Below are 288,358 nucleotides of genomic sequence, written 5' to 3'. Positions count from 1 at the left end.
GAGATTATGAGCTTAGAGGAATTCTTTGAAAGAGCCCAAAAGTATATACGTGTGGAAGAAGGGCATAGGAGCTTGTGTGATGAGGAAAGCGAGTCTTCCTCCGATCACCCTTCAACCGATACGTCTGAAGATTCTGCATAGAAGAGATCGTTGTGATAGAAGATTCACTGATCAAGTTGAAGATTGGAAGTGGTTTACAAGAAGGCTTCAAGGACAAGACAAGCAGGCTTCAACAAAGATAACCTCCGATAAGACTCCCTTTATATGAGTCGCTTAGGAACCAAAGAAGTCATCCTAATTGACAACCATAAATATCCAAAGAGGTCACCAAACTGACTCCAGAGATCTGAAATTTTCCGAGCATATATATATAAAAAAAAAAAGACAAAACAAGGCACTTGGCAAGATAGACCCCATCGACCGCTTTGGAGGTGTTCAACCTTGCAATCCTCAACATGCACCTAGCCATGTGTAAAGTAGGCACCTAGCCACGAGATCCTCAATAGGTGCATGGCCAAGTGCAAAACACGCGTGAGAGCGGTGAACCTTATGAGACAACATTTGAATCTATAAGGACTAGCTACCCTTATAAAATCTATAAAAAAAAGAGTCAAAAGGTCCCTCAAAAGCGACCTCTTCACAAACAAACCCATCCTACAAAGGCACCATGTCGGACAAGACGAAGTGGGAGCCCAAAGAGATCCCCAAGTCTTGATCGACTGGGTTGCCTCACCAAGGGAAAAAGGACCCTGAAAATAGTTGTTCACAAGGTTTCACAAAGACCATCCCCCTATAAGGGTCCCGACCCAAGGGGAGATCACCTCAAAAACCAAAAAAGGGATCCCAAAGAAGATGCTTATGAAAAGGGTCGCAAAGAATATGCTTATGAAAAGGGTCTCAAAGATGATGCTTATGAAAAGGGTCTCAAAGAAGACGCTTGGAAAATGGGTCTGAAAGAAGACACTTGCAAAAATAGTATTATGCATAATCACAAAAAGGATGCTTCTCGCACAAAATGAAACACGCGCGAAAAATATATAAAAGGATAGCAAGAACCCAAAGGGTCAACATATCCTTACAAGTAGTCAAGGTGCACCAACAGACACGAATCACACACAGTAAAATGGACCTAAAGGGAACCCTTTCAAAATAAAGCTATTGGCACTGTGACCATGAGGACTTGCAGAAGCTCCTCACACAAACAAAATGGCTTCTTAAAGTCTCACATCGATGAGAGAAAGAGAAAGGGATTTACACTTCCCTCATACTTGTGTGAGCATATCAAATTATCTTGTGAACTGGTACATTTGAAAGAGTTGCGAGATAAGAAGCCCTTGTGTCATAGGATCATGGAGAAATTCCCTCACTATGCAAGGCCGCAATTCAGTATGATTCAAGTGGAATGTGCCCTCAATGCGAGCGGCTCTCGCTATGCGAGATACTCCCGCAATGCGATGCCTTTATGTATTCACCTCCATGCTCAGATGCGTCTGCATCACGAGGCTGCAATGAAAGTCAACTTATGGATATCTCTTTAGTAATATCCATCTCACAAAATGAGAGGATTCTCAACTCATACTTTGCCAAGTATGAACGATGGAAATCCTCCCTCGAGCTTGGCTCCCAATTGAGTTCACCTCCTTCCTTAGACATTCCTCGTAGCACCACCAGAGTACAGTAAGTGTAACATCGTAATAAATCTTCAGAGACACCTAAAGACCTCCTCATAGACTGAGGGGCAAGTGTGAATGCCAAAAATCCACACTTACAAAAATACATGATCCCATGTTGAAATGAGTAAGGGTCTGCAAACATGAAAGAATTTACCCAATGAGCAACACAAGTTAAGTTATAGAGTTTTGGCTAGCCAAGAGCCTAATTCCTTAATGCTTGAATGAGGATGGGCCACATTATGCAAAATGACCTCTGTGGAAGCTAAAAGAAAATGTAACACACCCCCGAGGTAGTCCCAAGAGACCACGGGTCAAATGATGGAACCTTCGATCCTCACGATCTTGGCTGCATTCTAGACATGCACGTCTCGCACATATGCACCATGCTGCACCACACCTCACGAAGCCACCCGTTCACCTTGCCTCGCCCGCCTCGATGGAGACCCCATGGTCTCGCACCCAGGTGTCACGCACCTATGGGCCTCGCCTAGGTGCCATCTCACGCAAGTGCTCCAGCCGCCTCATGCCTCACGCAGCCACGACCCCTGCCTCACCTAGGTGCAGTGCATCCAAGCGCTTCACGAAGCCGCCCATGCACCTTGCCTCACTCGCCTCGATGGAGACCCCATGGTCTCACGCTCAGGTGTCGTGCACCTACAGGCCTCGCCCAGGAACCATCTCGAGCATGCGTCTTGCAGCCCCCAATCAACCTCGCCTCGATTCTCTCGCAGCCCCTCCCGCATGCGTCTTGTGACCACCAAGCAACCTCGCCCCGATGGTCTCGCGTCGCCTCCCGTCTACATCCCGCGACCCCCAAACAACCTCTCCTCGATGGTCTTGTCGCACCTCACGCATGCGTCCCACGACCCCCAAGCAACCTTGCCTCGATGATCTCACAGCCCCTCGCGCATGCATCTCGTGGCCTGCAAGGAACCTCGCCTCGATGGTCTTACGGTCCCTTGTGGATGCGTCTCATGGCCCCAAGAAACCTCGAATCGATGGTCTCGCAGCCCCTCGCACCTGCGCCTTGCGCATGGGTACTGCGGGGAATTGGTCTCGCGAAGTGAGATCATCGACTAATGCATCAGCATCAAGTCTTATCGCATACATAGCAGGCATCGTTGAAGATGCCTTATCTCTCTCCCTGAGATAAGCGTCGTTAATGGGGGACCTCTTTAACACGCATTAAAGGAAGGATAGGGAAGGCCTCACAACGATCTGGTACGAAGTCAGAAGAGGTACAGAGTGTGTTTACAAACCAAAGAGGAGTTAGTGTACGAACACGATGTACAACAAGTAGTGGTCGTATGAGTGAGGTACCTGTTGTGGTCCTCACCAGCCTATCTCTGACATCCATATCATACATGTAGTGGTGGTACAAATTAGTATGAAAAGTGGAGGCACTACTTGCACGCCTCTGACTCTATACCAAAGCCAACAACACAACCTCCTGCACCACTACGTCTGGTGCCACCATCCTGACAATGTACTTATGTATAATTTTGTTCCCCGGGACCACAATGTATCAAGAGGCATTAGAGCTCCGCTATAAATAGACCTTCAATCCTTCAAGCATAAGGGTTGGAAAATTCATTGTATACTGAGGCTATTAAGCAATACACGAATGTTGACTCCATTGTTGATCTGTGTTTATTTTTCCTTAAGCTTATTCTAAGCTCATATCTAGCCATCTCCATACTTACCTTTGAGTTTTCTGACCTAACATCGTTGACGAGTTCTCACCATCAACATAGTGAATGTACTTTATGTTCCCGAAATGAGTAGAAACTTGGTAAAAGGTGATTTTCTTGGCAAACCCGGCATTAAAGTCATTTTTGTGTTCGGTAAACTTATTCTTACCGAATGAAATGTATTTTTGGGAAAAGGGTACTCTTGTGAGGGTATGGTTAAGTTGTCCACCAATGATGTAACTTTCAATGTTATCAATAAAAATGCTAATTCCGCCCATATAGTTGAGTATGATTCTTTATTTTTGTGGCATCTTAGACTATCTCACATAGGTTTTTCAACCATGAAAAGAGTAGTAAAATGTGGTATGATTGCATGCAATATTAAAAACTATGGTAAATGTGAAACATGTGTTAAGGCAAAAATGATTAGGAAACTATTTCCTAGTGTAGAAAGATCATCTAATTTACTAGATTTAATCCAAAATAATCTTTGTGAAATAACTGGTGTTTTAACTAGAGGTGGTAAAAGGTATTGTTGATGCAGTTTTTTGCCAACAATGTATTAAGAAATAACAAGGGCATATTAGTGCTTAATGGTAAATTGTAATGAATCAATAATTCACCCAAGAACACAACTTTTACGTGGTTCAGTGGTTAAAATGCACCTAGTCCACGAGTCAATATTATTTTTGTTTGTCTCTTGATTTTGGTAGAGATTCATTATTACAGATAAAAATCCTCCCTTTGCTGTCCAATATTCCCAACATTTATAAGGGAATTCCATAGACAGGTTTGGGTAACCACGTGAGTCAACCACGCATTTACATAATGTCTACATTCCATACAAATAATTCCCATTTATATTGGGATATGATTTGATCACAAAGTAAATATGTCCTGTTATCTTGGATAATAAATATGACAGCCTGGTCCTGAATAAGTATTTAAGCAAATCCTTAATCTTTGGGAATCCTTTAGTATGCAATATGCATTATATCTGAATCACCCGAGTTGCGTATTTTCCACGAGCTTGCATTCTAATAGCTATCCGACCTCAAGCAAGTGCTTTGATGACTTATCTTATTCGTAGTTCGTGGTAAAGTCAGAACGCCTAACACCAGGTCTGACCATTACGAACCTTGAGTTGTCCGTATAGATAGTAATCAAATATTCTTCTTGACTACTTTTCCATGTAATTATCTGTCAGCTGTACCCGAGCTAAGTGAATGAGCTCGTGCTAAGATTAGAGTACAACATTTGCCCCCCAAGCTCCTGCTCGTGTATGACGTCATCATTTCCTGACCTACACAGTAGTGGCTTTTAAACTTCCGCTACACAAAATCATGCCTGCCTACTACTCGAGTACTGGACACATAGTGTACTTCAATTGGCGTCTGTTGGGGTTTTGAGGACTGCAATAATTGTCTTGTCAATTTTTTTCCGCCATTTGGTCTATTTAGCTTACTCAATTGGATGGCCCATATATATTTCTGTAGTTTACGTATAAATAGGATGAACAGATTTCAAACCTCAGCACCTTTACATTTAAAAATTTCCCGTTTCTGAACATCAAAGCTTCCCTTCTTCTTCAAAATTCCCAAAAAAATTCATCGTGCCCAAACATTCAGAAGCTTTCTAGGAGCTTCCCATTGCCGAATCTACTCCCTCTAATTAGTGAACATATTTTCATGTAAGTATCTCATCCCTTGTTTTGAAAAAATTTCCCTTTTTTTTATCCAATGAATTTCTGTTCTTAACCATGTTCGCCCACAACACTCATTGTTGTTACCATTAGGCTATTTATAAATGTTCATAGGGAATATGTTTCAATTTAGGTTTAATGGGGGAGTCCAAACATGTTTTATAAATAAGACATTCATAAAACTGGGGAAATTTTTGGGTAAATCTGAGTAACCCTAATTGTGAATTGGTTTAAAGAATACCCATTCAGGGTAAATAAACTGAAGGGTCTTTAGGTTTAAAATCAGATAGCTTAGGGGTTATGTTTTCTTGGGTGGTTTTGCACTAAACTACTTACCAAGGAAAGTAGTGGTCTGACATTTCTGACTCACGGATCCCTAAATATCAGGGGACTGTCAAGAAATCGAGGTGTGTAGCTTTGGGTATCGCGTGGCGCCACACAATGGGTTTTGACTAACTTTACCTCATATAACAAAAATAACCCATTTCACCCATACGCTCACGACATTGTTATAGATCATCTTAGTTCGCCTACTAACTAGGCCGCTTTATCGTCAGGCAATCTGATGCCCCCCCCCCCCCCCAAAGAAGAAATTTGCGAGCTCATCTACCCAACACAAGGACAAAAGGAAGCAGGTCGTCCTTGACTCTCCCATTTCGCACTTTGGTCTGGTAGTGGAGAAGGAAGTTCCTATCGACCCTAACGCGTTCTTTGAGGTCGAGCACATCATGTCAAAGATCATGACTCAGGGGAAGGTGAATAAAATCCTGTTGAGTCATAACATCGAGATGGGAGTTGGCGGTCTCCTAGCTCGACCTGCGTTTGAAGGGGAATGGAGTTGTGCCCCTTTCCAAGACGACTACGCGGCTTGGAGTGATGAGCACCTGAAGGCTGGGGCCTTCCTTCCCCTGGACCAGTATTTCGTAGATTTCTTAAACTACATAAAACTGGCTCCTTTTCAGCTCCCCCCAAATTCATATAGACTTTTGGCGGGGTGAAATATCTGTTCTTGAGACATGAGTGGGAGGTCCCCACCCCGACAGACATATTATACTTCTTCTGCCTCAAGGCAAGCCCCAACCAGGGGGGACGTAGTGATAGGTTCTACTACCTCACGCAGTTTCCAAACTCCACCTTCGTCATTGAGCTCCCTAGCCATCTAAAGGACTATAAATATCTATTATTTATGTCGAATGACTTCAGGAATTGCGAACACCGTTACTTCAACCGACCTCGTAAGTCTTCCATATTTGTAAATCCATCTCAAGAACTTTTATTTCGTTTACTTAAAATATTTTTCTTGTACATGTCCTGATTGAATTTGCTTTTCATGCAGCCATATTCGATAGGACGGGAAAATTTGTGACCCTCGGGGGTCAGTATGAGAAGCTGTCCAGACTTCAACCCAATGAAAAGGACTATCGCCAGGTCAGGAATGACGTCACAATGCTAGCCTATAAGTTGATCAGCAAGGGTCAAACACTTGCCCTGACGACTCGAGCTCCTCTTCCGGTGATCCCCGAGCTCCCCTCCTCTCAAGAGGCCTTGCCAGCCACCGAGGACACCGAGGAGGAGGAGGATGAGGTGTCTTTCTTGCGAAAAAGGCAGGCCCCCAAAGCAGACCAAAGACATGATCCTGACTGAGCTTCTTCTGGGGCAGCAGCCGGCCCCTCCGGCCAAGGTATGCCTTACCTTTTTAGGGAATTAGATTGAGCTGCTGCTAGCTTTAGGTTAATTTGTTTCAACCCCAACCAGCTAGTTAGTCGCGACCCCACTAATCCTAACCTAAAGATAACTCTCCTCCAATGCGTGGACCGTTTGGTGGTGCACTACGACCATAGCTACCCCAAAGGCACCATTGTTGTTGACAATACACTAAACTTTAAGACGTCTATTTTTGAAGAATATGGAACCAACCTTAGGACTTGGCCCTCCTTGCTCCAAGGGGCATTTGCTCCTTGATTTAGGAAGTATGTAGATGAATCTAGCCCTGAGGAGGGACCTGATCCCCCTAGGATTTTAGAGATTGTACCCCTAGATTCGTCCTCCTCTCCATTACTCCAAGAGCTGGAGGTCACAATGCTTAGCCCGATTCATACACCCGAGCTGGTGATTATAGATTCCTCCCCCAGCCCAGATGGTAGGATCTTTATCTCATCTTTCTTTATATATGTTATTGAAAATTTTTGTGAACTAACCCCATTTGTTCTTTATAGGAGAAGAAATGGAACAAGCAGAAGCTCCCGACCTAAGGACTGCTTTTCAGGCTAAAAAGCCTGGAGCGGGCCTCGTTGTGAAGAGGCCCAGTGTGGCAAAGGAGACCCCCTCTGCAACGGGGAATACTTCAAAATTCGCTGCTAAGGGTAAGGACATGAGCACTCAGGAGCCAGCTCCGGTGGCTAATGTCGCTACTAAGAAACTTCCTCCTCCCCCCTCTCGACATATGCCTCCACCTCCCCAAGTTATTAAAGCAGAGCCCCCCCCCCCCCCCCATCGTCTGGATGCCGGTGGAAAAAAAAAACCCGGAGAAGATCCTCGAGGCCTTTTGGGGTATAGTGTATGAGACGGTGACTCATATTGTGGGCCATACATACAAAGCCAGTATGAGGGACCTGAGGGACATAGAAGAGCGCAACTCAAAGGATGTCCTTGAGTCTTCCATGAGGATGAACCTCATAGTGAGTCCTTCCATAACTAATTTTTTTTTTTAATATGTTTTTCCTCTTTTACTTTTTTTTTATATATCTCTGATCTTGTCCTATTATTCTGCAGTTTGTCCTGGCCCAATACCAGAGCATAGCTCGTGCCAAGGCTATAAATGAAGAAGTTCAGGGTGAGTAGGCTACTGCCAAGGCTGCCTTGAAGACTGCTCAAGAAAATGAGTAGGCTGCAAAGGCTACTCTTATTTCTTCCCAATAAAATGAGCAGGCTGCAAAGACTACATTGTCTGCCTCCCAAACTCAGATCGCAGAAGCGAACCCCCAAGCTGAACAGCTTCAGGTCGAGATGGGTGAGCTCAAAGCAAAACTACTTGAGGTCGATGTTAAAGCTAAGGAGGAAAAGGCAGCGTCATCATCAGCCATGGAGGAGATGTTGTACCATTGCTAGGTCGTCAACAAGGATGGGAACTTCTCCTTTATGGAACCCAGGCTATGGGATGCATACCTTGCAAAGTTCAAGGCTCAGCTTCTGGAAGAACCCTCAGAGACTTGTGAGGCATTCAGAGCAGTGAAGGGAGACAGCGAGGAATTCACTTCTGCGGGGAGAGCTGATGGGGTCCAATGATATGATTTTCTTTGTAATTGTCTGTCTTTTCATATTAAACAATTGCCTTTGGGTTAGTTCGAGGTTTTTTCTCCTCGATGTGACAATATATTTATTTGTCTTATTTTAATATATATCCATTCATCTTTCCTTTATCAACTTCTCATGCTTATGAATCCTTAGACTCTTGTACATTCGAGATTTTAGGAATCGACTTTTAGATCGAGATAGATCTTATCGAACTTGGTTATATCCAAGTTTTTTTTTTGCTTATTTGTATCATACATGTTAAGAATCAGGCCTCGAACCTGGTTATATCCAGGGTTTTTAATGATTTAAACTTAGTTCGAGCTTTAAAAAAGCCCTTGAATAATCGATTTTCCCAAATTTCTATGTTTTTGACTTAGTTATATCCAGGGTTTTTTATGATTTAAACTTAGTTCGCGCTAGTTTTATCGAAAACTCGAGCTTTAGAAAGCCATTGAATAATCAATTTTTTGAAACTTCTAAGTTTTCGGACCTGGTTACGTCCAGGGTTTTAAATGATTTAAACTTAGTTCGAACTAGGTTTATTGAAAACTCGAGCTTTAAAAAGTCGTTGAATAATCAATTTTTCCAAGCTTCTAAGTTTTTTGATCTTATCCGAGCAGGCTTAATTTTGATCTTATTCGGTTATGTGCCTCCCAAGTAACCAGAATGTATAAACTTTCTTGGTTGCTTTTACAAATACGATAGCACGAGCTTGCAATATCAGCACTAAGAGATATTTATTTAACAATCCATCTATTATTTAATAAAAATGGCTTTTATTAATAAGCCTTACATTTATGGTGGTACTATTGATAATACTTTTTCAAATGCAGAGCATTCCAGGTCGGAGGGACTACTTCCCCATTCAGTCAGCTATCTTGAAAGTTCCTTCACGCAAAACTTCTACGACCTGGTATGGCCCCTCCCAGTTTGGACACAAGACACCATCCTTGGGGTCTTCATTTTCCATAAAGACCCTTCGCAGAACTAGGTCGCCCAATCCAACTTTGCGCCCCTTAACTTTAGAATTAAAATAGCAAGTGATTTTTTGTTGGTAATGGGCTTGCTGTAACGGCGACTCCTCTCATTTTTCTTCAATCTGATCGAGACATGCATTAAGTATTCCATCATTCTGTTCTTGATTAAATGTCCTTTGCCTGTGAGTAACTACCATGGATTCGATTGGAAGTACAGCCTCGCTTCCAAAATTTAAGGAAAAAGGAGTATGCCCCGTCGAGGTCTTGTGAGAAGTTCGTTAGGCCCAAAGTATTTGCGGGAGCTGTTCGGGCCATAATCCTTTGGCTTCGTCTAACCTCTTCTTCAGGCTTTCCTTAAGGGTTTTGTTTACAACCTCGACCTGCCTGTTGGCCTATGGATATGCTACTGACGAGAAACTCTTCGTGATGCCATTTTTTTCATATAAGTTAGTGAAGTGATCGCTGTCGAAATGTGTCCCGTTGTCTGAAAGGTACTTTTTAGGAAGCCCAAACCGACATATAATATTTTTTACCATGAAGTCTAGGACTCTTTTTGAAGTGATGTTTTCCAGAGGCTCGGCTTCTACCCACTTTGTGAAGTAGTCGATTGCCACCACCGCATAACGAACTCCTCCTTTCTCATAGGTAGGGAGCCTATTAGGTTGATTCTCCATACCGTAAATGGCCATGGGGATGAAATCATCGTTAGCTTTACCGGAGAAGCTCAGGCAACCACGATGAAACACTGACATTTGTCGCACTTCTGAACATACGAGATCGTGTCTTTCGTTAAAGTGGGCCAGAAATAGCCCTGCCTCAGTATCTTTAGTGCCAGGTTTTTCTCCCCAGCATGATCTCCACTAAATCCTTCGTGTATTTCTTATAAAATCGTTTTGGCTTCCTTGGGTAGAACACATTGCAGGAGAGGCAACAAATGACCACGTCGATATAAGGTTCCATCACTATTACGCACCGTGGAGCTTGATAAAGTATTTTTCTTGCATCTTTTCTGTCATCAACTAATTTTCCAGTTGTGAGGTATTCAATTATGGGAGTCACCCAAGTCAGCCTTATGTCGATCATTCCAACCTTTATCACTTCTCTTGCCATGCTCGGGCTCTCCAAGAACTCCACTGGCACCACATTCAATGTCTGAGCCTGTTTTGTGGTAGCAAGCCGTGCCAAAGCATCAACATCAGAATTTTGCTCTCGGGGTATCTGTTCAACAGAGTTGTACTCAAAATCTGACAGTTCTCCCTTTACCTTAGCTAGGTAGGCTGCCATCTTGGTACCTCAGGCTTGATACTCTCCCAACACCTGATTGACCATGAGTTGGGAATCACTATAACATTGGATGGATTTCGCCTTGAGTTCTCTTGCTACCCTCAATCCTGCTAGTAAGGCCTCATATTCGAACCTCAGAGTTGTATGAAATTGATGCCCTTCTGGTGAGATTAGGATGATCCCAGCTCCTGATCCATTCTCGTTTGACAATCTGTCAATGAAGTTTTCCATAATTCCTGCACTAGCTCCCCAAGAGCTTCTCTTGAAAACCGGTGCATTCAGCCATAAAATCAACAAGGGCTTCACTTTTAATTGAGGTTCATGGCACGTACAATATCTCGAACTGGCTATGTTCAATGGCCCATTTTAAAAGATGTCCCAATGTTTATGGTTTTGGAAAAACCTACCTTAAAGGTTGGTCGGTCAAGACATTGATTAGATGGGACTAGAAATATGGCTGGAGCTTTCTGGAAGCCAATATTAGACAGAATGCCAACTTCTTCATCAGTGGATATCGTGACTTGGCTCCGAGAAGTCTCTTGCTTACATAATAAACTGGTTTCTGAGCACGGTCTTCTTCTCGAACTAACACGGTGCTGACTGCATTCTCTGTCTTGGCCAAATAAAGGAATAGATATTCTCCAGACATAGGTTTTGATAATATGAGGGGCTCGGCCAGATGCATTTTTAGGTCGTGAAATGCCTGTTCGCACTCCTCGTTCCACTCAAATTTTTTGTTTCCTCTGAGCAAGTTGTAGAATGGCAGACACTTGTCAATGTTTGAAATGAAACGATTCAAAGCCGCCACCCTTCCAGTTAGACTTTGAACTTCTTTACGCGACCTGGGTGAGGGAATTTCTAACAACGATCTGATTTTCTCAGGATTCACATCCCCCTCATGTTGACTATAAACCCTAGGAATTTTCCAGACGCCACTCCAAAAGTGCATTTCTGGGGATTCAACATCATGTCATACCTCCTTAATATTCCAAAACACTCTTCTAGATTGGACATATGGTTGTCGGCAGTTTTTGATTAAACAAGCATGTCATCAACATACACTTCCATACTTTTCCCAATCTGACCAGCGAACATCTTGTTGACCAAGCGTTGATATGTAGCCCCAGCATTCTTCAGCCCAAAGGGCCGGCATAACTTTATAACATTATACGTTATGTTTGGTCATGAAGCTAGTATGTTCCTGGTCTGCAAGATTCATCGCGATCTGGTTATATCTAGAATACCCGTCCATGAAGGACATGAGCTCGTGACTTGCCGTGGCATCTACCAACTGATCAATCAATGGCAGTGGGAAACAATACTTGGGACAAGCTTTATTTAGATCGGAGAAGTTGATACAGGTCCTCCACTTCCCATTTGGCTTTGGAACCAACATGGCATTGGCGACCCAGATCAGGTACTTTGCCTCCCGGATAAACCCGCATTTTAATAATCGAGTTACTTCTTCCTCAAGGGCTTCAGCTCAGATCGTTCCCAAATGTCTCCGTGTTTTAGATTTTGCAGGCACATTCTTGTCCAAATTTAAGGTGTGCATGATTACATTTGGACTTATTACCACCATATCTTCATGTGACCAAGCGAAAATGTCTAAGTTTTCCTGTAAGAAATCAACCAGCTCCTTTTTTCTTTTATCATCAAGATTCTTCCCAATCTTTACGACTCTTGAAGCATCTTTGGGGTCGATGTTTACTTCCTTAAGATCTTCTATGGCTTGGAGATATGATCTGTCTTTGCATACCCGTGGGTCAATGTCATCGCGTCGGGCGTTGATCCTCTTTTTGCTGAGGTTCTTTCGTCCCGAGAGTAACTTCTACTTCCTGGGACTCCCCACCTCTGTCATTTATGACCATCGCTTGCTACCCGGGTTGTGATTTTCCCTTCATAGAAATGCTATAGCATTCCCTGGAGCCGAGCTGATCACCTCTGACGGTGCATATTCCCGCGGTTGGGGGAAATTTCATTGCTAGGTGGCAGATAGAGGTTATGGCTTCAAACACCATCAGTGCAGGTCGCCCCAAAATCGCATTGTATGCAGCAAGACAATCGATCACCATGAACTCAAGTAATGTGGAAATAGTTCGCGAGTCTTCTCCCAATGTCACCACCAATCCAATCGTCCCGATGGCTGCCGACCCTTCAATAGAAAACCCGTATAGACTCATCGAGGCCGCCTTCAAATCAGTTACAAATAACCCCATTTTTTCCAGGGTGGACCTGAAAAGTACGTCCACAAAACTTCCGTTATCCACTAGTTTTCTTCGGACCCTCCAGTTGGCAAGTTGAACGGTTGCGACCAACGGATCGTTATGTGGGAATTAGACGTGGCTAGCATCCTCTTCTGTGAAAATGATTGGTTGCTTTTCCAATCGCTGCTGTTTCGATAACCGTTGTTCCGAGATGAACTCCACCCCGTTATGGGACTTCAATTCGTTAATGTCCCTCTTCTGGGCCTCGCTGATCGTGCCTGCCAAATGAGGTCCTCCCGAAATGGTGTTATGATCGATGTCATTGTGGAATCGGCAGAATTTTGACAAATCTCTCTTCGCCCTCTGGTTCTTTAATGGCTCTGGCTTCTTCCATGGAAGACTATTAGAATTTTCCAGGAAGATGTGCTCCCTAGTGTCCATTAGGTCGGTATAAGTAGCGTAAGCAGGTTTTAATTTCTCCACAAACTTATTATTCTTCGTCCCATTCTGGTCGCCCTTGCCATTTCCCTTCCTTTTATTATTCCCCCCTTTGTTATTCTAGGTAACGATTTGAGCTGTAGTTGCAACGTCTGTTACCGCTCCAACGGGTTGAATAGGGGTCTGGCTGGTTCCTGCAACAAAATCTCACGCCTCCTTTAGGTTAATCCATTCTTGAGCTCGGGCCAAGAATTTGTCCACACTCTTAACTCCTTTTCTTTGGAGTTCCTACCACAGGTTACCCCCGACAAGGACTCTTGTCCTCATTTCCATTAGCTTAGACCTATAATCAGAATCATTAGCTCGTGCAGCGACATTGGCAAATCTACTTAGATATACTTTCAATGTCTCGCAAGGTTGTTGCTTTACGTTGGCCAATGAATCAATATCAACCCGAGCTGCCTGTGAAGCTCCGAATTATTTTTTGAAATTAGAAGAAAACTCTTTCCACGAGCTTATTGAATGCCTCCTGTATTGCTTAAACCATTGCCCGGTTGGCTCGACCAGAGTTGCAGGGAATAAAATAAACCTTAGATCGAGCCCGACATTGTGAGACATCATCATGGTGTTAAACATTCCGAGGTGATCTAACGGATCTCCATCTCCATCAAATTTTGACAAGTGTGGCATTCTAAAGCCTACCGGATATGTGGCCGCCGCAATATTTGGAGCGAAAGGCTCGAGCTCCTTATCTGAGTTGCAGTCGTCTTTTTCTTTTCCAGATAAAAGCCTCTTCATTTTCTCTTCCATTAAGGCTAGTCTTTTGAGGGTTTGGTCCCCAGTCTCTAGGTTACTTGGGGGCTGTTCAACAGCTCCCATCCTATCATATGCGTTTGATGGGTTATTGTCCCTCCAAGCCTGAGCTTGGTTTTATGGGGCATTCTCGTTATCATATGCTATGGACAGACCTCCTTCTTGTCAAGTATAGATAATATCTTTGTTCTGAGCTGGATTCCTTCTCTTCAAATTCAGGCAATCGCGTAAATCGGGTTGCTGATCGTACCAAGGCCTCTGTTCTGAACTCAACTAATATCTTAGTTCGCCCTAGGACCTACCACTACGACAACTTATGGTCCAGTAACTCCCATTTGCAAAGCTTATAGCTCGCAGTTGGGGCTGAGGATCTGGATTTTTGACATGTGTTCGTGGGACGTAAGTGTTGGCAGATGGGGGAGGATTTCTCCTACTGTCTCCATAAGCTGGAATGTCCCATTGAGGACGAGGTGGTGTTGGATGTCTTATAGGTGATGGGGATGCCTTATTGGTGAGGCTATCTCGTTCCATAAGGGTAGACTAAATTAGCCCGCCTATGTTCTACTTCAATGTCTCTAGTACTTTGTGCCTGGTGATCCGATTGTGGCATAGGAGGGTTTGTTGGAGCCTTTTGTCTTTGTGATCCTGTCCCAAACACCCCTCGTAGATTTTCATAGGCATTCCTGAGGGCCGGTGAAGACAGTACCAAACTTGGGGTTGCAATCCTAACCAACCGACTAACATGCTGACGACCCCTATGATGATCGTTGTGTTGAGAATTCTTGCAATCTTGCCCCATACGTATAGAACTTGGAGTTGTGGTTCTGACTGATTGACTCGGTTTGGATTGATTATTCCCGTGGGACTTATGAGAGCAACTTTGCCTCTTTCCGACATTAACGTCGATTGCCAGAAAGGGTAACCAAGCCAAAACCTCCTCAATCTGTCTGTTTGCCTTAGCGAGATGGCTCCTCAACTGCATTTTTTCCAACTCGACGACAGTTAGGTAGTCTGGATTTCCAACTCCCAGTGTCACCTTGCCCCACCAGTTGTTTTCCCAGACGTTACTGAATCTTAGGGCCACGTTCGCCCGGAACGGTGGTATGATGGGCCTCCTACCCACCAGGTTGTTCCATCTCAGTATCATGCATTGAGAGAGTGAGCACCATGATGAGAATCGGCTGGGATTTTGATGAAGCACTAATTTTCTCTCAATGAAAGCACCAAACTATTGAAACGATTTTTTGCCAACGGCGTATTAAGAAATAACTATGGCAGATTAATGCTTAATGGTAAACTATAATGAATCAAGAATTCAATTAAGAATAGAGAACTTTTATGTGGTTCAGTGGTTAAAATCCACCTAGTCCACGAGTCAATATTATTGTTGCTTCTCTCTTGATTTTGGCAGAGATTCGGTATTACAGATAAAAATCCTCCCTTTCTTGTCCAATATTCCCAGCATTTATAGGGGAATTCCATGGACAAGTTTAAGTAACCGCGTGTCTCAATCATGCATTTACATAATGTCTACATTCCATACAAATAATTCCCATTTATATTGGGATATGATTTGATCACAAAGTAAATATTCCATGTTATCTTGGATAATAAATATGACAACCTAGCCATGAATAAGCATTTAAGCAAATCCCGAATCTTTGAGAATCCTTTAGTATGTAGTATGCGTTATATCTGAATCACCAGAGCTTCGTATCTTCCACGGGCTTGCATTCTGACAGCTTTCTGACCTCGAGCTAGTGCTTTGATGACTTATCTTATCTGTAGTTCGTGGTAAAGTCAGAACGCCTAACACCAGGTCTAACTATTACGAACCTCGAGTTGTCCATATAGATAATAATCAGATATTCTTCTTGACTACTTTTCCACGTAATTATCTACCAGCTGTACCCAAGCTGAGTGAATGAACTCGTGCTAAGATTTGGGTACAACGTGTATTTCCTTACTTTTATAGATGATTTTAGTATTGTTAACCAGATTTCCGGATAGCGTCTAGATTGATGACCTCGGGGAAGCGGAATTATCGATGTCTTTCACGGTAGGTGACCAGAGCTCGCGGATGGACAGAAAGGCTTCGCCTCTCCTGTCTGGTATCCGGATTACTCTTCCAAGCAAGCACAACACGGAAACTCGTCGACTCTCCCGGACTCCCGAAGGATACCCCTCGGGGAGGCCCCTTCCAGGAGAGGCTCTTCGAGTGGTCTCCGCGGAAACAGTTCCGTGCCTCGCACAGAACAAAACCGAACGGTCGAGTCCGGGAGAAGGCATATTTGGAATGATATCCGTCTGACACAGGATCCCGCCTGACATGCCCGTCAGGTCAAAGCCGCACACATCCCAGCACGCCTAAGGGTACCTTTTCGCCTACTGTTCCGCTGACAACTTGGAAAAGACGGCTGACTTTGTGTGTTCCCCATACTTTCACGTAAATATACCCACATAGAGTCTTGTAGCCATGCGACTACAGTAATTGTATCCCCTATTTATGGCTGGTGTAATTAAGACTCATGTACGTAGAGAAAAACCCTAATCTGAAACCCTAGCTATAAAGACCCCTTCATTTTACAAGAAGAGGGACGACCAACAAATCACATAGCAAAAACTCTACCAAAACCTCTCTAGCTTCATCTTCTTCAAGAGAACCCGAGAGAAACATTGTGAGTGTGTGAAGTTCTTGTGCACCGGCCATCTTACTGTAACCTTTTCCAAGTATAATAACATCGACTCGTGGACTAGGGCTTGTTAACGCCTGAACCACGTAAAAACACTGTTTGTTTAGTTACATTTCAGCATTTCTACAGTTCTTATCTTTTTATTATTCTGTTAGTTATTCGTTTCCGAAAAACTCGGTAAACATTTTGGTGCTTTCATTGAGAGCTGTAGGAAGTTGTTAGTCAGCTCTTTTTCTGTGTACGTTTTTTGTATTCACTTCGTACTAAAGAGATGGTGACTACGAGAAAATCCGCTGTTGACAAAAATGCTACGGTCAACCCCGATACCGTGATGGAAGATGTGGTGCAAAGCGAACCCTTAGACTACCAAGGTGAAGGCCCGACATCCCGCCAGGATCAGGTCAGTACCGAAGATACAACATACTTAGAAGACGAAGAAGAGTATGTCCAAGACGGTTATTACAAGGACGGCTGCTACTATGAGAAGGACCCAGAACTGGTCCAAGTAGCCGAAGAACTGGTGGCCACTAAGGCCAAGCTTGCTGAGCAGGAGCGCGTCTCCGAAAGAATGCAACGCATGATGGAACGCCTCCAAAGTAAGTTCGGAGATCTAGGCGACTCGGACGAGGATGCCTCTGTTCGAGGTGGGGCTGACGCCCCCATGTCGGATCCACCCGCTGCTGGACCATCCAAAGCCGCCCCCAGCAAGGGCAAAGAAAAAGTTGGAGAGCCTGTGCGCGCTGACGCCCCTGCACCTCCTAAAGGCGTGAATCACCAGGCCGACTGCCCCCCCCGCGCGCAGAAGGTCTCTGGCGCTCCTAAGCCCAGACGTCCTTCAGCCCCAAGGGGGCACTCTGTGCCTAAAGGGCCCGGTGCTAAGGCACCCAGGCCTAGGGGAAGGAACAACCGCCCCAGTGATTCCGTCAATCAGGACGGTCGGGCTGCGAACTCGCACTCCGAAGATAGCTGGTCCACGGTGGACCTAAGAAGAAGGTTGGAGGCCAAGTATGAAAAGGCCAAAGGGGAAAAGGCCTGGCCTCGCGGAGATGACCTCCGAAATCATATTAATGACAAGCTCCGGGGACGTGACCTCCCGGAAAGTGATACGAAGAGGCTCGAGGAACAGATTGCTGCCTTGACCAAGCTGGTCCGGAAGCAAAGTGGGGCCCTGTCAGATTCTGAGGAGGAAGACCCGGAACCATGTATTAGGAGGATCGCGGAAACGTCCCTCCCGGATAACTTCAAAATGCCTCACATAGAATTATATGATGGGAGGACAGACCCGCGTACCCACCTAGCTAAATACAATAAAATGATGCAAGTGGCGCGTGTCAGTGAGGACACCAAATGCATGTGCTTCTCACTCACCCTTACCAAGTCCGCGGAGGACTGGTGGAAAAGATTAGCTCCCGGATCAATCCACAGTTGGAAGGAGCTACAGTCCGCGTTTAGGAGGCAGTTTATTGCTGCCCGCGACCACGACATGGAGGTTGGTTCCTTAACTAACATCAAGCAGCAACCCACTGAGAACCTCAAAGCTTTCATTCAGAGAATGATGGAAGCTGCTGCAAAAACCAAGGTCAGCGATGACATGAAGCTGATCGCCCTTCAATCGGGCCTTACTGTCGGCTCCCTGCTATGGGGGGAAATGCAAAGGAGACGGGCAGAAACACTGTCCGAATTCATGTCAAAAGCTCAGGGAATCATCAACCTTGAGGATGCCTACCAACAGGCCTTTGGAGTTCCCCCGGCTCCAACCCCTTCCGTGACTGCGCCGAGCTTTGCTTCGCAAGCTCCCGCACCAGCCCTCACGCTTCCAGGAGCCCGATTCACTCCAAGTGTATATGGGCCTTCTGCGTCTGCTCAGACGCAACCCATTTCTCTGGGTACGGAGCAGTACAAACCGGATGTAGTATCGCTCCTGGCATGCCGCAGCCGCAAGCGGAAGCCCCAGAACGAAATTTGAGCCAATCGCGAAGCAAACGAAGCGGAAGAAACTCCAACCGGGGAGACCATTCAAAGAAACCCCGAAAGGACTATGAGCCCAAGTTCACGGAATATACCAGTTTGATAGACTCGCGAGAGAATGTCTATCGGGCGACCTGTAATATGGTCAACTACAGGAAGCCCCCGAAAGTGTCTCACGGAGGAAGGCGTCCGCGAGACTCCAATAAGAGGTGTGAGTTTCACGGAGACGTGGGGCACACCACGAATGAGTGCCTTCAGCTGAAGGATGAGATCGAGTCCCTGGCAAGAGCGGGACACCTCGGTCAGTGGGTGAGGATACCCATTATCTATCCCGGACAGGGGGTAGTTCACGGAGCTGCATATTCCCCGGGACAGAGGGGGGCCGCTAGCGCTCCTGGAGCCGGTCACCCCCAAGCTCCCGGGTCTCAGTTCCCAGCACTTCCTGCTCCACCTGCTCCGGCGCCCATTGCCTTGTTGGATCCAGGACCAGGCAACCCATATCCGCCCGGCCTTGCTCCGCCACCCGTTGACGGACACGTCGCCACCATTTCCGGAGGACCACACCTTGCCGGAAGTACCCGTAACTCCCAGAAGAGGTACTTGAAGGAGTTAGAGCACGCCGAGGAGATGTGCGCTTTGGTCCAATCACCTGCTCAACGTCCCCGAATGATGGATCTTCCCATCACCTTCACGGAGGACGATGCTCGACATGTGCACTTCCCCCACAACGATCCCCTCGTGGTGGAAGCCCAGATTGCCAATAAGAAGGTCTCACGGATCTTGATCAATAATGGAAGCTCTGTGAACATCCTCTTCAAAGCGGCCTTCCACGCGATCGGATTGACCGAGACGGACTTGGCCCCATGCCCCATCCAGCTTCAAGGTTTCAATGGGGACGCACTCATGCCATTAGGCAAAATTCAACTTCCAGTCACCCTCAGAGGAGAAAGCGACGCTTGTGCCTTCAAGCATAGCACATTCGTGGTGGTCGACTGCCCCACGGCGTATAATGCCATCTTAGGCCGACCGGTCCTGATCGATTGTGGGGCCATAACCTCGATACGCCACTTATGCTTGAAGTTTCCATGCGATGATGGGCGTATTGGCACCCTCCGAGGAGACCAAAGAAGTGCACGGAGCTGTTATAACGTCTCCGTCCGAGCCGTCTACACGGTCCGAGAGACGTTTGCTGCCATTCCTTTGGCGGAAGTATTGCCAGAAACTGGGGGTGCTCAGGAGGCATACTTTGACGAACTCGACCCAAGAGTGGGAATCGAGAAAGCAATAGAACCGATGGAGGAAGTCGAAGAGGTGATCCTCAACCCGGGAGAACCCACCAAGGTCATTCAGGTGGGGAAAAACCTGCCGTCGGCCGTTCGAGATAAGATCGTGGCCACTGTGAAGGATAATCAGGATATCCTGGGATGGTGCCACGCTGATATGACGAGGATTAATCCCAATGTTGCGTGCCACGCACTCAATATAGACCCATCTGCGACTCCAATTCGCCAAAAGAGGAGGCCGCTGGACCCAGTGAGAGCCGAAGCCGTCAAAGCTGAGGTGGACAAATTGATGTCCATAGGCTTTCTCCAGGAGTCGCACTATCCCGTGTGGTTGGCCAACCCAGTTCTGGTCCCGAAACCCGATGGGTCCTGGAGAATGTGCATTGACTTCACGGACCTAAACAAGGCCTGCCCGAAAGATTGTTTCCCTCTCCCGCGAATCGATCAGATGGTAGACGCTACTTCCGGGTACGAACTCTTATCCTTCATGGATGAGTACTCCGGATACAACCAGATCAAGATGCATGTCGCGGACCAGGAACACACCAGCTTCCTCACGGATAAGGGTGTCTACTGTTACGTGGTCATGCCTTTCGGTTTGAAGAATGCTGGGGCGACATACCAGTGTCTGGTAAACAGAATGTTCAAGGACCAACTGGGGAAGAACATGGAGGTGTACGTGGACGACATGTTGGTAAAGTCCAAGACCTCCGGGGACCACAGTAACGACCTTGAGGAAGCTTTCGCCGTGATCCGAAAGTACGGGATGAAACTAAATCCAAAGAAATGTACTTTCGGGGTCTCGTCTGGGAAGTTCCTCGGTTTTATTGTCAGCTCCCGCGGAGTGGAAGCCAACCCTGAGAAAATAAAGGCGTTCATAGATATGCCTTCCCCCCGGAAGCATAAGGATGTCCAGAGCGTTACCGGAAGGATAGCTGCTCTCAGCCGCTTCGTATCCAAGGCCACTGACAAGTGTATCCCCTTCTTCAATGTTCTGCGAGGGAACAAGAAGTTCGAGTGGACCCCCGAATGCGAAGCAGCCTTCCAACACCTCAAAGAACATTTAACCCGAGCTCCCATTCTGTCCAAACCTGTCGAAGGAGAGGCGTTGTTCTTATACTTAGCTGTGACCGAGCACGCAGTAAGTGCCGCTCTCGTCCGGGAAGATGGCCGTATCCAGCTCCCTGTGTACTACGTAAGCAAGAGGTTATTGGACGCCGAGTCCAGATATTCGATGATCGAGAAGCTCTCCCTCTGCTTGCTGATCGCTTCACGGAAGCTGAGGCCATATTTCCAGGCGCACACCATCAAAGTACTCACCAACCACCCTCTCCGACAAGTCCTGCAGAAGCCCGAGTCTTCTGGCAGATTGCTTAAGTGGGCCATGGAACTGAGCCAGTTCGACGTCCACTACCAACCGCGTGTTTCCATAAAAGGTCAAGCTCTCGCGGACTTTATTGTGGAATGCTCGGGAATGAATGACCTCCCAGAAGATCCTGTCCCGGAACTTCCCACCTGGAAGGTCTATGTAGACGGAGCCTCAAATGAAAAAGGAGCTGGAGCGGGGGTCATCCTAATATCTCCCCAAGGGCATCAGCTCCAAAGCGCCATCCGTTTCGCGTTCCCAGCATCCAACAACGAGGCAGAACACGAAGCCATGTTAGCTGGGTTACGACTGGCCAGAGAAGTCGGAGCCCAAAAAATCGAAGTATACAGCGACTCCCTACTTGTGGTAAACAAAATATCCGGGGAATACCAGACGAAGGGCGAAAAAATGGCTGCCTACGTGTCTCTCTCCCGCGACCTACTGCAGCATTTCAAAGGCTACCAAATCCGCCAGGTCCCCCGGGACCAGAACTCACTCGCGGACACGCTGGCCAAGCTTGCAACGGACCCAGAGATTGAACAGTATGGCTTAGTCCCCATCGGGCACTTAGAAGCCCCCAGTACTGAGACGCGAAGGATAAACGCCATCATCGACCATTCCCATTCCTGGATAGGACCCATCCTCAGATTTCTCACCACCGGAGAGCTCCCCACTGATAAAGCTGACGCAAGGAAGCTCCAATATCAAGCTCCCCGATACGTGGTTATGGATGGAAGCTTTACCGCAGGGGGTTGTCCATTCCCTTCCTTAGGTGTGTTGCCGGAACCGAAGTCAGCACCATCATCCATGAGATTCACGGAGGCCTCTGTGGCGATCATACCTCCGGGCTGAGCCTCTCCAAAAGGATCCTTCGACAAGGATACTTCTGGCCCACCATGAAGAAGGATTGTGTGGATTATGTCAGGAAGTGTGAGCAGTGCCAGAGGTACGCCAAGGTTCCGCGAGCGCCGCCTACGGAAATTACCCTAATGACCAGCCCCTGGCCGTTCGCCGTTTGGGGCATTGACCTAGTAGGTTCCCTCCCCACTGGAAAGGGTGGAGTGAAGTACGCCATAGTCGCGGTAGACTACTTCACCAAATGGGCTGAAGCTGGACCTATGAACACGGTCACATCTAAAAAAGCACTGGATTTTGTCATCAGGAATATAGTGTGTCGTTTTGGGCTTCCACGGAAAATTGTGTCCGACAACGGAAAGCAGTTTGACAGTGAACACTTCACGAACTTCTGTGCTTCGCATGGAATTATCAAAAGCTTTTCTGCAGTCGCCAGACCCCAGGCTAATGGACAAGTGGAAGCTGTAAACAAAATATTAAAGACCACGTTGAAGAAAAAACTCCAAGCCTGCAAGGCTCACTGGCCGGAAGAACTTCCGCGAGTACTTTGGGCCTATCGCACAACAGAGAGAACTTCGACGGGGCACACGCCTTATTCCATGACCTTCGGTTGCGAGGCCGTCATCCCAGTAGAAGCTATGATCCCCTCTCACAGGCAAGACACCTACGATCCTACCCGGAACCATGCCCTCCTCCAGGAGTCCTTGGACATGATCGAAGAGCTCCAGGAGCAGTCGCAGGTCCAACTAAAAATGTACCAAGGCAAGATAGCCCGACACTTTAACATGAGAGTCCAGAGCCGTGCATTCGAAGTTGGGGACCTTGTCCTACGGAGAGTATTTCCTGCTACGCAGGATCCGGGAGTAGGAGTCCTCGGACCCAACTGGGAAGGCCCCTACGAAGTCCAAGAAAAAGTGGGCCATGGGACGTATCACTTAAAGAGACTCGACGGATCTAAAGTCCCGCGCGCCTGGAACGCGGAGCACCTCCTCCGTTACTACCAGTAGGCCCCGGACCATCCAGTCGGAAGTCCTTGGTGAAAATAACAAAAGTGAAAAATGTGGAAATAATCCTCCCTGTTGTAAAACTCGCGCCTAGCAGGCTAATTTAATGAAACACGGAGAGATTCACTCCGCTTTTACTGCACTTTTTATCCCTGTGTTCAAAGCTGCGTTTTAACAAGTGACCACGCGGTCCGGAGACATCCGGACCCCACGCTCACTTGGGGGGTATACATGGCTAAGGCATAGCCATACGCCCCTTGAACAAAACGTACACAGAACACCACTTACGTGCTAGCATTGTGTTTAAAATTTTTAAATTGTTTGAAATGTTTAAATTGTTGAGCTTAGGTTTATTTGTTGCCATGAACATGCTTGCATTACGTGTCGTATGTGCATTATGTGCTTATGTGAAAATTGCCATGGAAATGCCTGCCATTACGTATCATGAGAATTATTTCCTGTGTAGCCCAGCGATGGATGGAACTGGGGGTTGAGGCACGTTCATAGAGCTACGCCAAAACACCCCCAACTCCCTGACAAGTCCTTTGCAGAAAGACCCGTGAACGCTATAGAGCTTCGCTTCGCAAGCTCCAGCTCAGGGTCCCGCAAGGCGAAAGATGGCAAGATCCGCGAGCGCTGTAGAGCTTTGCTTCGCAAGCTCCAGCTCCGGGTCCCGCCAGGCGAAAGATGGCAAGATCCGCGAGCGCTGTAGAGCTTTGCTTCGCTAGCTCCAGCTCCGGGTCCCGCCAGGCGAAAGATGGCAAGATCCGCGAGCGCTGTAGAGCTTTGCTTCGCAAGCTCCAGCTTCGGGTCCCGCAAGGCAAAAGATGGCAAGACCCGCGAACGCTGTAGAGCTTTGCTTCGCAAGCTCCAGCTCAGGGTCCCGCAAGGCGAAAGATGGCAAGACCCGCGAACGCTGTAGAGCTTTGCTTCGCAAGCTCCAGCTCAGGGTCCCGCAAGGCGAAAGATGGCAAGATCCGCGAGCGCTGTAGAGCTTTGCTTCGCAAGCTCCAGCTCCGGGTCCCGCAAGGCGAAAGATGGCAAGATCCGCGAGCGCTGTAAAGCTTTGCTTCGCAAGCTCCAGCTCCGGATCCCGCAAGGCGAAAGATGGCAAGATCCGCGAGCGCTGTAGAGCTTTGCCTCGCAAGCTCCAGCTCCGGATCCCGCAAGGCGAAAGATGGCAAGATCCGCGAGCGCTGTAGAGCTTTGCTTCGCAAGCTCCAGCTCCGGGTCCCGCAAGGCGAAAGATGGCAAGATCCGCGAGCGCTGTAAAGCTTTGCTTCGCAAGCTCCAGCTCCGGATCCCGCAAGGCGAAAGATGGCAAGATCCGCGAGCGCTGTAGAGCTTTGCCTCGCAAGCTCCAGCTCCGGGTCCCGCAAGACGAAAGATGGCAAGATCCGCGAGCGCTGTAGAGCTTTGCTTCGCAAGCTCCAGCTCCGGGTCCCGCAAGGCGAAAGATGGCAAGATCCGCGAGCGCTCTAAAGCTTTGCTTCGCGCGGATCTAGCCTCGCAGGGCTCCATGCCAGGTCCCTGAAGTCAGCCACCATGAGGTTCGCAACAACAGTTAGTTTTGCTTCGCAAAGATCTAACCTTAAGTCTAGCGACGCTCCCCAAAAGAACTCCCGTTCCAAACAATGGAACGACTCACCTTAGCAATCCCAGCGAACAGTATAACTACAAGTCTCGGGATTGGCTATTTGCCTCAGGAAAGATAAAGTACGGTGAAAGGAGCCTGGCCGTTGGAACCAGGAAACCTTCGTAACCTAGAAACTACGTGGGAAAAGACATCATCCGTTAAAGCTTCAAGTGGGAAGTGTATAGGTTTTGGCCGTTGGAACCAAAACCCCATACGCCCCTACAACAGTTTCTACCGTATAAATGTCTACCCTAAGCGCAAAGATAAATAAAGAACTCGGCAGAAAAGAAAGGAGAATGCTATGATTATGGCAAAAATGTCCGCAATGAAAAACTCAAAATGAAAAAAAATTAAAGATAAAACCCCTTCAAGCATTGGGGGTAACTACAGCGTCCACGACCGCAGCTTCGGGGGCATCTGTTTCAGCTGGGGCTGGCGGAGTCGGCTCATTGGAAGGAGGAATTTGGTCATGAGAAGGTTCAGAGGTCCCCGCCTCTCCGGGATCTCCCGCCTCAGGAGCTTCAGCACGTTCGTCAATGTTGTAAGTTTGGACGTACGCCTCTGGGCCCTGATCCCACACGAGTAGCTTCCCCCTCATGGCTTCGGCATCATCTCCCAGATAGCCTAACACCTCCGGGTTCACTTTCCAGAGTTGATGCATGAGGACCACATGCGATATATTAATAGTCCTGTTCAGTATCACCTCAGCATCCTCCTTCTCCTTCAACCGCTCCGCCTCGGAGGTTGCCAGCTGTGCTTCCGCGGCAGTTAGTTGGGCCCTCAATTTTTCCATTTCGGCCTTGGAGGCATCCTGCTCCCCCTTAAGAGAATCAATCGCCTTGCGCTGCTCCCTATTTTGGTTCAGCACGGATTGCTTCTCGGTCACATGCCCCCTGGCAGTGAATTGCAAAGCCCCGATCTCTTTATCCTTCTCAGCGAGCCCCAACTGAAGCATAGACACGAGATCCCTGCTCCTCTTATGGAGTTGCTCCTCTTCGTGCAGCTTACTCTGAAGAGTGGAATATTCCTCTTGCCGCTTAAGGAGGAGATCGTTCTTTGATTGCAAGCGGGCTTCCAGGGTATCTTTCTCCACCTTGGCTTGGGACAGCTCTTCCCGGAGCTTGGAGTTTTCAGTCTTAATCCCATCCGACCGCTGTCTAAACTCATTCTCTGCCTTGGCCCGGTACTCTTGATATTTGGCAAGATATTTCTTCTCCGCCTCTTCTTCAGCCGTGCGCCGGGCCTGGTCAATCTTCTCCGAAGCCCCCAAGGCCTGTTGGGTCAGTTTCTGTTTCTCCGCCTCCAAGGCCTGGCGAGCCAGTTGGCTCTCCTCCAGCTGAACCAGAGCTGCACCAACCTCCCGGAACGAGCGTTCCGCGATCATAGAGGCCTGCAAGGAAAGACAACAGGATGAGCTAAAGCAGGACCAAAAGACAGGTGATCCCAAAAAATAACAACTGACGGCTTACCCCGGACAGTTGCTGCTTCACATCTTGTGTCAGCAATAGCGGATCCTTGCTGCTGCTGATGGCCCATTTCTCAGAATTGAGCTCGCATAAGCTCAGGGCCATGTCCTCCATCATCTCAGCTCCAAACGGCGCCAATGCACGTCCGAGCCTAGGCACCAGCCTCTTCTCCAAGGCTGGACCATCCAGAACCGCTCCGGCCGGGTGAAGAGATCTCACCCCCTCGGCCAGCTCAGCTCTCTTCACGGCAGACAAGTTATCTGCCCTTCCCTGAGTAACGGCCTTCTCCGCCTCTAACCGCCTCTTCAAAAAACTATCGGCCCGTCTTACACCCTCCAGGAGAGCAGCGGGAAAACTGGTTGGCTTCCGCGGAAAGTGGAACTTCAGACTAGGCAGGGGAAGATTGGTTTTCTGAGAAGACGGAGACCCCGGAATGGTGGACCCCCTTTGGGCTGGAGGAGGAGGCAGCCGGGGTATTAAGGCCCCGGTCTGTTGCTTTTGCTGCTGCGGCAGCAGAAGTAATTTCCCTTGTTGCTGCTGCTGGTTTGGATGTTGTTGTTGCTGCTGCTGCGGCTTTGGTGATTGTCTCTCTTGTTCCTGTTGCTGCTGTTGTTGTAGTTGTGATTGCTGTCGTTGCTGTTGTTGTTGCCTTCGACCGAGAGAAGAGTGTCTAAGGCGTTTGTTCTTAGCGCCCTCAGCATCTTCTCCGGGACGCTTGCTCACCCCAGTTGTCCTCACGGGGAACACAAGCCCTTCCCCGTCGCTACTACTACTAGAGACCATCATAGTCTCGGAAGGCCCGTCAGCAGGGGACTTCTCTACCCTCAGAGACGCTTGCGCCTCGCCACTTGTCTTCTTGGGGGAGGCAGCCTTACCTCCCCTACCAGCCTTGGTCTTCCGTCCTTTCCCCGTGGACGGGTCTTGGCTGGTGGCAGCCTTCTTAATAAGCAAAGTAACCCTCCCCAACATCTTGGCTTCAGGATACTCTGCAAGAAACGTACAAAGCAAGGTTAACGAACCAACGGGCAATGAGAAAGAAAATAAGTAAGAACCGGAAATCAACAAAAAAGCACAAGCAAGCGCGCCAGCAGGGAACAAGAAACGAGAAAAAGAAAAGTTTGAAAGGGACGACCATGCACGAGAAACGTGGATGGCCTTCCCCGAGCAAAACAAAACATCGCTTCCTGCTCCAGGAATCTCCCGTACTCCTTGAAGTCCGGGAATGACATGCTGAGAGAAGAAGGGTCAACCATGATGACACCTTCTGGCAGACTACCATCACTCAGACACCAGAGGAGCTCATCTACCCTATCGCAATACCTGTCGAAGGGTATCCTACGCGGATCTAGCCTAAGGAAACGGGGATCAAACCCCATCTGAGAGGTCTGGGAAACCTCAGACAGGCTGGGGGTGTGGATCAATCGAAAACTAGTCTTACCTCTCCCGGAGGTACTAGCCCCCGAAGCCCCTTCGTTTGGGTAAGCCGCGGCGTGGCGAGCCTCGATCTCCTCTTCCTCCGGCTGGGGGTCGGGGAACCTCTCCGCCCAGCTAGGAGATAGAGTATTTTCGTCCCGAGCTGCTTGGGTGATCACCTTAGACAGCTCCAGGGCAATCTGCTCCCGGATGTCAGCCGACACCTGAGTCTGCCCCCTACCACTTACTGGCTCGATATTTTGGAAGGAGGCGAGTAACCCATACTCCCTCAACGATTCGGAGGTCACAAGTCCGTCCACTCTCAACTCTTCCTCAGAAAGCCCTTCGTAGAACTTGGACCTCCTTATCATCTCCGCGCAGCGAGGTGTCCGCGGAACGACTTCTGCAAAAATCAAATACAAGCGTTAGAGATCCTCCCAAAAGGCAAATCAAACGCAAAGAAACAAAGTTGAAAAGGAAAAGAAGGAGCACTTACCAGGGATTTTGAAGTCCAAAGATAGGGCTGGCACCCTCTTCAGCGGGAAGCCAGTCGTCAGGAACCAGTATTCCCGGAGGTCTGGAACCCTCGCGGTATGACAAGTGGGGCACATCACGTCCGGGTGCCTTTCTAGCCTGTAAAACCCCACCTTGTCTGAGTGACCCCTCATAGGCTGAGACTTCAACCCATAAAAGTACAGCACCTCCTCCGGGGTAGGAGCTTCCAGTCTCCGGGACTTGCAAAAGATGAACCACCCTGCTAAGAGCTTGTAGCTGGGAGGAATTAACTGGAAGGGGGCAATCCCCGCCTTAACACAGAAATTGGCGAAGTAACTCCTTAGGGGCAAATGCGCCCCACACACTATGTGTGCCCAACTCATGGCACCAAAGCCCTCGTGACTCTGGCTAGCTGACTCGCCCAGCACCGACAGACGGTGCCACATCAGACCTGGGATGTTCTTCAGGCCTGCCTCAGAGGAATACAGCTCCAGCATGCCATAATTCCTGAAAAGGTTCGGCTTTTGGTCCATCTCCCAGATGGAACTATTGGCGATTGGTGGGCTAGCCGCGACCACTTTCGCCTTTCCTTTCCCCTTTCCACTAGCGACAGGAGAGCCCTTCTCTTGGGCAGAGTCAGCCTCCCCCACAGCAAGGAGTTGTTCCTTTGAGATGTTCGTCACTGGACAAAAGAAAAAAAAGAAGAAAACACTCTAAGCAGTCAGCACCCTTGTCATACCCTAGTGGTATCAAAGGCGTCGGGGAGACCCTCCCCGAAAACTGCTTGGAGAGGCTCCCACCGAGCTTACCGAGGGGTTGGCACCATGCCACCCGAAGGGCAGCAAGGAACCAGACTCAGACCCCGAGCCTAAGCCCACCAAAAGAAGTGTTTTTCCAAAGAAAGACACCCTAAAGGCGTTCATACTTATGCCCTAAAACAGCAAAACAAGGGACGACTTTCCAAACGCAAATCACCAAAGCATGCAGAAAAGGCTACTTATCGACTCACAATCGATCACATGCCTACCAAAGCCCTATTCACGCATGCACATAAGCAATAATGGCAGAAACCTCTACTCTAACAACTACCAACAACCTAAGGTCTGAGAGGAAAGAGCAAAGTAGAAATACTTACTGATATTCGGGTAGTTGGAGGTTGAAGAAGTAACTGGATCACTGCACAGCACGATCGCGACAAGTAAAAGCTGCACAGACGAACGGCGATTCAAACTAGGAACTTCGGGGAATAAACCCACTGCCAAATCAAAAAGAAAAGTTTCCAGATACTTACCAAAAGAAATGGCAAGTTCGGGGAAACGTAAGCTGGGAAGCCTGAGAGTTCGAAGGTTTGGAAATCTGAAAATCCTAAAGATGGAGAATCTGAAAGCGTAAAGAGGAAGAAAGGTCCTTTCCCTCGTTTTTATAGCAGGGAAGAAGCCGTTTCGAATTCCTCAAGTGGACGGTCCCGATCTCCCCATTCCGTGTGCGTCAGATCCAACGGCTGGAGAGGAAGCGACGATCCTATTTATGACTCCTCGGATGGGAATAAAGTATTTATTTCCCATCATTACACCACCTCGGGCCCTGAGTACCATTAAAAACCGTCAAATCATTAGTCAGATGACTGACGCACGCATCCTCAACCAGTCGCCTCACGCACACGTCTTGGTCGCAGAACCATTCCCAGAATGACACGTGATCCTTGCCGCACTTGAGTACTTGATCTCAAACAGAAGAAATTCCTTTTCTCTTTCATAATAATACTCAGGCGGGAAAAAGGAACCCTTCCGGGAACACAGAAGGTGCCCCCTCGCCTAGTCTAAGAAACTGTTTGTACAAGCTCCCGGATCTCTCAAAGCTCCGCGACCTTGGGGGGTAAATGTTATCCAGATTTCTGGATAGCGTCTAGATTGATGACCTCGGGGAAGCGGAATTATCGATGTCTTTCACGGTAGGTGACCAGAGCTCGCGGATGGACAGAAAGGCTTCGCCTCTCCTGTCTGGTATCCGGATTACTCTTCCAAGCAAGCACAACACGGAAACTCGTCGACTCTCCCGGACTCCCGAAGGATACCCCTCGGGGAGGCCCCTTCCAGGAGAGGCTCTTCGAGTGGTCTCTGCGGAAATAGTTCCGTGCCTCGCACAGAACAAAACCGAACGGTCGAGTCCGGGAGAAGGCATATTTGGAATGATATCCGTCTGACACAGGATCCCGCCTGACACGCCCGTCAGGTCAAAGCCGCACACATCCCAGCACGCCTAAGGGTACCTTTTCGCCTACTGTTCCGCTGACAACTTGGAAAAGACGGCTGACTTTGTGTGTTCCCCATACTTTCACGTAAATATACCCACATAGAGTCTTGTAGCCATGCGACTACAGTAATTGTATCCCCTATTTATGGCTGGTGTAATTAAGACTCATGTACGTAGAGAAAAACCCTAATCCGAAACCCTAGCTATAAAGACCCCTTCATTTTACAAGAAGAGGGACGACCAACAAATCACATAGCAAAAACTCTACCAAAATCTCTCTAGCTTCATCTTCATCAAGAGAACCCGAGAGAAACATTGTGAGTGTGTGAAGTTCTTGTGCACCAGCCATCTTACTGTAACCTTTTCCAAGTATAATAACATCGACTCGTGGACTAGGGCTTGTTAACGCCTGAACCACGTAAAAACACTGTTTGTTTAGTTACATTTAAGCATTTCTACAGTTCTTATCTTTTTATTATTCTGTTAGTTATTCGTTTCCGAAAAACTCGGTAAACAAGTATATATACCTATGTGTTTCTTTTAAAGCATTAAGATGAATGTTTTGATGTTTTTAAAGTATATAAATTAGAAGTTGAAAATCAACTTAATAAAAAGATTAAGGTGCTAAGAAGTGATAGAGGAGGAGAGTACTTCTCTAATGAATTCAATACATTTTGTGAAGAAAATGGTATAATTCAAGAGTGCACCGCACCTTATACATCACAACACAATGGTGTTGCCGAAAGGAAAAATAGGACTTATCTAGAGATTATAAATTCTATGTTGGTGTTTTCTAAGTTGAATTTCAACTTGTTGACCCACAATTTGGCCAACTGACACGGAGTCAAGATATGAATGATATGGACAGATATAAAGAAAGTAATATAATGACGAAAGTAAAGAAAACACAGCAATTTATAGTTGTTCGGCCCCAGGATCTGGTAATGACCTACGTCCACTTAGAGTTATATTGATATGAAATCAGAAGTATGATCAGAGAACTTGGGTTCAATGAGTTTCAACACTTCTTACAAAACAATACAAATTTCCTAGAAGAAATTCTATATCTCTCTGATTCCACCCCCTTCTCCCTTGAGCTATATCTTGCTATTTATAGGCTCATGGAGGGTTACAAAATATTGTTACAGATATTATCCCCTGAATAATGGGGTACCCAGAAGATTGCGTGAGATAAATTCGGGATTCACAATGATCTTCTCATAAATGTTGCCTTGCCAGCGGAACTACCGACCATACTGGTCGTGGGAAAAACAGGCTTGTCCTACTCTTGCTGCGTCTCCTGGTCGATAATCTAGCAAACGCCATCCAGGTATCAGCCACGTGTCAAGAGATTACCCGCCACGTCACAAATGCTAATTTGTTGGATAACATTTGCCCCCCAAAGTTTATTTACTACGAACAGTAAATAAACTTTGAACGAGCGACTCTTCGGTAACCCCTCCTGACGTGTCAGATCCCTTCGTGTGTTCTTGAAAAAAGTAACCCACTCCTGTCTAATCATGACTTTTCAGTTCCCCAGGAACAATTTCGACGGCCATCACGTTCCCCCATACTTTGAAAAAGGAAATCTAATGATTACGCCTTTTTAATATCAGAGATAAACTTATATAAGACCACCAGATTCATTTCTTTTCTTTTCACGCACGCCATTATTCTGCCAAAAATCCTAAAAACCAGAGCTTTACCTTCTCCGGCGAACGTTCTCTTGTGCTTTCAAGACTCAGACGGTGGGCTCCCCGATTTCCGAAGTCCTTTCTTCCACCTTCACGACCATTTTCCCTGGTAAGCTACTGAAACCCCATGCTTCTAATTTCTTGTGGTGCATGCTCTTTAATGGTATACTGTCTAAGTCCTTTGGCTTCTGGTTCTTAGGCGCCTGTAGATAGAATATTTTTGTAGGCAGAGTAGGCTTATGAGTTAGTTTAAAACTCAGGATCATGCCCTTTAGGACGTAAAACCGAAGTAATATTTCGATTTTTAAGCCAGTTGAAAATAATTTTTTCCCGCCCTAAGGGGAGTTGAAAAAGCTTTTCAGGAAAACTTTTCACTTTCACCCTTTGATCCGTTTCTTAAACTGTTCGCACTGAAAGACTTAGTTTCTTGTTAGAATGCTGTTATATAAAGGCTTAGCTTTTATACTCGACCAGCGTTATTCTGAAAGCTTTCTAGACTCCTCTGACCTCGCCTCCCCATTCTTCTGTTTGCAGATTTTAATGCCAGATTTGTGGGGAGGTGAGAGACCCATCGACGACGACCTCCTCGCCCAACTGCTCGAGGGAGAAGATCATCCAACTGACTGCATCTACCAAATACCTTTCTCACGAACTTCTTCCAGGCCTCACCCTTCTCCTCCAATGGCTCGCTCAAAATCTTCTGGCAAGAAAAGGCCCGAGTCTGAAAGTAACCCTTCTTCTCCTGTTCAGCCTGATTCGCAGGAGGGGGCTCCTTCGACCAGTGGTCGAGAGAATCTTGTTCCTGACCCTAATATCCAAACTAGGGCTCGTCCTTGTCATCGAAATCCGCCTGATGTCGAGTGGTACACTCCCCTAGCCAGTTCGATGACCCCTCGGATGGTCACCAACTGCTTCAAAAAATACCCCCTAACGGGGGTAACCATAACACGTCCTACTGCGGAGCAGAGGGCTAACCGTCCAGGAGGAGCAAACAGCGCCTGGTCCCGGTATCACATTGAAGCGGGGGCTTATCTCCCTCTTCATCCTTTCTTTGTGGGGGTGGCCAATTATTTCGGCGTTGCTCCCTTTCAAATAACCCCTAACGGATATAGGATGTTGGCCGCACTCTATGTCCTGTACAAACTTAACAAATGGCCAGAACCTTCACCTCATGAGGTTAACTACCTCTTTGACCTCAAGTCCAATCCTCAACACAATGGAACGGGCTTTTTTCACTTCAGTCACCAGGAAACCGGCCGGACGTTCTTGAGTGGCACCACCCATAAATCGAACGTGGGGCATTACAACAAGGAGTATTTCTTTACTCCGGATATAGCCAGTAACAACTTGGCCTTCGCGAGAGGAGGTACAAATTTGTCTTTGTCTTGGTCGATACTTTATCATAGAGTACTTCCTTTCGTTGTCTCTCAAACTTGTTCTGCTTTTCAGGCCCTTGGTTTCGTCCGACCCCGACATCAGACATGGTGTCAAGGTCTAACACCATGGCCAAGATGTCTGCTGCAGCCAAATGTGTCAAAACTCTGACACTAGAAAAGAACTTGAGGTCTTCTGGCCTTCTGGCTCCTCGCCATGAGAATAGAGGGTCCGAAGTGGACGAACCTACTGCCGAGGGGGTTCCCGAGCAGCAGCCTCCTGTGCCCTCTCCTAGGAGGAGGCCCACAGGGGTTACGATCAGGGAAACCACAGGTAGCCCTTCTGCAGAAAGGCCTTCTGCTCCCCAAGGCAAGGGGAAAGATAAGGCCACAGAGCCTGTTGTTGACTTGGAAGAGTCTTCTGATGACAATGGTAATGTTATTTCGCTTTTAAATGATTTGCCAATCCCTTGTCATATGTTTGACAAGGATGGTAACTTTACATATGCTCCAAATCTAGGGCCAAACTTCTTCATGCCAGAAAATGAGTATATGATTAATAGAGTCAATAGTATAGCGACCAGTAGTTGTAGCTCGGGTATTCACTTTATTATCTTCTTTCTGTTGTATTACTTACTTTCACCTTTTTCTTCCCTTACTAACCTCTTGTGTTTATCTTCATGCAGATATGTCGACTCCCAATATTTTTGATATGTACAAGGCCGAAGAGGAAGAGGAAGTCCCTCAACTTCAACGGAGGTCAAAGAAGCGGACTGGTGAAACCAGTCAAGGTCCTTCGGCTAAGAAGAATCGACCAGAAGACCTTCCTCAGGGTACACCAACTGGGCAAAATCCTGCGCCAACTGGGCGAACTCCTACTTCGCCTCCAGCTCCTTCTGAACAGCAAAACACTCCTGCTCGGTCTAACCCTCCACCTGCGCCTGCTAGGGGGAAGCTTTCTCGTGAAGAGGCCCATGAGGCCAGGCTTGTGAGCCGTACCATCCGATCCACCAAGGATCGAATTGAACGCATAGGCAAAGGTGAGCGTGTTGGGGCCGCCATGATCCAAGATGAAGAGCTACCAGTCGATCAGATCCTGAACAGGGCTCTGAACGAGATCTCCAGCGTAAGTATTTCGTTATTCCTCGAGTCTTTATCTTTTCAGCCCTCGTGATAGGTCTTGACTTCTTTTTCTTTCGTTTACAGGCCTTACTTTCTGCCATTACTGCTCGTACCCGAGCCCAGGCCTATTATGAGCAGATCGAGGCTAAAGTTCTCGAGAAGCATCAGGTGAAGGCGGCTGAGGAGCTTTCGGCTGCTGAGGCCAAACATGCTAAGGAATTGGAGACGGTGGTCCGAGAGAGGGATGCAGCGGTAACCAAACTGTCTGCGGTTGAACCTATAAAAGATGCAGCGGTTAAGCTGAGGGAAGAGTACCGGTCGTACAACAAAACTCATCTCCGCGAAATCAAGCATCTGGAGGGGGTAGTCAAGTCTAAAGACGAGACTATTGCCACTCTTGAGGGCAAGGTGTAGCAGCTGGAGCTTGACAACTCCAAGAATCTGGAGAAGTACAAAAGGACGACACTCCGATGTTTTTATAACTTCTGGAAACACAATCAGGGTGCTGACTTTAGTTACCTTTCGGAGGAAGTCAGAGCTGCGGAGTTGGCCCGGTGCGCTGCTCAACTGGCTGATGAGGAGGCAAGAGCTGCGACTCCTGCGACCCCAAGCGTCGTTGGTTTGGAAGAAGAAACCATCGAGGAAGTGACTGACCAAGTTGCTGCCCAGGACCCTCCTGCTCCCCATGCTTCTTAATTTATTTTTAACTATATTTCTTTTTTGAACATGCGACCCACGGGTCGTGATGTAAAGACAATAGTTTCTTTTTAATTTTGCTGCACGGGCAGTAAATCTTTTTGTTTGAACAGTTACATCCAAGAAGCAATGCTTGCGGTGTAAAAGCTTAACTCTTAGTGCTATAATATTTTTACTTATTATAACGTTTGTCCGTATGACCGAACTTAGCATAGTACTTTGGCATGATTTATCAAAACATATATTTTGAAAAAATACTCTAAGTACTTGAAGCATGCTTTCACTCATTTTGTTCATGTGTTTACATACCTTGAGAGTATGCTTTGCTATCGATGTGCCTTATATTCCCCCCAAGTGATCGAGGAGCTTTAGGTCCATGGTCACTTGCCTTGACCATGGCCTGTCCGAACATTCCTGTTCGTGCGGAAAAATGATACTTGTAATACAGCAAAACAACACACGTAATGAACAAATACTTGCAAATGTAAATTCACAAAGGTTGGCAAGAACGACTGGCTGAGCACAGTCCCTTATAATTTCGTATTAAAAATAGACTAATCATGTCTTTTACGAACGATTCTGAAATAGAATCTTACATATACGAGCAGTTAGCCATACAATGTGGCTAACCCTCTTTGCAAAACTTGTAAAAATTAATAGAAAAATTTAAACAAGCCAGTCCTTTAAGAAGGGCTGTTTATTGATAATACTTGCGCAGGTGTTCTCCATTCCAGTAGCGCGGAACGAGATCTCCGTTTAAGCGTGCAAGTTTGTAGGTACCTGGGTGAAGGACTTCTTCAATTTGGTAAGGTCCTTCCCAGTTAGGTCCGAGCACTCCAGCTATGGGGTCGCGGGTATTCAAGAAAACTCGTCGTAACACCAAGTCTCCGACGTTGAATTTTCTTTCTTTAACTTTGGAGTTAAAGTACCGGGCGACTTTTTGCTGATAAGCAGCAACTCGGAGTTGAGATTTTTCTCGTATCTCGTCAATTGAGTCTAAGGACTCCAGCATTAGCTGACTGTTTTGGTAACATGAGGGGGGATCTATCTCAACGGGTAACATGGCCTCATACCCATAAGCTAAGGAAAATGGGGTACGTCCTGTGGCTGTTCGATGAGATGTTCTATACGACCAGAGGACTTCATGTAACGACCCAAATTCACTAGTAAGGCTTAAGGGCCTTGGTTAGTGTGCCGGGAGGGCATGATGGGAATTATGTGTGATTATTATGATTTAGATGCATGATTATGATTTAAGCATGTCATATGATTACTTGAGTACTTGAGATGCATGACTATGTGTGTTAGTGTGCATATGGGCCCAGATTAGGTTAGAAGGGCATAATCGTAATTTTAGCCATTATGGGCATAACTGCTTTGATATATGTGATAATTGTTGAGACCACATTATTATGTGGATATATCTGAGATCTGTGACTTGAGACGATCCTAGTGAGCAAAGTAGCGTAAAAGTCGTATCGGGGATTTATACCCGGCTCGGGGTGAGCTTAGGGGTGTAAATGGGAATTTAGTGGATAAGCTGGAGATTATTATGATATTGAGGAAGGCTATTGGTGATTAGTAAGGTATCGGGAACTAAGCGGGAAATAATAGGGACACTCGAGGAAGTAGCGGGAATTGGGTAAAAAGACTAAAATGCCCTTAAGAGGACTAAAGGATTAGAGATAACTGTGAGGGCATAAAGGTCATTTGACTTTTAAGGAAGGGTATTTCTGAGGTTTTAAGATAGTGGGATTTATAGAATATCAAAAGGGTCTGAAAAAGAAGGGAAAAGAAGGAGGGAAAACAGAGAGAGTTTCTTGAGTCGGTTTACACTTTCCTTCACCTATTTCTGGAGAATTTCTGGAGCAAAGCTTAGAGGAGAGCTGGGATAACTAAACCTCAAGGACTTTGATCTAAGGCCAAGGAATTGACAGAGGTTTAATAGGGTTTCACCAATACTTGAGGTAAGATTCTAGAGTTCATCCATTTCTGTTTCTGTTTTTTTAAGCTGTGGTACTTGAGTGGAATTGAATGGAACTTTAGGGAATTCAGGCTTAGGGCTGAGGAGCAGCAAGCCAAGGGGAGCCTAGGGTTAGCTTGTGGGAGAAATTCTATCAAAGGTATGAATTCTAAACTCTAGTTCTGATGTTCAGCTGGTTTATGTTAGGTTCTGAAGTTTGGAGGTGGCTATGGTGAATTTTGAGTTTGTGATTGCATGTGCTTGGAGTTTAGAGGTTTAGGGTGCTTGGGATGAGTGGAGTGTGGTCATGAGGTTGTTTTTAGGTTTGGGTAAGAGTTGGAAGAGGTTTGGTTGAGTTTGGCTCGAGAAAATCGCACAAGGGAAATTTTGGTGTTGGGCTGTCTGTGACTAGCGCTACAGCGGTAGCCTTTGGGCACTGTAGCGCTAGGCCATCTTGCTGAGGGGATTTGGTTTCTGTCTGTAGCGCTATAGCGCCCTCCCAAGAGCGCTGTAGCGCTACCCTGCCTTCTGAAGGGGATTTTAGGGTATTTTGCAAGGGTTTTTGACCTAAGGTTTGGGGTTTGGTTCCACCACCTTGTTTGGTGGAACTAGGACATCCCGGGGGCTCGGGATTAGCCCCGGGGCTAGGTTTTGAACTTGAGGGTTGATGTTGACTTTGGCCATGATTGTGTTTAGGTGAGCGCTAGGGCTCGAGTGGGATCGTGCTCAAGGTATCGAGGGACTAAAGCTATTGAATTGAAAGGTAAGAACACTGCACCCGAATGCATGATTGTGATGGGACTAAGTGCTCCCGAGAATTTTTTTGTGTCATCGTTGGTATTATGCCAAGGGACACGTGTAAGCGGTCTAAGAGTACCGTTCATGAATGTAGCACATAGGACACGAATTGGCCACTGGGAGCCAGAAACGAAAGGATAACAGAGGGAGCAGCTTGTGGCGCTAGCCCTGGTTATCATCTGTGCATTGTGTTATATGAGCTGATATGCTTTGTATACGAAATACTTGACTAATGATAAGCTTTGTATATGAAATACTTGACTGTTGATATGCTTGAAGTTTATGAGATGCCATATGTGAGATTGACTTGACAGCTAAATGTGCATGTTCTATTGTTAATATGTGTTCTTGCTGGGCCTTGGCTCACGGGTGCTACGTGGTGCAGGTAAAGGCAAGAGCAAGCTGGACCAGGCCTGAGGTGGAGAGCTTCGAAGTGAATGTACATAGCTAGCCGTTCGATCACCATGATCGAGGAGTGTGTCAGGACAGAGATCACCTAACCGCTCATTTTGCCTTAGCATGGCTGTTAATGTATTTAAGCTTTGTAACTTTTGTAAAAGGCTTTTAAACTGTCATTTTTGGGATCCCATGTACATAAACAATTTTTAGTATTGAAAATGTATCTTTTGAGACAAAAATGCTTTTAACCCTAGTTCCTCTACTATCTGAGTAACACGTTTTTTACTTTAATGACTTGATTAGCGAGTCTGGCACTTTATAAACACACAGTGTAGCGGTCTTGGCTATCCAGGGCGTTACACTTCAGGTAGTTGTTCTGGCCATGCTCCTTTAGCTTCTTCAAGTCTTTTCTTCAAGGTGTTCTTGAGGGTTTTGTTTACAGCTTCGACTTGCCCATTCGCTTGGGGGTGTGCGACTGAAGAAAAGCTCTTAATTATCCCATGCCTTTCGCAGAAGTCGGTGAACAAGTCGCTGTCAAATTGGGTCCCGTTGTCTGAAACTATTTTTCTGGGCAAACCATAGCGGCACACAATGTTCTTGATGACAAAGTCGAGAACTTTCTTGGTCGTTATGGTTGCGAGTGGTTCCGCTTCAACCCATTTTGTGAAGTAATCAACTGCCACAACTGCGTACTTTACTCCTCCTTTTCCTGTTGGCAGTGATCCAATCAAGTCTATTCCCCATATTGCGAAAGGCCACGGGCTCTGCATCTGCTTTAGTTCGTTTGGAGCTGCTCGTGGGATTTTGGAGAACCTTTGAAATTTATCACATCTTCGTACGTACTCCATTGAATCCTCATTCATTGTTGGCCAGAAGTAGCCTTGTCGGAGAGCTTTTTCGCCAAGCTCTGCCCCCCAGCGTGATCTCCGCAGAAGCCTTCATGCACCTCTTTCATGAGTTCCTTGGCTTTTTCTGATGTAATGCACCTGAGCAGTGGCATTGAATATCCTCTTCGGTACATAACACCGTCGAGCAGTATGTATCTAGCAGCTTGCCTTTGCAGGGTTTTAGCTTTGTTTCTATTTGCTGGCAATGTCCCATTTGTTAGGTACTCCAAGTAAGGCGCCATCCATGTATCTTCCATACGAATTTCCATGCTGGCTTCGGCCGCATCAATGCTTGGTTCACTTAATCTCTCTACTGGGACTATGTTCAAGGTGTCAGCATCATTAGCACTTGCGAGTTTGGCCAAGGCGTCTGCATTTGAATTCTGGTCTCGTGGAATCTGCTGGAGGGTGTACTTTGTAAACTGTGCTAGCAAATCTTTCATTTTGTTGAGGTAAGCCATCATCTTTAATCCTCGCGCTTGATATTCTCCCAAGACTTGATTCACGACTATCTGAGAGTCGCTGTAAACATCGAGCATTTTTATATTCATATCCCTCGCCATTCTCAGCCCAGCGAGGAGTGCCTCGTATTCCGCTTCATTGTTTGACGCTGCGAAGTCAAACCTGATTGCGCAGTGAAATCGATGCCCTTCGGGCGTTATCAATATCACTCCCGCTCCAGCGTGAGATTCATTAGATGATCCATCCGTGAATAGCTTCCATGAAGGAGTCTTGTCTTGAGGCATGGACGCTTCAGACTGTTCGCATAACTCGTTGTTGGGGAGTTCAGTGAACTCCGCAATAAAATCGGCCAAGACTTGCCCTTTTATTGCTGCTCGTGGTGAATAAGTTACGTCGAACTGTCCTAATTCAACCGCCCATTTTAACAGTCGACCAGCCACCTCAGGTTTTTGGAGGACTTGCCGAAGGGGCTGGTCGGTCAGAACTGTGATAGGATGGGCTTGGAAGTACGGTCGCAACTTTCGGGAGGCTAGAATTAGGCAATATGCTAATCTTTCAATCAGTGGATATTTTAATTCTGCACCGATAAGCCTTTTGCTGACGTAGTAAATAGCTTTCTGCACGCCTTCTTCCTCCCGTATCAGTACCGCACTAGCAGCAACTTCGGTAATCGCCAGATAAATATACAAAGTCTCTCCTTCGATTGGTTTTGACAGGATGGGAGGTTGCGACATATGAGCCTTTAAGGTCTGGAATGCTTGCTCGCAATCTTCCGTCCATTCAAACTTCTTATTTCCCCTGAGTAGATTGAAGAATGGAACGCACTTGTCAGTTGACTTTGAGATGAATCTGCTCAGGGCAGCGATCCTTCCGGTCAGGCTTTGTACATCCTTGATTTTCTTCGGCGACTTCATGTCGATCAGGGCTTTTATCTTGTCGGGGTTGGCCTCGATTCCTCTTGAATTTACTATGAACCCCAAAAACTTCCCCGATCCGACTCCAAAGGAACATTTGAGGGGGTTTAATTTCATCTGATACTTGTTCAGCACGTCAAAGCATTTCTGCAAATCCCTCACATGTCCTTCTGCCTTTTTGGACTTTACGAGCATGTCATCCACATATACCTCCATGCTTATCCCAATTAACTCTTTGAACATGTGGTTGACCAGTCGTTGGTAAGTTGCACCTGCGTTTTTTAATCCGAAGGGCATTACTTTGTAACAATACAAGCCCGTATCGGTCCGAAAGCTGGTGTGATCCTCGTCAGGGGGGTGCATGCTGATTTGGTTGTAACCTGAATATGCATCCATGAACGAGAGGATCTCATGTCCTGCAGTTGCGTCGACTAGCTGGTCGATCCTTGGGAGTGGGAAGCAGTCCTTTGGGCAGGCCTTATTGAGGTCTGTAAAATCCACACAGGTCCGCCACTTGCCGTTTGGCTTGGGGACCAGCACCGGATTTGAGACCCACGATGGATAAAACGCTACCCTGATGAACCCATTTTCTTTAAGTCTTTCGACTTCTTCTTTTAAGGCCTTTGATCTATCTTTATCGAGCAGCCTTCTTTTCTGTTGCACCGGTGGAAAGGCTTTGTTTATGTTCAGGACATGGCTGATTACTGCAGGGTCTATTCCAACCATGTCTTTATGCGACCAGGCGAAAACTTCTTGGTTCTCTTGCAAGAATTTTACCAGTGCCTGCTTTGTGGTAGGTTCTAAATTTTTCCCAACCCTTACGACTCTGGTTGGATCTTTTTCATCGAGTTGGACCTCTTCCAGGTCCTCGATGGTTCCTATATTTTCTTCAAAATCCCCAAAGCGAGGATCCAAATCTACATCCTCACTTTGGGCAACACCCTATTTGGTGACTTTACCACCTGATTGGGTTTGTCCGTCCTCTGTCATCTGCAATCGTTCTGGGGTTGCGCTCCTCAATGCTCCACTTTTTGCCTTTGTAATTGAGGCGTTGTAACATTCTCTGGCCTCCCTTTGGTTCCCTAAAACGCATCCTACCCCTGCGTCTGTTGGGAACTTCATGGCTAGATGCCACATGGAGATGATGGCCCTCAGTTCAACCAGTATGGGTCTTCCAATAACGGCATTATACGCTGAAGGACAATCGACCACTACAAAAGTGGCGAGTAATGTCCTTGAGGCAGGCGCTGTACCCGTTGTCACTGGGAGTTTGATCATTCCGGCTGGTGCGAGTCCTTCTCCAGAGAAGCCGTATATGGTTTGATTGCAGGGCTCCAAGTCCTTCACGGACAACTTCATGCGTTCCAGCGTTGATTTATACAGGATGTTCACTGAACTTCCTGTATCGACCAGTACTCATTTTACCATCATATTGGCCATTTGGATATCCACGACCAGCGGATCGGAATGTGGGAACCGGACGTGCTGGGCATCGCCCTCAGAGAAGGCTATCCCGTACTCCTCTGAGCGGGCCTTTTTCGGTGCGCGGTCCTCCACAGTCATCATCTCAATGTCCTGGTCGTGGCGTAGAGTTCGAACATATCGTTCTCTAGCTTTTCCGCTATTTCCTGCGAGGTGTGGGCCTCCACAGATGGTTAAAAGTGTTCCGGCTACGGGGGCAGGCTGTAATGGTGGTGAGCGCTGGTGTGTAGACGTCTGCTCGTTGCCACCTGGAGCTTCTCGTTGGGAAGTTCCCGAGGCCCGTACGTACCTTCTTAAGTGTCCTTGTCTTATAAGGAACTCGATTTCGTCTTTTAACTGGTTGCATTCATTAGTGTCATGTCCGTAGTCGTTATGGTAACGACAAAACTTGGTGGTGTCTCTTTTCGAAATGTCCTTTCGAATGGGCCCTGGTTTCTTGTAAGGCACACTAGAGCTTGTGGCTTGGTAAACCTCAGCTCGAGACTCAACGAGGGCAGTGTAGTTAGTGAACCTAGGTTCATAACGATTACCCTTGGCTCGTTTATTGTCGGAGGTGGAAGGCTCATTGTGTGGCCGTTTCCCACCATTCTTGCCATTACCGTTGCCGTTTCCGTTGCCCTTGCCGTTGCCATTTGGTTTGGTACCATTGGCAGCTTTGGAAGGTTCGGCAGCCTTCTTACCCTTGTTCGAGGGTTTGCCATCATCGGCAATGGCTTCTTCGAGCTTGATATACCGATCAGCTCGGTCTAAGAACTCCTGGGTGGTTCTAACCCCATCCTTACGAAGACTTTTCCATAGGGGCGATCGGCGCCTCACTCCCGCGGTTATAGCCATCATTTTTCCTTCGTCCCCGACTGTCTTTGCTCCGGCTGCCGCTCGCATGAAGCGCTGGATGTAATCCTTCAGTGATTCTCCATCCTGCTGGCGGATCTCGACCAGTTGGTTTGCTTCGGTCGGGTGGACACGACCTGCGTAGAACTGTCCGTAGAACTCCCTTACGAACATTTCCCAGGAAACTATGCTTGCAGGTGGGAACTTAAAGAACCATTCCTGCGCGGCTTCAGAAAGTGTTGCAGGAAAGATCCTGCACCGAGCGTCTTCGGACACTTTCTGAATGTCCATCTGGATTTCAAACCTATTCACATGTGAGATGGGATCCTCGTATCCATCAAAGTTCGGGAGAGTAGGCATTTTTGAATTTGCTGGGAGTCTCTGCGTTGGCTATTCTTTGGATAAATGGAGTGCCCTTTCTCCTATCGTGGTCGATGTAAGAGGTCCTTCCCCCGACCAGCTGTTGCACAGCCTGATTTAGTGCGTCTATCTGGGGTTGCAACGCAGTAGGATTAGCTGCGGTCTCTGCTGCTGGGGGAATGTTATCACCATGCTTCTCCCGACGATCATTGAGTATGTCTCTCAGATCTTCTTCTCTTCTCCGTCGCTCGCTACCTCCGAGCCGGTTGAAGACATTATTTTGCCTGGGTTGCCCCCCAACATCTTGTCTATTTGGTTGGTCATCTTGAGGTATTTGGCTCCTGCTTTTACCTCTATTTTCGTTCCTTCCATCAGCATTTCCCTTGCCTGAGTCAGCCTCGTTGTAGCCGTGGCCATCTTTGAATTTCGATTGGCTGCGGTAAGATTGGCTATTCCCTCTATTCCCGTCTCTGGCAGAAGCACCTCGAGCGTTAGAGGGTGGCCTGCGCTGGTCGCGATGTCCCCTTGCATTTTCATGCCGTGGGGGTTCACGGACCGCAGAGCCTAACTCCGAGTCCCTCCTGTTACCAGGAGGGTAATGACCTCTGTTTGCTTGGGGTGGCCCATCATTCTCACGGCGTCTAGGACTACGAGGCTGTCGATCAGCCCTATTCTGCCTTTGCTGTGGGGGATTCCCTCGAGCAGCTTGGGATGGTGGATTTGCCTCGGGGTCCAGTGGGACATCGTCATGGGGCATCTGAGGCTGCTCGGGCCTTTGCGGACTTGAAGGATGGATTGGTGGGCTAGGATTGGGACCCTTCTGAGGTGGCCCATTCTCAGGCTGGTTAGGCTGCGAGGCAGGCGCGGCCTGATTTCTGGCCAACAGCAAGGCCGCTTCAAGGGCTACCATGGCCTCGGTCTAGCGGCGATCTATCTCCGCTTGTCTCTCGCTCAACTCCGCCCGCTGACGATCAAGTTCCTGCTGCTGCCTTGCCATAGCTTCTGCGGCAGTCTCTTGATTGGCTCTCAGACTAGCCAATTCTTCTTGCAACGCGCCCAGGGTGCTTTTTAGCGTCGCGTCGTCCATTTCCTCCTCTTCAAAATCCAGTTGCGGCTCATCTTACGCCATGCTTGCGGGTGGAGGAGGAGGTGGTGGATTCGATGCTGCAGTGGCGGCAGTTTGGCCAGCTTTTCTTCCTGCTTTCGCCATCGGTTTTCTTCACAGCAATGAATTGTCCTCTCAATGAAAGCACCAGAATGTTGACCCACGATTTGGCCAACTGACACGGAGTCAAGATATGAATGATATGGACAGATATAAAGAAAGTAATATAATGACGAAAGTAAAGAAAACACAGAAATTTATAGTGGTTCGGCCCCAGGATCTGGTAATGACCTACGTCCACTTAGAGTTATATTGATATGAAATCAGAAGTATGATCAGAGAACTTGGGTTCAATGAGTTTTAACACTTCTTACAAAACAATACAAATTTCCTAGAAGAAATTCTATATCTCTCTCTGATTCCACCCCCTTCTCCCTTGAGCTATATCTTGCTATTTATAGGCTCATGGAGGGTTACAAAATATTGTTACAGATATTATCCCCTGAATAATGGGGTACCCAGAAGATTGCGTGAGATAAATTCGGGATTCACAATGATCTTCTCATAAATGTTGCCTTGCCAGCGGAACTACCGACCATACTGGTCGTGGGAAAAACAGGCTTGTCCTGCTCTTGCTGCGTCTCCTGGTCGATAATCTAGCAAACGCCGTCCAGGTATCAGCCACGTGTCAAGAGATTACCCGCCACGTCACAAATGCTAATTTGTTGGATAACACAACTTATGGGGTGAAGCGTTGTTAACTGCTTGTCACATTCTTAATCGAATACCAATGAAGAAAAATGAGATATCTCCATATGAATTATGGAAAGGAAGAAAACCCAACTTAGGGTACTTCCAAGTATGGGGGTGTCTTGCATATTGCAAGAAAAATGAACATAATAGAACAAAGTTAGGTTTAAGAGCCATAAAGTGTGATTTTGTTGGTTATGCGAACAATAGTAAAGCTTATAGGCTATTAGACTTAGAGTCTAATGTTATGATTGAATGTAGAGAAGTTGAATTTTTTGAGAACATGTTATGTGACAACAATTCTCAAGTTTCAACATCTATAAAGGAGAATTTATTATATGAGAAAAATTCTCAAGCTTCTACATTCAAAAATGATTCTCAAAAGGAGAATTCTCAAAGGATTGTAAAGCAACCCTTTGAACTTAGAAGAAGTCAAAGGCTTAGAATGGAGAAAAGTCGAGTAGTGGGTGAGATAAATTCTCAACGAATTTCTTTCTACATGGTAGAAGGAAATAGAGAGGAAGTCATTAGGAAGATTCCTATTGTACTTCTTGTTGAGGATGATCCTAAGACTTATAGAGATGCCATGCAATCAAGAGATAGTGCATTTTGGAAAGAAGCCATCAATGATGAGATGGATTCCATTTTTCCAACAACACTCGGGAATTGGTAGACCTCCCACCGATGTCTAAGACAATTGGGTGTAAGTGGGTATTTAGGAGAAAATACCACACTAACAGCACTATCCAAACCTTTAAAGCTAGATTAGTAGCTAAAGGGTTTAGGAAAAAAAGAGGGTATCGATTATTTCGATACCTATGCGCCTGATGCAAGAACAACTTCTATAAGAATTTTGTTCACTTTGGCTTCTATACACAACTTTTATGTTCATCAAATGGATATCAACACGACATTCCTTAATGGTGACCTCAATGAGGAGGTCTATATGGAACAACCCAAAGGGTTTGTCCTACCAAAATATGAACATAAAGTATGTAGACTTTTAAAATCCTTATATGGATTGAAACACACTCCTAAGGAATGGCATGAGAAATTCGATCAAGCCATCATGTCTAGTGGGTTTAGGCATAACGATGGAGACAAGTGTTTGTATTCCAAAACCTGTAAGGGATATGTGATCATTGTTTGCATATATGTGGATGACATGCTTATTCTAAGTGATAGCTTGAAAGGGATAGAAGAAACGAAGAGGTTTCTATCATCAACCTTCAAGATAAAAGATCTTGGAAAAGTTGACACCATACTTGGTATCAAAGTGAAGAAACATAGTGGGGGGTTTTACGTTAGGGCAAGCGCACTATGTTGAGAAAGTATTGAACAAATTTAACCATCTCAAGGTTAAAGATGCCAGTACTCCATTCGATCATAGTGTAAAACTAGAGAAGATTGAAGGATGAGTGGTGGCTCAATTAGAGTATGCTAGTGCTATAAGGAGTCTTATGTACGCTGCCCAATGTACTAGACCTGATATAGCATTTGCGGTAAGTATACTTAGTTGGTTTACAAGTAATCCAAGTGTGGCTCACTGGAAGACTATTGGAAGAGTCCTAGGTTATCTCAAGAAAACCAAAGGACTAAGCTTTCACTACTCCAAATTTCCTTCAATCTAAGAATGATATACAGATGCAAGCTGGATATATAATCTTGGGGACAACTTATCCATAACTGGTTGGGTAGTTACACTTGGTGGGGGTAAAATTTCTAGGGGTTCCAAGAAACAAACCTGTATATCTCATTCCACTATGGAAACAGAGTTTATAGCTCTAGTTGCTACTGACAAAGAGGCCGAATGTTTAAGGGATATATTGATAGAGATACCCCTAATCAAAGAGAATGTATCCACTATATCGATACATTATGATAGCCAACCGACATTGGCTAGAGCATACAGTGGAGTGTATAGTGGGAAGTATAGACACATTAGTCTAAGACATGGATATGTAAGAGAATTGGTTCAAAGAGGAGTCATCTCAATATCCTATGTGAGAACAAGTGAAAACCTGGAAGATCCTTTCACTAAGCCACTAACAAGGGATTTAGTGGCTACATCATCTCGAGGGATGGGACTTAAACTCCCTAAAGAGATTCACGATTGATGGTAACCCTTCTTAACACTAGTTATTTAACTAGTGTTAGGTTCAATAGGTAACAACAAGTCAATCAAGTGAATATTAGTTGTACTCAAAACAAGTCCCATCTGATATTTTGAGTACTTGTGAGTTACCAAGTTAAGGTTTAAAATCGAGAGGTTTTTTAATAGAATTCAGTCTTGTGAAGACAAGTATTTTTGGTAACAAAATACTGTAAGAATTCTACCTATATGGACCTAGTGGTGGTGCCGCCTCTCATGAGAATTGGGAGTATTCTCAAGAACGTCCATGAATGAAAAGTGCACATGACCATTAACTGTGCAAAGCGAGACATAGAGGTCTCAAGTGAACATAGCAAAGGAGTGTGTGATATCATCGATTTTTATCATGGAAAGATTATTCAATGCCTAGTGCAACAAAATTTTCAACAATTTTTGTGATAATTACACTATAGTAAAGTTAAAGTTGAAAAACACTTTACTTTATGCACCAATGTAATGACTGCTATAAGAGTTATTATTTAATCAAGTGGGAGATATGTTATATTTTAAAGATATATGTTGATTGATTAAAGAAGTGTTACAATAGATAACTATTTAATCTAGTGGGGAATGTTATATTATTTTGTAATATAATGTTATATAATAGTATTTTATAATATAATATTTTAGATTAAATAAATGTGAAAAAGAATGTCACATATTGTAACATATAATAGAGAGTTACAATATTTAGATATGTGTGAATATCTAAATATGTAACATATTTGGTGTTACAAATTTAGTCAAAAATTTATAACTTCCAAATATTGCCCATTATTGTGTAGATTTGATGTTTCACAATATTGAGATGAATTTCTTAAAGCCATATGTAAAATGGTTGCTAGAGATATGATTTTAACCCCAATAATGTGTTTTGGGGGTTACAAAATAAATTGGGAGTGGATTGGAACCGTTTGGAAAAATAACACATTTTTGTGTGCGAAAATTGGTCAGTGGCCGCAGCCACAAGATGTTGGTGGACACGGCCTGGGGAACAGAGACCAGTGGCTGCGGCCACAAGTGCTTAACTGACCAACTTTTTTCAAAATTTTCCAACCTTTTTGAATGGCTCCAAAAACCCAAGTAACTCCAAAATCTCATTTTCAATTTAATAAACATCCAATTAATCACTGGTAACAGCCATGGGGGTTGGTGGAATTTTAAATTCAAAGGGTGTCTCTAAACTCTATAAATAGGAGCCTATTGCTCACTTGTAAGACACAACATTTCTATCCATTAGAGCACTTGGCTAGAAAGCACCTAGAGGCTTCATTATTCCAGAAAGAATTTCCAAAATCTTTTAGAGATCCCTTAGTGCTTGAGTTAGGGGGAAATAAGCTTTTGGACAAAGGTTTCAAACCTTGTTCAAGTTGGTGATCCCCAATACTCTTCACTTTGGTTGTGTGAGTGAGAGTTTCTTGTTCTTATATTTTTCTTTTATTGCTTTTCTTGTCATTATTCTTGGTCTACTTGTATTTTTGTTTAGAGTTGTAATCCTTTTATTTCTTTTGTTTCAAACACTTTTACTTTATTTGTATCATTTTGCTTAGAGTTGTATTTCTTCATTCTCTTCTTCTAATTCTTTTATTGTTTATTTGTATTTTCAATCATAGAGTTGTAACACTATTTAATCAATAATTATTCATTTGTAATATTTTGTCTAGAGTTATAATTTTCTTAACAATTTCCATTGAGGAAAATTACATTTTCTTAACACACTCACTGCAAGAGACAAGCTCAACTAAGGGTTGGTCGGTATTAAGTGAATTACCTATTTAATTGCTAATCTGAATTGCTCTGTTTCCCTGATAATTATAAATAAAGCATGATGGATATATCTGTATGTATATGATGCCAGGGCATGGCCCTGTTGATTGCTATATGTTTATGCAATGTGTGCAATATGTTGACTTGATGTTGTGTTTGACTGATTGGACTAGGAGGTGGTTTTTGCATGTTCTTATTGTGCCTGATGTGCAACGTCATTGATTTTAGGCATATTGATGTTATGCCTCGGTGATCGATTAGACTCCGCGACAATATGGCCGAAGATGACAACCAGATTCAGGACCCTCCACCTACCCCACCAAACTGGCAACAAATGTTTGTCGAAATGCAAGCTAGACTTCAGCAGACTAAAGATGAACTACGAGAACTGAGGCAGCAAGCTCTTCCTCGGGGTGTTGGGTTACAGGTTCCATAGGTTGTGGCACCAGTGCCAGCCCTGCCTGGGATGGAGAACAGGTGAGAGCCTTTGTATGAAAGGTTCAGAAAGCATCACCCTCCCACCTTTGAGGGTGGTCCAGACCCACTGCGGGCAGAGTTGTGGATGAATATTGTAACATCCCAAATTCCCTAATATGGCTTAGTGCTTGGATTGGGGAGCTGCGAGGCAATAATTGTTTTAATTATGTGCTAATATAGTATGAGCATGTCATTATGTGAATTATATTATAATATAACTATGCTTGCATGTTTAGAAATATTAAATATATGTGTGGGCTCATTTCTTATAAGAAGGGCATTTTAATTATTTGACCCGTTGATAGTACAATTGTAGATATGTGTGTGTGTGTGATTGAGACCACATTATTATGTGGATATATTTGGGTTACTCGATGCGAGGCGATCCTAGTGAGCAAGTCAGCAGAAAAGTCACAATGGGGATTAAATACCAGCTCGGGGTGAGCCTAGGGGTATTTTTGTAATTTAGTACATTACCCAGATTTATCGGGTAATGGGAGATTAAATGATTATTATTCTTAGATAGTTTAGGATTTAGAGGAACTCTCAAGGATTTACGGGAAGTGGCAATTGATGGAATTACCCTTGAGGTCACTGACAGATTTAAGTTAGTTATAAGGGCATTTTGGACTTTTTTGCATATAGGTTAAGTTAAGTCTTAGTTGAGACACTAGAAACACTCAGAAGGGAGTAAAATACTTTAACTCTCCCTCTCTATCTCACGGTTCTCTCTCCCTCTTCTTTAAGCTTGGAAGTTGCTGAATTCTGGGGAAATTCTAGGCCAATGAATTGTAGAGACTTGTTGAACTTGGGGATTACCTCAAGGGTAAAAATATCTCAGAGGTAAGGATCTTAACTTGAATTCCTTTATGTCAATTTTGTTGTTTCTGTAGGAGGTTTAGAGTTTGCATGTGAAAGGGTTTGAAGATTGAATTTGGGATTTTGATAAGTTTTCAATCAAGTTTTAAGTTAGGTTTTATTGCTGGTGAGCCGTTAAATTGATTATGGGAATTGAATTGAGATTTTAGGTTTGTTTTGGAGTGATTTTGGTTGGGTTACGCTGAAGAAAAACCCAAGAATTCTAGGTTCGAAGGGATCAAGATGCGACCTTCTTGAACCCAGGGAGTCGATGAAGGCTCTGTCGCGAGGGCGCGTCGCAGCGCCTGTTTAGTAAAATGGGAGGTTGAGCCTCTGAATTGGGGCGGGCCGCGACGCTGGGGCATGGGGCCGCGACACTTAAGGGGTTTTGAACCCTGAGAGGGTTTTTGAGTGCAGGAACTCAACCCTAAGGGCTCGAGATCGATCCTACTACCCAGTTTAGTGGAATTCGATGTCTCAGAGGCTAGGACTAGGTTTGAAAGCCTTTATTCACTCGTTTTGACAGGATTCTTTATCATGGTTTTGACTAGGTCACTTCTAAGGGCTCGGATCAGGGATCATACTCAAGGGTCATTCATTGGTAGCTTGCACTTGGACCAAAGGTAAGAAAACTGCACCCAGAATATGATGTACATGATTAGGGCTTGGCCTGAATGCTTAATATAATCTTGATTTGGGCGTTGGCCCTATAAATGCGCATGATTATGAATATGCCTGTGTAGATATATTTTAATGTATTGCAATGCACTGTACTTTTATGTGTGATAAACATATTATGTGATTGTCTGCTACGGCTAGGAAGCTTGGTTTATAAGCCGAGGACTTGTTGTTGTATTTGGTTAAGGATTAACTTACTAGTCGAGGGCATACTTGATTCAAGGGGCTCGACTTATAAGTCGAGGATCTCCAAGGCTTGACTTATAAGTCGAGGATCTGCAAGACTCGGCTTATGAGCTGAGACTGGCATTATGCGCATTGAGTGCAGGCCGTTGTGGCTAGGCCACCTTGGGAGTGCACCAAGAACTTGAACGACTCAGTTTCCATAAGAATAAAACAGGGGGTGCAACACGCACTTATACAACCCAATGGTTGCTGATTTGAATAATGCTTGTGCTTAGTTTCAGTTATTACTGCTAAGCCTGTTGTATTATTCCGTGAATTATTTGAATATGTTGCCTTGTTGTGTCTTTTGGCTCACAGGTGCTTTGTGGTGCAGATAAGGGTAAGGAGAAGCTTCACTAGCCATGAGTTGGAGAGTGATAGCAGTGATGTGTACATATGGAGTTCACTCGACCACCATGGCCGAGAGATTTCAATGACGCTAGGGTTGGATCCAGTTTTGCCACCTAGGTTGGCTAATTTTGTGACCTTGGAATTGTAATCGACTTTTAAACTTGTATTTTGGGATGCCATGTAAAGACCAAAGTTTTTCTTTAATGAAAATATTTATGACTTGACCAAAATTTTAAATACCTAAACCCTTAGTGGCTTAATCGCATTTTTAGTCCAAATGACTCGTTTAGTGAGTGCAGCACTGATTTCAAACACACATGGTAACAGACCCTAATTAGTAGGGCGTTACAAATATCATCTCTTCCATATTGGATTTCATGAGGGTGGCTTTTGTCAGCTACATGTTGAGGGATGATGCCCGCATCTGGTGGGAAGTCTTATCTCAGAGAAGGAATGTGACTACTATGGCTTGAGATGAGTTTAGGGTTGTTTGCAATGAGAAATACTACAGTGTTCTAGTCCAAGCTGCAAAGATGGATGAGTTTACTAATATGACTCAGAACATAATGAATGTTATAGAATATGCTCTGAAGTTTGACTTGTTGGTGAAGGTTGGGCCGAATTTGGTGCCTACTGATATGGCACGGTGAGATCGTTTTGTACGGGGGCTGAATGTGATGATAACCTAAGATATTAAGATAACACTGGATCTGAGGACTACCACCTATCCCCAGGTAGTGGAGAAGGCCCTTACAGTTGAGTGGGCTGAAGATCAGATATGGAGAGAAGGCGCCGCAAGGCGCGATGCTAGGAGGATAGTGCCTCATTGCACTTGTTCTAGCTGGGGTGGTGGCCCTAGTGAGCAGAAGAGAAAGGCCCCTGATTATTTTGTTCGTCCTGGTCTAGATAGGAGGTCACGAGGTGCTGTTAGTGGTCGTCAGGGCAGGGAAGAGAACTGGAAAAGCTTCCCAAAGTTTCCACAGTACAGGCGACGACATCTGGGGGTGTGCAGAGTCAGAGCATGCTTCATTTGTGGGAGTGCCAGTCACCTCGGAAAGGACTGCCTACAAGCTAGAAAGGAAGGATCCAAGAGGAGTGACAACCTCACCCCAGCCAGAGTGTTTACTTTGACCCAGACCGAGGCTGAGGCTAGCCCCTCGGTCGTGATAGGTCAGATTTCTAGTGCCGATTCTTCATTTACTGCATTGATTGATTTAGGATCTACTGATTCATTTGTATCTGTTAAGGTGATAGATCGTTTGTGTAGACCATTGATATAATCATTACATACAAATTAAACTTCTCATAATGGTTCATAATTAACCGAGAATAAAATTACTGTTTTACCCTTTTAATTATATCTTGTTTCCTTAAGTACCATTGAATTTACTAGTGAAGGTTAATTCATTACTAAATTATGAATTTAAGCTCAATAACCTATCAGTCCCAAAAGTCAACCCTTTAGAGAACCATTATTCAATCTCTTACGAGAAGGTATAGATTCCATATATGTATACTATGTCCCTAGCCATTTATATTAATGAGTTCCTAAGCAAAACTTTCTATCCTGATCATTCTGACAGACCCTAATGAGTGAATCAAAGAACTCATATAACATAAACAAGAGTTCATAGTAACTTCGGGATTAAGATCTATTTGTATATGATCATTAGTTGATATATTTAATTAATACTTCAAAACAGTATTTAACTAAGTATTAATAAACATATCTGGTCTAGTTCTATATATTCTCTAATATATAAAGCACCTACACTAAACTGTCCTACTGCTAGAACAAAATAGGGGTTTTATGACTTTATTTCGGAGACATTGATAGTCTACAATGTCTCCCCCTATGGGAGACATTGTAGGTGGAGTCATTGTAAGTGTATATCTCACATCTCCCAATGGGTGAGGTGAGAGACATCCCACGTCTCCCATTGGGAGAGGTTGAAATGTGTCCAAAAACATGGACTTTTGTTGTAGTGTACTACACCAATAATCCGGATCTAGATCACATGTATTCATAATACTAGTGGACTGTACTTGCAGTAATTAATCTAAAGATTCTACAACTTTATTCTACTGCGAACTATTCAAGTTCATTTATCTCAAACACAATCCTCCCGTAACAATACGTGGTTGAGATCACATATATGAACTTAGGAATTTTTCTGATATTTACTAAATATTATCACAAAATAATATAGTCCATAAAATATATACATAACAAATTCTATTTTTTTATTTTTTTATTAAAACAACGTCTACTACATATTCTTTTAGGGCACAATTCCCAACAATATCCCACTTTCCCTAAAGCAAACGAGGCATCTCTCTCATTCCCATGTTTCTTACATGGTCCTTAAAATATTTCATGGATAAAGTCTTTGTGAAAGGAACTGCAAGATTATGCTCTGAAGCTATCTTCATAATTGCAACATCTCTTCGATGAACTATCTCTCTCGTCAAGTGATATTTCCTCTCGATGTGCTTTCCCCTCCTGTGACTCTGGGGTTCCTTTGAGTTAGCTACTGCCCCACTATTGTCACAGTATAGGACTAGCGGCTTATCCACATCTGGCACTACTTCCAGATTGAAATAGAGCTTCTTAAGCCACACAACCTCTTTAGCTGCTTCACAAGTTGCTATATACTCGGATTCCATGGTGGAGTCTAAAATGCTAGTTTGTTTAATACTTTGCCAGACTACTGCTCCTCCTTCGAGAGTAAACACTGATCCAGAAGTCGATTTCCAACTATCTCTGTCTGATTGAAAATCAGAATCAGTGTAACCAATGGGGTTTAGGTCTCCACCTGAATATACAAGCATATAATCTCTAGTATTTCTAAGATACTTGAGAATATTCTTCACTACAATCCAATGTCTCAATCTAGGAATGGATTGATAACGACTGACTATCCCCATTGCATAAAAAATGTAAGGTCTTGTACACAACATGGCGTACATTAGACTGCCTACCGCTGAGGCATAGGGATACTGTCTCATATCTTCCTCTTACTGAGGTGTTTTGGGACACTGCTCCTTGGAAAGGACTACTCCAGAATGGGTTGGCATATCACCCTTTTTGGATTTTTGCATATTAAAGCATTCTAGCACCTTATCAATATAAGTTGCTTGACACAGTGCCAAAGTCTTGTTCTATCTATCTCTAAGAATTTTAATGCCTAGAACATACTTGGCTTCTCCCAAATCTTTCATTTGGAATTGTTCATCTAACCAATTCTTTATCTTTGATAATGATGTTACATCATTGCCAATCAGTAATATATCATCAACGTAAAAAACGAGGAATACTACTACACCATCTTTGATTTGTTTATAGACACAAGGTTCGTCAAAGTTTTGTTCAAAACCAAACGTTTCAATTTTGTCATCAAATCTAAGATTCCAAGATCAATAAGCTTGTTTAAGTCCATAGATGGACCTAAGAAGCTTGCAAACTTTTTGCTATTGACCTTTTACTTCGAACCCTTCTGGTTGATACATGTAAAAGGTTTCGTCAAGGTAGCCATTCAGAAAAGTTGTTTTGACATCCATTTGCCAAATCTCATAATCCATGCACGCAGTAATGGATAAGAGTATACAAATGGATTTTAGCATGGCAATAGGAGAAAAAGTTTCTTCATAATCAACCTCTTATTTCTATGTGTAGCCTTTGGCTATAAGCCTTGCTTTGAAAGTCTCTACTATCCCATCCGCTCCTCTTTTCTTCTTGAATATCCACTTGCAACCCATGGCTTTGATATTCTTAGGTGGATCTTCAAGAACCCAGACAGAATAGGAATACATCGATTCCATTTCTTGGTTCATGGCGTCTTTCCATTTGTCCTTGTTAGAATCATTCATTGCATCTTTAAATGTCAATGAATTGTCTTTGTTTGTGTTAGACACAACTATTTGAACTTCGTGTTCATAGTGTATGGGTTGCTTACTAACCCTCCCACTATGACGAGGCTTCTACTATTCTGACTAAAACCAGCAGTTTCCTCTTGCCATTTTTTATTGGTTGATGTTGGTGACTTTGCAACTTCATTCGAGACCATCTCCTCCAGTACAACCTTACCGCGAGGTTTGTGGTTATTAATGTAGTCATGTTCAAGAAAAGTTGCATTTGTCGATATCCCACAAACATGTTCAACAAATGTTTTTTTTTTTTGGACTATAGAAAATTCAACCTCTAGTCTCTTTGGAATATCCCACAAACATGCACCTTCAAAGCGTGATTCCAACTTCCTGGCCTTTCCTTTAAGCACATGTGCAGGACACCCCTAAATGCAAAAATGGTGTAAACTAGGTTTACAACCATTCCATAATTCCATGGTTGTCTTCTGGATAGACTTAGATGGAACAACATTCAAAATGTATAGAGCACATTGAATCTCATAGCCCCAGAATGACAATGGTAATGATGAAAAGCTCATCATTGATCCAACCATATCTAGTAACATTCTATTCCGTCTTTCTGAAACACCATTTTGTTGCGGGGTTCCAGGTGCTGTGAGTTGGGATTGAATACCATGCTCACGCAGATGGTCCTTGAATTCAAAATCCAAGCACTCTCCTCCTCGTTCAGATCGAAGAACTTTCACTGATTTACCTAATTTCTTTTCAGCCTCTGCTTGAAATTCTTTAAACTTTCCAAAAGTTTTAGATTTTCTTTGCATTAAGTATAGGTAACCATATCTTGAATAATCATCAATGAAAGTTACAAAGTATTCATAACCTTCTCTTGCTTGTACATTAAGTGGACCACAAACATCCGTATGTACCAGCTGAAATGGTTTTGTAGCTCTTGAAGCTTTAGTAGAGAAAGGTCTCTTGGTCATCTTGCCTTCTAGACAGAATTCCCAAACAGGGAGAGATCCAATAGATAGTTCTCTTAAAGGACCATCATTTACAAGCCTATTAATTCTATCTAGACAATTATGGGCCAATCTCAAGTGCCAAAAGATATGTTTCACTATCGGAATCAGTCTTTTGTTGTTTAATAGATCTAGGATTAGCATTTTTAAATAATTCAGAATTATAAGCAGATTTATCTTTAGCTTGCAGTTTATAAAGCTCATCAATAGATTTTGCAGAACATATCTTGAAACCATTTCTTGAAATAATAATCGAATTATTATTAAAAGAAATTTTAAACCCTTGTTCATGCAACATAGAAATAGAAATTAAGTCTCTAGAAAATCCAGGAATATAATAAACGTTATCTAAAATATGAAATTTATTCTTATAAAATTCCAGACTGGCTGTTCCAACTGTTGCTGCAGAGACAATCAGACCACTGCCACCCTCATAGTCTCCTCTCCATCAGCAAGCTTCCTCGTCAAACTAAGAATCTGTCGAAAAAAACAAACATGATTAGTGTCTCCTGAATCTACTATCCAAGATGAGGAATTGTCTTCCACTAAACAAGCTTCTAACAGAAGTAAATCAAATTTACCTTTCTTTTTCTCTTTTAGGTGAGCGAGATACTTTGGACAGTTTCTCTTCCAGTGACCACCTACTCCACAGTGAAATAAGTCCCTTTAGGGGTCTTCTTTTGGAGGTCTTGGTGTTCTTGTTCTTTTTGCCTTTGGATGAATTGTTAGGTTTCTTTGAATTCTTGTATTTTTCTTTTTCCTTGTCCTTTCCATATCCATTTTTTCTCTTTTTGGTTTTAGACTTTGAAGAGGATGGGCCAGAATCAGCAACATTTGCCTCTCCTTCTTTCTCAGAAACTTTGTTAAGAGATTCATAAGTTTGCAACTCATTCAACAGTTGTGTCATGTTATATGTTAATTTGTTCATGTCATAGTTTGTTGTGAAACCTTTAAAAGCTAGAGAAAGTAATTCAAGTATAATGCTCACTTAAGCCCTTTCATCAATGGTTGCCCCATGGATAATGGCATCATGCAGGATCTGACAAAAACTCATTTCTTCATTTTCTTGGTCATGTAGGATCAGGTGGCCTCATGCTTGTACTGATTTGACTGCTGCCCAAACATATCTTAAAGGGAATTGCTGATATCATAAGCAGTCTCAGTGTCTTCAAAATTCTTTCTGAGCACATCGCTCATACTTGCAAGCGTAAAACACTTTGCTTTGTTGTTTGATAAGATCCAATTATTAAACTTTTCCCTTGCAGTTTTGGCAGTAGTAGCGAGAGGGACTTCAGGACATTCCTCGATCAAGAAAAATTTGTGGTTCTCACATATTAATACAATGTTCATGTTTGATTTCCATTTCATGTAGTTTTCACCAGTCAACTTTTCATTAGCAAGTAAAGAATATACAGTATGTGAGCTAGACATGATTGTTGAAAATAGATAAATAAACAAAATTGAATTTATGCATATAATAAATATCAGTAATTTTCGGAATAGTAAACGTGATGCATGAATGCAAAAATTAAAGAACACATAAAAAATAATTACTAATTCAACGATTAATGAATTTGAACATTAATGGACCAGCCTTAGGGTAGGTTAGACTAATTCCAAATTAATTTTGAGAAAAATTCTCAAATTTATAAGTGAAAACTCAAATCAACATTTCTCTTTTGACTTATAAACAACCGCTTGTTTGGTCAAGAATACACTAGTCCGCTCGAAAGCCTAATGCACCTTGTGAGTGTAACCCATTATTTTAGATCAATGACTTAACTCAAGAGTGTGCCTTAGGGTCAGTCAAACTTGAAATACATCATTAAATCCTATTCTTGAAAAAGAAGTTTGCCTTGAGGATAACACAGTCGGAAGCCTTCCTTAGGGGGACACAAGCAATGGTGCCGCGAGGCCCTCTCCATGTCACCTCGGTGCTAACAAATAATGGAGACCATGGGACTTATTGGCATAACTCCCTATCTCACTCATTATTTTAAAATATGTGTTTTCTCAAAACAGCCTATGCTTTTTAATTAGTTTGTAAAAATAAAGTGATCTATTTTTACCAAATGATATTCTAATCATTCCTAATCCAATTAAGCAAAATTAAAATTATAGAACTATGCCCTAATTAATTCAATTTTAATTTGCTATAATTATTAGCAATGTCATTTATTATATAATAAAACAATTTTATTAAATACTAGAAATTAAGCTACTTTAAAATTTATTCCACTCTTGAACTAGTTAAAACCAGATTTATTATTATATGTTCCATCACATAAAGCATATAATCACATAGGACAATCCTAAGGCATGTTTCTACTCATATGAGATGCATGCTAATTTTAAATACTGTGTGGGTAATATGTATGGCATGTAAACAAATGCATGATAAAGTATTAAACAATTTAATCACATTCAAACATTTAAATAAATATATACTAATTAAATAAATAAATAAATGTGGGCTGGGTGTCTTGGGTATTTCTAGGCAAAATTACAACACTTGCAAAATTATACACCAAAATGTAAGAGACTAAATAAAACCTAAAGAGAACTTTATCTTCAGCTTTGGGCCTTCACAAGTAGTCTTGATTCATTAAGCCACTTATCCATTTAATTTTGAATTAAAATAACTTTTAGATATCTTAAAGAAAGTTTAAGAATAATTAACTTGGGCTTTAATGCCCAATAAGTTATTAGGCCCACTTTTGAATTTGAGCTCAAACAATTAATTCAAAATATATTTTTTTAATTATTGGCTAAAATTAATTAAGTCCAAAATTTAAATAGATAACAATGTGCAAACCCTAGGGTTAAGAACCCTAGGGCCGGTGACACAAGGTGGCTAGGCATGGGGCTCGGCCACGGCTAGGTGGCTCGACAGTATGGGCAGTTGTAGGCGCAGACGTGCGCACAGGAGGCTGGCACAGGGGCGCGTGGTGCATGTGTCAGGCGGTGCAGGGGCGTGCACAGCTCAGGCGGGATGCGCAAGGGCACACACACATAGGAGCTTTAGGCTATGGGGCCGTACGGCAGCCTTAGGCTCGAGCTTCAGGGCACGGAACCCGAGGCTCGGGCCTTACATAATTTTTTCAAATAATTTAATGCAGAAAATTAAATTACAAAAAATTCCTATGCCCCAAAATGACTTACATTTTTCATCTAGAATGTGCCCAAGAAAATTAATCCCCTCCTTACTGACAATGTGCCCAAGAAAGGACACCTGAGACAACCAGAATTCACACTTCTTGAACTTTGCAAACAATCTGTGGTCTCTCAATCTCTGCAGAACCAACCTCAGATGATGCTCATGCTCTGACTCAGTCTGAGAATATACCAGAATATCATCAATAAAGACGATCACAAACTGGTCTAAATAATCTTTGAACACCCTGTTCATCATATCCATGAAAGCAGCAGGGGCATTAGTCAATCCAAATGACATAACTAGAAACTCATAATGCCCATACCTAGTACGAAAAGCGGTCTTCGGTATGTCTCCCTCCTTGACCCTCAACTGATGATAACCAGAACGAAGGTCGATCTTAGAGAATACCGTCTTACCCTACAATTGATCAAACATATCGTCTATCCTTGGCAAAGGATACTGATTCTTAATTGTCAGCTTATTCAGTTCCCTGTAATCTATACACATCCTCAGAGAACCATCTCTCTTCTTTACAAATAGAACTGGCGCACCCCAAGGTGAAAAGCTAGGTCTGATAAAACCCAAATCCAACAGCTCTTGCAGCTGTACCTTTAATTCTTTCAACTCAGCTGGAGCCATTCTGTATGGTGCCCTAGACACTGGCTCCGTCCCTGGGGCCAGCTCTATAACAAATTCAATCTCCCTGTGTGGTGGCAACCCTAGCAAATCTTCTGGAAACACATCCAGAAACTCACACACAAGTCTAGTATCCTCTGGTCTCACTGGCACGACCTGGGTGGTATCAACCACACTGGCTAAGAATCCAATGCAACCCCCTTGCAATAAATCGCTAGCCCTCAATGCAGAAATCATAGGAATACGAGGTCGATGCACATCACCAACAAATACAAAAGGATCCTCACCCTCAGGCTCAAAGGTGACCATCTTCCTTCTACAATCAATGGTTGCCCCATACTTGGCTAACCAGTCCATACCCAGTATCATATCGAAGTCAGTCATAACCAACTCTATAAGATCCACTGACAACTCTCTACCCTCCACTATCACTGGCAAAGATCTGACCCATCTTCTGGATACAACCAACTCCCCAGTGGGTAACAGAGTACCAAATCCCACAGCATAGAAATCACAAGGTCTACACAACCTATCAATAACACTACTAGCCACAAAGGAATGTGTAGCACCAGAGTCAATCAATACATTATAAGCAGTTCCTGCACTAAGAAGTTGACCTATAACAACTGAGGGGGAAGCCTCAGCTTCTGCCTGAGTCAATGCAAATACTCGCACTGGGGCCGAGATGTCTGCCTTCCTGGGCTCTTCCTTTCTTGCCTTAGGGCAATCCTTTTTCAGATGACCCACTGCTCCACAAGAGAAGCAGGCCCTTGCCTTACACTCTCCCAAGTGATGCCTCTTGCATCTAGGACACTCGGGATAAGACTTCCAGGTTTCATTACCACCTGGACGACCCACAGAAATACCACGGGGCCGTCTGTCAGGACCTGGAACTGGGAAGGTGTCAGGAACCTTCCTCTTCTGATCACTGGGGCCAACACCCCTACCAGAACCCACAAATGGAGGACCTGGCCTCCTGAAATCCCTTCTGGCTGCATTGTCACGCCAGATCTTAGTCTCTGCAGTCTCAGCTGTAAGTGCCTTCTCCACCACCTATGCATAAGTAGTCACTCCTGCGACAGTGGTAATGTGTACATCTCGGGCTAACTTGGGCTGTAGCCCCTGTAAGAAACGCTCTCTCCTGGTCCCATCAGTGGGCACCAATTCCTTGGAAAACTTTTCCAAACGGTCAAACTTTAAGGCATACTCAGTTACTGATAAGCTTCCCCGAAGTAGCCTCATAAATTCATCAGCCTTCGCCGCTCTAATAGCGTCATTGTAATACTTTTCATTGAACAAGGTCTGAAATTCCTCCCAGCTCAGGAGATTAACATCCTTGGTCTGGCCAACCACTTCCCACCAAATCCGAGCATCATCTCGACACATATAGGCAGAACAGGCCACCCTCTCAGTACCAACTACCCTCATAAAGTCAAGAATAGTGGTAATCATGCTCATCCATTATTCAGCTTTGGTAGGATCGGCACTGCCTTCAAACACAGGAGGTTGTTGTTTCCTGAACCGCTCATAAAGAGGTTCCAATCTGTTTTCAACTCCAGGCAGCTGCCCAATAACTTGCACCGACACAGAAGGTGCCTCTGCAACACTGGCCACCACAGGCACTTGCTGCTGTCTTAGGAGACAAAGCTCCTCTCCCTGTTTTAGCACTATAGCCTGCAAATCATTAAACATCTGCTGCCAGTTTGTAGGTGCTGGCTGTGGAACCTGAGATTGGTCATTCTCTTGACCCTGACTGTTGTCATTATTCTGACCCCGACCACTCTGGCCAGCTGCAGTGTTTGTCTATTCTGGGTTCATTCTGTCACTGATACCTTACTGAAACAATAATCAATACGGCCAGTCAGGTAGTAATAACTAAACCTCTTGCCACCTCACGGTCCAAGAACAACAGACAATTATCACATTCCACAGTCATTCAATATTCACAATCAGATACATGTTTATGGCATTCAACACTCAACATGTATCACATAATAACTTATAAACAACCATACTAATAAGCAGGCGCCAGCAATCTCAGTACTAATTAGCACACATTTGCTGAAGATGTAGTATTTCAGGGCACAGGCTCAACATGGTATCTCATGCACACAGGTAAAGCATATATATCACATTTAAACAATTATACATGTAACCACACAGATAGTTACCAAACCATGAGTCGAGCTTGACTTCGGTGATGTGTGTACATACCCAGCCAGTCTACAGGAACCCTAACCTTGGCATTGCTCTGATACCAAGTTGTAACGCCCTGGTTACCCCAGAACAATTACGATGAACAGTGAGCCAGAAATTTGACTCGCTACCCGAGTCCTTTGGTTAAAAATGTGATCTAAGTGCTATTATCAGGTTAAGGTGAAAAACCAGTAAAAAGGAAAGGATATATTCCATTAAGTAAATAAACTGCTCATGAGCCTTTCATAATGTTTACAAGTAGTTTGTAATACAAAAGAGTCGCTATTGTTTCAAATTTACAGTCCCCGCCGGCCTAAGCGGCAAAAATAGGGTAAACCCCTAGTCCCTCTGAGAACTCCTTGACCGTGGCGGCCAAGCGGCCCTGTATGTACACAACATCGCCCAAGCTCTCCACTCAGGGTTGGGTGAGCTTCTCTTTCCCTTTACTTGCACCACAAAGCACCCATGAGCCAAGGCCCAGCAAGAAAACACAATAGAGCATGATATAATATCGACAACGATCATAATAACCATTCAGGACTATCAGACCAAACAAATAGGTGACAATAGCCAAAAGTCACAATAATGAGCATAGCTCCTTCTAGCCATGTGACGATAGGGTCACCAGGGCTTAACTGGTAAGTGATTCTTTCTTAAGTTTGATCAGGACAGGTGCATGGTGATTGGTCACCAACATAACCTTCCTCCCGACTCTAGAGTCGTGTTATGGACAGTGTCCCCTAGCCATGTGACAAACAGTCACTGGGGTCATATACATTGGCTATAAACATCTGGTCATAGACCAGGCAAGCGCTTATAAGTTCTTCGACCTTAGGTTCGGTCCTGCATTAATGCCATAGAGCCATTCAATGCGTGATCATCGACTTTAGAGTCGGTCCCTGACTAGTCAGTGTCTCAAACAGGTAATCAGCATTCAATAGCATTTAATATGCAATCCATGTCCACATATATCAACCAACATGCCCCAATATCAAACCACGCATGTCATATACCTATATAGGGTGCAACTATATTCATACACTATTTTCTTACCTCTGGTTCGAGTGAGAATTATTATATGAACGACCCCTGAGAACGATCAACCTTTAAATTCCTTGACGGTCACCTGGTCATAACCAAAATATAGGATTCATCAATAAAAATGATAACTGAGGGTTCCCAAACCAAGATCTAGCCTCCGAGACATCAAACATAACTCAACTAGGTAATAGGTTCAACCCCGAGGCCTAAGGTTTGAATTCCCAAGCTAAAAACATGTTTTTGGCTACATTTTCCCTGATGGGCCACGGCTCACCCTCCTGATAGAGCCATTTTCACCTTTAAAGCCAACACAGGCCGCGGCACACCATAGCCAGGCCGCGGCTCATTTCGCAAACCAGCCAAGAAACCAGCACGCACCAACCAACTCTCCCCTGCGTTTTCCCTTGGAACCAACCCTTGGAACCAACCCCAAACCTCCTCCAAACACTCAATTTAACCTCTAGACAACACCCATAGCTTACCCTCATCAAATCCCAATCAAACCAACACAAAATCTCCCTTTGATTCCCACTTTCCACATCAAAACCATGAATTGAAAACTAAAAGGAAAACAGAGTAACACTTGAAACAAATGACTAAAACTCACCTCAAATTCAGATTTGAACCTCCTTCAATGGTTGAACCAAGTCCACCAACCCAGCCTTTAAGTTTCCTAGCTTAAAACCCCACCTTGAGCTCAAGAACACCAAAGAGAAATATAGAGAAGGGTGATGTACGGGAAGGGAGAAGACAACCCCTGTTTTTGTTCTGTTTAATCTTTATCCTTCTACAGCCAACTAAAGGGTAATATTAATCCCCTCAAATGACCAAAATACCCTTAAGCCACCCAAAGCCTCTAAAACCACTTCAAGGGTAAAATTGGTACTTTCTGCTTATCCCGTTAATCATAATTAACGCTTCCCAATTCCCGCTAATCTCAATATCCTCAAACACCAATAATTCATATCCCGTTACCCTAAAATCCCCAGTAATGCTATAATCATTAATATCACCCCGAGACTCACCCCGAGCCCCGAGCTCAAACCTGTTATGACCAAACCGATAAATAATGTTTAAAGATCGTCTCATGTCAAAATACTCGAACCAATCCACATTATAATGTAGTCTCACAATATATCATTAACACGCAAACAAATATTCAATTATACCCTCAACGGGCCAAATTACCAAAACACCCCTGTAAACAAATGTGGACTCACATGCATGCATTTAACATCATATTATAATATAATTCTCATAAACATGCATAAACACATTTAATAGCATAATTAAACAGTTATGGCCCTCCCGGCTTACTAATCCAGCCATTAAACCATAATAGGGAATCCGGGGCATTACACGCACAGCTCAGGCGGGGTGCGCAAGGGCACACATGCATAGGAGCTTTAGGCCATGGGGCCGTACGGCAGCCTTAGGCTCGAGCTTCAGGGCACGGAACCTGAGGCTCGGGCCTTACATAATTTTTTTCAAATAATTTAATGCAGAAAATTAAATTACACAAAATTCCTATGCCCCAAAATGACTTACATTTTTCATTTAGAAAATTTAAGAACAATTCCTAAAGCCAAAACACCTTATAATTAACGACCCTTAAGAATAAACTTTAAACATACACACATCCATCCATTCACACATATTACAATAACATAAGAATGCATATTATGCCAACATAGTAATTAATGTATGCAGAGATTAATGACCGCTCTAGAACCAATTGTTAGGAACATGTTTCCTAGTATGCTGCGGAATAGTGATGGGTTGGCCCAGTGCACAACAAAAATTTTGTAACAAATTTAAAATACCTTTAAGTATGCAGATCCATTAATATACATACATTAATCATAAACAAGAAAATAATATAGAACATGCCTCTTGATGCCAATCAAGTTTCCTTGCTATCTTTTCGTAAAATAAACAATCTTCCTATCCACGTTGCTCCCAGGTACTCACACCAAGACCTTCCACAACGTTCTCTACACCTCAAGAAGTGTATGGGCCCTTAGAGAATAAAAGATTGTATATATCTGATTCAACTTGATGTACCCAACACATGAGATCAAGAGAATAGGCCCGAGATTGGTTATGTATCTTTATCAGGGAGAGATAGCAAAGTATCGTTCTTTTTTTTAGAGCGAATAAATTATGTATCTTTTATTTTCTGATAAGTCTAAATTAAATAGAAAATATTTAAATTTAAAAAAAAATGTGTAACCAATTTATAATTTATCTTTTAATTAATTAATTATCTTATTAATGAAAATATCAAAAACTAACTTTTGAATTTTTCATTAATTAATTAATTAATAAAATAAAAGTGAAAAATCTATCCCTTATTTTTCATGTAGCTCACGCCACACACAATCCAGGGACTATGTGTATTGTGTAGCACCCTATAAATTAGCGATATGAGATTTTTTCACAAATATTTAATTATTTATTCAAACTACCTTATTAGATAAATTCCAACAACCTGATAATTAATTCAAATTTAAATATATTATCTCTTTAACTAATTATCACACCAATTTGAATTTATCAAGTTATTATCTTCCACTCAAATAAATATATTTAATTAATTCTACTAATTAATTAAAACTAATTTCAAAAATTAAATATTTATTTTATTATAATAAATTAATTATTTATATAATTTCAAAAATTACACAATAATTAATTATTAATTAATTTTGATATTTGCAACTAATTTGTCTTAATTAATTAATCACTATTATCACATAATTGCATATTTGGCCCGAAGAACAAATTTCTTCTTAAATATGTCTTTTTACCATTTTACCCTTTATATCAACTCTTGCCTTGAATAATGTTGATAGAACCGCTGTGGGGACCTATGGACCTACAATTCCAAGCTCCGATAAATTTGTGATTATTAATTAAAATATTTAATTAAATAATCTTAATTTATCAATCTCATGATTACTCCACTATAAATATGAGACTGCACTCTTGTAATTATAGACATTTCATTTATCGAGTACTTTATAACAATAAACAATCCATTGATATAATCATTACATACAAATTAACCCTCTAATAATGGTTCATAATTAACAGGGAATAAAATTATCATTTTACCCTTTTAATTATATCTTGTTTCCTTAAGTACCATTGATGTTACTAGTGAAGGTTAATTCATAACTAAATTATGAATTTGATCTCAATAACCTTTCAGTCCCAAAAGTCAACCCTTAAGATAGCCATTATTCAATCTCTTACAAGAAGTTATAGATTCCACATTTGTATACTATGTCCCCAGCCATTTACATTAATGAGTTCCCAAAACAAAAGTTTTAGCCTAATCATTCTAACATACCCTAGCGAGTGAATGAAAGAACTCATATAACATAAACAGGAGTTCATAGTAACTTCAGGATTAAGATCTATTTGTATATGAACATCAGTTGATATATTTAATTAATACTTCGAAATAGTATTTAACTAATTATTAATAAACATATATGGTCTAGTTCTATATATTCTTTGATATATAAAGCACGTCCACTAAAGTATCCTACTACACCAGTAATCTGAATCTAGATCACATGTATTCATAATACTAATAAACTGTACTTGCAGTAATTATTCTAAAGATTCCACAACTTTATTTTACTGTGAACTATTCAAGTTCATTTTTCTGAAACACAATCCTCCTGTACCTATACGTGGTTGAGATCACATATATGAACTTAGGAATTTTTCTTATATTTACTTAATATTATCACAGAATAATATAGTCCATAAAATATATACATAACAAATTCAATTTATTTATTTATTTCTTAAAACAATGTCTACTACATATGCTTTTAGGGCACAATTCCCAACAGTAGACAGTAGGGAGTTGTCTATGGATCTGATTGAACTGGGAATGGATGAATTTGATATGATTATGGGGATGGATTGATTATCAAAGTACGGGGCGACGATAGATTACAAACATCGAATGATGACTTTTGAACCGGAAGGGGAGGAACCCTTTGTGCTTGTGAGGATAGTGAGTGGGCCACGAGTGCCAATGATCTCATTACTGAAGGCTAGAGTCATATTGCAAGAAGGTTTCATAGGATTCCTAGCAAACGTAGTGGATACCTATAGGCTCGTTTTAGTTGGATCGGATAAGACCAAACTATGTGTGAATTGCTTGATGTATTCCCAGCAGACCTACCAAGGTTGCCACCACACTGAGAGATCGAGTTCATTATAGAGTTGGCGCTAGGGGCAGAGCCAATATCGAGGACACCCTATAGAATGGCTCCAACAAAGTTGAATGAATTGAAGATCCAGTTGCAGGAATTACTAGATCTAGGATTCATCAGACCTAGTTTTTCGTTGTGGGGTGCTTCAGTGTTGTTCGTCAAGAAGAATGGTGAATTCTTAAGATTATGCATCGACTATAGAGAGTTGAATAAGTTGACTATCAAGAATAAGTATCAACTTCCCAAGATCGATAACCTGTTTGACCAAATATAGGGGAAGACGATGTTCTCTAAGAACGACCTTCGGTCAGACTGCAACCAATGAAGGTTTTAGAAGGAGGACATACCAAAGGCTGCATTCCGTACGAGGTATGGACATTATGAATTCCTAGTTATGCCCTTTGGATTACCCAATGCCCCAGCAACCTTTATGGACTTGATGAACATGGTCTTCAGGGATTATTTGGATAAGTTTGTGATGGTATTCATTGATGATATACTGGTGTACTCTCAGTCAGAGACAGAGCACGAGCATCATCTTTGTTTGGTACTACAGCAGTTGAGAGATCTTAGGCTATATGCTAAGTTTAGTAAATGTGAGTTTTGGTTTCCCCAAGTAACATTTCTGGGCCACATTATGAGTAAGGATGGGATTTAGGTGGATCCAACCAAGATTAAGGCAGTGAGGGATTGGTCAAGGCTGAGCAGTGTGCTAGAGGTTAGAAGCTTCTTGGGATTAGCAGGGTCCTATTAGCGTTTCACTGAGGGATTCTCTAGGATAGCCACACCGTTGACTGAGCTGACACATAATAAGATCAAGTATGTCTAGATAGATAGACATGAGAACAAGTTCAAGGAGTTAAAGCTGTGACTAATCACCGCTCCTGTACTGAGTCTTCCATCAGACAAGGATTGCGATGCTTCGCGGTAGGGTTTGGGGTGTGTATTGATGCAAGCTGGGTAGGTGATAGCCTACGTGTCTAGATAGCTGAAGGAGTATGAGCAGAGGTATCCCACTCACGATCTAGAACTGGCAGTGGCGGTATTCACACTGAAGGTTTGGAGGAATTATCTATATGGAGAAAAGTGGGAAATATACACCGACCATAAAAGTTTAAAGTATTTCTTTACTTAGAAGGATTTGAATATGCGCCAAAGGCGTTGGCTGGAGTTGGTGAAAAACTGCGACTATGATATTTTTTACCATCCAGAGAAGGCCAATGTGGTGGCTGACGCATTGAGTCGGAAGGGCCCAGGGCAATTATTCAGTTAAAGGTAGATATAAGAAAATTTAGCTGAAGAGATGACCAGAGCAGGAATTGAATTGGTAGTTTATCAGCTAGCCAATATCACTCTTCAGTCCACACTCCTTGAGAGGATCAGGGAAGCATAGAAGGAGGATCCCCAATTGAGGAAACACAGGGGGGATGTCTTATCCAGAGTGGCTAAAGACTTTTCTATTTCTGAGATTGATCTAGTGAGGTATAAATGTCAAATTTTCATTTCGATGGAGTTTGGTATCAGAAAAGAGATTTTGGATGAGTCTCATACCACTCCCTATTCTCTACATACAGGTACGATGAAGATGTACCAAGATTTGAGGAGTCAGTATTGGTGTCCAGGGATGAAAAAGGACATGGTGGAATATGTGGCCAAGTGTTTAACCTGTCAGCAGGTGAAGGCTGAACATCAAAGGCCAGCAGGGTTGCTGTAGCCCTTGGGGATTCCAAAGTGGAAGTGGGAGGATATCACCATGGACGTCGTGGTTGGGTTGCCAAAGACAGTGGGGTGGGTGATTGTGGATAGGTACACCAAATCAGCCCACTTTTTGCCTGTTAGAACAAATTATATGCTGAGTTGTACGTGAAGGAGGTTGTGCGACTCCATGGGACTCCGAGGATGATTGTGTCCGACAGGGAGCCCACCTTAATCTCTAAGTTTTGGGAGAGCCTGTAGAAGGCTATGGGCACACAGTTGCGGTTTTGTACCGACTATCATCCTCAAATAGATGGGCAGTCTGAGAGAATGATTCAAATACTAGAGGATATGTTACGAGCCTATGTGCTGGACTTTGGGGGATCTTGGAGTAATTATCTCCCTTTAATTGAGTTTTCTTATAATAGCAACTATCAGGCGACTATCGGAGTGGCTCTGTATGAAATGTTGTATGGGAGGAAATGTAAATTGCCCATTCATTGGGATGAGACAAGTGAGAGAAAGTACTTAGGCCCTGAGGTCGTTCAGAGGACTGACGAGGCAATTGAAAAGATTAGAGCTCGGATGCTCACCTCCCAGAGTAGACATAAGAGTTACTCAGACTTGAAACACAGAAGTGTAGAGTTTCAAGTCAGTGATCATGTGTTGCTCAGGGTTTCTCCTTTGAGAGGAGTGAAATGATTTGGAGTGAAAGGCAAGTTAATTCCTAGGTTTTTTGGCCCCTTTGAGATTCTGGAATGGGTTGGAGAGGTAGCTTACATATTGGTTATGCCTCTATCTTTATCAAGGGTTCACAACATATTTCATGTGTCCATGCTCTGGAAGTACGTATAAGATTCTACGCATGTGCTGAGTTATGAAAACTTGGAGTTGGATCAAGATTTGTCTTATGAGGATTAGCACTTTCAGATTCTAGACCGAAAAGATAAAGTCTTGCGGAACAAGACCATTTCCTTGGTTAAAGTGTTATGGAGAAACAACAAGATATCCCGATATGCAACTTAGAAGCTTGAGTCTCATATGTGAGATCGATATCCCGAGCTATTCAGGTAAATTTTGAGGACGAAATTTCTGTAAGGAGGGGATAGTTATAACGTCCCAAATTGCTAATAAGGCTTAATGCCTTAATTAGTGTGTCGAGAGGGAAACAATTTATTTAATTTACCTTAATTAAATGATTATATGACTAGATATGCATGTTTAGGTGAATTAAATATGCATGTGGGCCCGTTCTTGTTAATAAGGGCATACTTGTAATTTTGGCTCGTTGAGGGCATAAATGTAAATTATGTGTGTGTTATGACTGAGACTATAGTATTGTGGAGATATAATTATGATGTGTGATCTGAGACGGTTCTGTGGAGCGAAATTGCGAAATAGTTGCAACGGTGTTGAATACCCAACCCGGGGTAAGCCTATGGGTATTTTTGGAATGTAACATGTGTTCAGGATTACTAGGTAACAGGTAGTGATTTAGCTGTTATTTGAGTATGTTGGGATGAATTGGGGATTTATAAGAATACTCGAGGAATTAGCGGGAGGTGGAAAATGAAGGGTAAACCTTGGGGCATTTTGGAAATTTTGCATCTGAGGATAGACTTAGACTAGGGTTAGAACTCTAGAAGCAACCAGAAGGAAAACACACTCTATCATCCTTATCTCTCCCTCTCTCTAGATACTCTCATTCTCTCTCTTTGGCTAAGGGAATTTTTTGCTGAAATTCAAGGGAGGAAGCTTGGAATTCAAGAGGAATTGAAGAACTTGAGGCTTGAATTGCTTGGGGATTAACTCAGGTCAAATTCTCTAATGGAGGTAAGGATTTTGTTGCTGAATTATTAAGTTTTCTGCAGTGATTTAAAGCTATTTTTTAGGTTAAAACTTTAAGTCTAAATTTTGGATTTTGGTAAAGCTAAGGGTTAGTTTTTGGGATGCTTATACCAGTTATGTTGCTTTGATATGAACTATAGACTGCATTCAGGGTTTAAGCTTTGATTTGGATAGAATTTAGTGAGGTTGGCTCGTAAAAATGCATGAGAATATCTGGGTTTTGGCCTCGAGTCGTGGCCCTGTTCTTCAGCCGCCCTGGCCCGTCTGAACCAAGAGCCTTGGGAGCCCTGAAACCGTCCAGGTGTCGCGGCTCAAATAGGGTGCACCGTGGCCCATTTCCCCCTGTAGAGAGCCCCAAGGCTCTCTGACCTATAGCGCGCCATGACCCTAAGGGGCTGGGTCATGGCTCAAATAAGGAATAAGGGCCATAACAAAGTTGTAAGCTCGGGAACCCAAATCTAAGGGCTGAGGAAGGATCCTACTACCAGGTTTAGTAGGATTCGAGGTCTTGGAGGCTAGAAAACTATTTTGAAATTCTTAATTGGTTTAGGGCTTGATGCACGTTATTATTATTATGTTGTAACTAGGTTTTATCGTCAAGGCCTGGGTTTAGGGGATCGCTCCCTGGATCACAGTAGGCATCAACTCGAGACACATGTAAGAAAACTATTTCTGTCGTAGAGCAGGGTATGCCCTGATTATCTGTGTTTAATGCTATGTATGAATATTTGAAATTGTTATTCCATGTTTGTGTGATTATGACTTTACGACAAAGACGGGGAACGACAAAGGCTAGGATTAGCGAAGGTCAGGATCAGTGAGGGCCTGGAATGGAAACAAGCATTCTTAATGCAGGCTGCCATGGCATGGCAATCTAGCGTGTTCTGCTCACCCGTTCAGTGAATACTGCGAGACCAGTGCCTGGTAAAGCACCTGGGTCGGCATAGCCCATTATGTGAATAGTCTGTTATCAGTTTAAGGTTGTGTATTTATTTGATTGAATTTTCATGTGATATATGTGAAGTTTTCTTGCTGGGTCTTGGCTCACGGGTGCTCTATGGTGCAGGTAAGGGCAAAGGAAACGTCGAACAAGCATGAGTTGGAGGGCATGGAGCGATGCGTACATGTTCAGCCTACCTGGCTGCTTCGGCCGGGCTTGTTTTGAGGGACATGCTATAAACAGTTGATTTTGTCGCTTAGCTCGACTGTACCTTAAATTTTGAATTGTAAATACATTTTGAAACAGTGTTTCGGGATCCCAATGTATCACTTTTGTGAGTTTAATAAATATCCAAATTTTTTATACTTAATTTTAATTAATGAGTCTTTATTCTGATTTAATCACACTTTTTGATTTAAAACATCGATTAGTGAGCTAATGGCACATTTTAAAATCACATGGTAACGACTCTAAGGTAGTAGGGCATTACACTTATAATATGAAAAAAAATGCACAAATGAAGTGAATAGAGGGTAGGGGGGGGGGGGATCAGTTTAGTGAGTAAGAGAGAGAAAGTGATGATTTGAAGATAGTTGCTTGTATGGAAAGCAAAAGACCTTTCCTATACTTGGACTTTGAATAAAGGATTTTGTAAGCTAGAACAAGCAAGCCCTAGGGTCCCTCCCCCACCCCCCCCCCCCCCCCCCTCTCTCTTTCTTTTCCCTCTTGATTTTACCATTTTTCCCTTCCTTAGTTGCCTCCTAAATAAAATAGCTCAAGGACCCTATGGTACTTTTATACCCTTTATTTTCCTTATTTTGAACCTATAGTTTTTAGATTTTCATACATGAATTAATTTGAATATTTTGTGACCAAAAATTATATTTGTCACACTATGAAAAGTAATTTGTCAATTTATCTCATATTGAACAAAATGCCATTCAAGGCCAAAGAAAGCATTTGTCACCCTTAATCATAATTGATTGGAATTTAATCCTCAACCAAATTCTTAAAATATATTGGCTTAATAATAAATTCCCCAATTGCCTAAAAATATTATTATGCCATAGTATTTCTCCTTTTTTTTTAATCCGAGACTTTTCTCCCATTAGTGTTTACCTCTTGGTCCTAGACCTAGTTTTTCTTTGCCAAAAGACTAGATCATTCACCAAATCCTCACAGCAGCTATAACAAATAACGAATTGTATCAAATTCATATAATATTATAAAAAAATATTTCACAAAATCTGTCACTAACCCGAACCGGCTGCTAACGTGTGTTCAAAACACAGGACGTCACAATACCTACACTTTATAAAATTTTCGTCCTCGAAACTCAAAATAGTTAGGGATACAGCTCCCGCATCTCATCTTCCGTCTCCCAAGTTGCCTCTTCAATGTCGTGGTTACACCACTACACCTCACCAAAGGTATCATTTTGTTCCTTAACGCCTTGTCTTTCCAATCCAAAATTGCTACTAGTTTTTCCTCATAACTCGGCTAAGGATCCATGCTAAGTTCCTCGTAACTTAGCATATAGATGGGGTCGTTCATGTGCTTCCTCAATCTTGACACATGGAACACGTCATGATCTCTAGATAACACAGGCCGATGGGCTAGTCAATATGCCACCTCCCCAATGCATTCCAAAATTTCAAATGGTCCGATGTACCTAGGGCTCAACTTTCCCTTTCTCCCAAACCTCATGGCCCCTCGCAGTGGAGCAATTTTTAACAGAACTTTGTCCACTACTTAAAATTCTAAAGGTCTTCGTCGACGGTTTGCATATTTATGTTGTCGATCTATAGAGGTCTGTCACCTCCGGCTGATCAACCTAATGTCCTCCATAGCTTGGTATACTTCTTCTAATCCCAAGAATTTTCTCTTACCGGCCTCATGCCAGTGGATTGGAGATCAAAACTTTCTCCTGTATAGTGCCTCATACGGAGCCATCTTTATTGAATCGTGGTAGCTATTGTGGTAGGTGAACTCAATTAATGGAAGTTTTACACTCCATGAACCTTTAAAATCCAGCATGCAAGCTCTCAGAATGTCTTCCAAGGTTTGGATCGTTCATTTGCTCTGGCCATCTGTCTGTGGATTGAAGGCAGTACTAAACTTGCGTTTAGTTCCCAATCCCATTTTCATTCTCTTCTAGAACGCTGATGTAAATCGTCCATCACGATTAGACACTATAAAGATGGGAACTCCATGTAATTGCACTATCTCAACAATGTATAAGCCTGCCAACTTTAACTACACTTTCTGTTATCTTAATGGATAAGAAATGAGTGGATTTTATCAATCTGTCTACAATAACCCATATGTGGTAACCCGCTGACAAAGTCCATGGTGACAATCTCCCATCTCCACTTAGGGATCTCTAGCGTCGTAGTAACCCTGCTGGTCACTGATGCTTCGCCTTGGTTTGCTGGCACCTCAAAAAGTGTGCCACATATTCCACTACGTCTTTCTCTATTCCCATCCACCAAGAGTATCATTTTAGATCCTGATACATCTTAGTGGTTTCCAGATGCATAGCTTAAGGAGTATTATGAGCCTCATAAAAGATTTGTCTCTTGATCTCCTTATAATCAGACACGCATATTCTACCCTTGTAACCCAACACTCCATCTTCCGAGATGTGAAACTGTAGCGTCCCAAATTTGCTAATAAGTCTTAGGGCCTTGATTAGCATGCCTTGAGGGAAATAAGTGTTTTATTATGTTAATGTGTGAATTTGATGAGTATGTGATTAGAGATGCATGTTTAGGTGAATTAATTATGCATGTGGGCCCCGTTTGGTTAGTAGGGGTATGTTTTTAACTTTAGTCCGCTAAGGGCATAAATGTAATATTTGTGAATATTGTGATGTATTTGTATTGCATGATCCAAGACAGTCCTAGGGAGCGGTTTAGCTAGAAAGTCACAACGGGGTCGAATACCCGACTCGGGGCAAGTCGAGGGGTATCTCGAGCGATAGGCATTTTCTTTGGTTATTGGGTTATGAAAGTAAATATTTTGAGATATATTTGAAGTTAGAACATTTAGGAGGGAATATCGGGAAAATTTACCATTTTGCCCTCGGGGATGTTTTTGGTACCCCGGGCCTTGGAGGTAGCTTAAGAGACTTAAGTTAAGTGAGAAAAAACTAAGGAAACCCTCAGAACTTGGTAAACCTACCCAAGCACTTTTATCTCTCTCTCATTTTCTCTTAACCATACCAAGGGGAAACATTGAAGATTAAGCTAGGAATTGAAGCTTTAAACTTAGGGATTAGCTTAGTTTCAACTTGTGGATCCAAGCAAAGGTTAAGGTAAGCCTTGAATTGTGATTTTAGCCATTAAATTCTGTAAGTTATTGGCTGAGTTTTAGCTTTCTTGTGTTGTTGAAGTTTAAGACTGAATTTGGGATTTGATGAAGTTTCAAGTTAACTTTTCTTAGGTTTTTTTTTTCTGAGACTATAGTCGAAGTTCTGTGGTAATTGAATTGGGTTGTTAGGTTGATTTTGGGGTAAATTGGCTTCGTTTTAGTTATGAAAATGGGGGATTTGTCTGGGTTTGAAGGGTTCGGCCATGGCATTGTTCTTGCTGAGTCGCGGCCCTCTAGAACAGTTGGGAGGCCAGAAAGAGGGGCAGGCCACGACACACTATTGGCTGGGCTGCAGCGCGCATAGGCTGATTTTGGGGGTTGGGTTTCTGGTTGAGTTGGGCCATGGCATGGGGCTATGGGGCTGCGATGCTTAGTGGGTTCTTGTACCCTAAGAAGGTTTTAGGCTCGGGAATCCAAAAGTTAAGGCTCGGGATGGATTTTATTACCCGGATTGATAAAATTCAAGAGACTAGAATTATAACCCAAAGTTATTTAATGGAATATAACTTGATGGATGGATGTCTTTGATGCGTTGTGACTAGGTTTTTAGCGAGGCTCAGACTAGGGGACTTTTCTCAGGATATCGGTGCTCGGAAAGCTTGGGACACAGGTAAGAAAACTTTTGTACCCATAGAGCAGGGTGTCACCCTATAGTTTGTATTGTAGGGCACGAACCTATGTGATTGTGACGCAAGGTGTAGCCCCATTTATTATGTTTTTGTATGTTTAAATATTTGTTAAATTATTCTATGTGTGCATATTTGTGAATGAACGGCAAGGGTCGGGAACGGTGAAGGCCAAGAATGGCGAGGGCCGGGAATGGAAAAGGCCAAGAACGACAAGGCCAAGTACGAAAAGGGGCCGAGAGCAGCGTTAAGCATGCAGAGTGCGAGTTTCCAAGGTGAGACCCCTATTGGATACTTGGGATATCCTCACGGTGTAGACCGTGAACCCAGGGCCTGGTAAAGCGCCTGGGACGGCATGGTCGTTATGTGTTTAGCCTGTAGGTAGTTTTATTGTATGCTAAGTGATAGATATGCACATGTTGATTGCTTGTGTGGAGTTTTGTTGCTGGGCTTCGGCTCATGGGTGCTCTATGGTGCAGGTAAGGGCAAGGGGAAGGTCAACCAACCATGAGTACGGTTAGCGTGAAGTGACGTGTACATGTTTGGCCTGCCTGGCTGTCACGGCCAGGGGTATGTTTGGGAGATGTTTTGTATTAGTCTGAATGTTGTTGTTTAGTCAACTTTAATCATATTTTTGAGTTGTAAATATTTTCAAACAGTATTTTGGGATCCCAAATGTTTAACGCTTTATAATTTTTCAGTGAATGATTACATTTTCAAATTATATGACTTTTATTACAGTTTAGCTACACTTTTTACCTAAAACTTCGGTTAGCGAGTTAATTGCATGTTCTAAACTCACTTAGTAACGGCCCTACGGAATTAGGGCGTTACAACTTGGTATCAGAGTGAGCCAAGGTTTATGGTTCCTGGAGATTTACCGAACATGTACACTCGCTGTCAATGACAAGTTCGACTCAGGGTTGGTCGGTAAAGATTGAATTATATGTTTGACTATGTGCTTAGATGCCCTGTTTGCCTGATTATTTTATATAGAGCATGATAAATGAGTTAACATATGCATGATGTTAGGGCATGGCCCGTTGAGTGTTGTATGTTATTTGTGCATTGTGGATTGCTATTATGGTTGGGTGATGTAAATTGGGAGGTGGTTTTGGATGTTGTTATCATGCCTGATGAGCGGCGTTGTTGATTGCAAGCATATTATTGACATGCCTCGACAATCATCTAGACTCTGCAGCAGTAGGGTCGAGGATGAAAACTAGGGTCAGAACCCTCCTCCTGCCCCACAGAATTGGCAACAAATGTTTGTCGAAATGGAAGCTAGACTGCATCGAACAGAGAAAGAACTTCAGCAGTTGAGGTAGCAGGCCCCTCCTCAGGCCACTGGGTTGCCAGTTCAGCAGGTTGTGGCGCCAGTGCCAGTTCAGCCTGTTATGGAGAATAGGTGGGAACCTTTGTATAAGAGGTTCTGGAAGCAGCATCCTCCCACCTTAGAGGGTGGACCAGAACAACTACGTGTAGAGCAGTGGAGGAATATGATTTCCTCCATCTTAGATTTTATGAGGGTGGTAGGGAACGAGAGGGTAGCTTGTGCTAGCTACATGTTCAGAGAGGATGCCTGTATCTAGTGGGGTGTAGTAACTCAGAGAAGGAATGTTGAGATTATGACTTGGGAAGAGTGTAGAAACATCTTTAATGAGAAATGTTATTGTGCTGCAGTCCGAGCTGCGAAGTTTGATGAGTTTATCAACCTAACTCAGAACTGGTAGATAGTTACTGAGTATGCCTTGAGATTTGACAGGTTGGTGAAGTTCGCACCAGATTTGGTGTCGACTGATATGGCTAGAAGGGATCGGTTTGTGCCGGGGTTGAATGTTATGATCGCCTGTGATGTTAAGATTATTTTGGATCCAGAGACTACTACATATTCCTAGGTAGTGGACAAGACCCTTACGGCTGAGGGGGCCAAGGATTAGATATGGAGAGAGAGCGATGTTAGGTGCGTTGCCAAGATGACGGTGCCTCCTTTTACTGGATCTAGTCGAGGTAGTGGCCCCATTGAACAGAAGAGAAAGGCCCCAGATTCTTTTGTTCCTCCTAGCTCGGATAGGAGGGCATGAGGTGCTTTTGGCGGCCGTCAGGGCAGAGGTGACAACTGGAGGACTTTTCCAGTGTGTCCTCGATGCAGAAAATGACATCAGGGAGAGTACCGGATCAGGGCCTACTTTATCTGTGGGAGTGTAAATCATGTAAAGAAGGACTGCCAGCAAGCCAGGAAAGAGAAGTCAAAGTAGGGCGATAGCCTCGCTCCTGTCAGAGTATTCACCTTGACTCAAATTGAGGCTGAGGCTAGCCCCTCGGTTTTGACAGGTCAGATTTTTAGTGCTGGTTCTTCTTATACTGCATTGATTGATTCGGTTGCTACCCGTTCATTTGTGTCTGCTAGAGTGATAGATCAGCTGTGTAGACCTAGTGATTTGTATGCTAAGGGTTTTCAGACTTTGTTACCAAATGGGGAACTGGTAATCTCTAGGAGATGGATTAGAGCATTGCCAGTAGAGATAGACGGTAGGGAATTATTTGTTGATTTGATTGAGCTAGTGTTGGATGTCTTCGATATAATCCTAGGGATGGATGGATTATCGAAGTATGGGGCGATGATTGACTGTAAGCGCAGGATGGTGACTTTTGAACCAGAAGGGGAGGTACCCTTTGTATTTGTGGGCACAGTTAGTGGACCACGGGTACCTATGATTTCAGCACTGAAGGCTAGAGACCTGATGCAGGAAGGTTGCATAGGATTCCTAGCATACATTGTGGATACCTCTAGGGTTGTGTCGGTTGGGCCGGGTGAGACCAGATTGGTATGTGAGTTTACTGATTTATTTCTAGCAGATTTTCCAGGATTACCGCCACAACGGGAGATCGAGTTTATTATAGAGTTTGTGCCAGGGGTGAAGCCAGTATCTAGGACACCTTACAGAATGGCTCCGGCAGAGTTGAAGGAATTGAAGATTCAGTTGCAGGAGTTACTGGATTTTGGGTTCATCAGACTAAGTTTCTCACCATGGGGTGCTCGGTGTTGTTTGTCGAGAAGAAAGACGGATCTCTTAGGATGTGTATTGACTACAGGGAGCTGAACAAGTTGACCATTAAGAATAAGTACCTACTGCCTAGGATTGATGATTTATTTGACCAGCTACAGGGAAAGACAATGTTTTCTAAGATTGATCTTGGTCAGGTTACCATCAGCTAAGGATTAAAGAGGAGGACATACCAAAGACCACTTTTCGCACAAGATATGGACATTATGAATTCCTGGTTATGTCTTTTGGATTAACCAATGCCCCAACAATTTTATGGACATGATGAATAGGGTTTTCAAGGACTATTTGGACAAGTTCGTGATTGTGTTTATTGACGACATACTGGTATACTCTCAGTCAGAGACAGAGCATGAGCAGCATCTACGTTTGGTATTGCAGTGGTTGAGAGAGCATAGATATATGCTAAGTTCAGCAAGTGCGAGTTTTGGCTATCGCAAGTCACATTTCTGAGCCATATTGTCAGTAAGAAAGGGATTCTGGTTGACCCGAGTAAGGTTGGGGCAGTAAGAGATTGGCCTACACCGAGCAGTGTTCCTGAAGTTAGGAGTTTTCTGGGATTGGCAGGGTATTATCGACAGTTCGTTGAGGGGTTCTCAAGGATAGCCACACCATTGACTGAATTGAAAAGGAAGAAGACTAAGTATGTGTGAACAGACAGGTGTCTGAACAGTTTCAAGGAATTGAAGCTGCGACTGATCACCACTCCAGTAGTGAGTCTGCCGACAGACAATGAGAAGTTTTTGGTTTATTGTGACGCTTCCAAACAAGGTTTAGGGTTTTCGCTGATGCAAGCCGAAAGGGTGATAGCCTATGCATCAAGACAGTTAAAGGAGTATGAGCAGAGATACCTGACGCATGATCTGGAGTTGGCAGCGGTGGTATTTGCACTTAAGGTTTTGAGACATTATCTATATGGTGAGAAGTGCAAGATATACACCGACCATAAGAGTTTGAAGTACTTCTTTACTTAGAAGGATTTGAATATGTGCCAGAGACGGTGGCTGGAATTGGTAAAGGATTATGATTGTGATATCCTATACCATCCTGGGAAGGCTAATGTAGTAGCTGATGCATTAAGTCTAAAGGGCCCAAGACAATTGTTCAATTTGAGATAGATATTTGATAAGTTAGGTGAGGATATGACTAGAGCGGGTATAGAGTTGGTGGTTGGTCAGTTAACCAACATCACTCTTCAGTCTATACTCCTTGAGAGGATCAAGGAAGCGTAGGGGAAGGATCCCCAGTTGAGAGGGCACAAAAAGAGTGTCTTAGTCGGGGCAACTAAGGACTTCTCTTTCTCGGAGATGGGATTACTGAAGTACAAAGGTCGGATTTGTGTTCTGATGGATTCTAGTATCCGGCGAGAGATCATGGATGAATCTCATACCACTCCCTATTCTTTACATCCAGGTACAACAAAGATGTACCAATATTTGAGAGCCTTGTATTGGTGGTCAGGAATGAAGAGGGGCATGGTAGATTATGTGGCTAAGTGCTTAACTTGTCAGCAGGTCAAGGCTGAACATCAAGGGCCAGGAGGGTTATTGTAGCCTCTAGGGATTCCAGAGTGGAAGTGGGAGGATATCACCATGGACTTCATGGTTGGTTTGCTGAAGACCGTGGGCCAGCATGATTCAGTGTGGGTGATTGTGCATAGGTATACCAAGTCCGCCCACTTTCTACCGATCAGGACTACCTATACTGTGGACCAGTATGCCGAGTTGTATGCGAAGGAAATTGTTCGATTTCATGGGGCTCCGGGGTCGATAGTATCCAACAGGGACCCCACCTTCACCTCCAAGTTTTGGTAGAGTCTGCAGAAGACTATGGGCACGCAGTTGCGGTTTAGTACCGCTTATCATCCTCAGACAGATGGACAGTTTGAGAGGACGATTCAGATACTAGAAGATATGCTACGAGGTTGTGTGCTGGATTTTGGGGGATCTTGGAGTAAGTATCTCCCTTTGATTGAGTTTTCGTGCAAAACTAGTTATCAGGCGACCATCGGAGTGGCTCCGTATGAGATGCTATATGGGAGGAAGTGGAGATCACTTATCCATTGGGATGAGATGGGTGGGATGAGGTACTTAGGTCATGAGATGGTTCAGAGGACCAATGAGGCGATTGAAAAGATTACAGCTCGAATGTTCGCCTCCCAGAGTCGCCAGAAGAGTTACTCGAACTTGAAACACAGGAGCGTAGTGTTTCAAGTCGGTGACAATGTGTTCCTTAGGGTTTCACCTTTGAGAGGAGTGAAACGATTTGGTGTTCGGGGCAAGTTGAGTCCTAGGTTTGTTGGCCCCTTTGAGATTCTGGAACGGGTTGGAGAGGTAGCTTACAGGTTGGCGATGCCTGCAACTCTATCAGGGGTTCATGATGCTTTTCATGTGTCCATGCTCTGGAAGTATGTATTAGATTTGACACATGTATTAAGTTATTAGAACTTGGAGCTGGAGCAGGATTTATCATATGAGGAAAAGCCAGTTCAGATTCTTGACCGGAAGGATAAAGTCTTGCGGAGCAAGACCATCACCTTGGTGAAAGTGTTGTAGAGGAACAGCAAGATTGAGGAGGTGACGTGGGAACTTGAATCGGTTATGCGGGAGCAGTATCCCAAGATGTTCAGGTAAATTCGAGGATGAGGTTTCTGTAAGGAGGGGATAGTTGTAGCCTCCCAAATTTGCTAATAAGGCTTAGGGCCTTGATTAGTGTGCCTGGATGGCAATAAGTGGTTTATTATGTTAATGTGTGAATTTGATGAGTATGTGATTAGACATGCATGTTTAGGTGAATTAATTATGCATGTGTGCCCCCATTTGGTTAGTAGGGTCATGTTTGTAATTTTAGTCCGCTGAGGACATAAATGTAATATTTGCGAATATTGTGAATTTGTGTTTCACGATTCGAGACAGTCCTAGGGAGCGATTTAGCTAGAAAGTCACAACGGGGTCGAATACCCGACTTGGGGAAAGTCGAGGGGTATCTCGAGTGTTAGACATTTTATTGGGTTATCGGTTTATGAAAATAAATATTTGGAGATATATTTGAAGTTAGAACGTTTAGGAGGGAATATCGGGGAAATTTACCATTTTTCCCACGGGGACGTTTTTGGTAACCCGAGCCTTGGAGGTAGCTTAAGAGACTTAAGTTAAGTGAGACAAAACTAAGGAAACCCTCAGAACTTGGTAAACCGACCCGAGCACTTTTCTCTCTCTCATTTTCTCTTAACCATACCAAGGGGAAACATTGAAGATTATTCTAGGAATTGAAGCTTTAAACTTTGGGATTAGCTTAGTTTCAACTTGTGGATTCAAGCAAAGGTTAAGGTAAGCCTTGAACTGTGATTTTAGCCATTAAATTATGTAAGTTATTGGCTGAGTTTTAGCTTTCTTGAGTTGTTGAAGTTTAAGACTAAATTTGGGATTTGATGAAGTTTTAAGTTAATTTTCGTTAGGTTTTGTTGCTGAGACTATAGTAGAACTTCTGTGGTAATTGAATTGGGTTGTTAGGTTGATTTTGGGGTAAATTGGCTTGGTTTTAGTTATGAAAATGGGGGATTTTTCTGGGTTCGAAGGTTCGGGTCGCGACATTGTTCTTCCTAAGTCGTGGCCCTTTACAACAGTTGGGAGGCCAGGAAGAGGGGCGGGCCGGGGCACACTATTAGCTGGGCCGCTGCGCACATAGGATGATTTTGGGGTTGGGTTTCTGGTTGAGCCAGGTTGTGGCATGGGGCTATGGGGCCGTGACACTTAGTGGGTTTTTGGACCCCAAGAAGGTTTTTGGCTCGAGAATCCAAAAGTTAAGGCTCAGGATGGATTTAATCACCCGGATTGATAAAATTCAAGGTCTCGGAGACTAGAATTATAACCCAAAGTTATTTAATGGAATATAACTTGATGGATTAATATTGTTGATGCGTTGTGACTAGTTTTTCAACAAGGTTCGGACTAGGGGACTGTGCTCGGGATATCGGTGCTTAGGACACAGGTAAGAAAACTGTTGTACCCATAGAGCAGGGCGTTGCCCTATAGTTTTTATTGTAGGGCAGGACCTTATGTGATTGTGACGTAGGGCATAACCCCATTGATTATGTTTATGTATGTTTAAGTATTTGTTAAATTATGCTATGTGTACATATTTGTGAATGAACGACAAGGGCCGGGAACAGGGAAGGCCGAGAACGGCGAGGGCCGGGAACGGAAAATGCCGAGTACGGTAAGGGGTCGGGAGCAGCGTTAAGCACACGGAGTGCGAGTTGTCAGGGTGAGACCCCTATTTGATACCTGGGATATCCTCACATTGTAGACCATGAACCCAGGGCCTGGTAAAGAGCCTGGGATGGCATGGTCGTTATGTGTTTAGCCTGTAGCCGATTTTATTATATGCTAATTGATAGATATGCATATGTAGATTGCTTGTGTGGAGTTTTCTTGTTGGGCTTTGGGTCACGGATGCTCTATGGTGCAAGTAGGGCAAGGGGAAGGTCGACCAACCATGGGTACGGAGAGCGTGAAGCAACATGTACATGTTTGGCCTGCCTGGCTGTCACGGCCAGGGGTATTTTTGGGAGGTGTTTTGTATTAGTCCGAATTTTGTCGTTTCGTCGACTTTAATCATATTTTTTAGTTTTAAATATTTCCAAATAGTATTTTGTGATCCCAAATGTTTAACACTTTATAATTTTCAGTGAATGATTACATTTTCAAATTATATGACTTTTATTACAGTTTAGCTACACTTTTAACCTAAAACCTCGGTTAGCGAGTTAATTGCACGTTCTAAACTCAATTAGTAACGAATCTAAGGAAGTAAGGCGTTACAGAAACCCTGGTCGGATGTCTTTCTTAGTCTCATGCACCATTCGTTGGATCCATGAATCTTCTAGTTGTCCCCCTTGGATTTCTTCCATGATTGTGGGTTGCACAGATAAATTTTCTAATCTACCTACTACTATTTCGAAATCCAATTTGGAGATATCGATTTTAACTTCTTGAGGTATTTCCTTCACTGTCATTACTTATGCCATTGGCTGCCAACTCAACGCACAAGCTACTTTGTTAGCCTTTCCTGTGTGGTATAGATTATATCACAGTAATAATCTTTAATCAATTCCAACTGTAGCGACCCAAATTTGCTAATAAGGGTTAGGTCCTTAATTAGCGTGCCTGGAGGGCAATAAGTGATTAATTCTTATAATATGTGTATTTCTATGAGTATGTGATTAGTGATGCATGTTTAGGTGAATTAAATATGCAAGTGGGCCCCGCCCGGTTGTTGAGGGCATTTTTGTAATTTTAGCCCGTTGAGGGAATAAATGTGATAATTGTGATAAACTTGTGAAATATTTGTGTTGCACGATCCGAGACAGTCCTAGGGAGCTGTTAGCCAGAAAGTCACAACGGGGTCGAAAATCCGACTCAGGGCGAGTCAAGGGGTATTTCGGGTATTATACATTTTATGAGGGTTATCGGGTTATGGAAATAAATATTTGGAGATATATTTGAGGATAGAATGTTTAAGAGGGAATATGGGGAAAATTTACCATTTTTCCCTCTGGGACGTTTTTGGCACCCCGAGTCTTAAGGTAACCTTAGAGACTAAGTTAAATAAAAAAATATATAGGAATCACTCATAATTCTCTAAACCGACCCTTTCTCTCTCTATTACTTGGTTTCTCTTTTCTCTCTTGGAAGCTTGGTGAGTTCTGGTGGAATTAACCAAAGATTAAGGATTTAGAGCTTGGATTTCGGGAGCCTGAAGCTTGGAGCTTAAGGACCTAATTCAGGGATTCATTTCTGCTCAAGGTAAGCTTTTAAATGTGTTAAGTTGTGTTGAATTGCTGCTGGTTTTCTATTGAAATTTTAGAGTATTGCATGTGTGTTGGGTGAGGAATCATCTTTGAGTTTGATGAGGTTTTGAGCTGGAATTCTTGTTAGGTTTTGTTGATGAGTCCATGGTATAACTTCTGTGATGATTAGCTTGAGTTGTTGGGTTGAATTTGGGGTTAATTGGATTGGTTGTTATGGTAAAAATGGCGGATTTTTCTGGGTTTGAAGGGTCGGGCCGCGACATTGTTCTTGTTGAGCCACAGCCCTCTAGAACAAAATGGTGGCCTAGAAGAAGGGCAGGCCGCGACATGCCCTAGTTTGGGCCACGGTGCGCCTACCCTATTTTGGGGTTGGTCTCTGGTTGGGGGTGGGCCGCGGTATGGCCTCATGGGGTTGCGGATCTTAGTGCATTGTTGGCCTTTTAAGAGGTTTTAAGCATGGGATTCCAAAGGTTAAGGCTCAGGATGAATTTTATCACCCAAATTGATAGAATCCAAGGTCCAAGAGACTAGAATTATGACCCAAAGTTATTTAATGGATTTGAACTTGATGGATGGATATTGTTGGTGCGTTGTGACTAGGGTTTCAGCGAGGCTCGGACAAGGGGATTGTGCTCGGGAGATCGATGCTTGGAAAGCTCAGGAGACAAGTAAGAAAATTGTTGTACCCATAGAGCTTGTGTTGCAGGGCACGACCCTATATGATTGTGTTGCAGGGCGTTGCATCTTTGATTGAGTTTATTCATGTTTAAGTATATGTTTAATTATGTTATGTGTGCATATATGTGAATGAATGGCGAAGGTCGGGAACGGCGAAGGCCGAGAGCGGCAAGGCCGAGAACGGCAAGGGGCCGGGAGCAGCGTTTAGCACGCGCAGTGCGAGTTTCCAGGCCGAGACCCTAAGGATACCTGGGATATCCTCATGGTATGGACTGCAAACCCAGGGCCTGGCGAAGCGCCTGGGACGACATGTCCGTATGTGATTAGCCTGGTGATGGCTTGATTATATGTTGAAAGTTAAATATTTATAAGTTAACTGCTTGTGAGGGTTTTCTTGCTGGACTTCAGCTCACGGGTGCTCTATGGTGCAGGTAAGGGCAAGGGAAAAGTCGACCAACCATGAGTACGGAGAGCGTGAAGTGACGCGTTCATGTTTGGCCTGTCTAGCAACCACGACCAAGGGTATTTTGGGAGATGATTGTACTAAACTTAAATTTTTTCGTTTAGCCGACTCTGGATATATTTTTGAGTTGTAAATATTTCTAAACATTATTTTGGGATCCCAAATGTTAAACGCTTTATAATTTTCAGTAAATGGTTTTTTTTCAAAGTTTATGACTCTGTTTATGGTTTAATTACAATTTTGTCTTAAAACCTCGATTAACGAGTTAATTGCACGTTTTAAACTCACTTAGTAACGGCTCTAAGGCAGTAGGGCGTTATAACTTGGTATCAGAGCGAGCCAAGGTTTATGGTTTCTGGAGAACGATTGAACATGTACGCTCGCTTTCAGTGACAAGCTCAACTGTAATGCCCCGAATCCCTAATGCGGTTTAATGGCGGATTAGTAGGCCGGGAGGGCCATAACTGTTTAATTATGCCATTAAATGATAATATGCATGTTTATGTGAATTATATTATAATATAATGTTATATGCATGCATGTGGGTCCACATTTGAATATTATGATATTTTGGTAATTTGGCCCGTTAAGGGTATATTTGTATATTTGGGTGCATATTGTGATTTGTGAATGAGATTCCATTATTATGTGATATATTCGAGCTATTTGGCATGAGGCGGTCCTATATAATGGATTAGCGATTTTGTCATAACGGGGTCAATTATTGGGTAATAAGAATGTTTATTTGATGATAAATTGGGAGTTATTGAGATCAGGATGAAAATCTGGAAGTTTTTACTATAATGTCCCCGGGGAGGCTTTTGGGACCCCGAGCACTAGGTTTTATTTGAGGTTACTTAAGCTTGAAGTAGCTTGTCAGATAGAACGTACGTTAGAAAATCTCTCGTTCTTTCCCGTAGTTCATTTTTACCATTTGAAGCCTTTTCGAAGAAATCTCGAGTTCTAGGAGTCGGAATCAAGCGAGGATCGAGGCATAGCGATCCTAGGAAATATTAGAAGATTCTTGATCGAAGGATTTGACGGAAAACAACCTAATCAAAGGTAGCCTAAGTTTAAATTTTTGAGTTTTTAGAGTTTCTAAACTTTGAATTGGATTTTGTGAACCGTTGAGTTTTTGGTTTGATTAAACCTTGGGTTTTGATGTTTTTGGACCATTGGGAAGCTTGGGAACTTTGATTTGATGATTTGTTAATGTTTAGGCATGATTTTGGAGGCTTTGGGATGTTGGAGAATGAGTTTGGGCATGTTCTGGGTCGGGGGCCGCGGCCCTGTTCTAGGAGTGTTGCGGCCCTAGCTCGAAGAAGCAGGTGGGGGAAATTGCCTTTGCTAGGCGCAGCGGACCTTGTTTCAGTGGTGGCTGGGGGCCGTGGCCCAAGGTGCTAGGGCTGCAGCCCTTGAGCAGGGTTAAGCCCGTTTGTGTGTTTGGACCCCGGGAACATAGCTGTAGGCCTCGGGATTGTTCCTACTACTTGGATTAGTTTGGATTGATGTCCCGGAGGCTAGATTTTGGTTTGGGAACCTATGTTGATCATTTTTGTTCATGATGTCCCGTGTTTGGTTATGACTAGGTGACCGCTAAAGGAATAAAAGTTTATCGTTCCTTTATTCATTCTAGCTCGAATCTGAGGTATGAAAACTGCACCCTGTGTATATATGAGATGCGTGATTGTTATTGAGGCATGTTGATTGATGAATGTGGACATGTATTGCATATTAAATGCTAGTGAATGTTGCTTACTTGTATATGGTACTGACTAGTCAGGGACACTAACCTAAGAGTCAGAAACGGCATAAGCGTCCTGAATGCAGGGCCGAATGAAGATTAGATCTAATTGATATCAGCATTGAATGGCTCTAAGGCATTAATGCTGGACCGAACCTAAGGTCGATGAAATTTATAAGCGCTTGGCTAGTCTAAGACTAGTTACTCAGAGCCAGGGCCTAATGCCCAAGAGATCGCTTGTCACATGGCTAGGGAACGATGTTCCAGGGTTATGACTCTTTGGTCATGAGGAAGGTTATGTTGGTGACCAGTCAACATGCACCTATCCTGGTTAAGCTAATGAAAGGTTCACTTACCTGTTAAGCCCCGGTGACCCTATCGTCACAAGGCTGAAGGGAGCTATTCCCAATTTAGTGACTTTTGCGACTGTCACCTATCTGTTTTGGACTGATAGTCTTGAATGATTATTATGATCATTGTTGATATTATATCATGCTATATTGTGTTTTCTTGTTGGGCCTCGGCTCATGGGTTCTATGTGGTGCAGGTAAAGGGAAAGAAAAGCTCACCCAACCTTGAATGGAGAGCTTAGGTGGTGATGTGTACATATGCGGCCACTTGACCACCACGGCCAAGGAGTTCTCAGAGGAACTAGGGGGTTTACCCTATTTTGCTGCTTAGGTCAGCGGGTTTATAAATTTGAAACAGTAGTGACCATTTTGAGTTGTAAATAACTTGTAAACGTTTTGATAAGCTCATGAGCAGTTATATACTTAATAAAATATATCCTTTCCTCTTTATTTTTTTTTCACCTTAACCTATTTTTAACCAAAGGACTCGGGTAGCAGGTCAAATTTCAGGTTCACCGTAACTGTTCTGGGGTAACTAGGGTGTTACAACTTGGTATCAGAACATGCCAAAGTTAGGGTTCCTGCAGACTTGCTGGGCATGTACACACATCACTGAAGTCAAGTTTAACTCATGGTTTGGTAACTATTTATGTAGTTATATGTATAACTACTTAAATATGGTATATATGCTTTACCTGTATGCATGAGACACTATGTTAAACCTGTGCCCTGAATTATTATATCCTCAGCAAGAGTGTGTTAATTATTACTGAGATTGCTGGAACATACTTATAAGTATGATTGATTGTGAATTATTATGTGATACATGTTATGTGCTAAATGCTATAAACATGTATCTTCTTGTATATATTGTATGATTGTGGAATGTGATAATTGTCTGCTTGTTCTTGGACCGTAAGGCGGCAAGAGGTTCAGTTATTACTACCTGACTGGCCGTATTGATCAATATTTCAGCAAGGTATCAGATAATAATGAATCCAGGGCAGACAGATACTTTAGCTGGCCAGAGTGATCAGGGCCAGAATAATATTAATAATAGCCAGGGTCAGGAAAATGACCAGTCGCGGATTCCACAATCAGCTCCTGTAAACTGGCAGCAGATAGTGAGTGATCTGCAGGCTACAATATTAAGACAGGGAGAAGAGCTTCGTCTCCTTAAATAGCAGCAAGCGCCTGCAGTGGCCAGTGTATCAGAGGCACCTCCTGTGTCGGTGCCAGCAGCTAGGCAGCTGCCTGAGGTTGGAAATAAATGGGAGCCTCTCTATGAAAGGTTCAGGAAGCAACAACCTCTAGTATTTGAGGGCAGTGCAGATCCTGCCAAGGCGGAGCAGTGGATGAGTATGATTACCACTATCCTTGACTTTATGAGGGTATCTGGTAATAAGAGGGTGGCCTGTGCCACTTATATGTTTCGGGAGGATGCCCGGATTTGGTGGGAGGTTATTACCCAAACCAAGAATGTTAATGCTCTGACTTGGGAAGAGTTTCAGACTTTGTTCAATGAAAAATATTAAAATGATGTTATCAGGGCGGCAAAGGCTGAGGAGTTCATTAGGTTACTTCAGGGGAACTTATCAATCACTGAGTATGCCTTGAAATTTGATCGTTTGGCAAAGTTTGCCATGGAGCTGGTGCCCACTGATGGGACCAGGAGAGAGATTTTTGCAGGGGCTACAGCCCAAATTAGCCCGTGATGTACGTATCACCACTGTGGCTTGGGTTTCTACCTATGCACAGGTGGTTGAGAAGGCACTCACAGCTGAGAGTGCAGAGAACAGGATCTGGTGTGACAGTGCAGCCAGGAAGGATTTCAGGAGGACAAATCCTCCATTTGTGGGTTCTGGTAGGGGTGTGGGCCCCAGTGATCAGAAGAGGAAGGTTCCTGACACCTTCCCAGTTCCATGTCCTGATAGGCGGACCCGTGGTGTTTCAATGGGTCATCCAGGTGGTAGTGAAGCCTGGAAGTCTTATCCTGAGTGCCCTAGATGCAAGAGACATCACTTGGGAGAGTGTAGGGCAAAGGCCTGCTTCTCATGTGGAGCAGTGGGTCATCTTAAAAAGGATTTCCCTAAGGCAAGGAAAGAAGAACCCAGAAAGGTAGTCAGCTTGGCCCCAGCTCGAGTGTTCATATTGACACAAGCAGAAGCTGAGGCTTCTCCCTCAGTTGTTACAGGTCAGCTTCTTAGTGCTGGAACCCCTTATAATGTATTATTTCATTCTGGTGCTACACATTCTTTTGTTGCTAGTAGTATTATTGATAGACTGTGTAGACTTTGTGATTTCTATGCTGTGGGGTTTGGAACTTCGTTACCCACTGGAGAGTTAGTGGTATCCAGGATATGGGTTAGATCTTTGCCAGTGACAGTAGAGGGCAGAGAGTTATCAGTGGATTTGATAGAGTTGGTTATGGCTAACTTCGATATGATACTGGGTATGAATTGGTTAGCAAAGTATGGGGCAACCATCGATTGCAGAAGGAAGATGGTCACCTTTGAGCCTGAAGGTGAGGATCCTTTTGTGTTTGTTGGTGTCGTGCATGGACCTTGCATTCCTATGATTTATGCATTGAGGGCTAGGGATTTATTGCAAGGAGGTTGCATTGGATTCTTAGCCAGTGTGGTTGATACCACTCAGGTCGTGCCAGTGAGACCGGAAGATACCAGACTTGTTTGTGAATTTCGGGATGTGTTTCCAGAAGATTTTCCAGGGTTTCCGCCGCATAGAGAAATTGAGTTCGTTATAGAACTGGCACCAGGGAAGGAGCCAGTGTCTAGAGCGCCTTATAGAATGGCCCCAGCTGAGTTAAAAGAATTAAAAGTACAGTTGCAAGAACTGCTAGATTTGGGTTTTATCAGACCTAGTTTCTCACCTTGGGGTGCGCCAGTTTTGTTTGTAAAGAAGAAGGATGGTTCTCTGAGAATGTGTATTGATTACAGGGAACTGAATAAGCTGACAATTAAGAATAAGTATCATTTGCCAAGGATAGATGATCTGTTTGATCAGTTGTAGGGTAAGAAGGTATTCTCAAAGATCGACCTTCATTCTGGTTATCATCAGGAGAGGGTCAAGGAAGGAGATATACTGAAGACTGCTTTTCGTACCAGGTATGGGCATTATGAGTTCCTAGTTATGTCATTTGGATTGACTAATGCCCCTGCTGCATTTATGTATCTGATGAACAGAGTGTTCAAGGATTATCTGGACTAGTTTGTGATCTTCTTCATCGATGATATTGTGGTATATTCTCAGTCTTAGACAGAACATGAGCAGCATTTGAGGTTGGTTATACAGAGACTGAGGGAACACAGATTGTTTGCTAAGTTCAAGAAATGTGAGTTCTGGTTATCTCATGTATTCTTTCTTAGGCACATTGTCAGTAAGGAGGGGATTAAAGTATATCCAGCAAAGATCGAAGTGGTCAGAGATTGGCCAAGGCCAATGAATGCTTCTGAGGTTAGAAGTTTCCGTGGATTGGCAGGTTATTATAGGCGGTTCGTGGAAGGGTTCTCAAAGATTGCTACTGCATTGACTGAGCTGACACGCAAGAGCCAGAAATTTGTGTGGTCAGATAAGTGTGAGAACAGCTTCCAGGAACCGAAGCGGAGATTGATTACAGCTCCGATTCTGAGCCTTCCGATAGATCAGGAGAAGTTTTTGATCTCATGCAATGCTTCTCATCAGGGTTTAGGTTATGTTTTGATGCAATCAGAGAAGGTAATTGCTTATGCTTCTCATCAGTTGAAGGAGTATGAAAAGAGATATCCTACTCATGATTTAGAGTTGGCGGTTGTGGTTTTTGCTTTGAAGATATGGAGGCATTATCTCTATGGAGAGAAGTGTGAGATCTATACAGACCACAAGAGCCTCAAATACTTCTTCACTCAGAAAGATTTAAATATGAGGCAAAGGCGTTGGCTGGAATTGGTAAAAGATTATGATTGTGAGATTTTGTATCATCCAGGAAAAGCCAACGTGATAGCTGATGCTTTAAGCCAGAAGGGTCTGGGACAGATTTATGGTATGAGGCTGATAGCCAGAGATTTAGCAGATGATATGACCAGAGCTGGTATAGAGTTGTTGGTGAGCCAGTTGGCTAATATTACGCTACAGTCTATGTAATGCCCCAAATTTCCTAATAAGGTTTAGGACCTTGATTAGGAGGCCGGGAGGGCCATAATTGATTTATTATAGTATTTAATGACTATATGCATGTTTACGTGAATTGTATTATTATATGATGGTGAATGCATGCGTATGGGTTCATATGTTAAATATGAGGGTAATTTGGTAATTTGGCCACTGTGGGCGTAATCGCATATTTTGGGTGCATGGTTGTGATTAATTAATATAGGCACATTATAAGGTGGATTGGTTCGAGCTAATCGACATGAGACGATCATGAGATGTAAGTGTTCGGTCTAGTCATAACGGGTTTAAGTTCGAGGCTCGGGGTGAGTCTCGGGGTGAATTTAATGATTAGAGCATTACCGGGAAATAAAGGGTAATGGGATATGATTTATTGGTATTTGAGAATGTTGAGAATAGCGGGAATTGGAGAGCGTTAATTATGATTAACGGTATAGGTTGGAAAGGACAATTTTACCCTTGAAGTGGTTTTAAAGGCTTTAAGTGACTTAGGGGTATTTTGGTCATTTAGGGCTGGATTTGTATGACTTAAATTGGCTGCTGGCTGTAGAAGCATGTGTAATTAAAACAGAACCAAAAAAAAGCATCATCATCCTCATCCTTCTCTCTTTGCCGTACACCACTTCCCTTCTTTCTTCCTTTGGAATTTTGAGATAAGTTTCAGCTTGCAATTTTGATGTGTTAGTTGGGAATTAATGGAAGTTTGGATGGTGTCTATCTTGGGTTTTTATGAGGGTGAGTTGTGGATAATATTTAGTGGTTAAATTGGATGTTAGGTTGAGGTTTGGGATTGGTTTGAATGGTTGGTTTCGAGGAAAACGCAGGGGAGAAAAATCTATCTGTTGCTGGTTTGCGTAATGTGTCGCGGCCTGGCTATGATGTGCCGCGGCCTGAGTGTGCTTCTGGGCAAGATTTTTCCTCTGTCTGAGGGTGAGCCGCAGCATGGCTATGGTGAGCCGCGGCCCATCAGGGCAAATTTGGCCAGAATAGGGTTTTTGACTTAGGGATGCTTGCCATAGGCCTCGGGGTTGATCCTACTACCCGATTAAGTGTGGATTGATGTCCCGGAGACTAGGTATTGGTTTGGGAACTTATGTTGATCATTTTTATTGATGGTATTCTGTATTTTTGGTTATGACTAGGTGACCGTTAAAGGACTGATCATTCTCAAAGGTCGTTTCTTTTATTAATTCTCGCTCGAACCCAAGGTAAGAAAACTGCACCCCATATGTGACATGCATGGCTATGATTGACGCATGTTGGATGTTTAAATGTAAACATTGATTGCATAATGAATGCCTGGAAATCTTGCCCATTTGCATATGATTATCATTGAGGCATGCTGGATGATTAAGTATGATGCATGTGATGCACGAGAAACATGTGATTAGGGCATGCCATGAATGATGAATATGAGATTGGTCAGAGCTTGAGTCTCTGAGTTTGCGCATGATCATGATTATGCTAGCAACTGTTTAGTAAGCATGCTGAATGCCCTATTCGTGGATAACTGACATATGATACATATTGATAGCATTGCTTACTTGTGCATGGTACTGACTAATTAGTCAGATTTGGCAAAGGGGCTGGTATCAATTGTGAAGCTGTGACTCATTAGTCAAGTTTGGCAGTGGTACTGGGCACTGGTCACGTTGCACTGACTCGTCAGTCAGAATTGGCAAAGGTGTTAGTATCAGCTGTGAAGCTGTGACTTATTAGTCAGGTTCGGCAGTGATACTGGGCACTGGTCACATAGCGCTGACTCATTAGTCAGAACGGCCATAGCGTGGATCACGCAAGCCAACAGAGATTAGATCTAATCGACCATCAGCATTGAATGACTCAAAGAGCATTAATGCCAGACCGAACTCGAGGTTCGATGAATGAAATAGGTGCTTGGAGGCTAGTGGCTTACCTAGCAGCCACTCTCCCTCTTGAATCATGTGATGTTCACTCATTGGTTTGAAAGTTTTACGCTCAGTGTGATTATAATGATGATCATTTGATAATGTTTATGTATAGTGTTATGTTTTCTTGCTGGGCTTCGGCTCACGGGTGCTATGTGGTGCAGGTAAAGGCAAGAGGACGCTAGACCATCCTTGAGTTGAAGAGCTTAGGTGATGACGTGTACATATGCAGCTGCTCGTCCGCCACGGCCGAGGTTTAAAGTGGAACTAGGGTTGAACCCTGTTTTGCCGCTTAGAACGGCCTGTTGTAAATATTTTCTGAAATAAACTCTGAGATTATATTTTCGGGATCCCAATGTATATACTAGACGTTCTAGTGAAACGTTACATCTTAACCAAAGTTTTTAATCCCTAAACCTCTAATCATACTTAGTTCACGATTTTGGCCAAATGACTCGATTAGCGAGTTTAGCACTGTTTACAAGGCACACCGTAACGATCCCTGGAGTTTGGGGTGTTACAACTTGGTATCAGAGCGAGCCAAGGTTTATGGTTCCTAAAGACAAGCTGGGCATGTACACTCATCACTGAAGATAGCTTCACTCAGGGAATGGTGACTATTTCTGTAGCTATGTGTATAGCTGTTTAAATAAAATGTGAATGCTTTACCTGCACATTGTATTAGGGAGCATGAGATTCTGATAGAGCCTGGCTCTTGACTATATGATTATATGCTCCATGAATATATATTTATATATGACTGTGATCATATGGTTACCTGCTCTGTGAATATATATATAATTGTGTTATTTGCATGCTGGGGTTAGAAGCATGGTTTGAGTATTGGAAGAGCAGGGATTATGAGTAATGTATGAATGCCATGAGCATGTTTGTAGCACTGCAAGTGGTTTATGATTGTGGTGTGGTAAGATTTATCCCGTGGGGGAAAGCCCTCGATATGCTTATTGTGATTAATGGGTCAAGTTATTGACTGAAGATTGAATCAGCAGGTTTATATATAAGGCAGATTATGAGGCCTAGTGATTGTTATACAGGGGCTGGGAGTTACAACCAGGGTATCAGTTCTTCGTCTGCATCTCTGAATGTTCAGCAGACGCTTACAGACTTGCAATTAAGATTGCAGAGGCAGGAGGAAGAGATCAGGTACTTGAAGCAACAACGGAGTCTTATGGGGAGTACCTTTTCCTTTGCTATGCCAGGGGTGGCATCAGTTTCAGCTCACCCTAGGGTTGAGAACAGATGGGAATTTCTCTGTGGAAGATTCCTGAAGTTTTATCCTCCAATCTTTGAGGGAGGCCTAGATCCATTCAGAGTTGAGCAATGGATGGGCATGATCAGCTCCATTCTTGATAGTATGGGACTGGTGGGTCATGATAGAGTGATCTGTGCTACATGTGTACTGCGTGATGATGCCCGGACATGGTGGGAGGTAGTATCCTGGACACGAGACACAGATGTGATGGACTGGAAAGAATTTAGGCAGCTGTTTAACGAGAAGTATTATTGTGATGTAGCTAAGACTGCCAAGATGAATGAGTTTCTGAATCTTGTTCAGGGTAATGCGTCAGTGACCGAGTATGCTACTGAATTTGATGGGTTGGCCATGTTTGCCTTAGACATGGTACCCACATATATGGCTCGGAAGGAAAGGTTTGTTCAGGGGTTGGATCCTGGTATAGCTCAGGGCGTTAGAGTTGCCCCAGTGTATGAAGTCTCTACCTATGCTCAGGTGGTAGAGAAGGCTCTTGCTGTTGAGAGTATAGTAGTTGGGCAGCAGAGTGCTGGAGAGCATGGAGCTCAGATAGTGGTACCTCCACCTATTAGAACTAGTAAAAATGAAAGCTGGAAGACTTGTCCAAAGTGCACTTGGTGCAAGAGGTATCATCTGGGAGAATGCCGAGCAAAGGCATGTTTCATATGTATAATGGTAGGGCATCTTAAGAAGGATTGTCCAAGACTAAGAGAGCTTAAGCAAGAGTGGATAGACAGCTCGACTCCAGCTCGAGTGTTTATTCCAGAGCAGTAGGAGTCTGAGACCAAGACTAGCTCCTCGGGGATGACAGGTCAGTCTTCTAGTTCTGAGTTGTGCATTATGTTGTTTGGCTTTGGCGCCATGTTATTCTTTTGTTGGTATGTATATAGAGAAGGGTATGTGGATGGTATATGTGGATCACATGATTATGTTGTGATAGGAAAAGTAATACGGCATTGGTAACCTAAGAGATAAGCTGAGTTATGGCAAGGACTCATCAGGGGTTCTGATAAAGCTGGTTTTGATAGGCTTTGGTTTGATCCAGGGTTGGATTGGTTAAATATTAAGGAGCAGTTTTGCATGGCAAGGAAAGTGTAGTAATTCTTGAGCTTGTGAGCGGAAAGTCTTGTGACAATTGGCACTGTGCATGGATTTGATATGCCTATGATACCGTATGTGAGAGCTGGAGTTTGTGCAGGGAGGTGCATGGAACTCTTAGCTAGCGTGGTGGATATCACCTGGATTGTACCGGTGAGATCAGGACAGACTGGATTGGTCTGTGGGTTTTTAAATGTGTTTCCAGGCGGTCTGCCAAGCCTTCTTTTTATTAAAAGAAGATTGGAATGGTAATTGGTTTAGTACCAGAGGTGGAATCGGATGTAAACACTGTTTCGAGTGGCTCAGTGGGGTTATAAGAATTAAAGAGTTAGTTGCTGTGTAAGATGGAATCCTTTAAGGTGGATCTTGGATCTGGTTAAGACCAGTTAGAGATCAGAGTGAGAAAATCATGTAAGGGATTGTGCTGGTATTAGATTGGAGCACTGTGAGTGTTGAGCATATCTTGAGAATTGGTTTGACGCTAAGTGTTGGTGAGTCAGATGAATAGAGCATTCAAAGGTTTATTTGAATGGGATTTATGATCGTCTTGGACGATGGTATAGTGGTGTTTTCTCTGCGGAGAATTGCCAAGAGTGAAGAATGCCTTGGGGACAGGAGTGTCCATGGGTGGTAAAGATATTTCAGGTGCCTTGGGGAGAAAGTGCTGGGTCTTTTATAGACCAGGATCAGTTAGAGGGTTGTTATGACATCCTAGTAATAGAGAAAAGTGGTTGTCTATGCCACATGTGATTAAAGAATCTGGCCAGAACTAGAGTAGGGTTTCTGGTGGGCCAGGTGGCCAGTTTATTGTTTGAGATCATTATCTCAAGGAAGATAAAAAAGAAAAGATGGTTAATGTAACGCCCTACTTCCTTAGAGTCGTTACTAAGTGAGTTTTTAAGACAAAATAGTGTGCAATGAACTCGCTAACCGAGGTTTTGAAACAAAAGTGTGACTAATTAAAAGTTAAGGCTGTAATCTTTGAAAATGGGTCGTTTCATTAAAACTTCTATCATTAAACATTTGGGATCCCAAAATAAGGTTTGAAAACTGATTACATCTTGAAATAAGGTTACAGTTAAGAAATCATAAAATCATAGATTATTACAGCCATTTTCGAATAAACCCCCAACCAAAGCAGTCGGGCAGGCCAAACATGTACACGTCGCTTCACGCTCTCCGTACTCATGGTTGGTTGACTCAGTCATTGCCCTTACCTGCAACACAGAGCACCCGTGAGCCGAAGCCCAGCAAGAAAACTCATGCAGAACATAACATATGCAATGTATACAGTTTTATCATAACAGATAATCCACAAATAAATAAGTCAACCATTTAGACTAAGCAAACACATGTATCCACCGGGCCCCGCCCTGATTATAGCATAACACATGAATCCACCGGGCCCCGCCCTGATTATAGCATCCCATGTGCTAGGTGTTACTTTCGACCCACGGCCGCCCCGGCTTACGCCGTACTCGGCCCTTGCCACTCATTTCATCATAATCACACATATAGTACATTCGAAATAATCATTCACACACATCATGATTCATTTAAGGTTTAAACATTTGCACATAATACAATCTGGGGCCATGCCCTAACCTCGGGTGTTATAGTTTTCTTACCTTTCCAATCAATAGCTTAGATCACCTGACTCCTTGAGCACGATCCCACCCTAGCCTTAGCGCACACCTAGGCACAAACATAGGTCAAAGTAAACACCGAACCCCAAGTCCGAATACCTAGCCTCGGGACCAATCCCGAGCCCCCGGGAAGTCCCAAATCCCCAAAACAAAGTGGCGGAAACAAGCCCCGAACCCTAGGTCAAAATCCATCATCAAAACTCAAAAATTCCCCTCTGTGAACAGTGCAGCGCTACAGCGCTCTAAAGAGGGCGCTGTAGCGCTACAAGCAGAACACCCCTCCAGAAACAGGGACTAGCGCTACAGCGCCCACAGACTAGTGCTGTAGCGCTAGTTGCAGCCCAGAAATCCCAATATCGCATTTCTGCGATTTCTTTCACCCAATCTCAAACCAAACTTCCCCAAATCTTTACCAAACTCAAAATCAAGCTTATGAACACTCTCCATTCATCCCAAGCATCCCAAATCCTCAAATCCCAAGATCATTTATCCCAAATCTCAAAATCTACCATGAACAACCCTAAACCAGAAATTCAAGCAAACCACAAAGTTAAAGTCTTAGAAATCATACCATTGCTGCAAATTTCGACCTTGATTCAACCCTAGGCCTCCTTAGCTTGCTCTCCCTCAAAGCTTGCCCAGAAATCCCCTGAGATTCCCATCAATCCAGCTCAAAACACAGCTCAAACCATCAAAACCCTTAAAACCGAAAATCTCTAAAACTTACCTCAAACATTGATGTGTTCTTGCCAAATCTTCAAGTCTATCCCAAGATCCTTGATGCTCAGCCTATCCTTGCTGTCCACTAAGCTTTTCCCCAAGAAAAACGGAGAGGAACGGTGCAAGAACGCACAAACCGTTCCTTGAGAAAACCCCCCCTATTTTCTCTCTTTTCTTTCTTTCCTTCTTCTTTCTTTTCTTTTTCTTTCAGCATTCCCTCTCTCTATAAAGCCTTATAAAAACCTATCTCCAAAAGCCAAATGACCAAAACGCCCTCCCTATAAATTCTAAATCCTTTTGTTCAAGTAGGGCCATTTTAGTCATTCACCCGATTCCCGCTAATCCTCAAGTGTCTCTAATATTTTCCCGTTGCTCCCCAATACCTAATAAATCACCAAATAATTATCCCCCATCATCAAAATAAATCTCAATCCATTTCTCTGAATTCCTGCTTATACCCCCAGGCTCGCCCCGAGCCGGGTATAAATTCCTGTCAACACTTTCCGCTAGCCTGCTCACTGGGATCGCCTCGAGTCACAAAGCACAGGTACATTCACATACCACTGTGGCCTCAACAATCAACACATATCAATACAGTTACGCCCAATCATGGCCAAAATTACAATTATGCCCTTCTAACACGATCCGGGCCTACATGCATACTAACATTCATAGTCATGCATCTCAGATAAACAAATAGTCATATAACATGCTTTAAATCATAACCATGCATTTAAATCATTAAAATCACACATAAATCCCATCATGCCCTCCTGGCACGCTAATCAAGGCCCTTAAGCCTTATTAGCGAATTTGGGTCGTTACAGTTAAGTGAGCCATAGATGGAAAAGATTGAATGGAAAGCTTCAGCTGGATTGGCTAGAAGTTGTACAGTGACAGATATGGATTTACTGTGATATAAGAGATCGGATTTAGAATCCGATGGACATTGAGATTATCTGGGAGATTCTGGATGAATCTCATGCTATTCTTTTATTTGCTTCATTCAGGCATCGTGGAAAGGTAACAGGATATGAAATTTTATAGTGATGGCCTGAGATGAAGAGGCATATATTGAGGCATGTGTAAAGTTCTTAACCTGTTAGCAGGTCAAGACGGAATATCAGGAAACAGCAAGGCCATTACAGCCTTTGAGTATTTCATCATGGGAATGAGAGGGCATCGCGATGAGTTTCATGGTGGAATTCCCAGGTTGATGGATCAGTATGAATTAGCATTAAGTTATTGTGGACCGGTAGTCCAAGTGAGTTCATTTTATCGGTAAAGATAAGCAAATGGTACTACTGATCGGTATTCAAATCTCTTTGTGAAAGAGATAGAGCGCCTTCATGAAACTCAAGTTCTATCTTATTAGATGAAGACTTTATTGTGATTTCCAAGTTTTGGAAAGGTTGGAAGGCCATGAGAATAGAGATAACATCCAGTACAGTTTATTACCCTCAGACTGATGACGAACCAGAGAGAGAGGGTTATCCGATTATTATTGGAGGAACATCTTATAAGATGAATGTGTTAATGTATATCTGAATCCTGAGGTGGTTCAGGGGATTAATGAGATTGTTGGAATTTAAATCTTGGTTGCTCATTTCTCAGAATAAATGGGAAAGTATTATTGAACTGGAAAGGAGGAATGTGGAATTCCAAGTAGGAGGATGTATTTTCTCTAAGATATCACCATGGAAAAAAAAGGGTGAGGAATTAAGGTAAGTTAAGTCCTAATTTCTTTCGGCCGTTGGATCCTGAATGGGTCTGAATAGGGTGACTCTGAATCCGTTTTATTTTTGGCCCTGGCAGTTGTATACAGTGAGTTTTGTGCTTCCATGCAGTGGACATGGGATTAAAGAACTTATAAATTGAATTGTGAGAATCTGAAGGTTAGGTTAAGTATTCCGGTAAGGAATAGCCAGTTCAGATTGTGACATAAGTAATGAGGTTCTGTTAAACAGAAGGTACCTTAGGTTAAGGTAAGGCTATAGAGATGGTGAGGTTGAGGTAGCGACCCAGAGAATTGAAAATTTATGTCAAGTGAGTGGAGTTCTGGTTCCAAGCTGTTGAGTAAATTTCGAGGACGAAATTTCTGTAAGGAGGGGATAGTTGTAATGCCCCAAATTTCCTAATAAGGTTTAGGACCTTGATTAGGATGTCGGGAGGGCTATAATTGATTTATTATAGTATTTAATGACTATATGCATGTTTATGTGAATTGTATTATTATATGATGGTGAATGCATGCATATGGGTTCATATGTTAAATATGAGGGTAATTTGGTAATTTGGCCACTGTGGGCGTAATCGCATATTTTGGGTGCATGGTTGTGATTAATTAATATAGGCACATTATAAGGTAGATTGGTTCGAGCTAATCGACATGAGACGATCATGAGATGTAATTGCTCGGTCTAGTCATAACGGGTTTAAGTTCGAGGCTCGGGGTGAGTCTCGGGGTGAATTTAATGATTAGAGCATTACCGGGAAATAAAGGGTAATGGGATATGATTTATTGGTATTTGAGAATGTTGAGAATAGCGGGAATTGGAGAGCGTTAATTATGATTAACGGTATAGGTTGGAAAGGAAAATTTTACCCTTGAAGTGGTTTTAAAGTCTTTAAGTGACTTAGGGGTATTTTAGTCATTTAGGGCTGGATTTGTATGACTTAAATTGGCTGCTGGCTGTAGAAGCATGTGGAATTAAAACAGAACCAAAACAAAGCATCATCATCCTCATCCTTCTCTCTTTGCCGTACACCACTTCCCTTCTTTCTTCCTTTGGAATTTTGAGAGCCAATTTGAAGGAAAAAGCTAGGAAATCAAGGTTTGGGCTTAGGGACTTGATTCAGCCATTGAAGGGGATTGAAAACCGAGCTTGAGGTAAGGAAACTCAGCCATGAAAGTCTGATTATACTCTGTTTTCTTTTAAGTTTCAGCTTGTAATTTTGATGTGTTAGTTGGGAATTAATGGAAGTTTGGATGGTGTGTATCTTGGGTTTTGATGAGGGTGAGTTGTGGATAATATTTAGTGGTTAAATTGGATGTTAGGTTGAGGTTTGGGATTGGTTTGAATGGTTGGTTTCGAGGAAAACGCAGGGGAGAAAAATATGTCTGTTGCTGGTTTGCGTAATGTGTCGCGGCCTGGCTATGATGTGCCGCGGCCTGAGTGTGCTTCTGGGCAAGATTTTTCCTCTGTCTGAGGGTGAGCCGCGGCATGGCTATGGTGAGCCGCGGCCCATCAGGGCAAATTTGGCCAGAATAGGGTTTTTGACTTAGGGATGCTTGCCATAGGCCTCGGGGTTGATCCTACTACCCGGTTAAGTGTGATTGATGTCCCGGAGACTAGGTATTGGTTTGGGAACTTATGTTGATCATTTTTATTGATGGTATTCTGTATTTTTGGTTATGACTAGGTGACCGTTAAAGGACTGATCGTTCTCAAAGGTCGTTTCTTTTATTAATTCTCGCTCGAACCCAAGGTAAGAAAACTGCACCCCATATGTGACATGCATGGCTATGATTGATTCATGTTGGATGTTTAAATGTAAACATTGATTGCATAATGAATGCTTGGCAATCTTGTCCATTTGCATATGATTATCATTGAGGCATGCTGGATGATTAAGTATGATGCATGTGATGCACGAGAAACATGTGATTAGGGCATGCCATGAATGATGAATATGAGATTGGTCAGAGCTTGAGTCTCTGAGTTTGCGCATGATCATGATTATGCTAGCAACTGTTTAGTAAGCATGTTGAATGCCCTATTCGTGGATAACTGGCATATGATACATATTGATAGCATTGCTTACTTGCGCATGGTACTGACTAATTAGTCAGATTTGGCAAAGGGGCTAGTATCAATTGTGAAGCTACGACTCATTAGTCAGGTTCGGCAGTGGTACTGGGCACTGGTCACGTTGCGCTGACTCGTCAGTCAGAATTGGCAAAGGTGTTAGTATCAGCTGTGAAGCTGTGACTTATTAGTCAGGTTCGGCAGTGATACTGGACACTGGTCACATAGCGCTGACTCATTAGTCAGAACGGCCATAGCGTGGATCACGCAAGCCAACAGAGATTAGATCTAATCGACCATCAACATTGAATGACTCAAAGAGCATTAATGCCAGACCGACCTCGAGGGTCGATGAATGAAATAGGTGCTTTGAGGCTAGTGGCTTACCTAGCAGCCACTCTCCCTCTTGAATCATGTGATGTTCACTCATTGGTTTGAAAGTTTTACGCTCAGTGTGATTATAATGATGATCATTTGATAATGTTTATGTATAGTGTTATGTTTTCTTGCTGGGCTTCGGCTCATGGGTGCTATGTGGTGCAGGTAAAGGCAAGAGGAAGCTAGACCATCCTTGAGTTGAAGAGCTTAGGTGATGACGTGTACATATGCAGCTGCTCGTCCGCCACGGCCGAGGTTTAAAGTGGAACTAGGGTTGAACCCTGTTTTGCCGCTTAGAACGGCCTGTTGTAAATATTTTCTTAAATAAACTCTGAGATTATATTTTCGGGATCCCAATGTATATACTTAACGTTCTAGTGAAACGTTACATCTTAACCAAAGTTTTTAATCCCTAAACCGCTAATCATACTTAGTTCACGATTTTGGCCAAATAACTCGATTAGCGAGTTTAGCACTGTTTACAAGGCACACCGTAACGGTCCCTGGATTTTGGGGCGTTACATTCTACGCTGTTGGAGAGAATTAAGGAGGGTCAGTTGAGTGATTCATAGCTGATCAAGATCAGGGAGGATGTTCTGGCTGGAGCATCCAAAGATTATACAGTGTTTGAGGTAAGGTTGTTTAGATACAAAGGGCAGATATGTGTTCCGTTAGACACTGCTTTGAGGCGGGAGATTCTGGATGAATCTTATACTACACCTTACTCTTTGCATCCAGGCACCACGAAGATGTATTAGGATGTGAAATCATTGTATTGGTGGCCAGGGATTAAGAAACATGTAGTTCAGTATGCGGCTAAGTGCTTGACATGTCAACAGGTCAAGGTTGAGTATCAGAGGCCGGCAGGGTTATTGCAGCATCTGGATATCCCAGAGTGGAAGTGGGAAGACATCACGATGGATTTCGTGGTGGGCTTACCCAGGACCGTTGGTCAACATGATTCTATTTGGGTGATAGTGGATCGCTACACCAAGTCAGTTCCCTTTCTGCCAGTGAGGTTCTTATACAGTTGACCAGTATGCAGATCTCTATGTGAGAGAGATCATGCGCCTCCATGGAGCGCCTAGGTTGATCGTGTCAGATCGGGACCCTACTTTTACTTCCATGTTCTTGGGGAGTTTACAGAAATCCATGGGTACACAATTGTAGTTCAGTACTTCTTATCATCCTTAGACAGATGGGCAATCTAAGAGGATGATCCAGATATTGGAAGACATACTGAGAGCATGTGTACTGGACTTTGGTGGATCTTGGAGTAAGTATCTACCTTTGATAGAATTCTCCTACAACAATAGTTATCAGTCTACCATTGGAGTTGCACCTTATGAGATGTTGTATGGTAGGAAGTGCAGATCTCCCATTCATTGGGATGAAACAGGTGAAAGGAGATACTTAGGTCCTGAGGCAGTTCAGAGGACCAGTGAGGCTATTGAGAAGATTAGGGCCCGGATGCTCGCTTGTCAGAGTAGGCAGGAGAGCTATGCAGATCCCAAGCGCAAGAACGTGGAGTACCAAATGGGAGACTATGTCTTCCTTAGAGCATCACCATGGAAAGGGGTGAGAAGGTTTGGGAAGAAGGGCAAGCTGAGCCCTAGATTTGTAGGTCCATTTGAGATCCTTGAGAGGATTGGTCAGTGGCTTACAGATTGGCTTTGCCTCTATCGTTGTCAGCCCTGCATAATGTGTTCCATGTATCATCTCTTTGGAGGTATGTATCTGATGTGGGCCATATTCTGAGTTATGAAGATTTGGAGCTTGAGCCAGATCTCTCCTTTGAAGAGCAGCCAGTTCAGATACTTGACAGAAAAGATAAGGTCCTCAGGAATAAGACGATACCTTTGGTTAAGGTATTGTGGAGGAACAACAAGGTTGAGGAAGCGACCTCAGAGCTGGAGTCAGATATGCGGAGTCAGTATCCCAAGCTGTTCAGGTAAATTTCGAGGACGAAATTTCTATAAGGAGGGGATAGTTGTAATGCCCCGAATCCCTAATGCGGTTTAATGGCTGGATTAGTAGGCTGGGAGGACCATAACTGTTTAATTATGCCATTAAATGATAATATGCATGTTTATGTGAATTATATTATAATATAATGTTATATGCATGCATGTGGGTCCACATTTGAATATTATGATATCCTGGTAATTTGGCCCGTTAAGGGTATATTTGTATATTTGGGTGCATATTGGGATTTGTGAATGAGATTCCATTATTATGGAGATATATGTGAATGAATGGCGAAGGCCGAGAATAGCGAAGGTCGAGAACGACAAGGGGCCAGGAGCAGGGTTTAGCACGCGCAGTGTGAGTTGCCAGGGCGAGACCCTAAAGGATACCTGGGATATCCTCATGGTATGGACCGCAAACCCAGGGCCTGGCAAAGCGCATGTAGTTCATTTTTACCATTTGAAGCCTTTTCGAAGAAATCTCGAGTTCTAGGAGTCGGAATCAAGCGAGGATCGAGGCATAGCGAACCTAGGAAATATTAGAAGATTCTTGATCGAAGGATTTGACGGAAAACAACCCAATCAAAGGTAGCCTAAGTTTAAAGTTTTGAGTTTTTAGAGTTTCTAAGCTTTGAATTGGATTTTGTGAACCGTTGAGTTTTTGGTTTGATTAAACCTTGGGTTTTGATGTTTTTGGACCATTGGGAAGCTTGGGAACTTTGATTTGATGATTTGGTAATGTTTAGGCATGATTTTGGAGGCTTTGGGATGTTGGAGAATGAGTTTGGGCATGTTTTGGGTCGGGGGTCGCGGCCCTGTTCTAGGAGTGCCGCGGCCCTAGCTCGAAGAAGCAGGTGGGGGAAATTTTCTTTGCTGGGCGCCGCGGACCTTGTTTCAGTGGTGGCTGGGGGCCATGGCCTAAGGTGCTAGGGCTACAGCACTTAAGCAAGGTTGAGCCCGTTTGTGTGTTTGGACCCCGGGAACATAGCTTTAGGCCTCGGGATTGTTCCTACTACTTGGATTAGTTTGGATTGATGTCCCAGAGGCTAGATTTTGGTTTGGGAACCTATGTTGATCATTTTTGTTGATGATGTCCCGTGTTTGGTTATGACTAGGTGACCGCTAAAGGACTAAAAGTTTATCGTTCTCAAGGGTCGTTCCTTTATTCATTCTAGCTCGAATCTGAGGTAAGAAAACTGCACAATGTGTATATATGAGATGCGTGATTGTTATTGAGGCATGTTGATTGATGAATGTGGACATGGGTTGCATATCAAATGCTAGTGAATGTTGCTTACTTGTGTATGGCACTAACTCCTCAAGGACACTAGCCTAAGAGTCAGAAACGGCATAAGCATCCTAAACACGGGGCCGAATGAAGATTAGATCTAATCGATATCTGCATTGAATGGCTCTAAGGCATTAATGCTGGACCGACCCTAAGGTCAATGAAATTTATAAGCACTTGGCTAGTCTAAGACTAGTTACTCAGAGCCAGGGCCTAAGGCCCTGGTGACCGCTTGTCACATGGCTAGGGAACGATGATCCAAGGAAATGACTCTATGGTCATGAGGATGGTTATGTTGGTGACCAGTCACCATGCACCTATCCTGGTTAAGCTAATGAAAGGTTCACTTACTTGTTAAGCCCCGGTGTCCCTATTGTCACAACGCTGAAGGGAGCTATTCCCAATTTAGTGACTTTTGCGACTGTCACCTATCTGTTTTGGACTGATAGTCCTGAATGATTATTATGACCATTGTTGATATTATATCACGCTATATTGTGTTTTCTTGCTAGGCCTCGGCTCATGGGTGCTATGTGGTGTAGGTAAAGGGAAAGAAAAGCTCACCCAACCTTGAGTGGAGAGCTTAGGTGGTGATGTGCATTATGCGGCCTCTTGACCACCACAGCCAAGGAGTTCCCAGAGGAACTTGGGGGTTTCCCTATTTTGCCACTTAGGTCGGCGGGTTTGTAAATTTGAAACAGTAGTGACCATTTTGAGTTGTAAATAACTTGTAAACATTTTGATAAGCTCATGAGCAGTTATATACTTAATAAAATATATCCTTTCCTCTTTATTGTTTTTTTCACCTTAACCTGTTAATAACACTTAGAGCACGTTTTTAACCAAAGGACTCGGGTAGCGGGTCAAATTTCCGATTCACAGTTCACCGTAACTGTTCTGGGGTAACCAGGGCGTTACATCAACTCAAGGTTGGTTGGTCATAGTTGACTTATATGTTTGAATATGTGCTTAAATGACCTGTTTGCCTGCTTATTCCATATAGAGCATGATTATTGATTTAACATATGCATGACGTCAAGGCATGGCCCATTGTGTGTTATATGCTATTTATATGTTATGTGGATTGTTGTTATCATGCCTAATGAGCATCATCATTGATTCCGACCATATTTGTCAAGATGCCTCGACAATCATCGAGACTCCACGACAGTAGGGCCAAGGATGACAACCAGGGTCAGGACCCTCCACCTGCCCCACAGAATTGGGAACAGATGTTTGCTAAAATGGAAGCAAGACTGCAACGAACCGAGGAAGAACTTCGATAGTTGAGGCAGTAGGCCCCTCCATAGGTTACTAGGTTGCCGATTCAGCAGGTTGTAGCGTCAGTGCCGGTTTAACCTATTGTGGAGAACAGGTGGGAACCTTTATATGAGAGATTTAGAAAGCAGCATCCTCCCACCTTTGAGGGTGGACCAGACCCACTGCGGGTAGAGCAGTGGATGAATATGATTTCCTCTATTCTGGATTTTATGAGGGTTGAGGGGAACGAGAGGGTAGCTTGTGCTAGCTACATGTTCAGAGAGGATGTCCGCATCTGGTGGGATGTAGTAGTTCAGAGAAGGAATGTGGCAGTTATGACCTGGGTAGAGTTCAGAAACATCTTCAACGAGAAATACTATAGTGTTGCAGTTCGAGCAGCGAAGGTTGACGAGTTCATCAACCTGACTCAGAATCGGTTGACAGTTACTGAGTATGTTCTGAGATTTGAATAGTTGGCAAAGTTCGCGCCGGATTTGGTGCCGACTAATGCGACAATGAGAGGTAGATTTGTGCGGGGATTGAATGTTATGATTGCCCGTGATGTAAAGATCACCTTGGATCCAGAGACTACTACTTATGCTCAGGTTGTAGACTAGGCCCTTATAGCTGAGGGGGCCGAGGACCAAATTTGGAGAGAGAGTACTGTTAGGCGCGATGCCAGGAGGACAGTGCCTCCTTTAATTGGATCTAGTCGGGGCAGTGGCTCCAGTGAGTAGAAGAGAAAGGCCCCAGATTCTTTTGTTCCTCCTAGTTTGGATAGGAGGGCACGGGGTGTTTTTAGTGGCCGTCAGGGCAGAAGTGACAACTGGAGGAGTTTTCCAGTATGTCCACGGTGCAGACGACAACACCAGGGTGAGTGCAGGATTAGAGCCTGCTTTATCTGTGGGAGTGCCAATCATCTGAAGAAGGACTGCCCACAAGCCACGAAAGAGGAGCCGAAGCAGGGTGACAAACTTTCTCCTGCCAGAGTGCTTACTTTGACTCAGACTAAGGCGGAGGCTATCCCTTCAGTTGTGACAGGTTAGAATTCTAGTGCTGGTTCTTCTTATACTGCATTGTTTGATTCGGGAGCTACTTACTCGTTTGTGTCTGCTAGAGTGATAGATCAGCTGTGTAGACCTAATGTTTTGTATGCTAGGGATTTTCAGACTTTGTTGCCAACTGGGGAACTGGTAGTCTCTAGGAAATGGATTAGAGCTTTTCCAGTAGAGGTAGATGGTAGGGAGTTGTCTGTTGATTTGATTAAGCTTGCAATGGATGACTTTGATATGATTCTAAGGATGGATTGGTTATCAAAGTATGGGGCGACGATTGACTGCAAGCGCATGATGGTGACTTTTGAACCAGAAGAGGTGGTACCCTTTGTATTTGTGGGGACAATTAGTGGACCATGAGTACCTATGATTTCAGCACTAAAGGCTAGAGACCTGATGCAGGAAGGTTGCATAGGATTCCTAGCGAATGTTGTGGATATCTCTAGGGTTGTGTTGGTTGGACCGGGGCAGACCAGATTGGTATGTGAGTTTCCAGATTTATTTCCGGTAGATCTGCCAGGGTTGCCGCCGTAGCGAGAGATCGAGTTTGTCATTGAGTTGGTGCCAGGAGCGAAGCCAGTTTCTAGGACACCTTATAGAATGGCTCTGGCGGAGTTGAAGGAGTTGAAGATTCAGTTGCAGGACTTACTTGATTTAGGGTTTCTCAGACCGAGTTTCTCGCCATGGGGTGCTCCAGTGTTGTTTGTCAAGAAGAAGGATGGATCTCTTAGGATGTGTATTGACTACAGGGAGCTGAACAAGTATCCACTGCCTAGGATCGATGATTTATTTGACTAGTTACAGGGAAAGACAGTGTTTTCCAAGATGGATCTCCGATCAGGTTACCATCAGTTAAGGATTAAAGAGGAGGACATACCTAAGACTACTTTCTGCACGAGGTATGGACTTTATGAATTCCTGGTTATGTCCTTTGGATTAACCATTGCCCAGCAACTTTTATGGACATGATGAATAGGGTATTCAAGGACTATTTGGACAAGTTTGTGATTGTGTTCATTGATGACATTTTGGTGTATTATTAGTCAGAGACAGAGCATGAGCAGCATCCACGTTTGGTATTGCAACGGTTAAGGGAGCATAGGTTATATGCTAAGTTCAGCAAGTGCGAGTTCTGGTTACCGCAAGTTACATTTCTGGGACATATCGTTAGTAAGTAGGGGATTCTGATTTACCCAAGTAAGATTGAGGCATTGAGAGATTGGCCTAGACGGAGCAGTGTTCCTGAAGTGAGGAGTTTTCTGGGATCGGCAGGATATCATCAGCGGTTTGTTGAGGGTTTCTCCAGGATAGCTATGTCGTTGACAGAATTGATAAAGAAGAAGACTAATTATGTTTGGACAAATAGATGTGAGAATAGTTTGAAAGAGTTGAAGCGGCGTCTGATCACCGCACTAGTATTGAGTCTGCCGACGGATAATGAGAAGTCTATGGTTTATTGTGATGCATCCAGACAGGGTTTAGGGTGTGTGTCGATGCAAGCTGGGAAGGCCATAGCCTACGCATCGAGACAGTTAAATGAGCAGAGATATCCCACGCATGATCTAGAGTTGGCAGTGGTGGTATTCACACTTAAGATTCGGAGATATTATCTGTATGGTGAGAAGTGCGAGATATACACCGACCACAAGAGTTTGAAATACTTCTTTACTCAGATGGATCTGAATATGCGCCAGAGACGATGGTTGGAGTTGGTTAAGGATTATGATTGTTATATCCTATACCATTCTAGGAAGGCTAATGTAGTGTCTAATGCATTGAGTCGGAAAGGCCTAGGACAGTTGTTTAGTTCGAGGCAGATATCTAATAAGCTAGCTGAGGAGATGAATAGAGTGGGTATAGAGTTGGTGGTTGGCCGGTTAGCCAACATCACCCTTCAATTTACGCTCCTTGAGAAGATCAAGGAGGCATAGGGGAAAGATTCTCAGATGAGAGATCACAGAGAGATTGTATTAGTCGGAGCGGCTAAGGACTTTTCTATGTCGGAGATGGGGTTACTGAAGTACAAGGGTCGGATCTGTGTTCTGATGGATTCTAATATCCGACGGGAGATCTTAGATGAATTGTGTACCACTCCCTATTCCTTACTTTCAAGTACGACGAAGATGTACCAAGATTTGAGAGCTTTGTATTGGTGGTCGGGCATGAAGAGGGATGTGGTGGATTATGTGCCCAAGTGCTTAACTTGTCAGCAGGTCAAGGCTGAACATTAGAGGCCAGCAGGGTTGCTACAACCTCTAGGGATTCCAGAGTGGAAGTGGGAAGATATCACCATGGATTTCGTGGTTGGTTTGCCAAAGACCACGAGACAGCATGACTCAGTGTGGGTGATTGTGGACAGGTATACCAAGTCTGCCCACTTTTTTCCTGTCACGACGACTTATACTGTGGAGCAGTATGCTGAGTTATATGTGAAGGAAATTGTTCGACTTCATGGGGCTCCGAGGTCGATAGTATCCGACAGGGACCCCACCTTCACCTCCAAGTTTTGGGAGAGTCTGCAGAAAGTGATGGGCACACAGTTACGGTTTAGTACCACTTACCATCCTCAGACAGATGGACAGTCTGAGAGGACGATTCAGATATTGGAAGATATGCTACGAGCCTGTGTGCTAGATCTTGGGGGATCCTGGAGTAAATATATCCCTTTGATTGAGTTCTCGTACAACAATAGTTTTCAGGCGACTACCAGGGTTGCTTCATATGAGATGCTATATGGGAGGAAATGCAGATCACCTATCCATTGGTATGAGACGGGTGAGAGAAGGTACTTAGGTCCTGAGATTGTTCAGAGGACCAATGAGGCGGTTGAGAAGATTAGAGCTAGAATGCTCACCTCCTAGAGTCGCGAGAAGAGTTACTCAGACTTGAAACGCAGAAGTGTAGAGTTTTAGGTCGGTGACCATGTGTTTCTTAGGGTTTCACCTTTGAGGGGAGTGAAACGATTTGGTGTTTGAGGCAAGCTGAGCCCTAGGTTTGTTGGCCCCTTTGAGATTCAGGAACGGGTTGGAGAGGTAGCTTACAGGTTGGCAATGCGTCCAGCCTTATCAGGGGTTCATAATGTTTTTCACGTATCCATGCTCCGGAAGTATGTATCTGATTCGACGCATGTGATGAGTTATGAGAATTTGGAGTTGGACCAACATTTGTCTTATGAGGAGAAGCCGGTTCAGATTCTTGACCGGAAGGACAAAGTCTTGCAAAGCAAGACCATCGCCTTGGTCAAAGTGCTATGGAGAAACAGCAAGGTTGAGGAGGCGACGTGGGAACTTGAATCAGAGATGCGGGAGCGGTATCCTGAGTTGTTCTTAAAATTTTGAGGACGAAATTTCTTTAAGGAGGGGATATTTGTAACGACCCAAATTTGCTAATAAGGCTTAGGGCCTTGATTAGTGTGCCTGGAGGGCAATAAGTGACTTATTATTATAATATGTGTATTTTTATGAGTATGTGATTAGTGATGAATGTTTTGGTGAATTAAATATGCATGTGGGCCCCGCTTGGTTGTTAGGGGCATGTTTATAATTTTAGCTCATTGAGGGCATAAATGTGATAATTGTGATATACTTGTGATATATCTACGTTGCACGATCCGAGACAGTCCTACAGAGTTGTTAGCCAAAAAGTCACTACGGGGTCGAAAATCCAACTCGGGGCGAGTCGGCAGGTATTTTGGGTATTAGAAATTTTATGGGGTTATCGGGTTATGGAAATAAATATTTTGAGATATATTTGAGGATAGAATGTTTAAGAGGGAATATGGGGAAAATTTACCATTTTGCCCTTGGGGATATTTTTGGCACCCGAAGCCTTAAGGTAACCTTTGAGACTAAGTTAAATAAAACAAAATATAGGAATCACTCAGAATTCTCTAAACCGACCCTTTCTCTCTCTATTACTCGGTTTCTCTTTTCTCTCTTGAAAGCTTAGTGAGTTTTGGTGGAACTAACCAAAGATTAAGGATTTAGAGCTTGGATTTCGGGAGCCTGAAGCTTGGAGCTTAAGGACCTAATTCAGGGATTCATTTCTGCTTAATGTAAGCTTTTAAATGTGTTAAGTTGTGTTGAATTGCATCTGGTTTTCTGTTGAAATTTTAGAGTATTGCATGTGTGTTGGGTGAGGAATCATCTTTGAGTTTGATGAGGTTTTGAGCTAGAATTCTTGTTAGGTTTTGTTGCTGAGTCCATGGTATAACTTCTGTGATGATTAGCTTGAGTTGTTGCGTTTATTTTGGGGTTAATTGGATTGGTTTTCATGGTAAAAGTGGAGGATTTTTCTGGGTTCTAAGGGACGGGCCGCGACATTGTTCTTGTTGAGTCGCGGCCCTCTAGAACAAAATGGTGGCCTGGAAAAAGGGCGGGCCGCGACACGCCTGCCTTGTTTTGGGGTTGGTCTCTGGTTGGGGGCGGGCCGTGGCATGGCCTCATGGGGCCGCGACTCTTAGTGAATTTTTGGGTTTTAAGATGTTTTAGGCTTGGGAATCCAAAGGTTAAGGCTCGGGATGGATTTTATCACCCGGATTGATAGAATCCATGGTCCCAGAGACTAGAATTATGACCCAAAGTTATTTAATGGATTAGAACATGATTGATGGATATTGTTGGTGCGTTGTGTGTTGTGACTAGGGTTTCAGCAAGGCTTGGACAAGGGGACTGTGCTCGGGACATCGGTGCTTGGAAAGCTCGGGATATAAGTAAGAAAACTGTTGTACCCATAGAGCTTGTGTTGTAGGGCACGGCCCTATATGATTGTGTTGCAGGGCGTAGCCCCTTTGATTAAATTTATTCATGTTCACGTATATGTTTAATTATGCTATGTGTGCATAAATGTGAATGAACGGCGAAGGCCGAGAGCGATAAGGCCGAGAACGACAAGGGGCTGGGAGCAATGTTTAGCACGCGGAGTGCGAGTTTCCAGGGCGAGACCCTAAAGGATACCTGGGATATCCTCACGGTGTGGACCGCAAACCCAGGGCCTGGTAAAGCGCCTGGGATGGCATGGTCGTATGTGATTAGCCTGGTGATGGCTTGATTATATGTTGAATGTTAAATATGCATATGTTATCTGCTTGTGAGGGTTTTCTTGCTGGGCTTTGGCTCACAGGTGCTCTATGGTGCAGGTAAGGGCAAGGGAAAAGTCGACCAACCACGAGTACGGAGAGCGTGAAGCAGCGCATACATGTTTGGCCTGCCTAGCTACCACGACCAAGGGTATTTTGGGAGATGATTGTACTAAATTTAAATTTTGTCGTTTAGCCGACTCTGGATATATTTTTGAGTTGTAAATATTTCTAAACAGTATTTTGGGATCCCAAATGTTAAAATCTTTATAATTTTCAGTAAATGGTTTATTTTCAAAGTTTATGACTCTATTTATGGTTTAATTACACTTTTGTCTTAAAACCTCGATTAGCAAGTTAATTGCACGTTTTAAACTCACTTAGTAATAGCTCTAAGGCAGTAGGGCGTTACACCAACCATCTCCGTTGTCTCATGTTTAACTCTTTCTGGGTGAAGAAATATTTAAGACTCTTGTGGTCCGTGTATATGTTGTAGTGGATCCCATACAGATAGTGTTGGATAACTCCAAGATTTTTAATGCGAACACTACCATAGTTAGCTCTAAGTCGTGTGTTGGATAGTATTTCTCGTAATTTTTCAGCTGTCTAAAGGCATATGCGATCACCATCCCGTGTTGCATTAATACGGCTCCGAGTCCCTGACCGAATGTATCACTGTAAATAGCATAACCCTTTGTGCCTTTTGGGATAGTGAGAACTGGAGTAGTCATCAATCTGGTGTTTAACTCTTGAAAACTCTGTTCGCAGTTGTCTGTCCACTCAAACTTGATGTTCTTTTGGGTCAGTGCGGTCGTAGGCGTCGCTCTTTTGGAGAAACCCTCCACAAAGCGCCTATAATACCTTGCAAAACCCAAGAAACTGCGAACTTTCTGTGCATTCTTCTTACCGCTTCAATTTAGGTCGGGTCAACTGCAAATCCATCTCCTAACACCACGTGCCCTGGGAAACTTACATGAGTTAGCCAAAATTCACACTTGGAGAATTTGGCATACAACTTCTTCTCACGTAATCATTGTAAGATCAGTTCGAGGTGCTTGACATGTTTTTCCTTGTTTTGCGAGTATATGAGTATTTTATTGATAAATATGATCACGAATTTGTCCAGATACTCACCCAGTACCCTGTGCATAAGATCCATGAATGTCGCAAGTCCATTGGTGAGTCCAAAAGACATTACCACAAACTTGTAGTGGCCATACCATGTTCGGAATGCAGTCTTAGAAATATCTGATTCTTTTACCTTTAATTGGTGGTAGCCGGATCTTAAATCAATCTTCACTAATACTGATCCTCCCTTAAGTTGGTTGAATAGATCATTGATTCTGGGAAATGGGTATCGGTTCTTGATCGTTACCTTGTTAAGTTCATGGTAGTCTATACACATCCTCATGGAGTTGTCTTTCTTTTTAACGAATAATACCGGGGTTCCCCATGGAGAATGACTTGGTCATATAAATCTTTTATCAAGGTAGTCTTGTAGTTCTTTAAGCTCTGTTGGTACCATCCAGTATGGTGCATTTGAAATAGGTGCGGTACCTAGAATGAACTCGATCTCGAACTTGACTTCTCGGTCTGGGGGTATCCTTGGAAGATCCTCAGGAAACACTTCTAGAAATTTTCACACCACTGCTACCTCAGTTAGTTTTAGCTTAGTCTTTCTATCCTTGTCTATTATCTTCACCAAGTACTTGATACATCTATTGTCCAATAGTTTCCTCGCCTTCAAAGTGGATATCATAGCGAAATTCTTCTCTCTAGTAGTGCCTTGAAACACAATGATTCTTCCCCAGATGGACTAAAAGTCACCCTCCTTCGTTTGCAATTCATCACATCTTCATTTTGTTATCCAATCCATACGAAAGATAATACCATATTCATGTAAATCTAATACTAACAAGTCCACCGTTAACTTTCGGCGTTCTACTGAGACTGGTATGACTCTAACCCAAGACCGTACCAGCATGTCCTCTCCCAAAGGTAAGGATACACCATGTACAGTTGTCATTAGGCTTAGGTTTTTTTTATCTATCTTTCCAACAAAGGATGCACCAATAAAAGAATATGATGCACCAGTGTCCATCAATGCATATGCTGAGTTATTAGCCACAGGAAGTTGACCTAACACCATGTTGGAAGCCTCACCTCTTTTATCCCTGGTGAGTGCGTAAACTCGCAGTGCAACTCCAATTGGTTTTGGTTAGTCGTTCCCTTCCTTCTGACCAAGATTCGGGCAATGCCTAGAGAAATGTCCGGGTATTCCATAGGTGAAGCAATTATTGTTGTTACACTCGCCTAGGTGGCGTCTATTGCATTTATTACATTGTGCACAATAATTGCTCTCTCGCCTTGGTTGTTTATTGAAGTTTGAACTTCAGTTTGGCGGATACATTCTCCGTTTGTTATTCTCACCATTAGAAAACCTAAAGCTCCCTCGAGTATTGGTCTTCAACATACTTCGATGGCCTCTGGATGCGAACCTCCCAGGAGGTCCGCTCTGGTTATTAGAGTATCTTCCTCAGTCATTTGAAACATATACTTGCTCTTTAGCTTTGTAGGGATCCTTCTTCTCTTGTACTAACCATGGTTCTTGGCCGATTTCTCGCTCTATGGCTTCATCATAAGTATTTCAGGCTGATCTTCCTGGTATCCACGAACTGAGCTATCTCTCTTTTTAACCCCTTCGTGAATTTGCGTACCCAGTTGGCTTCAATGTTTACCAGATCCGAAGCAAATCTTGAGAGATGGTCAAACTTGCGCACGTACTCCTGTATGCTAGATGAACCTTGTACCAAGTTGGAGAATGTAACCACTTTTTGATTTATCACTGTCTGGTTATAGTATTTAGCATTAAACAAGTTTAAAAATTCTGTCCATTCCATCTGTGCAGCATTATGCCCTTTCTTAGTGATTTCCCACCAGATGCGGGTATCCTTCAACATGTACATCGCACAGATCACCATCTCTCTTTTGGTGGCCTTAACAATGTCAAAGATCCTTTCCAACACACTGATCCATTCTTCTGCCGTCAAGGGGTTCGAAGTACCTTCGAACACGGGTGGGTTTTGTCTATCAAACCGTTCAGAGATCAGTTTTGGTAGTTCTGCTCTGGGTGCATTCGCTGGAGGATTTGCTCCCACCGGTTTGTCTTCTTGTGCTGGTGCTTCCTATTCTTCTAGAATGTCTTCCTGGGGTGCTGGAGCTGTAAGGTTGTTTTGCACCTTCGAAAGTCTTCACAACAATGTCTCAAACATCTGAATGTTCACCACATTCTGCTTACGTACAATCCTTCTCAGGTCCTCTATCTGAGCTGCCAAATCTGGTTCCGGATGTATTCCTTGTCCTCGACCTCTTCCTTGGCCTCGACCCCTTCCCCTACCTCGGCCGTGACCTACATCTTGGTTAGCCGCAACCTTGGATGGGTCTTGTGGGTCTGCACCTCTGTCTAGACCTTGATGCTCAACTGCCTCATAAGGTGAGGCTTGTGGAATAACAGCTCGACCTCTCCTGGCTCGAGTTTTAGGAGCCATCTAAAGCCCCTATACAACATGTATAGTAGGGAAGATTACTAACATAACAATAACTGAGCATACACGTTTTTCGCACACACGAAAAACAACAAACGATTTACAACTCAAAATAGTTAGTCATAACATTCAGGGGTAGAACCTAGAAATACAAAATGATCATGACAGATCATGCCACTAAGTTTTAGTTAGCATAACTATAAATACAAAAGAGAGCCCTAACTACACGTTGGGTTTCTACTTACGCCTGCTACAACTATACAAAAGTTCTACAACTTAGTAGGTTTGCAAAGTCTTTACAAAAGTATCAATAAGACTTTCACATCAAAACCTAACATCTATGCCGAAACCATATCTGTCTCGATCCTCTCAGGAAAGTTCTGGCATATCTCACCCTCGGTCATGAAGGCGTGTTGACCCTACCAAAGACCAATGTCATGTGATCCGTCCATTGCCAAATGGCACGCCAATGCTCATGATCGTACTCAAAGTGTTGAGGATTCTCATCATTAAAGTGTCTACAGTAATCGATCCTGGGCATAGGGATCATAGGTAGATCCTCTATCATAGGGTAACTATCTCATGTATCATAGCCATAACCTGCAATTTATAGAATCTCTGTTAAGTAAAACAAGTAAATCAAAGATTCTAAAAGACAATACTTACACTGAGTGTCAGTCTATCTAGCAGAATGTACATGTGGTTTTGTCTAAAGAAACGACTCAACTTGAACTCTAATACCATTTGCAACAACCTGAAATATACAAGACCAAAATTATGCGAAAAATTAAAACTTTTACTTTAGTTCATCTCATTGAAAATCCATATAAAAAATCCTTTAAAAGATCGTGTGCGCACACTTTTAGTTTAGCAAATTGAAATAAAAGTAATTATCCAAAGAGTTATAATATAGTAGTTATCCCAAAAGTCCTATCGAGTTTTCAACTTTATCTTTTCAAAATGGTGTTCCATCAAAACTATCCCCAGGTCGGGCCACATGTACATATCCGCAAGCAGACTCCGGCGCTCACCGTTCCATCTTGCTCTTACCTACAACATGAATAACTAGGTAAGCAACAAAGCTTAGTATGAATAGCCTGAAGACACAAGTATACTAAACCCCAATAATGGATTGACCTAAGGTAGTTACCACTACCGGCCCATAGGGTATTGGATAAGTTCCAACCCTATCACACAATTTTCTCAAGTAATAGCCATATCAGAAACTAACACTTTGGTTGTACCTAACAACAAATTTCACACATATCATAAAACCTGCACTCAGAAAATCCCAGAACATTCAAGATATATAATTACACAATTTAATAAATTCAAATAAACACAAAGGATCCTGGCTCCATCCCGGACTATATTACCGCTGCCTAGGCTCCAACCCAGAACATTTCATTTTTTTTGTCCTAGCTCCAACCCAGACCATGTTTTACCCTCGTCCTGGCTCCAACCCGGACTCTTTCTTACAATGTCCTAGCTTCAATCCAGACTATATTTTACCATGTCCTGGCTCCAACCTGGATGGTATTACACTAAGCTTCTCTCTCTGACCCAAATCCACTTACCATTAAGACGCAAAATACATAAGCATTGCAAAGGTGGGTATCAAGCAAACCCTGGTCTTAATGACCCAAACAAAACTAGTGTAATCTACTACTACAAGGACACACTAGTATATTCATGTTATAGCCAAGAAAGGGAATGGCTAACTTACCTAGATTCCTCAGCTTCCAACTAAATCCATAATACCGCTAATTGTTTGCCCCTTGGCAGTTACTATAATTAATACAGTGTAGTCGGATTAAACTATGGCATATAATTATAGCTAATATTCTATAATAGTTGCACTCAATCAATACTCTTAGACTCTATACAGTAGTCTCCTACACACTTCATAATGTATAAAGGTCAGATTTTCGTTTCGGTCTTTAAATTATCGTAGGAACCAGTGTCAAAGTAAAATATCTCCATACCATGTCATTTAATATTTCTTTTTGAAGAACCTATTTTATTTGATAATTATGTACTCTTGTTTAGAATCAAAAGAGTTAACAAAAATATCTCTTTAGAAAAATACCATAATTTTTCCCTCTTTCAGGAATTTCTCAATTTTTTATAATATAAAAATACTCTTTTTTGACTCTTAATTATTTTATTTTATTTTTGAAACAGTTACCCTTTGTTTATAAAGATTCTTTTTAGCATAACCTTCTATTTTTAACAAGTTTAAAAGATTGCCTAAAACCTCTTTTATGGTATTTTTGAAAAGAAGGGAAATTGGACCTTTAATTTATTAAAATGGTAAAAATCATATTTTATTTATCTTAAACTGATTTATATTGATTTAATATCCGAAGTCCATTTTTAATTTCATATTAATTTCATTTCATAAAAAGAATAAATTTCCATTTTTCACATTTTTTAACTTTTAACTTTTAATTAAGTGATAAAAGTCCATTTTTAAACATTTCCCATATCTCGAGTTTTTGGCCAAAGCCTTGGGAATTTCGTCCACTTTTTTCATGCCATAAGTATAGGAACTAGGCGAAAACATCACATCAAAACTCATTTTAGGTTGGGAGAACCAACCTCCCAAAACCTCATTTCATTATGGTTACTATTTTACATTTTTAAGATTTTAGGGAAAATTTAAACAAAAAATCTCTTAAACCATTACGTATTTTACACTAAAAGTTTACAAGGACCTTTATACATATATAAACTAGCATCCTATAAAATTTCATAATTTTTAGGTTAGTATAACCCACTCAAATACTTAATGAAATATGGGAAGTGTATGCTGCCTAGTATTTTTTTCCAGATTTTCATCACAATTCTAAAAAGTGCATAACTTGAGCTTAAAAATATATTTTTGTAATTTTACAAAGCCTAACATCAAGTACTCTCAAAGTACTACAAAAATACACAATTTATTTTCACAAATAAAGGCAAAAAAGTGCATTCTGGTGCATTTTTACTCACAACAATATTACCAAGCTTTCTAGCGTAAATCTAGACCAAAAGCATGCATGCAAATCATCATACCACACAACTTCAAACCGAAATATAAAAATAAGCTCAACAACTATTAAAATACCCTATACAACTAGATCTACAACAATAGCTAAAGAACTTAAGGAAAGCAAACATAAGGTTTTACCTCTTGAAGCCCTAGCTTGGAGATGAGTTCCTTAGCACTTCAAACTTTTCCCTTGATGTTCTAAACCCCCAAAACCAATCCCCAAGACAATCATACAGATTTCAAAAAGAGGTTAGAGTAGAAAAATAGGTGATGGACAAGAATATGCAAGCTTTACAAAGTTCCTTACCTTGTCTTGCTTTGATCACAAAAGATGTTCAAGCTTTGAGATCTAGCTTGTATGCACTCCTTTGAACCCTAGAACACAAGAACATGGACATGCATGATTTTTAGATCTCATTCATGCACAAGAACCCTATCATTTCAAGTTGTGGAAGAAGGAGAAAGAAAATGAATCACAAATAATTATTAAACTTACTTTGAAGCTTGTTATTTTCCTCTTGGAAATGAGAGTAGCTCTAGAGACTGTTTCTAGTTTCTTAGAATATGAAAAAAAAATTCCACAAATGAAGTGAATAGAGAAGGGGGGGGGGGGGGGGGGGGGGGGGGGGAGTGTTCGGTTGAGGGAGTAAGAGAGACAAAGAGACAGAGAGTGTGTGATGATTAGAAGATAGTTGCTTGTATGGAAACAAAAGACCATTCCTATACTTGGACTTTGAATAAAGGAATTTGTAAGCTAGAACATGCAAGCCCTAGGGACCCTTTTCCCTAGGCTATGACATCTCTCCTCTCTCACTTTGCCCTGTTGATTTTACCATTTTGTCCTTCCCTAGTTGCCTCCTAAATAAAAGATCTCAAGGACCCTATGGTACTTTTATACCCTTTATTTTCCTTATTTTTAACCTATAGTTTTTAAATTTCCATACATGAATTAATTTGAATATTTTGTGACAAAAATTAATATTTGTCATACTATTAAAAAATTTGTCAATTTATCTCATATTGACCAAAATACCATTCAAGGCCAAAGCAAGCATTTTTCACCCTTAAGAAAATTGATTAGAATTCAAACCTCAACCAATTTCTTAAAATTTATTGGCTTAACAATAAATTCCCCAATTGCCTTATTATGCCATAGTATTTTTCCTATTTTATTTAATCTGAGACCTTTTCTCCCACTAGAGTTTACCCCTTGGTCCAAGACCAAGTTTTTCTTTGCGAAAAGACTAGATCATTCACCAAATCATCATAACGGATATAACAAACCACAAATTGTCTCAAATTCATATAATATTATAAAAAAGATATTTCACAAAATATTTTACCAGCCCGAACTGGCTACTAACGTGTGTTCAAAACATGGGACATCACAATCTCTCATTGTCGTAAGTATTTTCTACTTGTGTTATTTGCTTTACTTTCTTTTAAGTTTTAGTACTATGATTGTATGCATTTTATTATGACTCCAGTAATTAGAACTTCTAGTAAGAAACTACTCGAATCTCAAGGGTTAGGATAGATGAGGTAAACGACTAAGACAAAAGGATATCATTTCTCTGAAAGATGTTTCCTGTGAATGAAGCATCGAATGGATGACAAGGCATGGATGAGATGCATCATAGGACATCGCAAGTATGACACTATCAAATTTCATGTAAAGCAAATAATGGAATATGACGACGGTAATATAACTAGTCACTATCAAGATCAAAGGAAACACAAGCTTTACGACGCAGTCGTGAATAAGTCAGAAGACATAAGTTAGGGAGTTTACTCCATGACATTATCTTCTAAGGTGATGTTGTTAACAAGATAGACGCATAATCGCTAAGGATTCTTCAGCGGAGGATCATACAAAGTGGACATGCCAAAAGCTCAATGGAGTGGATGGAGACTAAGGATGCAATGAGGCAAGTAAATCCATGACAACGGAGTTCAACACAAAGGACAATGACAAGCTATGAACCGATGAGGACAAGTAATGAGTTGCGACATGAGAAAACAAGACAAAGTCTACTAGTACAAGATAAGGATTACCATGGACAACAAGATAATTAGAAATCCTAAAGATGGATGCTATAAATTGGTGGGAGGTGCTTAAGCAGACATAAAATTTAGACACCATGACCTGGGCTGACTTTGTACAAGTCTTTAGCAAGAAGTACTACAGAGCTGCGTTGTTAGCTACCAGAGTTGATGAGTTTGTTACGCTTACGCAGGGAAGTGTCTTAGTCATAGAGTATGCCCAGAAATTTGACGGACTGGCAAGGTTTGCACCAGTCCCAACTGAGGCCATGAGAGTTCAAAGGTTCATAAAGGGACTAAAGCCTATGATTTCCAGGGATGTCAAGATGACTAGTAATGAGCTAGTCACCCATGCTAAAACTCTAGACAAAGCCTTATACACTGAGTGCATGGAGAACTGTTTATGGAAAGACAGTGTTGCAAGGAGACAGGCTAAAAAGAATAAAGCCTTGCAAGAAACTAACAAGAGGAAGGCCCAAGTAGGTCAACACAGTGGCACTAACAAAAGGTCCAAGGTCACAGCTCCCAACAGTAATCACAACAACTACAATAACCACAATGGTTGAAACCACTAGAATTGCAGGCTCGAGCTCCCCAATCGCCCCAAGTGCTCGCGCAAGCATACAAGAAAATGTCAAGCAGGCTCAAACAAGTGCTTCAAGTGTCTTCAAGGAGGACACCTGACGAAAGATTGCCCATTGTGGAAGGCAGGAGCTGAACAGGGGAACAATAGTAACCTAGTACCAACTAGAGTCTTTTCATTGATGTAGGGAGAGGCAGCCAACAGTAACACGGTTGTCATAGGTGAATACAATTAATTTCTATAGTAGTCAAGGAGAGGAAGTATCCATCAATCCTTATAGAATTAGATGTGCCAGACTAAGACGTGATTCTTGGCATGGACTGGTTAGCTAAATTCGGAGCTACTATTGATTGTAGAAGGAAAACAGTAGTGTTTAAATCAGATGAAGGTGAATTCTTTTCTTTTATGGTAAAACTGACGGGATTTTGAACGCCTATCATTTCGACATTGAAACCTTGGAATATGATGCGACATGGGTGTTTAGCATACTTGGCAAGTGTTTTAGATAAGTCTAGAGAAACAGAGTTGAAGCAAGAAAATGTTTACGTAAAATGTGAATTCCCAAAAGTGTTTCTCGAAGATCTATCAGGACTACCCTCGTACAGAGAAATTGAGTTTGTAATCGAACTTGCACCATAAACAACACAATATCTAACGCACCCTACCGAATGGCACGTGCGGAGTTGATGAAATTTAACACCCAGTTACAAGAGTTATTGGACATTGCTTCTTAGTATGTTTTAGGAACATACTCAACTTGAAAAAATCATAAGAAATTTCCATGTGACTTCTTCAAGGTTTCCCTCTACTAAGTAGAGTGTCTCCACTTGAGAAAATTACTCATTTGATCCCATCCTTTTAAGGTTTTGGCTACTCCGAGGTAATATAGGTTGCTTATCAACCTTTTGATCTTTCTCCTCATGGAATTCTCCAACACTTATGGGTTCTTAAGAATTTCTATCACAATATAACATGTTCTCAAAGAACTCCATTCTCTTGATTCAATTATCGCATTAGACTCCAAGTCTAATAGCATATAGGTCTTACTATTTGTGGCATAGCCTAAAAATGCACACTTAACGGCCCTTAGACCCAACTTGGTCCTTTTAGGCTCCGTGCTCTTGCAATAAGCAAGGCACAATATAGCCTAGGTTAGGCTTCTTTCCTCTCCATAACTCATATGGAGACACATTGTTCTTTTTCATAGAAATTCGATTCAAAATATGACATGCAACAAGCAAAGCTTCATCCCACAAATTATAACAAAATGTAGCATGTATAAACATAGAGTTAATCATCTCAGGATAAGTCTTATTCTTTCTTTCAGCTATTTCATTTTTTTGTGGAGTGTATGGTGTAGTGCATTCATGTATAATACCATATTGTTCACAAAACTCATTAAAATTATTTGAAAAGTATTCACATCCTCTATCACTTCTACGAGTCTTAATTATCATTTCCAATTGATTTCTACTTCAACTTTATATATTTTAAATGCATTAAATACCTCATTCTTACTCTTAAGAAAATACACATAAGTATACCTAGAGAAATCATCTATAAAAGTTATGAAGTAGCTATTTCCTCCTCTATTCAACATGCCATTTAATTCACATAAATCACTATGTATTAAATCTAGCAAGTTTGAACATATATCAACACTTGGAAAATATTTCTTAACCATTTTAGATTTAACACATAATTCATATTTATCATGTCCATTCATATCACAATTAATTAATTCACATCTATCAACTCTTTTAATTGTGTTATAACCTACATGAGCAAGTCTATTATGCCACAAAGTAATAGAACTATAATTAATCACATTAAAATAATTAAATGTCATATGATTATTGTCATTATCAAGAGTACATAGTTTGATCATCCCATCACATGAATAACTCTTTCCCACAAAAGTGTCCAATTTAGTCAAAATAAATTTACCAAATTCAAATTCCATTTGAAATCGGATTTACTCAATAAATCACCACTTACAATGTTTATATTAATATTAGGAACATAGAAAACATTAGTTAGGGTCACTTTCTTTCCATTAGTGAAGAACAAATCAGTGCAGCCCATTCCAACTACCTTGGATCTCTTTTCATTTCCCATTTAGACTTCAAGTCTAGCATTTGCAACTTCAAATGATTTTTAAAAAGAGTTTTATCACAAGTTACATGAATGGTGGCACAATTATCATACCACCATCTTTGCACCTTTCCTTCAGTTGCATTAATTTCACTCAAGGTTTTAATGATCTCAACATCAAATGCATTAGCCATGATATCTGTAAAGACCCAAAATTACTAATAAGGCTTAAGGGCCTTGATTAGTGTGCCGGGAGGGAATAACTGGATTATATGTGTGATTTAAATGGTTAAATTCATGATTATGTGGTAAGCATGCTTATATGATTATTTGGATATATGTGATGCATGACTATGTGTATTAGTATGTATGTAGGCCCTGATTAGGTTATAAGGGCATATTCGTAATTTCGGCCCGTTGAGGGCATAAATGTAAATATCTTTGATAAAGTGTTGAGACCACATTATTATGTGGACATATCTGCAGCTTGTGTCTCAAGGCGATCCTAGTGTGCGGTTTAGGGGCAAAGTCACAGCGGGGATTTATACCCGGCTCGGGGTAAGCCTGGGGTATTTCTTGGAATTTAGGACATACATTCGAGGCTATTTGATATTGAGGAATATAATTGGTGATTATTTAGGTGTCGGGAAGTAAGCGGTAAATATTAAAGACACTCGAGGAATTAGCGGGAATTGGGAGTAATGACCAAAATACCCTTAGAATGATTTAAAGGTTTAGTTATTATTGGGACGACAATGTGGTCATTTGGCTTAATAAGGGATAAGTTACACTCTATTTTTTTAGCCTTAGTGGAATGTGTAGAATATTTGAGAAGCTGAAGGAAAACAAAAAGAGACAAAAAGAAAAGAAGGAGAAAAGAAGGAAGGGGAAAACATGGTCTTTTCTCTTATGCGGTTTAGGCTTTTCTTCATCATTTCTTCTGGAATTTGAAGCTAAAATTCAGAGGAGGCTTTAGGCTAAGGTTTCACACTTGGGACCTTCATTAAGCTTGAGGATTCAACAGGAATTAGTCATCCAATTAAGGTAAGTTTCGAGGTTTTCTTCAGTTTCTGGTTTTGATGTTGAAATGGATTTCTAAGCTAAGTTTTGATGGGAATTCTAGGGAGCTAAGGCTGAGGTTTTGAGGAGTGAACGCTAAGGAGGTGTGGAGGATAACCTAGGGTTGAATTCCCCACTTGTGGTAAGAAATTCTGAGCTTGAACATTTGAATTTCTGGGCTGTTATAGTTTTCTAGCTGGGTTCTTCAGTTTTTGAGTTCAACCTTGCTTTCTTTGATTGATGGTGCATGTGGTTGGGATTTGTGTTGTTGGGTTGTGTGGGGTGAATTCTAGGAGTTGGTAGGTTTGTTTTGAAGTATGGTTGAGGTTTGGAAAGGTTTTAGGGGGTTTTGGTTCGAAGAAACTCGAAGGAGGCAAATCTGGGCATTTTGGTTCTTGAAGTAGCACTGTAGCGCTAGTCCTTGGGTGCTACAGCACTAGGCTTGGGTGTTTGGGGCGTCTTGGCTCTGTTTTTAGCGCCATAGCGCCCACTTTACGGCGTTGTAGCGCTACCCTATTTCCATAAGAGGATTTTTGGGTTATTTCTTAGGGTTTTTGCCCGGGGGCTTGGGGTTTGGTTCCACCACCCTGTTTGGTGGAATTAGGGCTTCCCGAGGGCTCAGGATTAGTCCTGAAGCTAGGTTTTGGAATTGAAGTTCGGTGATGATATTAATTTATGGCTGTGATTAGGTGTACACTAGGGCTCAGACGGGATCGTACTTGAGGGTCGACTTCACTAATCAAGCTAGAAACTACACCCAATTATGTGTTAATGATGAGACTAAGAGCTCCCTATATCTGTATGATTTCATAGATGGTATTATGCCAAGGGACATGTGATAAATGGCCTAAGAGTGCCGAAATTAATATTTTCGCACATGGCGCGACTCGGCCACTGGTAGCTGAGGACAACTTAATATTCACTGAGCTCGGTTTAAGCAGGTCGGAATCAGTGGAATGATTAGGGGATGCGACCTAAGGGTGTTGACCGTGGTTATTTTATGTGAATTGGTTATTAATGTGAACTGATGAACTTGGTATGCTGAATGCCTGATTATGTAACTATTATCAATTGTTGAGCATGTGGTTATGCATTATGAGTTGTCTGATTGTTGATTTGTAAATTGATTGCTTTATGATTATGCTCTGTTGTCTAGTTTCTTGCTGGGCCTTGGCTCACGGGTGCTATGTGGTGCAGGTAAAGGCAAAGGCAAAGTGGACTAATCCTGAGTTGGAGAGCTTTGGGGATGAATGTACATAGTCAGTTGATCGCCTGCCATGGCCGAGGAGTGGTATAGGATGGGAAAAACCTAAATGTCTATTTTGCCCTTAGAGTGGCTAGTAACTGTACTTTGATCCTGAAATTTTGTAAACTATCGTTTGAACGTTATACTTTTGGGATCCCATGTACAAAATATTTGATTATATGAAATATAACTTTTGTGACCAAAACCTTTTAACCCTAAGTCAATTATAGTTTCCGTAACACATTTCTAATTAAATGACTTGAAAGTCTTGCACCTTTATAAAAACACAGTGTAACAGTCTTGGCTATCCAGGGCGTTACAACTTGGTATCAGAGCGTTCTAGGTTTAAGGGTTCCTATAGACTGGCTGGACATGTACATTCGCCGCGAAAGACAAGCTCGGCTCAGGGTTTGGTAATTTTGTATGCATGATTATATGCATAAATTATTAGAAAGGAACACGAATGCTGATATTTGCTTGATTAATAGGGAGCATGTGATACTGATTGGGCCTGGCCCTTGACTATTGTGTGATGATATTGAGGCGTGTTTATAAGCATTGCTATGCATGTGAATGAATATATGGAAGAACACTTGGATAAACTGCTATATCTTGATTGTTTGTGAATGTTTGAGTTCCGATGGTGGATTTTGAAAAGGCTATTACCCTGTAATCATGGTCTGATTGTCTAGTCATTGATTGCAGATTAACTTGGATAACTATGCGTCCAAGGAAATCTACGCGACTAGCCGACACAAGGTCTGAGACTAGAGACGATGACCAACGCCAGACTCCTCCGCCAGTCCCTGAGAACTGGCAGCAACTTATGGCAAATATGCAAGCACGGCTACAGAGCCAGGATGAGCATATCCGAATTCTACGACAGCAGGCTCCATCAGGGAGTGCTACCCCTATTGTACCACCTGCAGTGGTACCAGTTGTACAGCCAGTAGAGGTTGGGAATAGATGGGAGTTGTTGTATGAGCGGTTCACGAAGCAGCAGCCCCCAATCTTTGAGGGAGGACATGATCCACTAAAGGACGAGCAGTGGATAACCATGATTACTACTATCCTGGATTTCACGAGGGTAGAAGGACATGACAGAGTGGCCTGTGCCACATATATGCTGAGAGTGGATGCCCATATCTAGTGGGAAGTGGCATCACAGACCAGGGATGTTACTGCATTGACTTAGGAAGGATTCATGGACTTATTCAGCCAGAAGTATTACAATGTTTCCATCAAAGCAGCGAAGGTAAATGAGTTAGTGGGGTTGGTTCAGGGCTGCATGACAGTTACAGAATATGCGCTGAAGTTTGACAGACTTGTGAAGTTCGCACCAGATCTTGTGCCTACTGATGCAGCTAGGCAAGACAGATTTATCAGAGGGCTTAATGCCATGATAGCCCGAGATGTGAGGATTACAACAGATCCTGGGGGGACAACTTGTGCCCAAGCTGTGGAGAAGGCTCTTATCGCTGAGGAAGCGGAGAATAAGATATGGAGGGAGAGTGCAGTAAGGCGGGAGGGCCGCAGGGCGGTGCCTCCATATTCTGGGTCTGGTAGGGGCGAAGGCCCCAGTGATCTGAAGAGGAATACCCCTGATACTTTGACTGCTCCTGGTCCTGATAGGATAGGTCAGAGTACTCAGGGTGGCCGTCAGGGAGGCGGTGATTCATGGAGAAGCTATCCCGAATGCACGAGGTGCAAAAGACGCCATCCGAGCGAATGTCTGGGTAAGGCTTGTTATGTGTGCGGGGTGGTAGGATACCTCAAGAAAGACTGCCCGACATTCAAGAAGGCAGATGCAGGGAAGGATGACAGCTTGACTTCAGCTCAAGTGTTCATCCTGATGCAGGCGGAGGCCGAGGCTAGTCCCTCGGTAGTGATAGGTCAACTCTCTAGTGTTGGCATTCCTTTTACTATATTGATTGACTCTGGTGCTACACATTCATTTTTTTTTCTAGTAAGGTGATTGATAGACTGTGTAGACCTAGTGAGTATTATACTTCGGGGTTTAGGACCATATTTCCTATAGGAGAACTGGTAGTTTCTACGAGGTGGATTAGAGCACTACCAGTGATGGTTGATGGTAGAGAGTTGTCAATAGACTTGATTGAGTTGGGTATGGAGGACTTTGACATGATTCTAGGAATGGATTGGCTGGTTAGATACGGAGCTACTATGGATTGTAGGAAGAAGATGGTGACCTTTGAGCTGGGGGCGAGGATCTATTTGTCTTTATGGGAGCGGTAAGTGGACCCCGCATACCCAGGATATCAGTGTTGAGAGCCAGAGACTTATTACAGGGTGGATGTATAGGCTTCCTGGCTAGTGTGGTGGATACCACTAGAGTTTCGCCAACAAGGCCGGAGAAGACCAGATTGGTTTGTGAGTTCTTGGATGTGTTCCCTGAGGACTTACCAGGGTTGCCGCTGCACAGGGAGATTCATTTTGTTATTGAGTTGGCACCAGGAACAGAGCCAGTGTCGAGGGCACCATACAGAATGGCACCGACAGAATTGAAGGAATTGAAGATACAATTATAGGAGCTTCTGGATTTAGGGTTCATCAGGCCTAGTTACTCGCCATGGGTTGCTCCAGTTTTGTTTGTGAAGAAGAAGGACGGGACCCTGAGGATGTGTATAGACTACAGGGAATTGAACAAGTTGACTATCAAGAATAAGTATCCCTGTAACGACCCAAATTTACTAATAAGGCTTAAGGGCCTTGATTAGTGTGTCAAGAGGGAATAACTAGATTATATGTGATTTAATGATTAAAAGCATGTTATATGATTATTTGAATATCTGAGATGCATGACTATGTGTATTAGTATGCATGTAGGCCCTGACTAGGTTAGAAAGGCATAATCGTAATTTTGGCCCATTGAGGGCATAACTGTATATATATGTGATAAATTGATGAGACCACATCATTATGTGGATATATTTGTTATATGTGATTCGAGGCGATCCTAGTGAGCAGTTCAGTGAAAAATTCATGGCGGGGATTTATACCCGGGTCGGGACGAGCCTAGGGGTATTTCTGGGAATTTAGAGAATATATTGGGGTCTATTTTGATATTGGTGAATATAATTTGTAATTGGTTAGGTGTCGGGAAGTAAGCGGTAAATATTAGAGACACTCGAGGAATTAGCGGGAATTGGATGTAATGACCAAAATGCCCCTAGGTTGATTTAAAGGCTTAGGGATAATGGGAGGGTATTATGGTCATTTGGCTTATAAAGGGTAGGAGTTAAGTGTTGTTTTGGCTTTATGCCTTAGTGGATTGTGTAGAAAGAGCTGGAAGTCTGAAGGAAAGAAAAGAAAGAAAAGAAAAGGAAAAAAAAGGGAAATTGGAAGTCTATCTCTCTCTCACTCGGTTGGAGGCCTCTTCTCCATTTCTTGAGGTTTCTTGGAGCTAAAACTCAGGAAGAATTTGGGCAAGAGCTTGAGGCTAGGATCCCTGTTTTGGCTTGAGGAATTGGCAGGGGATACTCATCATTTGAGGTAAGGTTCAAGGTAGTTTTTTAGTTTCTTGTTCTTGGTATTGTTTTGGATTTTGAGCTGAGAATTCTGTGGGAATTCTAGGGAGTTGAGACTGAATCTTTGAGTAGGTGAAGGCTAAGCTAGTGTGGAGGATAGCCTAAGTTGAGCTCATTCATCAAAGGTAAGAAACTCTGGTTTAAGTTTTGTGATTTCTGTGGTTTTGCTGAGATTTTGAGCTTTAGGTTCAGCCATGGTGGATTTTGTGATTTGAAGTGCATGTGATTGAGTTTTGTGTGGTTGGGACTTATGGGATGAGTAGAGAATGTTGGGAAGCTTTTTTTGAAGTTTGGTTGAGTTTTGGAAAGATTTGGCTCGGGAAAATTCGAAGGGGAAAATTTGTGCTGGACTGTGCTGTGACTAGCGCTACACTGGGCGTTGTAGCACTAGGCTATATGGTCTGGGGCGTTTTAGCCTCTGTTTGTAGTGATGTAGCACTCTCCTTAGAGTGATGAACCGCTACCCTATTTTCAAGGGTTTTTGCCTGGGGGTTCGGGGTTTGATTCCACCACCCCGTTTGGTGGAATTAAGGCTTCCCGAGGGCTCGGGATTGGCCCCAGGCTAGGTTATGGATTTGCGATTTGGTGATGATTCTAATCTATGGCTGTGACTAGGTGTATGCTAAGGCTCAGGCAGGATCGAGCTTGAGGATCAAATTGAACAAAGCTAGCGAATCTAAAGGTAAGAAAACTACACCCGGCTATGTGTTTGTGATGGGACTAAGAGCTCCCTATATCAGTATGATGTCATAGATGGTATTATGCCATGGGACATGTGATAAACGGCCTAAGGGTGCCGTAAATTATACTTGCGCACAGGGCGCAGCTCGGCCACTGGTAGCTGAGGATAACTTAATATTCACTGAGCTCGGTTTAAGCGAGCCGGAGTCAGTGGGATAAATAGAGGGTGCGGCCTAAGGGCGTTAACCCTAGTTATCATTTTTGGAATGATTATTGATATGAAATGATATACTTGGTATGTTGAATACTTGATTAACATGAATGCTTAGACTGTTGAGTACATGCTTATGTGGTATGAGTTATTTGATTGTCTGTTTAATGATTGTGCTCTGTTATTGTGTTTTCTTGCTGGGCCTTGGCTCACGGGTGCTACGTGGTGCAGGTAAAGGCAAAGGAAAGTTGGACCAACCTTGAGGTGGAGAGCTGCAGGGCTGAATGTACATAGTCAGTTGTTTGGCCGCCACGGCCAAGGAGTAGAACAGGACGAGAAAAGCATATTTGTCTATTTTGCCTTAGAATGGCTAGTATCTGTATTTAAATCTTAATTCTTTTGTAAACGGTCTTAAACTTATTACTTTTGGGATCCCATGTAAAGAGAAAATGTTTATTTATAAGAAATGAAGCTTTTGAGACCAAAATCTTTTAACCCTAGTTCAACTATAGTTTTAGTAACACGTTTTGAGTTAAATGACTTAATTTGCAAGTCTTGCACCTTTATAAACACACAGTGTAACGGTCTTGGCTATCCAGGGCGTTACAATCCCCTACAAATGATTGACGACTTATTCGATCAGATGTAGGGTAAGACGATGTTCTCAAAGATTGATCTTTGATCTGGTTATCACCAGCTGAGGATCAAGGATGAGGATATTCCGAAGACAACCTTCCGAACGAGGTATGGGCACTATGAGTTTTTGGTCATGTCGTTTGGTTTGACCAATGCCTCAGTAGCCTTCATGGACCTAATGAACAGGGTGTTCAAGTACTTTTTGGATCAGTTCGTTATTGTCTTCAATGAAGACATCTCAGTGTACTCCAGTTCAGAGGCAGAGCACGAGTTTCTTCTCTGACAGGTTCTACATAGATTGAGAGAGCACCAGTTGTACGCCAAGTTTAAGAAATGTGAGTTTTGGCTACCAGAAGTGACATTCCTTGGACATATTGTTGGTGCAGATGGGATTAAGGTGGATCCATCTAAGGTGAGGCAGTTAGGGATTGGCCGAGGCCAAGGAACGCCTCGGAGGTTTGGAGTTTTCTCTGTTTGGCAGGTTACTACAGGCGGTTTGTGGAAGGATTCTCGAAGATCACTGCACCGATGATAGAATTAACACGGAAGAATTTGAAGTTCGTCTGGTCAGATAATTATGAGAACAACTTTCAAGAATTGAAGCAGCGACTGATTACTGCACTTGTGTTAAGTCTTCCTTCAGAGGAAGGGAAGTTTGTTGTCTACTGTGATGCATTTAGGTTGGGTTTGGGCTGTGTGTTTATGCAGAACGAGAAGGTTATAGCTTATGCGTCACGATAGCTGAAGGAGTATGAGCAGCGGTATCCTACCCACAATTTGGAGCTAGCAGCGGTGGTATTCGCACTGAAAGTTTTGCGGCACTACCTGTATGGGGAGAAGTGCGAGATATACACCGATCACAAGAATTTGAAGTACTTCTTCACACAGAAGGACCTGAACATGAGGCAGAGACATTGGATAGAGTTGGTAAAAGACTATGACTGTGATATTCTTTACCATCCGTGGAAAGCCAACGTAGTGGTGGATGCGTTGAGCCGGAGGGGCCCAGGTCAGTTATATAGTTCTACCCAGATTTCAAGAGAGTTAGCTGATGAAATGACCAGAGCAGGATAGAATTGATGGTGGGCCGGTAGGCCAACATTATTCTGCAGTCGACCCTGCTAGAGCGGATTAAGGAAGGACAGTTAGTAGATGCTCAGTTATGAGAGGTTAGAGAGAATGTCTTAATGGGAATAGCTAAGGACTATTCTATTTCTGAGGTTGGTTTGCTTCGGTATCAGGGGCGGATTTGTGTCCCAGCTGATGTGGCGATCTGACGAGAGACATTGGATGAGTCGCATACTACGCCGTACTCACTTCATCCAGGTACCACGAATATGTATCAGGACCTACGGACGTTATATTGGTGGCCCTGGATGAAGAAGGATGTAGTCGAGTACATGGCCAGATGTTTAACCTGTCAATAGGTGAAGGCTGAGCTTCAGCGACCAGCATGGTTGCTTCAGCCCTTGGGTATTCCCAAGTGGAAATGGGAGGATATTATGATGGACTCTGTGGGAGGTTTACCCAGGACTGTAGGGCTTCATGACTCGGTGTGGGTGATAGTGGACAAATACACCAAGTCAGCTCATTTTCTTCCAGTGAGGTCGACATATGCAGTGGATCAGTATGCAAAGTTATATGTGAGGGAGATTTTACGTCTCCATGGGGTTCCTAAGTCTATTGTGTCAGACTGGGATCCTATCTTTACATCCATGTTTTGGGGTAGTCTACAGAAAGCTATGGGAACTCAGCTGAAGTTCAGCACAGCCTTTCATCCTTAGACTGATGGACAGTCTGAGAGGACGATTCAGGTATTGGAGGATATGCTCAGGGCGTGTGTGATCAATTTTGAGGGATCTTGGAGTAAGTATCTCCCGTTGATTGAGTTTTCATATAACAATAGTTACCAATCAATGATTGGAGTGGCTCCCTATGAGATGTTATATAGGAGGAGATGTAGGCCACCCATTCATTGGGATGAGATGGGTGAAAGGAAGTATTTGGGGCCGGACATGGTTCAGAAGATGAATGAAGCTATTGAGAAGATCCGAGCTAAAATGCTTGCCTCACAGAGCAGACAGAAGAGCTATGCTGATCCTAAGCATAGAGACGTGGAGTTCCATGTTGGGGACTACGTGTTTCTCTGAGTTTCACCACTGCGAGGGGTGAGGAGATTTGGAAAGAAGGGCAAGCTAAGCCCTAGGTTCATCGGACCTTTTGAGATCCTAGAAAGGATCGAGCAGGTGGCTTACAGGTTAGCTTTGCAACCGTCACTATCAGGAGTTCATGACGTATTCCATGTTTCTATGCTCCGGAAGTACGTCTCAGATATGACACATGTGTTAAAGTATGAAGATCTGGAATTGCAGACAGATCTGTCTTATGAGGAGCGAGCGGTTCAGATTTTGGATCGGAAGGATAAAGTGCTACGGAATAAGACGATTCCTCTAGTTAAAGTATTATGGAGGAATAGTAGGGTCGAGGAGGCGACCTAGGAGCTTGAGTCAGTGATGCGGGATGTAGAGTCCAAGAACTTTACTTAGCTAGTTAGATAGTAGTATAATAGTAATAGTAGTAGTATTTTTATGACTATGGATTGTGGTTCAGACAGGGATTTAATTGGACACTCATAGTAGCACTTGTATATTTTCTAAGTTTAACCTATAGTTTTAATTTTAACCTAAGGTTTGATTAATATTGTTGGTTATTAATATGATAATTATTATAACCTAAGGTTTAGATAGAGCTAATAAGAATATGACACTTGTCATGAGCATGGTTATTCCTAAGGTTTAGATAGAGCCAATAGGATTATGTCATTTATCATATGCATGATTATTAAGAAATTATTATTTTAATGATAAAATAAGGGAAATATAAGACTTGTCTTCACCAGAATCTGTTAGGAACATGACATTTATCACAATTTTATTTATTTGTGTTATTTTGATAATTAAATAGATTTTTCGTAACTTTAGGGTATTGTAACTTCCGACCTATTTTTGACCAAGTTATGTTATGAATTTTGAAAAATAGTATTTCTAGAAAGTTGTAGATAATTTAATTAGCTTTCTAACTGTATAAAAAGAATCTAAATCGAAGTCTTACAGCTCCATATATATTGATTTTACTGCAGGGGAGTTTAGAGTTACGAAATTTAGGGAGTTAGAAGTTAGGATTCTATTGTTTTTATTATTTTTGTTTTAAAAATCAAGCTTTGAATCCTTAAATCTCTCTGAACAATTTGACCAATTCCTAAGCCTTTGGCTGAAGGATATTCAAATATTTTTAATTAAATTTATTATTTTTATTCAAAGCCAAAAAGAATATTTTTATTCCTAGAACTCTATAAATAGGACCTAGCACCAAGCATTTTCATTCATTCATCAAGCTAAGTTCAGAGGCTGCAAGTTGCTAGGTTATTGTGAGAGTGTAAACACTTGGGTTGGGAATTATAAGCTTACCAAACACTTGGGAAGTAAGGTTTATAGCACATTTCGGTTCATGGTTTAGATTGGTCATAGAAGCATTCAAGGTATTCCAAACTCTAGCTCATTTGGTATTATTTCTCTTTAAGTTCTTGTAGTTTTCTATTCAGCACCCTAACTTTATTCTTTATTCTTGGATAGGAAATCTAAGATCTTGAACATAAGGTTTTTGGTAAGTATATTCTTAATGGTCTAGTTCTTCCATTCTTTTCATCTCATTCTCTTTAGTATACTCACCCTTCCATTTATGGTTTTTAGGAGTGTTCCAAAGTCCCAGAACTGTTCTCATATCCCGGTATTTTTGGTAAGGAAAATAGGATAGGATTTATGTGTTATATGATTTATATGTTATGATAAATTTATCTTATAATTATGTGTTATGTAATATGCTATAATATGTATAATTGTAGATTTGGGCATATGACCCATACAACTAACTAGCCCCAATAAATTATGGGGATATGACTTGCTTAGCTAGCAAGCCCCACTAATCTAATGGGCATATGACTTGTTTAGTTTATGGGACCCCAAGTAATAATGGCCATTATAGTATGTATGTGACATATGTGTTATGATATGTTTTATGTTGCATTATGAAATTTATGTATATGGTTTATGTGTTAGATTTTCCTTGCTGGGCATTAGGCTCACTCCTTTTATGTTTATATGTGTAGGAAAATAGCTTTGATGGCGGGAAAGGTTCTTGGTAGTTTGGGCATGTGTATTGAAGCGGAATGGAATCGAAGGGCCAAGAGTTCGATTCATGGATGAAGTTTCTTTACTTATGGTTTTATGTGTATTTTTCCGCACTTTATTATGTAATCCCTTTAAATTACAATTATGTTATGTTTTGATTTTAAAACAATGGGATCCCATATCCTACTTTAAATTTTATGTAAGTTTAACATTTATTTTTACAAGTTTTTAATAAAGTTGTGATCATTTCACTTGTAAGTTTTATTAAGGATTAGTGTCTATGGATAGTTTTCGTTAATGGTCCAAAGTCTAGAGTAGTTGGGTCATTACACGGGATCAGTATCCCGAGTTATTCAGGTAAATTTTGAGGACGAAATTCTCATTAGGAGGGGATAGTTGTAACAACCCAAAATTACTAATAAGGCTTAAGGTCCTTGATTAGTGTGTCGGGAGGGCATAACTGGATTATATGTGTGATTTAAATGGTTAAATGCATGATTATATGTTAAGCATGCTTATATGATTATTTGGATATATGTGATGCATGACTATGTGTATTAGTATGCATGTAGGCCCTGATTAGGATATAAGGGCATATTCGTAATATTTGCCAGTTGAGGGCATAAATGTAAATATCTGTGATAAATTGTTAAGACCACATTATTATGTGGATATATCTGCAGCTTGTGACTCAAGGCGATCCTAGTGAGCGGTTTAGGGGCAAAGTAACGGCGGGGATTTGTACCAGGCTCGGGGTAAGCCTGGGGGTATTTCTTGGACTTTAGGATATATATTCGAGGTTGTTTGATATTGAGGAATATAATTGGTGATTAGTTAGGTGTTCGGAAGTAAGCGGTAAATATTAAAGACACTGGAGGAATTAGCGGGAATTGGTAGTAATGACCAAAATACCCTTAGAATGATTTAAAGGTTTAGTTATTATTGGGAGGGCAATGTGGTCATTTGGCTTAATAAGGGATAAGTTACACTCTGTAATTTTAGCCTCAGTGGAATGTGTAGAATATTTGAGAAGCTGAAGGAAAACAAAAAGAGACAAAAAGAAAAGAAGGAGAAAAGAGGGAAGGGAAAAACAGGGTCTTTTCTCTTATGCGGTTTAGGCTTTTCTTCATCATTTCTTCTGGAATTTGAAGCTAAAATTCAGAGGAGGCTTTAGGCTAAGGTTTCACACTTGGGACCTTGATTAAGCTTGAGGATTCAGCAAGAATTAGTCATCCAATTAAGGTAAGTTTCAAGGTTTTCTTCAGTTTCTGGTTTTGATGTTGAAATGGATTTCTGAGCTGAGTGTTGATGGGAATTCTAGGGAGCTAAGGCTGAGGTTTTGAGGAGTGAAAGCTAAGGAGGTGTGGAGGATAACCTAGGGTTGAATTCCCCACTTGAGGTAAGAAATTCTGAGCTTGAACATTTGAATTTCTGGGTTGTTCTAGTTTTCTGATTAGGTTCTTCAGTTTTTGAGTTCAACCTTGCTTTCTTTGATTGATGGTCCATGTGGTTGGGATTTGTATTGTTGGGTTGTGTGGGGTGAGTTCTCGGTGTTGGTAGATTTGTTTTGAAGTATGGTTGAGGTTTGTAAAGGTTTTAGGGGGTTTTTGTTCGAGGAAACTCGAAGGAAGCAAATCTGGGCATTTTGGTTCTGGAAGTAGCGCTGTAGCGCTAGTCCTTGGGCGCTACAGCATTAGGCTTGGGTGTTTGGGGCGTTTTGGCTCTGGTTTTAGCACCATAGCGCCCACTTTAGGGCGCTGTAGTGCTACCCTATATCCAGGAGAGGATTTTTGGGTTATTTCTTAGGGTGTTTGCCCAGGGGCACGGGGTATGGTTCCACCACCCCGTTTGGTGGAATTAGGGCTTCTCGAGGGCTCGGGATTAGTCCCAAGGCTAGGTTTTGGAATTGAAGTTTGTTGATGATATTAATTTATGGCTGTGACTAGGTGTACGCTAGGGCTCGGACGGGATCGTGCTTAAGGGTCAGTTTCACTAATCAAGCTAACAGAATCTAAAGGTAAGAAACTGCACCCGGTTATGTGTTAATGATGGGACTAAGAGCTTTCTATATCTGTATGATGTCATAGATGGTATTACGCTGTGGGACATGTGATAAACGTCCTAAGAGTGCCAGAATTAATATTTGCGCACATGGCGCAGCTCGGCCACTGGTAGTTGTGGACAGCTTAATATTCATTGAGCTCGGTTTAAGCGGGCCGGAGTCAGTGGGATGATTAGGGGATGCGACCTAAGGGTGTCGACCCTGGTTATTTTATGTGAATTGGTTATTAATGTGAATTGATGAACTTGGTATGTTGAATGCCTGATTATGTAACTATTATGGATTGTTGAGCATGTGGTTATGCTTTATGAGTTGTCTGATTGTTGATTTGTAAATTGATTGCTTAATGATTATGCTCTATTGTCTAGTTTCTTGCTTGGCCTTAGCTCACGGGTGCTACGTGGTGCAGGTAAAGGCAAAGGCAGAGTGGACCAATCCTAAGTTGGAGAGCTTTGGGGCTAAATGTACATAGTCAGCTGATCGGCCGCCACAGCCGAGGAGTGGTACAGGACGGGAAAATCCTAAATGTCTGTTTTGCCCTTAGAGTGGCTAGTAAATGTACTTTGATCCTGAAATTTTGTAAACTATCTTTTGAACGTTATACTTTTGATATCCCATGTACAAAATATTTGATTATATGAAATATAACTTTTGTGACCAAAACCTTTTAACCCTAGTTCAATTATAGTTTCAGTAACACATTTCTAATTAAATGACTTGATTAGCAAGTCTTGCTCCTTTATTTAAAAAGATATATGCGGAAAATACATAAAAACATAATTTAGAGAGACTAAAAATAGCGTCGTCCTCGAATCGCCACACAGTCCATTGAATCCCTTCGTCCTTAATACATAGGCCAAGCTACCAAGAATCCTTCCACCTCCATATCTATTTTCCTGCATCACATTAAAAATAAAGGAGTGAGCCTAATGCCCGACAAGGAAAATCTACTAACACATATAAGCATATACATAGGACTATATCATAAACATATACTATAAAACATATATCCTATAAGACTACAATGGCCAGCATACTTCTTGGGGCTTGTTAACTAAGCAAGGCATATGCCCATAGATTTGTGGGGCTTGCTAGCTAAGCAAGTCATATGCCCATAAATTTTTGGGGCTTGCTAGCTAGACAAGTCATGTGCCCAAGGACTATAAACATACTATACATAATGTAAACATAACATAAGCATAACATATCATATAAACATATAAAATCTATCCTATTTTCCTTACCAACACCGGGATATTTGAGAACAAGGACGGGATTTGGAACACTCCTAAACCCAACAATAAGAATGGTGAGTATTTCTAAAGAAAAGAGATGATAAAGAAGAGAATTAAACCACCAAGAAGAAGCTTACCGAAAAGAAACCTTAAGTTCAAAGAACTTAAATACCTAACCAAGAATCGAAAACAACAAGTTAGGATTTGAGTAAAGAAAACTAAAGAACCATATAGAAATGAACTTAAGAATAGGAATACATTTGGATGTACTAGAACCGATCTACACCTCGATATTGAAAACGCATTATATCTCACTTCCCAAGTTTTTATAAAGCTTAAGATGATAAAGTTTTTTATCCCAAACCCAAGTGTATCACTCTATAGTAACCCTAGCAGCTTGAAGGCTCTGAACACAGCTTGAAGAATGAGAAAAATGGATGGGTACTAAGTCCTATTTATAGAGTTCAAGAAGTGAAAATATCTCCTTTTAGCTTGAATAAAATAATAAGTATTAATTGCAAAAATATTTGAATATTCGCTCAACAAGTGCTTAAGGGTCAAAACGTTCAGAGGCAAGTCAAGAGGTTAAGGGATGAATCAAGCTCGGTTTCTACAACGTTTGAAAATGCCTATCTCCCGTGTGGCGATATATCGCCCCTATAGTTGTGATATATCGATATACGTTGATATATCAGACACGTAATTTCACTTTATCAACTTAATTTGAATTGGATAAACAGCTTTGATTGAGTCATAATACGATTTTAAAGCCGCTGGAAGGTTCTAGAGCTTCTAGTTCTTTCTTTTATCAAAACTATTCATCAAAAATACTTAATTCCTTAATAATCATGGTTATGACAAGTGTCATGCTTCTAATGGTTCTATCTAAATCTTAGGTTATAATCAATAATATATCTTAGACCAGCAATATTAATCAAACCTTATGTTATAATTTATATTCTTAAACTATAGGTTAAACTTATAAAATCTATAAGTGTTGCTACGAGTGTTCAACTAAGTCCCGACTTGAACCAAAATCCACATTAACAAACATACTATAACTACTACTACTACTACTACTACTATCTAACTAGCTAAGTAAAGTTCTGGGACTCTACAATTGCATTAACATGTTTACCTTCTCTTAAGGTTGCCTTAGTCTCATCACTATTTGCATAAACTATGTCAATTTCCTTTAGAGTTGTCATTCATTCCTCATTGAATGCATTATTCTCAATTAGGGTTACAATGCATTACTCATTGAATGCACTAAATTTAATTAAGGTCACAAAGATCTCATCATCAAATAAAATTACCTAATTAAATTCATTTTAGAGTGCAATGATCTCAACATCAATTGCCTTAACCTTAATCTTATTATGGTTAATTTCACAATTATCATATCTCATATGATGAAACAATAATTTTACAAAAAAAAACAAGTATAACAACAAGCCTTGAATTGTTCATTAACATTCACAATTGTACCCTTAATATAAACAATAAACTCAAACTCAAAAAAAATATGGCAGCAAACACATTTCATTCAAATTCTTGAAATCTACACATTTAGAAATAAGGAATTCGATGGTACCATTCGCCTTGAGAATGTAAACCCATAGTGTAGTCTCATCCTTTGTTAATAAACACTTTGAATCAATAATTACACTCATGTACCGCATATCTAAATAGAATTTTCTTTGATCTCTCATGGTTATTTGTTCAATACAAACCAAATCTTGAAGCAAGGATTTGAAGGTTGTAGAAGATGAACAAATTTTCCTCATTGTTTACTGTGCAAAACACCAAAAAAGAAAGTAATTAGAAATATAGATTTTGATTATTGGGAATTTATGGCTTTACATTTTCTAAATCAACAATAAATAATAGGAATAATTAAATATTACAAACCTTAGATGCTAATCAAGAACCATGTTTAAAATATGAATGCAAATCTTAAAAATTAAAGATTAAGTGATTAAATGATTATAATATGAATTTAGAACATTTAATAATCATTACTAACAATATAAACAAAATTGAAAGTTAAAGTTTAAAGAAATACAGCCCTTGATTTGAGTAATTGAATCTTCAAACTTAGAGAACATCTAAAGGCTTATACACGAGGAGTATCGCAATCTGAAATCTCTATTTCAAGCCTTCGCATTGTTGCTTGAAGCTTCACCAAGATAGAATGAGATTTGGGATTGAATAAACCTTTGAAACTCACATAAGTCAAGCAATTCTTGATGAGTTTCTTGGAGAAAACTTATGATCTTTGAGAGCTAGAGAGAGGTCAGAGGGAGTTGTAAAGTGTGACCAAGGCTTCACAACTCTAATAACCTTTATTTATAGTGTAAGCACCATTATTAAGTCTAACCAATAGGATTAGAGCTTTTGAACACATTATTTTGGAGCTAAAACACGTAATTGTAAAGACATGTCAGGTGATGCATGGCCTCCTTGCAGGGGATGCATCGCCTGTAGTGTTTTGTCTCGTACTTCGCTTTAGGCGATGCATCACGTATAAAGTGGTGATGCAACACCATATAAGTAGATCTAACTTCTCAAACGTGACTTTAAACACCTCCAAATGCTCCCAAACTTTTTGGGCATGCTTGATACCTCATTGTATCACTTTAAACCCATAAAAGTAAATTATAGATGCCTACTACAAAATCTCATATTTTTACTTCAACTTAAGGGAAAATCAATAAGTGTTTTGCACCACATTATGTAAACAACTTAATCATTATATTTAACCAATCTCAACAATATATATACACATTAAAAGAACTTTATATCAATTATTTGATTACTAAAGACTAGCAATATCAATTCAAATTATCATTACTTGGATGCATCGTCTTCAAAAGAAATTTATACTGTCTTGGACTTAGGACTTCAAAGAAAGCTCTTGCTGTCCTGCAAATTTCACTAGAAATAAAAAAGACCTCAACTTTAGACTGTTAGGAACTTTAATATTTAATAACTCTGCATAGATGTCTTCTTCATCATATATTATTGCTCGTGCTTTTCAAAAGTAGCAATTCATTTTTCGGTAATAGCATTCCCTTCCCTTATTGCATCAACTGCCATATTCATACCATATTGAATCATCTCACATGTTTATCAAGTGACTCTACATAGATGCCTTTCTGTTAAGTTCTTTGAATGAATTTTCAATTTGGAAGTTATATTGCTGAGAGTGTTGTTTAAAGTTGTCAAAACTTATCACATCCACACAATCAGTGTCAGCACATTGACTACAAATACTCTCCTTTTCCCATTATTGGACCTGTTCTATGCTATGAGTAAGCAAAGGGTGAATGTTAGACTACCCCAGGTATGTAATGAGCTCGAGGATGCACAATCATTTCTCTCTTGGATAATGTAAGATGGCGTGTATCAGGATAATACTTTGGATATGATCTCAAGGTGAGATCGAATGGAATACTCATTGGAAGTTTCCTTGAGTTGGGAAATCTCTTAGCGAAAGAAAGTATGACTGAAAAGATATGGTAGGCTTTGTGAACAAATGGAGAGAAAAATAACCTCTTTTTATAGGAAAACAGAGGTTTTCCTTGGTTGTCGAATCAAGTATGACTTCCCCTAGTTGTTGTTTGGGCAATAAGGTGAAAGCTATCTTGTAGGCCTTTAAGAGAAGTCAATCCTTAGGAGGCAAAAGAAGTTGTTGTGCCTTACCAATGACATAGGGGGGCGCCCCAACATCACATGGGGGAAAACTTAGATTAGGCCCAACCTTGTATAACATTAAAAATATATTAAATTCAAAATCAAAACTAATCAATTTTAAAACTAAAAAATGCAAAAATATATATATATATATATATGGAACGGATAGAGCCTACACTGGGCTTAAAAAACAATATTTGTTGATATTTTTTTTGACAAAAATATTTATTGATATTTTTTATTCTATTTTTATAAATAAATAATAATAGGGTAATTGGCGACTAAAGTCCATGTACTTTTATAAGTGTAGCATTTAAATCCCTTATCTTTATTTTATTTTTGTTGGCAAAAGTCTCTAACGTTACATAATTGTTGCACATTTTTCCCCAAACTGTTATTCATCCATTGAAATGGGGACTAAGTGTAACGACCCAAATTTGCTAATAAGGCTTAGGGCCTTGATCAGCGTGCCTGGAGGGCAATAAGTGAATTATGATTATAATATGTGCATTTATGTGAATATGTGATAGAGATGCATGTTTAGTTGAATTAAATATGCATGTGGGCCCCGTTTGTATATTAGGGGCTTGTCTGTAATTTTAGCCCGTTGAGGGCATAAATGTGATAAATGAGATAAATGTGTTATACCTGTGTAGCACGATCCAAGACAGTCCTAGGGAGCCGTTAGCCTGAAAGTCACAACGAGGTTGAGAATCCGACTCGGGGTGAGTCGAGGGGTATTCCAATTATTAGATGTTTTATGGGATTATCATGTTATGGAAATAAGTTTTTGGAGATATATTTGATGTTAGAATGTTTAGGAGGGAATATTGGGGAAAATTTACCATTTTGCCCTCGAGGACGTTTTTGGTACCCCAAGACTTGAGGTAACCTTAAAGCTTAAGTTAAATAAAACAAAAGAAAGGGAAACACTCAGAGTCTTGTAGAAACTGACCCAAGCATTTCCTCTTCTATCTCTCTCTTTATTTTCTCTAAGGCATATCAAAGGAAAATTGTGGTGGAAGCTAATCAAAATAAGGAATAGGGCTGGGAAATCTTGGGAGCTAGAAGCTTGAGGCTTAAGGACCAAATTCAGAGACTTAACTCAGCTCAAGGTAAGCTTTGATCTTGGTTTATCACACTGGTTTTAAGCTAAATATTAGAGTGTTGCATGTGTTTTGGGTGATGGATCATTCTATGAGTTTGCTGAGATTTTGAGCTAAGTTATTGCTAGGTTTTGCTGCTGAAACTGTTTTAGGACTTCTGTGATTAATAGTTTGTATTGTTGGGTTGATTTTGGGATAAATTGGCTGGGTTTTCATGGCATTAATGGAGGATTTTTCTTGGTTCGAAGGGTCGGGCCGCGACATTGTTCTTGCTGAGCCGCGGCCCTTTGAAGCATTTTGGTGGCCTGGAAGAAGGGCGAGCCGCGTCATGCTCTAGCTAGGGCCACGGCGCGCCTACCCTGATTTGGGGTTGCTCTCTGTTTTGGGGGCGGGCCGCGGCATGGTCTCATGGGGCCACGGCTCTTAGTGAAATTTTGAGTTTTAAGGTGTGTTTAGGCTTGGGAACTCAAAGGTTAAGGCTCGGGATGGATTTTATCACCCGGATTGATAGAATTCAGGGTCCCAGAGATTAGAATTATGGCTCGAAGTTATTAAGTGGATTGGAACTTGATGGATGAATATTGTTAATGCGTTGTGACTAGGGTTTCGGCGAGGCTCGGATTAGGGGACTGTGCTCGGGTCATCAGTGCTTGGAAAGCTCGGGACACAGGTAAGAAAACTACTGTTCCCATAGAGCTTTTATGCAGGGCAGGGCCCTAATGATTGTATTGCATGGCGCAGCCCTTTGATTGAGCTTATTCATTTTCAGCATTTGCTTTATTATGTTGTGTACGCATGTGTGTTAATGTTCGGCAAGAGCCGGGAACGGTGCAGGCCGAGGTCGGCAAGGCCGGGAACGGCAGGGGCTGGGAACGACGTTAAGCACTGGAGTGCAAGGCTGAGTGTGGCAAAGGGCCAGGTGCAGCGTTTAGCACGTGGAGTGCGAGTTGCCAAGGTGAGACCTTAGAGGACACCTGGGACATCCTTATAGCGTGGACCGCGAACCCAGGGCCTGGTAAAGTGTCTGGGACGGCATGGCCATATGTGTATAGCATGTTGATGGCCTGTTTATATGCTAAATGTTTTATATGCATATGTTATCTGCTTTTGAGGGTTTTCTTGCTGGGCTTCGGCTCACGAGTGCTCTATGGTGCAGGTAAGGGCAAGGGAAAAGTCGACCAACCATGAGTACGGAGAGCATGAAGCAGCGCGTACATGTTTGGCCTGCCTGGCTGCCACGACCAGGGGTATTTTTGGAGATGATTGTACTAAACCTAGGTTTTTTCGTCTAGTCGACTCTGCTTGTATTTATGTGTTGTAAACATTTCTAAACAGTGTTTTGGGATCCCAAATGTTAAACACTTTATGATTTTCAGTAAATGGAACTATTTTCAAAGTTTATGACTCTCTTTATGACTTAATTACACATTTGTCTTAAAACCTCGATTAGCGAGTTAAATGCACGTTTTAAACTCACTTAGTAATGGCTCTAAGGAAGTAGGGCGTTACTCTAAGCATGAATGGTAGGGACTATTGTCGCTAAAAAAGAAAAGGTCGGGGACTTAAATGTTTCAATTTTGAAAGAACGAGGGCTACCCTAGACAAGTTGTGGTTCTACCACTATATATAATCTCATATTATTTTTTTTAATTACCAAATTAAGACAAAATATTTTTTTCATGATATATCTGTTTCTCTATATTTTCTTTACATCATTTAAATATTATATACGTAAACATTTTTATTAATTATAATAACAAAAAAATAAATAAAAACTAATAAATTTGGAGAGAGAAATAAAGAAAACTGAATAATTAAAAATATGTTTAAAGGCGCTCTAAAAATATAGAAGGAAATTATAATATAAATGATTAATATTAATAATTTCTTTATCTACATTTATATATATTTTTAGAGCAGCTTCATATATATTTTTAAAAAAATATTCAATTTTCTTTCTTTCTCTCTCCAAATTTATTATTTTCTATTATTTTCATTAAAAAAATATTTAAAGATATAATATTTAATTAATGTAAAGAAAAAAAATTGAGAAATTGATGTATGAAGTTATGTAAAAAAAAATTATGTCTTAATTTTATAACCACACTGGTATAACCACAACTTGTCTAGGGTAGTCAATAGTCCCTTAAAAAATCTAAGAAACACTTTTTTTAATATTTTTGTTGTCCATGTTTTCACCATCGCACATGTGGCAATTAGGAATGATTGGTGACAAGGCAAGTCATGAGTGTAACGCCCTACTTCCTTAGAGTCGTTACTAAGTGAGTTTAAAGCGTGAATTTAACTTGCTAATCGAGGTTTTAGGTCAAAAGTGTAATTAAATCATAAACATAGTTATAAACTTTGAAAATAACTCCATTTACTGAAAATCATAAAGTGTTTGACATTTGGGATCCCAAAATACCGTTTAAAAATATTTACAACATATAAGTATAACAAAGTAGGCTAGACAACAAAATTTAGGTTTTACTACAATCATCTCTCAAAACCACTGGCTGTGGCAGCCAGGCAGGCCAAACATGTACACGCCGCTTCACGCTCTCCGTACTCATGGTTGGTCAACTTTCCCCTTGCCCTTACCTGCACCACAGAGCACCCGTGAGTCGAAGCCCAGCAAGAAAACCCTCACAAGCAGAAAACATATGCATAACATACACTTAGCATATAAATAGGCCATCAATAGGCTAAACACATGCGGCCATGCCGTTCCAGGCACTTTACCAGGCCCTAGGTTCGCGGTCCACACTGTGAGGATATCCCAAGTATCCTTTAGGGTCTCGCCTTGGCAACTCGCACTCCACGTGCTCAATGCTGCTTTCGGCCCCTTGCCGCACTCGGCCTTGCACTTCACGTGCCTAACACTGTTTCCGACCCCTTGTCGTTCCCGGCCCTTGCCGACCTCGGCCTGCGCTGTTCCCGGCTCTTGCCGAACATTAACGCATATGCATAAAAAGCATAGCAAAGCACATACTAAACATGAATCAACTCAATCAAAGGGCTACGCCCTACAGTACAATCATATAGGGCACGGCCCTTCATACAAGCTCTATGGGAACAGTGGTTTTCTTACCTGAGTCCCAAGCTTTCCAAGCACCGATGTCCCGAGCACAGTCCCCTAACTTGAGCCTCGCCGAAACCCCTTGCTGGATTGAGTCTCTGAACCAGCTCCCTAAGCTCCAATCTTCAAGCTCCCCTAAATCCCAGCTGAATTCCTTAGTCTTGACTAATTCCACCCAAAGCTTCCCTTGCTAAACTTAGAGAAAAGAGAGAAAGAAGAAAACCAAGAGATGAAGGGAAAAGGGTCAGTTTAGAGTGTTCTATTTGTTTCTTAAGTTTTTTTTTATTTAACTTAATCTCTAAGGTTACCTCAAGGCTCGGGGTACCGAAAACATCCCCAAGGGCCAAAATGGTAAATTTCCCCAATATTCCCTCTTAGACATTCTAACCTCAAATATATCTCCAAACATTTATTTCCATAACCCGATAACCCCATAAAACATCTAATACCCGAAATACCCCTCAACTCGCCCTGAGTCGGATTCTCAACCCCGTTGTGACTTTCTGGCAAACTGCTCCCTAGGACTGTCTAGGATCGTGCTACACAGATATATCACAAACATATCACATTTATACCCTCAACGGGCTAAAATCACGAACATACCCCTAATAACCAAACAGGGCCCACATGCATATTTAATTCAACTAAACATGCATCTGTATCACATATTCACATAAATTCACATGCTATATCCATAATTCACCTATTTCCCTCCAGGCACGCTAATCAAGGCCCTAAGCCTTATTAGCAAATTTGGGTCGTTACAATGAGGTTCTCGGAGTGTGAGCTCTTCCAGGCAACATAGTCCGGCCAAGACGTGGGTGTCTCCGAGTGAGGCCACGCCCTGAGGTCTGTCTTCGAGGCGAGGATTTCTCCTAGTGAGGCCATGTCCTGAGAATGTCCCAAGCCAATCTCTAGGTCATGGATGTCTCTAAGCGAGGCCACGTCCCGAGGTCTATTCTTGAGGTAGGGATGTCTCCGTGTGAGACCACGTCCCGAGAAGTTCTCCTTACTCGCCCATCTTACAGGTTTAGGACTCTAGTCCTCGAACCCAAAGCGGCTACCAGGTGTCAAACACTGCGGGCATGGGCCACCAGAGGATCATCTTACCACTTTTGGTGGGCCTTGATTAGTGTTGTCGAGTTCGTACACTCAACAATTGGCATTTCCCACAATGCTGCCTGACGTGGGAAAACGTGCGCTGCACCCTGACTGTCATAGATATGTTCCCCATAAAGTTGGTATGCGACTTTCTGCAATGGGCCCCATCCAATCCGCTTGGCTCGTAGTCTCTATTTAGTGCAGCCATTTTTGTATTAATTCAGCATTAATACGCCATAATGGGGAAACTGGTGCTTTCGTTGAGAGTTTGAAGAAAGTGTTAAGAACATAGCCATGGTGACCACTCGAAGAAACACATGCACGAGACGATCCAGCTCCTCCCACTGGAGTTGAGGGAGGAGAAACCAGCCTTCGACCATCGCAAAACCTCCCTAAGATGGTGGAAGACTACGATGAAAACGCCAAATACGATGGCATGAACGACAAGTATTATGAGGAGGAATACCCGCAGCCCATGGACACAGAGGAGGCTCTAGAAGTGGAGGCACTCCGTGACCTGGTGGCCACTTAGCACGAGAAACTCAACACCCAGGAGGGTGATATCGTCGCCCTATAGGAGATGGTTAACACCATGAGGGCTACTTTGGTGGCCCAAGGGCTACGAGTGGACCCCCCTGGTGAAGTACCATCTAGGAAGCTAGCTGGTGTGCCACCTGTGCACCCAGCTGGAGTGCCACCTGTCGACCCAGTCGATGTGCCTCAAAGACACCCGGCTGATGTGGCGCAAGATCCGCCAAGTGGCGTACCCCCTGTGCACCCAGCTAGAGTTTGAGTCCCACCTGTGCCATAGGACCGTGGCAAGGTTAAGATCGACAACAATCCTGCTCCCAAGCAAAAGAAGGCTCGTCAGAACCTCGACGACAACCAGGCCCCGAGGCCAGTTGGTAAGGGTAAAGACCTGGGTGCCCGAGGACACCACTAGGCTGTCAGTGCCCATGGAGCCCATGGCGTGTCACCCAGGCGCGCCAATATAGATAGCGCGAGGCCTAAAGGTGGTGTCCCCCCAACACCTCGCCATCACCACAAGAACAATGGCCAAGGAGCCAACAAGCAAAACTTCTCCATTAGTTGAAAACACACATCAACATCTTAGTAAACAATGAAAACATTGAGTTCAACAGAGAAATGGAAGTATCATACCCAGAGGGCAGTGGTGCATTCTGAGGCCAAATTGACCTGCGAGAAGGCCTGAACACTCGTAGGTGTAATAAGGCTTTCGGGCATAAACCTGGGAGAAGGACCAGTCAAACCTCTGAGACAGCTCAACAGCCAAAAAAGGGATAACCCGACACAAAGTGCCAACCAAGACCGTGACCCCCTCCGCGCAAAATTAGAGAGCTAGAAGAGGATAATGCTCATAATGGCTCAACGTCGTGGCCATGACTCCAACTCAGAGGATGAGGATGGGAAGCCATGTGCTTATCACATTGTATAAGCCCCATTACCACGAGGATTTAAGATGTCAGCCATCATGTCCTATGATGGCAGTACGAATCCCATCGACCATCTTTCGAAGTTCAATAGGTTGATGTCGGTGCATCGAGTCTCTGAAGATGCCAAGTGTCATGTGTTCTCTATAACCTTGATAGGGCTAGGATATGAATGGTTCAAGAAGCACAGGCTGAAATCCATCAATTCGTGCTACCAACTGCCATCTTCATTCTGAAGACAATTCATAGCAGCTGGGAAGGTGAGCTTAGAGGCCAATGATTTGGCCAACATAAAGCAAGGACCATTCAAGATCCTCAAAGCTTACATCAAGCACTTCAAGGAGGAAGCTTCAAGGACCAAGAGGGTTGACGACAGTCAGCGGCTAATGGCCTTATAGGCCGACATCCGTTCGGGGTCCCCGTTGTGGGATGATCTTTAGCGGAGAGGGTGCCAAAGGCTCGATGAATTCATTCGTCGAGCACAAGAATATATCAGCTGGGAAGACCCAGATCAGAGCATTTGGGGGGCCTGTCGCCCTCCCAGCTCCGACAATGCCAAGCCCTATGGTTTTGAGGACCCATTATCTGGCTTACACTCCTATTCAACCGAGTGCAGCGGGTGCTCAGTTAATTCCAATTGTCCCAACAGTTGGCTTTAGTGTCATGCCACCTGTTGATTTCAGTGTCGCTCCAACGAGATATGGATCAACACTCACTAGATACAGTGTTTGTCAATCCACATTCAGTGCTGGAGTTGCTACTCCATCCTGGTCTGCCGCACCCAGTTGGACCCCCAGCAAAAGTAAACCCGGGGCAAGGGCAAGGGCAGAAAGCCCAAAGGAAATGGGATAGCGCAGACAGGACAGGGAGCTACCCACGACGAGAAGAATGTCTCATAATACTCCGGGTACACTGACTTAGTGGATTCTTGGGAGAATATATATGTGGCCACAGAACAACACATCCATTACCAGAAGCCACATCCCATTCAAAGAGACCGAGAAAGGCGAGACCCCAAAAAATTTTGCCGTTTGCATAACAATGTGGGGCACCACACCAATGAGTGCCGCCAACTCAAAGATGAGATCGAGAACCTCATCAAGTTGAGATACTTCCACTAGTACTCTCGTGATGGAGCACGACAGGCACATGTACCGACCATGGGAGCCCCACTCACATGGCTCCCCCGGCTCCGGGGGCGGTGTCTGCAACTCCGCAGCATCAGATAGTCCACAGACCTCCCCCGGTGAATGGGCAAGTAGAGACCATCTCCGAAGGGCCCCACTTGGGGGGCACCTCCCGAGGCTCTCAGAATAGGTATGTCTGGGCCTTAAACCACGATGATGAAGTGTTGGCATTAGCTGAATTTCCAGCCCAGGTGCTAAGGATGACCGACCAAGTCATCACATTTTTTTAGGAAGACACTCGAAGAGTGCACTTTCCACACCACGATCCTTTGGAGATTGAGTTCTTGGTTTGCATTAATATGGTGGCTCAGATCCTGGTGGACAACAGGATTTCAATGAACATCCTATTCAAGTCAAACTTATTTGAAGATCAGGTTGACCACAAGCGACATGTCCCCATGCACCTCTACTCTATACGTGTTCTCGAGAGAAGGTCTTATACTGATGGGCCGGATTAAATTTCCCATAACACTTGGAGATGTGCCTCACCATGCCTTTAAGCACTACACATTCGTGGTAATGGATTGCTCCTTGGTGTATAACGCCATCTTGGGGCATCCGACCTTAGTGGAGTTTAGAGCAGTTACCTCTATTCCACACCTGTGCATGAAGTTCCCCACAGATTTGGGGATCAACACAGATCGAGGAGACCAAAAAAAGGCAAGGGAATGCTATAATGTGTCTCATAGGCAACCAGTAATGTTTATTGAGGCGTTGGCCCCTGAACAGCCCCCTCCTGGGGAGGTGGAGGTGCATGTTGCTCGGGATGATGAAACCAACGAGTTGGACCCGGGGGTTCAAGAAGAGAGGGCTATCGAGACAATGGAGGAGATTGAGGAAGTGGCCCTCGATGCCTCCATCCTTGAAAGGGAGACAAAGGTTGGGAAGAGCCTACAGGCAGAAGTTCGAGAAGTACTGGTGGAATTTCTCCGGGAAAATCAGGACGTCTTCACCTGGTCTCACTCTGATATGACTGGCATTGACCCATATATCATTTGTCATGCCTTGAATGTCGATCTGAACATCGCTCCGATCCAGAAGAAGCGGAGAACTTTCGACTTGACCAGGGATGAAGCTTTAAAGGCAGAGGTGGACAAGCTACTTGCAAACGAATTCATTTGGGATGCCCAATATCCCAAGTGGGCATCTAACCTGGTCCTCGTGCCCAAGCCAAATGGCACCTGGAGCACCTACATAGACTTTTTTTACCTTTATAAGGCATGCCCTAAGGACTGTTTCTAGCTACCAAAGATAAACCAGATGGTCGACGCAACCTCAGGGCACGAGCTCTTGTCATTCAATGGCACATACTTGGGATATAATCAGATTTCCATGCATGTCGTGGATCAAGAACACATCAGCTTCTGAACCGATAAAGGAGATTATTGCTATAAAGTAATGCCTTTCAAACTGAAGAATGTTGGTGCCACCTAACAAAGGCTCGTGAACTGTATGTTCAATGAACAACTAGGATGGAACATGGAAGTTTATGTAGATGACATGTTGGTCAAGTCTAGAACAGCCCCCGATCACGTAAAAGACCTGACAAAAGTTTTTTTTAGAACTTTGCATGTTTGGGATGAAACTAAATCCCCATAAATGCATTTTTGGAGTTGCCTCTGGAAAGTTCCTATACTTTATTGTCAGTTCTCGGGGGATAGAGGCAAACCCTGAGAAGATCAAAGCCCAAGTCGATATGCCATCCTCCCAAAAGCATAAGGATGTTCAAAGCCTCACCGGGAGGATGGCTGCCCTGAGTCGCTTTATTTCCAAGGCAACTGACAAGTGCATCCCATTCTTCACATACTCTGAGTGGGTCAGAGGTTTGAATGGATAAAGGATTGCGAACATGTGTTCTAGCAGCTGAAGGCACACATGGAAGGCTGCTAGAAGCCCATAAACGGAGAGCCCCTCCTATCTTGTTGAAGCCCGCCTATCTTGTTGAAGCCCATAAACGGAGAGCCCCTACTGCTTTACATGGCTATCTCAAAGAGTGCTATCACTGTCGCCTTAGTACGCGAGGAAGGCTGTGTCCAACATCTCGTATACTATGTAAGCAAAAGACTCCTCAGAGCGGAGTCCATATACTCACTCATGGAGAAGCTGTCCTTTTGCCTAATGGTAGCATCTTAGAAGCTAAGGCCCTATTTTAAGGTGCTTCCCATAAAGGTCCTCACGAACCATCCCTTGCAACAGATCCTCCAAAATCCGAAGTCATCCGGAAGACTTCTCAAGTGGACTGTCGAACTTAGTCAATGTGACATCACCTAACATTCGAGGGCTTCCATAAAGGGACAGGCATTGGCAGATTTCATCACCAAGTCCATGGGAAACCACGAGAGACCAAGGGATGCCCCATAGGTTGGGCCCGCGTGGAAGCTATATGTCGATGGATCGTTGAATAAAATGGTGTCGGGGCAGGCCTCATTTTAGTATGCCCCGAGGGGCACAGGGTTCACAGTGCCTTGAGGTTTAGGTTTGACGCCTAAAACAACGAAGCAAAGTATGAGGTGCTCATCATTGGTCTCTAGGTAGCACTAAAGTTCAAAGCCGAGAGCCTCGAAATTTTCAGTGACTCACAGCTTGTAGTTAATCAGGTACTCGGGGAATACCAATCTAGGGGGACAAGAATTGTCGCTAACTTAGAAAAAAAAACCCAAGAAATGCTACATAGCTTCATAAATATTCACCATTCGACAAGTTCCACGGGAACAAAACTCTAACATTGATGCCCTGGCCAAGCTGGCAACCACTAAGGATGCTGAACTCATCAATGTAGTCACCATTGACCACTTAGCTTCTCCGAGCATCTCAGCCCCCGAGGAAGTGAAATTAGTCCAACTCCAAGACGTGTGGATGGAGCCTATAGTGAAATACCTTGTCTCCAAAGGATAAGAAAGTAACTCGAAAGCTGCTTTACCAGGCGCCACGGTATGTTGTCATGGATAGCAAGTTGTATAAGCAACGATATTTGTTGCCCTAGCTCCAATGTATGTCTAGGCAAGAGGCCAATCTAATACTTAGAGAAGTGCATGAGGGTTTTGTGGGGACCACGCCGGGGGGCAGAACCTCGCCAAGAAGATCTTGAGACAAGTGTCAACACTTCACCAATATACCTCGAGCTCCTCCAAATGAGCTCACCGAGATGACCAGCCCTTGGCTCTTTGCTATCTGGGGGATTGTCCTTGTCGGGTCATTGCCCATAGGTAAGGGAGGGGTGAAGTATGCAATAGTGGCAGTCGACTACTTCACGAAGTGGGTCGAGGTCAAGCCACTTGCTACAATCACTTCTAAGAAGGCACTGGATTTCTTCATTGAGAACATCGTTTGCCGCTACAGGCTCCTGAGTAAAATAGTCTCCAACATGGCTTGTAGTTTGACAGCGAAGTGTTCACAAAATTCTATCAATGGCATGGGGTTGTGAAGAGTTTTTCCTCTGTGGCCCACCCGCAGGAAAATGGTCAGGTGGAAGCAATCAACAAGACACTCAAAGCCACCTTAAATAAAAGGTTGAACGGGCAAAAGGAGCTTGGCCCAAGGAGCTGCCTAGGGCATTATGGAGTTGTCGCACTACTGTCAGGACCTCCACTAGCCACTCGCCATTCTCAATGGCCTATGGGTATGAGGCCATGCTCCCAATTGAGGCAGCAACCTCCACGCACTGATGAGATACATATGATCCCACCACAAACCATGCTTTACTCTGAGAGTCCCTGGACCTTGTGGAGGAGCTCCGTGAAGCTTCTCAACTTCAAGTAGCATCCTACCAGTAGAAAGTGGTCAAGTATTTCAACTCTTAAGTGAAGGATAGGAAGTTTGGACTCAGAGATCTGGTGTTTCGAAGAGTCTTCTTAGCCACTCGAGACCCTGGTGCGAGAGTGCTAGGACCCAACTGGGAGGGCCCATACCAATTCGAGAGCGTTGTATGTCCGGGGACATACAAGTTAGTCCAACTGAGCTAGGAATTAATACCCCAAGCCTAGAATGTCGAGCATCTACACCTGTATTACCGGTGATATGAGCAGTAAATTTGTTAATTTTTGTAATCTCCTCGTAGCCTCCGGGCACAATTAATGGAAACCGTGTAGACAAAACACAATAAAAAATTTCAAGAGATTCTGCTTATATTTTTTTAGTTTCCTTTATTATGTATGTATTCCTCGTAGAGAACCAGCTTGCTGGCCTGGACAAGTGAACACAGACTAGTCTCCGATCACTTGGGGGCATGGAGTTAGGGCAGCCTTGCAGAGTTAGACCTAGGAACATGAGCTTGTCAAAAGCAGAGTAAACCTAGTGTCATGTCTCAAGAATAGAAAAAACATAGGAAACTAAAGTCTTAAGTCCATGACCGAAGAAACCAAGCTTGTTCAGAGTGAAGTTGGCTTAGCGTCTAGGGAATTGATACTAAGAATCCTAGTAGCACAAGAATGAACTTAGGTCACCTCCCGTGAACATTGCACCTGAGGAGCACTAACTAAATCCCTTGATCTCGAGATGCGAACGGAAGAGCGAGTCCACTTTACTGAGTCCTGAGGCATGGAATTAGGTTACCTCCCAGGGACACTAGGCCCGACAAACACTTACCAAGTCCCATTAAGCCGCAAGAAAAAATAGCATTGGGAAGTTGATGACTCGGGAAGATAAGTTAGTTGATGAGTGAAGCGTCCCTAATGTCATGAGATCCCATAGCTAATTCGCCTGGGAGGTACCCAGTGCCAAAGAGATCCAAGTAACGTGAGGTGTGATTTAGAATATTCTCTTGAGGATAGCGCCTGCCAGAGGAGTAATAACCAAATCCCAATCCTCGAGATGTGAACGGAAGCCCGAGTCATCAATACTCGGGCACGAGCCTAAGTCGCCTAAGACTTAAGCAAAATACTCTGTAGAACCTTGCACTAATTGCCCCAAAATAGCGAGAGAATGGACTTTGGGTTACCTTCTATGGACTCTGTGCCCAATAAGTAACAACCAAGTCCCTCGATATCTAGATGCGTGTGGGGGCCCGAGTCACTAGCACTTGGAGTTAGGAATCGACCAAGAGTAAAAAATCCAAGTAGTGCAAGAACGGACTTTGGTCACCTCCCGTGGACATTGTGCACGGGGAGCAAAAACTTAGTCCTATGATCTCGAAATGTGAACAGAAACCTGAGTCATTGGAACTCGGAGCGACACCTCAAGTGCTAAAACATGACTGTCACGAAAAACCTAGTTTAAGGGCAGAGAACTCGATTTCCTGAACCTAGGATGATGAGATCACGACTTCCACATGATTTGGTCCTAAGTTGTGTACTCAACGGGCAAATCGAAAGGCCCAAGCTGATCCGCCGGTTGCCACGTACTCGGGGGGCAGGTGGCTTAGTACGAGTGACCTCCTAGGGACTTGAGTCATTGGGACACAGTAACACAAGAAGACATTAAAGTTACTTTCAAGGACATCGATCCTGGAAGACAACACTAAATGTACTAAGCATTGAGCAATAAGACAAAACCCTACAGTGCAAACAGACCTCCTCCAAGGCCAAGTTGTTGAAACTCGAAGGCATAGGATAGTCAAGTGCCCTCACTTGACGATGCATCACAGTTACTCTTAGGACCGCGAGCCTAAGAAGAAATACTAAATGCATATGCATCTAGACACTGGTAGGAATATCCTCAATCTCTAAGTACCACATGCTGACCCCATCCTGAGCCGTTGGAACTCGGGGATGTAGGGCCACATCAGGTGTCACTTGACTTTGCATTAAAGTTACTCTTGAGGACTATGAGCCTAGAGAGCAACACTAAAGGCCTAAAATTTGTCTAAGTACTAAGAGAAGTCGATAAAGACTCGAGTCTTCGGGGCTGCCCTGGCCTCCTCCGCCGAATCTTCCCTCTCTTAGGTTGCCCTAGCCTCCTCCACCTCAAGGTGTGCCTCAAGCATTGTCCTTATGTTGGGCTCCTTGGTGAATGGGAGATCCATATCTCTATTGCTCTACCATGAAACAAAGACTATATCGTCGACTATCACGTTTAGATCCTTTTCCATTTCTTTTGCTCAGTCACGGAGGTCTTCGCCCTCTTTTGTGGCAAGCTCAACATGTGTAGTGGCCCATGCAGCATCCTCTCTATCCTTGATCAGATTCTTGGAGCGAGCCCAAGACTCTGTCCAGCTCAACCAAATCTCATCACGAGCCTTAGTCAGCTCCTCCTCCACGGCCTAGGTGCGAGCCACGACGTCCTCTAACAACTTAGAGGAAGTGTCCTCTAGAATGGATAGCTTTGACGGCTCTGTGGTCAATAGACTCTCCACCTCACGGACACAGGCCCTCGTGTCCTCCACTTCCTTCTGGAGTCGTGAGATCTCCTCCAAAGGGACCGCGATTTCCCGAAACCATGCCAGCTCTTCCTGAGCCTCCTTCAGCTAAAAGGACTGCATCAATACAATGTCTCTAAGTCATTGGTTAGAGTTGAAGTTTGTGCCAAATTAGAATATCAGATCAGTAAAAAGATGAACAAATAGATAATGAATATAGATAAAATTTTGAAGACTTACCCTTACGGAGGAATAGCAGCTGGTGGCTACCAGTGAGACCGCATTGTCGTTGCCACAATGGGCAAGACTGTGAGAAGGAAATTTGCACATGGACCCCGCTATCCCTTGGAGGAGCTTCGCGGTAAGTGGGGCAACCATCTCTCCTACTCTCCCCGCGAGGAGAGGCTCCAACTCCTCGCTGCTAGGAGGAGCAACAAGATCGTTCAGCCGTTCTTCGCATAGGAACTCAACAAGGAGTTTGAAGTCCTCACCACCCTCATTGATACAACCATTGTAGTACTCAAAAACCCGCTTATGCATCTCGAATTCTTCCCCATCATAGTGTTCCAAGAAGACTATCAATCGAGGTGCCCTGACCGGAGGGGAGTCGAGTACCTTAGAAGGTATTTCCTTACCCTTCCTGAAGGATTCCCCATCTTGAGGGGAGGAAACCTTGAGGTCAATGATCTCATATGGAGTCACCGTCCTCGGGGTGACAATCGGTGGAGCAGCTCCAGGGGCTCCTGGAGCCACCAGGGGCTGGAGCTGCAGTAGCCGGGGGCATGGACGTCATCATTGACACTGGTGAGAGATCTATTTGAGAGGGTCCCGACACCCTCTGATGATTCGACCTGACCAATTTGGACGGGGCCATACTTTCTACATAAAGGAAACTATCTGGTTAAATCCTCAGAAGGAAAGGAAAGTAGTGAAAACAAATAAAAATGCATGAGACTAAAAACAAATCTCCTTGGGAGCCCCACCGGGAACAAGCTCCTCTGAGTGAATGACAGAATTGGCGAATTCAAGGATGAATCGACCCATCTCGTGCGTAAGGTTGGTCTCGTATTAACAAAACCAAGTGGCGTGCATAGACGTCACCTTGTCCAAAGGCACGAGACCTTGGTGGTGCCTCTTTCTCCTCAGATTGCGGAGAAATACGTCGATGAGATCCTGATAGTATTGATACTCTTCCTCGGACCAACGATGCCCCAAGATTTTCCCACACTCAACAAGCGAGGGTGAAAATGAAGAATGTCCGGGACTAATTCCCTCCCCTACGTGCTTAGCATAATGAAGAACAATTGGGGATTTACCTTGAGGCATGGAAGATGACTCGATCCCTGCCTCGAGCTCTCGTCTTCCTTTGCCTCTGCGGTGGCCTTGATAGCGAGGATGCTCTCTACATGCTCCTCACGAAGGCATTGCATGTATATAAATTGTGCCTTAGTCACCATCTAGTCTGCGTGGAGCCTCGCCTCATGGTGTGATTGCTTCAAGTCCCAAAATCTAGTGAAGACCACCAAGCTTGTACTCTGCCCATCCCAGAGTAGCCCATATTGTTGAAGGTGGGCACCAGTAACGAGGAAGGTGAGATCCAAATCCTCATCACAGATAGTGCTCATCGCCTTAAACCTTTCGTCAAAGGAATCAACGAAAGGTGTACGGTGATAGAAACCTGAAATGAAATGTTTTAAGATTAAGGATTAATTACGAGCGGGACACTATTAGACGAAACTATGCGAGGACAAAAGTGCTTACCAACTCTAGCGAAGTCTAGGAGTAAGGTGGGATTGGTCCTCATCGGGAAACCACTCGCCCAAAATAAGTGATCATGTAGTCCCGATTGTGGTTCTCATTGCCGCTCGAAGCCTTGTAACCTTCCCCTGGGATCGTGTGCTTCATCAAGGTGTAGTACCCATCCTGGTCCCCTTTCTTCGGGCACTGACGAAAGTTGTAGATATACAGTATCTCATCTGGGGAAGGTGTGGGCTAGTTCTGTCTTCTATACAGAACATAATACCCGACCAGCTCCCAGTATCCATTCAGGGACAGCTGGAAAGAGGCTATACCAACGAACTTGACGAAGTTGACATAGTAGTGGTGCAATGGTAGGGTTGCACCATCCTACAAATGAGAGGCACTCCAGGACCCAAGCCCATGGATGCTCCAATGCGCCATCTCATCCTCACGAGACAAGCGCACCAACATCTCAATGGTGTCCACCCTGTAGTGGGTGAGAATCTTCTCCAAGACACCTCGGTGTCAGAGCTTGTTGGGGATTGCCTCTGCCTCAAATCCTGCGATAGTGTAGGGTTTTTCCATCACATCGTACCTGCATTGACTTCTTCCTCCGAGATGCCAACTCAAAGGGGTCTTGTCACCACTAGGGTGGGGTCCTCTTGTACTGCAAGGGCTTAACTCCTACCAGCCACTTGTTTCCCCTTCTCAAGGTGTTGCCCAGCTTCTCAGGCCATTTGTAAAATTTCAGCATCGAAGGTGTAGAACCCTTAAGTGTGTAGTTGGTGGAGCTCCTCGGACATCTCAAACAACAAACCAAGCAGTCAGCGCCTTGACCCGAAGAAAGATGGGTCAAAATGAGAATTTCTAAGACAACTACTCGAGGAGAAGAGAAAAGAAATTCTAAGGATGAGGGGTGTCCTCGGGGCCAAAGAATCAACACCGGAGAACAACATCGAAAATTATGAACACTGTCGGAATCTGGAATCTAGATTCCGGTCGAATGTCCATAAAGGAAAAAGTTGCCCAAGGTGTGCAGTAGGCCATTTTGACCACTCCTAGCACTAAAATGTGCCTAAAAAGACCTATAGCGGGTCAAAGTAGCCCCTTAAGTACCACAAAAAAGCATGTTCCTAAGCATGCATCTAAACTCCCAAATTAAGCTCAATGAAAACACAAAACCAGTAAATACTTACTCGAGATATAGTGTCGATAAGTGCTAAGACGAGTTTGAATGCTGAAGGATTGCTTGTTGTTCACCCAGAAATAAGAAGATTCTCGCCAACCATCCAGAATAGCAGATGAAGCTCAGGAACGGTTGAAGAACTGGGAAGCTTGAGAGAGAAGAGGGAGTTCTGTAGATTTTGAATTTCAAATGGTAAGATTTCTTGCTAAGAGACGGTTATCAAGTTTTTATACTCATAGACCTTGGGGCGGAAGACACCCCACCCCAGCCGTTTTATTACCTACGACATAGGCACTTGAGAACAATCCAACAGTCAGGATCCAAAAGTCATGGATCGTGGTCATTAACATTGGAAAAGAATACCTTGGGTATGGAGCTAAAGGATGTCTAAGGGTACGGATTAGATGTTTTGGGTGGTAGAATGGACTCCTCATTAATTGCACGGATTTATGGGCCTAGCAATAGGGAGTCAACACGTGGCGTGACTTTTTAGAGTGAAGTCAGAGGAAGCCCAAGTGTCTCCCCCCGAAGACCTCTTTGAATTACTCCTCAATCTAAGTCTCTGTTGTCCAGAGATGAATGAACACTTTAGGGGGGCAAATGTTGTTCGTGATTTCACCATCAGACACGTGGAAATTAGGAATGATTGGTGACAAGGCAAGTCATGAGGTTCTCGAAGTGTGAGCTCTTCCAGGAAACCTAGTCTGGCCAAAACGTGAGTGTCTTCGAGTGAGGCCATGCCTCGAGGTCTGTGTTCGAGGCGAGGATATCTCTGAGTGAGGCCACGTCTCGAGAATGCCCTGAGCAAATCTCCAGGTCATGGATGTCTCCAAGAGAGGCCATGTCCCGAGTTTTGTTCTCGAGGCAGGGATTTCTCTATATGAGACCATGTCCTGAGAAGTTCTCCTTACTCGCCCATCTTCCAGGTTTAGGACTCTAGTCCTTGGACCCGAAGTGGCTACCAAGTGTCAGTCACTATAGGCATGGGCCACCAGAAGATCATCTGACAACTTTTGGTGTGCCTCGATTAGTGGTGTCAAGTTCGTACACTCGACAATCAACAATCGACATTTCCCACAATGCCGCCTGACATGAGCAAACGTGCGCCGCACCCTGACAGTCACAAATATGTTCTGTTAGGAACAGTTCCTAATGCGCAGTAGAAGCTTACGGTAATGGTATACAACAAAAATTTCATATAAACAACTTTATATAAGGATCCTTTAATATGCAATATTTTAATCAATATATAATATGAATATGAAAAATAATATGAAACGATTTACCTCATCTAGCCTAACAAGAATCCTTGAATCTTTTCGTATATGTTTCGATCCTCCTATCCTTGCTGGAGTACTCACACCTAGATCTTCCAAGACGTTCTCTACACCTCAAGATGTGGGTGGGCACATAGAGAACAAGGATCAATTTGTGAATCAAAAGTATTCTCAATATGTAACGACCCTAAATTCGCTAATGAGGCTTAAGGGCTTTGATTAGGGTGCCGGGAGGGCATAATTGGGTTAAATGTGATTTGAATGATTTTATTGATTTAAATGCATAATTATATGATTAATAATGCTTGTATGATTATATTGATTGTAATGTGATATATATATGGTATTTGTGAGAACCACATTATTATGTGGGTAGGTTTGCATAGCACGACTCGAGGCGATCCTAGGGCTAGATAGCGGGAAAAGTCACAATGGGGCTTAGCAGTTGACTTTGGATAAGCCAGGGGTATTTTAGGTATCGGGTAGTTATTTAGACTATCGGGTTATGAAAATAAATATATGGATATATATTTGAGGTTAGGAAGTCTAGGCGGGAATATTGGAGAATTTTACCGTTTTGCCCTCGGGGACGGTCCGGCACCCTGAGCCTCGGGATTGACTTAACGAGATAAGGTTAAACTGAATTAAAGGAAAACAGAAAAACAAAATAAGACCGACTCTTTTCCTCAGCCCTTTTCTCTCTCTTCTCTCTCAAGGAAAACACAAGAAAGACACTAAAAATTTCAGAGGAATTCAGCTGGAATTCAGTGGATTGAAGGAGTGATTTAGAGGCTTAGCTCAAGAATCATCCAGAAAATTTAATCAGTACTAAGGTAAGCATTGAATTCCTTTCTTTTTGGTTAGAAATTATGAGTTATGGCTGAGTAGTGAGATAGTTGTGATTTTGATGTTAAGGGCAGAATTAAGGTGGAAAAGCTTGGGACTTGACTTGGATTTTCTTTAGAGAAGTGATTCAGCAGAAGAGGTAAGCTCTAATTCATGATTTAGAGGTTTCAATCTGAGTTTGCATGGCTGGTTGGGTGTTTTGAAGTTCTTGAGTTTCAGAAATTGAAAGTAGGATTTCAATGAGTTTTAAGTTAGGTTTTCAGTTGAATTAAGTTGTTAGAGTCATTCTAAAAGTGTTAGGATTAATTGGTTTTGAATTAGGAAGCTTTGGGATGATTTTTGGGTAAGGTTTAGAGGTTGAAAATGGTGGAATTTCTGGGCACGAAGGGAAGGGTCACGGCTCTGTTCTGGAGCGTTGCGGCCCTAGGATGCAAAGGAGCCAGGGAGGCTCAGCCAGGGGTAAGCGCCGCAGTGCCCAAAGGAAGGGCCGTGGCGTGTGTCTTCTTTCAGGGGTGGCCTTGGTTCTGTTTTAGGGCAGGGTCGTAGCTAAGCTTCAAGGGCTGCAACCCTTAGGTGCACTTGAACATTTGGGGATTTTAGGCACGGGAATGTAGTCTAGGGTGCTCGGGATCGATTTCCCCACCGTGCATGGTGGAATTCGATGTCCCGGAAGCTAGTATTGTACCTGGAAACCTTTACTTGAATATTAATGGAATCCAATATCTTGGTTGTGACTAGGTGTTAAGGCTTGGGCTTGGGAACGGATCGTGCTCGAGGAGCGTCGCTCGTAATCAGTGAACGCAGAAACTAAAGGTAAGAAAATTGCACCTAGTTGTATATCTGTAATGTGACTAAAGGTTCCCTAATGTGTATGCTTAAAAGGATGGTATTATTCCATGTAAACTAAACAGTGAACCAACGACCTAAGAGTGCCAAGGGTTACACTAGTGCACAGGGCGCGGCTTGGCCACTGGTAGCCGAGGACAACTTAATATGCACTGAGCTCGGTTTAAGCGGGCCAGAGTCAGTGGGGTAAATAGAGGGTGCGGCCTAAGTTGTTGGCCCTAATTATTATATGACCTAGTTATTATGTGATTTGACTGTTAGAATGATTAATTGCATTGTTGATTACGAATATGTGTTAGGTGATTAATGTGGAATAACAAGTGTTTGGTCATGCTTGATGAGTTAACTATCTGTTGTTATTGGTTGTATTGCATGTTATGTTTTCTTGTTGGGCCTTGGCTCATGGGTGCTACGTGGTGTAGGTAAAGGCAAGGGCAAACTTGATTAGACCTGACTTGGAGAGCTCTGCGAGCGGAATGTACATGACCAGCTGCTCAACCGCCACGGTTGAGGTTTAGGCCGGGACACGAGACCCGGAAATGTTCATTTTGCCTTAGTATGGCTGACAATTGTCTGTATTTTGGAGAGTCTGTAATCCAACTTTTAAACTCTGTTTCTTATGGGATCCCATGTATATAACTGTTTAGTTATATAAAATGTAACTTTTGAGACCAAATACTTTTTAACCCTAGCTCATACATGTTTATTGACACGTTTTTAAATTAATGACTTGATTAGCAAGTCTTGCACCTTTACAAGTACATAGTGTAGCGGTCTTGGCTATCCAGGGCGTTACACAATACATGAGACTTATGATTATAGGCTAGAGAGAAAAGGATTTTGCTTTGTGAAAAAGATGATAGTTTTTCTTCTCTGTTAAAAACTTGTATTGGACTTCTTTGTTTCTATTTTCTATCATATAGAATATATAGACATTGTTACCATAATAATAATAATAAAGAAAAAATAAACATCATTTTATAATAATAATAATAATGATAAAAAACAAAGTCTAACATTCCAATTTAAAACTCATTTTAAAATGTTTTATTAATTAATTAAAAACAAAAATAAAAAAACCAACTTCTGATAACATCAAAAGTGCCACACACATAGACCAATCCAAGCCTTATGCATGTGGCCTATCCCTGAAAAATGGGATTTTGATTTTTATCATGTGTTTTTATTTTAATTAATTAACTATTAGATATCCAAATATGGTATCATCTTTTTAAGGAATAGATAACAACTTAAATTTCAAAAGTCAAAATTTGAATTTCCATTATCATCTTATAATTAACTAAATAAATATAATAACCAAAACCAATTTTGACTATCCATATTTATTTATTCACACTTAAATAAAATAATTGATTAAAATCAATTTATTCTATTTCTACACAATTTCAAAAATTGCACTAATGAAACAATAAATTGTGCAACTTCAATTATCATATAATTGCACATTTATCCTGAAGAATAAATATTCTCTCAAATAGCTCATTCACAGTTTAACTCTTGTACCAACTCTCACCTTGATTAGTGTTGATAGAGCCGCCCCGGGGACCTATGGACCAATAATTCCAAGCTCCAATAAATAAAAGATTATTAACCAAAACTCTTTGATTCAATAATCGTATTTATTAATCTCATGATTATTCCACTATAAATATGAGACTGAACTCTTGAAAATTAAAGACATATATTTATTGAGTACTTCATTGTGACCATAAAGTGTCCATTGATATAATCATTACATATAAATTAATCCTCTATTGATGATTCATAATTAAGTGGGAATAAAATTACCATTTTACCCATTTAATTATATCTTGATTCCTATTGTACCATTGACTTTACTAGTGAAGGTTAATTCATAATCTGATTATGAATTTGATGTCAATAACCTTTTCAGTTCCAAAAGCCAACCCAATAGGGAATCATCATTCAATCTATAAGAAGGTATGGATTCCATATCTGTTAAGCTATGTCCCCAGCTATATACATCATTGATTCCCCAAAACAATAGTTCTTAGCCTAATCATTCTGACAAACTGTAATGCATGAATCAAAGGATCAAGTGACATATATAGGAGTTCATAGTAACTTTAGGTTTAATATCAGTTTGTATATAATCATCAATTATTGTGTTTTATAATACTACGAAATGGTATTTAAGCAAGTATTATTAAATCACATCTAGTCCAGTTCTACATACTCTCAGCATGCAAAGTACTTTCACTAAAGTGTCCTACTACACTAGTAGCCCATATCTAGGTCACATGTATTCATAATACTAGTGGACCGTACTAACAGTAATTAATCTAAAGATTCCTGTAACATCTCAAATATGCTAATAAGGTTTAGTGCCTTGATTAGTGTGCCGGGAGGGCATAATTGGATATATGTGTGTGATTAATTGATTAAATGTGTGACTATGTGGCATGCATGATTTATATGATAATATGATTATGAATGCATGTTTATGAGTATTAAATATGCATGTGGGCTCGTTCTTGTTAGTAAGGGCATGTTTGTAATTTTGGCCCATTGAGGGCATAAATGCGATTATATGTGCTAAATGATTGCAACCACATTACTATGTGGATATATTTGTAGCGTTCGGCTCGAGGCAATCCTGGTGAGCGGATTAGCGGAATAATCACAGTGGGATTTAATACCCGGCTCGGGGTGAGCCTAGGGGTATTTTGGGAATTTAACGTATATTTGGAATTTATTGATTAGAGGGTAAGTATTTGGTAATTAGTTAGGCATGTCAGGATTAATTGGAAATTTGTAGGACGACTCGAGGAATTAGCCGGAAGTGGGGCAAATGATCGTTTTACCCTTAAGGACAATTAAGGAGCTGAGTTAATACCAGGGGTACTTTGGTCTTTTGTAGGGGTAAGCTTGAAAGACCTTAGGAAATGACCAAAACCTAACAGAAATCTCTCAGCTCTCTCTCTCTCTCTCACCCACTCTCATGTTCTCTTTCTCCCTCTCTTTGGGTACTTCGAACTTGCTGAGATTTGAGGACTTGAGGCTAAGAAACTAAGGGTGAAGGCTTGTTATGTTTGGGAATCAGCTCAAGGAGTGGAGATATCACAGAGGTAAGGATTTTAAGCTGTTTAATTAGATTAATTCTATTAAAACTTTAAGCTTGCATGGAAGTAGATTTTAAGTTTGGTTTTGAGTGTTTAGTGAGGGTATGCAATTATTTCTGAACTGTTGTGATGTTTAGCCTGTGTGAATAAGGATTCTAGGCTTAATTCTAAGTTTGGCTAGTGTTTGGAGTGTGAGTTATTGAGTTAGGCTCAGAGAAAATGCAACAGAAAACTTAATTTCTGGGTTTCAAGGGCTCACGCTGCGGCCTTGTTCTTCAGGTGCCACGGCCAGCTTGAATTTTGAGGCTTGGGAGCCTCTGGTTTTTGCCAAGGTGCCGCGGTGCAGGGTTTAGTGTGCCACGGCCCGTGTCCTTCAGCAGAGAGGGCTTTGCCCTCTGATTTGAGCACACCGCGACCCTTAAGGGGCTGGGTCATGGCTCAAATGTGAAACATTGGATGTTTGAGGGTTTTAAGCTGAGGAACCTAAACCTTAGTGCTCGGGAAGGATCCTACTACCTGATTTAGTAGAATTCGACATCTCGGAGGCTAGTATATTATTCGTACAACTTTAATTGGATTAGATTTTGATAGTTATCCATTGTCGCCTGTGACTAGTGTTACCGCTAAGGCTCGAGATTGAGGATTGTGCTCGAGACCACTCTACATCCTTCACTCGGGACTCGAGGTAAAAAAACTGCACCCGAGTTGTAATGGGGGCTGAGATCCCTATAAATGAACATATGTGAGATTATAAATGTATTTTTTATTGGAGATATCTGATAGGCATGTTTTCTCATGTTACTTTTGATCACTTGTTTCACATCCTATTTATCTGTTATGTTTGATGTGAAAGTCCGGCCTAAGGGAGTCGGGGTTCATGTTAAGCATGCAGAATGCAACTCAGCCTAAGTGAGCTGGGATCAGCTAAATAACTAAAGGGCTCGGCCAAAGGGCGCCTATACCTAACGTTTTGTATGGAGATTGAATTATATGTTTGGATTCAGTTGTTTACTGTTGTCTAGCTTATTGCTTGTATTCTGCTATTGATTGAACTGGTTGACCTAAGTTTACTATGCACGTTCTGTTGTTATCTATGCTTGTTGAATTTAATTTTCTTGGTGATCCTTGGCTCACGGGTGCTACGTGGTGCATGTAAAGGCAAGGGAAAGTTGGACTAGCCATGAGTTTGAGTGCTTTAGGGGCAGTGTGTACATCGGCAGCTGCTCGACTGCCACGGCCGAGGGATTTACAAGTACTGGAGCCAAATTTTTATTTTTCCATTTAGGTTGGCTTCAATTGTAATTAACTTTTTTAGGGTTGTAACCGCCTTATAAACATTACTTTTGGAATTTCGTGTACCAAACTCTTATTTTAATGAAAGTCAACTATTTTACGGTGAAACTCTTTTAACCCTAACTCGTCAGTTGACTTTAGAGGCACGTTTATGTCCAAATGAGTTGATTAGCAAGTCCTTACAACTTGGTATCAGAGCGGTCTAGGTTTAAGGATTCCTGGAGACTGGTTGGGCATGTACACTCGTCACTAAAGACAAGCTCGACTTAGGTTTGGTAACCATATATGTGATTACATGTTTGAGTGCTTAAATGAAATATAAATGTTTTATCTGTATGATTACTAGTATGTGATATACTGATAGAGCCTAGCCCTTGACTCCTATGTGAATATGATAGGGCGTGCTTTTTAGCATTGCTATTGTATGTGAATGATTTTTTAAATGCCTGCATGCATTATAACTGTGTGTTGTTGGTTGAGTTTCGGTGTTAGACCATGGGGTGATTATAAACCGATTATCATTGGCTAACCAATCAAGTCGTTGATTGTAGATAAACTTGGAGAGTTATGCCTCCAAGGCAATCAATTCGACTAGCCGGCATCGGGGTCAAGGCTAGAGATAATGAGCAGGGCCATAACCCTCCGCCAGTCCCTGAGAACTGGCAGCAGTTGCTTGCTGACATGCAAGTTAGACTTCAGAGTCAAGAGGAAGAGATTCACCTTCTGAGGCAGCAAGCTCCACCAAGGAATGTTGCACCTGACTTGCCACCTGTTGTGGCATCAATTGTACAGCCGCCTGAGATTGGGAATAGGTGGGAGCCGCTTTATAAAAGATTTAGGAAGCAAGATCCTCCAACTTTTGAGGGAGGACCAGATCCACTTAAGGCTAAACAGTGGATGAGTTTGATCACCTCCATCCTGGACTTCATGAGGGTTGAAGGTAATGATAGGGTGGCATGTGCCACCTATATTCTTAGAGATGATGCCTGCATTTGGTGGGAGGTGGCATCCCAGACTCAAGATGTTTTTACCCTAAGTTGGGATGAGATTAGATATTTGTTCAACCAGAAATACTACAATATTTTCGTCAGGGTGGCAAAGGTGCATGCGTTCATTGGGCCAATTCAGGGCAGCGTGACAGTTACTGAGTATTCCCTGAAGTTTGATAGACTAGCGAAATTTGCTCTTGATCTAGTGCCTACAGATGCAGTCAGACAAGACAGGTTTATTCGAGGGCTTAATGCTATGATAGCCTGAGATGTGCGGATCACATCAGTACCCTGGGGAGACAACTTATGCCCAAGGAGTTGAGAAGGCCTTCACTGCTATGGAGGCAGAGAACAAGATATGGAGGGAGAGCACTGCAAGACGGGATGTTCGCAGGGTAGTGCCTCCACTTAAAGGGTCTGGTAGGGGCGGAGGCCCCAGTGATCAGAAGAGGAAGACCCCTGACACCTCCACCACTACTGGTCCTGATAGAAGGGGTCGGGGTGTCCAGGGTAACGGCGAGACATGGAGAAGCTACCAAGAATGTACTAGATGTAGAAAGCACCACCTGGGCGAATGTCGGGCGAAATCATGTTACTTGTGTGGGGTGGTTGGGCACCTCAAGAAAGATTTCCTGACTTTTAAGAAAAAGGAACCAGGGAAGGCAGACAGCTTGACTACGGCTAGAGTGTTCACCTTGACACAGGCAGAGGTTGAGGCTAGTCCCTCGGTAGTGACAGGTCAGCTTTCTAGCGATGGCTCTTCATATACTGTATTGATTGACTCTGGTCCTACACATTCATTGGTTTCTATTAAAGTGATTGATAGATTGTGTAGGCCTAGTGAGTATTATACTGCGAGGTTTGGGACTATACTTCCTACGGGGGAACTGGTAGTTTCTAGGAGATGGATTAGAGCACTGCCAGTGATGGTGGATGGCAGGGAACTATCAATAGATTTGATTGAGTTGGTATGGATGATTTTGATATGATCTTGGGGATGGATTTGTTAGTCAGATATGGGGCCACTATAGACTGTAGGAAAAAGATGGTGACTTTTGAGCCTAAGGGTGAGGACCCCTTCATTTTTGTGGGTACTGTGCACGAACCACATATTTCCATGATATCAATGTTGAGGGCTAGAGACCTATTACAAGGAGGATGTGTAGGTTTTCTAGCCAGTGTGATGGATACCACTAGGGTCATGTAGGTGGGGCCAAGGGAGACTAGACTGGTATGTGAGTTCATGGATGTGTTCCCTGAGTACTTACCTGGACTGCCACTGCACAGGGAGATCCAGTTCTCCATTGAGTTAGCGTTGGGTACAGATGCAGTGTCGAGGGTACCATACAGAATGGCTCCGGCAGAGCTAAAAGAATCGAAGATACAGTTATAGGAGCTACTAGATTTAGGATTTATCAAACCTAGCTTTTTGCCATGGGGTGCTCCAGTTTTATTTGTAAAGAAAAAGGATGGGACCATGAGGATGTGTATAGACTATAGGGAGTTGAACAAGTTGACTATCAAGAGCAGGTACCCACTACCGAGGATAGAGGACTTGTTTGATCAGTTGTAGGGTAAGACAGTATTCTTGAAGATTGATCTTCGATCTAGTTATCACCAGATGAGGATCAAGGACGAGGATATTCTGAAAATGGCCTTCCGCACGAGGTACGGGCATTATGAGTTCTTGGTTATGTCGTTTGTATTGACCAATTCCCCAGGAGCATTTATGGATCTGATGAACAGGGTGTTCAAGGATTTCTTAGATCATTTTGTGATTGTCTTCATCGACGACATCCTGGTTTACTCTTGTTCAAAGGCAAAGCATGAGTAGCTACTCCGGCTGATATTGCAGAGGTTGAGGGAGCATCGGTTGTATGCTAAATTTAAGAAGTGTGAGTTTCAGCTACCGGAGGTAACATTCCTTAGACATATGGTCAAGGGAGATGGGATTAAGGTGGATTTGTCCAAGATAGAAGCAACTAGGGATTAGTCGAGGCCAAGTAACTCCTCGGAGGTTATTCATTTCCTTGGATTATCTGGATATTACAGACGGTTCGTGGAAGGATTTTCAAAGATTATCACACCATTGACTGAGTTGACAAGGAAGAATTTGAAGTTCACATGGTCAGACAAAGGTGAAGGTAGTTTCCATGAATTGAAGCGATGATTGATTACTACTCTGGTGCTGAGTCTCCCTTCAGATGGGGACAAGTTTGTAGTATACTACGACTCGAGAATGGGATTAGGATGTGTGTTGATGCAGAGTGGTAAGGTTATTGCCTATGCGTCGCGACAGATGAAGGAATATGAGCAGTGGTACCCTACCCATGATTTGGAACAGCAACGGTGGTGTTCGCACTGAAGGTATGGCAACATTATTTGTATGGGGAGAAGTGTGAGATATACACCAATCATAAGAATTTGTAGTATTTCTTCACTCAGAAGGACCTAATATGAGACGGAGGCGTTAGCCAGAGTTGGTGAAGGACTATGACTGTGACATCCTTTATCACCCAAGAAAAGCCAATGTAGTGGCAGATGCTTTAAGCTGGAGAGGCCCAGAACAGTTGTTTAGCTCGAAACAGATATCGAAAAAATTGGGAGAGGAAATGACCAGAGTGAGGATAGAGTTGATAGTGGGATAATTGGCCAATATTACTGTATAGTCTACCCTCTTGGAGAGGATACGAATGGGCTAGATGGGTGATACGTAGTTCCAGGAGGTTAGAGGGGATGTCCTAGCTAGAGTGGCTAAGGATTATTCCATTTCAGAGACAGGTTTGCTGAGGTATAAATCTCGGATCTGTGTTCCAATGGATATGGGTATTAGACGAGAGATCCTTGATGAATCTCATACTACACCATACCCACTCCATCCATCCACCACGAAGATGTATCAGGATCTACGGACTTTATATTGGTGGCCTGGGATGAAGAAGGACGTGGTTGAGTATGTAGCAAAGTGTTTAACCTTTCAGCAGGTAAAGGCTGAACACCAGCGACCAACGGGGTTGTTACAACCTTTAGGTATTCCTGAGTGGAAGTGGGAAGATATTACCATGGACTTTGTAGGGGGTTTGCCCAGAACGGTGGGGCAACATGACTCGGTGTGGGTGATAGTGGATAGGTACACCAAGTCAGCTCACTTTCTGCCAGTTAGGACAACCTATACTGTGGATCAGTATGCAAAGTTGTATGTGAGGGAGATTGTACGTCTCCATGGGGTTCCAAAGTCTATAGTATCAGACTAGGATTCCATATTGACCTCCAAGTTTTCGGGTGATTTTAAAAAGGCTATGGGGACTCAGTTAAATTCAGTACAGTCTTTCATCCTTAGACAGACGGGCAGTCTGAGAGGATAATTCAGATATTGGAAGATATGCTTAGAGCATGTGTGCTAGACTTTGAGGGGTTTTGGAGTTAGTACCATCCACTGATTGAGTTATCGTACATCAATAACTATCAGTCAACGATTGGAGTAGCCCCATACAAGATGTTGTATGGAAGAAAGTGTAGGTCGCTCATTCATTGGGATGAGATGGGGTGGAAGGAAGTATTTGGAACCGGAGATGGTTCAGAAGACTAATGAAGCTATTGAGAAGATTTGAGCTCAAATGCTCGCTTCGCAGAGTAGACAGGAAAGCTATGCTGATCCTAAGCATAGGGACATGTATTTCTATGAGTTTCATCATTGTGAGGGGTAAGGAGATTTGGGAAAAAGGGCAAGTTAAGCCCTACATTCGTAGGACCTTTTGAGATCCTGGAGAGGATCTGGCAGGTAGCCTACAGATTGGCTCTGCCCCCATCATTATCAGGAGTTCATGATGTGTTCCACATCTTAATGCTTTGGAAATATGTCTCAGTACGACCCATGTATTGGGATATGAGGATCTAGAGTTACAAACAGATTTTTCGTATAAGGGCCGATCAGTTTAGATCCTAGATAGAAAGGACAATGTTATAATGAACAAGACGATTCCTCTAGTCAAAGTCTTATGGAGGAATACCCAAGGTCGAGGAAGCCACTTGGGAGCTAGAGTTGGCTATGCAAGATCAATATCCTGAGTTATTCAGGTAAATTTTGAGGATGAAATTCTCAGCAAGAGGGGATAGTTGTAACGTCCCAAATGTGCTAATAAGGTTTTGTGCCTTGATTAGCGTGCCAGGAAGACATAACTTGATATGTGTGTGATTAATTAATTAAATGTGTGACTACGTGGCATGCATGATTTATATGATAATATGATTATAAATGCATGTTTATGAGTATTGAATATTTAGGTAAATTTCGAGGACGAAATTCTCAGCAAGAGGGGATAGTTGTAATGTCCCAAAAATGCTAATATGGTTTTGTGCCTTGATTAGCGTGCCAGGAGGGCATAACTGGATGTGTGTGTGATTAATTAATTAAATGTGTGACTACGTGGCATGCATGATTTATATGATAATATGATTATAAATGCATGTTGGAGTGTGAGTTATTGAGTAAGGCTTGGGGAAAATGTAGTAGAAAACTTGATTTTTGGGTTTTAGGGGCTCGTGCCACGGCCCGCTTGAATTTCGAGGCTTGGGAGCCTCAAGTTTTTGCCCAGGCACCCCAGCACAGGGTTTAGCGCACCGCGGCCCATGCCTTCAGTAGAGAGGGCTTCCCCTCTGACTTGAGCGTGTCGCAGCCCTTAAGGAGCTGGGTCGCAGCTCAAATGTGAAATATGTAATGTTTGAGGGTTTTAAGCTTGGGAACCCAAACCTTAGTGCTTGGGAAGGATCCTACTACTCGGTTTAGTAGAATTTGAGATCCTGAAGGCAAGTATATTATTCGTAATGCATTTAATTGGATTAGATTTTACTGTTTATCCAGTGTCGCCTGTGACTAAGGTTACTGCTAAGGCTCGGGAATGAGGATCGTGCTTGGGACCGCTCTACATCCTTCATTCGAGACTTGAGGTAAGAAAACTGCACCCGAGTTGTGATTGGGGCTGAGATCCCCTATAAATGAACATATGTAAGATTATAAATGTATTTGTGATTGGAGATATCTGGTTAGGCATGTTTTCTCGTGCTGCTTTTGATTGCGTGTTTCGCAACCTGTTTATCTGTTATGTTTGATGTGAAAGTCTGGCCTAAGGGAGCCAAGGTTGATGTTAAGCGTGTGGAATGCAACTTAGCCTAAGCGAGCCAGGATCAGCTAAATAACTAGACAGCTCGGCCTAAGGGCGCCGATGCCTAACTTATTGTATGGATATTGAATTATATGTTTGGATTAAGTTGTTTACTATTGTCTAGCTTATTGCTTGTATTCTGCTGTTGATTGAACTGGTTGGCCTAGGTTTACTATGTTGTTGTTATATATGCTTGTTGAATTTAGTTTTCTTGCTAAGCCTTGGCTCACGAATGCTACGTGGTGCAGGTAAAGGCAAGGGAAAGCTGGACCAACCATGAGTTGGAGAGCTTCAGGGGCGATGTTTACATCGGTAGCTACTCGACTGCCACGGCCGAGGGATTTACAAGGACTATAACCCAATATGTATTTTTCCATTTAGGCTGGCTTCAGTTGTAATAAAAATTTTGAGGGTTGTAACTGCCTTGTAAACATTACTTTTAGGATCCTGTGTACCAAACTCTTATTTTAATGAAAGTCAACTATTTTACAGTCAAACTCTTTCAACCCTAACCCCTCAGTTGACTTTGGAAACACATTTATGTCCAAATGACTTGATTAGCAAGTCTTGCACTATTTAAAATACACAGTGTAACGGTTTGGTTTCTCGGAGCGATACAATTCCATAACTTTATTTTACTGCGAACTATTTAAGTTCATTATCTCAATCTTGATCCTCTCATACCAATATGAGATTGAGACCACATAGATGAACTTGGAAATTTTTTGATATTTACTTAATATTATTAGCAATAATATAGTACATAAGCTACATAAATACAATAATTCAATTCATTCATTTATTTTATTAAGACCATTGTCTACTACAATTGTTTTAAGGGCACAATTCCCAACAATCTCCCACTTGCCCTAAAGAAAATGAGGCATTTCCCTTAACCCCATGCTTCTTACATGACCCTGAAAAGATTTAATAGATAAAGTCTTTGTGAACGGATCTCCAAGATTATCTTCGGAGGCAATCTTCAAGACGATAACATCTCCTTAGTTGACTATCTCTCGGATCAAGTGATATTTCCTCTCAATGTGTTTTCCTCTCTTGTGACTTCTGGGTTCCTTTGAATTAGCTACTGCCCCACTGTTATCACAGTATAGAACAAGTGGTTGATCCATGCCTGGAACAACTTCTAGAACAATATAGAACTTCATGAGCCACACAGCCACTTTAGCTGCTTCACAAGCTGCTATGTATTCGGCTTCCATGGTGGAGTCTACAATACTGGATTGTTTAATACTTCTCCAAACTACAGCACCTCCTCCAAGTGTGAAAACTGATCCTGATGTCGACTTTCGACTATCTTTGTCTGATTGAAAATCAGAATCAGCATATCCAGTGGGGTTCAAGTCTCCACTTGAATACACAAGCATGTAATCTCTACTATGTCTAAGATACTTGAGAATATTATTTACTGTTGTCCAATGACTCAATCCAGGATTGGATTGATAACGGATGGCTATCCCTACTGCATAACAGATGTCACATCTAGTGCATAACATTGCATACATTAGATTTCCTACTACAGAGGAATAGGGATACTGTCTCATGTCCTCCTCTTCCTGAGGTGTTTGTGGACATTGTTCTTTAGACAATTTAACTCCTGACTGGGTAGGCATAGTACCCTTCTTGGAGTTTTGCATGCCAAAGCGTTCTAGCACTTTATCAATATAAGTTGCTTGAGACAGTGCCAAAATTTTGTTCTTTCAATCTCTACAGATCTGAATTCCCAAAACATATTTGGATTCTCCCAAATCGTTCATTTGGAATTGCTCAACTAACCATTTATTTACTTTTGATAATGTTTCTATGTCATTCCCAATGAGTAGAATATCATCAACGTAAAGAATGACGAATACCACAATCTTATCTTTGATTTGTTTATAAACACAAGGTTCATCAACATTTTGTTCAAAACCAAATGTTTTGATTATTTCATCAAATCTATAATTCCAAGATCTCGAAGCTTGTTTGAGTCTGTAAATAGACTTAAAAATCTTGCAAAACTTTTGCTCTTGACTTTTAACTTTGAACCCTTCTAGTTGAGACATGTAAATGGTATCATTAATATAGCCATTCAGAAAAGATGTTTTAACGTCCATTTGCCAAATCTCATAATCCATGCATGTAGCTATGGATAAGAGTATGTAGATAGATTTGAGCATGGCCGCAGGTGAAAATGTTTCTTCATAATAAACTCCTTCTTTCGATGTGTAGCCTTTTGCTACTAGCCTTGCTTTGAAAGTCTCTACTTTCCTATCTGCTCTTCTCTTCTTCTTGAATATCCAACCAATAGGTTTAACATTTTCAGGTGGATCTTCAAGAGTCCAAACAAAATTGGAATACATCGATTCCATTTTAAGGTCCATGGCATTTAGCCATTTTTCTTTGTCAAAATCTTCCATCGCATCTCTATATGTCAATGGATCATCTTTGTTTGTGTCAGACACAAGCATCTGAACTTCATATTCATAGCGTACTGGTTGTTTACCAACCCTCCCACTACAACGAAGCTCTCTATTATTCTGACTAGAATTGGTGATATCCTCTGGCTGTTTTATCTTGCCATTGCTAGTGATTGGTCTTGTTTATTTGAGACTATTTCCTTAAGTACGACTTTACTTTGAGTTTTGTGGTTATTTATATAGTCATGCTCCATAAAAGTAGCATTCATAGATACAAACGTTTTGTTATCTTTATGACTATAAAATATACCACCTTTAGTTTCTTTGGAATATCCTACATACATGCAAACTTGAGTGTGTGATTCTAACTTTCCAGTCTTTCCTTTAAGCACGTGTGCAGGACAACCCCATATACGGAAATGGCTTAAACTAGGTTTAGTACCATTCCATAACTCCAATGGTGTTTTCTTAATAGACTTAGATGAGCAGTGAGTATGTATAGAACACATTTTATAGCATAACCCCAGAATGTCAAAGGCAATGATGAGAAACTAATCATCGATCAAACCATATCTAATAAGGCTCTATTCCGTCTTTCTGAGACACCATTTTGTCATGGCGTTCCAGGTGTAATGAGTTAGGATTGAATTCCATGCTCACGCAAATGGTCCTCAAATTCATAATCTAAGTACTCTTCACCTTGATCTGATTGAAGTACTTTCAGTGATTTACCCCTAATTGTTTTTCAGCTTCTGCTCGGAATTCCCTTTGCATTAAGTATAGGTAACCATATATTGAATAATCATCAATAAGTGTTGAAATATTCATAACCTCCTCTAGCTTGTACATTTAGTGGACCACAAACGTCCGTATGTATAAGTTGAAGCGGTATTGTGGCTCTTGAACCTTTAGCAGAGAAAGGTCTCTTGGTCATTTTGCATTCTAGGTGGGATTCACAGACTAGGAGAGAACCAATAGATAGTTCTCTTAAAGGACCATCCTTTGTTAGTCTGTTAATTCTGTCTAGACCAATATATCCAAATTTCAAATGCCATAGATATGTTTAACTATCGAAATTTGTCTTTTGTCTTTTGTCTTTTAATAGAACTAGGATTTGCAGTTTTAAATAATTCAGAAATATAAACATGCTCGATTTTGAACTTTAGCTTGTAAATTCCACCTTCCGAATTTGCAGAACAAATGTCAAAATCATATTTTGAAATAACAATTGAATTATTGTTAAACGAAACATTAAAACCTTATTCATGCAATTTTGATAAAGAAATTAAATTCCTAGTAAATCCAAGAATAAAATAAACATTGTCCAACACAATAAATTTATTATTATCAAAATCTAGGTGAGCTTTTCCAACTTCAGCTGTCGAGATCTCCTATCCACATCCACCTCTCATGGTCACCTCTCCATGAGCCAACTTCTTTGAAGTACTAAGAATCTGTGAAGAAAAACAAACATGGTTAGTGGCTTTGGAATCAACTATCCTAGATGAAAAATCACCTTCCACTTTAGTTCAGCCAAGTACTTAGGACAATTCCTTTTCCAATTACCATCAACACCACAATGAAAGCATGCTCCTTTTGGTGCCTTCTTTTTGGAGTTCTTTGCAGAATTATTCTTCTTGGAAGACTTGTTGGTCTTTTCTAGTTGTTTTTCCTTTTTCTTGTCCCTTCCTTGGTCACCCTTCCTTTTCTTTGAATTACCATTTGAAGAGGAAGGCTTGGTTTCAGCAACATTTGCCTCCTCAACCTTAGTGGAACTTTTGTTTAGAGATTCAAAAGTTTGCAACTCATTCAGCAGTTGGGTCATATTGTACTCCAACTTGTTCATAACATAGTTGGTAGTGAATGCCGACGTTGAACACGATTTCGGCCAACTACGAGTAAATGCAAAAACAACAATAACCCTAATAGCCTCGAACAGAAAATAAAACGACACAACCAATTTTATAGTGGTTCAGCCCCAGTTTATTTGTAATAGCCTAATCCACTTTGAGTTGTACTATATGAACTTATACTTAAGATCAGATGAACCTGATCAAACTGAGTTGCTTAAGACTAAGTCAAAAAAATACAATTTTTCTCTCTCTAAGTTCTCTGAGAAAATGTCTCAAGAATTCTCCCAGTAAAAGTTTCAAAAGTCCCCTCCAATGATGCCATGAGCCCTTTATTTATAAGCTCATGGATCGTACATGAAATATCTTTCCTTTTGAATGAGTCCTTGGTTGTATTAACCAATTTCAATTAATAAAATAATAAACAAATTTAGATTACAACAATATGGCTACTACTTCGGGATATCTGAGAGATTCGTGCAGTAGTTACGGGCAATTCAGGTCGTAGTTGTTACTGAGATTCCTAAAAAAGTCATTAGGCAATTAACTCTTGAGACTCTGTCATACCCAGTCGGCTAAATCTTCCTTCTGATGTAGCTGGTCGGGTAAACCTCCCTTCTAGTGTTGCTGGCCGGGTAAGACACTCCCTGACCAAGTAAATTCATACCTAGTCGGGTGGATCACTCCCTTGCCAGATACATTCTTACCTCGTTGGTTAAATCACAACCTGACCAGATTAAACCATCTTTTTGGTCAATGTTCTTCCGAGCAGTGAAATGACGACTCTGTAGGTCATCTTTCACCCTCACACTTCCCTTGGCCAATACATTCATTGACCATAATTCTGCCACTTGATGACCATGCATTGCCACGTATCACTTTTGATTGCCACATCATTGAACTAAAATTTTGGGGATAACATTTGCCCCCCCCCCCCCAAGTTTATTATATGATTTTCTCATATGATAAAGTTTTTCTCTAACTGGTATTTATTCAGGTCGTCCAAAAGGCTAACTAGTTAAATCCCAAAAAATGAAGTAACTAATCAGAGATTTAGCGAATACCACAGCAATTACCTCCACGTGATGACCCACCAGAACATTTAATAATTTCTCAAAATTCCAAAAACTACCCTCTACACTCTCTCTCCTTTTTCAAATAGACCCATGATTGAACTTTTCAGTCCATGAAAATGGTAGTTACCAGTTTCCCAAATAGTGGGTTAATGGGATAATGGGAGAGAGGATATACTAGGAGTCATAGGCTAATTGACAGTTTCCCTCTTTTCCTATAAATAAACCGACACACGCCTCTCCTTTACAAGCAACATAAAATATCACAAAAACAACTCCTTCCTATCTTGGCCGATTTTCCCTCAAAGCTCCCAAGAGTGCTTCATTTTCTTCAAGTGAATCAAAGGCATATCACAAGAAATCAAAGGCCCTTCCATCCATTTGGGTAAGTTTACTCTTCTTTTACTTCACTTTGAAACATTTTGAAGCTTTTAAATTCGTGCACACACTTTGCTAGTAGACGAAACCTTCCTTTGGAATGCTTTCTTTGGAATTTTTGTGATGAATCTTTGAAGGATAATGCTTTTGAGGTTGTTTTGATGTAGTTTAGGCTTTGGGTTAGCCAATTTCATGAAATTTTAGAGAAAAAATAATTTCCCATCTTCAAACATACATTTGGATTCATGGGTTTGTATGAACTCTTGGAGTTTTCAAGAAACTTTTGCAAACCCTTGAAATTCCCCTTTTTGATCTTGTTTGTGTGCCCTATGAATAGGAAAATGCGTTTGTGCTCCATGTTATACCCCATGTATTTTATTCGATCGTATTTGTATTTAGCCATTCCCTTTTCTAGGCTTTGACTGCTTGGATTCAACTTAGTCGATTGGACCACAAAGCTAGCCCCTCGATTTTCACATATGGCTCCTCAGAAGCCCCTATCCATTTGGGTGCTTTAACTCCTCGGAACCTTGTAACCGATCTGGTAGTTTTGGCCAGTTACCTCTCGAATAACTTTGGCTGCCTAGGCCCCTCGAAAACTTGTTAGTCGATCGGATATCTTTGGGTGCCTTGGTTCCTCGGACTCCTGCTATCCGATCGGGTCTCTTTGGGTGTCTTGGTTCCTTGGACTCCTGCTCCTCGGAACATGCTCATGCGCTTGGTCACACACCACTTGGGTGCCTTGACCCATGCGCTCCAACCAATCGGATCACACACCACCCGAGTGTCATGACTCCTCGAGAATCCTCAGCCGCTCGGGCACTCATTGCCCCTCGGAACCCACTTAGCTCCTCAACAACATGCTTTAGCTGCTCAAATTACGCACCCAACCACCCGGGTTTGTGCATATTCAGCCGAGCACAAAACCTCCTAGTTCAAAAACACATAGAACAAAACTATAGGCCTAATTTCCCCGAACATATAGCACCCAAAACAATTTCTGTTTTCCTTGTGAACTGTTTAAAATTGTTATCAATGCTAAAAAATGTCTTTATCTGGGCAGTAAAAATTTTTTACTACTCAGAGAGATTTTTGACTGGGCAGTTGCTGACGGTAAGAACTCGTCAACTAAGTTAGATCATAAACTTTGTGAGTTATAAAAGAAGTATATTCAAATCAAATGAACTTCAAGCAAACTTTCTTGTGATTTCAAGAACACAAAATGTAAATGCTGAAATTTTAGAATGAAAAATAGAGAAAATGTAGAGTGTCTCTTTCCATTAACAATGAGTGGTTACAAAATTCCCTCTCCCTTTCTCAGATGAAGGGAGGCCATATTTATAGTAGAGCACTAATGACTCTTAGTACATTGTGGTCCCTGGGGACACAACCATGCATATGCAGTTTACAGGTGGTGGTGGTGCCAAAAGCGTGGTGGTCGGTTCTAGTAAATGTCGAGGGTTTGTTGGAGCACCTCAACTTCAGTACCTGGATGTACCTCCACCACTTGTTTAGTACAAGTGTTAGAAATTGGCTGATGAGGACCATATCAGGTACTTCACTCGTACGACCACTACTTTTCGAGCGTGCACATCGTGTCCGTACTCCAGCTCCTCTTGATTTGCAAGTACATTTTGTATCTCTTCTGACTTTATATCAAATTGTTGCAAGGCCTTCTCTGACCTTCCTCAAACTCATGTTCAAGAGGCCCTTAACTATACATCTCATGAGACCCATAGGGAAAGAGGTGCCTCGTTGGTGGCACTTATCTCAAGGAGAGAGATAAGGCCTCTTCAACGAGGCCTGCTGCGTATGCCATGAGACATGATGCCCACGTGTGAGACGAGGGTCGCACTTCATAAGGCCCTCCTGGCTGAGACACCGGGCGCGAGGCCCTCCTGGCTGAGGCACCAAGCACGAGGCCCTCCTAGCTAAGACATCGAGCGCGAGGCCCTCCTGGCCGAGGCACCAGGCGTGAGGCCTTCCTAGCCAAGACATGGGGCGTGAGGCTCTCCTGGCCAAGGCATTGGGCGCGAGGCCATCTTGGCTGAGACACCAGGTGCGAGGCCTTCTTGGCCGAGCCACGTGGCATGAGGCCCTCCTGCCCAAGGCACCAAGCGCGAAGCTTTCCAAGCCGAGCCATGGGGTGTGAGGACCTCCTGACCGAGGCACCAGGTGCGAGGCCTTCCTAACCGACGCTCCAAGTGCGAGGCCCTCTTGGTCGAGACACGGGGCATGAGGCTCTCTTGGCCGGGAAACCGGACGTGAGGCCCTCCTTCCCTAGACACCAGGCGTGAGGCCTTCCTGGCCAAGGCACCAGGCACGAAGCCATCCTGGCCGAGGCACAAGGCGCGAGGCCCATCCTGGCCGAGGCACTAGGCGCGAGGCCCATCCTAGCTGAGGCACCAGACACAAGGCCTTCCTAGCTGAGCCACGTGGCACGAGGCCCTCCTGGCCGAGGCACCAAGCACAAGGCTCTCCAGGCTAAGGCATGCGGGGCGAGGCTCTCCTGGCCGAGGCACCAAGCATGACGCCCTCTTGGCCGAGACACCAGGCACGAGGCCTTCCTGGCCAACACACCAGGCGTGAGGTATCTCCTTTGAATGTGAGGTGATGGCTTCGCGTGGCCCAGGTGTGTGGCATCTGGGTGTGAGGGATTCTAATCATCAGTAAGGCTGAGACCTGCGGGGCACTTGGGAGTGTTGGCTAGAACGTGGTCTCGTGAGTCCTATAGGCCCGAGCCCGATAGTGTGACTAAGTGATCCTTAGCCATGTATTTCAACCAGGGATCAGAGATTTTTTCCTTGGTGGATTTTTGGCATCCACACTTGCCCCCCCCCCCCCCCAAGTCTATAAGGAGGTCTTTCGGCATCCTTGTAGACTCATTATAATGCTACACTTACTATGTTCTAGTGGTACGGCTGTGTGATTTCTTGTAAACCAAGTTGCTGACGGTGAGAATTCATCAACGAAGTTTGTGATGCTAGTGAAAATGGTAGCACACTCTGGGTTGTCATGGTCGCATGAGTAGAAAGATAGCTAGTCGATATCCAGTCATGCATTACTTCCATGGGAGAGTTGTCGAGCATCATGGCACATTGTTATTATTTCGTGAGATCTCTCGGGATGACTAAGTATAGATGAAATTGTATGGCACTCGAGAACAGGCTTTGGAGGGCATGATCAAGTGCTAGATGAAATGGACTAAGCATTGACATGCGAGGCCACAAACCAAGTTATCTGGGGGCTTTGGGCCAAGGGTGACCTTCCTTCTTGCCTCCGAGTCTTCAACCTTCATCTGTCAACACATGAAGGCCTTTGTTTGTCATATTTTTCATGGTTTCGATACTTGCATTATACTTGGAGGCATATAAGGCATCCAAAGGTGTCATTCAGCACTATTGGTTGATGAAGACCTCGCTATGCAAGATGGTCTCGCACAATAAGACCCTCTCACATGGTGAAGCTCGCCTCCTTCTCTCATTGGTGTGAGACTTTGAGAAGCCCACTCTTTTCTTTAGTACAAGACCTTGAGAAGCCTTGTTTTTATTATTCTGGGACTTTGAGAAGCCATTTTTTCTTCTTTTTTTTGCATGAGGAGCTTTTGCAAGTCCTCATGGTCAATAGCTTTATGTTGAAAGGGGTCCCTTTGGGACCCCTCTACTGAGTGTGATTCGTGTCTGTTGATGCACCTTGATTTCTTGTAAGGATATGTTGACCCCTTGGGTTCTTGATATCCTTTTATATATTTTTGTGTGCGTGTTTTATTTTGTGCGAGAAGCTTCCTTCTCGTCATTATGCATAGTACTATTTTTGCAAGCGTCTTCTTCGAGACCCTTTTTTCAAGCGTCTTCTTTGAGACCCTTTTCACAAGCGTCTTCTTTGAGACCCTTTTCACAGGCGCCTTCTTTGAGGCCCTTTGCACAAGCGTCTTCTTTGAGACCCTTTTCACAAGCGCCTTCTTTGAGGCCCTTTTTTGGCCAAATGACCTTGGCCGACCTAGGATTGTTATGAGGACCTTGTTTGGTCTTTGGTGTGATCTACCCTCGGGTTAGGACCCTTTATAGGGAGATGGTATTTTTGAAACCTCGCAAGCGCCTATTTTCAAGGCCTTTTTTCCCTTGATAAGGCGACTCAGTCGTTCTAGACTTAGGGATCTCTTTGGGCTCCCCTTTGGTCTTCTGCGACATGGTCCTTTTATAGGGTGCGTGTGTTCGTGGAGAGTTAACTTTTGAGGGACCTTTTGACTTTCTTAGATTCTACAAGGGTAGCTAGTCCTTATAGATTCAAATGATGTCTTATAAGGTTCACCACTCATACATACATGTATTATAAGTACTTACATATATATTTTATGAGGCCAGACACCCATTTCAAACTTCGCCAGGAACCTATTGAGGCTTGCGTGGCTAGGCATCTATTTTGCACATGGCTAGGTGCATGATGAGGCTCGCGAGGTTAGACATTTATTTTGCACAAGACTAGGTGCCTGTTGAGCCTTGCGAGGTTGAACACCTCCGAAGTGGTTGATGGGGTCTATCTTGCCAAGCACTTTATCTTATTTTGTTTTTTTATATGCTCTGACAATTTCAGATCTCTGGAATCAGCTTGGTGACCTTTTTGGGTCAATATGGAGGCCAATTACGATGACTTCTTTGGTTCCTAAATGACTCATATAAAGGGAGTCTTATCGGACGTTATCCTTGCTGAATCCCGCTTGCCTCTTCCTTGAAGCCTTCTTGTAAACTTCTTCCAATCTTCAACTTGATCAGTGACTCCTCTATCACAACAATCTCTTCTATGTGGAATCTTCAGACGTATTGGTAGAAAGATGATCGAAGGCAGGCCTGCTTTCTTCAACATGCAAGTTCATATGGCCCTCTTCCACACGTATATACTTTTGGGCTCTTTCGAAGAACTTCTCTAAGCTTGTAATCTCCATCTTGAGCATGTTATTCCATAACTTGCTTCCAGAATGAACCCCAGCTATGATTGCCATCTTGAGCTATGCTCTAGTCGCACTCCCCATCTTAATTGCTTCCATATTAAATCTGTGGATATAGCTCTTCAGGCTTTCACTCTCGCCTTGTTTTATGTTAGCGAGGTTGGTAATTGGCATAACGTAATCACGGACTGCATGGTGTTGCTGAAGAAATTTTCCAGAGAATTGCTGCCATGACTTGATTGTTACTGGCCTTAACCTCTTGAACCACTTGTAAGCAACTCATTGAAGTGTAACGACAAAGCAATGGCACTTTTCTCTGCTGTTGACCCCCCTTAACCTCATCAAGTTATTGAAGGAGTTTAAGTGATACTTTGGGTCCGTAGTACCATCGTACGGAGTCATGCGAAGCTCTTTGAAGCTGGCGGGGAGTTGTTCAACCTGGATCTCCCTTGTGAAGAGTGACTCGTAGTCGAACTCACTATCGAAAATGTGCCCCCAGACGCTGTGACAATCTCACTCTTTCGAAGACTCCTCATCTCGGTGCTCAGCTCCTATCACCTCTTATTCAAGAAGCCTCTTAGCTCAGTAGGGTTTGCCTTTATCTTCTCTTTGTCCCTCAAAGGGGCTATAGGAGGTGTCATCCTTACTTCTGACCTCTCCCCATTGAGCTTTTCTCCTAGCCAAGGAGCACCTCTTTTGAGGTGACTTTGGCTTTGGTCTTACGACCATCGCCATCCCTCCACCTTTGCTCCTGGGGGTACTTCACCGACCTAGGCCCCTCATGGTACTTTGTCTGGGGAATGTTGCTGGTGGAAAGTCGGGTTCTTCCATCGTCTACAAGGATAGGGGTTTCCCCTCTTTCACGCTCTTTCTTTTTATGCTTCGGAATGGGTAGGCTCGACATTCCTTGTAGAAACTCGTTTAAAACCTCCTGCATGTTCTCTAGGCAGTTTCCAGCCTTCGATTCTTTTCATGTAATTCGCGAATCTCATCCCCATAGAAATGAGTCCTTGAGCTGGAACTCACTGAGTGTACTCGAGGACCCTTGCCTTGCCTGTGTGTCGAGGGACCCGGGTCTTAGTGCCCTAAGCGTGGTCCCACCGGGGGCTGAGGATGTGGGTGCACTGGCGGCTCTGAATGACCTTTGTCGAGTCCGAGAGCTGGGGATGATGCTTCCTTGTCCTCCCTTGGGGGGGACGTTCCTCTGGCATATCTCCATGCTTAGGAGGAGGAGGGTCTTTCCTGGAAGCCCTCCATTGTTCTCCGTCCAGGTGAACCTCAACATCTTATAGTTGTCGCAAGTGTTTTGAACACCTTGGCATTTTTCCTTGTTGGAAGTGATGAAAGAGCGTTTGCTTGATGCTTGTTCTTCCCACAGATGGCGCTAAACTATTGACGGTAAGAACTCATCAACTAAGTTAGATCAAGAACTTTCTGAGTTATAAAAGAAGTATATTCAAATCAAATGAACTTCAAGCAAACTTTCTTGTGATTTCAAGAACACAAAATGTAAATGCTGAAATTTTAGAATGAAAAATAGAGAGAATGTAGAGTGTCTCTTTCCATTAACAATGAGTGGTTAAAAAATTCTTTCTCCCTTTCTTAGATGAAGGGAGGCCATATTTATAGTAGAGCACTAATGACTCTTAGTACATTGTGGTCCCTGGGGACACGACCCTGAATATGCAGTTTATAGGTGGTGGTGGTGCCAAAAGCGTGGTGGTCGGTTCTAGTACATGCCGAGGGTTTGTTGGAGCACCTCAACTTCAGTACCTGGATGTACCTCCACCACTTGTTTAGTACGAGTGTCAGAAATTGGCTGATGAGGACCACATAAGGTACTTCACTCGTACGACCACTACTTGTCTAGTACGCACATCTTGTCCGTACTCCAACTCCTCTTGATTTACATGTACATTCTGTATCTCTTCTGACTTTATATCAAATCATTGCAAGGCCTTCTTCGACCTTCCTCAAATGCATGTTCAAAAGGCCCTTGACTCTACATCTCATGAGACCCATAGGGAAAGAGGTGCCTCGTTGGTGGCACTTCTCTCAGGGAGAGAGATAAGGCCTCTTCAACAAGGCCTGCTACGTATGCCGTGAGACATGATCCCCACGTGTGAGATGAGGGTCCCACTTTGCAAGGCTCTCCTGGCTGAGACACCAGGTGTGAGGCCCTCCGGGCCAAGACACTAGGCGTGAGGCCCTCCTGGCCGAGGCACCAGGTGCAAGGCCATCTTGGCCACAAGACCCTCCTAGTTGAGACACCAGGCGCGAGGCCCTCCTGGCCAAGGCACCAGGGGTGAGGTCCATCCTGGCCGAGGCACCAAGCACGAGGCCTTCTTGGCCGAGCCACGGGGCGCGAGGCCTTCTTGGCCGAGCCACGGGGTGCGAGGCCTTCTTGGCCGAGCCACGGGGCATGAGTCCCTCCTGGCTGAGGCACCAGGTGCGAGGCTCTCCAAGCTGAGGCACAGGGCGCGAGGCCCTCCTGGCCAAGACACAAGGCGTGAGGTCTTCCTGGCCGAGGCACCAAGCACGAGGCCCTCCTAGCCGAGGTACCAGGCGCGAGGCCCTCTTGGCCAAGACACGAGGCGCAAGGCCCTCCTGACCGAGACACTGAGCGTGAGGCCCTCCTGGTTGAGGCACCAGGCGTGAGGCCCTCCTGACCAAGGCACTAGGCGCGAAGCCCTTCTGGCCAAGGCACCAGGGGCGAGGTCCATCCTGGCTGAGGCACCAGGCATGAGGCCTTCCTGGCCGAGCCACTGAGCGCGAGGCCCTCCTAGCTGAGGCATCAAGCGCGAGGATCTCCAGGGTGAGGCACAGGGTGCGAGGCCTTCCTAGCCAGGACACAGGGCGCAAGGCCCTCCTGGCCGAGACATCAGGCGTGAGGCCCTCCTAGTTAAGACACCAGGCGCGAGGTATCTCGGCTGAATGCAAGGCAACGGCTTCGCGAGGCCCAGGTGCGTGGCATCTGGGCGCGAGGGGTTCTAATCTTTAGTAAGGCAAAGGCCTGCGGGGTACTTGGGAGCTTTGGCTAGAATGTGGTCTCGTGAGTCCTACAGGCCCGAGCTCGATAGTATGACTAAGTGATCCTTAGCCATGTATTTCAACCAGGGATCAGAGATTTTTTCCTTGCTGGATTTTTGGCATCCACAGCAGTAAATATCTTTACTTTCATGCATTTTTGTTTTGTTTACTCACCTCCTTATATTTTTTGTAGATGAATAGTTTTGAATACAGTGGAGGTGACAACCAAACTGACTCTGATTCTTCATCGCCCAAGTCAAGTGACACCTCTCCGAGAAGTGATTCTTCTTCCAAATCTCTAAGAAAACGAACTCCCGAAGGCCGCCTTCGTCGTCTAAATAAAATTCTTCCCCAATCAGCTTTATACTTCCTTCACGAAGAGCAGTTCTGTAAGCAGCAACGTTAGCACCAACCCATGAGGGTGAAAAAGTCCAATCGACTCCCTCAGGAACAAGATCCCCAATTAGCTCGTAGAGCAACACAAAAGGTAGTGGAACGAGTGCCTTTTGTGGGAGATAATTTATTAGGAGAAGGTGAGACTGAAGCCTCTTCAAAGCTTCCTCGCCAAGTTTGAAAAACTAGTAAACCCAAGAGAAAGGCTACCCAGACTTTTGCAACAGAAATCCAACAATCTGCTACACTCAAACTGAGGAAAGAAGAAGATCGCATGCCTTCATGGTTCGTAGCTAAGGTTTTTAAGCTAAACTCTAAAATGCTCAATAGACACATTCAAACTTTGGGGCTTTAAGGAGTGAATGTGGTATGTCCGCGCCCAAACCAGAGAGCCAATAATCCTGATGGAGACTATTGTGCTAGGTCTAGGTATCACATTTATGTAGGAGCTACTATCCCTTTGCATCCCTTCCAGATTGCTCCAAATGGGATACAAGCCCTGCCCGCTCTATACATTCTCTACCACTTCCAGGGCTGGAACCCACCTACCTATCATGAGGTACACTATTTGTTCGATTTTAGGACCAATCCCAGCAACAAGAATACAGGTTTTTTCCACCTCTTTCATAGGCAGAAAGGGGTTAAGTATCTTCATGGTATTGCCCATAAATTGAATCCTAGAAATTATTATACAAAATACTTTCTTACTTTAGACATTAAAGCCAACAACCTGGCTATTACGCATGCAGGCCCTTTTAATCAACCTCTCCCGACCAGGGAAACGCATTCCTGGGCAGAGGATCTTGCTAACATGCCCATTTAGGAGAAGGATGTTGACTAGTTGGTCACCTTGGAGAATCTTCGATTGGCAAGGTTGTTACAGAACAACCAAGACATTGTTTTGGGTAGCACTACTGATGAAGCAAACACGACTGACCAGTCAAATGTAGATTCCGAAGTAATTACTAACCAGTTCTCTCCTGAACCATCTCCTCAGCCATGCCGACCAGGTGATCTTATCATTAGAGAACCTCTTCTTGAAAATCCTCACTGACCCGCCTTCCCCACTAGGCCTAGCAAAGGCAAAAGCATTGAGCTCCTCAGAGAAGACAGCTCATCGTCGAAAGACGAGGGCGATATTTTTTATGAAATTCTAAACTCCGATTTTTCTACTAATAGTAACCATAGTTACATTTTGAGAATGATTATGATAAAAGTTTGTAGAATTTTTATTCACTTGTGTTTATTTCTCGTTTCCACTAACCAGGTTTTTGCTTTACTTTTATGCAGATCCAGCCATGTTCAAGCAGTTCAACACTCCCTCTTCCCAAAAGAGGAAGACTAGTGACGGTAGCAACTTGAATCCTCCAAGAAAGGTCGTGACGACTGCACCGCCCAACCAGGGGAGACCATCTGACCAGTTAGTCACTATCCCACACTTGACTCCTCTGTCTATTCCACCTTCTGCCAGCCTACAAACTACCTGACCAGCCGGCTTAAGCGAGCCCCTTCGCATTGCTGGTGAGTATGGCAAAGAGTTACTAGTCCACACTCTTCACCATGCAACGACAACTCAGACCTTTGAGATTCTACCCCGGCAAAGCATTGAAGTTGTCCTTCATAAAGGTCTCGCTGAAATAATGAGTGTAAGCATCTTAACATAAAAAGCACTCACTTTCTTATCAATTGTTCTTATTCTGAATACTTTTCTGATTATTTACTCCAGGGACTCATCACTGTCAGTCATGCTCAACACTAAGCAGTCGACTATAAGGAGCTGGTCAAGGTCTTGTGTAACGACCCAAAATTGCTAATAAGGCTTGAGGGCCTTGATTAGTGTGCCGAGATAGCATAATTGGTATTTATGTGAATTAATGATCAAATTCATGATTATGTGGCATGCCTGATTTTATGATTATGTGAAAATGATTAAATGCATGTTTTTTAGTGTTAAATATGCATGTGGGCCCTGTTTAGCTTATGTGGGCATACTTGTGATTTTGGCCCATTGAGGGTATAAATGTGATAAATTGTTGAGACCACATTATTATGTGGATATATTTGTACCATATGGCTCAAGACGGTTCTGGTGAGCGGATTTGCAAAATGGTCACGACGGGGATTTATACCCAGCTCGGGGGAGCTTGGGGGTATTTTCGGGAATTTAGAAAATATGTCGAGGATTATTAGACATTTGGGTAAATAATTGGTGATTAATTGGATGATAGAATTAATTAATTGATATTAGGAACACTTGAGGAATTAACGGGAATTTGGAGCAAAATGACCCTTTTACCCCTAGGGGCCATTTAAGGATTCGAAAACTTTGGAGGGGTAATATGGTCTTTTTCTTAGATGATATATCCATAATTTAGTAGAAGAAAACAGAGGGTGGTGGATTAACTCAAGGAAAGAAGGTTTCTTAGCTCACTCTCACTCATCTCTCTCACGATTTCTCCTCACGCACTCTCCCTTGGTGTTTGAATTTTGAGGTTGTTGAAGGGGTTTAGAAGCTTGAAGACTTGAGGGAATTGAAGGAGCTTTAGCTTAAGTAATTGAAGCTATTCAACCAAAAAACTCAGTTTAGGAGTTGGAGGATTTAAGCTCAAGAGTTTTAGATTGGAAGCTGGTGGGGGATTCAAGCATAATTAAGGTAAAATTCTCAATCTTTAACTTTGAGTTTCTAGTTAGATATAGGAAGAATTATGGAGGATTGATTGGTTCTGATTTAGGTAGTTATGGCTGATGAATTGGGATAAGGATTTATGTATAATTGTTGATTTTTTTGGTGTCTAAAATAGGTGATTAGTTCTTGAGTTCATAACTTATTTGATGATTAAATTGGGGGAGGTTTTTGAAGGAAAACTCTGGGTAAATTTGGGTGTTCTTGGCTAGAAGAAGGAGAAGGACAACCCATAATTTTCTGGGTCGAAGGGAGCACGCTGCGACTTGCTGGGCCAAGTCGCGACCCATCTCCCCTTTGGCTTGGGGGCTTGCTCTCTCATTTGGGCCAAGTCGTGACTTGCTAAGTCAAGTCACAACCCGCCTGGGAATTTTTGCCTTAGAATTATTTCTAGAATTAGTAAGGTTCAGGGATTCGAACCTAGGTGCCCGGGACAATTTCTACTACTCGGTTTGGTAGAAATGGAGGCCCTGGAGGCTAGTTTCCATTTCGTAGGTATTTTATTTTGATTGGAAGTTGAGAGATATCAATTTCCCTGTGACTAGGTTTATCGCCAAGGCTCGAGGCTAAGAACAGTACTCAAAATCATTTCGCATTCTCCGCTCGAAATTAAAGGTAAGAAAACTGTACCCATTTGTGTGGTTGTGTCGGGACTATGATTCCCTATATTTGTATACAATGTTGTATGATTGTGTTATGCCATGTGAGCATGAAATAAATGGCCTAAGAGTGCCAGAATTGATATTTGCGCACAGGACGCGGCTCGGCCACTGGTAGCTGAGGTTAATTAAACAATCACTAAGCTTGGCCTAAGCGAGCCAGAGTCAATGGGTTAAACGCTGGGCTCAGCCTAAGTGAGTCGGAGACAGTGGGTTAAATAGAGAGTGCGACCTAAGGGCGTCAACCCTGAATATTGTATGATATGTTTACTACTATTAATCTAATTATTATGGCATGTTGAATACCTAGATGATAGATTGTTGATTTGTTAAATTGTTATCACTGATTATGTGAATGCTATGGACTGTTGAATACCTGGTTAATGTTTTATGAATTGTTTGGTTATCGATATTGGTTATGCTATGATGTTATGGTTTTCTTGCTAGGCCTCGGCTCATGGGTGCTACGTGGTGCAGGTAAAGGCAAGGGTAAGATGGATCAACCATGGGTTGGAGAGCTCTGGGGGCGAGGTGTACATTGTTAGCTGCTCGGTTGCCACGGTCGAGGGATTGTACAAGGATGGAAACCTAAAATGCGTATTTTTCCAATAGAGTGGCCTTGATTATTTATAACTTTTGGAAATTTTGTAAATATGTCCTTTAAACCATGTTTTGGGATCCCATGTACTAAACATTCATTTTAATGAAAACGACTTGTTTATGACCAAAACCTTTTAATCCTAACTTGTTTATGACATTAGATTCACATTTTTATTTAAATGACTTGATTAGCAAGTCTTGCACTATTTTAAACACACAGTGTAACGGTCTTGGTTATTCAGGATGTTACATCTTGAATGATCAATTGTGGAAGCCCAGGCAAAGATTGAAATTATGACTAACTCTGAGAAAGATCTCCAAGAAAAGACTGACCAGGCAGAGAAAGCAGTTGCTGACCGAGATAGAACTCTGAAAGAGTTGGTTGATGAGAACAACTAACAAATTCAAGCCAACAAAAGGTTGACCGATTGGCTAGTGGAAAAAACTCAAGAGAATGAGGAGCTGAAAAAAAAGACAAGGAAACTGATCTTGCTCGTTAGGAAGAAATCTCCTTCAACTACTTCTATCAGATGTGGAAGTTAAACAAGCCTCTTAACCTTGACTTTCTCTCTGAAAAGCCAAGGGCCGAAGAGCTTGCCAAATGTGAAGCCAAGGCCGCCAAGGAGGCAGCTCTTCCAGCTGGCACTGTGAATGCCTCTCTTGCTATATCATTCTGGCCATATGAGGTTCCAGATGTTGACGACGGTGTTGACCAGCCAAGGACCAGTTTACCTGACCAGTAAACATGCCCATCAGACCAGGGAGCCTCCTACCTAACCAGCAAAATCTTTGTACCTGGCCAATAGTTTACTTGTTTTCTTTATACTTTTGTTTAGACAACTGCTGCTTATCAACTTTGATAGTTTGCTCGTACGGTCAAGTTGTTTGACATATACGCTTTAATTTTCTTAAAACATTCTAAGTCTTTTGTGAATAGTAAAGTCTCTTTGATTTATGCCTTATATTTTCGCATGAGTACTTAGTTTTCTAACTTGGAAATTATAGATATTTCATAAGTCCCTACTAAGTATACTTTCTCACACTCTTATTGCTCTAATATTTTATTAGCATAATGTTTATTTTCACACAAATATCTGCTTCTAACTTCGAATCTTGAAAAATTCCAAGTTACTTAAGCTTTGTTAAACAAGTTAGCTAAATGGCCTTTTTTACTTCAAAAATTTATAAGTCAACCCAAAATCAAATATTTTTACTTGTGCTCTCATTGCCTGTGTTGAATTATATACCAGTATTGTGATAGTCAAAATCTCGTGATTAGCAGGGGGAAAGACCGGGTAAAAGCTGTGCAATCCCACATCGCCTGGGGAAGGTCAAGTGTGATGATTTTAAGACAATGTAGGTATAGGACTACACGGTTGAAGAGGGCTTAAATAGATTGATGGGTACTACCTATGCCAACAAGATGCATCTTCTTTTCGGTAGCCCATCACTTGAGAACTCCAAAGTTAAGCGTGCTTGACCTAGAGTATTCTCATGATGGGTAACCTCCTGGGAAGTTTTCACAGGAAGAGTATGAGTGAGGACAAAGCACGCTAGAAAGACTCGTGTTGGTTTGCAGGGCCAGTCGCCATTCCAGGAAGCAACCATAGTGACGTGGGGCGTTACAAATGGTATCAAAGCATTGACCTAGTAGGTGTTGGGAATTGTGCCCTGAAAGCATATGTAGTAGACATTTTTTTAAGAAAAAAATAAATAAATTGAATTCGTTATGCATATATTTTATGGACTATATTATTTTGTGATAATATTATGTAAATATATGTGATCTCAAATACGTATTGGTACGGGAGGATTGTGTTTGAGATAAATGAACTTGAATAGTTTGCAATAAAATAAAGTTAAGGAATCTTTAGATTAATTACTGCAAGTACGGTCCACTAGTATTATGAATACATATGATTTAGATCCGGATCACTAGTGTAGTAGGACACTTTAGTGGAGGTACTTTATATATCAGAGAATATATAGAACTGGACCAGATATGTTTATTAATACTTAGTTAAATACTGTTTCGAAGTATTAATTAAATATATCAATTGATGATCATATACAAATAGATCTTAATCCTGAAGTTACTATGAACTCCTATTTATGTTATATGAGTTCTTTGATTCACTCGTTAGGGTCTGTCAGAATGATGAGGCTAGAATACAGATATGGTATCTGTAACGCCCTACTTCCTTAGAGTCGTTACTAAGTGAGTTTAAAACGTGATTTTAACTCGCTAATCGAGGTTTTGAGGTAAACGTGTAATTAAATTATAAACAGAGACATAAACTTTGAAAATAATTCTATTTACTGAAAATCATAAAACATTTAACATTTGGGATCCCAAAATATTGTTTATAATTATTTACAACTCAAAATATATACTTTAAGTCGACTAAACGACAAAATAGGGTTCTTTACAAACAACCTCCAAAAATACCCCTGGTCGTGGCAGCCAACCAGACCAGACATGTACGCATCGCGTCATGCTCTCCATACTCATGGTCGGTTGACTTTCTCCTTGCCCTTACCTGCACCACAGAGCAGCCGTGAGCTGAAGCCCAGCAAGAAAACTCCACATAAACAGATAACATATGCATATGAACCATTTAGCATATAACCAATTTGTCAACAAGCTAAACACATACGGCCATGCCGTCTCAGGCGCTTTACCAGGCCCTGAGTTGTGGTCTACACCGTAAGGATATCCCAGGTATCCTTTAGGGTCTTACCCTGCCAACTCGCACTCCACGTGCTAAACGTTGCTCTTGGCCCCTTGCCGTTCTCGGCCTTCGCCGTTCCTGGCCTTCGTCGTTCCCGGCCCTCGCCGTTCATTCACATATATGCATACATAGCATAATTAAAACATAACTTAAGCATATACTAACATAATCAATGAGCTACACCCAACACATAATCATATAGGGTCGTACCCTGCAACACAACCATGGGGCCTCGCCCTGCTCTATGGGTGCAACAGCTTTTTCACTTGTGTCCCGGGCTTCTTGAGCACTGAACCCTCAAGCACGATCCTCTAATCCGAGCCTCACCGAGAACCTAGTCACAACACATAGACAACACTCCCATTACTAATCAATTCAAAAACATCCTCCGGAACCAATCTCGAGCTCTCGGGACCTCCCAGATCCCCACCCAAGGTGGTGGAAGCATCCCCCGAACCCCTTGGGCAAAAGCCTAAAAACTGAAATTTCCCCCTGCCCAGAAATGGCCTAGCACCGCAGCACCCCTACGCGAACCTAGAATTCTGGGTTTTCCCCTGCATTTTCCCCGAGCCAAAACACTCCCAAATCATTACCAAGACTTACCTAAGTCCCAAATTCAATTCAAAACCCCAAATAATCCATCTAACAACTTATAAACATCAACAACAGGCCTAGATACACAATCAAACTCAAGAATCACTTAGTGGTTCAAAATTCTCTAAACTTAAACCAGCCCTTGCAAAGCTTAAACCAGCCTTCGGAATTCTTAAACTAAACCAGAAATAACTTTTGAATATGCATGGAATTCATACCTCAAGATGGAATTTGACCTTGGGCTTCTTCCTACTCCAACTCCAAGCTAAATCCCTTTGATTCCCAGCTGAATTCTCACAAACAACAAGCTACAAATTTAGCTTCAACTGTTATTCTCAAACCCTCAAAACAAGCTTAAACTTTAAAGAAAACCCATGGATGAATTTCTTACCTCTGTGATTAACACACCCTTGAGCTAAAGCTTGAATTCAATTGCTCTAATCTCAGCCCTAAACCCCTTTCTTGATCCCAAGAGATTTGCCCTTCCTTCCTTTCCTTCTTGCTTCTTAGCTTTTCCTTCACTTTCAGCAAGAGCTGAATTTGTCCAAGTGTAGAAAACATGAATAGCTTTCCCACTCAGCCATAGTTATCTAAATCCCAGCCAAAAGACCCATTTACCCTTGCATCTAACCCATATTCTAACTAATCCTCAAGGGCAGCTTAGACCTTTCCTATCTTCTTACAAATTTACCATTTTCTCACCTAGAGTAACGATCCTCAATGGTTACCTATGGTTACCCAAGCTACTAAAATTCCATTAACCATTAATTAAAAGTCCCCAACTAAATTTATAATATTCCCAAAATAACCCTAGGCTCCTCCCGAGCCGAGTATTTAACCCCGTTGTGAGTTTAAGTGGAATAACTCTCTAGGACCGTCTCGAAACGTGCATCACAGATATGTCACCATTATATCAAAAATATCACATATATTACATTTATGCCCCAAACAACCAAATGGGGCCCACATGCATATTTAATCACCTAACACATGCATTCTAACCACATATTCATTACATTCACATAAATTAATACAGTATAACAATTATTGCCCTCCAGGCACACTAATCAAGGTTCCAAGCCTTATTAGCAAATTCGGGTCACTACAGTATCTATACCTTCTCAAAAGAGATTGAATAATGATTCTCTTAAGGGTCGACTTTTGGGACTGAAAGGTTATTGAGCTCAAATTCATAATTTAGTTATGAATTAATCTTCAGTAGTACAGTCAATGGTACTTAAGGAAACAAGATATAATTAAAATGGTAAAATGGTAATTTTATTCCCAATTAATTATGAACCATTATTAGAGGGTTAATTTGTATGTAATGGTTATATCAATGGACGCTTTATAATTATCAGTAAATGAAATGTCTATAATTACAAGAGTTCAGTCTCATATTTATAGTGGAGTAATCATGAGATTAATAAATTAAGATTATTTAATTAAAGAGTTTAATTAATAATCTCAAATTTATTGGAGCTTTGAATTATATATCCATAGGTCCCCACAGCGGCTCTATCAACATTATTCAAGGCAAGAGTTGATATAAAGGGAATAATGGTTGAAAGACATAGTTAAGAAGAAATTTCTTCTTTGGGTCAAATATGCAATTATGTGATAATAGTGATTAATTAATTAATTACAAATTAGTTTTAATTAGCAAAATTAATTTATATTTCATTATTATGTAATTTTAGAAATTATATTAAATAATTAAATTTATTTTCGAAATTATATTAAATAATTAATTAACTATAATTTTCGAAATTATAATAAATTAAATATTTAATTTTGAAATTTAAATTGGTTTTAATTAATTGGTAGAATTAATTAAATATCTTTATTTGAGTGGGAGATAATAATCTGATCAGTTCAAATTAGATTTGAATTTAAAAGATTAATATTTATTCAAATAATTAATTATATTTGATAATTAGTTAAAAAGATAATTAATTCAAATTTGAATTAATTATCACATTGTTGGATATTTATCTCATAAGGTAGTTTGAATAAATAATTATAGAAAAATCAAATATCCCTAAAATATAGGGTTTTACACGACCCACATAGTCCATGGACTGTGTGTCGGGTGTACAACACATTTTTCATGGATAGATTTTTTAATTTTATTTAATTAATTAATTAATTAATTAATGGAAAATTCAAAAGTTAGTTTTTGGATATTTTCATTAATGAGATAATTAATTAATTAAAAGATAAATTGTAAATTTGTTACAAATTTATTTTTTAAATTCAAATATTTTCTATTTAAGTTAGACTTATCAGAAAATAAGAAGACAGACTATTATTCGCTCTAAAAGAAAAGAACGATATTTTTCTATCTCTCCGTGAAAAACATAAAGAATCAATCTCAAGCCTATTCTCTTGATCTCATGTTTTGAGTACATCAAGTAGAATAAAAAATTAACTATCATTTATTCTCTAAGTGCCCACACACTTCTTGAGGTGGAGAGAACGTTGTGGAAGATCTTGGTGTGAGTACTTGAGAGCAGCTTGGATAGGAAGTTCATTCAAATTACGAAAAGATAGCAAGGACACTTGATAGGCATCAAGAGGTATGTTTTCTATTCTTTTCTTGCTTATGATTAATGTATGTATATTAATGGATCCGCATATTTAAATGTAGTTTAAATATGTTACAAAAAAATTTGTTGTACACTAGGCCAACCCACCACCATTCTGCTGCGTATTAGGAAACTCGTTCCTAACAATTGGTACCAGATTGGTCATTAATCTCTGCATACATTAATTACTGTGTGGGCATAATATGAATTCTTATGTTATTGTTATATATGTGAATGAATGGATGTATGTATGATTAAAGTTTATTCTTAAGGGTCGTTAATTATATGGTGTTTTGGGTTTAGGAATTGTTCTTAAATTTCTAGATGAAAAATGTAATTCATTTTGGGGCATAGGAATTTTTTGTAATTTAATTTTATGCATTAAATTATTGAAAAGATTCTGTAAGGCCTGAGCCCCGGGTTCCGTGACCAGAAGCCCGAGCCTAAGCCCAACTGCGAGCCCCTGCGCGCACCCGCGCCCCTGAGCCTGCTGCTGTCGCGCGCCCCTACACACCCATCCCCGCACGCCCCTTGCATCTAAGTTATCCATTTAAATTATGCGCCTAATTAATTTTAGCTCATAATTAAAAATTGTTTTATTTTGAATTAATTGTTTGAGCCCAAATTCAAAATTGGGCCTAATCACTTATTGGGCATTAAAGCCCAAGTTAATTTTTCTTAAATTTTGTTTAAGATAATTAAAAGTTATTTTAATTCAAAATTAAATGGATAAATGGCTTAATGGATTAAGACTACTTGTGAAGGCCCAAAGTTGAAGACTGATTCTCTTTAGGTCTTATTTAGTTTCTTGCATTTTTGTGTATATTTTGCAAGTGTTGTAATTTTTCTAGAAACACCCAAGACATCCGACCCGTATTTATTTATTTATTTAAATGTTTGAATATGATTAAATTATTTAATACTCTATCATGCATTTTTTACATGCCATATATATTACCCACGCATTATTTAAAATTATGCATGCATCTCATATGAGTATAAACATGCCTTAGGATTGTCCTTTGTGATTATATGATTTATGTGATGGACCATATAATAATGAATCTAGTTTTAACTAGTTCAAGAGCGGAAATACATTTTAAAAGTTTAATTTCTAGTATTTAATAAAATTGTTTTGTTAAATAATAAATGATATTCCTAGTAATTATAGCAAATTAAAATTGAATTTATTAGGGCATAGTTCTATAATTTTAATTTTGCTTAATTTGATTAGTAATTATTAGAATATCATTTGGTAAAAATAGATCACTTTATTTTTACATACTAATTAAAAATCATAGAATGTTTTGAGAAAATACATATCTTAAAAATAGTGAGTGGGAGGGGGAGTTATGACAATAAGTCCCATGGTCTCCATTATTAGTTGGCACCGAGGTAGCATGGAGAGGGTCTCGCGGCACCATTGCTTGTGTCCCCCTAAGGAAGGCTTCCGACTGTGTTATTCTCAAGGAAAACTTCTTTTCCAAGAATAGGATTTAATGATGTATTTCAAGTTTGACTGACCCTAAGGCACACTCTTGAGTTAAGTCATTGATCTAAAATAATGGGTTACACTCACAAGGTACATTAGGTTTTCAAGTGGACTAGTGTATTCTTGACCAAACAAGCGGTTGTTTATAAGTCAAAAGAGAAATATTGATTTGAGTTTTCATTTATAAATTTGAGAACTTGACTCAAAATTAATTTGGAATTAGTCTGACCTACCCTAAGGCTGGTCCATTAATGTTCAAATTAATTAATCGTGGAATTTGTAATTATTTTTTATGTGTTCTTTAATTGTTGCATTGATGCATCACATTTACTATTCCGAAAATTATTGATATTTATTATATGCATAAATTAATTTTTGTTTATTTATTTATTTTCAGCAATCATGTCTAGCTCAAATCTTGTATCTTCTTTACTTGCAAATGAAAAGTTGACTGGTGAAAACTACATGAAATGGAAATCAAACTTGAAAATTTTATTAAAATGTGATAACCACAAATTTGTCTTGACTGAGGAATATCCCAAAGTCCCTCCCGCTACTGCTGCCAAAACTGCAAGGGAAAAGTTTGATAATTGGATCTTATCAAACAACAAAGCAAAGTGTTATATGCTTGCGAGTATGAGCGATGTTCTCATAAAGAAGTTTGAGAACAATGAGAATGCTTATGATATATGGGATTCCCTTCAAAATATGTTCGGGCAGCAGTCAGATCATTGCAGGCATGAGGCCACCAGATCCTCTTCAAAGGCTAAAACCAAAAAGAGGAAAAATAGAAATGGAAAGGACAAGGAGAAAGAAAAAGACAATAATTCAAAGAAGCCTAAAAAGTCATCCAAAGGCAAAGAGAACAAGAACACCAAAAGCTCCAAAAAGAAGACCCCTAAAGGGACTTGTTTTCACTGTAGAGTAGATAGTCACTAGAAGAGAAACTGTCCAAAGTATCTCGCTGACCTGAAAGAGAAAAAGAGAGGTAAATTTTATTTACTTGTGTTAGAAGCTTGTTTAGTGGAAGACAATTCCTTGTCTTGGATAGTAGATTCAGGAGCCGATAATCATGTTTTTTTTTTCTCTACAGATTCTTAGTTCAACGAGGAAGCTTGCTAATGGAGAGGTGACTATGAGGGTAGGCAGTGGTCAAATTGCAGCAGTTGGAATAGCCCGTCTGGAATTTAAGAAGAATAAATTTCTTGTTTTAGAGAGCATTTATTATATTCCTAGATTTTCTAGAAACTTAATTTCTGTTTCTATGTTCCATGAACAAAGTTTTAAAATTTCTTTTATAATAATTCGATTGTTATTTCAAGATATGGTTTTAAAATATGTTCTACAAAATCTATTGATGGGCTTTATAAATTACAAGCTAGAGAAATCTGCTTATAATCTTGAATTACTCAAAACACCTAATCCTAGATCTATTAAACGACAAAAGACTGATTCAGATAGTGAAACATATCTGTGGCACTTGAGATTGGACCATATTGGTCTAGACAGAATTAATAGGCTTGTAAAGGATGGTCCTTTAAGAGAACTATCTATTGGATCTCTCCCTGTTTGTGAATCTTGTCTAGATGGCAAGATGACCAAGAGACCTTTCTCTGCTAAAGGTTCAAGATCTACAAAACCACTTCAGCTGGTACATATGGATGTTTGCAGTCCACTTAATGTACAAGCAAGAGGAGGTTATGAATACTTTGTCACTTTCGTTGACGATGATTCAAGATATAGTTACCTATACTTAATGCAAAGAAAATCTAAAAATTTTGGAAAGTTCAAAGAATTTCAAGCAGAGGTTGAAAAGCAATTAGGTAAATCACTAAAAGTTCTTCGATCTGATCGAGGAGGAGAGTACTTGGATTTTGAATTCGAGGACCATCTGCATGAGCATGGTATTCAATCCCAACTCACATAACCTGGAACGCCACAACAAAATGGTGTTTCAGAAAGGTGGAACAAAATGTTATTAGATATGGTTAGATCAATGGTGAGTTTCTCATCATTACCACTATCATTCTGGGGCTATGCAATTCAATGTAATCTATACATATTGAATGTTGTTCCATCTAAGTCTATCCAGAAAACGCCCATGGAATTATGGAATGATTGTAAACCTAGTTTACACCATTTCGAATTTGGGGGTGTCCTGCACATGTGCTTAATGGAAATACTGTTGGAATCACGCTCTGAGGTGTGCATGTTTATGGGATATTCCAAAGAGACTAGAGGTGGAATTTTCTATAGTCCAAAAGAAAATAAAGCATTTGTATCGACAAATGCAACTTTTCTTGAACATGACTATGTTAATAGCCACAAACCTCGCAGTAAGGTTGTACTGGAGGAGATGGTCTCGAATGAAGTTGCAAAGTCACCTGCAACAACAAATGAAAAAAGGCAAGAGGAAACTGCCAGTTCTAGTCAGAATAGTAGAGAACCTCGTCATAATGGGAGGGTTAGTAAGCAACCCATATGCTATGAACACAAATTTCAAATGCTTGTATCTAACACAAACAAAGACGATCCATTGACATTTGAAGATGCAATGAATGATTCTGACAAGGACAAATGGCAAGAATCCGTGAACCAAGAAATGGAATCAATGTATTCCAATTCTGTCTGGGTTCTTGAAGATCCACCTGAGAATATCAAACCCATTGGTTGCAAGAGGATATTCAAGAAGAAAAGAGAACCGGATGGGAAAGTGGAGACTTTCAAAGCAAGGCTTATAGCCAAAGGCTATACACAAAAAGAAGGGGATGATTATGAAGAAACATTTTCTCCTGTAGCCATGCTAAAATCCATTCGTATACTCTTGTCCATTGCTGCGTGCATGGATTATGAGATTTGGCAAATGGATGTCAAAACAGCTTTTCTAAATAGCTACCTTGACGAAACCATTTACATGTCTCAACCAGAAGGGTTCGAATTAAAAGGTCAAGAGCAAAAAGTTTGCAAGCTTCTTAGGTCCATTTATGGACTCAAACAAGCTTCTAGATCTTGGAATCTTAGATTTGATGACACAATTAAAACATTTGGTTTTGAACAAAACGTTGATGAACCTTGTGTCTATAAACAAATCAAAGATGGTGTAGTAGTATTCCTCGTTCTTTACGTTGATGATATATTACTAATTGGCAATGACGTAACATCATTATCAAAGGTAAAGAACTGGTTTGCTGAACAATTCCAAATGAAAGATTTGGGATAAGCCAAGTATGTTCTAGGCTATAAAATTCTTAGAGAAAGACATAACAGAACTTTGGCACTAGCTCAAGCAACTTATATTGATAAGGTGCTAGAACGCTTTAATATGCCAAACTCCAAAAAGGGCGATATGCCAACCCATTCTGAAATATTCCTTTCCAAGGATCAGTGTCCCAAAACACCTTAGGAAGAGGAATATATGAGACATTATCCCTATGCCTCAATGGTAGGCAGTCTAATGTATGACATGTTGTGTACACGACCTGACATTTGTTATGCAGTAGGGATAGTCAGCCATTATAAATCCAATCCTGGTTTGAGTCATTGGATTGCAGTGAAGAATATTCTCAAGTATCTTAGAAATACTAGAGATTATATGCTTGCATATTTAGGTGGAGACCTGAACCCCACTGGTTACACTAATTCTGATTTGCAATCAGACAAAGATAGTTAGAAATCGACTTTTGGATCAGTGTTTACTCTTGGAGGAGGAGCAATATTCTGGCAAAGTATTAAACAAACCAGCATTGCAGACTCCACCATGGAAATTTAGTATATAGTAGCTTGTGAAGCAGCTAAGGAGACTGTGTGGCTCAAAAAAAATTATTCCGAATTGGAAGTAGTGTTAGATGTTGATAAGCCACTAGTCCTATAATGTGATAACAGTGGGGCAGTAGCTAACTCAAAGAAACCACAAAGAGGGGAAAGCACATCGAGAGGAATTATCACTTTGTAAGAGAGATAGTTCATCGAGGAGATGTTGTAATTATGAAGATAGCTTCAGAGCATAATCTTGCAGATCCTTTCACAAAGACTTTATCCATGAAATCTTTTAAGGAGCATGTAAGAAATATGGGAATGAGAGAGATACCTCATTTGCTTTAGGGCAAGTGGGAGATTGTTGGGAATTGTGCCCTAAAAGCATACGTAGTAGACATTGTTTTAAGAAATAAATAAATAAATTGAATTTGTTATGCATATATTTTATGGACTATATTTTTATGTGATAATATTATGTAAATATCAGAAAAATTTATAAGTTCATATATGCGATCTCAAACACGTATTGGTATAGGAGGATAGTGTTTGAGATAAATGAACTTGAATAGTTCACAATAAAATAAAGTTAAGGAATCTTTAGATTAATTACTGCAAGTACGGTCCACTAGTATTATGGATACATGTGATCTAGATCTGAATCACTGGTGTAGTAGGACACTTTAGTAGAGGTACTTTATATATTAGAGAATATATAGAACTAGGCCAGATATGTTTATTAATACTTAGTTAAATACCGTTTCGAAGTATTAATAAAATATATCAACTGATGATCATATACAAATATATCTTAATCCTGAAGTTACCATGAACTCTTATTTATGTTATATGAGTTCTTTGATTCACTCGTCAGGGTCTTTCAGAATGATCAAGCTAGAAACTTTTGTTTTGAAAACTCATTAATGTAAATGGCTGGAGACATAGTATACAGATATGGAATCTATACCTTCTCATAAGAGATTGAATAATGGTTCTCTTAAGGGTTGACTTTTGCAACTAAAAGGTTATTGAGTTCAAATTCATAATTTAGTTATGAATTAACCGTCACTAGTAAAGTCAATGGTACTTAAGGAAACAAAATAAAATTAAAAGGGTAAAACAGTAATTTTATTTCTGATTAATTATGAACCATTATTAGAGGGTCAATTTGTATGTAATGATTATAGCAATCTCGACGCTTTTATTTTATAGAGTACTCAGTAAATGAAATGTCTATAATTACAAGAGTTCAGTCTCATATTTATAGTGGAGTAATCATGAGATTAATAAATTAAGATTATTTAATTAAAGAGTTTAATTAATAATCTCAAATTTATTGGAGCTTGGAATTATAGGTCCATAGGTCCCCACAGCGGCTCTATCAACACTATTCAAGGCAAGAGTTGATATAAAGGAAAAAATGGTTGAAAGACATATTTAAGAAGAAATTTGTTCTTTGGGCCAAATATGCAATTATGTGATAATAGTGATTAATTAATTAATTACAAATTAGTTGTAATTAACAAAATTAATTAATATTTAATTATTATGTAATTTTCGAAATTATATTAAATAATTAATTAATTATTATTTTTGAAATTATAATAAATTAAATACTTAATTTCAAATTTTAAATTGGTTTTAATTAATTGGTTGAATTAATTAACTATCTTTATTTGAGTGGGAGATAATAATCTGATAAGTTCAAATTAGATTTGAATTTAAAAGATTGATATTTATTCAAATAATTAATTACATTTGATAATTAGTTAAAAAGATAATTAATTCAAATTTGAATTAATGATCACGTTGTTGGATTTTTATCTAATAAGGTAGTTTGAATAAATAATTAAATAATTATGAAAAAATCAAATATCCCTAAAATATAGGGTGGTACACAACACACACAGTCCATGGACAGTGTGTGTCGTGTACTACACATTTTTTAGGGATAGTTTTTTCAATTTTATTTAATTAATGGAAAATTCAAAAGTTAGTTTTTCGATATTTTCATTAATGAGATAATTAATTAATTAAAAGATAAATTGTAAATTGGTGATAGATTTATTTTTTAAATTCAAATATTTTCTATTTAAGTTAGACTTATCAGAAAATAAGAAGACAGACTATTATTCGCTCTAAAAGAAAAGAATGATACTTTTCTATCTCTCCCTGAAAAACATAAAGAACCAATCTCAGGCATATTCTCTTGATCTCATGTATTGAGTACATCAAGTAGAATAAAAAATTAATTATCATTTATTCTCTAAGTGCCCACACACTTCTTGAGGTGGAGAGAACGTTGTGGAAGATCTTGGAGTGAGTACCTGGGAGCAGCTTTGATAGGAAGTTCATTCAAATTACGAAAAGATAGCAAAGACACTTGATAAGAATCAAGAGGTATGTTTTCTATTCTTTTCTTGCTTATGATTAATGTATGTATATTAATGGATCCGCATATTTAAAGGTAGTTTAAATATGTTACAAAAATTTTTGTTGTACACTGGGCCAACCCACCACCATTCCGCTTGTATTAGGAAACTCGTTTCTAACAGTAGGAAGTGTGGCCGACGGGACGTCGGACCCCTAAGGGGGGTGATTGTGACAGTCAAAATCCCGTGATCCGCAGGGGGAAAGACTGGGTAAAAGCTGTGCAATCCCACATTGTCTGGGGAAGGTTAAGTGTGATGATTCTAAGATTGTGTAGGTATGGGACTACATAGTTTAAGAGGGTTTAAATGGATTTATGGGTCCTACCTATGCCAACAAGATTTATCTTCTTCTCGGTATCCCATCACTTGAGAACTCCAAAGTTAAGTGTGCTTGACCTGGAGTAGTCTCATGATGGGTGACCTCTTGGGAAGTTTTCCTAGGAAGAGTGTGATTGAGGACAAAGCATGTTGGAAAAACTCGTGTTGGTTTGCATGGCCAGTCGTCATTCCAGGAAGCAGCCATAGTGCCATGGGGCATTACAAGTATACCTTATGTGCTCCCCAAGTGATCGAGGGTTGAAAGATCCTTAGTCACTTTCTACTTGACTGAATCTGTTCGAGCAATTATTACTCGTGAAACACATTGAGTATAATGAAAATATTCGAGCAGTTGAACACTACTATAATACCCGACCAGTTAAATACTGTAAGTCTGCTCGGCCAGGTGAATACCGGTCAATTGAACACTGCTCGGTTTGTACTGACCAGTTGAACACTATTCGAGTAAAAAATAATCAACACATATGCATAATTTGTAGCAAGATCCGACTGCGCTGCGTGTGATCTCTTTTTTTACTCAAAATTATAAAAGGACAAAACGTGTCTAATAACAAGTCTCAAACAAACAAAAATTGTTGAAAAATAAATGGCTGGTCAGCAAATAACCAGCTCATAAACATACTTAAATAACAAGTAAAACACTTGAATCCAAGCTACCACTCTGTAAGCGGTATTTATTGATAATATTTCGCAGATGCTCGCCATTCTAGAAGATTCTAAGCAGCTCACCATTCAATCGAGAAAGTTTGTAAGTGTCGGGTGGTTTGACTTGCTCAATCTGATATGGTCCTTCCCAATTCGGTCCTAGCACTCCAGCTACTAGGTCTTTGATGAACACCTTTCTGATGACCAAATCTCCAACCTGGAACTTTTGATCTTTAACTCTGGAATCAAAATAGCAGGCCACCTTTTGTTGATGGGCAGCAACTCTCAAGCTCGTCGTTTTTCTTCAATAAAATCCAAAGATTCAGCTAATAATTGATTATTCTCTGCTTGGTCATACATGTTCTCCGATGGGATGGGGGATCAATCTCGATCGATATCATAGCTTCATAACCATACGCCACATAAAAAGGAGAATGACCAGTCGCTGTCCGAGCAGTGGTTCTGTACGACCAGAGGACCTCTGGTAATTCTTCTGCCCAGGAACCTTTAGCTTGTTCGAGTCGCTTCTTTAGAGTGTCTTTGAACATTTCGTTTACTACATCAACTTGCCCATTTGCCTGCAGGTGAGCCACCGAGGAGAAACTCTTTGTGATGTCATGTCTAGCACAAAAATCAGAAACCAAATTGCTATAAAATTGAGTACCATTGTCAGACACTATCTTCTTTGGCAGACCACAGCGACATATGATATTTTTCACTACAAAATCTAACACTTTCTTTGAGGTGATCGTTGCTAGTGGTTCAGCTTCAATCCACTTTGTGAAATAATCCACAGCAACTACCGTGAACTGTACTCCTCCTTTTCCTTTGGGTAGTCTCCCGATCAGTAATCAATTCCCCATACTGCAAAAGGCTAAGTACTTTGCATTTGCTTCAAAACATTTGGAGGTGCTCTGGGTATCTTAGAAAATCTCTGACATTTATCACATTTTTTCACATATTCCATGGAGTCTTCGTTCATTGTAGGCCAGAAAAATCCTTGTCGCAAAATCTTTTTAGAAAGACTTTGCCCCCCAACGTGATCTCTGGTAAATCCCTCATGCACTTCAGCCAACAAGTTTTTCGATTGGTCGGTCATCACACATCTAAGTAACGGCATAGAGCACCCTCTTCTATATAACACCCCATCTATCATGACATACTAGGAAGCTTGTCTTGTTGTCTTCTTTGCATCATTGTAGTTATCTGGTAAGAGGCCTTGTTCGAGGTATGTGATGATCGGTGTCATCCAAGTGTTAGTTATTGTGATGGGCATTGCTTCTTGCTCGGTGATACTTAGGTTTGCCAAGTATTCAACTGGTACTATATTTAGAGTGTCAGCATCTTTTGCACTAGCCAATTTTTCCAAGGCGTTTATGTTGGAGTTTTGTTCTCGTGGCATTAGCTTGATTGTGTACTTTTCAAACTGCGCTAGCAAGTCCTTAGCTTTATTTAAGTAGGCCACCATGTGCAAACCCCTGGGCTGATATTTCCCAAAAATTTGGTAGACCGCCAGCTGAGAATCACTATTTACTTCGACTGACTAGGCATGAACATCTCTGGCCAGTCGTAATCCTACTAGGAGGACTTCATACTCCACCTCATTATTGGAAGCATTGAACCCGAACCTTAATGCGCATTGGATTCGATCCTTCTCAAGTGTGATTAATATAAGCCCTACTTGTAACGCCCTGGATAGCCAAGACCGTTACACTGTGTGTTTACAAAGGTGCAAGACTCGCTAATCAAGTCATTTGATAAAAACGTGTTACCAAAACTATAGTTGAACTAGGGTTAAAAGATTTTGGTCTCAAAGCTTCATTTCTTTTAAATAAACATTCTTTTTACATGGGATCCCAAAAGTAATAAGTTAAAGACTGTTTACAAAAGATTCAAGATTTAGATACAATGATTAGCCACTCTAAGGCAAAACAGACGGTTAAGCATTTCTCGTCCTGTTCCACTCCTTGGCCGTGGCGGCTGAACAGCTGACTATGTACATTCAGCCCCGCAGCTCTCCATCTCAGGATTGGTCCAACTTTCCTTTGCCTTTACCTGCACCACGTAGCACCCGTGAGCCAAGGCCCAGAAAGAAAACAAAATAACAGAGCATAATCATTCAACAGACAATCATATAACTCATACCGCATAAGCATGTAATCAACAGTTTAAGCATTCATGTCAATCAAGTATTCAGCATACCAAGTATATCATTTTATATCAATAATCTATCCACATGTGATAACTAGGGTTAACCCCCTTAGGTTGCACCCTCTATTTATCCCACTGACTCCGGCCCGCTTAAACCGAGCTCAGTGAATATTAAGTTGTCCTTAGCTACTAGTGGACGAGCCACGCCCTATGCGCAAGTATAATTTATGGCACCCTTAGGCCGTTTATCACATGTCCCATGGCATAATACCATCTATGACATCATACAGATATAGGGAGCTCTTAGTCCCATCAAAAACACATAACCGAGTGTAGTTTTCTTACCTTTGGATTCGCTAGCTTTGTTCAATTTGATCCCCAGGCACGATCCCGTCTGAGCCCTAGCGTACACCTAGTCACAGCCATAGATCAGAATCATCACCAAACCTCAAGTCCAAAACCTAGCCTCGGGACCAATCCCGAGCCCTCGGGATGCCCCAATTCCACCAATCGGGGTGGTGGAATCAAACCCCGAACCCCCGGGCAAAAACCCTTGAAAATAACCCAAAAACCCCTTTCTGGAAGTAGGTTAGCGCTACAGCGCTCTAAGGAGAGCACTACAGGGCTACAAACAGAGCCTAAAACACCCTAGAACACATTTCCTAGTGCTACAGTGCCCAGTGACTAGCGATGTAGCGCTAGTCACAACACAGCCCTGCACAGCATTTTCTCCTTCGAATTTTCCCGAGCCAAACCGACTCAAAACCCAACCAAACCTCAACAAAACTTCAAAGCAAGCCTCCCAACATCCTCCACTCATCCCAAACATCCCAACTACACATAACTCAATCACATGCACCCCAAATCAAAGGAATCACCATGGATGGACCCAAAGCTCAGAAACTCAATAAAATCAACAACTGAAACCACAGAACCTGAACTAGAATTCCTTACCTTTGCTGGATGAGCTTAGCCTAGGTTGACTCCCACTCTTTCTTAGCCTTCTCCTCCTCAAACCCTCAGCCTCAAATTCCTAGGATTCCCACAGAACTTTGCTTAGAAAAACCAGCTTAACACCATTACCAGGAACTGAATATTAACCTCAAAATCTTACCTCAGATGGATGGATTGCTCTTGCTAATTTCTTCAAGCCAGACCAAAGACTATAGCCCCGAGATCCTGCCCAGAATCTCCTTGAGTTTCAGCTTCAAATTCCTTTAGGAATTGAGGTAGAAACCTAAACCGAATGGGTGAAGATATGGCCTCTATTTTCCTTCTTTCTTTTTCTTCTTCTTTCCTTTAACTTCCTTCAGACTCTAGGCTTTCCACTAAGGCATAAAGCAAATTAACTCTTATCCCTTATAAGCCAAATGACCAGAATACCCTCCCATTATCTCTAAGCCTTTAAATCAACCTAGGGGCATTTTGGTCATTACACCCAATTCCCTCTAATTCCTCGAGTGTCTCTAATATTTTCCGCTTACTTCCCAACACCTAACTAATCACCAATTATATTCCTCAATATCAAAATAGACTCCAATATATTCTCTAAATTCCCATAAATACCCCTAGGCTCGCCCCGAGCCGAGTATAAATCCCCGCCGTGACTTTTTCACTAAACCGCTCACTAGGATCGTCTCGAGTCACATATGACAGATATATCCACATAATAATGTGGTCTCGACAATTATCACAAATATATACAGTTATGCCCTCAACGGACCAAAGTTACGATTATGCCCTTCTAACCTAATCAGGGCCCACATGCATACTAATACACATAGTCATGCATCACAGATATTCAAATAGTCATATAACATGCTTTAATCATTAAATCACAAATAATCCAGTTATGCTCTCCCGACACACTAATCAAGGCCCTTAAACCTTATTAGAAAATTGGGTCGTTACACTACTCCTGAATGAAGTTCATTCGAGGACCCATCCACATAAAGTTGTCAGGTAGGAAAAGTTTTTCTCTACCCAACTACATTTTTTGGCTGGTCGGGAACATCAAGAATTTCGTTGCATTCAGGAATGAAGTTTGCCAAAGCTTGTCTTTTAATGGCCGATCGGGATTGATACTTGATTTTGAATTGGCCTAATTCAACAACCCATTTAAGTAGCCGACCAGAAGTTTCCAGTTTTTGTAAAACTTGTCGTAAGGGCTGGTCAGTGAGCACTTTAACGGGATGTGCTTGAAAGTATGTCCGTAGTTTGTGAGATGCAAGCACTAAACAGTAGGCTAGCTTTTCGATCAGTGGGTATCTTAATTCCACTCCTATCAACCGCTTGCTGACGTAGTAGACCAGATGATGCACTTTATTTTCCTCTCGTATTAAAGTAGTGCTGACAGCATGCTCCGTGACTGCTAAGTAAATGAAGAGGTCCTCTCAATCTACGGGATTCAAGAGAACTGAAGGTTGGGCCAAATGTTTCTTTATGTCTTGGAAGGCTTGCTCGCATTCCTCCATCCATTCAAATTTCTTGCTTCCTCTTCGTAAGTCAAAAAACGGGACACAATTGTCCGTTGACTTGGAAATAAACCTACTTAGAGCAGCAATCCGCCCAGTCAAACTCTGCACATCCTTTGTTCTGGTCAGAGATTTCATTTCTATGAGTGCCTTAATCTTCTCAGGATTGGCCTCTATCCCATGTGAGTTAACAATAAATCCAAGAAACTTCCCAGAACTTACTCCAAACGAGCATTTAAGGGGGTTCAACTTCATGCGATACTTTCTAAGTATTGCAAAGCACTCCCTTAGATCTCGTACATGCCCCCCCAACTTCTTTTGACTTAACCAGCATGTCATCGACATATACCTCCATATTTTTGCCGATCAAGTCACGGAAAATGCCATTCACTAAATGTTGGTAGGTGGCACCTGTGTTCTTTAAGTCGAATGACATAACCTTATAATAGTATAATCCTATATCTATCCAGAAGCTAGTATGCTCCTCGTCGGGATGGTGCATACTTATTTGATTATACCTAGAGTAAGCATCCATGAAGGACAAAATTTCATGACAAGAAGTTGCGTCAACCAACTGGTCTATCATGGGCATAGGAAAACAGCCCTTGGGACATGCTTTATTCAAATCAGTGAAGTCCACGTAGGCTCTCCACTTTCCATTGGACTTTGGGTACTAACACTGGGTTAGAAACCCAGGCTGGGTTGTAAGCCTCCCTAATGAACCTGTTTTCCTTCAAGCGCTCGACTTCTTCTTTTAGAGCTCTTGCTCGCTCCTTGTCAAGCAACCTTCTCTTCTGTTGCACTGCTGGGTAGTTTTCATCCACGTTGAGCACATGGCTAATCACAGTTGGTGAGATACCCACCATATCCTTGTGAGACCAGGAAAAGACGTCTTGATTTCTTCACAAAAATTCTACCAGTTGTGCTCTCACTTCTACCTTTAAATTCTTTCCAACTTTGACCACTCTGGTCGGTTCATTCTCATCTATCAAGACCTCCTCTAAATCTTCTACAGGTCCAACTCCACTATCCATGTAACGACCCAAAATTACTAATAAGGCTTAAGGGCCTTAATTAGCGTGTCGGGAGGGCATAATTGGTATATGTGTGATTTAATGGTTTAATACATGATTATGTGGCATGCATGATTAATATAATTATATGACTATGTGACATGCATGTTTATGAGTATTAGATATGCATGTGTGCCCTTTATAGCTTATAAGGGCATATTTGTAATTTTGGCTCGTTATGGGCATAAATGTAATTATATGTGATAAATTGTTGAGACCACATTATTATGTGGATATATTTGCAGCATATAGCTCGAAACGATCCTAGTGAGCAGATTGGTGAAATAATCACAGCGGGGGTTAATACCCGGCTCGGGAGGGGGCCTAGAGGTATTTCTGGGAATTTGGAGAATAATTTGAGAATTATTGGATATTGAGTAAATAAATGGTAATTAATGGGATGACAGTATTGATTGGTAGATATTAGGAACATTTGAGGAATTAGTGGGAACTGGGGGAAAATGACCATTTTACCCCTAAGGACAACTTGAGGACTAGTAAACTTAGAAGGGAAAAATAGTCTTTTGATAGGCAAGGGATATACTCAGAAATCACTTAGGACTAAGGCAGAAAGAAGTAGAAACATCTCAAACTCCCTCATCTCTATCACGATTTCTCTCTCTCTCTCTCTCTCTCAATCTCTCAATATGTTTTAAAGCTAAAGAAGAAAGGGGAAGTAAGCTTACGCTTGAGCTGGAGTTCATTGAAGGGAAAACAGAAGGAAAGCTAAGGGAAATTCAAGCTGGGAATTTGAGCTGGAAAACATAGAAGAATTCAGTCATAATTGAGGTAAGAACTCTAGTTTTAATCTCTGAATTCTGCTGGGTTTGTTTAGGTAGAATTATGTGTAACACCCTAGATAACCAAGGTCATTATACGGTGTGATTATAAATGTGCAAGACTTGCTAATCAAGTCATATAGTTGAAAACGTGATCCTAAAGTCATAATCAGGTTAGGGTTAAAAGGTTTTGGTCATAAATGGGAAATTTCTCATTTAAATAAATGTTTAGTACATGGGATCCCAAAAATAGGTTTTTAAAGGACAGTTTACAAGATTTCAGAGTTATATACATCCATAAGCCACTCTAATGGAAAAATACGCATTTCAGGTTTTCCTGTCCCTGCACTATTCCTCGACCTTGGCAGACGAGCAGATGACTATGTACATTCTGCCCCAGAGCTCTCCAACTCAGGACTGGTCCACCTTGCCCTTGCCTTTACCTGCACCACGTAGCACCCTTGCGCCAAGGCCCAACAAGAAAACCATAATGCAGAGCATAAACGATACAGACAAACAAATAACCCATAAAGTTGTTAACCAGGTATTCAGCATGCCATAACAGTCATCTACTCAGAGAGGTCAAATAATTATTCATAAGCCATTCATCTCAGTATTAAACAAGTTATAATCAATATACAACAATAATAACATATCAATATTCATCATACAATACTCAGGGTCGACGCCCATAGGCCGCACCCTTTATTTAACCCACTGTCTCCGGCTCACTTAGGCCGAGCACAATGTTTATCCCACTGACTCTGGCCCGCTTAAACCGAGCTCAATGATTATTAAGATGTCCTCAGATACCAATGGCCAAGCCGCGTCCTGTGCGCAAATATAAGTTCCGGCACTCTTAGGCTGTTTATTTCATGCTCACATGGCATATCATATTCATACAGCAAGCCCTTAGTCCCATCACAGCCACACAAAAGGGTGCAGTTTTCTTACCTTTTACACTTGCACTAGTTCCAGGAGTCGGCCCCCCCTCGAGTACAATCCTGTCCCAAAAACCAAGCAGTCACCTCTGATGAATGAATCCGACCCTAGGTTGCCTTCATTGTTCCTCCCAGCTTTGAGTCCTCCAATTCCCAAGTTTAAATCCTTAAACTTAATTTGGAAGCTAATTCCAGCTGAACCTTAGCTACTCCAAGGATCAAAGTCCCAAAACCTAGCCTAGACTTCCTCTTGAGTTCTCAGCTTCAAAATTCTCAAGGGAGAGTGAGAGAGAAAGAAATCGTGAGAAAGGGGAAAGAGTGAGCTGAGTGTTCTCTATTTTTCTTTCTTTCCTTCAGTGCTTCTACTTATTTCTACTATAGTCTAAGGAAAATAGATTATATCAGTTATCCCCTCTAATAACAAAAAGACTCTTTTACCCTCCCAACCTAAAACTAAGCCTTTTAATTAATCTAAGGGTATATTGGTCATTTATTCCCAATTCCCTCTAATCCCTTGAGTCTTCCTAATATTTATCACTTAAATCTCATCATCTAAATAATCACCAATTATTTTTTCCCAAATGTCTAAAAATCTCCAATATATTTCCCAAATTCTTAGAAATACTCCCAGGCTCCCCCGAGCCGGGTATAAATCCTCGTCGTGACTATTTCGCCAAATCGCTCACTAGAATCGTCTTGAGCCACAAGCTGCAAATACATCCACGTAATAATGTGGTATCAACAATTAACCACAAATAATCACATCTATGCCCTCAACGGGCCAAAATTACAAATATGCCCTTATAAGCTAAACATGGCTCACATGCATATTAATACTCGTAAACATGCATTTCACATATCCATATAATCATGCTTATCACATAATCATTCAAATCACACATAAACCAATTATGCCCTTCCGGCATACTAATCAAGGACCTTAAGCCTTGTTAGTAATTTTGGGTCGTTACATTATGGGTCTTGATTGAATTTAGGTTCATGAAGTTTATTGTTTGAGGTTTCTAGGTGATTAATTGTAAGAAATTTCAGTGGAGTTCGCTGGGTCATTTTTTGCCTTAAATATGTGAATTAAGGTCTTAAATTCATGGCTAACTTGGCTTGATTGGGGAGGTTTGTTTAGGTGGAATTCTAGGGAAAGTGGCTGGGAAATGTGTGGAAGGAACCTAGAATTTCTGGGCTTGGAGGGGTGCACTGTGACCGAGCCCTGGGGCGTCACGGTGCGTGTGGCCATTTTGCCTTGGGATGCTCTCTGAGATGGGGGCACGCCACGACCCACTAAGCCAAGTCACGGCCCGCCTCCCCTATGGCTTGGATTTTTTGGTCTCTGACTTGGGGGCAAGTCGTGACCTACTAAGCCAAGTCGCGACTCGTCTAGGGATTTTTAGCCTTTGAGTGGTTTCTAGAATTGGTAAGGCTCGGGGGTTCGAACCTAGGCGCTAGGGACAATTTCTACTACCCAGTTTAGTAGAAATTGAGATCTCGGAGGCTAGGTTTTATATTTAAAGCTTTTATTTGGATTGGAAGTTAACAATTACCTATTGGACACTGTGACTAGGTTTATCGCCAAGGCTCGGGGCTAAGGATCATGCTCGTGACCATTCTGTTATCTCCATTCGGAATTAAAGGTAAGAAGACTGCACCCTTGAGTGGTATTAATGGGACTGAGTTTCCCAATACTTGAACATGTTTATTGTATGGCTAAATGAATGATTTGGCATATGAAAATGAATAGCCTAAGAGAGCCGGGGCCTTATAATTTGCGCACAGGACGCGACTCGGCCACTGTGAGTCAGGGTTAGCTAGATAAACACTGGACTCGACCTAAGCGAGCCGGAGTCAGTGGGTTAAATAGAGGGTGCGGCCTAAGGGCGTTGACTTTGAGTATTGCAATTGATTGAGATAAACTGTTGAATATAAATGTTTACTATTGTCAGCTTGATGTTATGGCTTGTTGAATATCTGGTTAACTATCTTGTGAATTAACTGATTATCATCATTGATTATGTATTATTGTTATGGTTTTCTTGCTGGGCCTTGACTCACGGGTGCTACGTGGTGCAGGTAAAGGCAAGGGTTAGCTGGACCAACCATGAGTTAGAGAGCTTTGGGGGCGAGGTGTACATTTTCAGCTGCTCGTCCACCACGGTCGAGGGAAGTACAGGGACAGAAGCCTAAAACTTGTATTTTGCCATTAGAGTGGTCTCTGGATTGTATACACTTTTGAGAATTGCTAAATTGGTTCTTAAACCCTGTTTTTGGGATCCCATGTACCAAACATCTATTTTAATGAAAATTAACCATTTATGATCAAAATCTTTTAACCCTAACCTGATTATGACTTTAGGATCACGTTTTACTCAAATGACTTGATTAGCAAGTCTTGCACTATTTTAAATACACAGTGTAACGGTCTTGGTTATCCAGGGTGTTACAATCCAAATCCCCAAAGCGAGGATCAATTTCCATTCCCTCGCTTTGGGCAACGCCCTATTTGGTGACTTCATCACTGGATGGGGTATGCTGCTTAATGACACCAGGAGTCCTTTCCTAGTCGGTAACTTTTAAAACTTTTCCTTGGTCGATAAAATTCACAATGCCGTATTGGTCGATGTCCATCTCGTCTACTACTTCTTCTTTCTCCCCACACATAATCATGTTATTCTCGTTGACTCCCCTCCATGCCTGAACCACTGAAGCATTATAGCACTCCTTGGCTTCTCTCTGGTTTCCCTGGACACATCCTATGCCTGCACTGGTCAGGAATTTCATAGAAAGGTGCCATATAGACACCGTTGCGTGTAGAGCCATGAGTAGTGGTCGACCAATACTATGAAAAATTCCATCATGACTGTCTCGTGCCTAGGAGGGTCTCTTGCTGTGACCAGTAACTTGATTGTTCCAGCTGGTGACAAACTTTCTGTAATGACCCAACTATTTCTAAGACCTTGGGCCATTAAAACTACTCGACATAGCCACTATTTTTTAGAAAACATACATAAGAAATATTCATAACTTTATTAAAAAAAAACTCCAAAGTAAATATTGAAATACATAAATGAGCGGTATGGGATCCCATCGTTTTAAAAATAAAACATAACTTTAAACTAAAGGAAATTGTTTACAAAGCTAAATGCGGAAAATACATAAAAACATAACTTAAAGAGACTAAAAATAACGCCGTCCTCGAATCGTCACGCAGTCCATTGAATCCCTTCACCCTTAATACACAAGCCAAGCCACCAAGAATCCTTCCGCCTCCGTATCTAGTTTCATGCATCAAACTAAAAAAAAATAAAGGAGTGAGCCTATTGCCCAACAAGGAAAATCTACTAACAACATAAATTATATACATAAAACTATATCATAAACATATACTATAAAACATATGTCATATAAGACTACAATGTCCATCATACTTCTTGGGGCTTGTTAACTAAGCAAGTCATATGCCCATAGATTTGTGGAGCTTGCTTGCCAAGCAAGTCATATGCCCATAAATTTTTGGGAAGTCATGTGCCCAAGGACTATAAACATACTATACATAATGCAAACATAACATAACCTAACATAAGCATAACATATCATATAAACATATAAAATCTATCCTATTTTCCTTACCAACACCGGGATATTTAAGAACAAAGACGGGATTTGGAACACTCCTAAAACCAACAATAAGAATGGTGAGTGTTTCTAAAGAAAAGAGATGATAAAGAAGAGAACTAAACCACCAAGAAGAAGCTTACCGAAAAGAAACCTTAAGTTCAAAGAACTTAAATACCTAACCAAGAATCGAAAACAACAAGTTAGGATTTGAGTAAAGAAAACTAGAGAACCATATAGAAATGAACTTAAGAATAGGAATACCTTTGGATGTACTAGAACCGATCTACACCTCGATATTGAAAACACACTCTATATCTCACTTCCCAAGTGTTTATAAAGCTTAAGATGATAAAGCTTTTATCCCAAACCCAAGTGTATCACTCTATAGTAAACCTAGCAGCTTGAAGGCTCTGAACACACATTGAAGAATGAGAAAAATGGCTGGGTACTAGGTCCTATTTATAGAGTTCAAGGAGTGAAACTATCTCATTTTAGCTTGAGTAAAAATATTGAATATTAAATGAAAAATATTTGAATATTCGTTCAACAGGTGCTTAAGACTCGGTCAAAAACGTTCAGAGGCTAGTCAAGAGGTTAAGGGATGAATCAAGCTCGGTTTCTACAACATTTGAAAATATGGTCCTAGGGCTGATATATCGCCCACCATAGGCGATATATCGCCTGGCTCTATGTCCCGAGTGCTTGTGGTTTCGATCGTGCGAAGTTGACGTGTTTTTTGTATCTCCCGTGTGGTGATATATCGCCCCTATAGCTACGATATATCGACATATGTTGAAATATTAGACACGTAATTACACTTTATCAGCTTAATTTGAATTGGATAAACAGCTTTGACTGAGTCATAATACGATTTTAAAGCTACTGGAAGGTTCTAGAGCTTCTAAATCTTTCTTTTTAATTAAACTATTCATCAAAATACTTAATTCCTTAATAAACATGCACATCTGATAGCGTAATCAAGAAGACTCTTTCCTGAATTATCTACAAAACTCTTTCCTGAATGTTTCCCATAAGGTAATGGAACTTGGCTTAAACTTCCAATACCATTTCTGGGCAGTATCTGATAGCGTAATCAAGAAGACTCTGCACCGATAATCATCACTCACACCGAGCAGTTCCATCTAATTCTCAAATTTCCCAACATGTCTAATGGAATCTTCTTTTTTTGTATACACCGATAGCACCGGTGCTTTATATTTTGTCGGCGGCTGGTCGCTCTTATCCGAGAACAAAATGGACTGCCACTTTTGTGGTCTACTGCATCTAGCCCGGAAGGTCGTTTAGATAAGCTATGCACTGCAACTATTAGTGCGTCAAGCTAGGCTTGGATGGCTGGTGCAACTGTCGAGGCTTTATGTAACGCCCTAGATAGCCAAGACCACTACACTGTGTGTTTATAAAGGTGCAAGACTTGCTAATCAAGTCATTTAGTTAGAAACGTGTCACTAAAACTACAATTGAACTACGGTTAAAAGATTTTGGGTCACAAAAGTTTCATTTAGACATAATCAAACATTTTTACATGGGATCCCAAAAGTAGTAGCGTTAAAAGACACTTTACAAAATTTATGGATAAAAGTACAGTTACTAGCCACTCTAAGGCAAAACAGACAATTAGGCTTTTCTCGTTCTGTACCTCTCCTCAGCCGTGGTGGCCTATCAGTTGACTATATACATTCAGCCCCAAAGCTCTCCATCTCAGGACTGGTCCACTTTTTCCTTGCCTTTACCTGCACCACGTAGCACCCGTGAGCCAAGGCCCAGCAAGAAAACACAACAACAGAGCATAATCATCAAGCAACCAACCAGATAACTCATGCAGTATAATCATATACTCAACATTCCAAATATTCACGTTAATCAAGTATTCAGCATACCAAGTACATCACTTCATATGAAAAATCAATTCACATATGATAACCAGGGTCTACGCCCTTAGGCCGCACCCTCTATTTATCCCACTGACTCCGGCCCGCTTAAACCGAGCTCAGTGAATGTTAAGCTGTCCTCAGCTACCAGTGGCCGAGCCGCGCCCTGTGCACAAGTATTATTTACGACACTCTTAGGCCATTTATCACATGTCCCATGGCATAATACCATCTATGACATCATACTGATATAGCGAGCTCTTAGTCCCAACACAAACACATAACCTGGTGCAGTTTTCTTACCTTTAGATTCTGATAGCTTTGTTCAATTCAACCCTCAAGCACAATCCCATCCGAGCCCTAGCATACATCTAGTCACGGTAACAAGTTAGAACCATACCAAACTTCAAATCCAAAACCTAGCCTCGGGACCAATCCCGAGCCCTCAGGAAGCCCTAATTCCACCAAACAGGGTGGTGGAATCAAACCCCGAGCCCCCGGGCAAAAACACTAAGAAATAACCCAAAATCCCCTTCTGGGAACAGGGTAGCACTACAGCGCCCTAAAGTGGGCACTACGGTGCTACAACCAGAGCCAAAAATGCCCCAGACCAAAAGGCCTAGCGCTCTAGCGCCCAAAGGCTAGCGCTACAGCACTAGTCACAGCACAGCCAACCCTATTTTTTCTTCCTTCGATTTACCCCGAGCCAAACCTTTCCAAAACTCTTCCAAACTTCCACCAAACATCAAAACAAGCTTACGAACATCTCCAACTCACCCCAAATCACCTAACCATATAAAATTCCATCACATGCACCCCAAAATACAGAAATCACCATGGCTGAGTATCAAGCTCAAAAACTCAACAGAACAACAGAAATCGCATAACTTAAAGCTAGGATTTCTTACCTTTGATGGATGAATTCAACCTAGGTTATCCTCCACACTTCCTTAGCCTTCACCTCCTAAAATTCTTAGGATTAATTCCCTAGAATTCCCACAGAAACTCAATTTAGAAAACCATCTCAGCCAAAACCAAAAACACAAGAGAGGAACCTAGAAACTTACCTCAGATGGATGAACCACCCTTGCTAATTCTTCAAGCCAAACCAAGGACCCTAGCCTCAAGCTCCTTCCCAAACTCTCCCTGAGTTACAACTTCAAATTCCTTCAAGAAATGGGGAAGAGACCTCAAACCGAGAGAGAGAAGGAAAGACTCATGTTTTTCCTTCTTTCTTTTTCCTTCTTCTTTTCTTTTTACTTCTTTCAGTTTCTACTATCCTCTAAACTTTCCACTAAGGCAATAAAGCCAAAACAACACTTATCTGATTCTAAACACCAAAAGACCATATTTCCCTCCCACTTATAACTAAGCTTTTAAACATCTTAAGGGCATTTTAGTCATTACACGTAATTCCCGCTAATTCCTCGAATGTCTCTAATACTTACCTGTTACTTCCCGACACCTAACAAATCACCAATTATATTCCTCAATGTCAAAATAGACTCCAATATTTTCCCTAAATTCCCAGGAATACCCCCAGGCTCGCCCCGAGCCGGGTATAAATCCCCGCCGTGACTTTTTCGCCAAACTGCTCACTAGGATTGCCTCGAGTCAAAAGCTACAAATATGTCCACATAATAATGTAGTCTCAAAATTTTATCACAGTTATTTACAGTTATGCCCTCAACAGGCCAAAATTACGAATATGCCATTCTAACCTAATCAGGGCCTACATGCATACTAATACACATAATCATGCATCACAGATATCCATATTATCATATAACATGATTTTAATCATTAAATCACATATAATCTAGTTATGCCCTCCCAGCACGCTAATCAAGGCCCTTAAACCTTATTAGTAAATTTGGGTCGTTACAACTATCCCCTCCTAATGAGAATTTCCTCCTCAAAATTTACTTGAATAATTCGGGATACTGATCCCGCATCGCTGTCTCAAGCTCCCAGGTTGCCTCCTCGACCCTACTATTCCTCCACAACACTTTAACAAGAGGAATCGTCTTTGTTGACGCAGTTCTTCGGCAACAGATAATTATAAGAATAAAGAGAGGGATTAGTGCTAAATAATGAACCGTAATAGATGAATGATCTCAGAGTAAAATGATAACACGAATACTTTTTTAGGTGCTTCAAAGGTTAAAATCCTTCTAGTCCATCAGCCAATATTATTGATATCTCTCTGATATTCCTTACAAATTAGAAGCCAACCCTTTGCAACTCCCAGGGTCTCCATATTTATAGGGAGAGGGCACCTGGGTGTTGGCAAGGGAGGTCATCCCGTGACCTTCTTACCCATCATGTCACTTCTATGACATTCATGATTAATTCCTTAAACCTGACATTGAAGTGTGGTCTAATCAATAGGTAAGGGGGATAATGGGCCGCACTGCCCAACCCAGTCGTGGGTGCCTGAACACGCACATTTATGCTGCGTGTCCGAGAATTCAAGGATTGATCAGACACGTGATGTCTGATATATGCACATTTACATTGTGTGGTTGACTTTATAAAAGGTCAGAGGTGCCAACTCAAGCTCGTATCTCGAGCTTGATGTAGTCTCAGCTCGTGGTGTCCATACTTCTAACCCGACTCCTTAGTAATCTCATTAAGCCTTTGGTTACCTCGAGCTAAAGAGGTAGGACCTTGTAACAGCAGCTCCGGGTATGTGGCTTCCACGTGGTTGATATAATTATGCCCTTTCTCAGCTCGCTAATAGCCCGTGGATATTTAGGGCGTACAGTCTTATTCCATAGTACTTTGTCCTTCCGATCCAAGATTTGAACCGGTTGCTCCTCATAGGCTAGATTTGTCTGCAATTCTAAGTCTTCATACCTCAACACATGTGTCGCATCTGAGACGTACTTCTGGAGCATAGAAACATGGAATACGTCATGGACTCCTGACAATGATGGTGGCAAGGCTATCCGGTAAGCCACCTGACCGATCCTTTCCAAGATCTCAAAAGGTCCAATGAACCTAGGGCTTAGCTTGCCCTTCTTTCCGAACCTCCTCACCCCTCGCAATGGTGAAACTCAGAGAAATACGTGGTCCCCAACCTGGAACTCCCCGTTTCTATGCTTGGGATCAGCGTAGCTCTTCTGTCTGCTCTGTGAAGTGAGCATCCTAGCTCGAATCTTCTCAATAGCTTCATTTGTCCTTTGAACCATATCCGGCCCCAAATATTTCCTCTCACCCATCTCATCCCAATGTATGGGTGATCTACACTTCCTCCCATATAACATCTCGTAGGGAGCCACTCCAATCGTTGATTGATAACTATTGTTATATGAATACTCAGTCATCGGGAGATACTTGCTCCATGACCCCTCAAAGTCAATCACACACGCTTTGAGCATATCCTCCAACACCTGAATCGTCCTCTCAGACTATCAATCAGTCTGAGGATGAAAGGTTGTGCTGAACTTCAACTGAGTCCCCATAGCCTTCTACAAACTACCCCAAAACTTGGAGGTAAAGATAGGATCTCGGTCTGACACTATAGACTTAGGAACCCCATGAAGACGTACGATCTCCCTCACATACAACTCAGCATACTGATCCACAGTATATGTCGACCTTACTAGAAGGAAATGTACTGACTTGGTGTACCTATCCACTATCACCCACACCGAGTCATGAAGCCCTACTGTTCTGGGTAAACCTCCCACAAAATCCATCGTAACATCCTCCCATTTCCACTCGGGGATACCCAAAGGATAAAGCAACCATGCCGGTCGCTGATGCTCAGCTTTCACCTGTTGACAGGAAACATCTGGCTACGTACTCTACCACATCCTTCTTCATCCTGGGCCACCAATACAACGTCCATAGATCTTGGTACATCTTCATGGTACCCTGATGAAGTGAGTATGGCGTCGTATGTGACTCATTCAGTATCTCTCGTTGAATCCTCTCATCGACTGCAACACAAATTCGCCCCTGATACCGAAGCAAACCAACCTCAGAAATATAATAGTCCTTAGCTACTCCCGCTAAGACATTCTCTCTAACCTCCTATAACTGAGCGTCTACTAATTTCCCTTCTTTAATCCGCTCTAGTAGGGTCGACTGCAGAGTAATATTGGCCAACTGGCCCACCACCAATTATATCCCCGCTCTGACCATCTCATCAGCTAACTCTCTCGAGATCTGGGTGGAACTATATAATTGACCTGGGCCTCTCCGGCTCAATGCATCCGCCACTACATTGGCTTTTCCCGGATGGTAAAGAATATCACAATCATAGTCTTTCACCAACTCTAGCCAACGTCTCTGCCTCATATTCAGGTCCTTCTGTGTGAAAAAGTACTTCAAGCTCTTGTGATCAGTGTATATCTCGCACTTCTCCCCATATAGGTAATGCCGCCAAACCTTCAGTGCGAATACCACTGCTGCTAATTCCAAGTCATGGGTAGGATACCGCTACTCATACTCCTTCAGCTGTCGTGATGCATAAGCTATGACCTTCTCGTTCTGCATCAACACACAGCCTAAACCCAACCTCGACGCATCGCAGTAGACAACAAACTTCCCTTCCCCCGAAGGAAGACTCAACATAGGCGCGGTAATAACTCGTCACTTCAACTCTTGGAAATTGTTCTCATACTTGTCTAACCAGATAAACTTCAAATTCTTCCATGTCAATTCTGTCATCGGTGCCGCTATCTTCGAGAAGCCTTCCACAAACCGCCTGTAGTAACCTGCTAGACTAAGAAAACTCCGCACCTCCGAGGCGTTCCTTTGCCTCGGCCAATCCCTAACTGCCTCCACCTTAGATGGATCCACCTTAATCCCATTTGTACCAACAATATGTCACTTCTAGTAACCAAAATTCACATTTCTTAAACTTGGCGTACAACTGATGCTCCCTCAACCTCTGCAAAACCTGTCGAAGATGAATCCTGTGCTCTGCCTCTGAACAGGAGTACACTAAGATGTCATCGATGAAGACAATAACGAACTGATCCAAAAAGTCCTTGAACACTCTGTTCATTAGGTCCATCAAGGTTGTTGGGGCATCTTGATCCTTAGCTGGTGATAACCAGATCGAAGGTCAATCTTCGAGAACACTGTCTTACCCTGTAGCTAATCGAACAAGTTGTCAATCCTTGGTAGGGGATACTTATTCTTGATAGTCAACTTGTTCAGTTCCCGGTAGTCTATACACATCCTCAAAGTCCCGTCCTTCTTCTTCACAAACAAAACTGGAGCACCCCATGGCGAGTAGCTAGGCCTGATGAACCCCAAATCCAGAAGCTCATGTAGGTGTATCTTCAATTCCTACAGTTCTGTCGGTGCCATTCTATATGGTGCCCTTGACACTAGCTCTATCCCTGGCACCAACTCAATGACAAACTGAATCTCCCTACGTGGCGGCAATCCAGGTAAGTCCTCGGGAAACACATCCAAGAACTCGCAGACCATGATGGTCTCCTTCGGTCTTGTTGGCGGAACTATAGTGGTATCCACCACACCAGCCAGAAAACCCATACATCCTCCTTGTAACAGATCTCTGCCTCTCAGCGCCGATATCATGGGTACGCGGGGTCCATGCACCACTCCCACAAAGACGAAGGGATCCTCGCCCTCCAGCTCAAAGGTCACCATCTTCTTCCTATAGTCAATAGTAGCTCTGTATCTAACAAACAATTCATACCTAAAATCATATCAAAGTCCTCCATGCTCAACTCAATCAAGTCTACTGACAATTCCCTACCATCAACCATCACTGGCAGTGCTCTAATCCACCTCCTAGAAACTACCAGTTCTCCTGTAGGTAAAATAGTCCCAAATCCCGAAGTATAATACTCACTAGGTCTACACAGTCTATCAATTACCTTACTAGAAACAAATGAATGTGTAGCACCAGAGTCAATTATGTTGGGTTTTATGCCCTTATAAAACCATGTCGAACATGTAGCACGATTTCATATTATCAATAAAAGTAGTAGAAATCATTTAGTTTGACAACCGTGTTGCTTGCTTGTTTTATTACATGATTATTGAAATAATACAAACATTTATAAAATCCCGAACATATGGATAGTTACAATTATAGTGACTAGGTCACAGTGGATTATAGTTGTAATTATATGTTCAAAAGAACGAGTCCTAAGATTAGATCAATGCATTGGATTTTCACTGATTAGGCAATCTACGATATGATCTACTTACACATTCAGGATGTGATGTCTTGTCCAAGGCATCGACCAAGTAGATAAGATCAGATGTATTTAGTTACATCGGACTAAAACTGATATTGATTATTGATTGATAAATAAGTATCGTTGTTATCAAATCTAATCAATGTCACAACGTTGACCATATATTAAGTCAAGCTTAATTCTGAGTGATAATATTCTGCTAATTATATTATTTAAATCTTTTGACTTGTTCGTTACCAGCTTACCCTACGGTCTAGCCCATACTTACATCTTGGAGATTTATTAATGTAATTGAGTGGGAGTATTATTCATAGATACGAAATCTATAACTTCTGTATGAGAAGTGAAAAGATGATTTCCTTAATTGCTTTGTTCAAAATGTTAAATGATTAAGATCTCATTTCTGTGATTAAGTTCACGGAAATATCATTTATAAGGAACTTAGTGGGAGTTAAGGATAAAATACTGATGAGGGGTAAACGGTAATTTGCACCCAGCTCGTTAGTAAGTCATCGATAGAGGATTGACTGATTGTAATGGTTATAACAATGGATAACGTATTTATGGTTTTGAAAATACGTTCTATGAATTCAAGAGTTCAATTCCGAGTCTATAGTGGAGTCACGAGGAATTAATAAGGTAGTGAAATTATTCGTAAATAAATTCACGGTAACTTGTTGGAGCTTGATGTCATGGATCCATGGTCCCCGCGTCACCTTTGAGTAAATCATCTAGAATGTCTCAATTAATTGATTTAATTATCAATTAGGATTTTTAAAGTTGACTAGGTCAATTTTGGAAAATTTATAGAGATGTGAGATTTAGAGAATAAAAGAGAATCTTTGGGTAAATTTATTAATATTGATAAATTGGTATCAATATAAATAAATAATATTAAATCAAGTTTTAAATTATAATAAGTTAATTTGAATAAGGATTTAATTAATTAATTTAAAAAATAAATAAATAAAAGGTTTTGAATTTAGGCCCAGTTGGGATTTAAATTCAAAACAAAGAGATTGGGCCCAAGTCCATTTATGGCAGCCCAAGGCTTTTATTTTTGTTTATTATTTTTAATTAATTTAAATTTAAATAAATCTCATTAAGTTGCCTATATAAGGAATATGATATCTAGGGTTTTCATAAGCAAGTGAGTTTCAGTTGATTGGTAAGTTAAAACCTAGACAGTCTAACCTTTCTTGGCCACTCTCTCTTCTTCTGCTCTTCAAGATCTCTATCTCATGTGTTGAGAACCAGCTCACACTAGTTTTAGGTTAATCAAAGGCTTGGTGAGGAAGACTGTGTTGCTGATCTTGTTCAATCTCTTGATAATACTCTGCTACAGAAAGGAATCAAGGGTTAGAGAGATTGAAGGATGGACTTGTTCCAGTTCCGCTGCGTAATGTAAGTTTTTACTTTACTTTGCATTTGTATCAATTTCATAGGAGCATGTTCTAGGAATTTGCATGTTTGTTTGATAATATGTAAATTGCATGAAAATAAATAAAGATCCTGCAATGAGTTTTTCTAACAAATCAATACAGTAAAAGGAGAGCCAGTGCTAGAAAGCAGACCTGTCACTACCGAGGGACTAGCCTCGGCCTCCGCCTGCATCAGGATGAACACTCTGTTATATTATTTTATAATATAATGTAATATTACATTATATTATATTATAATATAATGTTTTAGATTAAATAAATGTGACAAAGAGTGTCACATATTGTAACATATAATAGAGAGTTACAATATTTAGATATATGAGATCTATCCAAATAATGTAACATATTTGGTGTTACAAATTTGTAACTTCCAAATATTACCCTTTATTGTGTAAATTTGTTGTTACACAATATTGAGATGAATTTCATAAAGCCATATGTGAAATGGTTGTTAAAGATATGATTTTAACCCCAATAATGTATTATGGGAGTTACAAAATCATTTGGGAGGGTTTGGAACCGTTTGGAAAAACAGCACATTTTTAAGTGCTGAAATTAGTCGGTGGTCGCGGCCTGTGGGACAGAGACTAGTGGCCGCGGCCACTAATGTCTCTAGCCATGGCCACAGGCCAAAAACTGACAAATTTTCAGTTTTTCAATCTCTGTTGAACGGCTCAAAAAAACCAAATAACTCACAAATCTCATTTTTAATTCCATATTAATCCAATTAAACATTGGTAACAGCCATAGGGGTTAGTGGAATTTGAAATTCAAAGGATGTCTCTAAACTCTATAAATAGGAGCCTATAGCTCACTTGTAAGACACAACATTTTCTATCCATTAGAGCACTTGGCTAGAAACACCTTGAGGCTTGATAATTCCATAAAGCATTTCCAATATCTTTGAGAGGTCCCTTAGTGCTTGAGTTAGGGGGAAATAAGCTTTTGGACAATGGTTTCAAACCTTGTTCAAGTTGGTGATCCCCAACACTCTTCACTTTGGTTGTGTGAGTGAGAGTTTATTGTTTTTGTTCTTGTTCTTGTTCTTACTTTCTTCTATTGCTTTTTCTTCTTGTTCTATTTACTTTTACTTTTGTTTAAGAGTTCTAATCCTTTTATTTCCTTTGTTCAAACACTTCTAGTTTATTTGTATCTTTTGTAATAAAGTTGTACTTTCTATTTCTATTATCTTACATCTCCTTCTCCTTTTATTTATATTTTCAGTTATAGAGTTGTAACACTCCTTTTAATCAATCATTATTTATTTGTAATATATTGCATAGAGTTGTATTTTCTTACCATTTTCATTGAGGCAATCTATTTTTTCCTAACATTCAAAAGATTAACCCTTTGTTTGTTTCAATGGAAGGTGAGACCATCAAAATCATGAATCAAGACCTAGTGAGGTTGGATACGTTTGATGGATCCAATTTCACTAGGTGGAGAGACAAGGTGAGATTCCTTTTGACCACTCTCAAAATTGCCTACATTCTAAAATCCACTCCAGAACCTCTCCCAACGCCATCTGACAAGGACACTCCCGAGGAGGTGGAGAAAAGAAGGAAGAGGGAGGAGGACAATCTCCTTTGTATGGGTCATATCCTCAACGCCATATTCGATAGGCTCTATGACCTCTACACCGAGACCAAATCGGCCAAGGAGATATAGGATGCACTTGAGAAAAAGTTCAAGGTGGAAGAGGAAGGTACCAAAAAGTTTTTGATATCTCAATACTTCGATTTCAAATTTTTTGGTGATAAACCTATTCTTCCTCAAATTCATGAATTGCAAATAATTGTTAACAAACTGAAAGTTTTAAAGATTGAGCTTCCCGAGGCCTTTCAAGTTGGTGCTATAGTGGCTAAATTACCACCAACTTGGAAGAGCTATAGGAAAATAATCCTTCATAAAAATGGGATTATTCTTTGGAGGAGATCCAAAAGCATATTCGAATCGAAGAGGAATCGATATGTAGAGATAAACTTGTGGAGGGGTCTAATGGAGAGACTTCCAAAGCAAATGCAGTATCACAACCAAAACATCCCAAAAACAAAAGGAAAAAGGGTAACGATAAATCTTTGGGTCCAAAAACCAACCCAAACAAGTTTAAGGCTGAGAAAGGTCCTTGCTTTGTGTGTGGGAAAAGGGGTACCAACAAGGACCTAAGGTGAACGCAACTCAAGAGGAAAACATAGTTGCTACCCTTAGTGAGGTGAATGCGGTCCAAGGCAAGGTGAAAGGGTGGTGGTATGATACATGTGTCACCGTCCATGTCACCTATGACAAATCATTGTTCAAGACCTTTGAAGAGTCAAAGGGCAACCATGAGATACAAATGGGCAATGAGGGAAAATCCAAGGTACTTGGCAAAGGTACTATTGAAGTCTACTTCACCTCCGGCAAGAAAGTTACATTAGTGAATGTACTATGTACTTTATGTTCCCAAAATGAGTAGAAACTTGGTAAGTGGTGATTTGCTTGGCAAGCCCGGCATTAAAGTCATTTTTTAGTCCGGTAAATTTATACTTACCAAATCAAATGTATTTTTGGGAAAAGGGTACTCTTGTGAGGGAATGGTTAAATTGTGCACCAATGATGTAACTTTCAATGTTATCAATAAAAATGCTAATTCCGCCTATATTATTGAGTATGATTCTTTATTTTTGTGGCATCTTAGACTATCGCATATAGGTTTTTCAACCATGAAAAGAGTAGTAAAATGTGGTATGATTGCATGCAATATTAAAAACTATGGTAAATGTGAAACATGTGTTAAGACAAAAATGATTAAGAAACCATTTCCTAGTGTAGAAAGATCATCTAATTTACTAGATTTAATCCATAGTGATCTTTGTGAATTAAATGGTGTTTTAACTAGAGGTGGTAAAAGGTATTTTCTTACTTTGATAGATGATTTTAGTAGATATACCTATGTGTTTCTTTTAAAGCATAAAGATGAAACTTTTGATGCTTTTAAATTGTATAAATTAGAAGTTGAAAATCAACTAAATAAAAAGATTAAGGTGCTAAGAAGTGATAGAGGAGGAGAGTACTTCTCTAATGAGTTCAATACATTTTGTGAAGAAAATGGTATAATTCATGAGTGCACTGCACCTTATACACCACAACACAATGGTGATGCCAAAAGGAAAAATAGGACTTATCTAGAGATGATAAATTCTATGTTGGTGTTTTCTAAGTTGAACTTCAACTTATAGGGTGAAGCGCTTTTAACCGCTTGTCACATTCTTAATCCAATACTGATGAAGAAAAATGAGATATCTCCATATGAGTTATGGAAAGGAAGAAAACCCAACATAGGGTACTTCAAAGTGTGGGGGTGTCTTGCATATTGCAAGAAAAACGAACCTAATAGAACAAAATTAGGTTTAAGAGCCATAAAGTGTGCTTTTGTTTGTTATGCCAACAATAGTAAAGCTTATAGGCTATTAGACTTAAAGTCTAATATTGTGATTGAATCTAGAGAAGTTGAATTTTTTGAGAATATGTTATGTAACAACAATTCTCAAGCTTCAACATCTCTAAAGGAGAATTTGTTATATGGGAACAATTCTCAAGCTTCTACATCCAAAGTTGATTCTCAAGAGGAGAATTCTCAAAAGGATGTAAAGCAACCCTTTGAACCTAGAATAAGTCAAAGGCTTAAAAATCATAAAAGTCTAGTAGTGGATGAGATAGATTCTCAACGAATTTCGTTCTACATGGTAGAAGGAAATAGAGAGGAAGTTATTAGGAAAATTCCTATTGTATTGAGGATGATACTAAGACTTATAGAGAAGCTATGCAATCAAGAGATAGTGCATTTTGGAAAGAATCCATCAATGATGAGATGGATTCCATTCTTTCCAATAACACTTGGGAATTGGTAGACCTCCCACCAGGGTCTACGCCAATTGGGTGTAAGTGGGTATTTAGGAGAAAATACCACACTGACGGCACTATCCAAACATTTAAAGCTAGATTAGTAGCTAAAGGTTTTAGGCAAAAGGAGGGTATCGATTATTTCGATACTTATGCGCCTGTTGCAAGAACAACTTCTATAAGAATTTTGTTCGCTTTAGCTTCTATACACAACTTGTATGTTCATCAAATGGATGTCAAAACGACACTCCTTAATGGTGACCTCAATGAGGAGGTCTATATGGAACAACCCGAAGGGTTTGTCCTACCAAAATATGAACATAAAGTTTGTAGACTTGTAAAATCCTTATATGGATTCAAACAAGCTCCTAAGCAATGGCATGAGAAATTTGATCAAGCCATCATGTCTAATGGGTTTAGACATAACAATGGAGACAAGTGTTTGTATTACAAAACTTGTAAGGGATATGTGATCATTGTTTGCTTATATGTGGATGACATGCTTATTCTAAGTAATAACATGAAAGGGATAGAAGAAACGAAGAGGTTTCTATCATCAACCTTCAAGATGAAAGATCTTGGAGAAGTTGACACCATACTTGGTATCAAAGTAAAGAAACATAGTGGGGGTTTTGCGTTAAGGCAAGCCCACTATGTTGAGAAAGTATTGAACAAATTTAACCATCTTAAGGTTAAAGATGCCAATACTCCATTCGATCAAAGTGTAAAACTAGAGAAGAATGAAGGAAGAGCAGTGGCTCAATTGGAGTACGCTAGTGCTATAGGGAGTCTAATGTACGCTACCCAATGTACTAGACCTAATATAGCATTTGCGGTAAGTAAACTTAGTAGGTTTACAAGTAATCCAAGTGTGGATCACTGGAAGGCAATTGGAAGAGTCCTAGGTTATCTCAAGAAAACCAACGGACTAAGCCTTCACTACTCCAAATTTCCTTCAATTTTATAAGGATATACAGATGCAAGTTGGATATCTAATCTTGGGGACAACAAGTCCACAACTGGTTGGGTATTTACAATTGGTGGAGGTGCAATTTCTTGGGGTTCCAAGAAACAAACCTGTATATCTCATTCCACTATAGAAGCAGAGTTCATAGCTCTAGCTGTTACCGGCAAAGAGGCTGAATGGTTAAGGGATCTGTTGATAGAGATTCCCCTAATCAAAGAGAATGTATCTACTATATCGATACATTGTGATAGCCATGCGGCATTGGCTAGAGCATACATCGGAGTGTATAATGGGAAGTCTAGACATATTAGTCTAAGACATGGATATGTAAGAGAATTGATTCAAAGAGGAGTCATCTCAATATCCTATGTGAGAACAAGTGAAAATCTGGCGGATCCTTTCACTAAGCCACTAACGAGGGATTTAGTGGTTGCATCATCTCGAGGGATGGGACTTAAACTCCCTAAAGAGATTCACAATTGATGGTAACCTATCTTAACATTAGTTATTCAACTAGTGTTAGGTTTAATAGGTAACAACAAGTCAATCAAGTGAATATTAGTTGTACTCAAAAGAAGTCCCATCTGAGATATTGAGTACTTGTGTGTTACCAAGTGGAGGGTTAAAACCGAAAGATTTTTTAATAGAATTCAGTCTTGTCAAGACAAGTATTTTTGGTAACAAAATACTGTAAGAATTCTACCTATATGGACCTAGGGGTGGTGCCGCCTCTCATGAGAATTGGGAGTATTCTCAAGAACGTCCATGAATGGAAAGTGCACATGGCCATTAACGGTGCAAAGCGAGACATAGAGGTCTCAAGTGAACATCACAAAGGTGTGTGTGTTATCACCGATTTGTTATCATGAAAATATGGTTCAATGCCTAGTGCAACCAAATTTTCGACAAATTTTGTGATAATTACACTATAGTAAAGTTCAAGTTGAAAAACACTTTGCTTTATGCACTAATACAATGACTCCTATCAGAGAGAGTTCTTATTTAATCAAGTGGGGGATATGTTATATTTCAAAATATAATGATTGATTAAATAAGTGTTACAATAGATAACTATTTAATCTAGTGGAGGAATGTTATATTATTTTACAATATAATGTAATATTATATTATATTATATTATAATATAATGTTTTAGATTAAATAAATGTGACAAAGAGTGTCACATATTGTAACATATAATAGAAAGTTACAATATTTAGATATATGAGATATATCCAAATAATGTAACATATTTGGTTTTACAAATTTGTAACTTCCAAATATTACCCTTTATTGTGTAAATTTGTTGTTACACAATATTGAGATGAATTTCATAAAGCCATATGTAAAATTGTTGTTAGAGATATGATTTTAACCCCAATAATGTATTTTGGGAGTTACAAAATCATTTGGGAGGGTTTGGAACCGTTTGGAAAAACAGTGCATTTTTAAGTGCTGAAATTGGTCGGTGGCCACGGCCACTAAATGTTGGTGGCCGCGGCCTGTGGGACAAAGACTAGTGGCCGCAGCCACTAATGTCTCTGGCCGCGGCCACAGGCAAAAAACTGACCAATTTTCAGTTTTTTCAATCTTTGTTGAACGGCTCAAAAAAACCAAATAACTCTCAATTCTCATTTTTAATTCCATATTAATCCAATTAAACATTGGTAACAGCCATGAGGGTTGGTGGAATTTGAAATTCAAAGGATGTCCCTAAACTCTATAAATAGGAGCCTATAGCTCACTTGTAAGACACAACATTTTCTATCCATTAGAGCACTTGGCTAGAAACACCTCGAGGCTTGATAATTCCATAAAGCATTTCCAATATCTGTGAGAGATCCCTTAGTGCTTGAGTTAGGGGGAAATAAGCTTTTGGACAAAGGTTTCAAACCTTGTTCAAGTTGGTGATCCCCAACACTCTTCACTTTGGTTGTGTGAGTGAGAGTTTATTGTTTTTGTTCTTGTTCTTATTTTCTTCTATTGCTTTTTCTTCTTGTTCTATTTACTTGTACTTTTGTTTAAGAGTTGTAATCCTTTTATTTCCTTTTGTTCAAACACTTCTAGTTTATTTGTATCTTTTGTAATAGAGTTGTACTTTCTATTTCTATTATCTTACATCTCCTTCTCATTTTATATGTATTTTCAGTTATAGAGTTGTAACACTCCTTTTATTCAATCATTATTTATCTATAATATATTGCATAGAGTTGTATTTTCTTACCATTTCCATTGAGGAAATCTATTTTTTCCTAACACACTCGAGCTGGAGTCAAGCTATCCACCTTCCCTGCATCTCCCTTCTTCATTGTCGGGCAGTCTTTCTTGAGGTGTCCTACCACCCCACACACATAACAGGCCTTAGCCCGACACTCGCCCGGATGGCGTCTTCTACACCTCGTGCACTCAGGATAGGTCCTCCATGTATCACCGCCTCCCTGACGGCCACCCTGAGTACCTCGACCTCTCCTATCTGGACCAGGGACGGTCGAAACATCTGGGGTCTTTCTCTTTAGATCATTAGGGCCTCCACCCCTACCAGAACCAGAATATGGAGGCACCGCCCTGCGGCCCTCCCGCCTCGCTGCACTCTCTCTCCATATCTTATTCTTCGCTTCCTCAGCGGTAAGAGCCTTCTCTACAGCCTGGGCATAAGTTGTCCCCCCAGGAACTGTCGTAATCCTCACATCTCGGGCTATCATAGCATTAAGCCCTCTGATAAATCTGTCTTGCCTAGCTGCATCAGTAGGCACAAGATCTGGCGCGAACTTCGCAGGTCTGTCAAATTTCAGGGCATATTCTGTGATTGTCATGCTGCCCTGAACCAACCACACAAACTCATTTACTTTTGCTGCCCTGATGGCAACATTATAGTACTTCTGACTGAATAAGTCCTTGAATCCTTCCCAACTCAATGTAGTAACATCTCTAGTATGTGATGCAACTTCCCACCAGATACGGGCATCCTCTCTCAGCATATATGTGGCACAGGGCACTCTATCATGTCCCTCTACCCTCATGAAATCCAAGATGGTAGTAATCATGGTCATCCACTGTTCGGACTTCAGTGGATCAAGTCCTCCCTTAAAGATCGGGGGTTGTTGTTTCCTGAACCGCTCATACAACGGCTCCCATCTGCTCCCAACCTCTACTAGTTGTACAACTGGTATCACTGCAGGTGGCACAATAGGGGCAGCACTCCCTAATGGAGCTTGCTATCACAGAATGTGGATCTGCTCATCCTGGCTCTGTAGCCGTGCTTGGATGTTCGCCATAAGTTGCTGGCAGTTCTTAGGGACTGGCGGAGGGGTCTGGCCCTGGTCATCATCTCTAGTCTCAAACCTAGTGTCTGCTAGTCGCATAGATTTTCTTAGGCGCATAATTATCCAAGTCAATCTGCAATCAACGACTCAGCAGTAAAACTATGATGACAGGGTAAGAATCCTTCCATGATCCACCATTAGAACCCAAACATTCACAAACAATCAAGATATAACAGTTTATCCAAGTATTCATCCATATATTCATTCACATGCATAGCAATGCTAATAAGCATGCCTCAATATCATCAGCAATAGTCAAGGGCCAGGCCCTATCAGTATCTCATGCTCCCTATTAATCCAACAAGTATCAACAGTCATATTCCATTCTAATCATTTAAGCATATATTCATGTATACACAATTACAAAACCCTAAGTCGAGCTTGTCTTTCATGGAGAATGTACATGTCCAGCCTGTCTTCAGGAACCCTTAAACCTAGGACGCTCTGATACCAAGTTGTAACGCCCTGGATAGCCAAGACCATTACACTGTGTGTTTATAAAGGTTCAAGACTTGTTAATCAAGTCATTTAGTTAGAAACGTGCACTGAAACTACAATTGAACTAGGGTTAAAAGATTTTGGGTCACAAAAGTTTCATTTAGACATAATCAAACATTTTTACATGGGATCCCAAAAGCAGTAGCGTTAAAAGACACTTTACAAAATTTCTGGATAAAAGTACAGTTACTAGCCACTCTAAGGCAAAACAGACAATTAGGCTTTTCTCGTTCTGTACCACTCCTCAGCCGTGGCGGCCGATCAGCTGACTATGTACATTCAGCCCCAAAGCTCTCCATTCCAAGACTAGTCCACTTTGCCCTTGCCTTTACCTGCACCACGTAGCAACTGTGAGCCAAGGTCCAGCAAGAAAACACTATAACAGAGCATAATCATCAAGCAAACAACCAGATAACTCATGCAGTATAATCATATACTCAACATTCCAGATATTCACGTTAATCAAGTATTCAGCATACCAAGTACATCACTTCATATGAAAAATCAATTCACATATGATAACCAGGGTCTACGCCCTTAGGCCGCACCCTCTATTTATCCCACTGACTTCGGTCCACTTAAACCGAGCTCAGTGAATGTTAAGCTGTCCTCAGCTACCATTGGCCAAGCCGCGCCCTGTGCACAAGTATTATTTATGGTACTCTTAGGCCGTTTATCACATGTCCCATGGCATAATACCATCTATGACATCATACAGATATAGGGAGCTCTTAGTCCCAACACAAACACATAACCGGATGCAGTTTTCTTACCTTTAGATTCTGATAGCTTTGTTCAATTCAACCCTCAAGCACGATCCCCTCCGAGCCCTAGCGTACACCTAGTCACGGTCACAAGTTAGAACCATACAAAACTTCAAATCCAAAACCTAGCCTCGGGACCAATCCCGACCCCTCAGGAAGCCCTAATTCCACCAAACGGGGTGGTGGAATCAAACCCCGAGCCCCCGGGCAAAAACCCTAAGAAATAACCCAAAAATCCCCTTCTGGGAACAGGGTAGCGCTACAGCGCCCTAAAGTGGGTGCTACGGCACTACAACTAGAGCCAAAAATGCCCCAGACCACAAGGCCTAGCACTCTAGCGCCCAAAGGCTAGCGCTATAGCGCTAGTCACAGCACAGCCAACCCTATTTTTTCTTCCTTCGATTTTCCCCGAGCCAAACCTTTCCAAAACTCTTCCAAACTTCCACCAAACATCAAAACAAGCTTACGAACATCTCCAACTCACCCCAAATCACCTAACCATATAAAATTCCATCACATGCACCCCAAAATACGTAAATCACCATGGTTGAGTATGAAGCTCAAAAACTCAACAGAACAACAGAAATCGCATAACTTAAAGCTAGGATTTCTTACCTTTGATGGATGAATTCAACCTAGGTTATACTCCACACTTCCTTAGCCTTCACCTCCTAAAATTCTTAGGCTTAATTCCCTAGAATTCCCACAGAAACTCAGTTTAGAAAACCATCTCAGCCAAAACCAAAAACACAAGATAGGAACCTAGAAACTTACCTCAGATGGATGAACCACCCTTGCTAATTCTTCAAGCCAAACTAAGGACCCTAGCCTCAAGCTCCTGCCCAAACTCTCCCTGAGTTACAGCTTCAAATTCCTTCAATAAATGGGGAAGAGACCTCAAACCGAGAGAGAGAATGAAAGACTCATGTTTTTCCTTCTTTCTTTTTCTTTCTTCTTTTCTTTTTACTTCTTTCAGTTTCTACTATCCTCTAAACTTTCCACTAAGGCAATAAAGCCAAAACAACACTTATCTGATTCTACACACCAAAAGACCATATTTCCTTCCCACTTATAACTAAGCTTTTAAACATCTTAAGGGCATTTTAGTCATTACACCCAATTCCCGCTAATTCCTCGAATGTCTCTAATATTTACCGGTTACTTCCCGACACCTAACTAATCACCAATTATATTCCTCAATGTCAAAATAAACTCCAATATTTTTCCTAAATTCCCATAAATACACCCAGGCTCGCCCTGAGCCTGGTATAAATCCCCGCCGTGACTTTTTCGCCAAACCACTCACTAGGATCGCCTCGAGTCAGAAGCTACAAATATATCCACATAATAATGTGGTCTCAACAATTTATCACAGTTATTTATAGTTATGCCCTCAACGGGCCAAAATTACGAATATGCCCTTCTAACCTAATCAGGGCCTACATGCATACTAATACACATAATCATGCATAACAGATATCCAAATTATCATATAACATGCTTTTAATGATTAAATCGCATATAATCCAGTTATGCCCTCCCAACACGCTAATCAAGGCCCTTAAGCCTTATTAGTAAATTTGGGTCGTTACACTTTAATATTTTGACCTCCTGGTCAGGCATTTCCATCTGGTGCACTGTCGTCAAGTATTTCTACTTGATCGACAAAGCGGATAAGTTCTTGCCCTTCGACCAGGGCAATCTTCCTCTTCTTGCTAATAACGTCCCTTAGATCCTTCCAGGTAGCATGTCCTCCTAACCGATCGAACACTGTACTTTTTCAATTTTTCAGAGGGCTTACTACGCGGGACCTACTCCTTCCCACTATGTTGCTGGCCAGGATGCAGCGATGGCTTTTCGGAACGGCTCGAGTGATCCCTTCCTCCTTCTTGTTGGTCGTTGCCCTCTTTTTCCTTTGACCGGTCGGTTTGATGACTATTAGCCTCATCTCAACCATATCCGTCTTTGTATTGTGGAGTTTTCTTATCTCAAGGAGCTCTGGTTTGGTTATTCCCGGGCGGGGTTTTCTAAGTACACGACCGGTGACTTCCTGATCGAGAAGTTTCTGACTGGTGGCTTCTGGAAGGGGTTCTAGAATTCTCCCTTTGCGTTGATGCAGTCCTAGAGCGGACTTCATCATCTGCCTAATTAGTATGATTGCTTTGACTTCGGTCTGGCCCCCGAGAATCAGCCCTACAAGCAGAGGACTTCTGACCAGCATTGTCATTTCTTGCGCCCTAGGCAGTTGCTCATGTCGCGGCCTGAGCATTGGCCTGGGCTAATTGAGTAGCTGCTTCTAGAGCAAGTGTTACTTCACGATGTTTCCAGTCGACTTTCTCTTGTCGTCGTTTGATCTCTTTGCTTTTAGCATCCATGTCCCATTTTTGACGTTCGAATTCAGCCTTCTGCCTGGCTATTTCTTCGGCAAACGACTCTTGTCGAGCATTGAACTACATCATCTCATCCTAAAAATCCCCCATGGTTTCTTGGAATTTTTTGACCTCTCAAGTTATCTCCTCGAGAGTGACCCTAGGCTCAGTGTCAGGGTCCTCAGGTGTTGGACCTTCTGGTCTAACAGTTCCTTTTGTAGTTGATACACCGGGCTTCTTGGGTGCCATAATGGTAGGATGGTAATGTGTTTCTTCTATTCAGGCTCTCAATGAAAGCACCAAAAATATTGACCACGATTTTGGCCAACTGCGAGTAGACGCAAAAATGACAATAATCCTAATAGCCTTGAATAGAAAATAAAACGACACGACCAATTTTATAGTGGTTCATCCCCAGTTTATTGGTAATAGCCTAATCCACTTTGAGTTGTAATATATGAACTTATACTTAAGATCAGATGAACCTGAGCCAACTGATTTTCTTAAGAATAAGTCAAAAAAATACAAAGTTTCTCTCTCTAAGTTTTCTGAGAAAATGTCTAAAGAATTCTCCCAGTAAAAGTTTCAAAAGTCCCCTCAAATGATGCCATGAGCCCTTTATTTATAAGCTCATGGGTCGTACATGAAATATCTTTCCTTTTGACTGAGTCCTTAGTTGTTTTAACTAATTTCAATTAATAAAATAATAAACAAATTAAGATTACAACAATATGGCTATTACTTCGGGATATCTGAGAGATACGCGCAGTAGTTACGGGCAATTCGGGTTGTAGTTGTTACTGAGATTCGTAAAAAAGTCCCTGGGCAGCTAACTCTTGGGACTCTGTCATACCTGGTCAGCTAAATCTTCCTTCTAACGTAGCTGGTCGGGTAAACCTCCCTTTTGGTGTTGCTAGTTGGGTAAGACACTCCCTTCTGGTGTTGTTGGTCGGGTAAGACACTCCCTGACCAGGTAAATTCATACTTAGTCTGGTGGATCACTCCCTAGCCAGATACATTCTTACCTGGTCGGGTAAATCACATCCTGACCAGATAAAACCATCTTTTTGGCCAATGTTCTTCCAACCACTGAAATGATGACTCTGTAGGTCATCTTCTCACCCTTACACTTCCCTTGGCCAAAACGTTCATTGACCATTATTGCGCCACTTGATGACCATGCATTGTCACGTGGCACTTCTGATTGCCAAATCATTGAACTGAAATTTTGGGGATAACAGCCACAAAATATGGTGTGAGAGATTCAAGTATCAAACTTACTTGAGTTCTCTCATCAATGGTCGCACCATGGATTTCTGCATCATGCAATATGTTGATCATGTCTAGGACATGTTCTCTGACAAAAACATTTTTCTTCATTTTCATATTCATGAAGCTTCTAGTAGCATCATGTCTGGACTTATCAGATTACTGGGCAAACATGCCTTGCAGAGATTCCCAAATCTCGTAGGTTGTTTCAACAGTCTCAAACTTCTTTCTGAGCACATCACTCATACTAGCAAGCATATAACATTTGGCCTTATTGTTAGATAAGATCCAATTGTCATACTTCTCTCTAGCAACTTTGGCAGCAGTGAGAGCAGGAACCTCAAGACAATCCTCATTAAGGACAAACATGTGGTTTTCACATATCAAAACAATGTTCATGTTTGATTTCCATTTCATGTAGTTATCACTAGTCAATTTTTCATTAGCAAGTAAAGTAGTTACTAGGTTTGGATTGGACATATTGCTGAAAATTAAATAAATAAAATATAATTAATTAATGCATATAATAAATATCAGTTTATATTTAGAATAGTAAATGTGATGCACGGATGCAATACATAAAATAACACACACAAAATTTATTACTAGTCCACGATAGATTAATTTGAAAAATTAATGGACTGCCTTAGGGTAGGTCAGACTAATCACAAATTAATCTTGAGACAAGATCTCAATTCCATAAGTGAAAACATAAAAACTCATTTTTCTCTTTTGACTTATGAATTGCCGTTAGTTTGCTCAAGATGCACTAGCCGCACTCAAAAGCCTAGATACATCTTTGGAGGGTAACCCATTATTTTTCGATCAATGACATAACTCAAGAGTGTGTCTTAGGGCCAATCAAACATGAAATACATCACCAATCTTATTCTCATATGAGAAGTCAACCTTGAGATAAAATAAACATATTCATAAGCCTTTCCTTAGGGAGGTCGCAAATGGAGACGACACGAGGCCCTTCCTATGCCACTCGGTGTTCAACCAATAATGGAGACCATGAGACTTATTATCATAATTCCCTCTCCCACTCACTATTAAAAATTGTGTTTTTCTCAAAATCAATAATTTTCAATTAGGTTGTAAAACTAATTAAATTAATTTTACCAAATGATATTCTATTAAATACTAATCCAATTACGCAAAATAAATAATCGTGCCCTAGATTTTATTTTGCTTTTTTAAGTAGAATACCATTTTATTTAATAAAAATAAATTTATTAAATAAGAAAATAAACAACTTTAAATTCGTTTTACCATCTTAACTAATTAAGACTAAATTGATTATATGAGTTATCAAATACAAACATATAATCAATCCTAAGCATTTTTCTAAAAAAAACATGCTTAATATGTACTATGTGGGTAATATGTATGACATGTTATTATGCATGATAAAGCATTAAAAAAATTAATCATGTTCAAGCAAATAAATAAATAAAAGTGGGTTGGGTGTTTTGGGTATTTCTAGAAAATTACAACACTTGCAAAAAATACACAAAAATAATTAAACTAACTAAGGCCTAATAAATGTAACGTCCCAAAATTACCTAATAAGGCTTAGGGCCTTGATTAGGGGGACAGGATGACAATATATGGAGTTATATGTTTATTTGATATATTTGATTGTGATTATGTGAGTTATATGATAATATAACTAGTGGTGCATGTTTAAAGGTATTAAATATACATGTAGGCCTGTTTCTTATTAGAAGGGAAATTTTCGTAATTTGGTCCATTATGAGAATAATTGTATATATATGTGCATATATGTGATATATGTGTGAGACCACATTATTATGTGGGTTTATTTGAGTTACTCGACATGAGACGATCCTAGGGAGCAAGTTAGTAGGAAAGTCACAACAGGACCCAATACCCGACTCGGGGCGAGTCAAGGGGTATTTTGGGTATTTGGCATTTAATTGGGTTATCGGGTAATGAGATTGAATAATTAGGGATATATTTGGAGTTAGTGAGATTAGGAGGGAATACCAGACAATTTGACCATTTTGCCCTCAGGAACGTTTTTGGTACCCCAAGCCTCAGGATTAGCTTAAGTCACTTAAGCCTTAAGGAAAACAAAAACAGAACACACAAACACTTCTAACAGCTCACCAACCAACTCTTTCTCTCTCCCTCTCTCTCTATTTTTTTTTTCTCTCAACTCTTCTAAGGGAATTCATTGTGTATTAAAGGAAATTTGTTGGCTGAAGCTTGAGAGATTGAAGGCTTAAGCTTAGGAGTGGATTAGCTACAGCTAAGGAGACTTAAACCACAATTGAGGTAAGCTTTGGACCTTGATTTCCATTGATTGTTAGGCTTAGTTTGGTTGTTCTTGAAGAGTTCTTGAGTTTTATAACTCAAGAGTTGATTTGGTATTTTGATGAGTTTTATAACTAGACTTTTGTTGGGTTTTGCTGTTGGAAAGATGTTAGAACTGTTGTGGTGATTGAATTATGGTTTCTGGGTGAAATTGGGTTAGTTTGGGTTGAATTTGGCTATTGGAAAATGAGGAAAATTTGGGTTTGCTGGGCCAAGTCGCGGCTCTGTTCTTGAGGGGCCGCGACTCAGCTGAACCTAGGGTCCTAGGAGGCCTCTGTCAGGGAGACGCCCCGCGACCGACCCTCAATGGCAGGTCGCGGCCCGCCTGGGCAGGCCTTGGGGAGTTTTTAATGTCAGGAACCTTTTCCTTAGGGCTCGGGATCGATTCCACTACCCGGTTTAGTGGAATTTGAGGCCTCGGAGGCTAGGACTCGGTCCGGAAGCCTTTATTTGCTCGTTATTGATGGAATCCCATATTATGGTTGTGATTAGGTTATCGCTAGGGGCTCGAAACCAGGATCATGCTCTAGGGTCATCCTTATTTTACGCTATACTAGAACCTGAGGTAAGAAAATTGCACCCACTACATGTATATGTGATTAGGGCTTGGGACCTTGAGAACGTTTATGTTTAAGCTATTATTTCACATGTTGATTGATCCTACTTGAATATTCTATCCCTGCTTAAGTGTTTAATGTTTGTTTCATGGATTCTGTGGTTAGGGCCTGAGGCCCCGTAAAATAGGTATGATTAGTATTATGAGTACGGTTACTCGATGATGTTATGTGATTAACATGCATTCGTACTCGTTTTGTTGGGATATGCCTATTCATATCCGTTTCTGTTTTGAAGTTTGAATACCTGGATCAAGGCTTGACTTATTAATCAAGAATGGAAAAAGTGCGCTACGCGTTAGTCAAAAGGCTTAGGCCTAAATTAGCAACGTACTATTACGTTGGCCGACCCTATGGTCATTGGAAAACCAAAGGTGTTGGGCTAGCTCTATGGCTAGTTACTCAGAGCTAAGGGTGAGGGCCCTAGGTGACCCTATGGTCACATATCTAGGGCATAGGCTCGAGGTTGGCTCTATGGTCAACTGTTCAAGGCAGGGACCCCAAATTTGTCCAATGACAATTTGTTTGTAATTGAATGACTGTATGTGTAGGTTATTATTGCTGGACATGCTGGATAAGTATCTAGAAATCTGTATTTTCTGTTTATGCACATGTAGAGTTTTCTTGCTAAGCCTTGGCTCATGGGTGCTTTGTGGTGCAGGTAAGGGGAAGGGAAAGCTTGACCAGCCATGGGTTGGAGAGCTTTGGTGGTGGCGTGTACATATGCGGCTGCTCGACCGGCCGAGGATATCTCAGAGGAACTAGGGTTGTAGCCCTGTTTTTGCCGCTTAGGTTGGCTAGATGCAATTTTTGATATACCTACACTTCTTTAAGAATTTTGGTTGTAATATTTTGGAATCCCACGAATGTATGAAACTTTTTAAATAAAAGTCAACGATTCCTTTGACCAAAAATTTTAACCTTAACCCTTGGCATTAACCATAGTTACACGTTTTAAGCCAAATGACTTGATTAGCAAGCCTGACATAATTTAAAGTGCATAGTGTAACTGTCCTGGATTAGGAGGACGTTACAATAAAGAACAACTCCTTTGATCTTGGACCTTCTCTTTTAGTCTTTGGGCCATTACCATTACCATTTTCATTAATCATTATGAGTTAAATAACCTTTTAACTATTTTAAACAAATTTAAAATAATCAAACTTTTGGTTTTAATACTGTAACACCCTGGCTACCCCAGAACAGTTACGGTGAATAGTGAACTAGAAATTTGACTCGTTACCCGAGTCCTTTGGTTAAAAACGTGCTTCTAAGTGTTATTAACAGGCTAAGGTGGAAAACCAATAAAAAGGAAAGGATATATTTTATTAAGTATATAAACTGTTCATGAGCTCATCAAAAACATTTACAAGTTATTTATAACACAAAATGGTCACTAATGTTTCAAATTTACAACCCTACCGACCTAAGCAGCAAAAATAAGGTAAACCCCTAGTTCCTCTGAGAACTCCTTGGGCGTGGTGGTCAAGCAGCCGCATATGTACACATCACCACCTAAGCTCTCCACTCAAGGCTGGGTGAGCTTTTCTTTCCCTTTACCTACACCACATAGCACCCATGAGCCAAGGCCCAGCAAGAAAACACAGTATTGCATATAAACATTATCAAATGATTATTATTATAATCACATAGAGCTTACAGCTCTTAAATAGATGAGTGAATATCACTTGATGTAACGCCCTACTTCCTTAGAGCCGTTACTAAGTGAGTTTTGAGACAAAACAGTGCAATGAACTCGCTAACCGAGGTTTTGAAACAAAAGTGTGACTAATAAAAGTTAAGGCTGTAATCTTTGAAAATGCGTTGACTTAATGAAAACTTCTAGTATTAAACAATTGGGATCCCAAAGTAAGATTTGAAAACTATTTACATCTTGAAATAAGTTTACAGTTGATCAGTTCTAAAAATCATAGATTATTACAGCCATTTTCAAATAAACCCCTAACCAAAGCAGTCGGGCAGGCCAAACATGTACGCGTCGCTTCACGCTCTCCGTACTCATGGTTGGTTGACTCAGTCATTGCCCTCACCTGCAACACGGAGCACCCGTGAGCCGAAGCCCAGCAAGAAAACTCATGCAGAGCATAACATATGCAATTTATACAGTTTATCATAACAGATAATCCACATATAAACAAGTCAACCATTAGACTAAGCAAACACGACCATGCCGCCCCCGAAGCCTTACTGAAGCCTGGGGTCTCGGTCTTCACCGTAGGGATACCACCCGTATCCCCTGGGTCCTACCCTGACCATAGCATCCCATGTGCTAGGTGTTACTTCCGGCCCCGCTGCCGTTCTCGGCCTTGCCGCCCTCGGCCATAGCCGTTCATTTCACTATAATCATATATATAGCATAAATCAAACAGCATTCAAACAAATATCAATTCATTTAAATCTGCACCCTAACATGTAATGCACTATAGGGCTGTGCCCTGCAATCATCTCATCATGCAACATGCAATATAGGGTCGTGCCCCGCAATCACACTATGGGCCCATGCCCCATCCTACGGGTGTTATAGTTTTCTTACCTGTATTCCGAGCCTCCTGATGCACTAAAGCCGCGAGCACGGTCCTCTAGCACGAGCCTCTCCAATATCCTAGTCACAACACACATGAAACGTCCTTTAATACTAATCAATTCATACCCACTTCCCGGGACCAATCCCACACTCTCGGGACTCCCAAATTCCTAAAACGACTCATCGGAAACATCCCCCGAACCCCCGGAACAAATGCCCATAAATGCAAAATTTCCCATCCTGAAAAAGGCATAGCGCCGCGGCGCTACCCGCAAGGGCCGCGGCGCCCAGCAAAGTCAAAGAGCTCCTTGGCTGTAAACAGCCTCGCGCCGCGGCGCCCAAGAACAGGGCCGCGGCGCTCCTTCGCGAACCCAGAAAAACTGGGTTTTTCCCCTGCATTTCATCATCCAAAACACTCCCAAACTCACACCTAAGCCCCAAAATCAATTCAAAACCCCACATAGACCATTTAACAACTCATAAACACAATCAAAGAAACCCAAACACACAATCAAATCCCCAAAATCCACACCTTTGATTTTCAACTTCAGAAAATATAAAACCCAAAACCAAACTTAAACCATGCTTAAATTCCTCCAACCATAACAGAAATAAGCCTTAAATTTACTTAGAATCCTTACCTTGAATGAAGAATCCAACCCTATGCACCCTTGATTCATCTCCTAAGTCTCAAGTTTCAGCTCCTTCACTCCTCTTCTTCTCCTTCTTGCCCTAGGTCTCCTTCTAGCTTTCTTCTTCTAAATTTTAAACAAAACCTCCAAAATGGATAAATGCCAAACCGTTCACCCCATATAACCCAGCTGAAATTTGTCTATTACCCTTGCCAAATGACCACATTACCCCTCCTTGCCTATCCTTTCCTAACTAAACCTCAAGGGCTTACTTGTCATTTCCTATCCATTACAATTCTACCATTTTACCATCAAAACCTGTTACTCTCTATGGTTACTAACAGTTACACAAGTTACCAAATTACCAGTCACCAAAATCTCTCAAGAACTACGTTACAAAATCCCCGAATTACCCCTAGGCTCCTCTCGAGCCGGGTATAGAAGTCCCGTTGTGACTCTTAAGTTAATTGCTCTCTAGGACCGTCTCGGCACGTGCATCACAATAATACCACCACACTCACGTGGTACAAATCACGGAATACAATTATCACATATATGCCCTCAGCGGGCTAAAATTACAATTATGCCCTTCAAACACAATCAGGGCCTACATGCATACTAATACACATAGTCATGCATCTCAGATAAACAATTAGTCAAATAACATGCTTTAAATCATAACCATGCATTTAACTCATAAAATCACACATAAATCCCAACATGCCCTCCTGGCACACTAATCAAGGTCCTTAAGCCTTATTAGTGAATTCGGGTCGTTACAACTATCCCCTCCTCATAAAAATTTCGTCCTCGAAATTTATCCAAACACATCAGTCAGAAAACCCGCATCTCTGACCATAACTTCCAAGGTTCACCACCTTTACTTTAGTTCCCAACAACACTCTTTCTGGCGTAACAATCTTGCCCCACAAGATCTTGTCTAATATCCATACTCTCATTATCCCCTCGTTTACACCGCAACCCTTCTGAAGCCTCAGGGTCTACCTAGATTACAATGTCTAATTCGTTGTCTTATTCCTGATTCCAGAGATACTCAAAAGTCATCACCTCTACCAGGTGGGATCGACTTGTAGGCCCCGCTGGCCTAACCCTTAGTACAACTTCGGAATTTTATGTTGAATCAAGAGTCAGAACTCTCCCTTCTTTCTCTGAACACCTTACAGATCCTCGTCTGTTATTACGCAGAGATGCAACTCTTTCCTTCCGAAGCTTTATTTCCTCATAATTTAACAATTTACCAGCTGTTTATTCTTTCAAATAGGCAGACACTCCTGCCTTAAGAAGTTTCAACGACCTTCTTGGCTTTCTCTCTGAACTAAAGCCAAACTGTAGTATTCACTATCTTTCACCTCTTACCAAGCCCTATGTCGCGTTATATTAACAAGACACCAGCAACTACCACAACGGCTAACTTACCAGGGATTACACTTCCCTTAATACCTCAAGTATTCGCCTACTCAGCGCTTAATTCTTTAAGATATCTGATAAACTTTCAGACTGCCAATTCACTTGCAATCAACTGATAATCCCAGATTCCCACTCTGTTCTTTTTGTTCACTAAATCCATTCCAAAACTTAAAATACTATAGGGTCTCAATTCGATATCATCGATGCTCCATCCTGAAACCAGTTCACTTGACCCAACTACCTTAACTCCATCAACTGAGTTAGAACTTTTCATGTCCAAACACCTTACTCAAGGTCTAAAGTGGTCTATTCCCATGATACACTACCACATCACTTAACCCCTCAGGGTCCAAAGGAAAACACTAGATTCTGTCACCCGCTCGACCCTCCCGGTACGACGTACCCAAGGAGGTGGAATGATATCCATTCAGAATTCTCATTCAATAACCAAATTCAACTGGATCTTTCACTCGATCCTGGTATCCTACTTGTACCACCATGACAGGGTCCTTCCCTGTTTCAACTCAAGCCAACACTTTGAATTCCATAGATCAATGATACTCACCAGCTAATCATTACCTACTAACGTTATGCCAATCTCAGTCGTTGCCTTGTCCATTCTATTACAATCTATGGCGTTATTCCCAGACTGTCACACGCCTCACAGTTAGGAGTTCCGCCTCCAATTAAATTTTCCCTTCGCTCAATCGAGGATTTCAAACACTGATCATCCGTCTATTACTTTTCACTGCATCTAGGTCTCAACGTTATCTTTCTTACTAATACCCAACACTCAAGTACCTTATGCCCTGCACAACAGTCGACTTAACGTTCCAAGTGTATCAACCAGGTTCATACTTTCGTCTCCCGCAAGGTTCGATCCAACCTCGCGCCAGATGCGCCTGGGCGTGCATAATCCGTGATGCACCCCCACAAATCCATGTCCTCAACATAGATCAAGTCCTTTATGCCATCACTCTTTACTTAATCAAAACACACGCAAATTCCATCATCGTCCGTAACCAATCAAATCTTACCTTGTCTTCTGAATCTCTTTCTGATTTGACACCACTCAATCCGTCTAACCTCAAGTTTTACTGTTCTCCTCATCTCTGATGTAGTTATCTCCGGAGGTGCTTATGCAATAGATGACGTGCTTGCCCATTCTGTTATGCTTTCAATTCTTCAGAAAATCTTCATTAGCTTCTTTGTGGCTTCAGATCAAATCTTCTCATACCTGTCCTTTCTTCTTGTAGCTCTAATCTGAGTACTCTGACGACGCTCAAACTAACAATCCGTAGAACCTTACCTGAGACTCTGCCTTCTGGGTACAAACGTCTTTCGCATAGTCATTTGCTCACCATTTCCGTCTGGGAGTAACCCACATGCACTGCTCGTGAGCTTGAAGGGGACTTGTCCATACCGTTCATGCATCCTCTGCCTAAAGAACTTACCTGTGCTGCTGTAGCTTGAACCGTTCCAGAATCTTTGTTACTAACTCCTCACACTCTAGCCAGCGCAAACTAGACAATCCACGAAATGTCTCTATCCTTGGTTTCCAACTGGCAATAACCAGATCGTAGATCAACTCTTGGAGACATCGTCCTATCTTGTATCCAACATTGTACTTTTCGCCCTAACCCGACGATGCTAACAATCCCCGCAGTACAACACTCTGGCTACTCCAGGGTCAAATTCCTTCGATTGTTTCAATAGACTTTCTGTCGGCCGAAACCGTCTTCTACAACATTCCTTATACCAATCCTATCTGTAGTCTAACCTTGAAGTATCCCCAAAATCTTTCTTTACATATCCACGTAATTTTCCCACTGGTCAGCTTTGTCTCCTTTACGTACTCCAGATGATATTCTTTACAATCCATGGTTATTCCTTAACTGATTCACTTTCTCACTATGAGTTTCATAATCACTTGCTTCCCAATTCATCTGCCAAAAGTTTCTAATTCCTTCTCAATAGGTATTACTGTCCTCAGCCTCTCGAATGGCACCTTTGAGGCAACCTCTCTATGTCCATCACCCTCTTGGAGCATTCACAACACCGAGTTCTTCCAGTCCGTTACCTGACCAAAGCGTAAGCTCGTCAGTTAAATACTCATCTTCGAGGAACCCGCCTCGAACTTCGAATGTATTGATGCATTCTAGTTCTCCGCTCCCTCACCATGGGAAACCATCCTAACATAGCGAGTCCTTATATGTAGAGGTCATGCCCTCACCTGACCTCCTCTCGGGTGGCACCCTCTCCCTCATGCATACCAATAACCTCCCTGGTTCCTATTGCCATCTTGATAACTATCTTTTCAATCAGGCTTCTTTCCAGTCTCAAATTAGGTGCCCAAGCACTGTCTGGGGTCCTTCTACCTCAAAATTGAGAATCCGACCTCGCTGCGTTCTATCAACACAAGTACCATCTTATCAATCAGGCTCTTCCCCTTTCTTGGTAATTCCAGAAGCCACAACACTATCCGGGGTTCTTTTAACTTGACTATCACAAATCTACCTTTACTAATTCCATCAAGGAAGCACTGCCCTTACGGCTCTAGCACTCATGCTCTATACATCAACCATCAGTTCCTCGAACCACATGGCTCTCTCCGCCATCCACATACAGACGATAAGTCCTTACATCAGAGCGGCCCAAATACCTTAGACTAATCCAGATCTCATATCCTTAAATGGGTCGCCACCAATTCCAGATACATCCATCAGTATAACTCCTTGAAATGGATTACCCGCTTTACCAAACCCATTGAATTACGCTGTTGTTACCCTAACAGTCCGAACCAAACTTATAAGCCCACTAGCCTCCATGGTTCTAATCATGTTTTTATAACCTCTTCTAACAATCACCATCTGAGTTCTTCCCAGCTCTTTAAGCCAGTACCTCATCCCGAGTACCAATTCCAGGCATCTCTCTGCCTCAACATTAACACAATCTTCTAATCAGGATCTCCCATCCTCTTAACCAAGGGTGGAACTAACTCTGCCCATCTATTGATAATTCCTTGTCAACCCGAACTTTCCTCAAAACTAGAGGATAACACCCTTTAAGCCTTTCATATAATACCCTTATCTGTCCATACCTCACAGTTAACCAACACCGGTAACCTTACTGTTAAAACCTCGAAATCAGCTATTTCCCCAGAGAAATCCGCTATCCTTCTATCCCGTCACAACTGACAAACTCCACAGCTTACTCACACCCTAGTGACCCTTTGCTGCTGCTTTCAGGGATAACTGGAGATCTCAACTCCAACTTATATCTAGAATCCCCCTCTCAACACAATATCAGGTCCACAAACCCTTCTAGGAACCAACAACACGAGTTCACCTGTCAAAACTGACCCAACTCCTGAACTCTGTGGTCCCTACTCTGAACCAAACCACCACTAGGTCCAAACATCCACAGGTATAATGCACACACAAGCGTATACTAGGTCAAATCCACAATGTCATACATTTAGCTACCAGATTTAACATCACTAAGTATATCCAGGTCTCAACATGCTTCATACAAGAAAATAAACGGATATTACATACGAGTTCAAATTAAACAATTAACTACATAAACTCAATATGTAAACCATCATGCCAATATTCATCCATAAGCATAATAGTATTATTCAGCATGCATTAATCTCAACATGCAATAATCAAGGGCCCAGCCCAACAACATCGCATGCATATGTCATTTCATTCCTCATGCTCCATATAAATAAGCAGGCAAACAGGGCATTCAAACATATATTCAAACATGTCAATCATTCATACCAACCAACCCTGAGTCGAGCTTGTCACTGACAGCGAGCGTACATGTTCGGTCGATCTCCAGAACCAATAAACCTTGGCTCGCTCTGATACCAAGTTGTAACGCCCTACTTCCTTAGAGCCGTTACTAAGTGAGTTTTGAGACAAAACAGTGCAATGAACTCGCTAACCGAGGTTTTGAAACAAAAGTGTGACTAATAAAAGTTAAGGCTGTAATCTTTGAAAATGCGTTGACTTAATGAAAACTTCTAGTATTAAACAATTGGGATCCCAAAGTAAGATTTGAAAACTATTTACATCTTGAAATAAGTTTACAGTTGATCAGTTCTAAAAATCATAGATTATTACAGCCATTTTCAAATAAACCCCCAACCAAAGCAGTCGGGTAGGCCAAACATGTACGCGTCGCTTCACGCTCTCCGTACTCATGGTTGGTTGACTCAGTCATTGCCCTTACCTGCAACACGGAGCACCCGTGAGCCGAAGCCCAGCAAGAAAACTCATGCAGAGCATAACATATGCAATTTATACAGTTTATCATAACAGATAATCCACATATAAACAAGTCAACCATTAGACTAAGCAAACACGGACATGCCGCCCCCGAAGCCTTACCGAAGCCTGGGGTCTCGGTCTTCACCGTAGGGATACCACCCGTATCCCCTGGGTCCTACCCTGACCATAGCATCCCATGTGCTAGGTGTTACTTCCGGCCCCGCTGCCGTTCTCGGCCTTGCCGCCCTCGGCCATAGCCGTTCATTTCACTATAATCATATATATAGCATAAATCAAACAGCATTCAAACAAATATCAATTCATTTAAATCTGCACCCTAACATGTAATGCACTATAGGGCTGTGCCCTGCAATCATCTCATCATGCAACATGCAATATAGGGTCGTGCCCCGCAATCACACTATGGGCCCATGCCCCATCCTACGGGTGTTATAGTTTTCTTACCTGTATTCCGAGCCTCCTGATGCACTAAAGCCGCGAGCACGGTCCTCTAGCACGAGCCTCTCCAATATCCTAGTCACAACACACATGAAACGTCCTTTAATACTAATCAATTCATACCCACTTCCCGGGACCAATCCCACACTCTCGGGACTCCCAAATTCCTAAAACGACTCATCGGAAACATCCCCCGAACCCCCGGAACAAATGCCCATAAATGCAAAATTTCCCATCCTGAAAAAGGCATAGCGCCGCGGCGCTACCCGCAAGGGCCGCGGCGCCCAGCAAAGTCAAAGAGCTCCTTGGCTGTAAACAGCCTCGCGCCGCGGCGCCCAAGAACAGGGCCGCGGCGCTCCTTCGCGAACCCAGAAAAACTGGGTTTTTCCCCTGCATTTCATCATCCAAAACACTCCCAAACTCACACCTAAGCCCCAAAATCAATTCAAAACCCCACATAGACCATTTAACAACTCATAAACACAATCAAAGAAACCCAAACACACAATCAAATCCCCAAAATCCACACCTTTGATTTTCAACTTCAGAAAATATAAAACCCAAAACCAAACTTAAACCATGCTTAAATTCCTCCAACCATAACAGAAATAAGCCTTAAATTTACTTAGAATCCTTACCTTGAATGAAGAATCCAACCCTATGCACCCTTGATTCATCTCCTAAGTCTCAAGTTTCAGCTCCTTCACTCCTCTTCTTCTCCTTCTTGCCCTAGGTCTCCTTCTAGCTTTCTTCTTCTAAATTTTAAACAAAACCTCCAAAATGGATAAATGCCAAACCGTTCACCCCATATAACCCAGCTGAAATTTGTCTATTACCCTTGCCAAATGACCACATTACCCCTCCTTGCCTATCCTTTCCTAACTAAACCTCAAGGGCTTACTTGTCATTTCCTATCCATTACAATTCTACCATTTTACCATCAAAACCTGTTACTCTCTATGGTTACTAACAGTTACACAAGTTACCAAATTACCAGTCACCAAAATCTCTCAAGAACTACGTTACAAAATCCCCGAATTACCCCTAGGCTCCTCTCGAGCCGGGTATAGAAGTCCCGTTGTGACTCTTAAGTTAATTGCTCTCTAGGACCGTCTCGGCACGTGCATCACAATAATACCACCACACTCACGTGGTACAAATCACGGAATACAATTATCACATATATGCCCTCAGCGGGCTAAAATTACAATTATGCCCTTCAAACACAATCAGGGCCTACATGCATACTAATACACATAGTCATGCATCTCAGATAAACAATTAGTCAAATAACATGCTTTAAATCATAACCATGCATTTAACTCATAAAATCACACATAAATCCCAACATGCCCTCCTGGCACACTAATCAAGGTCCTTAAGCCTTATTAGTGAATTCGGGTCGTTACAACTATCCCCTCCTCATAAAAATTTCGTCCTCGAAATTTATCCAAACACATCAGTCAGAAAACCCGCATCTCTGACCATAACTTCCAAGGTTCACCACCTTTACTTTAGTTCCCAACAACACTCTTTCTGGCGTAACAATCTTGCCCCACAAGATCTTGTCTAATATCCATACTCTCATTATCCCCTCGTTTACACCGCAACCCTTCTGAAGCCTCAGGGTCTACCTAGATTACAATGTCTAATTCGTTGTCTTATTCCTGATTCCAGAGATACTCAAAAGTCATCACCTCTACCAGGTGGGATCGACTTGTAGGCCCCGCTGGCCTAACCCTTAGTACAACTTCGGAATTTTATGTTGAATCAAGAGTCAGAACTCTCCCTTCTTTCTCTGAACACCTTACAGATCCTCGTCTGTTATTACGCAGAGATGCAACTCTTTCCTTCCGAAGCTTTATTTCCTCATAATTTAACAATTTACCAGCTGTTTATTCTTTCAAATAGGCAGACACTCCTGCCTTAAGAAGTTTCAACGACCTTCTTGGCTTTCTCTCTGAACTAAAGCCAAACTGTAGTATTCACTATCTTTCACCTCTTACCAAGCCCTATGTCGCGTTATATTAACAAGACACCAGCAACTACCACAACGGCTAACTTACCAGGGATTACACTTCCCTTAATACCTCAAGTATTCGCCTACTCAGCGCTTAATTCTTTAAGATATCTGATAAACTTTCAGACTGCCAATTCACTTGCAATCAACTGATAATCCCAGATTCCCACTCTGTTCTTTTTGTTCACTAAATCCATTCCAAAACTTAAAATACTATAGGGTCTCAATTCGATATCATCGATGCTCCATCCTGAAACCAGTTCACTTGACCCAACTACCTTAACTCCATCAACTGAGTTAGAACTTTTCATGTCCAAACACCTTACTCAAGGTCTAAAGTGGTCTATTCCCATGATACACTACCACATCACTTAACCCCTCAGGGTCCAAAGGAAAACACTAGATTCTGTCACCCGCTCGACCCTCCCGGTACGACGTACCCAAGGAGGTGGAATGATATCCATTCAGAATTCTCATTCAATAACCAAATTCAACTGGATCTTTCACTCGATCCTGGTATCCTACTTGTACCACCATGACAGGGTCCTTCCCTGTTTCAACTCAAGCCAACACTTTGAATTCCATAGATCAATGATACTCACCAGCTAATCATTACCTACTAACGTTATGCCAATCTCAGTCGTTGCCTTGTCCATTCTATTACAATCTATGGCGTTATTCCCAGACTGTCACACGCCTCACAGTTAGGAGTTCCGCCTCCAATTAAATTTTCCCTTCGCTCAATCGAGGATTTCAAACACTGATCATCCGTCTATTACTTTTCACTGCATCTAGGTCTCAACGTTATCTTTCTTACTAATACCCAACACTCAAGTACCTTATGCCCTGCACAACAGTCGACTTAACGTTCCAAGTGTATCAACCAGGTTCATACTTTCGTCTCCCGCAAGGTTCGATCCAACCTCGCGCCAGATGCGCCTGGGCGTGCATAATCCGTGATGCACCCCCACAAATCCATGTCCTCAACATAGATCAAGTCCTTTATGCCATCACTCTTTACTTAATCAAAACACACGCAAATTCCATCATCGTCCGTAACCAATCAAATCTTACCTTGTCTTCTGAATCTCTTTCTGATTTGACACCACTCAATCCGTCTAACCTCAAGTTTTACTGTTCTCCTCATCTCTGATGTAGTTATCTCCGGAGGTGCTTATGCAATAGATGACGTGCTTGCCCATTCTGTTATGCTTTCAATTCTTCAGAAAATCTTCATTAGCTTCTTTGTGGCTTCAGATCAAATCTTCTCATACCTGTCCTTTCTTCTTGTAGCTCTAATCTGAGTACTCTGACGACGCTCAAACTAACAATCCGTAGAACCTTACCTGAGACTCTGCCTTCTGGGTACAAACGTCTTTCGCATAGTCATTTGCTCACCATTTCCGTCTGGGAGTAACCCACATGCACTGCTCGTGAGCTTGAAGGGGACTTGTCCATACCGTTCATGCATCCTCTGCCTAAAGAACTTACCTGTGCTGCTGTAGCTTGAACCGTTCCAGAATCTTTGTTACTAACTCCTCACACTCTAGCCAGCGCAAACTAGACAATCCACGAAATGTCTCTATCCTTGGTTTCCAACTGGCAATAACCAGATCGTAGATCAACTCTTGGAGACATCGTCCTATCTTGTATCCAACATTGTACTTTTCGCCCTAACCCGACGATGCTAACAATCCCCGCAGTACAACACTCTGGCTACTCCAGGGTCAAATTCCTTCGATTGTTTCAATAGACTTTCTGTCGGCCGAAACCGTCTTCTACAACATTCCTTATACCAATCCTATCTGTAGTCTAACCTTGAAGTATCCCCAAAATCTTTCTTTACATATCCACGTAATTTTCCCACTGGTCAGCTTTGTCTCCTTTACGTACTCCAGATGATATTCTTTACAATCCATGGTTATTCCTTAACTGATTCACTTTCTCACTATGAGTTTCATAATCACTTGCTTCCCAATTCATCTGCCAAAAGTTTCTAATTCCTTCTCAATAGGTATTACTGTCCTCAGCCTCTCGAATGGCACCTTTGAGGCAACCTCTCTATGTCCATCACCCTCTTGGAGCATTCACAACACCGAGTTCTTCCAGTCCGTTACCTGACCAAAGCGTAAGCTCGTCAGTTAAATACTCATCTTCGAGGAACCCGCCTCGAACTTCGAATGTATTGATGCATTCTAGTTCTCCGCTCCCTCACCATGGGAAACCATCCTAACATAGCGAGTCCTTATATGTAGAGGTCATGCCCTCACCTGACCTCCTCTCGGGTGGCACCCTCTCCCTCATGCATACCAATAACCTCCCTGGTTCCTATTGCCATCTTGATAACTATCTTTTCAATCAGGCTTCTTTCCAGTCTCAAATTAGGTGCCCAAGCACTGTCTGGGGTCCTTCTACCTCAAAATTGAGAATCCGACCTCGCTGCGTTCTATCAACACAAGTACCATCTTATCAATCAGGCTCTTCCCCTTTCTTGGTAATTCCAGAAGCCACAACACTATCCGGGGTTCTTTTAACTTGACTATCACAAATCTACCTTTACTAATTCCATCAAGGAAGCACTGCCCTTACGGCTCTAGCACTCATGCTCTATACATCAACCATCAGTTCCTCGAACCACATGGCTCTCTCCGCCATCCACATACAGACGATAAGTCCTTACATCAGAGCGGCCCAAATACCTTAGACTAATCCAGATCTCATATCCTTAAATGGGTCGCCACCAATTCCAGATACATCCATCAGTATAACTCCTTGAAATGGATTACCCGCTTTACCAAACCCATTGAATTACGCTGTTGTTACCCTAACAGTCCGAACCAAACTTATAAGCCCACTAGCCTCCATGGTTCTAATCATGTTTTTATAACCTCTTCTAACAATCACCATCTGAGTTCTTCCCAGCTCTTTAAGCCAGTACCTCATCCCGAGTACCAATTCCAGGCATCTCTCTGCCTCAACATTAACACAATCTTCTAATCAGGATCTCCCATCCTCTTAACCAAGGGTGGAACTAACTCTGCCCATCTATTGATAATTCCTTGTCAACCCGAACTTTCCTCAAAACTAGAGGATAACACCCTTTAAGCCTTTCATATAATACCCTTATCTGTCCATACCTCACAGTTAACCAACACCGGTAACCTTACTGTTAAAACCTCGAAATCAGCTATTTCCCCAGAGAAATCCGCTATCCTTCTATCCCGTCACAACTGACAAACTCCACAGCTTACTCACACCCTAGTGACCCTTTGCTGCTGCTTTCAGGGATAACTGGAGATCTCAACTCCAACTTATATCTAGAATCCCCCTCTCAACACAATATCAGGTCCACAAACCCTTCTAGGAACCAACAACACGAGTTCACCTGTCAAAACTGACCCAACTCCTGAACTCTGTGGTCCCTACTCTGAACCAAACCACCACTAGGTCCAAACATCCACAGGTATAATGCACACACAAGCGTATACTAGGTCAAATCCACAATGTCATACATTTAGCTACCAGATTTAACATCACTAAGTATATCCAGGTCTCAACATGCTTCATACAAGAAAATAAACGGATATTACATACGAGTTCAAATTAAACAATTAACTACATAAACTCAATATGTAAACCATCATGCCAATATTCATCCATAAGCATAATAGTATTATTCAGCATGCATTAATCTCAACATGCAATAATCAAGGGCCCAGCCCAACAACATCGCATGCATATGTCATTTCATTCCTCATGCTCCATATAAATAAGCAGGCAAACAGGGCATTCAAACATATATTCAAACATGTCAATCATTCATACCAACCAACCCTGAGTCGAGCTTGTCACTGACAGCGAGCGTACATGTTCGGTCGATCTCCAGAACCAATAAACCTTGGCTCGCTCTGATACCAAGTTGTAACGCCCTACTTCCTTAGAGCCGTTACTAAGTGAGTTTTGAGACAAAACAGTGCAATGAACTCGCTAACCGAGGTTTTGAAACAAAAGTGTGACTAATAAAAGTTAAGGCTGTAATCTTTGAAAATGCGTTGACTTAATGAAAACTTCTAGTATTAAACAATTGGGATCCCAAAGTAAGATTTGAAAACTATTTACATCTTGAAATAAGTTTACAGTTGATCAGTTCTAAAAATCATAGATTATTACAGCCATTTTCAAATAAACCCCCAACCAAAGCAGTCGGGTAGGCCAAACATGTACGCGTCGCTTCACGCTCTCCGTACTCATGGTTGGTTGACTCAGTCATTGCCCTTACCTGCAACACGGAGCACCCGTGAGCCGAAGCCCAGCAAGAAAACTCATGCAGAGCATAACATATGCAATTTATACAGTTTATCATAACAGATAATCCACATATAAACAAGTCAACCATTAGACTAAGCAAACACGGACATGCCGCCCCCGAAGCCTTACCGAAGCCTGGGGTCTCGGTCTTCACCGTAGGGATACCACCCGTATCCCCTGGGTCCTACCCTGACCATAGCATCCCATGTGCTAGGTGTTACTTCCGGCCCCGCTGCCGTTCTCGGCCTTGCCGCCCTCGGCCATAGCCGTTCATTTCACTATAATCATATATATAGCATAAATCAAACAGCATTCAAACAAATATCAATTCATTTAAATCTGCACCCTAACATGTAATGCACTATAGGGCTGTGCCCTGCAATCATCTCATCATGCAACATGCAATATAGGGTCGTGCCCCGCAATCACACTATGGGCCCATGCCCCATCCTACGGGTGTTATAGTTTTCTTACCTGTATTCCGAGCCTCCTGATGCACTAAAGCCGCGAGCACGGTCCTCTAGCACGAGCCTCTCCAATATCCTAGTCACAACACACATGAAACGTCCTTTAATACTAATCAATTCATACCCACTTCCCGGGACCAATCCCACACTCTCGGGACTCCCAAATTCCTAAAACGACTCATCGGAAACATCCCCCGAACCCCCGGAACAAATGCCCATAAATGCAAAATTTCCCATCCTGAAAAAGGCATAGCGCCGCGGCGCTACCCGCAAGGGCCGCGGCGCCCAGCAAAGTCAAAGAGCTCCTTGGCTGTAAACAGCCTCGCGCCGCGGCGCCCAAGAACAGGGCCGCGGCGCTCCTTCGCGAACCCAGAAAAACTGGGTTTTTCCTCTGCATTTCATCATCCAAAACACTCCCAAACTCACACCTAAGCCCCAAAATCAATTCAAAACCCCACATAGACCATTTAACAACTCATAAACACAATCAAAGAAACCCAAACACACAATCAAATCCCCAAAATCCACACCTTTGATTTTCAACTTCAGAAAATATAAAACCCAAAACCAAACTTAAACCATGCTTAAATTCCTCCAACCATAACAGAAATAAGCCTTAAATTTACTTAGAATCCTTACCTTGAATGAAGAATCCAACCCTATGCACCCTTGATTCATCTCCTAAGTCTCAAGTTTCAGCTCCTTCACTCCTCTTCTTCTCCTTCTTGCCCTAGGTCTCCTTCTAGCTTTCTTCTTCTAAATTTTAAACAAAACCTCCAAAATGGATAAATGCCAAACCGTTCACCCCATATAACCCAGCTGAAATTTGTCTATTACCCTTGCCAAATGACCACATTACCCCTCCTTGCCTATCCTTTCCTAACTAAACCTCAAGGGCTTACTTGTCATTTCCTATCCATTACAATTCTACCATTTTACCATCAAAACCTGTTACTCTCTATGGTTACTAACAGTTACACAAGTTACCAAATTACCAGTCACCAAAATCTCTCAAGAACTACGTTACAAAATCCCCGAATTACCCCTAGGCTCCTCTCGAGCCGGGTATAGAAGTCCCGTTGTGACTCTTAAGTTAATTGCTCTCTAGGACCGTCTCGGCACGTGCATCACAATAATACCACCACACTCACGTGGTACAAATCACGGAATACAATTATCACATATATGCCCTCAGCGGGCTAAAATTACAATTATGCCCTTCAAACACAATCAGGGCCTACATGCATACTAATACACATAGTCATGCATCTCAGATAAACAATTAGTCAAATAACATGCTTTAAATCATAACCATGCATTTAACTCATAAAATCACACATAAATCCCAACATGCCCTCCTGGCACACTAATCAAGGTCCTTAAGCCTTATTAGTGAATTCGGGTCGTTACACTTGAGGTTCTGGTAAACCATAATGAGTGACTGACAAGCAAGTCACTAATTTAAACAGATGAGTGACTGCTGGGTAAGCCACACAAGCGCTTTTAATTTTCATCGAACTTGAGGTCGGTCCGGCATTAACGCTCTTCTGAGTCATTTAATGCAAATGTCGATTATATATAATCTTTATTGGCTTGCATTGAACAAGCTAAGGTCGTCCTGACTTATAAGTCAGCACTGTGTGACCAGTGCCTAGTACCACTACCGAACTTGACTAATAAGTCCCAGCTTCACAGTTGATACTGACACCTTTGCCAAATCTGACTAATTAGTCAGTACCATGCACAAGTGAGCAAGATTTGCTAAGCATTCGATAATCAATCCATGTCAACATTTACACAATCAACATGCCTCAAGAATAATCATGCATGTCACATATGGGGTGCAGTTTTCTTACCTCTGATTCGAGCTAGAATGAATAAAAGAACGACCCTTGAGAACGATCTGGCTCTTAGTCCTTTAGCAGTCACCTAGTCATAACCAAATACGGGACACCATCAATAAAATGATAATCAAGGGTTTCCAAACCAATATCTAGCCTCCGGGACATCAATCCCCACTAATCCGAGTAGTAGGAACGATCCCGAGGCCTAAAACCATGTTCCCGGGGCCAAAACACTCAAACGGGCTCAACCCTGCTCAAGGGCTGCGACCCTGACACCTTGGGTCGCGGCCCCCAGCCACTCCAGGAGCAAGTGCCATGGCGCCCAGCAAGAGCAAAATTGCTCCACCTGCTTCATCGAGCTAGGGCTGCGGTGCCTAAGAACAAGGCCGCGGCCCCCAACCCAGAGCCATCCCCAAACACGTTTTTCATCATTCCAAAGCCTCCAAAATCATGCCTAAACATTACCAAATCATCAAATCAAAGTTCCCAAGCTTCCCAATGATCCAAAACCATCAAATCCCAAGGCTTAAACGAACCAAAAACTCAACGATTCACAAAAGCCAATTCTAAGCTTAGAAACTCTACAAACTCAAAACTTTAAACTTAGATTACCTTTTATTGGGTTGTTTCTCGTCAAATCCTTCGGTCAAGAAGCTTCTAATCTTTCCTAGGATCGCTATGCCTTGATCCTTGCCTGATTCTGACTCCTAGAACTCGAGATTTCTTCGAAAACGCTCCAAATAGTAAAAATGAACTAACGGGAAAGAACGAGAGGTTTTCTAACGTACGTTCTATCTAACAAGCTACTTCAAGCTTAAGTAACCTCAAATAAAACCTAGTGCTCGGGGTCCCAAAAACACCCACGGGGACATTATAGTCAAAACTTCCAGAATTTCATCCTGATCTCAATAACTCCCAATTCATCATCAAATAAACATTCTTATTACCCAATAATTGACCCCGTTATGACAAAACCGCTAATCCATAATATAAGACCGTCTCATGCCGAATAGCTCGAATATATCTCCATAATAATGGGATCTCATTCACAAATCACAATATGCACCCAAATACACAAATTTGCCCTCAATGGGCCAAATTATCAAAACATCATGATATTCAAATGTGGACCCACATGCATGCATATAACATCATATTATAATATAATTCACATAAACATGCATATATTCATTTAATAGCATAATTAAACAGTTATGGCCCTCCCGGCCTACTAATCTAGCCATTAAATCACATTAGGGATTTCAGGGCATTACAAATACCCAATAAGTCATTGAGGCCTAATTGGAATTTGGACTCACCACAATTAACTCAAAATTTATAATTAAAACACTTTTAATTATATTGGGCTTAAATAGGCCCAAATGGATAATTACACATCCATTAGGGTTTGCTAGAGACAAACCCTAAAGGGTGTGTCAATGGTGGTCGGCGGCTGGCTGGAGGTGCGCTGGGGCATTGGGCCGCAAGGGTGCAGGCGCGGGTTCAGGCGCGCAGGGGCGCTGAGGCGTGCAAGCGTGCTCTGGGCTGCTGGGACAACAGCTCGGGGCTCGGGGTTTGGGCTCGAGGCTTGGGCCATTACAAAATTTTTCCAGAATTTAAAAAATAAATTACAAAATTCCTATGGCCCAAAATGACTTACAACATTTCCTAACCCAAAAACACCATGAAAACCAACCCTTAAGAATATAAACGATTCATACACAAACATTCATCCATTCATATATTACACATAATATAAAAATGCATATGATACCCACGTAGTAATTAACATATGCAGGGATTAAAGATGACTCTTGTACAAATTGTTAGGAATGGTTCCTAGTGCGCAACGGAAGTTTGCGGTAATGGTATATAACAAAAATTTCATATAAACAACTTTATATGAGGATATTTTAATATAAAATATGTTAATAAATATATAATATGAATATGAAAAATAATACGAAACGATTTACCTCTTGTAGCCTATCAAGAATCCTTGAATCTTTTTGTATATGTTTCGATGTTCCTATCCTTGCTGGAGCACTCACACCTAGATCTTCCAAAACGTTCTTTACACCTCAAGATGTAGGTGGGCACATAGAGAACAATGATCAATTTTGTGAATCAAAACTATTCTCAATACATGAGACTTTTGATTATAGGCTAGAAATAAAATGTTTTTGCTTGTGAAAAAGATGATAATTTTTCGTCTTTGTTAAAAACTTGTATTGGACTTCTCAGATTCTATTTTCTATCATATAGAATATATAGACATTATTACGATAATAATAATAATAATGAAAAAATCAATCATCTTTTTATTATAATAATAATAATAATAATAATAATAATAATAAAAGACAAAGTCTAACATTCCATTTTAAAACATCTTTTAAAATGTTTTATTAATTAATTAAAATTTAAAATAAAAAACCAACTTCTGATAACATCAGAAGTGCCACACGCATAGAGCAGTCCAAGCCCTATGCGTGTGGCCTATCCCTAAAAAAAAGAGATTTTGATTTTTTTTTCATGTGTTTTTATTTTAATTAATTAACAATTAGTTTTCCAAATAAGGTATCACCTTTTTAAGGAAAAGATAACAACTTAAATTCAAAAATTCAAAATTCAAAATTTGAATTTCCATTATCATCTTATTATTAATTAATTAAATATAATAATCAAAACCAATTTCGACTATCCATATTTATTTATTCACACTTAAATCAAATAATTGATTAAAATCAATTTATTTTATTTCTACACAATTTCGAAAATTGCACTAATACAATAATAAATTGTGCAACTTCAATTATCATATAATTGCACATTTATCACAAAGAATAAATTTACTCTCAAATAGCTCATTCGTAGTTTAGCACTTGTATCAACTCTTACCTTGATTAGTGTTGTTAGAGCTGCCCTGGGGACCTATGGGCCAATAATTCCAAGCTCCAATAAACAAAATATTACTAACCAAAACTCTTTGATACAATAATCATATTTATTAATCTAAAGATTATTTCACTATAAATATGAGACTGGACTCATGAGAATTAAAGACATATTTACTGAGTACTTTATTGTAACCATAAAGTGTCAATTGATATAATCATTACATACAAATTAATCATCTATTGATGATTCATAATTAAGTAGGAATAAAATTACTGCTTTACCATTTTAATTATATCTTGATTCCTAATGTACCATTGACTTTACTAGTGAATGTTAATTCATAATCTGATTATGAATTTGTCGTCAATAACCTTTTCAGTTCCAAAAGCCAACTCAATAGAGAATCATCATTCAATCTATAAGAAGGTATAAATTCCATATCTGTTAAGCTATGTCCCCAGCCATATACATCATTGAGTCCCCAGCCATATACATTCTGACAAACCGTAACACATGAATCAAAGGATTAAGTGACATATATAGGAATTCATAGTAACTTTGGGATTAAGATCAGTTTGTATATGATCATCAATTGATCTGATTTATAATACTACGAAACGGTATTTAAACAAGTATTATTAAATCACATCTGGTCTAGTTCTACATACTCTTATCATGCAAAGTACCTCCACTAAAGTTTCATACTACATTAGTAACCCGGATCTAGGTTGCATGTATTCATAATACTAGTGGACCGTACTAGCAGCAATTAATCTAAAGATTCCATAACTTTATTTTACAGTGAACTATTTAAGTTCATTATCTCAATCTCGATCCTCTCATACCAATATGAGATTGAGACCACATAGATAAACTTAAGAATTTTCTGATATTTACTTAATATTATTAGCAATAATATAGTACATAAGCTACATATATACAATAATTCAACTCATTCATTTATTTCATTAAAACTATTGTCTATTACAATTGCTTTAAGAGCACGATTCCCAACATGTTCCCCATAAAATTGGAACGCGACTTTTTGCAATGGGTCATGTGCAATCTGCCTGGGCCGAAGTCTCTATTTAGTGCAGTCATTTTTGTATTAATTTAACATTAACACCCCAGAATATATGAATTTATATTAATGATAGATGATTAACATTAATGACCCCAGCCTCTATAAATAGGGCTGAGGTATCTCCTTGTAAATGATTCAGATTTTTAGAGAGAGAAACTTTATAACTCACTGCAATATATGCATTGCCTCATAACCACCATTGAAGCTTGCTCAAATAAGTTTTAAGCTCACTAAATACCATAGACTCGTGAGACTATGACTCTTTTATAGCCTGGACCACGTAAAACTCATATGTTTTTTTATATTATTTTCTTTATACTCTCAATAAGTTAATAGCGAAAAAGACAGCTAATAAATTTAATTATATAATATTTAGTCTTAAAAAAAATAATTATATGAAAATTGACGACTAAAGTTGTCAAAATTAAAGCATTTAAGTCTTTGATTTTTTATTTTTTAGCCTCAATAGTTCCTAACAATTCTTGTTTAGTCCACATTATAATAGAAGTATAATGGTTGGGGACTTTTGGTAGAAAAAAAAGTAAAAAATTTAAATGCTACCCTTCTTAAAAAAACATGAATTTAAACGCTAATTACCCGAAATAATTATAATAATTATCTTATGCAAATTTCTTAAAAAAATAAAAAAAATAAATTCACAGTAGAAATTCGTATTCTTATGATTGGTCGATTTCCGCTTTTGACCGAACCCAAACAAACCCCGTTGCTTGTACGGTATTCTCTTCCCCTCTCGTTCTCGGATTCGTGCTCTCTTACCACAGAGCCTGAGCCGCCATTGACGATCTTTTGTTCCATAGTTCCCAATTTCATCTTCATCGCGAATCGCTAACTTCCGATCCCCGGAAAATGCTGTGTCCCTAGAAAGAAACAGAAAGAAAACGAAAGAAAAGTCGCTCATATATCAAGATGAGGTCTTCTTCGGATGTAATCAACATCGCTGCCAGTGCTCAGAAAATCGATGTAGACAACAGGATTTCTCTCCGTTACTACAATCGGATTGCTGATAACATTCTCCGACAGGTTCCCGTTCGCTCTTCCATTATTATTTGTGATTTTATTATTATTAATTATCACTTTGAATTCAAAAGATTGGTTCGTGAGCCGTGGGTGTTGTCCTTTTTGATATATATTTGAGTTTTCTAAGTATTTTGGACTGAAGGTCGAGTTCTTTTGCTGAACTAGAAAGTCAATACTCAAAAAAATTGATTGCGATAATTGTTTTCTTGAGCTTATCACCAATATAGGGTTGTTAGGTTCTTTTGATCAACATTGAAGCACAATTTTGTAGAAAAGAGTTCAGTTGTGTATGATATTCTTAAACTAAGGGTGGTTTTTGTTGTGAATGCTCCTATTGACTATGAATTAAGTGCTTCATTATGATGGGCATCTGTTTTGGATATCAACTGGCAAGGGTTGGTCTGAAAAATGTTAGTAGTTGGCTAATTAGCTTCTAGTGTGGAGAGTGATTTTTTCTATATCATACTCAGCGGCAGTGGTTAGATTTCGTTTGGGTTTTGTAAGATAGCTCTAGGTAGTAGGTACAGTTCAAATGTAAAACTAATAAGATGGTCTTATTAAAAATCTTCCTATACTAGGAGTAGGAGATGATATTGAAGGGAATTTGGTAAGCATGGTATACTATTAACATTAAAAAATTGAGACCCTTTCTAAAGGTAATGTGGTTATTTCTTTCCATTTTTAAGGAATATGGCTAGTAGTTAGACTTGTGGTTTGCTACCACGAAGACTGGAGTTGAATTTTTTCGGGACGTACATAGCAATATGCTAGAATTTTTTGCTTCTTCAAGTTTGTAGGGTTCGCCAGGTGGACTAGTATAAAAGAATAATGAAATAATTATATTATGTTTACTTTTCATGTGATGCACCAAATGAGGAAATAGTTTTTATTGGAATGAGTATTTGATTTCCCTATGTTTATGTGGAAATTCCAAATTATTATTATTGTAGACGCTCAATTTTCACCTAAGGTCTGGCCTGGCCTTGCGTGGGTACCGCCTAAGCCTCAAGGGTCCCCCGTGAGCCCTCGCCTTGCCATAGGCCGAAGTGACCAAGTGGCCCCACCTCGCCTAGTAGGGCCTCGCATAGCCTCGCCAAGGAGGGCCTCGCCAAGCATGGCCTCGCCAAGGAGGGCCTCGCCAAGCATGGCCTCGCCAAGCATGGCCTCGCCAAGGAGGGCCTCGCCACGGAGGGCCTCGCCAAGAAGGGCCTCGCCAAGGAGGGCCTTGCCAAACATCCTTAGACGTCTGCCAGGGCCACATGCCTATCGCCCAGACTCGTGAGTGACCTCGGGAGGCTTCAGGCATCTCATGCCAAGGACCCAAGATCTCCACCTCACACCAAGGGTCCCATTCCTTACACCTTGAGACCCCTATGCTTAGGAGATCCAGTACGAGTCGAATGGGGCATGCTTGTACGACCTAGTACTGAGTACGGATACCGGTGCCAGTGAGACTGCTGGAGTAAGAGTCATGGTCCGTACGTCTACGGCCATAGGTCAGAGCCGACACCACTACCTCCTGCGCCACTACGCCTGCCACCACACATCAGACATGGGTACAGACAAGTAGTGGAGACATCCTCCTGACACCTGCTCCTGTACGAGATGTATGACCACAACCTCTGAAGCCACTCCCCTGACACAGTACATATGTTCCACTTGGTCTCCTGGACCACTATGTACCTAAGGCCATTAGAGCCTGCTATAAAATGAACTCTCAGACCACCTGAAAGGGGGTTGGAAATTTTACTGTAGCAGAGGCTTAAGTGTGAATAAAAGATTGAATTCTCCATTATTGTTCTATCATTGTTCTTGAGTTATTGTTCAAATTTTTACAGCTTTCCGATTAGTGATCTTGATTTGATAATTTTTCCAACTCAACTTAGTTGACGAGTTCTCACCGTCAACAGTTTGGCGCCGTCTATGGGAACGTTAGTTTCAAGCTACTGTTCCACCATTGTTTCCGGCAAGAAGAAGATGCCAAGACGCTCGAAGCGACTGAGGGGGTCGCGGGAGGTAGAGGTTCACTTGAACGGAGTCCAGCTGAAGGCCTCCATGAAGGACGCTCCTCCGCCCAGAGACGTGGAGCCCTCGAAAGACCCTGAAGTTCACGGAGGTGATAGGGTGGCCTCATCACCAGCCGCTCCACCTGGAGGAAGTCCTCCAAGAGCCCCACCGGTAAACGCTCACGAGTTCCCTCCTCCAAAACCGTCGCAAGCACCGAACTCCGGCCGACAAGACCCGGGCCCTTCTGCCCGTAGGCATGATAAGCACCCCTGGGTCCACTCCGTGAGCTCGAGTTCGAAATCCCGGTTTTACGAAGAGGAAATACGTGAGCTCTACCGTAAGAACCAAAGGTTGAAAACCACCTTGGAAAACATGCAAGAGGTCCTTAACGGCCTGCTGCAAGGTAAGTCAAGCGTAACTTTGCCTAAGAGGAAGGAGAAGGGCAAGGATGGGGTGGAGACCACTGTACCGGTAGATGATGGGAGAACCCGACATTCAACCAGTAACACCCCCCTGACGAAGCAACGTGATCACCCCGAATCGCCTAAGCATGCCCAGAAGCCAGCGCCGAGGACCAACGTTGCCCCTCGCAATGAGGATGAGGTCACCTCCAAAAGATCACCCTCCGACTTGCGGGAGGAGCTCAATAAGAAGAGGGCGGGCAAAGGGACCACGCCCCCTGTGGCGCCTCGAGAAGGCAAGGGAAAGGCGGATCTTAGCCAGTCCGCTTTGAGGGACACTCTCAGCAGGAGGAGGCAGGACCTAGACACGGAGATGAGGAGCCTGCGGAGCAAGATCGTCACCGCGTCAGGCGGCCAGGCCATTGAGGAGGACTTCGACCATGAGTCGCCCTTTGTGAGAGAAATTCAGGCAATCCGACTCCCTGCCAATTTTAAGGAGCCCAACATGACCCCCTACGAAGGGAACACGGATCCAAAATACTACCTGGATGCGTTTAATGACCTGATGAAACTGAGGGGGATTGGAAGTGGTGCCAGGTGCCATTACTTCGCTGTTACTCTGAAACGACCCGCCTACAAATGGTTTAAAAGACTTAAGGCTGGGGTCCATCAGGTCCTGGCAACAGTTTTCTGACGAATTCCTCCAACAGCACCATGCCGTGCGGGACTACACGATGCCAGGCACCAGCCTGGCCAACGTGAAGCAAGGGGAGAATGAGAGCCTGACGAGCTACATTCACCGGTTCAATATGGAGGCCGCAAAAGTGGGGAGCCTAATGCGCCGAGAGTTAAAAATGGCCATTACCGCTGGAGTGCTCCCAGGAAGCAAGTTGTGGGACAACATGTTGAAGAGGGAAGTCACCGACTTAGATGACTTCTATGAGAGAGCGCAGAAGTACATCCGTGTGGAGGATGGCCACGCAAACCTAAAGGCGGGAAAGGAGGAGCCCCACGCGAAGCCCCCAACTAACGACGGGTCGAATGTAGCAAAGAAGAAAAGGGCATACGATGGATCAAGAGATAACCACCAGAGGAAAACCAAACATGGGAATGATCACAAGCAAGCGGCTTACACTTACTACACAGACCTCACAGATACTAGGGAGCACATTTACCTCACCAATGAAGATCGAGTTCCTTTCAAAAGGCCCCCACTAATGAGAAAGGACCGGTCCAAAAGGGACCCTAGTAGATACTATCGGTACCACAAGGATACCGGTCATACCACGGCAGAGTGTATCCATTTGAAGGAAGAAATTGAGGAACTCATCCGCAGGGGACATTTGGGCAGGTATGTGCGCAAGGATAACCAGAGGCCAGAAGGAGGAGTGTCCCCGCCGCGGGCACATGAGGTGGCCCCGGAAGTGCAAGGAGAGGTCAGGACCATCTTGGGAGGACCAGGATTCGGAGGCGATTCTAGGAAAGGGCGAGACAGGTATGCCAAGGAGGCCCGACGAAGTCCACCACATTGCGTTTTAAGTTTGGAACAACGCCCCCCGAAGAGCTTCAAGGGCGAGAATGACTCAATAACTTTCACTGAAGAAGATGCGCAGGGGGTGCACTTTCCTCATAATGACCCCCTGGTGCTAACCGCCCAGCTAGCTAACATGAGGGTACATCGGGTCATGGTGGATAACGGGAGCTCCGTGGACATCTTGTATCGACAGGCGCTGGAAAAGATGGGGTTGAGCCTCCGTCACCTAAAACCTTGCACTACGACTTTGTATGGGTTCACGGGAGATTCGGTGCAACCCCTGGGGACAATCGAATTGGCCCTCACCATGGGGGAGCAACCTAGGCAAACCACCGTAATGGCTAACTTCGTCGTGGTAGATTGCACCTCAGCCTTCAATGCGGTATTAGGGAGACCCTCCCTGAGAGAATTGAAGGTGATAACTTCTGTGTATCATCTAGCCATGAAATTCCCTACCCCTGGGGGAGTAGCATGTGTGAAAGGGGAGCAGAAGGAAGCGAGAGAATGCTATAACATGTCCCTCCGCGCAGCCACCAAACCATCCATGTCAATGACGATGGCTGTACATGAAGGAGTGACTCACACAAGTTAGATCCGCACGAGATGGGACAGGCTACGGAGCCTTTCGAGAAGTGCTACCAGCAAGGCTTCGGCTCTTAATGCCAAAAGAACCTATGTTTAGCTTGTTCTTCGTTATTTTAGTAAGAATCAAAGAGGCTGCCCTAGGTAGCCTCCTAGTTAGATGTAACCCCCCCCCCCCCCCCCCCCTTTTATTTTCAAAGTTAGATGTAAACCGCATTCTATGAGTGAAACCGTTTGCTACTTCCTGTGTTTATTTTCTTCGCTGCACGAGCATCAGCCAAAGTGCCTGCCGAAATAAATTTCACCAAGCACTTGGGGGTAGGACAGGGGGCAAGAACATGCAGCCAGCAAAAGGGCTCCTAAAAAGGGACCCTCTGACGGAGGATCCTAAAAAGGACCCCTTGCCCTCCTAACTCCTAAAAAGGGACCCTCTAACGGAGGATCCTAAAAAGGACCCCTTGCATTCCTAACTCCTAAAGGAGACCCTCTACTAAGAGGACCCTGAAAACAACCCTCCATCTAGAGGACCCCAAAAAAAAAGACCCTTCAACGGGGATCCCAGAGGGACCCCCTATATCAGGGCCTTAAGCAAAGTCCTTACAAGGCATCTCCTGAGATCACAAGGATTAGCTACCCGTGTGAATACCAAGGAAGCCTTAGAGACTCACAAAAAGAAATATGGTAACGATGGTAATAAGTTTAGAGCTGCCACCAAGCCGTCTAGCCAATAATAAGTCTAGCCATTATATGGTGACAACAATAATAAGTCTAGAGCGGCCGCCAAGCCGCTTAGCCAAAAAGGATCCCAAAAGAGACCCTTGTAAAAATAGTACTATGAATAACGACGAGAAGGACGCTTCTCGCAAAGAAATAATAAGCGCGCGCAAGAAAAACATAAAAGGATAACTAAGACCCAAGGGGTCAAAATATCCTTATAGAAGCAACTAAGAGGCACCAAAAGAGGTCCCAGTGAACCCTCTCGCATGGGCTCCAAAGGACCTCCAGCCTGATAGATAAAAGAGGGGAACCAACCAAACCCCATCATACAGGCTTAAAATGGCCTCAAATGCAATAGAACAAGAAATAAACAGCAACATATGTATTTATACATTAGAAAAAAAAGGAGTTCTCGAGATAGTACAAGAGTTACCAAAAGAAAAGTAGCACTGGTAATGATATTACAAAGTAAAAAGAAAACAAAAAAGGAGCAAGACTATTCAAGGCCTCCTATAGTGGGCACTCCACCAGGCCGCTTGGGCAACGACCTGTTCTCCAAAAGAGGAGAAGTCGAAGTTGGGATCCTGCCTCCACACATTGTAAAGAGCACGATCTATAGACTTGCGCTCGGTGATGATCCTCTCCGCCTCCAAAGAAGCCCTCGCTGCCTCCAAGGAAGCCCTCTCCGCCTCCAAGGAAGCGTTCTTCTCCTGAGCCGACTGTAGTTCGGCCCTAAGGGTCTCAACTTCGGTCTCCAGTTGAGTAACCCTCTCCTGCGACGCAGCCGCAGCGACCTTGGCCCCTTGGAGCTCGCGCTCCAAACGTCTAGCCTTGCCCTTTAGTTCCTTGATCTTGGCCTTCGCCTTCTCCCTCTTCGAGAACAAGTTGGCAGACTTAGTCCGGGCCTTTGACAACTGGACCTTGGTTTCGCTAAGCTCATTTTCGAGCTCCTGGACCCGGGCCATGAGGCAGTCCCTCTCAGCAGTAGATGCGGAGAGGACGCCGGACGTGTCAGCATGCCGAAGAGACACGATGTAGATCTGCACAAGAAAGTGAATGGCGTCAGCGATAAGTAACAAAAAGAAAAACACATGTACATCTATACATAATACTAATCGACGCAAGGTGCAAGACCTCACCCAGGCCGCGGCACGCCGTAGGGTTTCCCCAAGGTCTGGTTGAGTCACATTCCCTAGACCCCTCCAGTCGGAGACAGGGAGGCCCGAGGCAATGTGAATGAAACGCTGCGCATAGGTGGAAGCCATCCTAGTCACCCAAGGCTCCGCCTCCGTGCTAGGAGCATCTTGTTAGACAGGAACGAATGACCCGCTCGCCGAAGCAGGAGGAGGCGCAGGGAAGGAGAAAAACTGAGACCCTGGCACATTAGAAGGGGGCTTCGCGAGGTCGACGAAATCAACATCCGGTAAGCCAATATCATGAGGACCTGAGGGAAGGCGTCACAGCCATCAAGGCCAGGGGGAGCGTAACATCCTGCTGCGGCCTGCGGGTCCAGAGATTGAAAGGCCATGTCCTAGTCATGGGAGCCATAGGGAGGGCATCTCCCGGGGGACAGGGGGCGCTGATGAGATCCCCCACATTCGAGGAGGGCATCCTCCATCTCCTCCTCGGCCTCACCGTCGTGTAGGGACGGCCCAGCCGGCATAGCCATAGCCTTTTTAGACCCAGTAACTAACCACAGGAGCTTGAGGTCAGAGACCGGGGACAGCTGATGGCGGTTGAGGTTCGCCACAGTAAATAGGAACGCCGCCTTCTTCAGGGCGGAGTCTGCATTAATGAGCTTGTTTATGGCCTCCGCCTCCGGCCCAATGACCGAGGGATCAGCAAATTGCCCTGCAAGATCCACACCAATGTCAGTACAAGCAAGAGTGCAAAACAGTAAGTTCTAATAAGAAGAAGAGAAGGACCGGGATACTTACTAGAGCCGGCGCGAAAGCCTTCACGAACCGAGAGAGGCCCCTCTACCCAGAAAAAGTCTTGTTTCCAAGGCCCTGTGTTGGACACTGAGCCCTCTATTAAGGGAGCTCGTTGTTGGCCTTCTGCAGGTAGTAGAAGCCCTTGGACTTGTGCACTCCCATGAGGTTATACAGAGAATGCACCTCCTGCGCCGTCGGGGCACGTTTGACGTTTCCCTTGAACCAAATGAAAAGGCAACTTAAAGTCAACCAACTGTTGGGCGACAGTTGAAGAGGGGCCAAATCGAAGTAGTTGAGAACCGCCACGAAAAACGGGTGCAAAGGAATGGTGCCACCCGCCTTCAAAATCTGCTCACTCAAAGCCACAAAACCCTTCTAAGGGCGATTGGCCCGGCATGCCTCCTGGGGAGCATATAGGGCGTATTCTGGAGCAATGCGGTAGTGCTTCACGATCTCCGTCAATTTATTCGAAGACACACGGGACACTAGGCTGGATGCCAGTGGAGGGGCGTCGTCCTCTTCCTGGACGGACACCTGTCTACGTGCTTTCGGCATATCTGCAAAATCAAAAGAAATATGTGAGGAAGAGGCAGAACACTTAACCCTCCATTTTTTCTTCCTAGCAAGAGTTTTCCATCGAGGGAGCGATGGCGGAAGCACTAAGCTAGGATAAACTGAGACTAGGGGCTGGGGAGAGGAGCTAGCAGCCCTATGACCGTCTTCAGGCGAGGAGGGAGTGGGAGGTTCTGGCGGAATGTGTCCCTCCATAAATTCTAACTCCCACCGCAATTCAAAAAGGGTCGTCCTAAGACGCGCTATATGGTCACTAAGGCCCAGGGGTGAAGGTCTTCCATCTCCTCTCGACACCGAGTCAATTTCGCTTTCCACCACCCAAATTTTACGCCTAAGTTCGGCCATGCACTCAAGGTGGCGGATGTGGGCTTGCCTTAAGGAGTCATAGTCCTGGTGAGGGTTGCCCTCAGGGGACTCTGAGTCTGAGGACAGGTCAATAAACTCAGCCCTTGGGGGTATGTCGGACGGGTCTTCACTGGCCATGAAACCACGTCCCAACAGCAAAAAGGGGCTCACGTATAAACGAGGGGAAGGCTACAAAACACAAAGGAATAGACTTAATACCTCTAGATGCAAACGCCCTAAATGGCCTACTACAGGGTATAAAAAAAAAAAAAAAACCAAGAGGAGGGGCGTGCATATGGTCAAACTCACTACAAGTTCAGACTAATGTACCCCATCCCAAGTACTGCTAGTTTGGACCCAATAAATAAAAATAAAAAAATAATATATAAAAGGGAGAAGGAAAGAAAATATACCTCAAGCGATTAAGAGCGCGAAGTTGGGGTCCAAAGGAAGTCGGGGAGCGAAAAGCACCAAAGAGTCGAAAATGCGCGTCTGCAAGAATGAACCAGAAAGATGTGTTAGTCATAAAATAGACACACCAAGAAATTAGTTCATATGTAAAAAAAAAAAAAAAAAAATGAAGTGAAAAAATATATAAAACAAATAAGAGGAACTATGGTGAAAATAAGGTTGTGAGGGATTGAACCCCTCACCTCTTGAAAAAAGAAGGGCTCTCCAAACCAATAAGCTAAGGGAGTAAGGTGAAAATATTAGGCCATGCATGAGGATTTATTTATAGGAATCAAGGTGAATAGTCTACAAGGGCACCTAAAGGTCCTCTCATAGACTGGGGGGCTAGTGTAGACGCTCAATTTTCACCTAAGGTCTGGCCTGGCCTTGCGTGGGTACCGCCTAAGCCTCAAGGATCCCCCGTGAGCCCTCGCCTTGCCATAGGCCGAAGTGACCAAGTGGCCCCACCTCGCCTAGTAGGGCCTCGCCAAGCATGGCCTCGCCAAGGAGGGCCTTGCCAAGAAGGGCCTCGCCAAGGAGGGCCTCGCCAAGCATCCTTAGACGTCTGCCAGGGCCACATGCCTATCGCCCAGACTCGTGAGTGACCTCGGGAGGCTTCAGGCATCTCATGCCAAGGACCCAAGATCTCCACCTCACACCAAGGGTCCCATTCCTTACACCTTGAGACCCCTATGCTTAGGAGATCCAGTACGAGTCGAATGGGGCATGCTTGTACGACCTAGTACTGAGTACGGATACCGGTGCCAGTGAGACTGCTGGAGTAAGAGTCATGGTCCGTATGTCTACGGCCATAGGTCAGAGCCGACACCACTACCTCCTGCGCCACTACGCCTGCCACCACACATCAGACATGGGTACAGACAAGTAGTGGAGACATCCTCCTGACACCTGCTCCTGTACGGGATGTATGACCACAACCTCTGAAGCCACTCCCCTGACACAGTACATATGTACCACTTGGTCTCCTGGACCACTATGTACCTAAGGCCATTAGAGCCTGCTATAAAATGAACTCTCAGACCACCTGAAAGGGGGTTGGAGATTTTACTGTAGCAGAGGCTTAAGTGTGAATGAAAGACTGAATTCTCCATTATTGTTCTATCATTGTTCTTGAGTTATTGTTCAAATTTTTACAGCTTTCCGATTAGTGATCTTGATTTGATAATTTTTCCAACTCAACTTAGTTGACGAGTTCTCACCGTCAACAATTATTATCTTTTTTTTTTAAACATGATCAAGAATATGATCTCTAGATAGAATTTTGATTCAGAACTTAGTGATGCATATCTGTATCAATGTTTAAAATACCGCTTTTACTCCTCAAGGCGTTTTGTTTTTGTGAGGCGAGGCGTACGCCTCAAATATTTAATTAAAAAAATATTTTTATAACATCTAAAGATATAAAGTAAGATCAATATGTCTTATAAAACTCAAACATAGAATAAAAAATGCCATAAAACTCAAACATACCATAAAATGTATCATAAAACTCGAACATAAATATCTCATAAATTATCTAAATTTCTAAAATAAAGTTAACTTTTGTTTCTAGAACTAGAATCCTAGATTCTACTATCCTAGAACAAACTTTAGTAGTAATGGGACGATGATTTAGAAATCATATTCCAATTCATCATTGTTTGACAAATCATAAGTTAAGTTTAATAAGTTTTTTTTGGGCCTATTTATACAAGATTTTTATTTTGGGTCTTTTTGGGCATAAAACAGCCCATTACCCCTGAGGCGCACGCCTCAGTCAAATTCCGCCTCACCCGCCTCAACTCAGCGCCTCATTGTAGTGAGGCGTACGCCTCACCTCTGCTAAGCAAGGCGCACGCCTCAGTGCGTTTTTTTTCCGCCTCACACTGAGGCGCGCCTCAAAACCGCTTTTTTAAACATTGATCTGTATTATGTAAGGATAATAAGTCTTCAATGCACAAGATCAGTGCGGTATTGAGAGAGTGGACTTTTCAGTTTTAAGCATTCAATGGTATCCTACCAGTTATGCCACATCATTACTTTGAGTGGCTTATTATTTTGTTTTGAGCTCAGAAGTGCTCTTTTTTTAAAATAAATAAATAAATCTCATTTATATATTTATATTTATATTCAAGGTTTCGTGTATTTTTATCATACTTATGGCAATGTTTGTTTTTTTTATCAAGGTTTTTATTTTTTATATGACTTTATTATTTTTATAATTAATTAATAGACAAAATGACACAACAGGGCATGCATGTATTAACTAATTTATGATGTGCATTTTTTGTTTCTGAATACACATTTTCACTATATATTATGTATGACTGTTTGTTCCTAATAAGGTTGTATATTGCAGGCCAACATCTTTCGACAAGAAAAGAATATCATTGATCTGTACGTTATGCTTCTAAGGTTCTCAAGGTAGGGAATGTCAATCAATTGTCATTAGTCCCTCTTTTATTTTGCGACAGCCAGTCAATCACATGGGCAACTGGCTAGGTGTGGAGTAGGGAGAACTTAGACTAATGTCCTTTTTCCTTTACTAAACGTTACATTATTTGCATTTCTTGTGTTTTAGCTTGGTCTCTGAAACAATACCATGCCATCGAGATTATAATGCATCTGGTAAAAGCAAAAGAGATTACTTGAGAAAGGTAATATACTCATAGTTAGTTTATGGAAAGGAAATTTTGTAAAACTTTTAGGTATGTCAGTTGATTCTAGTTTCTTGTAGAATTTATTGAATGCTTTGAGTGAGCTGGAGGATTTAAAGCCAGCAGTGCAAGAGAAGATCAATGAACTGAACAGAAAGTATGCATATCAAACCAATGGGTGGACCCATCGTAATCAAAAGGGTTCAGTAGAGTGGCCTTCTGTCAAAAAGCAAACTTTGACAGCAGATGATGTAACTAAGGTACTGCTTGTGCTATAATCATTTAGTTGAAAGTGTTTTGGTCATTCAATTTGCTTGTTTTGCTTCATCAAATGCAAATGGCAGTCAAAAGGGTTCTCTGTAGTGGCCTGCGTCTAGAGCTGTAGCCTTACTCTATGGTTTGGAGTAAATTCTGCTTCCTGACACTATAATTAATCTTACAGTTAGCAAGAACAACTGTCCAAGACCCCGTACATCGTAATTCAAGACCTCTGCAGTTTTCTCATCCTAATTCTGTTGAAGAACGGTTTCGGAAATTGTATGCTTTTGATCTTTCTTTTGGCGTTTTCTTTAAATCTGTAGGCTTGAATGCTTAAGCCAACAATATTCATGCATTTTCTTGATTTTTGCTACTATGGTGATAAATTTGAGGTGCTCCAATTACATTTGATGGACAATACAAATATTGTACTTTGTACTGATATAATAAAACATGCTTTGAGCTAGAATCTCAAGCACTGTAGTGTGAATGTTTCATCATGGAAGATTGAAGAAGGTGGTTTGAGAGTCCAGGCAGTTTGTGGAAAAATCATTGCCTGGGAAGAATATTGTGTTGATCTTTTCTTCTGTTTATATATCTTGCTTCGCCTTCTAGGCTGAAGTTTACTTTTAATGATGCATCCTGTTAGACTTACCAAATGATCGGAGTCATATACATGAATGACATCTTTACTTTGTCACTTGTAGATCTCTTAGACCACGTCCAACAGATGAAACACTCTCGAGACATTCTATTTTGGGACCGAATGGGCTTAATGGGCAGTGGCAACCTCCTATAACTGACAAAGGGGTATGATGGTATTTGACTATACCTTTTAGTTTGATGCAGAATTTAAGTTGACTTTTGCTCTATGAATGTAGATCCGGTATCCAAGCATTATAGGCCTGAGTCCTGTTGAAATCCCAAGGTTTGATACTAAAATTCTTTCCAATATCTTCTTTCATTATGGAACTCAAGCTAGTTTATTTAAAACAACACGAATACTTTTCTTTTTTTTAAAAAATATAAATAAATAAAATAATTAAATCAATCTAAGCCAAGAAAACATACAAAGTAGTTTTGTTTCCATGATTTCATGTTGATTCAATTATTTTGATTTACCTTTCTAATTCCTGGGAGACCAGCCAACAACCTGTAGAACAGGAACCCACAGTTAACAAAAGCAATAACCAATCAGAACATGAAAAACTACTTGTGGGGTTATTTCAAACACAGAGTAGTGATGTTAATCAGACGAGTCAAGATGAGGATTCCCTAATTTCATTTGAAACACCAGAAGCTCCTGCTCATGTAGAAATTATCAGGCAGCCTTCTCCACCACCTGTACTTGCTGAAGTACAAGATTTGATTCCTGCTGTCTCACCTCAAGTTTCTGAAGTAGACTGTGGAGTAGATTCACTTATGGCAGATGAATTAGTTCGGGCTGAAACACCCCTACAATTACACATTGTGAGATTCTGAAGTATCTTTTTAAATTTCCGTGATCTTTGTTGGGCTGTTGTTGCATATAGTGGTATAAGTATAATTCTATAATTAATAGAAAGCTGATGCTACAAGTAGTGGTATGTGTGTGACTATGATACCTTTACTCTTTTGCAGTCGACAACGATGATGGAGAACTTTATGAAGCTTGCTAGGTCAAATACTGATAGAAACTTGGAAACTTGTGGTGTCCTAGCTGGTTCACTTGTAAGTGCTCAAAACTTTTGCTTATAATTACTTTGGAGTCAATTTTGGCTTCATATTGTTTAAATTTGTGCAATGATTATATAAGCTTTTGCTTACAGTTTATATTCTTGACATCCTTAATTCTATATCTAATATATCAAGTTTCTTTTTGCAGAAAAACAGAAAATTTTATGTTACAGCTCTCATCATTCCGAAACAGGAATCAACATCAGATTCTGTATGGAAATTTCTTAGTATTTTCTGCAGAGACCATTTAATGTTTTTGTTTTTTTACTCAACCAATAAATATGACTTGCATTAAACTGTATTATGATCAGTGTCAGACGACAAATGAGGAGGAAATATTTGAGGTTCAGGATAAGCGATCACTTTTCCCCCTTGGGTGGATTCATGTGAGTACCTTATAATAATTTCAGATGCTCTTGCATCATGTACCCTTGTCCTAATCAATTATTTCTCATTTTTCAGACTCATCCTACACAGTCTTGTTTCATGTCATCGATTGATCTTCATACCCACTACTCATATCAGGTATGCACCTTTCATGTTTCTAGAGAAGATTTACGAAACGAATGTACTGTTGCCAATCTATGAAAGATTAATTGTGTGTGCAATAATTCTATATTCCTTAATTTTTTTTAGTCATGCAAGCACCTTTCCCTGTGTAGATAATGTTGCCAGAATCAGTTGCAATTGTCATGGCACCCAGAGATTCTACGAGGTATGAAAGATCAGCTCAAAGCATTGCTACTTTGTTAGATGCTTTGGTTTTGACTGCGGTTCCATTCTTTGCTCAATGTTTGTACTCATTAATTTCATTCTTGTTTTTACTTGTACAGAAATCATGGTATCTTCCGGTTGACAACTCCTGGTGGCATGTCTGTCATAAGACACTGCCAGCAACGTGGTTTTCATCCGCATAACCTGCCTGCAGATGGTGGGCCTCTTTACAAGACCTGTACAGATATTTACATGAACCCCAATCTAAATTTTGATGTCATTGATCTTCGTTGATAACATTTGTTAGAAATTTCGAATGCTTGATATGCTTATTACCCTGATGCAATTGTTCATATAACATACGTGTGCAATTATTGGATGTGTTGTTAGGATCGGCCCTAACAATGTTGGAGTACTTGTGTTGTCTGTCTGTATAGAGAAAAAGGCATATACTGCCCGCTGGCTGAATATCTATTCCATTTGTGGTTATTAGTTGGCCATATTTTGAACTCAAATGGCTTGCGTTCAGAAGAAAAGAAATTGGATCTCATTGTTTTTTAATCGGTTACAGAACCATTATATTTGGTGAAGGCATATTCACTTTTCAATTCAAACTCATATTGCTGGGATGAATAAGAAACACGAGATGAGCAAGCAAATTTACTCTTTTATTTTCCACGTAATATGCATTTTTTTTCTTCTTTTTCTTTTAGTGCTTGTTGGTTTAGTGTGTATTTCTTTTAGTGCTGGTTGGTTTAGTGTGTATTTCTTAGAGTTTGTTAGTCATGAGGTAAGATATCTTGTCATTTGTGGATAGATAAACATAATATTCAGTGTTATATAATATACAATAAAACATATTGCTTGGACTAATACGATGAACTCAATGTCTTGGAAAGGCTTTTTGGTGTGTTGTAAATTTATTTAAGGGTAAATATGCATTTGGTACTTTGTGTTTTATCAAAATACAAACTTGTAATAAAATTAATAGAGTGAAAGTATTTGTTGTATTCCTCCGAATGGAAAAGTTACGTATATGAGCTTTATATAGCCAAGGACAAAGGGACCACACATAACACGTGTCTATACACGGATAGTAGAATGATGCAGCGATACATACTAAAACAAATTCTTAGCTATAATTAATACACAATCATTTGGTTTAACATCCCACGCATACTCATTGGGCGTGGAAGCACAATGAGTTTGGTTCGAAGCTCCTGAAACTGATGAGTGACAAGTGGTTTAATTAAACAATTCGTGAGTTGATCAGCAGAGGATGTAAAGGCAAGAAGCAGAAACTTGTGCAAGACCCATTCACGAATAAAATGATAGTCAAGTTCAACATGCTTTGTGCGAGCATGAAGAACGGGTTAGAGGCGAGATGGAGAGTGCCCGTGTTATCACAATAGAGTGTTGGAGGCTGATGCAAAGGCAAGCAGAGTTTTGTCAACATAGATTAAATCCAAGATGCTTCAGCAGCTCCATTGGCCATGGCATTTACTAGGATTCGGTACTTGAACGAGAGGCCACTTTTGTTTAGAGGAGGACCATGAACTGAGATTGTGGCCAAGAAAGAGGCAACACACAGTGGTGCTCCCTCGATCGTCCGGGCAAGATGCCCAATCAGCATTTGTATACACATGAAGTGTGTGTTCAGAATCGGGCTGCAAGAATAAACCAAGGTGGCCAGTCCCCTTAATATAGTGAAGGACTCATTTAGCTGCCTGCATATGTATGTCAGTGGGACAATGCATGAATTGACACAGTTTGTTCACAAAAAACACCAAATCTGGCCTAGTAAGAGTGCAATATTGTAAGGCATCGACGATGCTGCAATATTCAATGGCAGAAGATAATGGGGTGCCATCATGAACAGAAAGGGAGCCTAAAGCCATGGGTGTCAAAAGTGGCTTGGAATCGAGCATGCTCATCTTAGTAAGAAGATCCTGAAAGTACTTAGTTCGACTTTAACGAAGCCCTTTAGCAGAACGATGGACCTCTAGGCCAAGAAAAAAAATGTAAGGAGCCAAGATCCTTAATGGAAAACTATGTCTTTAAGTAAGTCAGCAACAAGTCAATGGTAGTAAACCAAGAACCTATGACGTGATATCATCAACATACACCAGGACAATGATCATGACTGAGCCAGAGATGTAAAAGAACATAGAAGTATCGACTTTGGAATAATGAAAGCCCCACTGACATAAAGCAATACTAAGTTATAAACCATGCTCGGGGAGATTGTCGAAAGTGGCTTGGAATCGAGCATGCTCATCTTAGTAAGAAGATCCTGAAAATACTTAGTTCGACTTTAATGAAGCCCTTTAGCAGAACGATGGACCTCTAGGCCAAGAAAAAAAATGTAAGGAGCCAAGATCCTTAATGGAAAACTATGTCTTTAAGTAAGTTAGCAACAAGTCAATGGTAGTAAACCAAGAACCTATGACGTGATATCATCGACATGCACCAGGACAATGATCATGACTGAGCCAGAGATGTAAAAGAACATAGAAGTATCGACTTTGGAATAATGAAAGCCCCACTGACATAAAGCAGTACTAAGTTTTATAAACCATGCACGGGGAGATTGTCGAAGACCATATAACGAATTTTGTAAATGGCAGACATGGTGGGGTTGAGCTGGATCAAGAAATCCCTGTCGTTGGCTCATGTATACTGTTTCAGCAAGATCGCCATGGAGAAAGGCATTTTGGACATCAACTGTTTGATGGCCCAATGACGAGAAACAAAAATGTTAAGGATCAAACGAATGGTAGTGGGCTTGATTACAGAGCTAAACATCTCATGAAAGTCTAAGCCATGGGTCTGATGATAGCCTTTGGCGACAAGGCGAGATTTGTAGCGAGCCACAATACCATCAGGATGTAGTTTGATCTGATACACCCACTTATAACCAACAATTTTGGCATGAGCAAGAGGAGGAACAAGTGTCCATGTATCTTGGGAATGTAAGGCAGTCATTTCCTGGTACATAGCATCATGCCATTTAGGGTGTTTTACTACTTTAAAGAAGCAGGAGGGTTCAACTGGAATAGTTGCCAGTGTACTTGAAAAAATGCGGGGCTTAAAAATGCCTGATTTGGCGTGAGTGACCATTGGGTGCTCATTACGTGGTAATCTCGAGTCAGGACATTGAGGGGAAACATGTGGAGGTGAAGGAGGAAGATCTGGAGTGATGGGAGTGTTTGGGATAGACACATGGGAAGAGGTGACATTGATGGTGGTGAGGACGAGGAGGGTGGGGGTGGGGGAACCAACAGAAGCGATTGAATGACAATATGGGGTTGTTTAAGGGGGAGGAGAAACAAAAGCCTCAAGAAAGGGAAAATTTTGTTCATTAAAAATAACATGTCGAGTGACATAAGGACGACTTGTGGCAAGTTGCAAACAGAGATACCCCTTATGTTGGCTGCTATAGCCTAGAAAAACACAAGATTGAGAGCGAAACTCAAGTTTGTGGGCATTATATGGCCTAAGAAATGGGAAGCATTCACACCCAAACACGTGAAGATGAGTGTATTGGGGCCGCTTGTTATGTAATACAAAGTATTGGCTGGTAAGATTGTGGACTCGGGTAGGGAGCCTATTAATTAAATAGGCAACAAACTCTTTTGAAAGGCATTTAAACTAAGTAGTGAGAATCTTGTGAAATGTAAGGAAGGCATGAAAGGCCTCATCCTTAGATGAAAGTAGATACAACCAGGTCAATAAACAAGATAAAGTAACTGTGGAGATCTTTCCTACAACTCCTAACTAACCTAACTGTATTAGCTGTCAACTAACTTGGCAGCCTATATATATTGTTGTCTTTCATTTTTTAAGAGAGAGGAGATAAGTTGTATTGAGAGAAAGAGAATTTGAGCGTGTGTGTTGTGAGGATTGAGAGAAAAACACAACTGTTAGAAAGTGTTTGAGATTAGAACCTTAGAGAGAGAAAGGTTCTTGGGAGTCCTGGAAGTGCTTATTCTCAACTGTAATTGTATTAAGAGTTTGCATCAATTGATGATGATGATTGTGGATAACACAGGATGTAGGGCATATTGATCTGGTTCGAACCTGTATAAAATTTATGGGTGTTCTTCCTTATATTTTTTTGCATTTAACTTTTGATTACTAACCTTTCCTTATAACTAATCTAATATATTAGTTATTGCAATTGTTTTTGTCATTGTTGATTAAATTATAAGAATCTTGACCACAGAAAACATAAGATTTTTCCTACAGTAACGAACACCAGTAATGGAACACATAGGGGAAGGTCTCCACATGTCACTATTAATTAGTTCAAAAGGCTTGGAAGCCCGAGATACAAATGGAGAAAAGGGCAGTTTATGTGATTTAGTTTGCTGACAAACTTTACAAAAGGAAAATTTAGATTGCTGTGAAATAGAAAAAATACATTTAGACAACACACTACATGTAATATCTTTAGCTGGGTGACCCAAACAAGAATGCCATAGATCCGGATCCAATGTAGAAGTATAATGAAGTTGAAATGGAGTAGACTTGGAGTGTGGAACAAGACTGGACACTTTTTAAATTCCATTTTCAAGATGACCCGTGAGAAGGATTTGGTTGTTGACCTGGTTTTTCACATAATAACAGTGTGGGTAAAACTCAAAAAATGCATGATTATCAGTACAAAGTTGTGACACACTAAGAAGATTTTTGGACAGGGTAGGAGAATGATAGACTCGAGACAACTTCATAACAGAGTTCTAAGCAGGTAATGAAGCAGAACCAATATGAGAGATTAGAGCACCCTTACCATTAACAATAGTCATCTGTTCAGATCCAGTGAATGGCTAAGCTCCCTCAAGAACATTTAAGTCTGGTGTAAAATGGTGGGACACACCAGAGTCCAAGTACCAGCTAGAATCAGAGTACACACTGGCTGGAATAGAGGGAGAGGAGGAGAATTGTCCTGAGACTTGGCCTGGAGTCTGGTGGGACAGAAAGTAGTGAATGGTTTCGAAGTTTGGGGAGGAGGGTGACATTGCATATTCTGATGGTGATACCAAACATTGGCAATATGATAAACCTTGAAGCAAATTTGGCATTGAGGATGAGTATGGGTAGTATTGCAAGAGGAGGAAGGCTGGGTAGTATTGTGTTGACCCTGATTTTGGTCAACTGACACGGAGTCAAAATACGCTTGACGTGGATGAACACGTTGAAAAGAACGTGATGACGAAAATAATAAGAACACGATATTTTATAGTGGTTCGGCCCCAGGATCTGGTAATAACCTACGTCCACTTAGATTGTTATTGATGTGAGAATCAAAGGAGTGATCAAAGAACTAGGGTTCAATGAGTTTCACTAACCTCTGAAGAACAATACAATATCTCAAATAGAACTACTCTAGTCTCAAATAATTCGAAAGCCAAAAGTCCCTTCCTTGAGCTATCTTTCTCTATTTATAGGCTCAAGGGGGATTACATGAATCTGTTACAGATATTCTCTTCTAAATAATCGGATACTCAGGAGATTGTGGGAGCCAATTTCGGGTTTTACCAAGATCTTTATAGAAACATCATGAAGCATGCTGAACCTGCGACTAAGCTGGTCGCAGGTAAACTTCGGCTGCTTACTGCTTATAATTTGTCTTCTGGTCAATATCCTAGCAGAGTTCCTCCAAGTGTCAGCCACGTGTCCGGGAATCACCTGCCACGTCATCTACGCCAGTTTTTTGGATAACATTTGCCCCCCAAGTTTATTTATTACGAGCAATAAATAAACTTTTGAGGAAATGACCATTCGGTGACCCCGCCATACGTGTCAGAAACCTTTGTGTGTTCTTGAAAAAAGCAACCTACTCTTGTCTAATCATGACTTTTCGCTTCCCCAGTAATAATTTGACGACTATCTCGTTTCCCCATACTTCGAAAAAGGGGAAGCTGATGATTAATCCCTTTTAATGCCACAGACAAAACTTATATATAACATCTCCGAAGTTCTCTTTTTCTTTTTACGCACGCCATTACTCTTTCAAGAAACCCTAAAACCAGAGCTTCCATTTTCTTCCGGAGACCGTCCTTCTGCGTTTTCAAGACTCAGCCCGAGAGTTCCCTGATCTCCGAAAACTCTCACCAATCTCCACGACCCTTTTTCTGGTAAGTCTTGGGATCTTTATGTTTCATATTTTTGTAATGCATGTTTTTGTATGTTGATTGTTGAGTTCATCTATTTCTGGGTTGAGATGCTTGTCAGTAGAATGTCTTGTGGGTGAAAAAAGTTACGAGTTAGTTTGATAGTTGAGATCATACTTTTTAGGACGTAAACCGAAGTAAGAGTTTGATTTTTAGGTCAGCCGAAAAAATAGGTTTTTCCCGCCCTAAGGGGAGTTGAAAAAGCTTTTATGAAAAACTTTTTACTTTCACCTTTTGATCCATTTCTCAAACTGTTCGTGTGGAAAATTTTAGCTTTTGTTAGAATGCTGCTGTATAAAAGCTTAACTTTTATACTCGACGAGCGTTATTCCAAAAAGTCTTAAAAATTCTCTATCCTCACCTCCCCATTCTTCTGTTTGCAGACTTTAATGCCAGATTTGTGGGGAGGTGAACGACCCATCGACGACAATCTTCTTGCCCAGCTGCTCGAAGGCAAAGAACAACCGTCCGATCGAGTTTTTGAAATCCCATTTTCACGATCTTCTTCTAGACCTCGTCCATCACCTCCTCAAATGGCCCGTTCTAAATCTTTAGGAAAGAAAAGACCTGACTCCGAAGATAGCCAAACTCTCCTGCCCAGCTTGATTCATAGGCTAGGGTTCCTTCGACCAGTGGTCGAGAAAATCCCGCTCCTAACCCTAATATCCAAATCAGAGCCCGCCCTCGTCATCAAAATCTTCCTGATGTCGAGTGGTATCTCTCCCCGACCAGCCAAGTGACTCCTCGGATGCTTGCCAACTACCTCAGGAAGTATCCTCTCACAGGGGTTAATCTCTAAATTCTTGCTGCAGACCAAAGGGCTAACCTTCCCGGAGGTGTATACAGTGCTTGGCCTAGGTATCATATAGAGGCGGGGGCTACCCTCCCTCTACATCCTTTTTATCAGGGGGTGGCCAACTATTTTGGTGTCGCCCCCTTCCAAATTACTCCGAATGGATATAGAATGCTGGCCGCACTCTATATCCTGTACAAACTTAAAAAATGGCCAGAACCTACCCCCCATGAGGTCAATTATCTCTTCGACCTTAAGTCCAACCCTCAACAGTATGGGACGGGCTTCTTCCATCTTTGTCACCAGGAGACAAGCCGGACATTCCTGAGTGACACTACGCACATATCCAATGTGGGGCAGTACAACAAGGAGTACTTCCTCACTCCGGACATGACCACCAACAACCTGGCCTTCGCTCGAGGAGGTAAGTGCTATTTTTACTGGTCGATACTTTTCATCAGTGAATTTCCCTTCATTTTTCTTAAAGTACACTTTGTCTTTCAGGCCCAAGGTTACGTCCGACCCTA

The 288,358-nt window shown here is 41.9% G+C and overlaps 1 protein-coding gene across 2 annotated transcripts; it reads left to right on the top strand.

Annotated features, from left to right (window-relative positions):
- The first annotated feature begins 266,615 nt into the window (after window positions 1–266,615).
- Window positions 266,616–281,480, top strand: LOC133830947 (AMSH-like ubiquitin thioesterase 1). 2 transcript variants are annotated; one of them, XM_062261067.1, is made up of 14 exons: window positions 266,616–266,977; window positions 277,877–277,941; window positions 278,099–278,174; window positions 278,255–278,434; window positions 278,617–278,711; window positions 279,140–279,242; window positions 279,314–279,360; window positions 279,578–279,902; window positions 280,053–280,142; window positions 280,297–280,359; window positions 280,460–280,534; window positions 280,611–280,673; window positions 280,785–280,863; window positions 280,982–281,065. In XM_062261067.1, the coding sequence occupies exons 1-13, from the start codon at window positions 266,864–266,866 to the stop codon at window positions 280,812–280,814; spliced, it is 1,326 nt and encodes a 441-aa protein (XP_062117051.1). In that variant the 5' UTR covers window positions 266,616–266,863; the 3' UTR covers window positions 280,815–280,863; window positions 280,982–281,065. The 2 variants fall into 2 exon arrangements, with proteins under 2 accessions (XP_062117051.1, XP_062117050.1); XM_062261066.1 differs by having other exon boundaries at window positions 266,618–266,977; window positions 280,811–280,863; window positions 280,982–281,480.
- The last annotated feature ends 6,878 nt before the right edge of the window (window positions 281,481–288,358 follow it).

Source organism: Humulus lupulus, chromosome 4, assembly GCF_963169125.1.
Source record: "Humulus lupulus chromosome 4, drHumLupu1.1, whole genome shotgun sequence".
Taxonomy (NCBI): domain Eukaryota; kingdom Viridiplantae; phylum Streptophyta; class Magnoliopsida; order Rosales; family Cannabaceae; genus Humulus; species Humulus lupulus.
This window is presented reverse-complemented; position numbering and strand designations above follow the sequence as displayed.

Excerpts from the sequence above, each read along its gene's own strand:
- LOC133830947 (XM_062261066.1), top strand. The coding sequence starts at position 266,864 with ATGAGGTCTTCTTCGGATGTAATCAACATCGCTGCCAGTGCTCAGAAA. Across the intron at positions 277,942-278,098 it reads ATGCTTCTAAGGTTCTCAAG|CTTGGTCTCTGAAACAATAC; the intron begins GTAGGGAATGTC and ends CTTGTGTTTTAG. Across the intron at positions 280,360-280,459 it reads AGGAATCAACATCAGATTCT|TGTCAGACGACAAATGAGGA; the intron begins GTATGGAAATTT and ends TATTATGATCAG.